The 225,409-nt window shown below is 45.8% G+C and overlaps 2 protein-coding genes across 2 annotated transcripts; both read right to left on the bottom strand.

Annotated features, from left to right (window-relative positions):
• Positions 1-4,292: 4,292 nt before the first annotated feature.
• On the bottom strand, positions 4,293-13,527 carry LYSMD4 (LysM domain containing 4). The gene is made up of 3 exons (XM_009899018.2): positions 13,490-13,527; positions 9,466-9,753; positions 4,293-4,857 (listed from the first exon to the last, which is right to left on the bottom strand). Exons 2-3 carry the CDS (start codon positions 9,736-9,738, stop codon positions 4,306-4,308), a joined length of 825 nt encoding a protein of 274 aa, XP_009897320.2. The 5' UTR covers positions 9,739-9,753; positions 13,490-13,527; the 3' UTR covers positions 4,293-4,305.
• A 20,758-nt stretch (positions 13,528-34,285) lies between these two features.
• Positions 34,286-211,870, bottom strand: ADAMTS17 (ADAM metallopeptidase with thrombospondin type 1 motif 17). The gene is made up of 24 exons (XM_054168852.1): positions 211,763-211,870; positions 210,690-211,051; positions 201,077-201,242; positions 184,880-185,052; positions 175,395-175,478; positions 174,645-174,802; positions 168,449-168,492; positions 143,160-143,265; positions 123,202-123,342; positions 121,872-122,022; positions 112,051-112,152; positions 110,300-110,445; positions 107,032-107,198; positions 105,696-105,823; positions 93,640-93,760; positions 91,055-91,129; positions 85,877-85,957; positions 80,225-80,382; positions 75,875-76,034; positions 73,666-73,801; positions 60,805-61,009; positions 55,939-56,091; positions 37,291-37,468; positions 34,286-34,613 (listed from the first exon to the last, which is right to left on the bottom strand). Exons 1-24 carry the CDS (start codon positions 211,830-211,832, stop codon positions 34,462-34,464), a joined length of 3,417 nt encoding a protein of 1,138 aa, XP_054024827.1. The 5' UTR covers positions 211,833-211,870; the 3' UTR covers positions 34,286-34,461.
• Between the last annotated feature and the right edge of the window lie 13,539 nt (positions 211,871-225,409).

Genomic DNA, 225,409 nt, shown 5'->3' with positions numbered 1-225,409 from the left:
AGTCAGCACAGGGCTGCCAAGGCCACCTCTTGTTGCCATGGTCATTTTAAAACCGTGGACCTTGCAGTTTGTTTTAGCCTTTTCCCTTTGTGGATCGCCCTTCCTTTATTGTCCTTAGTTTATCGCCTTGCAGATGCATAGAGGAAAAGGGAGACTCCATCCAATGGCAACTGTTTCCCAAGCGACTGAATCCCCTTACCACTTGAGAGAACCTTTAATGCTCTGGGAAGATTTTTGTTATGATTTATGCACATATATGAACTTTGCTGTACATCCGAGTGGGAGTTCTGCATTCACATTTACTGTCTATTTTCTTGTGTGCCTTATAAGATGGCTTTGCTGACTGTATCTCAATAGTCTTTATTTCTATGCAGGTTTTTAAACAGTGCTATTACTGTTTTCTTAAAGAAAAAAGCTACACAAGGGTTAGAGTTTGTACTGAAATCACACCAACGAATTAAAACAAACAATCGGTTCCGAGGAGCTGCTCGCGGGACTGTTCCTGTGTTGCCCCAGACCCTCCAACAGGCTCAGCAGATTCCATCCACCACCCCACCCCCCAGGTGGTCAGGGGGAGACTCTCCTGCCACCGAACAAGTGGGAATCATGATTTTTAATAACAGCTGACTGACTTTGGAACATTCTTTTTTAGGAATTGTAAAACTGTTTTATAACCATGGTGAAAGCGATGCCGTAGCACAGGTGTTTCAACAGGCAAAAAGTACTTTTTTAAATTACCCATCCTGAATGAAGTTGCAAGTGGATCCGCCCCTGGTCTGAACCCATGCAAGCCTGAATGAGCTAAGATTTGTGTCTGTTGTGACAAATCACCTCCATCTCCAAGCTCTCACGGTAGTGTTTAAAAATGCAGGTAATCAGGGATTCGTCAGAGAAACGCTTTAGCCTTTCCTTTGACTCGAGGGACACTAATCATGCATCAGAAACTTGGAATTACTGTGCGCACAAGAAATACATAGTAAATAAGGAACAAAACAACTCCTAACGATTGGGCACGGGAAGAAGTTTAAATTGGAATGTGAAAGAAAGACTTAACCAATGTAAACATTTAAATCTTAGTAGAAACTTTCTTCACTTTGCTGTGCAAGAGAACACTGCTTTGCTATATTTAAAATGGCTTTTTTAAAAGAGATTTATGTATTTGGTAAATGTTTGTAGTCAACAGTTCACAAAGAAGCTGTTCACGGTTAATGACAAGCCGTTTGGCGGCACAAGCTGGACTTTGTTGCCATCCTTGAGACGAATCTTTTAAGAAAAAAAATAAGTTAATCTCAATTTTTTTTTCCCTGAATGTGTTGTTTTTTCTTCAATATACAATAAATATTCTAGTGAACTTTTTATCAAATGGTTAAGAAAATGCTAGAGGTTGTTGTAAAATATTTGTATCCTGCATTCACTAAAGTAAAGATACTGGCTTTTACTGTGTACTCCGGCCTCTCTCGTGTTTGCAGAGCCTCGGGCCTGTGCTGCACCTTCCCCCTTCTCCAGGTATCCCAGTGGGGAGAGGCTGGGTGTGAACTGCAGCCCTGGTTCTTCCTCCCGGTACAGATTCTTTGGGAGAGGTGCGCTCGTTGCTACATCCAAATGAAGAACTGATGCTCGGAGCCTTAGTACAAAATGCTTACAGCCACTTGCAGAAAACGGGGAACTTCAGAGTGGTGTCCCAAAGGCCAAGTCCTTCTCCAGCTCCTTTTGCTGCTGTCACTCCCATTTCCTGCTGCAAGTCCTGCCAGGAGCCTGGCAGGTGCTGGTGGGAAGCTGGTGGTGGCTGTTAGGCAGTCCTATCATGTAGTACTGCCCTCTCCTCCTCCTGCTCTGCCCTGCTGGCGACAGCTGTGCATTGTGAAACCAGTGATAAGGAAAGGGTGCCGCCCCCAGTCCCTGAGATGTTTGGTAGAGAAGTGTTCTGAGGTCACACTCTTCCTAGGCCTTCCTCTACCTGCTGCTCAGCTGGATGCCACCATGGCCTGATGGTGAAATAAGAGGGTGAGGGGTGCCCCTTGTGCTGTTATTTAATTCTGCTTTATTTTAAAAATGTAATAATCCCCCTCCCCTAGAACCAAGAGATTTCCTTCACAGAAGAAAAGATGAGTGGTTTACACAAGTGGGTTCCCTCAGGCCTTCCTGAGCACTCTGGTGGTTGCAGGAAACACAGGTCCTTGGAACACTGCAGAACTCTTTGCTCCTTGCACTGTTCCTCAGGCTGCTGGGAAGCCTCAGTCCCACCTCCCCCCTCCATCATGCAGTGTCAGTCCACACCCTCCCCAGGAAACAAGTGTAACTGGTACAACATCAGCCTCTGCCACAGAGCTCATCCAGCTGCACCTTTGCTCGGGGAGCTGGGAGCAAGAGCAACCACTAAGGCTTTAAGAAAAACCACCACCCCAAACAAAAACCACCCCACCCAGCCCCAAAAAAACCCCAACCCTAGCAGAAAACCAAGCCAGCTTCTCACACCTCCCCTGCTGCGCTGCAGCTCAGCAGCAGTGTGCATTCTTGCAGAGGACGCCGTCCTTGCCACACCACAACCTGCACAGCTCAGCAGAGCAGACCCTGGGGCAGGAAAGGAGGCCGGAGAAGGGCTTTATTCACTAACCTGATGTCTGGCTGCATCTTCAGCTGCCAGTGCAGTGGCAGCAGACAAGCCAAGGGCTGGCAGCCTTCCTGAACCAGTGAGATGCTCCCAGCTGGCTGCTCCCACCATCCTGCATCACCCCATCCCCAGCCACGTGTCACATAACTGTGCTCAGCAGCCCTTAGTGTGTGATTCTGGGAGAGTGGTTCTCTCTGTCCCCACTCCCTAGCCTTGATGAAGCAAAGCTCCCCCAGGCCGCATTTCCTGTTGACCTCTAGCACCTGGTGTTTCCTGACTTGTCATGACCAGCACAGGCTGCAGGTGCACTGACATCTTGGCATACCACCAGCCTCCCAAGTGCCAGTGGTCGTTCCTATGCAATCAGAAGCAACCAGCACCAGAACAAGGGGACACAGTCTCAAGCTGTGCCAGGGGAGGTTTAGACTCGAGGTGGGAGAAAGTTCTTCACCGAGCGAGTCGTTCGTCACTGGAATGTGCTGCCCAGGGAGGTGGTGGAGTCGCCGTCCCTGGAGGTGTTCAAGGGGAGATTGGATGTGGCACTTGGTGCCATGGTCTAGTCGTGAGGTCTGTTGGGACAGGTTGGACTTGATGATCCTTGGGGTCTCTTCCAACCTTGGTTATACTGTGAGACTGATAATACCAGCAGCAGCAGAAACACCTAACAGCAACTTCACTAAGATAAGGCAGGGCTGCTTCTTTCCTGGGCCTTGCAAATTAAATGAGCTTAGCCCTTCCTGCTCTATCACATGAAGACTACACACAAGGAAAGGCCAGCCCATGGCTGAAATTGAGTGTGTGAGATGCACCACTCTGGACTATTCTTTTTAAAAAGGTAACACTGGCTAGAACACCACCCCCACTCTCCCCCTACCCCCCACCCCCTCCAACAGAGGAGCCTTTAAGAAGTGTGTACTACATACCACAAGCTAACACTACACTCACCTCCAAGACCCTGGCCACCTGCAGTGACACTGACGTCCTGGCTCTGGCTGAGCAGTGCCCTGGCACAGCAGGGACTCCGCAGTGAGCTCTGCCTGCAGAGACACTGGAGTTCAGGAGAAGTCTCTGATGGATTCCACTGAAGGAAAGAGGCCTGGGCTCACCCTTCCTGGAGTGGGCCTGAAGCACCCTAATAAATGCAGCATCAACAACTGTGCAATAGGCTGGCAAGCTGAGGTGTTGGCAGTGTCCTGGTGCCATGATACACCTAGCTTAATGCACTGGAAATCACCACTCCAGGGTCAGGTTTGCCAAAACTGCCAAGGTCTGTGAGAGGCAGAAATGACTGCTCAGCAAGAGTCCTTGCTTCTCCTCCAAGCAAAAAGGGCTTCCTTGAACTGCAAACACCCCACAACTTTCCAGTCACTCTGCACTCTTCAGCTCAGCAGCACAAGACCTGCTTCTCAGACAAGGCATTCAGAAACACCTGAAGCAGCCAAGGTGGGTAAATTGCTACAAAATACTCTTTGTCAGCTGAGTTCACTAATGTTAAGCCAGCTGCCTGATGAGCTTTGTAAGCAACAAAACATCCTCATTTTTCCATAAACATCACATCACCTCACTGGCAGGCAGGATTACAACAGCAGCTACTTAAGAAACGGTTTTGCACTGCTCTCCCCCTGAATTACTCGAGTCAGTCACAGCAAAGGGGCTCCAGGGCCCGCAGAGGAGCCCGAGTTTGGCTGCCTCTCTCAGGATTTTTTTTCTACAACTGAGCTTTGTGGTAATTTCCCTTCCACTCCATCTGCTGAAATATTTGAGGTTAGTGTTACATTGGAGGTATGGGCCACCAGGCCTTGTGTTTTAAAGTAGATGATATAAAATACTGGTAGGACAATTCCTATCAGGAGCATAATAAAAACTGCATTCCACCATTGGATTCCACAGTCTGCACCACTGCTGCTCTCCTGCTTCCCTGACTGGGGCAGCGGCCTCTCTAGTGTGTGCATGCAATACTCTCTGTTCAGCTGGCCCTCTGCCTGCACCACGTCCTGGATGCTCTCATCGATCCCCTTGAAGTAGTCGCTCAGCTGTCTGCTGTCAGCAGAGCTGCTCGCAGCATCCTCCAGCTCTGGCAAGTCCACCAGCGTCAGGCCGGTCTGGGAGGGCGCAGGCGGCAGCGGCCGTAGCTCGCTGCCCTTCTCTGTTAGCAGCCCGTGGGGCTTCACAGGGATCTTGATGGACTTCAGCGCGTACAAGTCCTGCTCCCGGATGAAGTTGTTGACACGCTTGATATCTGCAACCTAGAGAACCCAAAAAGGACACCAGTATTACCACAGGACAGCCCAGCACTACGGCAGGAAGTGCCTACAAAACCCATGTGCAAGCAGCTGTCTGAAAATGAAAAGCAAGGCCTGGCTGCGGGTGGCTCAGTGTTCTGCAGAGATGTCCCAGCTGCTCTAGGTCCTGCAGGATACAGTCCCCTCTTAAACCAGTCTACAACCTCCTCTAGCACTCTTGTACCTTTCACATGCTGTATTTTGCTTAACTGTCTTCCCCTCCTCTTGCTCTCTTTACCTTTCTCTCACTTTCTAATGCAAGTTAAAAAGCAAAGCCTTTGTAACGGATTCTCTGTACAAGTTTTCATATCCTAACGTGTGAGTGTTCAGTGTGGGCAGACCAACAGGCAGAACCCTTCAGAAGGTGACTTGAGAGCCAAGTGCTCCATCTCAGGAGTTCTCAAAGCACAGTCACAGCCTGGCAGAGAGCAGGTGAGCATCGCTCCCACGTCAGCACCAGTGTCCTTTGCTCCTTTCCCATGCACCACTCCTTTCCTGCAGGACAGCTCACTGCCACAGCTCACTGCTGGTAGCTGCTCCTGCTGAGGTGTTTACAGCAATAAACTCCCTGCAGCTGGGATTATCTTGTGGGGTTTCCACCTGTGACTGGGGCTCCCGCCCAGACTGAGTAATGCAGAAAGCAGTAAGAAAAGCAAGAAAGAACAAACATACAGCATAAAGCACAAGGACAGATGATGTCGAAGGAACGACAAAGGCAAGGCAATGTTTATTTAATCTTAAATATAGAGAAGACAGCTCAATACAGTGTCCCCTCACAAGCACCCAGCAAGTAAGTGCATGAATTTCTCAGGTGCCCTAAATCCTCTGTAAGAGAAAAGGAGCAGGACTGTCAGTGTGTGCAAGGAGATGTCCAGAGCAGACAAGGAGATGGGAAAGAGCCAAGGGTAGAAGTCACAAACCAGAGGAAACACCAAGGCCCCAATCCAAGGAGAACACAGCAGATTCACCACCTCTGCTGTATCATACAGCAGCACCAGCATGAGGACAGCACTCTCAAAGTGTGATTTGTGCCTTTAGACAGTAGTGAGTTACTGTGTGACTGCAACTGCTGCACCCTTGCAAGCTTCAGGCCACCACTGAAACTGAAGAACTAAACCCAAGAAAGCAGGTGTGTAACTATCACCAGCAGCAACAGCCCTGATAACTCAGAGCTTTAAAAGCCTTTAAAAGACAATCCACAGATACACCAGACAGGAGCTCCAACATCTCCATGGCTACAGATGTTCAGGGCCACAAACATTCAGGGCTACTTGCAGGCTGTGCTGCTGCCACCCTCCAGCAGCACAGGAAGTGCCCAGGGTACAGCAGGCAGTCCCCCCACCCTGCGAGGAGCTCAGAGGTGGAGACCATTCAGTGGGCCACAGAAGCTGTAGTGACTCTGCTCCATGGATCTACCCTCCAGCCTGTAAAGATGCTCAGGGAAGTATGCATCAAGCTCATCTGCCATGCAGTCTCTGAAAGGTGGACTGTCTGCTACACCACAGCCACAAAGAATGACTCTGCTGAAAGCAGAGCTGAGAACGCCTGAATCTCAGTCACTCCGCAGAGCCTGACGAATCTGGAAATGGGACATTTAATCCCAGATCCTAATCTGGTCTCCCTGAGGTAAAAGGGATCTGCAGTTGCTGGTTCAAGCTCCTCACAGCTTGCCTCCAGCATAAAATCAGGCCTTAAACCCCACAAAATCATTTCATTATGAAATAACAATCGTCTCATGCAAAGCCTGCTAATGGAGGTGGTGCTTCAACTTTTGGGTTTGTTCCAATGAAAGCAAATTAGAGGGACAGTAAATATCCCCTGCAGTGTCTGCAATCAAACACTGCAGTATTGTGCTAAGGCTCCAGAAACAGAAAGTGGAGCGGTGCTCACGCAGAAACAACAAACGAAGCTGATGGGAAGCATGCGAGAGCTCTGGCTGCAGCCATCCAGGCTATTTTGTGTACTCAGCTTTTTTGGCTGCAGTGAGCTCCTCTTGGCCCAGCTAAGAAAAATGCCAAAAGCAGGCCAAGACTATAAATGGTCAGTAGTAAAAATGAGAATTCTGAAGGGCTTTGCATCTCTGCCAAGTTATCTGTAGCACACACAGAGCTATCTGTTGCACTCCGCAACATACCCCTATCCCAAGCAGGCCCTGACCGTTCTGAAACCAATGATTAAGCTCTCAGTGATTTCAAGGAGAAGCTCCTCCTGGACTTTTTAAACACAGTCACATACATTTGTGGCTACGAAACTTCCTCCTGATGTCCTGGTAGCCTTTCAAGAGCTGCTTAATTGTGCAGGTAGAGCAAAATGAGAATCTAGAGAGCAGTCTGGAGAAGGACTTGGTGGTTTCAGCTGATGAAAAACTCAACATGAGCCAGCAGTGTGCATTTGCAGCCCAGAAGGCAACCGTGTGCTGGGCTGCATCAAAAGTGTGACCAGCAGGATGAGGGAGGCAATTCTGCCCCTCTGCTCTGCTCTCCTGAGACCCCACCTGCAGCACTGCATCCACAAGGACACTGAACTGTTGGAGTGGGTCCAGAGAAGGCCACGATGACAATCAGAGGGCTGGAGCACCTCCCCTACGGGCACTGGCTGAGAGAGTTGGGGCTGTTCAGCCTGGAGAAGAGAGGGCTCTGGTGACACCTCACAGTGGTCTTCCAGTACCTGAAGGGGGCAGGGCCTACAGGAAAGCTGGAGAGGGACTTTTTACAAGAGCTTGTAGAGATAAGGGGTGGGAATATGGGGCAATGGCTTTAAGATGGAAGACGGGAGATTTAGACTGGATATTAGGAAGAAATTCTTTACAGTGCAGGTGTTGAACCACTGAACAGGTTGCCCAAGGAAGCCAAGGATGCCCCTTCCCTGGAGGGTTTCAAGACCAGGTTGGAGGAGAGCTTGAGCCACCTGGGATAGTGGAAAGTGTCTCTGACCATGGCAGAAGGGTTGGAACTGGATTATCCTTAAGTTCCCTTCCCACCCAAACCATTCTGTGATTCTGTGAGAACTTACCAGGGCTGCTCTGTAAGCAGACAAATACACAAATCTCCAGTAGTAATTCCTGTACCTCTTCACTTGATCTGGGACAAGTCATGTGTCCTTTCCAGAAGGAAGGGAGGCAGTCAGACAGTGGGGTTTTTTTTTTCCCTCCTGTGGGAGGAGGACCCTGACTATCTGGTCCCTCCCTGCCATCCTGCTTTCCCAACCAGACAAGCCCTTCAGCAGGGCAGGCAGAGCAGGTTCATCTGTGCCCAATGAGGTTAAAGGGCTCTGACAACAAAGCAGCAGAGAAGGCAGATGAACAGTCATGGTGGGGACAGGCCTGAGTTCCCCTGAGGTACAGTACAGGGGGCACAGCATGATTTTTCTTATGCCATAAACCAAGAGCTGTTCAGAATCTTCCTCCTTCATTGAACTCCTGCAGTTCTGTGTAAGTGGCAGTAATGACACAAATGCTGCTGCTTAGAGATGAGTTGCAGCTCTGAGTTCTCAGGCTCCACTGGCATCAATCAAGGCCTATTCAAGTCCTACCGGAGTGGCTTCTTCACAGGCATCAGGCTCGTCAGCAGAACCTAGCAGGGTTTTGGTTTTGTTTTGTTTTCGTTTCTAAGGGAATGGGAGGGGAGGAATTGTCGCAATTCCTCTAAGCCCTCTTGCTTCAGCTGCACCACACAGCTGTTGTGCTGTTAGGCAAGACAGGCTGCAATCATACTGCAGCAGCTGAGCCAGGACCATGTCATTATCCCATCCAGGGCACTGTCCAATTGTTTGCATCATGGAACTTTTAAATCATAATCTAGCTTGAAGATAAAGGAGGCTCTAAAAATACAGCTTGAACTGCTCAACAATGGGCTACTTCTAATGTTCAGATCAGGTAATTAAACTTCTCAACAGCTCTGCTATAAAGCTCTGCTCTGGAACAAAGAAAATGTACATTGTAGAATGTTGCAACTGCAGAGACAGTTCAGGGTGCACAGGCAGTGCCTGCAGATGGCTGAGCCGCACAAAGCAGTACAGCAGCAAACACCCACAGCCCACATGCACAGTCAGCACCTGGACTCTGTGACCTGCACGTGGGCATCTCCTTCTCCAAGACCACCCCTATTAGATTTAGACCTTCCTTGCAATACCTAGGCTCATACCTTTCAAAAAAGATAAATACCCCCCCAAAGCAAGACCCTACTGCAGTTGCACTTCGTTGTACTGCTGAGTTTGCTCCTTGTGAGCAGAGCTCCAGCCCTCCTTTCTCTATTCACCTTCCTGCTGTTTGTCCTCACTTAAACAACCAAGTACAAATCACGACTGCTACACTGCACTTAGTCACATAAATTGTCCAGGGAAGCAGGCGACGCAGGGCATGAGGTTGACAGTATCTTCCTAGGCTGTCTGCTGACTGAAGAGCTCTCTTTTTGTTTTGGCTTCTTTGCACCTCCCCGGCTCAGTTTTACCCACTGACCATTCACGAAACACCCAGGTGTCAAAACTATCAGAGAACAGCACACTTTCCAGGAAGAGCTACAGGCAAAATACCTCTGAAGAAACTAAACCCAGACAAACAGAGACAGCTCTTACTTGACAACCATACTGCAGGGCTAGCTTGTTGAGATTATCGTCCTCCGTAAGCTCTCGTTCCAGCAGCACCACATCCGCGGCTCTGTCCCGCGCCGTGCTGCATCGCTGCTGCTCCCTGCCCCTCGGCCGAAGCTCCGTCACATTGAGTTCCTCCTCTGAGGACCCCTCCGAATCAGAGAGGCCCCTGGGGAACACATACACCTGCCCGCCCGGGTATGCGTGGACGGTGACAGGAGCCTGGAAGGATCTTGTCCGGCTCTCATTCAGCCTCATCTTTTATACCAGCACCTGGAACCAAAAACCAGACATTCTGAGTTTCCTGAACACCAGGGTTTCTTTTTTACCATGGTAAGATTTGGGAGAAGGGACAAAAAGCACAGGAGGTGCACAACTGCAGGAACACACAAAGCTTTCCTTCTACCCAGGCCTTCTCGGGGCAAATCCCAAAGGTGTGTAACAGCAATGGCAGACTCATCAGAAAGGTCATGTGCACACATGTCACCAAGGGACAGGTTATTTTCCAAAGCATTTTCTTGTCTACCTGTGCACAACCCTACATAACACTACTTTGCTATGTATTTTAAATACTGCTTCTAGAAGTTCATTTTTAAAAGCATCAGACCAAGTGTTTTTAATTATGGCAATAAAATCCACGGAGCCACACCAGATCTCCTATCAATACAACAATAAAAACCAACCAAAGTAATCCTTCGCATTTCCAGATGTCCTTACATTCTCTACACTTGAGGAAGCAACCTTCTGACTTCATGGAAGTGCATTTTTTGGTTTTGTTTGTTTGCTTCTCCAATAAAGACAGCTCAAGCTATGCTTAACTTCACCCTGACTGACAAGGTTAATTTTGTTGTATAAAGACAAGCACCTGCCCGAGCACTTTGTTTCAATCATTGCTAGGCCCTACAGCAGCAACTTACCAGGAAGCTAACTTTTTTCCCTTCAACCCTTAACTCCATGAACACCTTGCGGTCAGGGTCAGGTATAGGTAAGAAAACAACACATTCTCATGGAACTCCATTGACCTTAATCATCTCAATCTACTCATAAGGGATTCTTATGTGAAACCACTACCACTTCATGCTGTTTCATTAGTATTGTGCACGGCACCCATAGGCTGCAGGCATTACAGCTCCCTGGGCTCTCCTGTGGGATACCTCTGCTTTTTGATAAGCAGTAAGCCGAGGCTGCTCTCCCGACACACATCACTTCTGGTTTCTCCTCAGGGAAGGCCGTAACGCTTCCCCAGCGCGGCTCGGGCCGCCCCAACCCTCGCACCTTTGGGTCGGACAGGCAGGGTGCCGGCCTGGCTCTTGCCCCGCACCAACACACGTGGTGAACCGGTGCCGACAAACGCAGGGAGGCCGGAGCCCGCCTCCCCATCACCCCTTTCCTGTCTCGGTGGGGTACAGCGACACCCCCTCACCCCGGGATCGGCGCTCAGCTCTCGGTACCGCCCCACCCGGAGCCTCCCGCGGCCTCCGAAGGGTCGGCGTGTCCTCGCCCCAGCCCCGCTGCGAGGGTGTCACGCCGGTCTCTTCAGGGGGACTCCGGATCCCCTCAGCGCCTCAGGGCCTCCTGATCTCCTCAGGTGGGCCCCGATCCTCTCGGCACCTCAGAGGGTGCCAGACTCCCATAACATCTGAGGGCCCCCCCGCCCTGATCCCCGCAGGGCCCCGTTCCTCTCAGCACCGGAGGGCCCAAGGCCACCGGGCCCTGCCCCTCTCCCCTCAGCCCTCGCGCCCCGAGGGGCGGCCGGGCCCGGTCCCCCGTGACGAGCCCGAGCCCCCCGCACTGACCCGCCGCTCGCCAGCCATCGGCCACGCGCACCAACCCAGCCGGGACTCTCGCTCAGCTCCCCTCCCATTGGCTAGCAGCGCCGGAAGGCGGGACTCTCCGCGCCGTCTGGCCAATGGGCAGAGGAGCGACTGCGGCCGAGTCCGGGGATGCGTCGGCAGGGGCGGGGCTCGCTTAAAGGGCCTGCGCCTCGCGGCGTGGCGTGGCGCGGGCCGCACCCGAGCCGGCGTAGCGCCGGGTGAGGCTCTAGGGAGCATGTCTACGGCCTACGTGTGGTGTCGCTGTGATCATATACATTGTACTGACGATACGTACACGTGTAGTAAACTCAGTACATTGTAAGTACGTTGATCACACACAGCCCTATATCCCACTGCAGCAAACACGGCCTGATTCTGAGAAGGCCAAGGCATTGCTGGCAGGGTGGAGCGCTCAGTCTGGGCTTTGAGCTGTCCTGCTTTGCTCGGTGAGGCTGGTGAGGGCCTGTGGACGCTGTTTCCATGCCCATACCAATGCGTGGCACACAGCCTGCCAGCCACCTGGGCTCACACACCAAGGTATCACCACCGGTGTTTGGGATTTCCAAGTAAACTGGCCTTTTATCTCTTGTTTTGTGTCACTGCCTGCTCCCAGTGCTGAGTCCTCTTCCAGCCTCCCACTGAACTCACTGCTCGCAGCTGCAGCAAAGCTGGTGTGGGCAGAGCAGCTGGTGGAGCTGCCAACCTGTATGCTGCACTGGTATGTTTTCCTTGGCCTACCCTGACTTGTGGCTCACGTTTGAAAAACAAGCTCAGGATGAGTCTTTAACTAAGGGGCCACATGCAAAGCTTTTCTTGGGGGGGTTGGAAAGGAGAAGCGTTTCCTTGCAGCTGGTTGCAGGAATTACCCAGGCAGCACTCACCCAAGGGCTCACGTGAGGGTCTCTTTCAAGGGATAGGCTTGGGGCTTTGCTCAGAGGTGTGAAGGGCTACTCATTTTTGCTCAGAAGGAGACAGACAAACCTACTTTTAAATTTAACTAAAGCTGAGTGTAGTTGCTGGCTATCCCTTTGCCCTGTCTCATGCAATCCAGATGCCAGAGGCAGGGAAAGAAAGAGGGGAGAGTATTTCTTCTCCCTCTCTTGCTACCACTGGCAAGATGCAACACCAGTTGACAACTGTCACACATTAGAGAGGAAGGAAGGCTCCTTGAGCATCAATGTTATTTTTTCCCCAGCTTCCTCACAGCCCTTGCTTTGCCACACAACTTTACTGGACTGAGTGATTTTTGCAGGGCTGGAAGGTGGGTGGCAGACTGGTGAGGCAGGACTGCGGTTAAGCCCAGCTCCGCTGAGCAGTGAACCAGGACCCCACTTCTGAGCAGTTATGAGGATTTCCTTCCCTCCATCCCTGAGCCAGCTTGTCTGAAGAGCAGATGCTTTTGGGACTCAGCCAGCTAACGTACTCTGGGACCCAACAAACAATGGCTATAGTGCGCTGGAAAGGGCTCAACAATATGCACACCTAGGGCCAAAATGCACACCTCTAATACACTTACCATCTCCCTGTGACTACTGAGGTTCAAAAGCTATGAGTAATAATCCTGCTTCAGCAAACAAATACAGGTTACTCAGGGTAACCTGCTAAAACCTGGAAAGTACAACTGCTAAGGTGATCTGGACCCATGAGGGAAGCCACCAGACTTTGCTGACAGAAGTAAGCCTGGGCTGGCTGACCTCTCCTAAGATGTCATTCATTGCTTATTATTTGTTTTTAATTTTAAGAAGAATAGGAAGGATTATTAATTTATCTCATGGAAAGACACCAGGAAATGTAGATGGGAAAATGCTTCATTGTCCTGCTGAAAGATCCTTACAGACTCCTTATGAAAAGGTGGTTGTCTCCCAACTTTTGGGATGAAACAGCTGCTAAGAAAAGCAAGCAAAAAGCTTTTAACAGACTCGGAGCCACTCCCCTTCTCGGATTTGTCTGCACAAATCACACACATCACTGGCACCAAGTGACTGCCAATAACTCAAGCTCATTTGTGCCTTTGTACAGGGTGAGCTGGAGATTGTTTTGCAGTCCCACCCTGGGAAAATTGTGTGCAGTGTACAGACTGCCGTGCAGAAGCGTGTTCTATAACACAACGTAATGGGTAATCTTGTCACTGAGATTTAGGGAGCTCTGTACAGACAAACCTGCAGGATCCTCTGCTGTCTCTGACACATACTGACCTCTTTTCTGTCTGTCCAGAAAGTCTGCCAGCAGTCCTAAGGGAGAGAGAATGAAAGCCTTAGAACAAAACCTGCCAATTTAGAGCCTTTCAGACCTTCATTATCAAGTGGAAAGCTCAGGAGAGAGATGCATTTCAGTTCTTTTTTTTGCCTTCATAGGCACTTACACTGCCAATTTGCTTCCTGCCTTTGATGGGAAATTAAGAGAGCTCAGGATTTTTTTCAGTCTATGGAAGAATTTGCAGGGACCAATGCTGCACTAGTTCATGGGAATATCAGGTAGTGATAGGATTAGGGGGAATGGAATGAAGCTGGAGGTGGGGAGATTCAGGCTGGACATGAAGAGGAAGTTCTTCACCATGAGAGTGGTGAAGCCCTGGAATGGGTTGTCCAGGGAGGTGGTTGGGGCCCTGTCCCTGGAGGTGTTTAAGGCCAGGCTGGATGAGGCTCTGGCCAGGCTGAGCTAGTGTGGGGTGTCCCTGCCCATGGCAGGGGGGTTGGAACTAGATGATCCTTGTGGTCCCTTCCAGCCCTGACTGATACTATGATAAGTCCAAGCAGACTACATCCACAGCCTGCCCCACACCGACCAGGCAGTCACTTGAGCATAGAAGGAGATCAGGTTGGTCAGGCAGGACCTGCCCTTCTTAAACCCGTGCTGGCTGGGCCTGAGCCCTTGGCCATCCTCTAAGTGCTGTGTGACTGCACTCAGGATGACTGTTCCATAATCTTTCCTGGCGCTGAGGTCAGGCTGACAGGTCTGGAATTCCCTGGCTCATCCAACCGCCCCTGCTTGTGGATGGGCACCACGTTGGCAGCTTCCAGTCTTCTGGGACCTCTCCAGTGAGCCAGGACTGGTGGCAAATGATCGAGAGCGGCTTGGCAGCTCATCTGCCAGCTCTCTCAGCACCCTGGGATGGATCCTGTCTGGTCCCATGGACTTGTGGGCACTAGCTCAGCTCTGCACCTCAGAGCAGCCTATCCTTCCTGGCCCTCCAATTTCGACCGTGTTTTGTATAAGCCAGGTTTGCTCAACCCAAAGACAGCCACGGTGGCATGCAGCAGATACGTCATTTCAGACCTGGTCACCAAGTGAACTGAGGGATTTGTCTTTTCAGCAGCTTTGTCACTGCAAATGTTCTTGCTTCCCAGTGGTCTGGCTATGCTGAAGTTCCATTAATGCAATGTGTGGTCAGCACAAGAATATTGTAATTCTTAACAAGGACTGTCTGTCTGTTCTGTGGGAGTGCTGATGTTGGCTCTGGGCCAATTGCCTGAGTGATGTCATCACTGCAAATAATTGGAATATTTTTGTTGTTAGCAGATAGACTGTGAAAGCTACAAAGCCCTAAACAAGTGAAGTCTGTCTGAGAGCTGAATGGCTCAGTCATTATACACATTCAACCCACTAAGGGTCATACGTCCCCTGAAGTTCAGGAAGAAATCCTCCTACTCCTGACTTCTGTCAGTGCAGAGTGCTACAGAACAGAGACAGTCTGACCATTTTCACTTTATCCAAAGCAGCAGTGTGTCTGTGATGCTGGGCACCAGCCAGCATTACCAGGGATGCAAGCTCCTTCCCAGGGAATGTCAGAGCTAGTCAGAACTTTAACGGTTGGGACTTTCCAAAGACAGCATAATCTAGAGTTGAGATCTCCTCCTGTGTCCCTGCAATTCCTGCATGCTCTTGCTCAGATCCAGAACTGCTGTTCTCTTCATCACTCTGGGTTTGTTACTCTTTTTTCAGGCTCTCTTCAGGACTGTTAGGCACATCTTCCTTGTATCTTTCTCTGCTTCTCTTTAAGCAGTCCTCTAAACTTTGTAATCAAATCAAATTATTTGGATTTCAGATCACTCAGTGACAGTCCACCCCTGGGAAACTAAGAAGTGATGTGCAAGTGGCAGAAAGCAGCTCCAGTCTCCTGCCCTGGTATTCAATTAACTCACCTGGTCAGAGATGGGCTGTTGACACATCCACGAACACACTGCTCATTGCTGCTGACTGATGCTCAGGCTACAGCTGCTCATCTGATGGTTCCCCACTGTCCAAACCTAGCAGGAGCAAAAATTGCAAGTCACATCACCAGGGCCATCATCTATTGTGACCTGAGCCTGGGATTAGTGGAAGCAAGACAGTGTGAAACCATTCCCTTGTTTCCTTCACCATGTGGGCTATTAACAACAAAAGTGTAGACTGTACAGTCAGTAAAGGAGGGAGGAGGGCACCGTCAAAGCAGTGAACTCCTGTCCTGACATTGTGCACAGCACAAGGTAAAGAAATACTTCTTGAGCATCTGCTTCCTAGTGTCAATTAATTTTTCCTATTTAGATTAGCATAAGCAGGGGAAGGCTCCTGTCCAGCACCCTGAGGCCACAGGAATCTGCTGACAGCTCTGATGTTGCTGAATTATAAAAACCAAACAAACAGGATCAGTATTCCTTTCTGTTTGTACCTTCTGGGTTCCTAGTGGGAGGCTGGGAAGGCAGCTGTAGCAAACCACATCCATGTTCAGGACATGGCATTGCAGAAATTATGATGCTTCTGTTGCAGATGGTTTATAAATGCTGGGCTTTGCTTTGGTTTCAGACTAAAGTAGTGTAACTGGTTTCAGTGGAGTTATCCCTGTGTTAAGGCAGAAGCATGAGCCAAGGACAACAAAATAATACTCTCCCTGATGTCTGGAGTGACTAAGCTTATGTGGGCACTGTATGTACATTTGATTGAATTATACATGCAGCAGTAAGTTTAAGGGAGCTGATACAGTAGGCACACAAAACAGGGGAGAAAACCTCAGACAAAGTAATTATAGGTATATACTTAATAAGTTAATTGAGCTATGGAGGTTACTCTGAGTGCATGTTTGGTGGCATCAAATTACACCTTGCCTCTTTTAATGGGTTCTCCTGTTGGTAGCTCAGCAGGTTCCAAACATAGCCTTGGGAAATGCTGCACAGGAGCACAACTCATGTTCTGGACTGCCCTGGAAGGGTCTTGGGCTGAAACTCAACACTCTGAAGAACAAGCTGACGGTTTAGGTGGTCTGATCTGGAAAGAAGCACAAAGCCTATGTCTGTGCCGCTGTGTGGGAGCAGTCCTGAGCCCTGGCTGACAGCCAGATTCACACCACATCTGCAGAGGTATTCTTGGCACAGGGGTAGCCCAGTTTGGACACCCTTATTCAAGGTTATCCCCAGCAGCAATGTGACACCAGCCCAGCAGCCCGCACCTAGCCCATCCCTCCAAATGGCCACAGCATGTGGTAGACACTGTGGCCTGTGGTCCTCCCCAGGCAGTACCCTGATATTGCTGGCAATAAGAAGAGGCATTTGTCACTCCTCTGAGTAAGGAAGTGAGCTGCTGGGTCTCATGTACCTCTGACTTTTTCCAGGGCAGAAGCACAGCTCTTGCTGTCACCCTCACAGCTGTGGGTCTTTTCCCCATTTGTAGCACAGCAGGTGTTATAATAAAGACCCAGCTTCATCATTCATCACCAGCTCAGATATCAGATTGCTCCCACCTACAGGAACTACATTTGCAGATCTCTCACGTCTGCTCTGACACTTAGGAATGAGACTTTTATCTGGAGAACCAGAACACAGATCTGAACAGCACTGCCGGCTCCTGGAGGAGGTAGTGTGGCTCTGCTTGGAGACCTAGCTCTGTGCTTGCCTTCTATCACGCAGCACCATTTGGCAGGGGCTGCCTGGTTTGTGTGATAGCAGACACTGCATTACTTCAGAAAAGCAGAGACTTACTCTCTCTATAAAACCAAATGACTAATTAAAAGCGGTTTTAATTTTGCAGTTCCTGTTTTCTTGGGCTTGTGCCAGGTTCTGGACACACCCTGTCCTTCTGGAGGAATTTGGATCAAGAAAGGACTGTAAGGTTTGTTCCCTTTCCTTTCGTTTACTCTTCAACTCTCTCCCTCCCCTTCTCTCTTCCTGCAACTGGTAAATGGTGAAGAACAGGAATGTTCCTGGGAAGAAACCCAGGCAGCATCACATTCAGAACAAGTCAAAGATTTCTTGCATAGCTGAAGCATGTGTTTGCAATCCCCAACTGCCGGAGCAGGCCAGCCCTGCCAGAGCATGTTGTTCCCATGTTCCCAGAGAGCTCTAGGCAGTGTCCAGGGCACTCTGTGGACAACGTTTAGCTGAGGCATTGCTCCTGGGCCCATCTGTTAATGGCACCAGGGCCAAAAAGGCTCTGAGTGAAAGGATGGCAAACAGCCAACCCTGCCTTTCTAAGAAGTTTTGTTAGTGATGCTCAGAATCATCTGCATGACCTCCCTGAGCCACAAAGTGGCTCTGTTTGGGCCAGTGAGAGTTTGGCTGCTGCTACCAAGCTATCACTTCAGGCAGCTTTGGGGGCTGATGCTCTCCAGAATAATTAGCGTGTGCAGCCTCAACAGAGTACTCCTCAACAGAGGACAAACCCATGAGGTCCCTAATGGATGTCCAAAAGGTAAACTACAACCATTGGAAAGCAGCAGATAGCCTGTAACTGCAGCCTGTTCTCCCTTCTGCTTGAGAGAGGCCACTGATCCAGAGGGAATGTAGCTCTTCCAAGAGGTGCCATTTAGTGGTTCAGAACTGGAACCTGAGAAGGCCAAGAAGTATGGAAATGGGAGGCTATGACACCAGTGGAAAAAACACAGCTTCAGTATATTTGTGAGGAAGCTTTTGTCCTTGGCACCACACGGCGCACAGTCTATTACAGGAGCACAGAGTGTGTCCCTGCTGAAGCTGGTGCTGACACTGGGGAAAGGCAGGTTGATGAAAGCATCACTTGTCTTTCCAATGACCTTATCATGTGAGCTTGGCCTGCCAAGAGCTGTCTCTCGCTCTGTGCTCCTTGTGCCCTGAGCCAACGAGCCTGAGCGCTGTGCTGCTCTCTGATATGGCTGAGCACTGCATGACAGTCCCTGAGCACTGGACACACAGTGTCCTGCAGAGCAGGACCATGACACCTCTGTGCTTTGCTTTGTGCTGTGCTGCTCCAGCTCAGCTCACTTCCAAACATGTCCAGTCTGACTTTGCAGTTTGTTGGTATATGGTGCCCTAGGGAACGCCCTGAGCTTGTGGGGGGAAGAGATGAATCAGAAGAGTCTTCCAAAGCAATACCTTTGACCTCAGCAGCTGAGAGGCTGTGTTGTGCTCTGCCTAGCTCTTCATGCTTTCCAGTAGGGTTCCCAGGTCGTTACCGGTGCGTGGCAACAATAAGAGAATAAACACACGGGGGCAGCAGCAGGCTTCGCTTTCTTGTCAGCCTGCGAGACTCTTGGTTGCAGCGTCCTTGCAAGGGTCTTGCAGAACTGAGGTACTCCAAGATTTGAGGGTCACTGTGCTGGTCACAAGTTAAAAGTGCCGCCTACAGCTGATCAAACTATGGAGAAAGCAGGTTGTAGGAGCGGGGCTTCGTGGCGTCATGCGACAGGATGTCAGCACTGAAACTTGAGCTTCTGCCATTGCATCTGGCCCTTCTCTAGCTCCTGCAGTCCCAGCCTAAGCAGTTCTGTGCTCATGTTATAAAGCACACTCAATCAGACAGTTACTGCGTTGTCTGCCGTGGCAGATAGGGTTAGAGTGAAAATTCCAGGTCCCAGTTCAGATCCCACCAGACAAGCCTTGCTGAACTAGTTGCACTATTGGCAGGTTGGAACCTAGCGTGTCCCCTTTCAGTGAGGAAGAACATAAAGGAAGATGCAGGGCTCATCTGACACCATTTATTCCCTTGGAGATTCTGAATGTTCAGGCAATGGGAAGAAGCCTTGATCTTGGTTGTGAAGGCCTTAAAAGCCAAGTTGTCAGAGAAGGAGTATTTCAGTCAGGGAAGTGGCCATAATTTACACAGCCAGGCTCTGCACTTTTCTGGCAGGGCTGCTGCCAGAACAGGGTGTCTTTTTTCCTGGTCTGGGAGAGCAGAACTTCAGGAACTGCCTCTGGACCTGATACATGCCTGATCACTCATACCAGTGCTCCCCACTGTGTGAGTAATGTGGCATCTGGGTGGTATTGGCCCAAGCTGCTGCTGGAAATGGCAAGAAATAGAGAATCCAGCAAAAGCCAGCCCAGTTACCAGAAAGGGTGAGGAATTAATTATCATAAGGGATTGAAAACATAACAGGCCTGTGCTGCATGAGTAATTAAAACAAAATAATCAGATAAATAGCCAGATAGGAAAAGCATTTTCTGTAACTACGCTGCTGCTTTAATTGGAAGGTGCTCTTAACACAACTGCCTGACCCAGGAAAGTGCAACAGCACGGCAGGGCTGCTGCAGGTCTGCAAGCAAACAGCTGAATTGCATCTTTCTGTTTCAATCTGCACATTTCTGAAGCCAAAAGAACAGCTTCAAATTCAAAACTTCTGCTGGAGCTCATGCTTCAACTGGGTTATGTGCCAGGACATGCAAAGACTTAGGGCATTATGAGACTCATGTAGATGAAAAGACAGTGAGGAGTCCTTTGAGTTGGTTAGTAATCTACCGAGCTAGAGCAGAATCTGCCTTCATGCCCTGTAAACCAACTTGTAGGGAGGAAAACTGCACAACCTGACATTCTATCACTTGTAACTGCTACAGCAAAAGCTAAGGCAGAGCATGGCCCTGATACAACTCCTCTTTCCTGCACACAGCCCGACAGAGGGGCTCCAGCCCCAGACTGGTGCTGCCCTTTCAGTAAATGGGCTGTGAAGTAGCCCCAAACCACTAACTGACTACCATGAAGGACATATGAGATGCTCTCTTGGCTGTCATTTTCTATTCACCATGATCACCAGGTACCAAACAAAGCCCAACTAGCCAAATGAGTTGAGGAAGAGCAGAACAGTACTTTGTACTACGTGGGCTGTGTCCCTGCTGGTTAATGCTGCAGCTCCTTGCACAGGCAGGCCTTAGATGGACAGGCTGAATAATTACTAGGAGTCTGTGCAATCCTCTGCTGGGACTCTTCTCAGCCAGAAGCTGCTTTACAGTATTCCTTGCCATTTCCCTAAGTAGCAAGCAGATTTTAAAAACAGGGATCTTTGGCTTCTAGGCCACTGGGAAGTCAAAAATTGGGCTCCTAGTGAGCCCAGTGCCAGGGAGGCCTCTGTTAGAAATAAACACTGAGAAATCTTCTCTAATTGGAGCCACAGAATGAGTATGCTTCTGAGGAAACCTTCGCCTTCCTTCTGGGCCATGACAAGAGGGGCCCTGGTGAGCAGTGGGGGCTTTCATCACAGTGCCAGGGACCTTCTCAGATGATAGGAGGAAAAAGAAAAAAGAGGCTCACCAGGATCTTCATAAGCATAAAACCCTGACCCATAGCCCTTGTTCTGGCATAGGGTTATGGGACAAAGTAGGAGAACACCATTTCCACTTGTTCTGAGGCTACTGCTAGGGAAGTCTCCTAAAAGTCAAGGGTGAAATGCTGAACTTTCTCCAGAAATGGTCCCAGGCAATGGGTCAAAGACAAAGCAGTTGCCAGTTGCAAGCCCAGGTCACATCTCAGGGGTGAAAGGCCCCATGCTGCAGTGATGACTATGAACACCATATTCTGCACAAAGTGAGCAGCCCTCTCTATGGAGCCAAGTTGTGTGCTGAGGGTTGTCCTACAGCCCCATCTCCAGCCCAGGCACAGTGTCCAGGCAGCCTGCAGCCCAGGATGGAGGGTTCGAGGCCAGAGCTGACCCTCTGTGGCTGTGGGAGCTCTTGCCCTTTGCAGGCCCACACACATGGTGGGCAGGCAGCTTGGGGAGCTGTGGAGGTGGGAGCCAGGCTCATGGGCCCACAGTTCAGTCTCATCATGCAGACACCAACCTTGCAGGGAACACTCCTGTAAGTTGAAGGCCTGGATGCAAGCAGGGAGTTGCACCATAGTGTCTTCTGTAAGAATTGGCTCTGAGGTTGTGGCCACTGTGAGCCCATCAGCGTGGTATCTGGGTGCATAGAAGCATGTTGGCCAGGATGCAAATCTGCCAGGACCCTGTGCTGCTTTTTGGAGCGCTAAAATCAGAGCTAGGACAAGACAAAAAAATCCAGAAGAGGCAAGAGAACTATTAGGAGAATTAAAGTGACAAATGAACAGATAAAAGGTGCAAAATGTCATCTTCATTTTGTGGTGCTCCCAGGTGGGAATTCAAGAGCAACACAATGAATGCCACAGGGAAACAGGCATCAGTGGATCAGGGACCTCCTTCTCCCTGGCCTCATTCCCTAAAATTCCAAATAAGCAAAAGATGAGGTCTTGCTAAAGGCAAAGCACTGTCCCCTCATCTCATTGTTACGTGTACTCCAGAGCTACAGTAATTTCACAGAAGGAAAAGTAGCTGGGCTGAATGTGCTAATGGAGGAAAAAACTACAGACATGTTTTTAAGAAAAAATGAGACTAAATCTCTGTCTATTCTGGTCCAGTTTATTTGATTGCCCTAGGAAACATGAGAGGTGGTGAGGATCACATTAGCAAAGAAAACAGAAGAGCAACAGGCTCATAGTTTAGAGTTCATGCAAACATTATACCAGTCACTGAACCAGAAAAAAAAGGAGTTGGCACAGAGGCAGTAACTAGTTGAGAGAGGATCTACTGCTAAGATACAGATCCTTTCTCAACTAGGGACTGCCTCAGAATGATGTGAAAGGTAGATGGGAAATAGTGCTGCAGAGCTAAGCTAAACAATCAGGAGAGAATACTCCATTGGCTGGGTTTGCCTTGCTCCCCATTCTTCCCTGTTTACTGCCAGAAGAGCGAGCACTGGGGTGCACTCCTGCACCACTCTTCTGGGTATCCCAACTTTTGGGTACCTCTGCTTCAACTTGATGGAGAAAATCACAGCAAAACTGTTCACTGTGGACCTCCACTTTAAGCATCTACATTTACAAACTTCTTGCTTGTGGGGAAAAAAATCATAACACAATGGGTTCAACTTACCAGGAGGCTGCTCTCACCATCTCCATTGTGGAGATGTCAAAAGAACAAGATTGAGTCCTAGATGGTTGGAGCATGTAAGCTATGTCTAGCCAGGAGGAGAAAGTATTGTCAAACACATGGCATCTGAAGAGGTAAGGAAAGCCATGGATGCTTCTTGATCCAGGAGATAAACCTTCATGCCTTTTTTTGCAGATGTGTTTACAAATGTTCCCAGAAAGGGGCAGCAGAGACCAAACCCACACAATTAATAGACAGCCTGATCAGGGGGAAACATAAACAGAGCAAGAATTATTTGCAGTGTTTCTTCTCCTTGGCATGCAGAAGCTCCACCATGTGTCCATTCAAATAAAACCAATGGCTGCTCTCTAGGCCAAAATGGGGCTGCTTGACATAATCCAGTAATCTCCAGGCACTCCGAGATCCTGCTCCCAGAGGGCACTAACCCTGCCCCAAAGTGGATGCTGTGTGGGCTGCAAGCGCTGGCGTGAGGGCATGTAATGCATCATGAAGCACCGTGTAAGGCACTGCTTCACATTTAAAGTCACTACAGCAGCATGGTAACCTTTGAGTTGGGCAGGGGGATTAACAGGGGCAACAATAATAATTTGGGAAAGGCTTACTCTCAGGGTCATTAGCACCTACACCATGGCTCATGACCAACACAATTTGGCTTCCACCTAACCCTGAAAGAGGAGACGAGAAAGAGTGGTGCATGTAACATCAAGATTCCCAATGGTTCACACTGGTGTGAAGTGGGATACAGGGAAGCCCATCCTTGTGTCACCTTTACAATTTCTTCAGGCTCTCTTGAACCAATCAAGAGTTAAATCTAGAGCTCATTCAAGCTGCTGTCTGAAGGAAAAGGCACTGTTACTTACCTGGAGCAAATCCGTCTCTTTTACTTGATTGAAGCCACTTATCCCATACTTGTGCCCTTGCTTTATGCCTCTCTCTTGCACTGTCCTTAATCCACAAGGGAGGGGATGATTTTCATGGTGAGGATGTCCAGGAGCTCAGGTCATGGGACAATACAACAGGCATAGAGCATGCAGTCAGGCTTTTCCTCAAAGAGCTTCTGACCTAAGAAGATGATTTGAAAACATAAGCAAGCAGGAGGCAATGTGAGGTGAGAAACCAGCTATCTGCAGCAAGGACCTGAGGCAGGAACAGGTTTATCAGCAGATCAAGAACCCTTTCTGGTCCTGCTCTCAGCATAGCCCAACACACCAGCAAATCTGGATGGAGACTAAAATCTTGGCTCCTCCTGAAGCCAGTGGCAAACATCCCACTGGCTTCAGTGGGAGCAGGACTTCATGCCAGATCTCGTGCTTCCCATTCCTTTGCTGTAGCCATGAGAGCATGCTTCCCTTCCAAGGCTGTGTCTGCAGCTAGGGCCTTCAGGAGCAGAATGGCTCTCCTTGCAACCTGAGAAGTATCAACTGGAAAAGAAAGACTTAACAGAAATGGCCATTGTCCTGAAGAACAACTTGCTTAGAGTCGTGGGGCTCTCTGGAGCATTGTTTCTTTCTCTTTGATATGTTTCCCTTAGGCCCACAGGATGCACAGCAGCTCAAGCACACAGCTCTTTACTGTGATGGAATCACTAGTGGAAGAAATGCTATGATCTGGGTTACACAACACTCATCTCTCCCAGGCTTAACATCCCTCATTCCATACCTGCTCACATAGCAGTACCTGTATATAGTGTGACTTACAGCAGCAGAAGACTAAGCTGACCCATTTCTGATTTTATCACAACAGTGCTGATGCCTGTTGAAGGAAGTAAAAGAAATGGATGCTGGGAGAACTGTGCACTGATCACCCAAGGCTCTACCTTTGCCCTGGCCCAAGCATCTCTCTGCTAAGACAAGCGTCTTAAGACCTCTGAGCTATTTGTGAGCTCTCATTTCCTGCGAATCTTTGCTTTCCTTGGTCAAAATCAAGATTTCCATTGAGGGAACCTTGGTGAGTGTTTTGTGATCAGTCAAGCAGAGCAGAGGGTGTACACAGAACCTCCCATCTTCTAGACATAGTGAAATGAGTCTCTTTGCTGCAGAAATTCAGGAGTCACCAGCGTGGTGCTGACCACCTGCGTTATTTCTTAGGTCACGCAGCACATCTACTGGACAGATTGATGTCTGCACAGCTGACTGTTTGCATATCAGTTCTGGAGGCAAAGGAAATTCTTCAAATCCCAGAGCACAAATGTGCACTGCTACAGAAAAGCAGGTGGAGATGTGCCAAGTTACAGCTCCTCAGTTGCTACCCTTGCAAAGAATGCCCTGCAAGGAAAACTGGAAGCTGTTTCAGAGAAGAGCAAAGATAACACAAGGCTACCTGGCAAAGGGCAGCATTTAGTATTAATGGCTGTCCTTCATTCGCTGCATTTCCTGCTCCTAACTTAACCCTCTAAAATCAGCAATGGCCAGAGAAGGGCTACACACCTCAGCACATCTAAAAGGTCTTTCCCTTTGCAAATATTAGGAACTGCTGAAGGATGGCTATCCCCGGAGAAGACTGTCCACAAAGCCAATGTGCAGATGCTCCTTCAGCTGCAGAGGCCAAACACTGAGATGTGGCTTCTGCCCCACTCTGCAAGAGCATCTTCCTTCTTTGTCTCTCAGCTTATCACAAGAATCCAGAAAATAAGAGGAGCTGGGCTCCCTTTGAATTCACAGCCCAGATTCAGTGTAAAAAGCCCACTTTAGGATCTTGTTCCTGGAGGTCCTCAGGGTTACATGGAGACTGCTTATGGCTCAGTTTCTGGTGTATCTAAATATCTCTGCTAAACAGCAGCACACTGGAGCTTGCTTTGAAAGTGAGCTGGACTAGCCCCATCTCCCCATCCTTCCCTGCCAACTGGTACTTGCCTGGAGGGGTCTAGGCATTGGTCAATGCAGATGAGATGCACAACGTGGCTCCTCTGAGTCCCATCTTCCTTCACTCAGAGGAATGCCACCCACATCTTCTCTGAACCTGGCAAAGTACCTGAATAACTGTGCTGACTTGCCAAGAGAGATTTAGGTTGGAAACATCTCTAGAAAGATGGCTCTCATTAAGGTCTGAGGCTTGCAGAAGAGCAGAGTGCTGGCTGGGGCACAGAGCTAGGCAGAGAAGCCTTCACCATTGCTGCCTGGTGTCCAGCCCTGGGACAGTCTTCTGTCCTGGAAGATGCACTGCTCTGCCTGTGTGACTGCTGGCAGAAACTGATGAGCAGAGCTGGTTGAAAAATCTCCATCAAAACAACATTTCTGTTTTGCCAGAAGATAGTTTAAAAATTAAGTGGAAAAAATAGAGAAAAAGGCCTGGGTTTGGCTGACATTGTTGGTCAAGAAAAAAATCCCAAACTTCAGATTTTTTAGCCAAAAATGGAAGTATCTGGGGTAAGGCAAAGGAGGATAAGGGGAGGATCCTGGCAGGTCTTAGCAATACCCTGAAAAACATCTAAGAAAGGCTTGACAAATATGAGGATGTTTTTGTCAATTCTTTCACAGAGAAAGACACTTCTGCTCTTAGAACCATTCTAAAATGGAGGCTGGACAACAAATAAGCAAATGTGCTTTGGACAGCTAATGATACTCCATAGCTCACAGCATAAGCATAGGCAGCAGTTCCTCTAGAGAAAGACCAGGAGCTGCCCCAAGGCCCTACTGCCCCAAAACTGTAATTCTGCGAAGGGACAGACACACAGAGCTGATTCTGCTGTGAGTTTGTACAGCTGATAGAAAGCCTCAATAAGCTCACAGTTGCCTTGCATACAAATAAACCAAGCCATGAAAAGGCACTGCTTGGAAAGGAAGGTGCTGTGCACACAGCTGTTGCAAAACCATCCAACCTGAAGAGTCAGCCAGCCACAGGCAATGTCAGTGATAATGAGGTCACAGAGAGAATGGCACATAAATACCTGGGAACCCACAGAAAGCTGTTTTCCATCCTGCTTACACAATAACACGTTCTTCTTTCTCCCTTTTAAAATAGTTTCTTCAGCAAAACATGGTTGGGAAAAAAAATAACAGCTGGAATCTTCCTTACCCTCCGTGAAATGGGACTGCCAGCATTTCTTGGTCTCAGTGTCACAGTCCCCTCGAGGTGCTGTTGGCCAGTGTTGTGAAAGGATGGGGAGAAAGACACCAGTGGGCAGCTCCGTGGGCCTGCTCCGTGGGCCTGAGGAGAGCAGCAGCCTGGCAGCTCAGCAGGAGCCTCCTTCCGTGACACAAACCAGGACACAAAGCTGAAGTGAGAGTGCTGAAGCCAATGCAGGGCGAGTGGTACAGAAGGTGAATCAGCTGTGTGAGAAAACCAAGAGATGACATGTTGGTCTTAGGCAGTGGGGAGCAGGGGAGGTTCAATTTGCAGTGATTTCCTAAGGAGTCAGACCATGGCTCTGGACAGGATTTGTATTTTACACAACACTCAATTTTTTTAAAGGCCTAATTCAGTCTAGATGTGGATTTCATACCTTTTCCTTAATGAGAGCAGCACCGAGGGAAGCACGCTCAGGAGTACTGACGTGTCCTGGCAGAGGCTCCAGCTGCTGCAGCTCGCCTTGCTGACAGCCTCAGCTTGACTCTCATCCCCCCACAGCCTGAGGTTACCGTCCCGGCGACTTCCACCACCAGCAGCTCTGGCTCGCAGCCGCCAAAGTGATAAAAGGCTTCTTGTGCGATCATCTCAGGAGGAAAGTCTGGTGCCAAACAAAGCTGCAGTCTGGTTGGGTCTTTTTGCCATTAGAGACAGAATCAAGGGGAAAAATACAGCGCTGGGGAAATAAAGGGAAGCTGCAAAATGTTCAAATAATGCCTGTTCCAAGAAAATGAAAAAAGCCCCAGGAATGGCTTGTCTGGCTCTGCTGGCCAGGTTGTGGTTGGACAGATCTGTGTGCAACCTAAAGCTCCTGTGAGAGGATACCCCTTTTTCACCAATTCATCAACAGCCTGAACTGTCTCGCTGCCTGTCTCCAGGATGGCTGCACAATGATGCTGGAGCATGCAATGACCTTACTGTCAGTGATCTCCCAACAGCTGATGCTTTTTGGGGCAGCAGAGCCAGCTGCACAGACTGCTGTGCTACTGGAGTTCTCCTCCTGCTGAACAAATGAGCATTTCCCTCTCTGCCAGCCCACATTTTGAGGCTGGATCTTGCAGCCAGTTTCTGTAAGGGGCATCTCTGAAGTGATGTGAATTTTACCCTTTGCAACTTCCAATAACACAGAATGTGCCTGACAATGTACAACCAGAGGGGAATATCCCTTTCTCTTCCCGGCCAGTGCAGTAACCACAGTACAGGCTCGCTCACTCAAGCCAGGAGCAGTCTATGCTCATCTCCATGCCTTTTTAGAATACTGCTGCCAATAACCCCAGGATAGCTGCTTTGGGAATCTGCCTTTTCTCAAGGACTACCTGCGGTCTCCCAGCTCTGGAGAAGGACCATTTCTTTGGGTGTGGCCTTTCCAGCATCCATATCTGGGTGTAGACTCCACTGCACAAAGACCACTGAACCATTATAAAAGATCTCAGAACCAAAACCGTCCAGAAAGCAACAATGAAGGGAGTCAGATGGCTACTACAAAGCATGATGAGGAAGAGAGTTTTCTTCAGAGGGCTGAGGGAGGAGATTAAATCCTCTTGAGCAGATGAAGGAAGGTATTTTATATAGCCTGGAAAGGTGGCAATGTTTCCCGGTGAGCATAAACGAGTTTGTGGGGGACAAAGCAGCTGCAAGCCAAGCAAGAGGGGAAAATCATAAAGGGAGGACAAGGCCATGAGGCATGTCTGTGGGAAATGGGAAGAGGAAGGACAAGGCAAGCATCTATCTTTGGAGCCACACTGAGACTGCTATAACCTCCTGAGGCCTGGGAGAGACTGGAGACATCGAGGATGCCAGGGCTTACCTCAAGACAGAGCTGTGCCAGGAGCCAGCCAAACATGCTGAGGTCCTGTGGGCTGCACCATGGTGAGCTTGCAGAGTTGCTCTCTCCTGTGGTTGAGGAGGATTGGAAGGCCTGTTACATGACCCAGACAAGTCACACTGGAGGCTCCAGCTCCACCCATGCCACAGTGGGATGAAAGGATGAAACACCCAGGCAGGGGTCTTTCAGCGCCAAACAAGACGAGCTGAGGGAAACCACAAGGTTCAAGCAAGCCCAGTGACTGGGCTCCAGCCCAGCAGCCAAGGCAGATACCTACCCCAGGCCGTGCGGACCTGGCCAGTGTCTCAGCTGCAGTAAGGCACGGGGCAGACATGGCAGCTCTGACAACAGTAAATGTGCTACAGTGCAGCCTCTGGGCATTCTTCATGGGGTCTGTCACATGAAAGGGGCATGAGCGGAGGTGAGGTGATGCAGGACACATGGAGGTCAGGTTTGGAGACTCTCCTATTACCTTCTGGGTGGTTACCACTCAGGGGAGTTGGTGGTTCCTCTCTGCTTATATATATTCTTGTTTAAACTCTCCTTTTACAGCTCTTCCCATCCAAGGTGAAGATGCTTTAGCTCTGCTCGTGCACTAATTTCATACTGCAGCAGGACAACAAGTAACTTGCCAGGAAGTAGGTTACCATGGCTTCTTCCTTTACGGCATCAGAAACATGGCTGCACAGAAAGTAACTGCAGGAATTGTTCTTCTCCGCCTGGAACTCCAGAGCACATCAGTGTTTGTGCTGACACTGTTCAAAAAAGAAGCAAACACACCTTTCCCAGTGGCCCATGTGGTGTTGAGGAAAGTGCAAAGGAATGTCTGGTTTTCACTCTGCCATCAGAGTGAGGTCTTCCAACAGCAGTACTCTGGGTGACACATGAGGCTGATGCCAGGGTAAGGTGATCTATACTAAGCCTTTTCGAGTTGGTGGAGGCAGAACTGAACTCCAAGCAGCTGGGGTGAGATTGTACTTTCTTCCTGGCACTTTTGTGCCAGAGCACCAGAGCCATCTGACCCCACCTGCCTTTAATGATCTTGGCTGAGGTGTCTCAGAAAGACAACTGAGATCGCAGGGAAGGACAATGACTTCAAATCATCTGTTTTCTTGGTCAGAAGATGGGGATTAGGAGTAACAAAACCCCAGCAAACTGCTACATGCAAAATAGCCAAACTAAGTATATAAGCCTACTGGATTTATGGAAGAGATATTGGCACATACCAGGAAACTTTCAAGCCAAATGCATGACAGCATTCCCTACACCCTCCCACCCATTGCCATATCCCAGCTTAATTTAAAGCCTTTTGGCTTCCAAAGGCTTATAGCTATGTTTTATTGTTTAAACAGGTCAACAATTGCAATCACATGTTGATTCCAGGCAACACACAAACACCATGATGTGTTAATACACAGCAACACTTGGATGAGTTTCTACAGTTCTGCTGCTTTTTACAGCCATTTCTATGTATGTGTGATGGCAGCCAGGCTGCTGTCTCCCAAAGCTACCTCTGAAACTAGGAAGCCCTACCAGTGTTGTGCCATCACCAAGAAGCCAGCATGAGATCAGTAAATGAGTTCTATTTTTATTATGAACTCCATTTCTGGGACTAATTCTAGGAGAAGGATGCTCACACCAACCACACTTTGGTTTGATTTTAAGGCTGCTTTCAAGAGGTGCTGCTTCAACTTCCAAGAAGTCTTTTTAACAAGAACTGACCTGGAATGGAATACAGATGCTGGCATCTTTTTAAGACAGGATGGGAGAAGATCCTGCAGGCACATCTGTACGCAGCTGCCTGCAAAAAACATCTTCACCATGCTGGGTGGGTGGGGGGGAGTTAAATAGTACAAAGATTGTGGCTAATGCCTACAACAATGACATCCAAAACACTTGGCACTGAAGGAATTCCATTTATTTCACACCAGGAAAGTGTGCAGCTTGGTTGTGTAGCTACCTTTCCAATGGATGGGGTAGTTTTGCTCCAATACGTTTCCACAAGCTCAACAGCCCTCATTATCAGGTTGTGGCTGCGGAGCAGCCACCAGTAAACACACAGCAAGCTGCCACTTCGTCTCAGCTCCAACACACACTGAAAGACACCTTCTCAAACGACTTGAGAAACCTTCCCCCACCCGCGTACAGACTTTAGCCTCTCTGCAGCCTGCTCAGGCAACACAGCAACACCCCAGGTGGAGCCTGCCTCGCTTTCTCCAGACAGGCATTTTCTGCTGCCGTGTCACTGACCACAGACCTTGCAAGCCATTCATCAGGTATTAACATTCCCTCTGCTTTATTTTGCAACCCAAGTGGGACAAGACCATCACTTCTTGATTTGTTAGCACACTGGGAACTCTGAGATGCCAGAACTTTACTGACAAATGACCTCTTACACCTACCACAGCTATCAAGCAGTTGGCCTAGACTTAACCAAATCCCAGTCTCGGTCCAGTATTAGACAGATGCACAATGTACTACTCACAGCTTCACTCCTTTCTCTTAATTTTCGTGCTAGCCAGTTTGGTTTGCTTTGCAGGTTTTGGGTGTTTGTTTCATGTTCACAAACCTTATTAAAGTTGTTATGGAAAAAAAATTAATTTATTATTCAACATATTCCTTTTTTTCCCAATGGAATGATTCTCTCCTCTCTTGTTTTGACTTTCATTTACAATTGTTTCCATTCCGTTTGACTGTTTTTACATTTTCTATTTATAACCAGCACCAAAAAGAACATTACCAAGGATACAGTACATATGCAAATCAGCTAATGGAAAAAATATATATACATTTCACTCTGTAATGAAAAACTTAAATGATATGAGTGCCATGGAGAATATATCCCTGTATTATAATAAAAATACCAAGCAATAATCGACTGCTAAGATTCTTTCCCAACAACAACAACAAAGATAGCACCATACATGAGATAGTGAGAATCTACACTCAGTAACACAGCTGTGCAACTAGACATGTACAGTACTTTAGTAACAGTACAGAGTATTGGTTACAATATGGAAACACCACCACTGCAATCAACAGAGCGTCGGTCTCTTACGAACAACTAAAAGAAGTATTGTCATGGATACACCGAAACAAACAGCTTGCCTTTCCCCAGTACGTAGTAACTGAGGGCAAAGCATAGCTGTCAATTCGTAATAAAGCTCCCATAAAATGATACCAAGCACAAGTGTGGGAGTGTTGAACAGGATTTCACTTTTTAGGTGTTGTTATTACTTTCCTGGCTAGTATAAACTGTGAAGGTTGTCACCATGTGAAGTAAGAGAATGGAATGAAATGGAGTTGTGTTGTGCCATCAGTCTTTAATTAACGGTGGTTTCTGATGGTTCAAATGAAAGGCTGATGTATGGTAGTGTGTGGTCTGTGACAGCAAGTGAGGTTTTTTTTCAGTGCTGAGACATTTGAAACAATTCCTTGAAAATTTATCTTTCCTTACATAGCTCCCAGAACTCAGACCCAAATGTCCTTTGAAGTCCAGGACCTAGCATACGGAGACAGGCCACAGGTCTAACTAGCCTAGTATCTGTTCTGGACAGTGGCCAGTAATGAGTTGTTAGTGAAAAATGTAGGAATTAAAATCCTTCCTCTCCTATGCACCTTTCTAGGAGCCTACCTTTTGCCTAGAGAGGGTGACAGATCAGCACCAGAAGGAAAAACAACCCTGCTGTTTAAAAGCACCTTTGATTCCATTTACATTACATGCATCTGATAGTCTTACAAGACAACAGTTAAGCCTGATGGCAAATCCAAACCAAGTGAAGCATGCATAGGGACCCACCTCAGCCAAACTGCTGTGTGGTGGCTGTGCTGGTAGGGAGGCAGGGCTGTGTGGCTGCAGGGTTATGACAGCAGGCAAGGGTAGAAACTACCACTGTGAATTACCAATACCAATCAGCTCCTCTGGGCTCTGCCTGATCACTTGAGACATCTCACTAGCAGTTCATCTACCTATTAACATGCCTAACTGAACATCACTGTGGTGTTTCCTAAACCTGTCACCCCTGCCAGCAACATTTTCCCTTGATTACTAAGTAGTTATCCAGTCTCTGTGTTTGGGATGCAGGCTGGGAAGAACAGAAGGAGGAGGTCTGATACTGACTGTAAGATGCCAAAAGAACATCCAGAATAACAAAAAACCAAGCTAGAATCATTTCCCTGACAGAGAAAATCATCTGGGGCACTGGAAAGTAGAGCTGTTTGAGACAGCACTTGAGTAAATAATTGTGCGCATAGGAGTGCATATAGGACACTCCTGGTGTGCACTCGTGCTCACTTGCACTCCTAAGCACAGAAGTGAATGTGAAGCCCACGCAGGATCTGTTGATGAACATAATCTCCCTGTGCTTGAAAAAATGAGCTTTTAATAAATGCTAATGAGTTATTCCAGTGAGGTCCTGGATATTTAAAGGACTGTAGTAAGGAAGAAAAAGTTGCTTTAAAGATATGCAAGGTACTAAGTCATTATCACTTCTTGCACTGGAAACAAGAGATGACAGCAACAAAGACAAGGTGAGGACAGGCATGAGCTGCAGTCCAGACCGGCCAGGGGCTGGGGGTAAGTAGCTGGGATTTGTTCTGCACTCATCTCCACAGAGTAACAGCAACACAAGTTCTAGAGCGAGTACAAAGCTGCAATTCATCCACAGGCTCTGTTCGTATCCTGAAGAGTGGGCTGTAACTTAACCACTGCATAACTGACATTGGACTCTGGCAAGGGAAACGATCCATGTTGGAGCAAGATATTATGGAGAGACACTGATGTGCAGGACTAACGGAGGGGACAAACTCTGCCCTGGGTACAGCTCCTGTTTCAAGCCTCACATCTCAGAGAGGAGCTTGGTTTAAAGTGCAGAGATACGGAAGGGAGTATCATATATGCAGCACTTGCAATGTGCTCTCATAGCACCAAACCTGATAGCACCACAAAAGACAGGAACTGTTAAAATTCAGTGAGCACAATCCTAGCCCTTACTGAAGGCAATGGAAGTCTTGGCCTTATGGCTTCAACAAACCTCAAGATTACACTTTGAATGTAGTCTATCCTTCACTGCTTTTGACTCAAAAGGCCACAAACCCTCTGATGTATACAAGAGCCAAGAGAGAGGAAACACTTGTTCTGCTCTCCACTTCACCTTTCACAGAAAGGCTGCTGCAAATCCTGTTTGTTACCAGCCCTATTCAATTCCATGGTCCTCTTTAAAACATTGGCAGTCTCATTATCTGACTGACTTCTGAAAACTGGAGAGAGATTAGGCCAGGCAATCCTTCAGTGAGCTCTACTGGATTAAATGATTTTTGGCTTCTCCCATCTCATGTAAATGGTTCTTGCTTAAGAATAACTGTCTACTGCTGTTCATACGCTTCCGTTTCATTAAGCTCAGAGAAAAATTAAGTTTCATAACAGAAACTACATTATTCTGCAGGAAAGGGAGAGATTGCTTTTTAAAATTAGAAAGCAGAGTAGTCCCTATTAGTTGCTCTAAAAATATGACTTGGAATGTTGGATATAATTGCACTAAGTTTCCTTTGGGAATTTCAGAGATGTCCATCCTCTGCTATCAGTTTTCACAAGCTCTTCCAGCAAATCCTCTCTTTAAATTAAGCCTTTCATTTATGTGGGTTCTTCCAAGCCCACTCCACAGTGGGATAGCTGTTGGGAACTGAAAACATCATCTCCAAAATGAAAAGATTAAAGTTATGTCTCTACCTTTGCGGAATTATTTTGCCAGAGGCCTTCCTCCATGGAGGTACCCATGACCTTACTCAATGTAATCACTTTGCAACTCTTGTCCTTTAATGGTAGCAAGCCATCCAGTGGCTGGTGATTTAATATATTAAAGTAAAAAGCATTAATGAAAAATGTAAGGATGTCAAAATATGATAACATGGTTGGCTCCTTGAGATGACTCTTTCTGGTTGTTTTGGGGATTTTCTTGTTTTGTTTTGTTTTGTTTTTTTAAGGTGGATGAGTAGATTACTTTGGTATGCAGTCTGTAGAGTTAGTTTCAAGTCTTACTAGGTATGCTTCAGAATCCACCACATTGTAGCAACTCATTAAGTTCCAGTACTCAGACCTACTAGTCCGTGATTTAGATACAAGTAGCTGTGACACTCTAAGAAGTAGCACAGGTTCATTAACTCTTCTGCTGCATCTTGTTTGCATAAAAGTCTCTGCAAGTCTGGCAGCAGCGCTGATACCACCGCATGTCTTGGCACAGATTCTTCTCCCGGATCACCCTGCAGTACACTGTCCACTGGTCGCCTGTGCACTTGTACGTGAGAGCAGCTTTGGACAAGAAAAGAGAGGAGAAACTAGCAGATTAGCCAGGAAGAGCATTGCAGGGGTGGTCAAAATCACTGCACGTGAGGCAAGCAAGGGCAAGCAAGTCTCCCTGCCAGTGCTGGAGATCAGACGATGTTCCTTCTACTGAAACACCAGCTCATGGAGTGCTCACTGCAAGGGTGCAGCTGGCCATAACTGGGAAGCACAATCCTCCACGTTGTGCCTTTTTTGTCTCAGTGACAAACAGGTCTAGATGAACAAAACATCCAAAGCATCAGCCTAGACTGAAGCACCTGAATACTGCAGAGCAGAGTGAGAAGCTGGGTGCTCCCACAGAAAGTGCTGCACTAAGGCATGCTTTCAGATGTGGCCACTATCATCTTGGTGGAATACATTTTACAGAGAAGCAAAATCAAACTCAAGTGGATGCAAAGATAAATTAATAGGAAGCAAAAATAACATCTCTTAGTGTAGTAAAACCAGCAGGAGAAGAATTAGCTATTGGGAGAGGGAATTGTGGCCTCTGAGATTGCTACAAAAATGGTCTAATTAAAGAATAGGAAAAGGTGCTGACCTAGCAGCATCTTGAGTGCCTCCTTCCTCACCCCTGCTGAATGAAAGGCTCTTGTCCTGTATTCAGCGGTGAGTCTCAGTGCCAAGCACCAGGAAATGATGGCAGCAAAACTGGTAGAAATGTTTATAGCTGAAGCTTCATTCAGTTAAACAAGAAGCAGAAGTTTTATCTGATCTGATGAAATGAAGTAGCATTGTCCCAGAAAAAGGGACATGGAGCAAATGAAAAAGACCTTATTGTGAGAAAAAAATCTGAGTGGAAGTGCCCATCCTAGACAGGGGGAGGGTAGAGCTGTTTCTGAGTCTGCCAGTAGTGCAGGGGCTTTTCGAGGGAGTTATATCTGCAGCACTTGCTGCTGTGGTTCCAAGCAGACACTGAAAGCATGATGTAGCTGAACAAATGAGACATCTTGCAGGAACATTTGAGACAGGAGAGACTTGATGTCACAGACACCGAGCCACACACAAGACTAGGCCCTCTAATATTTCAGGCGTCCAAGGCTATGATGGAAGACAGGAAGCATGTTGAGGAGGTGACATGGGTAAGATTCTTGAGGGACAGAATAAGCCCTCCCTGAATGTGTCTTCACCAAAGGACACTGGACACAGAAGTAAAATCAGGTGAGGTGAACTCCACAATTAGATACTTCTGAAAACCACTCTGGAGTGGGGACAAGGCAGCATGGAATTTGCAGACTAGTGGAATGTTTTCCTCTATAATTTTTTGGGGGAGGTTTACACTGCAGGAAACAGAAAATTTTGTTGAAAGATAATCCAATAAGAATTGTTTATAAGCAGGAAGATCAAAACACTCCATGATATATCTTTCTGCTAATACCAAATATCATTGTTTCTAGCCAGGGTGATTCCAAGCCTGATTTAAAAAGAAAGGCATCTCAAATTACTTGCAGATTACTTTCAGCAGGGCCTTGAGCCTCTTCAGTCTTCTAACCACAACAACTGCTTTGTCCTAAAATGTAAATTGGGATGGATTTCTTGTCTCATCAGTGTATCAAGGGCTTACTTCTCAAATGAAATGTTTTCCTTTCACTGTGCTCTTAGTACTAAAGTATCTAGAAGTGCTCTCACACATCCTTAAAGAAATGAGGTTAGAAGCTCCTCAGCATGAACAAAATGTCCCATATCCTTTCAAACATCCCTTAAACTTTCGGGAAACAAATCTCCGAAGCTTCAGCTGTTACTCCTTAGCGGAGGCTCTCTCAGCAGCTCCACCCCCTCAGGCGTGCTACAGGACAAGCTCTGCCGAGAGGGCGGGGGCTGCTCTTTCTGGTAAGCTCTTAGTTTCGCTTCATCTTACTGGTGATGATGTGTGAAATGTAAAGAAACCAGCTTGGTTCTTGGAGCTGAAGCTGAACACACAGGGCCGAAGTTTGGCAAAAAGTGGTTTTGCCTCCTTATAATCTAAAAAAATAGGCTGTGGAAAATCATGGATTCCCACAATTCTGCATTAACAGAAGCATTCTTAACCAAAGCCATTTCTCAAACAGGGTGTCAAGGTGTCTGGGGAAACAGATGGCTGATCACCACATTCTCATCTCAGCCAGGTACACAGGGCTGCAGGGAGGGTGAGGACAGAAAATCAGTGGGTTCACACAGAGGCTGGATGGGCAAATTAGTTCATTCAACCAGACTCCTGTGGCAGCAAATGAAAAGGAAAAGCAGCAGAGACGCTCTACTTGTCAAGGCCACGTACTGTTCTTAGGGCATGGATGAATAAATCATCCTACTTTACACTCACTGCAGCAAAAGCAAGTTTGTGACAGGAAAAGATGTACCTGTCTGCTCCCTCACCTCTGCGATCAGTCTGTCAGTCACACACCACGTGTGTACTCCAGTTGGTCTCTCAGGTCTATCCACTGCTGAGCACTCCAGCTTAGACAGACTCTGAGGCAGGAACTGATGGATAAGAGAGGACCTGTCCACACTAGACCTTTAGTCTAGAGTCTGACTAGGGGGCCCTGTCCTGATTTCTGGCTCTGGGCAATCCTCCGAAGACCTACTTTTTATCATACTGGGACCCAGCAGGACCTGGGGGTTTATCTGGTCCTTTGCAGGTGACATCTTCCCCCCAAAGCCCCTCACTCACCAAGTCTGGGCGAGGTAATTGTATTGACATTTATCTTCTCATTGCAGACCTCTTGGTGGCACTGCCTGTAGGCCGCTGGCTTGGACAGGACAGGACACTCGCTGCCATGGCGCCCAGTAACTTTGTGCATGCACTGGACCACACGGGACTGGAGGCCTTTCCCACAGGTTGAGGAGCACTGGAAAAGAGAAGGCATTGAGATGTGGTCCAAGCAGAGCAGCTTCCAAACCACATACACACCTACACCAGAGAAATCACTGCCAGAGCTGAAGTGTGCAGCAGACTGGCAGCTCCTTGTCATGCTGAGGACTCCAAAACAGGGTCATCAGTTCAGCCAGGAACCCTTCACACAGCTGTTGTGTTTGTCTGTGACAATTCTGTGGCTTCAGGGAGTGCTGTGATATCCTGGCACAGGGAAGGGAACCATCCTTCTGTCTGGACTTAGTCCATCTACGCTGATGGTCCCTGTGGATGCCCACGAGGTTGAAGCAGGAAGGGATGCAGTTCCCTCCACCAGGCACAAATAAACAACGCTAGAAAAAGTCTACTGTTTAATTATTTAATTTATCCCAGGTGCTGCGTGAGCCTACCAGGGGCTCTGCTTGACCTCCTCTTCACCAACAGGGAAAGGGCTGGTGGGGATGTGGTGGTTGGAGGGTGTTCAGGGGCCAGCGACCACGAGATAATTGAATTTTCAGAGGGGCAGCAAGACGACCTCCACTCTGGACTTCCCGAGGGCAGACTTCAGGTTACTCAAGGAACTAACTCAGAAGGTTCCTTGGGAAACAGCCCTTAGAAACAAAGGGGTCCAGGAGAGCTGGACCTGCTTCAAGGAAGAACTCTTGAAGGTGCAGGAACAGGCTGTGCCAATGTGCCATGAGCCGCCGGGGCAGACGGCCAGCCTGGATGGGCAATGAACTTCTAAAAGAACTAAGGGAAAAAAAGAGGGTGTATCATCTCTGGAAGAAAGGGGAGGCAACCCACGGAATGTTTAAGTGCAATCACACAGCACTTACAGGATGGCCAAGGGATCAGGCCCAACCAGCATGGATTTAGGAAGGGCAGGTCCTGCCTCACCAACCTGATCTTCTATGCTCAAGTGACTGCCTGGTGGGTGTGGGGCAGGCTGTGGATGTAGTCTGCCTGGACCTCAGCAAGGCCTTTGACACCATCCCCCACAGCAAACTCTTGGCCAAGCTGTCAGCCCATGGCTTGGATGGGAGCACACTGCGATGGGTTAGGAACTGGCTGGAGGCTGAGCCCAGAGAGTGGTGGTGAATGGTGCCACAGCCAGCTGGCAGCCAGGCACCAGTGGTGTGCCCCAGGGAGCAGTGCTGGGCCCCATGCTCTTTAACATCTTTATTGATGATCTGGACGAGGGCATCGAGTCCATCATCAGTAAATTTGCTGATGACACCAAGCTGGGGGCAGGAGTTGATCTGCTGGAGGGTAGAGAGGCTCTGCAGAGGGACCTGGACAGGCTGGGCAGATGGGCAGAGGCCAAGGGCAGGAGATTTAACACATCCAAGTGCCAGGTTCTGCACATTGGCCACAACAACCCCATGCAGAGCTACAGGCTGGGGTCAGAGTGGCTGGAGAGCAGCCAGGCAGAGAGGGACCTGGGGGTGCTGGTTGATGGTGGGCTGAACATGAGCCTGCAGTGTGCCCAGGCGGCCAGGAGAGCCAGTGGCATCCTGGCCTGCATCAGGAACAGTGTGGCCAGCAGGAGCAGGGAGGTCATTCTGCCCCTGTACACTGCACTGGTTAGGCCACACCTTGAGTCCTGTGTCCAGTTCTGGGCCCCTCAGTTTAGGAAGGAGGTTGACTTGCTGGAACGAGTCCAGAGAAGGGCAACAAAGCTGGGGAGGGGTCTGGAGCACAGCCCTGTGAGGAGAGGCTGAGGGAGCTGGGGTTGCTTAGCCTGGACAAGAGGAGGCTCAGGGGAGACCTTATTGCTCTCTACAACTACCTGAAGGGAGGTTGTGGACAGGGGGAGGTTGGTCTCTTCTCCCAGGCAACCAGCACTAGAACAAGAGGACACAGTCTCAAGCTGTACCAGAGGCTGGAGGTTAGGAAGAAATTCTACACAGAGAGAGAGATTGGCCATTGGAATGGGCTGCCCGAGGAGGTGGTGGAGTCACCATCACTGGAGGTGTTTGGAAGGAGACTTGATGGGGTGCTTGGTGCCATGGTTTAGTTGGTGAGATGGTGTTGGGTGATAGGTTGGACACAATGATCTTGAAGGTCTCTTCCAACCTGGTCTGGTCTATTCTATTCTATTCTACTCTATTGTAAGAAGCTTCCACCTCTCTCTCCACAAGGGATCCAGTGGTACTGGTTTTCTTGGTTTAAAAGCTGTTTCCAAGACTTGGATGGTCTAGCAAGGCCATCCACAGGTAAGATGACCATTGTCAGGCACTGATATAAGATAAAACCAGGATTGCAGTAGAGGCATGCCCAGCCCTCCATAAAAGCTCTGTTCCAGTACACGAGAGGGCACATCAGGTGTTCCAGTATTTACTCTCATCCATCCCTGCTAACTGTCTGGAACTTCTCAGTCCTCCTGGAAGCAACTGCAAATTGTACTCCGTAAGTTTTGGCTTCTATTAGCCAGAAGGCCCAGGCTGTTTATGTGCTCTCTTTGTTGTCACACAGCTGGGAGTCCCTACATCTCCCTCCCTCTTCCTCTGTCCCAGTCACTGGTGATTTACAATGTCCTACTTGCACACTGCTCAACTTTAATAAAGCAAACACAGTCAGCACGTGGGTCACAGTCAGCTGGTGGGTGCACCAGCTGGAGTTAATAAAAGAACCTTGTATTTAAAATAAAGAAACAATGGGTTGCAGGACTTTGGGAAGATCCCTGCTTCTGCTAAAGCCACACACAAGCAAATGATGGGGGAGAGAAGGAGGTGAGGGAGAACTCAGGAGATAAAATGAGGAGGATGTCAAAAGATGAGATTTTCTGTCCTCTGCTGTTTCTGAACAAAACCAGGCCAGTGGAGCTCTCTCCCTGAAAAACAGTATCACCTCTAAGTGATAATTCTTACAAACACTGAAGAGGACCCAAAGAGAAGCACCCCTGAGGTCAGACTGAAGTCCAAACCTGAAGGATGTGTGTGCATTGTGGACGCTTGTAAGACTGTGACCCAAGGACTAAGGAACACATGGATGCATGTAGTGTCCATTTCTCCCATCCACGGGGGAGAGCACAGCAAAGCTCTGGTAATTTTGTTTTGGAAGTATCACAAGAAACTCCTGCTGCTTCTCAAAGACCACCTGACACAGAAGTATAGATTTCTTCTGGAGGGACCACAGGGATCTTTTCACTCCTCTGTGGATAACTGAAAAGTCTGAGAAAAAAATGGCCTCAGATGAACATCAGCCTATAAAACAGAGCTGATGGAATCCTGCTTCAGACAACCCAGTGCAGAAATACATTGACACACCCTGAATGATTTCTTTCTGGGTAGAAGGAGCTGTAAGATCAGTGAAGCATGGTGTCAGAAATAACAGACACTTGATTTGATTTTCTTCTTCGGCAACTCACATTAATGACAAGTTTCCTGTATGTGGTGCACCCACTGAATTTGTATGTATTCCCCCCACACTGGGAACTATCTCTGGCTCAGATCCCTTCTGGACTCTGCCATTAAGCCATGCTGGTGTGCAGCACACCTCTGTGTTTCCAGCTATGCAGCCCCACCAGACCTGATTGCTGTATTCTGAAGGTAGCAGTTGGGCTATATTAAAATTTTACATGTATTTTGGAACTTCTTTTACAAAAATAAATAGTTGGACTTTTGCCTTTGCATCCTCCTTATTTCAATTTCAGTTCAACACACTGGTTTATGACAGATATTTTGCATTTAGATTTTCAGCTGGTGAATTTACATCAAGATTTGGTCAGTGTCTGTTAATACCTCAGTGATGGGTATGGTATTTGGGACTATGCTGAATGAATGTCCTACAATGCATGCCCTCATACCTTGAGCTTCTGCAGTGAGACCTAGGCATCCATCGGTCTTGGGTGTCCCTCTGCTCTACCTCAGCACTATGTGTGCTCCATGACTTCCACCAGTAGACCAGTCAAGCATGGCAAATTACATTTGGATTTAAAGTTAACAATTTTTACCCTGAGAAGTGCAACTCCTAGGCTCTTCCACTTCACTAGTCATCTGCAACCTCTAATCCTCAGGATTTCAAGGGCACTTTTAGTCTCCAGAGTGCTTTGTTCATCTTAATCCTCACAAAACTCTTTGCAAGAGGAGTGAGTTGTGCATCCATTTTGCAAACAGAATAGCTGTTACCATGCTGGCATCAAACAACCTGTCCAAGCCATGGCATTCCGTCACATGACTCTGAGACAGTGAGCCTGAAGCCTCTGCCTCTGGCTGAGGCACCCCCTGTGCTTGCAAATGCTCTTTCACAGAGTGGGGGGAAAACAGAGAAAGAAGATTCTCAGAAGGCGAAAATGGTTTTCAGATACCAGCATAAAAACTCTCACCTGCCTTTGTCTGTGTTCCTGTCTCTGCATTTGTTAACCAGCAAGGAGGGCAAGTAATGAAACTTTTTCCACAGACACTGCCAACTCCAATCCTTAGACAAATAACAGCAGAGTTTTTGCCCAAAGCAGTTTTATTCCTTCTCCTGGGAGACAGGGATCATCACCTATGCTATGCAATTAGTTTCTCACAGCCAGCAAGACAGATTTTAACATCTTTCTTGAACTCTTTAGGGCTTGGCAGCTAAAGGAAGGTTGGACATCTGGCTTATTTTAAGATGAAATTTTCAACTCTGTACTTGGATAGTGTCTTTCCTAGGAATTTCAATAGGAAATAAGAATAGATACAAAATACATACAGAGGGGGAATTGTTACTCACAGTGCACTATGTAAAAAGGACATAATTAGAAGAGGTATAAAAATCAAACTCCAGCTGAACAGCAAATTCCCATAAATACTTTTGCCCATACTCTGGACAGCTAAATGCATTGCTGCAGTCTCTCTGTTCTCAAATATTTATGGAGCAAGTAAGCATATCTGCAGAACAGTTCTGAGTGCTTGATTCACTCTCTGTCCTCTGGAACAGGACCCTCAGCTTTGCAAACAGCTGCCAGAGTATCACTTGTGACCGGGTGACCTGGGCTGCAGGGCAAAGGGACGGTTACAGCCCAGCACCTGACCCAATTTCTATAGAGCTATCACAGTTGCACTGTGCAGAAAGATCACAGGATGTCAGGGGCTGGAAGGGACCTTGAGAGATCATCTAGCCCAACCCCTCTACCAAAGCAGGATCACCTATACCAGGTCACACAGGAATGATGGAAGTGCTGCACACTGCTGATTGTATATAAAATGGTGTTGATGGACCATTTTTTTGGTGGATCTCTCCCTGCCCCCTGAGCTGTTACATAAGTCCTGAGAGAAAACCCACAAGCAAGTTGCCCACTCTGGGAAGCTGGGGACCTGGACAAGTGGTTAATAGAGATGCTGGTGTCAAAAAAAGAAATGTTCTTTTCCTGCACCATCAGAAAAACCACAAATTGTCAAGGCAGCAGCTGCCTTCATCAGCTTAAAGGAGATTTACTCACAGAAAAACTCCAACCTTAAGACCAAGCTATGATTTTTCAACTGGAAAGCTATTTCCACCTTAGGATACTGATATGAAAGCTTGAAATCTACCAAAGGTGCTGACAGATGCCTAATTGCTTTGAAAGCAAATGCCTCAGGAGAATATTAGGTATTAAAATAGAAAGAATTTACATTAAGTGCTGAGATATGTCAGGGGCTTCATCAGCTCCTGATCTACAAAAGATAGCCAGGGAAAGAGAGAAGGATAAGACTGAATGAAGCCAGGACAGGGCTACTGTCAGGCAGCTGCAGAGACCAGCCCAAAGAATCTCTGTGTTGAGGCATAATGAGGAGAGAAAAAGGCACAGATTTACCATGACAGAGGACAGGCTGGGCTCTGTTCAGGACTAAGCACTGCTTTGGCCTCGTTGAGGGCTGCTGGCTAGGTAGGAATGCATTCAGACCACGTGTTACCTCTTCTAACCCCAAAGAAATAGTCTGTTTTGCAAGAGCCTTGCTTTTTCCAGCACAAGGTCATAGCATCCCTGCAGCCAGTCCTGAGTGTACTCCCATATTTAGAAGGCTGATCTGTTGGAGGAGGTACAGTTCAAGATGACTGTCATAACTAAGCTGAAGGCAAGATGGTTTTTGCTTTATTCATCAGTCTGCAGTCATCTGATGTTTAAAGATACTGGTTTGCCCCCAGTTTGCTGCAAGTTGCTGAAGCCAAGGATAACACTATGGCTAAAGCTCCAATATTCAGAGGTGGAGTCACGCTTTACTGACTTCAGAGTTCAAGTATTTCGAGGCGTTGGGATAGGGTAGAGTGGTTTTCCCCCCCAGGGGTCTTATTTCTTGCCTCTATGAAAGTCAGAAAGAAAGCAAGACCAGTTCCTATTAATAACATTCTAACACAGCATCTGAGATGAATGACAAATGTCCTGTAATTGCTCTTAATAGTATACATGTGTGTGCTCTGAAAGGCAGTGCTCCACACACCTTCACATCAGACTTTTTATGAGGGTCACTCATTTCAACTCCAGAGTTTCAGCTGAAAAGCAGCATGCAATGTGCTTTCATAAACACCAGGTCAACTTTCACCATGGCATCATGTTAAAGACAGACATTTCTGGCTTTTCACTGATAAGATCTAATTAGCCCAAAGCAAACTGTAAGCTGTTTTTCAATCTCCCTTGTTCTTTTCTTCTTTTTTTTCCTTTCTCCTTCCCCCCCCTCCCCCCCTTCTCTTTTCTTCTTCTTTTTGAACCCTAGATCTGTAAAGAGAACGTATCTGGTCTTGCTTACAACAATCTTTCATTTGGAACCTTTTGTGAAGTGACTGATTTGTTTAATTTAGCCAAGAAAAATGCATACCCTTCTGACTCAGTATGGGAAAAACCAATAAATTACATCAGAAAGTGCTGATGGCTGATGTGACAGTATCTGAGAAGGAAAAGAGAGAAGCAAGCTCTGCAAACTGCCTACAGCTGTGCTTTCCAACCGCATGACCCTGAGGAACAAGATCTGACCAGTATATCCAGCATGTCTCACTGCATCATTAAGCTTGACTCTGCTATTCTGAAAAGTTCCATTGTTTAGAGAGAGTTCAGAGATCAAGAGCTGAGTGCATGAATATTCTGGGGAGTGACAGTGCCCCTAAGTACTTGTGCAGCCCAGGTAGATGCTAATGAGGGAATTTAATTTAATTCATCGTACCAATCAGGCAGAGTTTACCTCCCACAAGCTTTCAAACTGGATTTGCAGACCAGAATGAAGGCAGATACAGAGAAACGATACACTATTGCCTCTAGGGTAGCTATTCTAGCATGCCTCCTACAGTGCTTGTGCATTGCTGTGATATGTGGCAGGTACAAACTGGAAATGCCACAGAGCTTATTCCACCGGAAAAACCTCAAAGAAATGATGCTGAAGATCACCTTCTGTAACAGGCATAATCAAGCTCATTTAAAGTAAACCAGAAAGTAATGGATAGTAATGAACAACTATGTAACCATGGGATCACCTAGCTCAACCAGGGCTGGCTGCTTGAGAATCTGCCCTGCTTCTTCAGGAAGTTACCCTGCTTCTACAGCAGTGTGCTGCTTGTGCTGAGCAGTGGTTCCGTGGGCTACATGAGTTCAAGTCCCACACTGACTCCTGCTGCAGATTTTACCCTGAAAAAGTATCTTGGGAACTGAAGCTCCACTGAACACGTATTTTAGTTATTATCAGCTAATGATCTATGCTATCTAAATGCAATTCATTAAAACAAGTAATTAAACTAAAGACTCCACTAGGATTACTTAACTTCAGCAAGGGGCTGCTCATCTCTGTCATCTCAGTCCTGCCTGAGCGCTCTCTAGGCAGAGAGCTTCTCAGCTTTGAAATGTATGATGCTGAACCAACACTGCATTTCATCTCTGCACATTCAAACATGTGATCACCAGGAGGCTGATACTAATTGCTCTTTAAAGATGTTCTGCAAGCTCCTCACCTTAATGCCTCAATAGTCGTTATAAATCCCAAAAGGCTACCTGAAAGACTGCACAATTATAGCAGCCCCTGCTAGCAATACCTCCTGTATGCTGTAGAGTCAAGGAGAAAAAAATCCCTCCAGATGCATAGTACAGACTGGCAAATTACCTCCTGTTTGTATTTTTGAATGCCTGACCCTAGACAAAGTAACATCTCAGAGTGACTCAGGGAAACCAATGCCAACAGCTGACCAGCTTTGTCTTTCATGCTTTCTTCCTTTTCACGTTACAAAAAAGAGAAGAGAATAAAATAGACACAATGGAATTCTATTTCCAATCCACTGATCTTGGTGGGAGGCTTAAATCCTCCATCAAAAAAACCCCAACAAAAGCACCACTTATGAACTAGGCTTTTAAATAAAAAATATCAAAAGGGAAAAGTTATTCTTCTAATTAATAGGCCCATTGGAGGCTGTGTCGGGCCACGAGACAATAACACTGTGACAGAACGTGCTCCACTTCAAGCACAGCACTGATGAATGGTCCTTCTCTAGCATGTTCTCCTTTTACTAAGGAGCCACAAAACTAATTTCTGTTATGGATATTTCCAGAAAATCCAACAGAGATGAGCTGTGCAGATTGTTGTGCAAGCAAGGAGCAGCATGAGGACTTGGTTCTGTAGCTTACAGTCCCAGGGGAATGCCATGGCCAGGCAGCATGGTAGTCAGCATCTCTTCACTTTCCATGCCTAGGTCACCCAATACAGCTAGCAGTTAACACAAATCCAGTAGAGGCTCAGCCCTGGTTTAGTGCCATTATACAATATTTACACCTTTAACCATGGCTGAAGATGTTTCTCTGATGGTGAGGTCAGAACAAAAGGGGTGGGATTCATCTTACTGAATCAGCTCTGTTTATGTTCTCTTTGCAGAGACAGATCACCACTTCAAAGGCAATTGGATAAAACTACTACCTGGAGCTGCCTGTCTGACAATGACTATAACTGGAGCCAGACAACTACGTCAAACAAGGCTCCTATCTGTCAGATGGCTAGGAATCAGTGATATAAATTTAATTGAGTTATAGACCGTGACCTGTAGTTAATCTGAGCTGAACTCATAGGAACTTCCCTTTATTTCCTCAAGCACATATTTCCTGTGGAGGTTTGTCCACAACAGAGTGGTGCAAGGCAGGGGAAGGGCCCTGGGTTGGGCTTTAAGCAGCCCAAGGTGATAGACCTGTGAAATGGCAGCAGGAACATGGAGATATCTCCCCTCATGTTTTCCCATCTGAGGATTTGACTTCAGTGATCCAAGACTTTTTCCTCAGAACTCTTGTTCTGGATTCATTATGGTTTGTTTCTCTTTCACCTAAACTTGTGGAATAAAATCATAAAAGGAACAGAGACAACTCCAGCATGCCTTGCACTGACAGTGAAGGTGACAGAAAAATCAACCTTGGAGCCTTGGAGCTCTGTCATATGTAACTGCAAGCTGTGTGCCAGAGCTCTTCACTTTCTGCTAAAAGCCTTAGCTCACTGAAGTCATGGGGAGCTGGCCACTGATTCTGGTGGGTCAGTGGTTTGGCCCACAGTGTTAGAAACGACACTGGCTTCTCTGCAGCAGAAGAGAGGAGTGGCTTCTGCATTGTAAAACAAACACCAGCCTTCTCTCACACAGAGATCTGTTTTATTCCATGCATTTCCTCAATGAAGGTTAAACTAGAGGGGATGGGTTCAGCTCAGCACAACTCAAAAGGGTACCATTCTACTGCAGAAATGCAGAACAGTGGCTTCCCATCTTTGCTAAAGAGCTGCACAGATTTTTTACCAGGATACTGGCAACAACATTCTTAAACTGAGGAATGTCCCTGGCTGATATAACCAATTTTGGGCCATTTGTTCTGATCCTCTGCAGCAAGGGGTGTTTTGAGATTAGCTGTTGGCAAGAAAGGCTGTGGTTTGCACGTCACTGATCACCTGCCAGAGGAACAAGCCATGTGGAATCACAACTAGCAGTACAACTTAGAGCAGTCCTTAGGGGCACCAGTTAGGTTCAGGACACTCTGATGCTCTGACTCCTGGTCATGCCTAGGACCAGGGAAGCAGAGGGTTTGAATACTAAAGCTTGTTGGATTCTGTCACATCCAGCTCTATCACCTTACCTTCTGGAGAAGAGCAGATTTGCACCAGTGAAGCCTGTAGACAATCTTCCAGCATCAGTTTCTAGCTATGGTGCTGGGTGCACATGAGCAGCCATAAATCATGATGTTTGCCGAGCCAAAGGGAGCAGGAAAGAGTCTGTCAGCTGTGGGGTGTGACTGCAGTGACCATCCCTCCTGTGGAGTTTTCTCTCAATTCAACAATAAAAGTTTTGGGGTTTTTTTTCAAGGTAGAAGAAGATGAACTGATCTATGAACTTATCTATGACCTTTATGAAGAATTAACAAGCTGTCCATGGTTTATCATAAACAGATGGCAGGTCAAGCCACGAATTTGTAATGACTGTTAGAACAAAGGACAGTTTGCTTCTATATTTATAACAGCACTGAACATACCTCTCAAACCACAGCTGTCCTTGATTTACTCTTCTTATCATGTAATGTGAATTCATCATTAAAAATGAGGAGTACAGAGGATTTTGTTGATGTTCCCAAATATCTGGAACATGGAAAACATGCCTTCCTGGCACTGGAAGATTCCACAGTATTGTTTTGGGAAAAAAATCCACAAAACCCCAAACCCAAACCCCATGCCCAACATGTTTTTTGGTGTACTGCAAGGCTAGGAGTTTTCTCTCTTAGAGAATACTATCCACTGCAATTCTGCCAAAACAATTACTTTACAATTACAAAATCCTTGTTACCTCCCACTGTGATGAATGTCTGCTGGTCTTCAGTATGAAACACCTCAACATTTGGCACAACCCCAGTATTTTTCTAATAGGAAATTGGATTTCTTTCCCCCCGCCCCCCCCATTGTTATCATTCTCCTGGGATGAGAACCCACAGCCAGCATTTCATGGGCTGAGCAAAATACTGTAAAGAAATTGGCAACTCCTGATGTCCAGGGAGGGCAGGTGGCTCTAGGTAATTTTTCAAATGTGCTTTATCACTGCTGACACAGTTTGGCAACAAGAATATTGTTTAACATCACACATTGCCAAGCTAATGGCTTTCCAGTTTCTGGAGAGTACAATCTCTCTTGAACCCAGTGAAGGTTCTGCCAGGTGGTTATACAAGATGTAAAGTGGTAGAAAAAGATTTCTCCTCTACTTTCTATCCTAGATGACATGTCATATATTTCTGTTCTCACCCGCAAGCACAAATCTGTGATGGTTTCTACACAAGACCCATAGTCTATCAGGTCAGATTTGGATCTGCATGGCATTGGCATGAGCCTGTATTAACTTAAGTGGCTGAATTAATCTGGATTTACACTAATGTAAGAGCAGCTGATACCTGGCCCACTGTGCTGAGTGAGATCCTTGGCTTGTGGCCAAGGGAAGAATGAAAGACAGTTGCCCTGGATTTACATTGGGTTATCTGAGATTAATATAGCCCTCAGTATTTACAGAGCACCTAATGTAATGCAAAGAAAAAAGATGGCAAAGGCAATATATTACAAGGCTTCCATGTATCCTCCTTCCTCTAAAAATCTTTTCATTGGGCTATGTAACAGAACCAGTTAATGAGATAAATTGTTGCCTGAGGGAGAGAAGTTGCATGCTTAGACTTCTACCCACAAAGCCGCAAATGTGCCCTTGTAAAGCTGGTACTAAAGATGGAGCTAGTGCACCCTGCTCCCAATTCTACTTTCCTTGATATTATACCAGTGAAAAGGAGAATAGTCCAAATAAATGAAACTGGGAACCCTCAACCATTTGAGCTATTGGCTCATTGACTGTTTCAGTCACAGGACAGAAATAGTGTGTTGAAGCATCTCAAATAGTGAAACGATGAAGAAAACAGTCAAGAAAACCCCATTCAAATCTTATGGAGACTTGCTCCTGCTATACAATCTTGCCTCTTCAGCTCTACCCTAGAAGAGTCCAAAAGCCAGCTGGAGGAAAAAACTCAAGAAACACAGCCTTGGCCTGTCCATTTGCACCTGAGTGCTTTCCCAGCTACACTATTACTAGAGCAGAAAAGGAGAGCGCTGAGGACACAGGGAGAGCCTTGGGTAGATAGAAAGCAGCCCCTAGTGCTGCTCACCTTGAAGCACAACTGATCATTGTCATCACCACTCCTAGCCAGTACATCAAGCCTGAACCTCCCTGCAGCAAGCCAGCAGTGCACCCCCACATCATTCTGAACAAGTTTTCAACAGCTTGAGTCAAAGTGGACTTCAAGACAGAGTCCTGCAGCTGTGAACTGAGCTGCTCCCTTCAAGTGCAGCAAATGGTAGTCAGGTAGTGTGTCCTGCTAAGCCTCCTGGAGAGCCACATACATGAAGATACATTCTGTTCACTGCCTGCCTGCATTCTTCACAGGGGTGAAATCCTTGACATAAGGTTTGTCAGCAAAATACAATTCATCATGAAAGAATGAACTACTGTCTTGCTAAAGCATCAAGAGGCACATTCTCAGCAGCCTGGGAGCCTCAGGCAAGCACTGGGAAACTGAGCAACCCAGGTTTGTTCTTGAGGCTAGCACAGCTACAACAAAAATGTAAAAATGCTTCCAGTGCTAGAACATTCAGCAGCTCAAATTTCAAACAAGGAGGAACTATTTCAAAGTAGAATGACTGCATGAGATGTTTGTTTCTTTAGCTGAAAGCAAACTGGATGTGGAATTTCCTTTTGGAAGGAACAACTGAATGGCAGATGGCCTGGACTCCCATTTGTATACTACATCACATATGAAAAAGGGTAATGGCATGAATTGCAATTCTGAAGAACACAGGCAATAGGAAAAAATCATCTCAGGTTAACACCTTCAGTGGGTCTCTTACTGTGCAATCTGTCTGTCTACCAGGTTGCAAGGCTCTTGGGCCAGGAACAGTTTAGTGACAGAACTCATGATATGAATGCTGTGTTTGTGCTAACAAATAATCATTATATCCCTTTAAGAAAAGGAGTTTTGTAAAAGAGAAGCTGCAATAGTGCAAAGGAGTTGCAAGTTTAACAGCAGTGGTAATGGAGATTGGTTACTAGCAACAGAACAATGCTCTGTCTCTAGAATTGCCTGTTCATCACAGAACTAGCAAAGGTAACCTCAAAGACCTTTGCAATGACTTTAGAGAGCTGGTCCTGTGCAAAGTGAACTAGGATCTATCAGCTCTTGAAACATGCTGCAAACACACAGGAAACAGACAAATACCACAGCCAAGGCTGCTGGATCTGCTCAGCTAGCTCCAAATGCTTTCCACAGCTCTAAAAGGCAGTTCGGACTAACTGCAAACAAACCTGTCAGAAAAAGGAACACAGTTCCTCTGGCTCAGAGCAGGGACAGGCAGTGGCCAGCAGACAAGGTTTTGGCTGGCACATGCAGATTAAATGTCACTGCAGCCATGCCTCCAGCCCTCACCTCTTATCCACAGAAGTGGATCCAGGGTCTGAGAACATAAACACATCATTTGCCTAGCACAGATTTTGAGCTGCCCACTCTTGCACGGTCTGAGTGCAACAGAAGCTAAGATCTTATATAGGATGACTACATCCTTTGTTGTCAGATGTGACTTATTTGTATAGGGCTTGGAGCTCCTGGGGGAATTAATGTCTTCTCAAGCCCAGAGCCCATGTAGCCTGTAAATACTACTAATGATTATATAAAAATAACAGTCTGTGCCCACCATCCAAACAGCCTGTTCTATTTACAAGTTGTATCTGGACTTGACTTTTTAGATGAGGTTTGGCCTCTCCCTTACATGGGCTGCCCAGGGAGGTGGTTGGGTGTGTTTAAAGGTCGTTTGGATGTGGTGCTTGAGGACATGGTTTAGGGGTGAACCCTGTAGAGTAGGGTTCTTGGTTGGACTTGGTGATCCTGAGGGTCTTTTCCAACCTGAATGTTTTTGTGATTCTGTGACTTGCTGGTATCTTCATGACACTAAAAGCCCTGGCTGGGGGAAGAGCCACTGCCTGTGCTGTCACTCAGCTCATAAGGCCACCCCAGCCCACCTCAGTTCTGTCACTGTGGCTCTGGTGAGTGATGGACGGTCACAAACCAGTCGCTCCCTCACGTCTAACCCACCTCTGAAGCTGCCACTGCTGTCCCCAGCATGCTCACACCACAGCCTTGTTTCCCTCTCGCTCCAGACTGCTCTGGGTCCAGTTCTCTCTGCTCTGCCGCCCAGGAAGATGTGGTGATTCAGAACTGCTCAGATCTGTTCAGAACTTGAATGTTTTCTTGTAAATCTCCTACAGGACAGGTGCTCCAGCCCTCTGATCAGCTCCAGAGGAGGCCGGAACACCTTCCCTACGGGGACAGGCTGGGAGTGTTGGGGCTGTTCAGCCTGCAGAAGGCTTTGGGGAGACCTTAGAGAAGCATTTTGATATCTGAAGGGGACCTACAAGAAGGCTGGGAAGGGGCTGTTTAGAAGGGCCTGTGGGGATAGGACAAGGGGCAATGGTTTGAAGCTAGACCAAGGTAAATTTAGGTTGGATGTTAGGAAGAAATTCCTCACAATGAGGGTGGTGAAATCCTGGAAGAGGTTGCCCAGAGAGGTGATGAAAGGTCCACCCCTGGAGACATTCAAGGTCAAACGTGATGTGGCCCTGAGCAACCTGATCTAGTTGGAGATGTCCTTGCTGACCACAGACGACCCTCGAGGCTCCCTTCCCACCTGATGCATTCTGTGATTCTAAATTCACAGAAGGACGTTACCTGATTCTCAGAGCTATAGGGAAGCCTTGACAAAACCTTGCAGAACTGGAGGCCAAGTTCTTTTTTAGCTGGTGTTGGGTTTGTGCCATGATGTGCTTGAAGGATTATTGCAGAGTGATACCTGGTGACACGTAGGAGCCTGGCTCTGGTGCCAGTGCCTCTAGAACACGCCGTGTCCCTTGCTACCCTGTGTTTTTCTCCGTGGCCCAGGTCACCTGAGTGTAAACTGTACTACAGAGTGCAGCAATCGTTGTCCCAGCCACTTTAAATGTGCTCCCAGGGGTTGCCTGACTGGCACAGGACCCCACTGCTGCAGGGCAATGAGTTGTGAGTGAAGGCAACTCAAAGCTTTCACTTTCCCCTGGCCCAGAGGAAGCTCAGAATAACCAGCAAAGCCTTTTGGGGGAGGTCTAAGTAGGGTTTAGGGATTAACTGTAAAGTCTTTCGTCCTCTGAAGCATGTCCTTTAGTGCTGGCAAAGCAAGCTAATGTCCTCCACGCTTTTTGCTCTGGTTTGTCTTGCTTTGTCTTTTCTATTTGGTTCTTCACCCAACTGTTCTTGGTCCACCATAGACCAACAACAAAGTAAATCTCTTGCCTCATGCAGAGAGGACTTGGTCTAGGATTGTGTCTGGTACATCTGCTAATTGGCACAGAGCTAACTGGTACAGAGCTAACTGAGCCTTTCCTCTTCCACTTGCAGTGTCTTGCACTTCAACTTAACTCTTAAAAAGGCAGACCTTTGTGTTAGGAACTAACTTGTCCAACCCAAAAGCTTCTACTTCAGGGGAACATCATCCTGGCCTGAGATGGTGGAGTCACCATCCCTGGAGGTGTTCAAAAAAAGAATTGGATATGGCACTTGAAGCTGTGGTTTAGTTACTCATGAGGTGTTAGGTAATAGGCTGGACTTGACAATCTCTGAGATCTTTTCCAACCTGGTTGATTCTATGATTCTATGTGTAGATAGGGCACTCTGGGACATGATTTAGTGGGCATGGTAGTGTTAGGTTAATGGTTGGACTTGATGATCTCAAAGGTCATTTCCAACCTTAATGATTCTATTCTATAACTTCTACAGGTGATCTCGGTCTGGGAAATTAAGGATTGGGGGCCAAACCACCATGCTAGCTGTTTGCACATAAAGCATCCAAACCTCTCATTTTAATCTGTGATAATTCCTACTGTTAGTTAAATCTTGCAGTGCATTAATTGCAAAAGGTTGTTGCTTGTTCTGAGATCAATTTGTATTAATAGGAAAAGTTTCCATCTTAGTCAGCACAAAAATCTCTCACAGTGATTTTTACAGCACCAGGAACAAATGTTTTACAGTGGAATTTTGCCCTGGAAGTATGAAGTTTAAAGAGCTCACTGTAATCTAACTGCTGCAGTCTTTGTGTTTCTCCTTAAAGGAGGAACTGTTTTAAGCCAGACAACACCAAAAAGCTGTTGCCGAGAGCTGTAAAGGCTCTCTCCCTAAGACTAAGCATCGAAGCTTCCAGATCCTCTTGATGAGAATCCTTTGCTCAGGATTTGTGAAGAATTGAATTCCACACCAAACACTTCAGCTATCTGGAATGCTGGGACAATACAAGTTCTTCAAACAATTGTATCTACCCATACCCTTTTCTAGCAATCCAGTTGTTTACCACTCTACTCAGAGAATAAGAATTTAATGGTGTGATCTAAATGTCCAGTCGGAGTTAACCAATACATCTAGAATTCTAAATCTCATTATAAACCAAATCTAGGTCCAGGGACATCCTGCTGAACTCACATGGGGTGAAATTCTTGGGAAGCAGAGAGAAGCAGGCCACTCCTGCAGCACATAGATTTTTTGTGCCCTCCTGCACAGGATCTTCATCCTGAGTTCAGAACTGCAGCTAAGAAGTGATTTTGCACTGCTCCTGCCCTGCTCGTGTGCAGACACTACATCCACCACCAATACTATTTACTGTCACCAAAGCGTGACCACAGATTTTCTAGCGGTGAGCCAAAATCTTTATCAGATTAGAGCCATTCTTTCAATACTGAACTTCCAATCCACATGATCAGTGAATACAAAGCTAACTGCTATTCCATATTCCTCCCCATAAAGGGAATCCGGGGCAATTTGCATGCCAAAACCTTTGAAAATTCCACAAATAAATAAATAATGTTATTTCACCTGTTAACACACAGGCACTGTTTGTTTTGGCCACCTTGCAGGGACTCTGTGTGCCAGGCTATGAATAAAAGAATGTTTGATACTCTAAACCATTCTGTGACACAAGCTCCTGGCTCAGCAGAAATGCAGACCGTTTGGATGTGCCAGGCTCTTCATGCGTTTTCCAGCACCGACACCATTCAAGTAATGCATCTATGGCAGAGTACAGCTACAAAGATTTGTGATGATTAATCACATGGCAAAAAAAGACAAGAAGAAAGCAAAAAGAAGAACAGCAAGTGGAGATAAACCAGTCTGCCCATCATGGGCCTCTGCTTCACTGCAGTTTGCTTGCTGGAGTTTGCGTTTCTGGAAAGCAAAACGCAGCTCCTGTGTCCCAGTGGTTTCTGCACATGCTGTACTTTCCAGAAGGCATAGTAGGCTTTCTGTTTCAGGAGCAGCACAGCTACACAGACAAGATAAACTCAAATTGGAATATAATATTCCTGGGAAATTTTAGCTCTTTATGCAGATATGAAGTCAGTAATGTAAAGGAGGCTTTACGAACACCACTGGCAAAGGTGAGTTTCTCACACTGCCAGGCCTCTTTCCTAAGCAAGACTACCTGCTACTTGAAGATCAGAATGCAAATAGAAGGCAGACTCTGCTCTGGTTTAATCCACTGCATTCAGGAATTAATTCCACTGATGTCACAGGAGAGGCTAAGTTCAGACAGGCCTAAGTGAAGGTAAAACTCAGCCCTGAGGAAGGGACTGATGGTTTTGGCTCTGTCCTTAAATTTATGTCCTCCTTTCATTTCAGGTGGGTGGAGCAAGTCTAGGGCTGGACTACAGAATCATAGAATTGTTTTGATTGGAAAATGCCTCTAAGACCATCAAGTCCAACTGTCAACCTAAGGCCGCCACGGCCACTAAACCACGTCCCAAAGTGCCACATCCACCCATTTCTTTGAGCAGCTCCAGGGACAGTGACTCCACCAGCTCCCTGGGTAGCCTGTTCCAATGCCAGGCCACTCTTGCAGGAAAAAACTTTGTCCCAATATCCAACCTCAGCCTCTCCTAGCAGAGTTTCAGGTCATGCCCTCTCAGTCTATCACCTGAGAGTAGCTAGAAGCAGAACCCCAACTCACTACCACCTCCATTCAGGGAGTTGCTGTGTAGGTCCCAGAATAGCATGAAATTCAATTCCTGCCTCTTTGGAATACACTTCTCTCAGACTGCCTGGGTCATATCTATTAGCCTGTCTTGCAATGTTTGGGTTACAAATGGCAAAAGGGGCAAGTTGAAATCTCAGTAAAACCTCCAATCAAAACCAGTGAAACCCTTTCTTGCCAAACAGGATTGCCTAGGTTGCCCAGAAAGGTGGGAGCTGCCCCATGCCAGGAACCATTCCAGGTCAGGCTGTCTGGGGCTCTGAACAACCTGCTCTAGTTGCAGATGCCCCTGCTGACTGCAGGGGGGTTGGAATAGAGGATGCTTAAGGTCCTTTACATCCCCAAACATTTATGATACTAAATATTTCAGCTGCACATTAATGCAGACACCACACAGAAGAACAGCACTCCAAACATCTTTGCACTTAGAAAGAAAATACCATGTAGTGCTCACTGGTACCTTCGACCAATCACCAGTTTTCCACTCGTAACAGCCCGTGTGATCCTCACACTCTTCTTCATCTCTTGGCCTGGTGGCTGCATCGCACTTTCCTTGAGAGTTTGTGCACGTCACTGTTCTCTTCTGAATCCCCTTGCCACAGTCTGCTGAGCACTGCAATACAACAGGTGTTTGTTTGCTGTTACATGATGCCTAGAAATGATAACTTTTATCTTGTGACACAGCTGAAAGGAAAAGCTGCTTTTATCAACCCAGAGGAAAAGCGATAACCCACCAGATTTTCTCCCCACAACGTACAGCCCTTTCAAACATGAGATTAATCGAGAAACACGAGATCTGTTTGGGAAATAGTCACTTAGGACAAATGGCATTTCTGAAAACCAGCCTTCTTTGAAAAATATCTGTTGTGGCTTTGCTAGAGCTGATGTTACAGATGGAAAAACCCCAGTAAATCCTGTGTTTCAGAGTTCATCACTCGTACTGAGAAAGGACACACTGACTTGTGTCAGCTGCCACAGTCCCTCCATGTATCACGGGAGTAAAATGATAGTGCTAAATGCAGTTTTAAATCAGAGACCACTGTTACAAACACATTTCTACAATACAGTTTGTGCATAGCATGGGGAAGTCACAGTTCTTACACATGTTCTCATGTGAAACATGTCCATGACCTTCACTCTTAGGTTTGCCAAATGCTCATCACCGTGTTAGTTCTGAAGAATTTCGAGTGCTCCTAGAGGATTGTCCGGGAGAGGCACTACTGAGTGAGTCACAATGTTGCGATCAGCTTCCAGCCATGGCCCCAGGCTAGCCACAGACATCAGCAGAGATGAAAGACAAAACTTCTCAACAGAAACAGCATAAGCAAGGGCTGCTTGAAGTCCTCTGAGAAAGCAGCAGGCTGCTAGAGCTGCTAGAATCAGTCACTTGAGGAAGATCTGCTTCAAACATTTGGGCACTCTAACAAACATCCATGGGAGTGAGCACAAACTCTGCACAGGTGTTTTTGTGCCTGGGCACTATGAAGGTATTATATGAAGAGTAGGGCTGTCTGGTCACCCATTATTACCTCTGCCAGTGGCTGGCTGGAAATTCTTATTTACTGGAGAATTTGTCTCGATCTCACGGACTGTATTGAGATGGGAAAAGGACACCGGCACGGACTTGAAGGAGAATGTGTTTGAAATACCCAGCTTGGTAACAGAGTAACAGAGCTGCCAGCGTGTCACAGCCTCTAAGCACAGGCCACTACCACTACACAGCAGCACAGCCAGCCTCTCTGCTCTTCATTTTCATGCCACTGCAGTGGTTAAGAGTGAGAAATTTTGTTGAAGAGCCACTGGGGACAGGTGGGTGGAAAAACGATATAAGTACCAACTGAGATTAAAAACTAACCTCCTCTGTCATGTCAAGTTCTCCCCTTCAGGGGATCAGCATGCAAAAGACAGTTGATTTGACACTGAATAAATAGTGAAGATATGAGATATTCTGTGAGGTCTTTTGAACATATTCCAAGAAGCCTCTCCATCCAGGGGGTCTGTGCTGGAAACAAGCATCAGCTTGATATAAATTACATCAAATGGACAAATCTCAGCATGCCTGTCTAACCGTCTTACAAATACAAGCCCGGCAGTTCTGACCTGCTGGCCTTGTTAAGGACATGAGTGACAAGCGTTTATGAGCTGGCAAGCAAACAGACATGCCTTTAAATACTTCAGAGCACTACAAAGTGACTTCTTGAAAATCTGGGAAACCCTCCACTTCATTTACTATGTGTGGCTCATGGCGTGACCTCCTCACAGATGTAACCTCTTTGTAGCAAGCACAACGACAGAGTTCTTCTAGATACAGGGATGAGCTCTTCCGGGCTGTGCAGAATTCCAGAAACTGCTTTGCTGGACTCCTCAGAGCACAAGACTTGCCAGAGATCCCAAGATGGAGCTCCCTAAATGGCAGCTTAAAGCCATGAATTTGCTCCAAATTTGATATCATTTTCTGCGGTCCTCAGGGTGGGCTCCTCCGGGTTGCCCTCATTCATCTCATACTCCAGAGCACACTACATGAAACCTTTCAAATGGTCCAATTTACTCAGAGTGAATCAAACTGAAGTGGGAGTATTTTTCATAGTAGGGGAAATCTCTAGGTGGGTTTTACAAGCAAGTCTGGGAAAAACACCAACTGTTTGTTCTTCCCACAAGCTTTTAAGTCACTCACAGATTAATAGTGCATATACTTTCCTAGACAAAACAGCGTTTGCAAAAGGTTTCCAACAGCTCTTTGGTGGTCCCATATAAATCACCCTCTTGAAGGGTGGTGGGGGATTTTTTTCTTTTTTTTCTTTGTTTTTTTCCCTTTCTTCAAGTCTTCACTTCTCATGAGGAAGTTCTTAGCATACAGATTTTACAGAGATTCTGCAATGGAGCAGTCTACAAATTACTTTGTGCAGTCCCCAAGTGCCCAGCTGAGACCATTAGGTCTGATTTTATTAACAGGTTACTTAGTCAGATCCCAGGAGGCTTTGTAAAGGAGCAACACAACTTTGCAGTTAAGATACAGCTCCTTTATTTGAAGGAAATCTACATTACTTTTTTCTGCTCTCGTTCCCTGACAGTAGAAACATTCACCTTTCCCTGACAGTCTCTATTTTTGTCATTAAAAATGCGTTGAGCAGTACTTTGTCCAAAACAATCTCAAGCCTTTGGCAATGAAAAGGGAACTTAATTTTTTCCACAATGAAGATCACATTGGAATTTGCTTTCAAAGCACACATTTTTTGACTGGGGACCAGACATCAATGTGGTCAACTGTTTTTTGTTGTGAAAGAAAAAAGTTCAAAACATACACGAGGAAATTCGTTTCTAAAATGATACGCCTCTGTGATGTTTACTGCACAACACCAGATTAAAATATTAAGGATTAAAGTGATTACCACTAAAGAAATTCCTAGTTATGACAAGTGTTTAAACTGGCAGAGCATCAAATGTGTCCTGGAGTCAACTGTGCTAGAAATGTGCCAGAATAAGAATGAATTGTAAATCACAACAGGGCAATTACAGGCCCAACAAAAAGAAAGTAAATTTATCAAAGGAAAAGTACACCGGTTACTGAAAAAATGATCTACAAATAGGATATATTTCCAAATGAGTTACATGGCCACAAATACAGAAGATTTCCACTCTGGCCAAAGTCTTCTCTAACCTGACTTGCTTCATTTCATAAGGAGGAGAGAGAAGTATCTGCAATTGTTAACAAAAGACCCGAGGGAAAGTTCTGCATGCAAACCAGGCAGGAATTGCACCCCAGGAATAGTTTCACAGATTTACTGATTGCATTGACCCTCAAAGGTTATCTTGTCCAACCCCCTTGCAGTGAGCAGGGACACCTCTAACTATAGCAGGCTGCCCAGGGCGACATCAAGTCTGATCATGAATGTCTCTGGGCAGCCTGTTCCATTATTTCACCACTCTCATTGTAAAGATCTTCCTCCTTATGTCTAACCTACATCTGCCCTTCTCCAGTTTCAAACCACTGCCCCTCATTCCATCACCACAAGTCCTTCTGAACAGTCCTTCCTGTAGGTCCCCTTCAGATACCGAAATGTAGCTATAGAGTCTCCCTGGAGCCTTCTCTTCTCCAGGCTAACAGCCCCAGTTGTGGTCAGCTATAAGAAATAAACAAGACATCACCTGAAAGGGTTACTTCCGTAACACAAGAGATCTCTCAGACTACTTGCTGAAACTTTGGTGTGTTTCTCTACATCTCTCGCAATGAAAGAACCCAGAAAGGAAATGAATCTCATGCATTAGTGAGCAGATAGAGCATCCTTCTGAAAGGAAACACCACTCTCACTTAACAACCATCTCACTCGGCAAACAGAGATTTCCTGTTCAAAAGGTGGACAATGGAATCACATTTGTTTGTTAGGAGTTCCTCAGTGCAAGATCTCTTTGTATCCTGAGCTTCTGTGACCACTAAGCACATCTCTAACAATAACATTTTACCAAAGCTCTTCAACAGTGTTTTAAACAGGAGCTCACTGGCTCAAATTAGAGATGAACACCCAGAAAAGGTTCATCCCACAGGAATTACTGTTGCTGGACAGTCCTGCAGCACCAGAGCCTGGAATGAGCCTGGAGGAGCTGCAAGCACTGCACCGTGAGCGAGAGGATTTTCATTCAGATACAATACCAAAACGAACATGGGCATCCTAGTAGGACTGCTACTCACAAGGTACAAAGTTGCCCTGTATTAGCTGAGTCCTGGTCACAGATGGTGGGCATACTCCCAGTTCACTCAGTTGCTTAACAGAGCACAAGCTGCCTAGACCACACATCATTCCTATCTGAAATGCATTTTAATAGCTGAGAACAATTTCTGAATGCTGCAGGTATGTGGAGATGAACCTTTTACACAAAGTATAATCAGCTTTTCCAAGTTCCTGGAATTACACAGAAGGCTGCATAAGACCCAAAGATTGACCTTTCTCTGTAAAACACAAGTGCTTTGATAAATCTGGTACTTGTTTCATACCACATTTAAATGGAGCCAGGAGCCCTGGTGGGTTACTACACTTCTGGCCTGAGGTCAGTGAAATGTTTTTCCTTGCTGGTCAGAGTTTTCAGGTGGTAAGATATAGTTGCCACAGCGTGACATGTCAAACCTGCCTCAACTCATCTGGTATGGAATACAAATCTCAGCTCCAAAGTGATCATCTTGACAAATGACAGCCCTACCAGTACCTCCATACTGTGAGGCACTGAGTACACTGACCATGAGAACATGCTTGATTTTAAGCACTTAGCTGGATTAGGACCAGCGTATGGAGAGCTGTGCAGAGCCTGGCTCCTTTCTTGAACCAAGTCTCACCTTTGACCACTCTGATGCTTCCCAGATAGAAAGGCAGTCCCGTCCTTCACAGCTCTGTACTGTTGCTGGTTTGTTGCCAAGGCAGTAGAGGTCTCTTGTGTTCATGTAGGTGCCGTTTTGTAGCTGATAAACACAAGTCACCTCCCGGTGCTGGACACCTTTCTCACAAGTAGCAGAGCAAGGACTCCAATGGCCAGTCACCCACCTGTGAAGGAATTGGAGTAGGAATGGTTAAAAACTGATGGGATAAAACATTATGCTTCACTTAAACACAGTGAGAAATGGGCAGCTCTTCCTAGATTTATGGGTTCTTCAGTGGTGCTCTATTGCCATCACACTCAGATCATCTGACTGCCATGGGCCAGAGAAGGGCCACGAGGATGAGCACAGGGCTGGAGCTCCTCTCCTATGGAGATGGACCGAGAGTTGGGGCTGCTCAGTCTGGAGAAGAAAAGGCTCTGAGGAGACCTTCTTGTGACCTTCCAGTATCTGAAGGGGGCTACAAGAAAGCTGGGGAGGAACTTTTTAGGGTGTCAGGGAGTGATAGGACCAGGGGGAATGGAGCAAAACTAGAAATGGGTAGATTCAGATTGGAAGAAGTTCTCCACCATGAGGGTGGTGAGACACTGGCACAGGTTGCCCAGGGAGGTGGTGGAAGCCTCATCCCTGGAGGTTTTGAAGGCCAAGCTGGATGTGGCTCTGAGCAACCTGCTCTAGTGTGAGGAGTCCCTGCCCATGGCAGGGGGGTTGGAACTGGATGATCCTTGAGGTCCCTTCCAACGCTGACAATTTTGTGATTCTATGATGTTTAACCAGAATCTCATCTGTTCTGGTCATGGCATTAGGGCCCTCAAAAATGGAGAACAACTGGCCATGTTCAATCTTAGAAAATGGGAACTGCATTTAACTGCCAAGACTAAAGAATTATTGAAAAAAGCAACCCTTTCCCTACAGAAAGGATCCTACAATGTCATTTGAAAGCTACTGTAGCTCACAAGGATGTGCCCTAACCCAGGCTGGGTGAGGGTGGAGGTAGTTCCCTATATCCACCCTTTCTCTGAGCCTTTGGGGTTAATTTGCTTTGTAAGCACATTGCAGTTGCCATTTCCTTCCTCTTTGATCAAAGCCTGCTGGGAACAAATACATGAGGTTTTTTGTTGTTGTTTACTTTGTTATGTTTGGAGAACACCCAGCAGAACCTTGAGAGGTGTTCAGGTTCCTCCAAAGTGAGGAATGTGCTGCTTCTGTGAGTAGTGTCTGTCTGGGGGCATGCAGGGGAAACGAAGCAACCTTACTCCACTGCCTTCCAGCTCAGTGCAAGGCCAACTGAAAGGTTCCCGCTGACTCCAGCAAGTGCTGGAAGCAGTGCTGTGGTCAGAGCTGGGCTACAAGGCAGTGAATAAAATGCCTAAGAAACTGGATTAGGAGGTATGTAGGGAGGAAAAATTATTTCCCTAAAGACAAGCAGCATCTATCTTTACACTTCCTGCAAGCTGTCAGAGAGGGACATGCTCTCTGTAATTACAGCATTCCTGGATGAACTGAAAGAGTGGAACAAGCAGTGTGCAGGCACTGTGCTCCGGAAGGCTGCTGTGCCTTCTCACCAGGTAATTGCCCCTCCAGCCTGTTATTTAGGACTGTCATTTAGATTAGTATCCCTATACCATTAATCTTTCACTTGTCACCCAATCCTGGGTTGTCTATTATGACAAGTGGCTCAAACAATGAGTTCTCAAACCCAAGTCTACTCAGAAATACCATTTCATTTTGCTGAAGGCTCCCACAGTCCAAGGTAGAGCACTAGATGTGCCAACTTATTAACCACACTGCTTTTAAACTGCTGCATAACTTCTCCAAAAAGAATCAAACATTCCTAAGCAGGGAAAATCAGTTCAGCACAATTTGTGGAAACATCTTCATTTGGTGCAATTATCCTGAATGAATTTGCCAAATGCTGTGACTGGTGACCTGGTGTGACAGCACTGATGACTGTGTGAAGGCAGAAGCCAGTCGGTTTGAGCAGGATGGGATGGGGCAGGCTGGCCACCTGTCTTTGTGGAACAGGGCCCCACTCAAGTGTTTCTGTGCATTAAGGCAGTAGATACATCTGTGAATTTCTGTTGGCTGCACCAGCTGGCAAGACACCAAGTGTGTTTCTCTAGACAGTAGTTTTGGGGCATCTCTGTGGCCAAGTGCTTGGTATTTTGCTTCAGGAACGGGAAAATGCCAGCTGGGCAATTGAATACTAGGGCTGAAAGCCTGGCAAAAATAGCCTTGAAGTGCAGAAATCAGTGTTCATGAAAATTAATATCCAGGCTCTGTCAGAAAGAGATGTGGAGGGAGTTATCTATGTGGGTGAAGGAACTGCTCAACAAGGGCATGGAGGGGGAAAGGGTGAGTTTTCTTTATGAGCTGAATGTGAGTCAGAGGGTTGGGAAGGGTTTCTGTAAAGGCTCCACTGAACTAATATTCACTTCAGCACTGTGCTCTGACTGTGATCTACAGTTACTGGCAAAAGAAAAAGGGAAAGAGACTGAAAGTAGAGGAAAAAGATAAAAATACATTCTTGGCAGAGGCTGTCTGTGAGCTTGCATTTAGGATGGGCAGCACACAGTGTGCCAACTGTTTCCAAGCTGCCACAAGAAGCCAGGCTACGACTTACAGGAAGGAAAAGTCTTTTTGAAAGTTTTTGTTGCTGTTGCTCTTGTGAAGGGGAGAAATCACCTTGTTTCTACCCTGTTAGTGGTCTCTAGTTAGTGCCACTCTAGCACAGAAATGACAGAGTGCAACTGGAAAACTGGCACAGAAAAAACCAAGTCTCATCATCATCATGAGAAGAATGTTTGGACAGGGCATGAGCCAAAAGCTGAGGAATCAACACAAAGCTGTGCCCACAGTGAAAATGCAATCCCCAGCTTTTATGTCAGCGGCATCTGTATGGCCAGGTTCAGCTACTGATCCACCACATCCATCCCTGATCCAAGCCCAGTAGTTACAAGTAAGGTGGGGCTCTACTCTAAGTGATCTCTGAACTCTCACAGCTCACTCCATCCTACTTGTGACCACTGCTGCTAACACAGAATCAACACACTTAGAAATCAAAGGCAGTTTTAAAAAGTGGTGGTAAACATTTAGTTTCACATCCTAGAGACAAGTGACAGATTAAATGTTCAGATAATACTACTACTGTATTTTCAAAGGGATCAAGGGGATGCTACAACATTTCACCTTCTCAGTGAAATCTCTGCCTGGTTCAGTGGCTTGTAAACATGACCTGGCAAACAAGTCAATGTGGCTCCTATGTACTGCAGTACTGGCAGTGCCCTCATCGTCCCCCATGCTTCTCATCAAACCCCCAACACAGGCAGCTGAAAATATTATATTCGTGCTTGTAAGACACAGGATCACTGCAGCTCTATTTCAGAACACTGCTCACAACCAAAGTGGAAAGACAAGAGATTTATGGGTGAAGTGATTAAAGATGAGAATTCTTGCCAGTCTCCTATTTGGTAAAGGAATGTGCAGCAAGACATCAGCATAATGACTGTTTGCAAGGCAAATACAGGGAAGAGAAATGTGATGTACAAAGAGTATCACATTATGGTTACTTTTAAATTATACTACAGACAGATTTTCCTCTCTACACTGCCATTATACCTTTTGAACACACTTGGATAGGCTGAAGAATGAGACTTACTTTCCATTTTTAAGAAAGGTAAGCATTTTTCCTATGACAACACAAAAAATAGTACCAGTCTTCTAACTCAAAGGACCAGGCTAGCTCTGTATTAACTCAGCCAATTAACTGTTCTACACTAAGCCTTGTGTATATCATACACATTACTCAGCTTCCAGTTCTGTTTTAAGCCTGTAAAACTGATCTTAGGGATTGCTTGACACCACAGATCTTTTCAGTTTGCCTCTTCTCCTCCCAGGTTATAGCCTGTCTTCAGCTGGACCATGTGGGAGCTCTAGCTGGAACCCCTGGAGAGCCTCTCATTTTCCCAGCAAGCACTGATTTATGTGATAAACACACTCATCTTTCTCACAACCTCAGGGATGGCTTTATCCATGGTATTATTTTTTGTAATCCTACCCCTACAGAAGATTCAATGGCTAGATGATCTCTATGATCTCTGCTGGTGGTTAGAGTCAGGAAGAAGCTGATGAGCTTTTAAGAACAGATTTTTTAACCCACTCAGTGACTGTCTTTCTAGCTAAAAATGCCCAGAAGGGTGTGTTTTTCTGTAGCATCAAAAAGCTGGGATGGGTAGGGCATGCAATCTGAGAAGGCTGTTTTAAAACTTTGCCTTCTGATTCTTCCTCACCCTCTGCCCTCTCAGTATCTCTGCTAAGGAATTGGGAGTTCTTCTAATCTGCTTGGCAACACTCATCTGGCAGGCCCCTGGAGCAAACTTGAAATACCTTCTGGAGGTTCAGTTCATCATTTGATCTTTCTGTGGTCTGGATTAGTCATTAACCTTGAATTATACCTTCCACCTGCTTGCCCAAGACTCCCACATTTTCTAGGTAAAAAGGGTTGTCCGCAGCAGTATTGCAGATAAACCCAGGGGAGATGAGTGTCTGCAAATGAAGACTTGTGGCTAAGGTTTGGGATTAAATGGGTCACGGCTGAAGGATGGGATGAAGGATGAAATCAAATGACATGAGGACACTTTTTGGAGATTTGTAGTCTCTTATAAAATAAAGTCCTTGCATGTTTTAGGGTAACTATTGCAGCCCATTCAGTGTCACCTGGTTATTTCTGTCTCAAGCCCTGCACAAAGCCTGAAAGATGACTGTTCCACTAACTCAACATAAGTGCACGTGCAGTCACTACCTACAAGGATTGTGTTACTTTCCTCCCCCACCAGTGCTACAGTGAAATTAATTTCCATCCTTTCACAACCATAGCTTAGATGTGACCCAAGACACATTTGCATAACAGATCATTCTGTTTTATGAAATCGTTCATTTAGAACAGGCTCTTAACCACAACTGGTTAGGAGTTTGTACAACTCCTGAATAAAGTATCAGAGCAAATTTGCTACTAACCAAGACCAAGCTAGTCTGAAAAAGCTGTCACTGTCATCCGGAGGTTCTGTTTCTAAGGGCTTTTATTGCACTCCTTTTTGTTTAGCTTATATGAATGTTGCCCTGATGTATACCTGTACACTCTCTCTCTGGAGTTACCCTGGTTGCTTTTAGTACCAGTTTGTGATGGAAAATCACAACAAAGTCACTCAGTTTCCTGCGGCCCTTGGGTGAAGCCGTGGCCCTACTGATGTTAGACAGGACTCAGACCAACTTGCAGCGGGGCCAGGATTTCACATTGAGTAATGTTAGAAAGGGGAACTGGAAAAAGATTTCTGAGAATCGGTCATGTTGAACTGACAGTAATTTGTTCTACTTACAGCTATCACACTAAGCTCAGGCTTGAACATGTAAAAGCAAGAAAACACTGTTTCCAACTGGAGTCCTGATTTCCATGACACACACACTCTGCCACTGAACACTGCTGAAACTCTCCTCCACAGCTCTGGTATACTGGGGTCAAAACAATCAGGTGAATCTTACTTTGGGGAACAGGTTGTGCCACACCCAGTCAGTAGAAGGAATTTTTTGGGGGGAAGAAAGCACAAGGAATCTAATAGAATAATACAGCTGCTGATGTCGAAAGTAGGACTCCAAGACTAACATTCCTGTCTGATTGCCTTTATAAACAGTGCTCCGTAATTTTCCAGTACAGTAGTCACTCTGCTAACAGACTTGCCAACTCACACGGCTTGCCTTTTCTTCCCTTTAGTGATTATCATTTTGACAGCTTTACCTTTTTAAAACTTTCCTACCAATTATAAGATCAGCCACAGGACAATGCTTGAGAATTTACATGCACCTTGGGAAGTTCCTTTCCCAATGAAAGACTCTGATTGACCCTCCTCCCTTCCCCAAAGTGAGCAGATCACTCTGGTTTGGAGGACTCGGTGTGGTGTTGGGGTGAGTAGGTGTCCCTCTTGCTGGCAGCTGCCTCACTACACCAAGACACAGAATAGCAGTACTCACAGAGACATTTTGCAGTGAGTTATCCCTACATTGATCCATGGCTGGTGTATCTTTGATGGGACAACTGGTGTCTAGGTCCATTCCTTGCCTTTCAAGGAAGGCTGTGCCATTTCCTCAGCTCACACCACAAGATGCAAGAAGAGCAGCAGTGGGAGTGAATTTCACAATTCAATATTTTGCTAGATTATCCTGCTAATCCTTCTTTGTGGGTGAAGACACACTTGGCCTGAAGAGCTTCAAACCAAAGAAGCACAGTTCATTTAACATTTTAAAACAAGGCAATGCTCAGCCATAGGGTTGAGTCAAACATTACAATGGGGAACACTGTGATGTAAGCCAGCCTGAGTGTTTACACTGAAATTAAGAAACCTGCCTCATGACTCCTTGCAAAAAAGAATAGCAAAATGACTATGTTCAAGCAAGTTATCTTGAATTACCTCAGGGAAATGCAAGTAGCAGTAGCCACTAGGCCACTCTCACTCTCTTCTCTGTCTGTTTCCACCCTTCTCTTACTTCTCTTCCAGAATTACTTCACTGAGTTGAGCTGCTGGGTTTGCTTGACAATACCTTGTCTTTCAGTACCTAATTAACTACTAATTATTGCACTTGATGAACTGCCCACAACCTGGAATGCAGGGGATATAGTCTCCTTCTAGAAGATGGTGACAATCAGACGGGCCCACAAAGGGCATCAGCTATCCACGCGCAAAGGTGTCTCAGGCCTTCTGGTCTGCAGCATCTGGCTTCTCCTGCTGCCAGAGCTGCCGAGGCCCCGCTGCAGCTGCCCAGGCTTGGCAGAGCAGGTTGGTCTCCCTGAGGAGCAGCCGCCAGGGCGCAGCATCGCCCTCTCGCTCCGCGCCTGCAGCCACCTCGTCTCACACGGTGTCCAGCCTGCCCCTGGCAAAGTCATTAAGCTCAAACCGATTCTAGAGATCCCAACTCCGGTTTTGGGAAGTACTTCAAAATGAGCTCTTACGTGGTGCCTCCTTGGATCAGAGGGTGCTAACATTACTATTTATGCCAGATTTCCAGGCTAAAATGATTTGAAACTCTCCCTATGGCTGCCTTTTTTTTTTTCCTTCTGTTTTTTTCCATGTAGCCAAATCCAGAATCACAGAATCACACACACCAAAGGAGATGTTCCTTAGCACAAGGCACAGATAAGGTTTTAAACTCGTTTCAATTGAACCTCATTGATGCTAAACATTTGTACAGGGTCCAAAAGAGTCTGACTGTGTTAATGAAAGAGCATACCCATTTGGAACTACTAAATGCCTAGCTCAATCTCCCTTTGGTTAACAGACACTTCCAGTATGTCCCTCCAGTTTGTATCATTTCCATACAGCCCTGCAAGCAATTTCCTAACATTCTCAGGGAGTTTTCAATCAGAGTGCTCCCCTCAACCCTCAATTCTACTCTTTGCAAGATTCACCTCACAAATAAATGGAAAACCACTCTGCTCCCAATCTACCCTAAGGTAACCCAAATAAACATGGTGCAAACTGACCAGAATCAGGGAGACAGCCTGATTCCTGTATTGGGCTGTTAAACAGAGCACTGTCACTGGTGTACAGTGGAGTCTCACAGGAGACGTAGACTGTGAGACAGCAAAAGTCATACAGATAAGCACCATGAGTTTAAATCAGACCAGAAATCAAAGCAACAGGCACTATTGACCATCACACACTGAGGCATCATGCTTTAAGTGGTCACTAGCGTTTGGGGCAGGCTGGCAAGGTGCTGAGCAAGCTGGGGACCTGGCTGACTCCTGCAGCTGGCTTCATTTTTCCCCAGCGGGCATCACTGCGATCTTTGAGCCCTTGGAGAGCACAATGTCAGATTCCAGTCCATGGATGGAAAAGTGAAAGGGGAACATAAGAAAGAAAGAAGTGATCCACAGAACCACAGACTTGATCTCAGTGTGCCAGGTTTTAAAGCAGATTTGCAGGGAAGTAACAACCAAGCACACAGGATGCAACATAAGAATTCTCTACCCAAAACTTGCTGGCTGTATTTCTTTGATCAAAATAACTGCTTTTTCTAGACAAAGGAAATGTGGTAGATTTAATCTATTTGGTTATAAGTAAAGAACTCCCTTTGTTGCACTAGAAATGCTTATGTAAGTTGGAGAAACTGGTGATATGCTGGGAAACATGGATATCAAGGTGTAATTCACGGGATAGGTGAGAACTGGCCCTGGTTTAGTGCTGTAAAGGAGTACCAGGTATGAAAGGAATTTAGATTAGTTATCAGTGGACTTCCTGAAAGATCTATCTTGGATTTGATCTAATTTAGTATGTTCATTAATGACCTTGGCACAAAAGCAAGAACAATCAGGGGAAATGCTGACAGTACAAAATCGAGAAGCACCGTCAATGCACCAGAGGATTAGGATGTCATACAGGAAGAACTGAGTGACCTTGAGTATGGCAATAACAGAGACAGGAGGGAAATGAATAGCATACAGGGCAAGGTTGTATGCTTAGGGACTAATAACAAGCATTTCTGTGTTGAAGTAGGATTCATATGTTGAAACAAATGAGGAGGAAAACATCTAGAATGACTGTAACTCACAAATATGATGCAGCCACGAAAAGAAGAAAGCATGTCTCAGAACAGTTACCACCAAAGAAGACAGCAGAGCACAAATGCAACGGGGTAAGAGTTACACTGCACTGAGACTGGGATTCCCCATGCAAGTCTGGCAATTTATGCACTTAATTCTAAATAATACAAAGTACAGAAGGTGACCAAGGGAATGAAGAATTGATGCACAGTCTCTGATCCAGTAAGAAGTTAAAGAAAAGTAATGGTTTAGCCCAGCAAAATGACAGAAAGAGGAGAAACATTGGTTTAGATACACTGCTTTGCTGTATTATGTGGCACTTAGCCCACGGCAGGAGCTAGGGAGGGAAAACACTGCATAAGCAAAGGAACAGAGCTGATGCAAGAACAAATGGCTGAAAAATGACCATCAACAATTAAAGCTGGAAATAAAAGATCCTGACCCACATGAATAGCAAGGTCACAGGAGAGCCCTCCAGTGAGGAAAGGAGGCTGTGGAGCAAAATCAGTTTATGGGAAAGAGTCTACAACATGCTTGGTGGTAGCAGAAAACCAGCACTTGGGGTCAGGAGACACATTCAAGTGCTAAGCAGTGAAAACAAGGACTCGGCTCTCCTGTGGCTGTCTGTAGACGAAGGCAGGGATTTCTGGCTTTTATCCTGCTGTTAAGCATCTGTGTAGGAACACCACATATTCAGCAGGTCCCTGAAAGAACTCAACCTCTACTAAAATCTATTACAGCAAAGAGGAGGAAAATTAATAGCTTTTGCACACAAGCCATTACAAGTCTAGCAGTTGGGAGATTTCACGTGTGTTTGGTTCTCTTCCTGCATGGGAGGGAAGCAGTTTCGTACTCACAGACCCAACCATGCATGCTGAAGTGTGTGGCCACTGGCCGACCTGTGTTTTCAGTAATAACAGCTGATGTGATCTGTGATTTCTGAGCCTCGTGCCAACATGAGTGCTGGGCTTGCCTATATGTTTGGGTTGGTGTTCAGCGTGCTGGAAACAACCCATACACACCACATGCAAGAATCCAGATTCCATCTGGTTACAGCAGGGGTTTGTAAAAAATATCTGAAGGGCTAGGCAAAGGATTAGAATAAAGAGGTGCTAATAGGGTGCAGTTGGGACAGGAAAGGAAGCTGTAAAGAATTTAATGGAAAAAGAGGGTCAAGGAACATAATAAAATGGGAAGAAAAAGAGGCTTTTTTTTAAAAGGTGAAAGAGTAACAATAATAAAGAATGAAAGATTCTTTTATTTTTGCCAGTTTCAACAAAACCCTACAGAAAATTCTCTGCTCTGACGTTTGATTTGAAAACATGTCAGTGTATCCTAGCCTTTTTTCAGTCCTGCTTTGGTTTTTTCAGATGCTGGGTTGCAGTTGCAGATTTCTAATCTTCTCCTTGGCCTCATGAAACTACTGTCCCCACATCATCTGGCTCTCCCAGGAGGTGGCTGAAGCTCAAAGGACTATGTAATTTGCAAAGCAGTTTGGGATCGTGCTGGTAGGAAGATGCTGTTGTTACAATATCATACTTTCCCTCCCACCCCCTGCCTCCAGATCACTTTATAATGGGAGTTATTGGGTTTTATTTTTGTGGCTTATTGCTTTTTATTTTTGTTGCAATCTCAACAGCCTCCTCCTCTTCCTCTGTTTATACAACATGATGTCACACTGTCCCAAAGAGTCTGCAATCCAGAATATGGATGGAATGAGAGAGGAAGCAAAGGCACAGTGCGGGATAGTGAATGGAAGCACACCCAAAAGAGAAACAGAGTGTCCTGTGACCCAGTCCTGGGCTGGCCATAAAACTGTTTCCTAGGGAGAAATCGTCTACAAGGTGATTCTCTTAAATTTTGCATAGAAGTATAAATGTAGTTCAAAAGGCACTACGCAGAGCAGGTCTGCTACAGAAAGGAAAGCATTGTTCTTTCTTCTGACCTCAGGTAAGGGCTTAGGTCTGAGTGGAAATGGGAAAGGACCTTATTGTAACAAGATGCTACAATAATTTTACTTGAAACCCTAAAACAAATTCAGGGCTTCTAAGAAAAGCATTTCCATGGTGAAAGAGAATGGTTCTTTAAGATGTTCTTGGTCAGAGAATATGCTAAGCATGCATTTTGAATAGCTGGGTGGGCAAACACAAGTGGAAATTTAAATTCTGCAGAGGCGCAGGGAATGTGCTCCTGAAAATATTTCCAGTTAAAAGCATGTTAAGTGTGAAAGTGTAGTCTACATGAAGTGAGTAAGGGACTGTGGTCTATCAGATCATCAATAGGGATTCTGTGGTCTTTCTGGGTACCAAGCATATTTGGTGTTTGCTGTCATTGCCCTGAAACAGTGAGAGTGTCACTGTGCCGGTGCTAATTGCTCCTGGGGAGAACTGTGCTAAATTGTGGCTATGAATTGCCAGGAAGCTCCACACAGAAGAAGAGATACTTTGGAATGACATTTAAGGATTGGCCCTGAATTCTCAAAGGAACACCACCTGGATATAGGAACAGAGTCTTTCTTTCATTTGATTTAACTTAACTCGCCGTCACTGTCCAGGAGAAGTAGCAATGTCACGGTGAAAGTGTGCAACAAAGAGGAGACTTCACCAAGTGCTTGTGGCCATGGAGGTCCTACTGAGAGAGAGCACTGTGCATCTCATGGCTCTAATAGATCTGATAGCCAAGACTTCTCTTTGTTGCTCTCAGCCAGTAGAGGCAGAAGCCGACCACTTCTTCAAGAGCTAAGTTGCTTTTCCTCATCCCTACCACCTGGAACCTCTGCATATACCTGCCTGGGCTCACTCCAGTCCCCTCCCAATAGCTTCACAAAAGGTCTAGAAGAAATATTTCATGCCAGGGCAGAAACACAAGCAGATGCTGCCTGTTTCTGTTTTTCAACGAGAAGGACATGACAGAAGTCCCAGCATCACTGAATTTAGGAAAATTCCTCATGGAAATGACAGCTCCTTGAAGTGGTTGGGCTAGGCTCTCTTTACACACCTAGAAGCACATGGGTATGTTGTGGTGCCTTTCAGTACCACTGAAAGCAGCATGGCCACAATGCTGTACAGCAGCAAAAACAGGCAGTGCAGACAGAAAACAAGACCTGAAAGAGCCTGGCCTTTTTTGATGGATTACCTGACACTGGATTTCCCTGCTTCAGGGCATTTTAATCAGACTGCAGGTCTAATTAGAAGGGTGTGCTGTTTCTCATTTTCCCTGTTGTTTCTGCCAGCAGGATTAGCTTTGTGGGGACGTTTCCCTGGCTTGTCTGATTGTACCAGATGCAACAGCTAGCAGGTTGTTTTGAATGTGCTTATTTAGATACTGCTGAGCTTTATCCTAACTTGATTTTATGTTCTAACGACTATCAAAAGTGGAATGTCTACGCTACTCCACAATGCTCAGCATTACGGCAGAGCAGAGTGAATTTTTCTGTCAGCTAACAAACGGAACAAATTAATTTGCCTCCCTGTGTTTTGTCTTGTTGGCCAGAAATGTCTTTTTTAATACAATGCAGATCAATATTAATTCAGCTAAAAGTGCTTGCCAAATTAAAAAAAGAGCTTTTTATGATTTCTAGAACTTATTAGTATTGGATCTCTAATTACATCCAACTGGTGCAGAAAAGCACCCTTACAGGAGAAAGCACCTAAGATGTTTTTCATCATAGTTTCTTAACTTCATCAAGATTCAGTTATGTTTCCAAAACTATGAAGGTATTGCATGACACTGTAAAACCTCACACAAAGAAGGGATACTCCCTGCCTAGAGACTCCCAGTCCAAACTATGCTAATACAGCTCAAGCATGCAGTACAGCAGGGCACCTAGAGTAGCTGTGAGTTGTTTGAAGCATTTTTTGTAGCACTGACAATTAATCAGCCCCTACTCTGTGCTGATTCAAAAACCCAAAGGCTAGATTGGCAGTAGTTACATTCTCATTTAACTTCACACTGCAAGAGGCAGCCAAGAGGAAGAGAAAGCCGTACCCAAACAATGCATGAAGGCAGCTTGCGTGGAGTCTGGGCTTACTGGCCACAAATTAAATGGACTCTGAGCTAATGAAAATCTGACCTGCTCAACAAAAGGAAATGAATATTGCAGCTGGTTACTATGGCTAACACTGTGTCCCAATACTTTCAGACACTTCCACCGTGTCCACCAGATGGTGGCTTTGGAAATGGGTGATCAGCGAAGGAAAAGGATTATTAGGTTTTACTTTGTAACTGCTTACCGTGACTGGCAGGGGTGTGTGTTACATTTCCTGACCTGGGGCTCGGGGCGAGTCACTCGCTGGCAGTCACTGTCGTTCACCAGCGTCATGGTCTTGTTAACAATCCGAGTACAGGACACGATGGTTCTCCGCTCACCTACAAGGCAAATAAAACCCAGCTCTGGAAAAAGAAGCCACTGGCTAAGAACAAACCCAAAATTCAAAAGCTAGGAGCTCCTGCCTATCTCTGCAGGTGTAATCTCCACAAACCTGCTCTGCAAGAAATGTTATTCCCCACTTCTGTCTTATCTTTGCATTGTTCTGGGTTGTGGTGGGGTTTATTTTTTGGTTGGTTGGGGGTTGGTTGGTTGGTTGGTTTGTTTGTTTGTGTTTTTTTGTTCAGAAAAGCTACAAATCTTTGCCTAGTAATTGTGAAACTGGTTGCTTCCCAGGAACAACATGGTGAACTTTCTCTTTTTAGTGTTTAATACCAATACAACCTTGAAAACAATTTGGTTTCATTTCTGGTTCCTCTCCACAACTTGCTGTGCCCTGTAACAGCAGGACACATGTGCCAGCTCTGTAAGCTGAAACCACACAACCATCCATCCCTTGGTGATTGATAATGACAGGACAGCTGCCTCTTGCTGCTTTCCTAGGTGATCCTGCTCTGTCAGGGAGGGTGGACTAGGTGATCTCCCAAGATCCTTTCCAACCCCTATCATTCTGTGATTCTATGATTCAGGAAGAGTCAGGTCGAAAAGGAATGACCAGGGTTCAAGAGTGATAAATTGGGCTTGTTGGTGTTTCAACAAGAGTGAAATTCAGCCACCAAAACAATGTATTTCTCATCTTCTGCTCCTTCAGATATACTATTTTAACATCCTGCCAGTTACACCCCTCTCAGGAGGAGTCAGGATTTCTCACATAAACTGTCTGTGCATCAGGAGATGCAGCAGTGTGGCCCTCAGGGTTCAGCCTTCCACTGTGTGACATCAGGAAAGCTGTGGCACAGGGCGCTGACAGTGATGTGACAAGGAGAATGCCATCCCTGCACCACTGACTTTGCCTTAGGGCTAATTACTGTGGTTTCTGAGATCCTCTTCTTCATCCTGAGTCTGCACCAAATTGAGTTTATTTATGATCTGCAGCAGGTAATGAAAAGATAATTCAAATTCTGTTAATAAAAAAGCATGTGAGAGTCAGAAGGACCTCCCCAGCTTGGGTAAGTAGGAAAAACGTGAGATCAATTGCCATCCAAGCTCCTACCGGCAGGAGTTATGTTGCCAGGTACTGATTTGATTTGAACCTGTGGCAGGCTTGCAACACAAATGAAGAGAGCCACAAACAAATTTCCTACTCATTCATGTGAGCATTTAATGGCTCTGAGAAATTATTGTTTTGATACATGAATAAAAGTTAAGTGTCCACTTTAAAGTGAGTTCTGCTTACAGAAATATTTTTTCCAGGATTTCAGTAAACAGAGGGCCTGCGAATGGGAAGATGAGCACTCTCTCCTGCTATATAATGTGATAAATAACTGGGTCTGCTGGTGAAGAAAGACTGGCCAGAATGCATGGAAATGATCCATTTTCTTCAGGGAAAAAATCTACTTCCAGCACTGAAAATTCAATGGACAGTGGCTGACAAACCAGTCTCTGGTTTCACAGGCATCAATTCCCTGCAGGGTTTCAGCAAATCTGTCTCAGCACATCCCAGAGACCATCTGCAAAGTGTGATTTGCACTGTGCTTATGTACTCCCAGAAAGTACACCCCACATGAAAGGGCTTCTGATGCAATCTCCAGCAGTTGTCACAGCAGCACTGCCCCTGTTTCATCCCTGGGGAAGGAAGTGTCTCAGTGAACATGCCTGAACACCTGTGAGAACTCTGCTCCAAGAATGCGATGGAAGCTTGAGATACGGAGACGCGTGCAGCGCCCTGAGCCATCCGTGAAGCGCGGCTCCAGGTGCAGTCCCTGCCCACCTTAACGAGCCAACAAAGCAGCACCCTGGTCAAACTGCTGGGTGAAAATTAACTGTGGGGCTGTGGGTGATAGTTGGGAGAGCTGGTGAGATTGACCTCTCCTTTGAGTTCACAATGACAATATCCATTCCCATGGCCAGTTTCTTTCATGCTTTGGCAACACTGTCTTCGGCAGGTACCTCTCTGACAGCTGATGTCTGCAGACACTGCACAGCAAGTCCCCCAAGCTTCCAAAGAGCCTTACCTCCTCCACACTGCACACTGCACCCTTCCCATCCGCTGTGTGTCCAGATGTACAAGGAATCCTGTTGCTTTTCTGGCTCGCTTCTGTTTTCAGCTGTGTAGTTTACAGGAATGGTGTATTCATAATGAATTCCATAATTCTGGTCATGGAATAGCAGCACCTGGTTCAGCAGGAAAAGAAAAGCTGTTACACCACACTGTGTACTGGGAAAGCCAGCAGACTGCAGAGGCAGTAACGCTGGAGATGCTCTCAGGCCAATACCTCTAAAATACAAGTACCTTATGAAAGGCAAAGAAATCTTTAACTAGGAACCTGAAACTGCAGTGGTGTGGGTGAAACAGGGCACCTGCTGGAGCAGCAACTGCTTATGATTTGTGAATATCTGTAACAGCCATGGAAATGTCTAAACCTGGAATTCGGTGCATAACTTTGTTTAAGCCACAAATGTGATCAGCAGGCCACTGGCTATCTAGAGAAAAATGGTAAGAGAACAGGAAGCATTACACCAGCAGTTTTCACACAACTATTTCAGAATTGTATTAATTAGTGTGCTTTTATATTCTAGAAGCCTTTCTAGATAACAGAGGAGATAAAGTGGGGGTCACTTAATTAGTAAGTACCTGGAGTCTGAAAGCACTCATCATACCTGTCCTATCCTATTTCCCTCATGAGGAGAGTGAGGCTTATGGCTGGGGACCTTTGTAGAGAATGAGGCAGTTCTGGGTTCACACTGCACTGTTTGTGGATCACGGTCCCGGGCAGCCTGCTATCCTACTTGAGCACGGGTTTGGATGAGACAACCTCCAGAGTCCTTCTCAAATTCAACCACTAGGATTCTGTGAGCTGCAGCATTTACTGCTGTGTTTGAGTTGGGCTGCAGCAGTCCACTGGTTGAAGACAGAAAGGTTTGTTAACACATCTGAAGGATCAAGGTGATCCTTCTCAATGCAAAAGCAGCCAATAGAAAAACCACCCCCCCCAACCAAAAATGGCTCATGCATCCTGGGAGATGTGTCACTCAAAGTGAGAATTACTATTCCTGCCTAGAAGTTGTAGGAGAAGGATTTTATTGTCTCAGAAACCTGAGGATGGCAAAGAGCCATATCATACAGCTGCTGGCAACATAAATACTTTCATACCCTGCAGATTGCTAGATGAAGGTGAAACCTGCTTCCAAGAGCAGGCTGATTGTTTCCCACAGAGCCACATATGATATCTCTAGTGTTACTACTCCTAAATTCCCTGACTGTCAACAAACACAGAGGAACAGAGAAAACTGGTTATTTTTGCACCACAGGCAGATGAGAGTTTTAGTCCTTTCTTGATTTACATGTTTGGCTTCATCTGTCTCTCACTTTCACTGGTGTGTGTCAGAAGTGATTAGAAGACACCCAAATGACTGTGAGGTCCATGGAATCTGAGTTACCACAGCATTAACAAATGCCATATTCAGTGCTACTGAAATACTGATGGTGTGGCTTTAGCCTTATACCTCTTATCCCATAATCTCAGCACCATTAGAGGTGTGGATTCTGCTGGCTCTTGCCACCAGCTGAAACAGGAGCAGCACCTTATCAGCTAGGATATTTTAAGCAGGGCTATTGTAATGAAGCAACCCACAGTGCAACTCAGGAAAAAAAAAGAGGCAAATTTGTAAATGGTATTTTCTTTCCATCACCATTGTCTCCCACTTAGATTTGTAGAAATCACTCCTACTTCACCAACAGTCTCACCCCCCAACTATATGTGCTGAAAGAGGGGGTCCAACTTGCAGCCACCGCCAGACTGGAGGTCTGTGGGACTGCACAGATTTAGCACACAGGAGTTGGTCTGCACAGTGCATAACTCTGGGCAGAAAAATGTCTTCCAGAAGATGGGGAGAACAAAGGTATATTTTTGCTTCAGCTACAGAGGGAGCCTTACCATGAGAAGTGAATACCAAGGTTGGGGCCAGTCAGCCATCATTAGTTTCAAAGATGAATGAGTTTTCTTTAAACACAATTGGAAATACCAGGCAGGCAGAGGCAGAGAGCTGAAGTCTTGCTCTGGCTTTCTTTAAGGGCATGAGATAGGAACAGCTTGTTCTACAGAACTGATCAATCAGTCTTGCCTAAAGCATCTTTATGCTTTGGGAGTGTTTGGTTGTCCTCTGTTGCCAAGAGGAGGTCTAGCACAGGCCTAGTTACACAAACACGAATATCTCCAAGAAATATACTCACAGCAATGCACTTGGAGAAATGCCTCAAGTATTAAAACCTAGCTCCCAAAAAGAAATCCTTATTATCTCAATATGGGTGCAAGACTAGTGAGTCTAAAGGCCCATATGAAACCAATTTCATGCAATTTTGTAGCCATGTATAATTGGGGGTGGTGGTGTATGTGTGTATAATTGGTTTCAAATGCAGGTCACAATGGACTGACTGAAGCTTCTGGCTCTTTGTCAGTCCAGTGTATTCCACCACTGTTTGAACACCAGTTTTCTATTTAGAGGTAACTGGTAACTATCCTGCCTTTCTTGTGTTGAAAGAATGAAACCCACTACCCTGTATCAAGGAAAAGATTAATAATCTGATTTGGAGAAAAGACTTCACATGTGCTTTGTTTACAACTGGCAGTGATTTTAAACCATGTTTTTTTAATGCTCTGGTAACTCTTACTTTTCTCCTGTTTTATAATTTTTAGGGGTGAGGGTGAAGAAGGAAAATGTCCTCTGCTCATATCTGCTGAAAATGCTAGACTATACCTAAAAATGGAGAACCTCATAATCACTGGGTTCCTATGTTAGTTACTCTTTAACGAGTATTTCTTTGAAAACAAAGCTCTACTGATGCTGAAGGTCACAGAATGCTGCCACCAGATTTTACTGCACTACACCTCAAGCAAGACAGACCCTGGAAGGTTCCAAGAGCTGGCAAAGGAAGCCTGTGCAGCATCTTCACAAATGGTACCTGTGAACTCCTTTTCTTACACGAGTTTATGAAGACCAGTACAAGATACTTTGTCAGAATCCTGGTTTCAGGACGGAAGACTTGTGTTAAGGCTGAAGTCAAGCAGAAACTGATGTTTCTGGTGATGAAGGCTCCTGTATATACCTGCTGTGCGTGGGCAGCCACTGAATTACATGGCTGAGCCAAGAAAGTGCTGCTGTGCCCAAACCAGCACCAATGACTACTTCAGTAGTAACCTCCAGCTTTATGCTGCTTTGTATGTGAAGCTGGTACACTCACTAATCTGTCTGAGAAAGCAAAGGCAAAAATCTCATGTTCCTAGGCAGTGTATTTCACTCAGAGAAAGCACTGACAAAGTAGAGTATTATTATGTGTGTGTGTGTGTGGAAAGTGAAAGCAACCTTTGAGCTTTTTCAAACTGTTGCACAATGAATGTCAACAAGACAAAAAAACTCCGAAGGAGGAAAGGGAGAAACTCCTGATTTTTAGCAGTGCTCATAGATAGCCTTCAGTGAACAAACATGGCAAAAAGTCACAAGAAGTGGCATACAGAAACATGTCATGGGGAAAAAAGTTCTAGGAACTAATGCATACATTAAAATGCTCCATGTTTCTATGCAAACCTTGCTCTACAAACTGTAAAGCTCTCTGAAGACTTTCCACTAATGACACGGATGTGAGACAGACATTAGTACAGCTATTTCACAGAGAGAAAAGTTAAGATTACTACCAAAATTAAAAGGACTTTCCCATGATCTACCCCCTCACCCACTAGTGACAAGACCGGGACTACAGTCCTGTTCCTCTCGCCCAGGTGGACTGCCCAGCCATGCTCTCACACAGCAGCCACAGGACAGTTTAGGAACACTTTCAAGAACACCTTTAAATACACAAAACCGAAAAGGCAACATAAACAAGGAACATTTCTGTGTGTAACTAAGTCACTATGGAGGATCAAATTCATGTGTATCATCCACTCATGCCAAATCTGCACCTCTTCTGTTAGAGGAACTGTATTTAAGTACAGAATACCTTTGGCATAAGCTGAGAAGGCACTTCAGCAAACATCCTTTCATGTGTGTGAGCGGGTAAGTCCAGGGGAAAAAGGTGGTCCCTGGAAATATACATCCTCTAGAATGGACCTGTCACATTGTCTGGGACACACTACGGGAGTATCCTGACCAGACATCAGCTTGCTGGGACACTGCATGCTCCCCCAAAGCAGAGTAGGGAGATGAGTTTCTCCAGCCCTTGCTGCAAATGAATGCAAAGGGAGGCACCACAGCATAGCTTTAAAAAACTCTGGTGAGGAAGCAAACAATCAAACTGTAACTTTCAGCTAGGATATAAAACCTTTCATGTTGCATCACTTAAGAAACACAAACAAAGGATATAAAGTTACCATCAAGTGCAGTGGTATTTTAGTTGGTCCTTTGGCAGAGATTTTCTCCCACAGACCCCTTCGCACGTACCGGACAGTAGTGCCTGCGATCTGAAACTCACCGGGAAGCTCAATTTTCCAGTTGCTGTTAATGGATCTCTTACTGGAATCTTTTAAAGCTGGAACGAATCAAACACCAAGGAATAAAATTTAAGTGAATTTGTAATTACAGTATAGACTGTTGAACTTCTGGCTCAGCCCACCTGAAGCAGAAGATGCAGTAGCCTCGGAGTTCAAAAGAGAACAGAAGAACCCTTTTGGGTGACTCGCCACATTTCTGACATGGGCATATTCTGTACTTCAGCTGATAAAGGCATTGCTAGTTCCATTCACATTGCTCTTAAGTGTCAACAATGTCACACAAACTGGTCTTGCTAAGGTTTTGCTACTTAAAATTACTGTGTGCTGCTTTCCAAGTAAGCGACAGGAGTTCTGGGCCATTGTGTCTAGACCATGCTTCTGCCAGGAAAGGTTGGGCCAGATGATCCCTGAGGTCCCTTCCAGCCTGGTGCTCTGTGATTCTCTGTGACATTCCCCAGTTTCAAAACATTGAGGCATTCTCTGTGCTATTTCACTACCAGAAAATTGAAAAGGAAGAAAGAAAGACTGTGCAAAAGGAAAAGAAAGGAAGGAGAGAAAACTACCCACTGCCCTTGAAAAAGTACTACTAATTTAGGACTGGATGGTGGAACTCTTCCACAGTTGGACCTATTTCAGGACCATGTTCAACCCCCCTGCCCCCAGCCCTGATAACCTGTTGTTGAATTCAGTAACATATACAGCTCTAGTTTTGCAAACAAAAGCTTGCACAACTGAAATGTTTCCCTTTGATTTTCAGCAAAGAGAGAGGAGATAACCTGATCTAACTCCAGCACAGGCATCACAGTGAAATTCCATCATCGTTTCACAGTGGGAACCTATTGTTAGACTATTTCATGTACACTGTACAGACGTGTCTGCAGGCACCTGGGAACCTCTGTGCTGTTAAAATGGTCCCTTGCATATCTCGTGGCCCAGGTCAATGTGAATTCTTCAAAACTCCTGGCATGGATCAGGATCCAGGACTATCCAGGGCTCCTCCTCCTCAATAAGCAGTATGCAGGCAGCCACCCTTCTCTGGGGGCTGAGAGCCCATACACAAGGTGCTCCATGACTGCCAGCTTCCCTGCCCAGGAATGCCCAGGGCACATTTAATTTATCAACTGAGTATCATTTGTAGACTCTAATCTCTGGGGAAGTCCAGAGCAGGTGGAGGTTGCAATGACCTCTGCATCAGTTTGTGCCTTTCTAAGGATATGCATCTTGGGGAGTTGCTGGAGAAAGGTGGAACATCTTTCTGTCCTGCTGCACACAACCTTCCTGACAGCCCTCAAGCTCCAAGGTCAGGGTAAAGGGAAACTGCAGGTACGGCTTCCCTGGGAGGAGAGGGATGTGTGTGAGGGAATGCTTGTTCTGGGGAAAGTTCTCTTTGGCACATAGACCAGGGGTATGACGGTGTCCTGCACACTACAGCAACACAACTCTTGTCTGCAGCTTACTTCTCTTCTCACTTTGCTCCTTCTGCAAACTTCAGGCAAAGTTATGAAGCAGGATTACTTTCCTCTGCCAAAGCCTAGTGGCTTCTAGGCAGATCAAAGCAGCCATCATGCTGTGGATGAGATAGTTTTATCTCCATGCAGTATGGCTGACTAGCAAAGATATCAGAGCACATGCTCAAACAGTGTGCAAGAGCTTGAATGACTAAAACCACACTTCGGTTCCAGCTCATCATCAAAGGAAGAGAGCTTGCTCATTAAAACCAAAATGTTTGATCTTTGTGGACTTCATTCCTGGGAAAGGTTTGATTGTGGTTGCTGCAGGCACTGCTCCCTTAGTGATTGAAGAGACAGAGAGTTTGCCAACAGCCACATTCTCAAAGGTGCTCCTTGAGGATTGCAGGAATTGCACTAGAGACTCAACAGTGCGTTTTGGCCTAAGCAGTTTTGCCACTTTGTCTTCGCTGCATGCAAATGCCTCACCAGAAAGGATCAATGCTGCAGCCATAAAACCTCCATGTCTCCTAGACAGAGAGTACTGCTCTTTATCTAGTGGCTTGTCAGACAATTATTGCAGGCCTGCCTCTGCCTAGCCCCAGAGAGGACAGACTAAATTCAGTGGGGTGAACAGCACCTGCTGCTATTATCAAATGCTGAGCTTTTCATTCAAGCACTGTGGAATCATTTTGCAGGACAGCAAGTATTCTTACTGCATTTTAGAGAACAAGCAAAGCATGCAACAAAGAGCATGTGCCTAACCTCATAGAGAGCTCAGTGGCAGGAGCTGAGGAGTACAGGATATGTACAGCCTTCTCTGACAAAACTTGCCTGTGGTGGGAAAGCCCAAACAGGAAAGCAGTTGTGAGCCCAAGCAGCCCTCACTGATTTATGCTAGCACCCACAGAATTCCACTTTGAACAACTGACTGAAGCTCTCCTGGGACCCTCTGCCTCAAACAGGGTCGTGAGGTACAGCTCTTTATCTTCTCCCCACTGTAAGTCCATTTAGAAAGGAGCAAGAATCCACTGGTACATCCCAAAGCTTTTTCTGGCTCAAAGCTGTACTGTGGAAGAGGAAAAGAAAAAGCAACTACCTGTAACTTCTTTTTCTCTTGTTGGCTGGAAGACAGGAACTGACCAATCTAATTCTAAACCTGGCATCTTGGCAGATCTTTATTTCCACCTTGGGTCCCTCCAGCTTGCTTCCAGCCTGTGGACACAAACTGCTGAGGCATTTCCTGCTCAAGGTGGTTTTCAAGCATTGCAGCCAGCTAAGGAAGCCAGCGTGGGCTGCCTGTAGGTGGAGGGAAATTCTTCAGGCACAGCTCCCAGCACATGTAATAATGATTCCAAATTATGCTGGGCTCATTTCCAAAGTGCTGTACCCGGTTCTGAGTGGAAATACAACCTGATTGGACTCAGTTTTGTCAGGGTGACAGAAATAGAAAAGCTTTCTATATTCAGACCTGGACTTACAAGGCATTATGAAGCCTATCAGTCATTGGATTTTGTTTTCTTGGTCATCTTTTTTGTCCTATTGGAATATTCCAGCTGCTATTGTTCAATGTAGATTAGCAAGACATTGGGTATCTTTTCTTTGTGTCAAGTGTTCCTTGAAAGAGAAAACCCTGAAAAGCTTAGAGAGATTCTCCTGGCTTGGGCCCATGAAGCAAACAGCTAAAAGCACTCAGAAGCTTTAACACAGATGGATTTTTATCTGTCTTTATATGATGCACACAGGGCTAAGTCCAGCTTTCAAATACACACAGATCTAATCTTCACCACCCAATGGGGCAATACCTGCTCTAGTCAAGGTTACATGGGCACGATGAAGGGCAGTCGCTAGCTCCACATAAGTCTCTCAGTGCTGCAGCTATCTGCCAAAGCCCAAGCCCCAGACAAGCACGCCGTGCAAATCCCACCAAGACAAACAAAAAGGCTGGCTTCCAGAAGGCAGAGTATTTGCAAAACCCAAGGAACACTGGCTCCCATTGTTCCACCAGTGCTTTGCTATGTCAAACATCTTACATGTAGGCGTAACTCTCTCCCAGCAAGCTGGCTGCAGCATAGTGGCAATGCTAGCAGTAGTGATACGTGCTTCCTAGCGAGAAGTGGCACAGATGCCAATGCTTTAGACCTAAGGGCAGCCTTCTTTTTCCCCTGAATCTGCAATGGGAAACAACTTTGGTACCATCTCTAGACAGAAAGCCAACATCACTAGACCTGAAATCCTGACACACTCACTCTGCAAATGTTTTCGGTGGCATTCTATATCCCAGAGCTGGATATTAGTGTTTCCTTTTGGCTGTGGAGATGGAGGATTATAAGCAAAAGCCATGCAAATCAGAAACCAGGGGTCCTAGTCTGAGCTTGGCTATGACTTGCTGCACAGCTGTTGAGCAAGTTGCAACACCTCAGTCCTCCTGCCTGCAAATCAGAGAGCAACAAGCTTCCTAATCCTCTCAGAGTTCCAGCCTTAGGCTTGATGTATCTCTGGGACTAATTCCATCTTTCAGAATGCTTTTTTGTCCTAAAACCTTGCAGTGTCTCTGCTCTAAGAAGCTCCCTTTGAGAGAATCAGAGCATGTACAGGTGAAAACAGTGCTTAATACTTCTCAAGCTAGGGGACAGCTGGAACATGCATCTCTCCCAACCACTGCAAAAGTGTCAGCACGTGGAAGGGCTGAAACACTGGTAGAGAAAGACTAAAGTCATGTGTCAATCAGCTCAGCAACAGCAAGAGCAGCTTAGGTTTGACAATGCAGGAATCTATACGCTGGCAAAGCTCACTGAAGGCCTTCCTTCAGAAAGTTTGGGGTTTTCTTTTATCCTTTTGTTCTCCCATACAGCATAAAGAAATTGAGAGAGAAGGAAGACAGGCTGCTGAGAGGGGTTGTGGAGTCTCCCTCTCTGGAGATATTCAAGACCCGCCTGGATGAGTTCCTGTGTGACCTGGTGATCCTGTTTTGGCAGGGGGGTTGGACTAGATGATCTCTCGAGGTCCCTTCCAGCCCCTTAACATTCTGTGATTCTGTGGAAGAATTCTCTCATTCTCAAGGGTGCAAAGGATTTTCAATGTGCTGGGTGGTGTTTTTGGCCTTAGACAATTGTCCTTCATTCCCTGCTCTGCTACAGGCTTCCTGGGTGAATTCAGGGCAACAGTGCATTAGCATTTCTGTGACCTCTTCTCCCAAAACATTGATGAAAGTCATTGCATAGTAATGACACAAAAAGAAACACCCCTAACACTGGAGACAAGAGGCAGAGAACACGCTGAGAGATGTGCATCATAGCTGACTGGCTGCATTTTACAAACGAGCTCACAGACTCTGCTCTCAACAATTAGTAATTGGACCTTAAATGTTGTCAGACTACCCTACAACAACCTCACATACAAATCTAATCCATCACCCATGTTTGAAACTGACTCCCAACAGCAAAAAGAGAAGAAGCCTGCTGCCCTCAAAAGGAAGGCAGAAGTAGAAATAAGAAGAGGGTTAAAATTGTTTGACCTGAAAAAATTGAGGCAAGTGGATGAGAGGCTGCAGCTAGTCTATCTCTGCAAACAGGATCAGGACTCGGGTACAGCATTAAGTGAAAACTTGCTGGTGCAGGAAATTGCAGAGACAACCTCATGGTCAGATTACTGAGGGATACCAGCTTCGGTGTCTGGCCTCTACTTCAGCCTGAGCTGGGCGCCCTCCTAATCCATATCTCTGTCATTCCCTTCTCTAAATGCACTGTTCTGTTTTCCACTGCCTCCCAAAGTGGTGTGTGCTCCTGGCAGCTACGTTCAGCCCAGTGCCAAGTTCTGCTCAGGAACTCCTCTGTTTATACAAAAGTATTCTGTGGTCCTTTCAGGTTGCACAAGGGCCTGTAAGTGCTACATACTATCACATCGAGCAAACGTCATGAAACCAAGCCAGGAAAGCAGAGAGAGACTGCAACAGGAATGAAATCAACAGCCGCTTCCTGGCAACAACAAATGGATCATCTTACAGGTCACTTAGAGAAGGTCATTCTAACAGAAAGCAGAGCTGAGCTTTGAATCAAAACATCTTCCTCTTTTGTCTTTTTACCCAGAAAACTGTGAGCAGGTTTATCCTCAACCACTCTGATCCGCCGGGCACCTGCAGGGATCACAGCTGCTTCGATGTAACCTATGGCAACAAAAGAGCAGATGGATGAGAGCATGTCACAACCAGCCAGAGGCATCAATCATTCAGTATCTCACCATGAAAAGCACCAACTCCTGCCCAGGCTGGGGACTGGGTGGGAAACACTTCAAATGGGAGCCCTGCGTTGGCTGCCAAGTAGCACTGCTGTGACATGTGTGACTGTGACTCCCATTCCAGCCCGAGAAGAGGGAGAGAAACACACAGGTACTGCTTAACTGGGACTCGGGGCTTGTGCCTGGGCTTAGTTAGATTTGCTCCCTTCCCATCAGTCTGGTTCTCCTGCACTACTAGCAGGGATGCACTAGGACTGTTCCTGAGCTGATCCAAAGTCACTGTCAGGAGCAACGCTGCACATCAGAGAACAGACATCTGGGATTTGAAATGAAGTTTCCAATGGACGCTCCTGCATCCCCGTCCGAGAGAAGCCCTGCTCTAGGCTGTGGTTGGTATCACAAAGGATTCACTTCCACAAACCAGCAGGAACTAGTGGGACAATTTTTTGGTTGGTTGTTTGGGGGGGGGAGGATTGTTTACATTTACACTGCAGCTTTATACAGACTTTATAGAGGGTATAATGGTCAATGATTTCTCAAGGACTGACGGCACTGCCCAAGACTCTCTGAGCATCTGATGTGGTTGGGAAGTTTGTGCAGCACCTCATCATATCTTTACAGAATTCTCTTGGGTTTTGTCTTTCTGAAACTCTCTTTGCCTTTTCATGCTTCCTTCACCAACCAGCAATATGACACAACCATACCACTTTTGAGTAACAGACTGACACTAAGAATAATCAGGAGCTACAAGGAAATGTAGCCTATATTCCCCCCCACCCCAAAGTTATGGACGTGTCCATGGGGTGGCAAATGGGGCCATTTAAACTAGAAAGCTGAAGAACATCAGGGCCCAGTTCAAAAGTCTGGGAGCCAGGCAGAGTTTTTGCACTGGCTTCACTGGACTCTGAATCAGGACCCTGTAAATGGCACTAATCTCATCACTACCATGACTTGATTCCTTCTAATTGGCCACCCAGTTCACTTTGCAGTGCTTAAGTTGACACCTCTTTTGGGTTATTGCTCTCTTGATTCTTTTGGATGTTAAGTAGCTTACCCTGAATATTCAGAGGCCAGTGCAGCTTAATGGCCATGTTTCTGCTGTGCTGTATGGGGTCCTCAAAGGGGATGCTGACAGCCTTGTGCATCTCAGGACTTAGGGATTCCCTCACCACTATGACATGGAGTGACACAGACATGGATTTTTGGTCCCAGACTGTAGATTCATTTCTACCTGTCTGAACCAGCAGTGCCCAGCTCCTTTGCTGTGCTAGAAATAAGGCTTGAGCCCTTGGGTTTCATCAGGTGCATTGGGTAGACAGCTGATTTGGGTCAGACACAGTCCCTTTTTCTCTGATCATTGTACCTGAATTACATTTTTCATTTAACCCTTCTCAGCTCAGCTCTTTTTGCACTTACTCCTCGTTCCTTACTTCTCCCTTACTCAGGATATCTCAGAAACAGTCCATCAGGCCTTGCAGGAAAACCAGAAAGAGGGACAGGGAAGCTGCAGACCATGTCCACAGAAGCCAGAGCTATTATGGAGTGGGTTTCACTGGGAAAAATTCACTCCCAAGGTCATTTTTTTTAGGGCAATACTGAAATCTGTTACAAAGTCAAAGCAAACAGATGTTACATTTTACTCTAGATGTTGTCAGGAGTTGGTTTTTCATCAGCTGAGATACCAAATTAAAGTCAAACCACAGCCTTTCAGAAGTCACACATCCTCACTGCACCCCATGCATCTGCATATAAACCCAACTTACAGTAGCCACCAGGCAGGAGCACACAGCAAAGGTGTGGTTAATGACATCCATCATGGGAAACAGGCCCTATGACACACCTGAACACCCCTGTTAGGAAGCCAGTTTGGAACATGCCCAAGTAATTCAGGTAATTTAATGTACCTGCTGGGGGACTCTTTACTTATTTATGTACTCATTAAATCACATGCCAGACACAAGTGGCCAGAGCTAAATCATGCCAAGGCTGGGGTTCAGAGTTCCACTGAGATTAGTGGAAAGTCAGCCACCAACTTCAGTGAATTCTGAATCCATCCTCTGACCTAGCAGCAGCCAGGAGTGTGCCACACTGCCCGAGAGGTGAGCGAGCTGTGGAGCTGTGCTGGTGGTTCAGCTAGTGCCATAAATACACTCTCATTTCATCACTGTGCCAGGAGAGAAACACCACGTGGGAAAGTTGATTTGTATCTTACAATAGTAAATAGTGGAGTGTAAGCTATTAATAGCATATTAGCTCTGGAGACTGTTTAGTTTGGTCTTACACCAGATTTTTCTCCTCATGTAATTTCTAATCCTGACTGATGGCTTTAGGGGCTTGCTTTCACAGCTCCCGAATAAGGAGAGACGTACTCCGAGATCACGCGGCACAAACCCGACTGCTGACCTTTACTCTTCTGTTAGTGAGCTGTGAAACACCTTGCAGCTGTATGGGCCTGACCTGTGCTTTCAGAGATGAAGCAGAATTCTTGGACATGTCCTACTGAGAGCATCTTGACACTCATTCCTTACTTCCAGCACTACTGTGTGAGTTAGTGGTCAAATCCTACTGCAAACATAGTAGATGACATCTGTGCAGATCTGCCACGGGTATAAACCCAGATCACCACCAGCACTCCAGTTTGGCCATTAGAGCTAATGTGAGGCTTCTGGTCACAGAATATTCCTGATCTTTGAGATAAGTGCACCAGAAAACATCTCCATTGTTTTCTAGGCACATTTTATTAAACAAACTGTAACTGCAGATTATCAAGTGTCAGCTAGTAAGAAAAAGTCTCTGAGCTGGCCCTATGTCAAGGGCTCTCAAAGATGTTAGGTCTTAGGATAATTGTCTGCAACACAGGGGTTTTCAAGGCTGGACTTAAAGTTCTGCTATAAATGAGGAACTGGCTAAAGACTGATGAGATTTGGCACCCATCAGGCAGTGTTTCTAGTAATTTCACCCATAAATCAGCCTGTTAAGATGAAGCTTTGAAAGTACAACAGGAGAACTTCATTATTTGATAATTTATAGTGCTGTGTGCAGTATACTCCACCTTGGGAACAGTTACTTTGGCACACACCAATCTTTCTGGATAATCTGCATTACATCAGTGCCTCAGGAATGTAAGACTGTGATTGAAGCAAATCCTAGATACAAATTACATGGTGTAACTCCTATTAGAAGAGTCACCAGAACAAAGAGGTGGCTTTGTCATCAAGGAGATTAATATATGAACAGTGGCTACTGTGTCTTCATTTAAATGCAAGAGAGATTTGCAAGAGGAAAGCAGCTCACACAGGAAAATCCATTGTTAACCATTGTTATTATTCCCAGAAAGGACAGAAAGTTTAGTGAGGACTTCAGAACGTCACTGATCTACTGTAAAATTGTTCTCCTGGTTCACATTGCAGTGAAAGATGGACTATGAGGTAAAGGAAATATCTATCCCATGGCTGAAAGTTCTGATCTCTGGGCACTCTACCTTCATGTCTTACCCCTGCACACACATGAAAATAATGTGTGAGAAAGTCAAAAGTGACATCATCAAACTTTCAAAAAGTGCTTTGAACAAAGATCTCATTGTAGAAGCCAAAGAAATCAGACTGCCCTGCCTGCTTGCTGGTCATGGCCAGCACAACTTCTGTAGTATTTTAGGGGAAAGAACCAGCCAGACATCTCCATTTCCGTGACTCTTTCCACCATGCATCTTCTGTTGAGTGCTAGTCATTGCAGCAGAGTGGAAATGTGTTCATTTTCTGAATAGCTGTGCTGATTCTCACTTGCTATTAGGTTGAGTGAAATTTCTCCAGCAGCACCTGTGCTCTTCCAGCCATGGGATAGCTCATTTGGATGAAAATCATTTCACCAGAGAGCCATGGATAGATTTCAAAGCTATGAAGTTGTTTGCTATGAATTCTAACCTGCATGTTCTGCTTTAGCCCTTTTAAGACATCCCAGAATTAGCCCTAGTGCTCTATCTTCTCATCATTTAGATGTACATCCTATTGACAAAACATTAGTTTCTTGTGTTGGCTAAAGATGCTCCTAGCCAGCACTATGAGACCACTGTTCAAATATCCCTTCTTTCTTTTAAATGTGTGCTGGGCAAGCAGCATACACAATAAACATTCTTTTCACCACCCTAGTTTTCATTTCCCAAAACAATATTTACAAAGCTAACCTTACTGTGTTCTGCTTTTTACAAAATTCCAAATACCTGTGGTCCACCTTTGGGATCACAAGCAAAAGGCAGCAATGAAAATCTTGGTGTGGCTGAGAAAAATCGAGAGGCGGATGCAGGTCACGTTCACAGTGCAGGTCTCTGAGCATGACAGGCACAGCCTTGGCATGTGGACACAAGTCAGTGATACATCAGCTAGCCAGCAGATACGAGACAAGGAGATTTTTATGTCCATGTCCCCTGCATGGTGGCAGGGAGACAGGGATGGACTTCAGAACAAGTCTGTGTTGGTCTCTGAAAAATGATTTTGTAGAAAGAGGTACAAGGCATGCTGCCAGTCAAAAGCAAACCTCAGTCTAAACAGTGCATTCAGCTGGCCTACTGAAGACAGCCAGCTGCACACAAGTGTGTGCGACATTTGGCATCACAAATAAAGGCTTTTGACCTCCTCCCTGAAAGAGAAATGGAATCCATTTCAGCTGGATCACAGGTGGCAAGATCTGAACTGCCAGACCTCCAATGAGGAGTGTTCCACCACCATGCCCCATCAGAGTTGCAGAACCTCATCTGTGACATTAAGGCTGGGAAAAAATGGAAACAGGCACAATTCTTTTTACTTGAGTAATGAAAATTTGGCTTTCTTTCATGTAGATAGGTTTTCTACAAGGCAAAGATCTGTACTTGATACCTGTGACAACACAAGCTAAAAAGTAAAAGCACTTGAAGTTTATCCATGGCTTTTGATACCAATCTCCCCATCTAATCCAACCAAGAGAAGATAAAGAACCATCACCAAAGGACGTCAGTAACACCCACTAACACTGCAAACAACATTCAGTATCTTACACGAGAAACACTTGGGAACAGCCTTTGCCTTTGCCATCACACATGTGGAAACCTTCTTACAATGACTATTGGTTACTGAGAAACAGAAAGGAGTTGGCATGGATTTAGTTCAGTCAATAGGGCTTGACAACACAATTTGCAACCACAGGACATGTAGGGACCACTCCTGCAGCCAGCAGAGTCCCATGCAGAGCAGCTGAGGATCTGGCCCGAAAGTTGCAGCTGCAATTCCCCCAACAGATATCACTCCGAAACAATCAATGTTTTGATGTTTGAAGTCTGTTCTCTTCTGAAATAATAAAGCAGCAGATTTGACTCAGTGTCTTAGCCTGAACTGGGATTGCAGCAAGTTTGTGGGGATTTGCCACTGATCTGTGTGATCCTTTCCACATCCAAACTGTAAATCTGGTACTGTAGTCACAGTGTAGTCTCCTTTGCACCAACTTTTGTCAGTGTTTTGTACATATTTGCTCACAGGTTAATTTAAAGAAAAAAAGGTCATTTTTTTTTTTCTTGATCATGTTCACTTGTGGTTTCTCAGATCCAAACCTGGGGCTTTGCCTAATGCCTGAGATTCAGGAAGTCTCCCTGAAGGCCTGACCCTGCAAACAGCAATGTATCGATAGAAATTGACAGGAGTAACTCACAGTGCAAAAAATGTTTGAAGAATTAGGGCTGGAAATAAAAAGTGAAACCAAGAAACCTAATTTCCCTAATTCTTTGGGAAATAAATCCCAAAGCAGGTAAATATGACTAGTGAACAATTAAAAGAGTGTAAATATTCTTTCCATTTCAGTAGGCTAGAATGCCCATTATAAGAGGGTCATTCCAAAAAAAGATAAAGCAGATAAAGATTTTCAGCCTATAAGAAGATGGTTTGGCATATTGTGGATGTCTCCTTTAAAAACTCTTCCCACATAAAATCTAATTCCCTTTAAAATTAAGAACCCAAAACATCTACTAAATGTTCATGAGATTATAATTGTAAAAAAATTATCCCAGGGATTATCTGAGAGGGGCAAATGTGGAGGCATTGCATTGAGAAAGCAACGTTTTGCCAGGTTTGTGTTTCTGAGATCATCAGCAAATGAGGATCAATGAATGCTTGAACACAGACCATCATTCAGTCAGCCAGCTCCTCTTATTAAGGTACAGGGTGCTGGGGGTGAAAGCTTCCTGTAGTGTCCTGGCAGCCAGACAACCAGTTCAGGCTGGAACTGTTCAATTCCTACAGCCCTGTAAAGTTACCACCCTCAAGCAGTCTGTCTAGCTGGAAAGGGGTGCAGCCTCCTGGCAGTGATCCAGAACGCCCTTATTTATCTGCACAAGATGCGCTGTGGTCTCACTGGAAATGATAAAAGATGGTTACTCCTCAGGAACAATTAAGAAGTTCATGAACAGCTATAAAATCCCCTACAGAAACGGAACGTGCTTTTTTTCCAGGGGGAATGAAGAGTCTTTTCCCATCACTTGCATCAAATGCAAATGACAGAAGCAGATGGAAAATACCTGTGACAAAAGAGTCAAAGGTAATAACGCAGGAAATACTCAACAGGTTGGCCCAGCAATGCGACAGCACAAATGTACTCCAGAAAGATGTGGGGCAGGTGGAAAATCCTACAGATCACAGCTGGCTCCAAAGGAGAGGAGAAGAGTGTAGAGGAAGAGGTCAATGAACAAAGTCAGAACCTCAGACTTCAGTGCTGAGACCTCGATTAAAGGAAGCGGCTAAGCACTAGTGCTGCTTTAGGTACAGCGAATGGCAGTGTGTGTGCAAAGGGAATTGCTGTGTGCTTTGCTGAACGCAGTCCTGGAGCAGCACCTGTTGAACTTAATTCTCCATACAAAAATGGCAGTTCACTGAAGGTAAACTATTTTTTGCAGGGCAGTTCCTTCCTCTTGAAGCAACTTGCAAATCCTCAATCTGGCTTTCCCTTTCCCTGCCAGACTAGGATGTATTTAGAGGTTTCTCAGAAGTTCAACACAAACTCCGGAACAAAGACTAATTTGGACACCAAGCTGTATGTGCATTCGTGTTTAACAAGAGAGAGGAGATCTTGACTCTGACTGGATACTGCATCCATACTGGATACCATTGCTGGCAGGGAATCAGTAAGAACATTCAGAAGGGAGTTCTCTTTCATTTAGCTGAGATACCCTGATGATAACATGAATCATCTGCAACATGCATGGTTCTGAGCTCTCAAAGAGCTCAAAGGTGGTGCTGAAGTCAGCCTTCCCTCCAAGCGGAAAAGCTACTGTGATTTTATCTCTTATTTAAAACCACCAGCACCAGTAGCATTCAAAATGAGAAACACAACTTCATTCTGAATGTCAGACAGAGGCAATGGCTGGTATCTGGGCTACTGAGTAAGCAGCAGGTAGGATATCACATTTGAATTGATTTTTTTTTTGGGGGTGTTTATTTGTTTGTTGTTTGGTTTTGTTTGCTTTTTTGTTGTTGTTTTTGTTTACTAGAGTAATTCAAACTATTCAAGAAGAAGAGCTACTACTACGACTCTAACTCTCCTCAAGCAGTTAAGAGAACCTCTGCTCCACTAAAACAGTTGCTGAGGGTTACTCACCCATCCCTTTGGTGTGGTTGAAGTCGCCTTTCACCACTTTACAGGTTTTGCCATCACCACTGCAGATTCCACAGCGATCCTCTTTGGCAGCTGAGCCAATGATTCCATCGCAGCCAATTTTCTAATGACAACAACCAAAGGTCCCCATTATTCTGTTTGCAAGGTTAAAGTATCTCTAAACATTGAGATCAGAACTGAGACATCTGACTAAAAACCTGAATGGGCAGAGAACACTGTGAATTAGGAGAGTACTCATCTGGAATCATATTGAGTCAGTTATTCAGCAACCCCCTTCTCTAGCATTAAAAGCATGAATTTTGATTCAGAAGATTCAACTGAAGAGAGTCTCACAAACACCAGCTATGCCATATATCATCATAGATTTCATACTAACTTCCTTCAAACACGACAGATTAAAACAGCATTTCGTGTTTGTATAGCAATTTCCATCTGAGGAGCTCAAATACATCCCAGAGGAACATACTACTACTGTGAGAGTTTAGAGATGAGAAAAATGTGGTTTCCTGAAATGAAAATTAAGCCAAGTAACCAAGACCCTGGTCACAGCCCTTCACCACACACAAATTCAGAGCGCTGTTACAAATTCCAGTGTGCTGCTCAGTGAATGAGCTCTGCTGTGCATTGGGATCTGAAGGAGTGCAACACTCAGTTCTGATCACACTTTTGCAATGCCTGAAAAAAGACTTCAGTAATCACAGAGCTCAGGATACCTGCAATGCAAAAGTAATGTAATGGAAGCAGGTTCCTGTTCACATCTGGCCAATCCATACCATAAGACTGCTCACACAATTATGAATTTCTCCACAGGCTTGCACTCTGTCCAACTGACATCCAATTGAAAAAAACCCCCAAACCAAACCAACCTACAACCAAACCAACATTTTCACCTAAAACTCCATTTTAAATGGCAGGTTTTAAATTTTCTATACCTATCTGAACTTTTTTCCAATAAACCCCTGCAGCTTTGCTTCCCCAGACTGGCATTCCTAGACTAGTCACAGTGCTCTCCCTGCAGCTACAGAGACTGCCACGGTAATCTTCCTTACTGCCAAACCATGTACAGGCTACGATGGTCAACACTGCGCCTCTGTAGGTCTTGATGCTGGTAAATATTTACGGCCATTACTCTCAGGATGTTGTTTTCTGTCCACCTAAGACCCTCAAAAGAATCAGGAATTTGATCTTAAAACACAAATTTCTACTAAAATAAGAGTTAACATTATTGATGTTATTAGCAGGGATTCTGCTATTAAAAATAAGTTAAAGATTTATTCTCAGAAGATAAACGATTTCTTGGCAAATGAGTTAGCAGGGCTGTCACTAATAATACAGACTTGAATAAGGCTGTTGGGTCTCTCCCTTCCTTGTCTTCTTATAATAACGCCAGGGGAAAGTTGGAGACATATCTTAGGGAACAATCAAAAGAGCAAACATTTTGAAAAATGGGGTAAGCAGGGAAATATTGAGAGAACTTGGGCTGTTTATCTGAGACTGCCTGCGTGTAAGCAATGCAACTTGGACCTGCTCAAACGTCTCCCTTCTTTTCAGAAGACACTGGCCACTGCCTGAGTCCAGATGTATTACATTGATCAAAGACTGCCAGGGCTCAGACGTGTTCTGCTGCAGCGCTTGTCTGGGTAAATCGTTAGAGAATTAGAGACAGACACATGCTGAGAAAGGATGATCATCCTACACATGTCAGGGGGGGAAATGCTGCTCATTAAGTACAACAGCATGTGAGCTGGTGGACAAGAAGGACAGGACAAAACCTGTATACTTGGGAGTTAAAGAAAGCTAGGAAGAAGACCACGGAGTTTCTGGCAGTTGCAGTTCTCAAGTCTAAACTTCACACCCATGTCCAACAAATAATTTAGGGATACTGAATGTGATTCTACCCCCAAAACAGAAGGATGTCCCAGCAGCTCTCCTTCCAGGAAAATAAATATGATTTATAAATGGGGCTGCTGAAAGGCAGCTGGAAATATATGCCTGCCTGCCACCCTGCTGAGATCCTGGAAAGGCTGCATTTAATTTAAGACTGCAGTGCTATCTTTTATTGTACTGCATTGTTATTAGCACAATGTGAGCACACAAATGAATAAAGGGAATGTAATGAGTGTTGAACCACACTTATTCCCAGGGCTACATGAGGAGTCTGTAGGACTATAATGGAGCAGACAAAGAATGGGGAGCTAGCAATAATGTGCTTTGCATTTACACTGGAGCTTCCCAGATCATGCGCACCGGTGCAAGCCAGCAAAGCCTCTGAAAGAGTAAGTCCTCCCTCTTCTGACACTGGGGTACAAGACATGTCATTTCCAGGCACATTTACTAGGTCACTGACACACTTGGACTTGAAGACTCTCTCTGAGAGAATGGAAAGAACACCCACTGAATCCAGAATATACCTCCTAAAACCTTTTGTTGATTTTCACCTTTCATCTTCACCATAACTCCCTGTGAGTGAGAGAAATGTGAACGGTCCTTGCAGCTTTCCCTTCAATGGCATCATCCCTCCCATCCACAGGGCAGACTTTGCCTTCAATCCAGAGCTTGAGAATTAAAGCCCTCAGCAGATTTGGGCCAGGCTTCTTACAAAATGAAATCTTTAGGAGAATAAAGTAGCTTTCATCCTTCAATTCAAGAAAAAAGGAAAAAAAAGTGTCTTCTTGCTACTTTATGGGGGAAAAATACCTTGGAGGCACTTTGTTCTTCTCTGCATGAACATTAGAGGCCTATTTCCCCTCCTCAAGCCTTCCAACTGTTTCCAAAGCAGAAGTGTATTTAACAACAGTACATAATAAACCAGCTTTGGTTAAGATTTGACAATGGATTCCACAAGCTGCAAAGTTGCTCACACCCTCTGAAAACTCCCCATGTTGAAAGTACTGACACTCTTAAAACAAGTGCAAAGTGGAGGAGAGAGGGCTGGAAGAGTGAGAAAGCAAAACACAACGAGCATCAGAACAAGAGTAAATGTCCTCAGGCTTAGATGGGACCTTAGGAACAATTTCTGGGGTTGTCAAGCCCTGGGACAGGCTGCCCAGGGCAGCGGTGGTGTCCCCATCCCTGGAGGGATGTAAAAGCCCATTGAGGCACATGCCACAGCATGGCAGTGCTGGGTTAGTGGTCGGACTTGATGATATTCAAGGGTTTTTTCCAACCAAAACCATTCTATGATTCTTGGGAGGAAGGTATTTGTCAGGAGTCATTGGACTGTTAATTGAGAGACATGTCCAACTTTCTCCAAGGCGAGAAAGCCCCTGAGATTCCAGCACTGGGGGCTGGAGGCCTATGCCTGGGCCCCATCAGACCAGGGGGAAGATCCGTTGGGTCTGTACATCATCAATTTCTCACTGACATTACACTGTAGTCTGCATGCATTATACTGACAAGTGTTAAAACAGATAGACCTGTCCTCAACCTGCAGAAAGCTTTTCAAGAAGTCAGGGCTTGGTTAACTGTCTGCAAAGGGACAATCCCAAGATTAGCTGCTCAGAAGTCAAGTTTTTGTAGCGCAAGCCCAATCCCTTAAATCCCAAGCAGTTCCAGGGAGTTATCTGATCTTTACCATCTCAATCTGTGCTGCTTCCTCCTCAGCCCAGCATACCCACCAAAGGGAGGGGATTTTACTTTTTTCATTAAGAAGCAGGGAGGGGAAGCTTTACATTCTGAAGTCAGACCCTGTAAATAACATCCTGTGTAGTTTCTGACCCAAGAGTCACCCTGCAGGTCAGCAAGCTGAGACCATGCACCAGTTGATCCAGCAATAGCAGGATACTTTCAGTTCCATCAGTACTGAACGGACTGGTGAGAAGGGAAGCAGTTTTGTATTCTTACCAAGATGGTCCATTAAGGAGTGAGCAGGGCACTTGCAGCTCTCTGGGTTCAGAAGGAAGAATAGAAAGTAAAAAGCCAGTCTGGTGTAACCACCATCTGTGTAGTAATCTGTGGGAGCACTTCCCACTGTCAGCCCTGGTTTTGTTCTCTTGGAGCTTCTCTGTACCATCCAACATGGCCTTGGACAGTGATGTCCATAACTTAGGTGAAGGGGCCAATGTTGACATCACCCAGGAGTTCCACCTCCTGCCTGTAGTAGCTGTTGAAAGCCTGAAGTACTGCTATTAACAGCATCAGCTGGGACAGAGGAAGATTTTAACCTAAACCATGTTAAAACATGGGAGCTCTGGCAAGAAACTTAAAAATAGTCTTCAGGGCTTCAAGTTCTCAGCATGGGCAATCACAGCTACAGCCACAGGCTCCTGAATGACCTTCAACCCAAGCAGACTCCTACCCTGACACCGTGCTTTGGAACTACCCGTTGACCTTTCAATTGATGGATACCTGCACATTGGCTGAGCCAAGCACCTACAATTCATTCTCTCCAAGCTGGTGTCTCAGCTTAGCCTTCCTTCTCTCCCTCCCCCTTCTTCTCATTTTGATAATTAAACATCTGAAAATACTGCTTGTTGGGTGGTATTTCCAGCTTCAGTCATTGCTGGCTCCAGCATAGGAAACTTCTCTTCTTTTGAATACACATCATTTGGATTCTTCTGTGTGAACTATTTTCTGTATTGCTTGGCTATTTTTTAATGATATTTTTATTTGTACTTGCAATGGCTGTGCAAGAGCTCAATTGATGCAGGCTGTGTGAGTATGTTTTGCTACATAAACACAATTATTTTTGTTATATACACCCACTCTGTGCAAGAAATGACACTGTAGGCTCACAAAACTGTAATGCTTCCCATATGCTGTACTAACTAGCTGTCTCAATGGATCAAATATAAATATTGATGCAAGATGTGCCATTTTACAAATTAATCATGCACAGAGCATGCTGCTTATGACAGATTCGTCTACACTGCCAATTTTTTGTCCATAATATCCAGGGTCCATCGATACCTCCAGGGACAGACCACGTGAAACAAGAATGTACATATGTGAGTAACTGCCATTCAGATCCGAGGGGTGAGAGAATCCTTCTTTCTTTGTTTTCAACACGACTGCCTTCGTGCAGGATTATGGGTGTCTGTCAGGATTTGTACAGGAGGGTGAGCCTAGCTACCTAACAGAATAGAGTAGGATAGAATAGAATTAACCAGGTTGGAAAAGACCTTTGAGATCATCAAGTCCAACCTATCACCCAACACCATCTGATCAACTAAACCATCACTAACCAAGCAGTTCATCTGTAAGTTTCCTCTATTCCTGTTCCACAAAAATTGTGTGTGATGGATTCAAGTCCATGGAGAAGTTAGGTCATCAAACATCCTCCTGTCATAGAATACATAGAATAAACCAGGTTGGAAGAGACCTTCAAGAACACCGCGTCCAACCCATCAACCAATCCAACACCACCCAAACAACTAACCCACGGCACCAAGCACCCCATCAAGTCTTCTCCTGAAAACCTCCAGTGATGGCGACTCCACCACCTCCCCAGGCAGCCCATTCCAATGGGCAATCACTCTTGCTGTACAGAACTTCTTCCTAACATCCAGCCTGAACCTCCCCTGGCGCAGCCTGAGACTGTGTCCTCTTGTCCTGGTACTGGCTGACTGGGAGAAGAGACTAACATCTGTCTGTCTACAACCTCCCTTCAGGTAGTTGTAGAGAGCAATAAGGTCACCCCTGAGGCTCCTCTTCTCCAGACTAAGCAACCCCAGCTCCCTCAGCCTCTCCTCGTAGGGCTTATGTTCCAAACCCCTCACCAACTTTGTTGCCCTTCTCTGGACTCGTTCCAGCAAGTCAACCTCCTTCCTAAACTGAGGGGCCCAGAACTGGACACAGTACTCCAGGTGTGGCCTAACCAGTTCAGTGTACAGGGGCAGAATGACCTCCCTGCTCCTGCTGGCCACACTGTTCCTGATGCAGGCCAGGATGCCATTGGCCCTCCTGGCTGCCTGGGCACACTGCAGGCTCATGTTCAGTCTACTGTCAACCAGCACCCCCAGGTCCCTCTCTGCCTGGCTGCTCTCAGCCACTCTGACCCCAGCCTGTAGCTCTGCATGGGGTTGTTGTGTTGTGACCAATGTGCAGAACCTGGCACTTGGATGTGTTCAATCTCCTGCCCTTGGACTCTGCCCATCTGCCCAGCCTGTCCAGGTCCCTCTGCAGAGCCTCTCTACCCTCCAGCAGATCAACTCCTGCCCCCAGCTTGGTGTCGTCAGCAAATTTACTGATGATGGACTCGATGCCCTCGTCCAGATCATCAATAAAGATGTTAAAGAGCATGGGGCCCAGCACTGATCCCTGGGGCACACCACTGGTGCCTGGCTGCCAGCTGGATGTGGCACCATTCACCACCACTCTCTGGGCTCAGCCTCCAGCCAGTTCCTAACCCATCACAGTGTGCTCCCATCCAAGCCATGGGCTGACAGCTTGGCCAGGAGTTTGCTGTGGGGAACGGTGTCAAAGGACTTGCTGAGGTCCAGGTAGGTCCCAAGCCTTCATATTTTATCTGAATGAGAGCAGCTCTGCTGGAACAGGAGATACACTCTGCCTATTTTACTTTGCATTATCTTATCTGTGTTGGACACGATTGCACCTACCCACTGACTTTGCGTTTAGATCCCTTAGCAGTCCATGGGGATGCTAGATACAATTATTTCTGATGACCACTTTTTCACATATAGAGGTTGAAATTCACGTGTCAACCCCCAACCCCGTGTTCTGGCAGCAGAGCAGGCTATGTGAGTGAGCATGCAAATAATACCACGCCCTTTCCCATCCCAGGAACTCCTTTGCTTCTCTTCTTTGGTTGCTTTCTGTAGCTACCCCTTTCTGATCCTTCCAAACCAGCTTCACCTGAACTGTCACCTCTGACCCAATTCCACTCTGCCTCTACCTTGGTTTGTGCAGATGCCAGCAGGCTGTAGTCACCAGAGGATTTTATATCAAGTGCCTGTTGTTTAAAAGAGACATTTATCATGTCAGTTCTGGGTCTGAAAATAATGCACATTTAGCAGTATATGATCTGTCTGTAGCCTCCCTTTTGGCCAGTTCTTGGTTTCTGGAGCCATAAATGAAATCTAAAACTCCGAAGTAGGTATCACAATGAATTGTCTATTGTATGCTCCCTACAGGTTAACACAGAGGAGGGGGAAAAAACATGGTATGGTTTTTTTTTCACATCCCACTGTTAAGTATACCAAAAAAGCAGTAAGGTATCAACAAAGTCTTGGGTTTTGTCGCCATCACTAACTCACCAAAAGCCTTGAGACTCTTTTTAGCCTCAGATTACATTGCCACAGGCCCAGAAACTGAAAAAAAAAAAGGCAACTATACAACAGGTTTCTGTAGTTCAAACAATCCTTCTGGATTTTGTGAACATACACTAAATAATTTATCAATGTACAGTGCTACGCCAAGTTGTACAGAGATAAGCTACCCAGTCTGGAACATCCTGTACCACAGTTTGTACAGCAGGCATATGAACAATACATGGAAAATCCTCAAGTGAGGAGGCAAAGCCAGAAATGCATCAGTCACATGCAGAAAGTGGGTATTGAGTACATAGAAAACGGTTTGCCAGCAACAGGTCCAGCAGATAACTACAGTTCCTGGTCTGCCACCTGCAGCCTTCTCCTGGCACTCTGCCTATCCAACTGGCAAAAACTGGTTTTGAAGCTGTGTCCATTTTTGAGTTTGGGCTCCCCTTTTCATACTGCAACAACTGCTTTGGGAAGACGCTGCTTTTGTTGTGCCAGGGCAGCCCAACGTGTGGCTTGTCATCGCTGACTCTGCTGTGGGCTCAACAGCAAGTGAAAAGTGACATGTCAGAACGTTCATGAGAAAACTCTGGGTAGAGCCAAAACATCTTCACCTCTAAAACTGTCAAATCACAACAAAGACTACTCTTCATCTCTAGCCCAGTTCCTCTGTACAGGAGGTCTCTCTTTTCAAAGAGACCTTAGATTACATCCTGCAGTACAATCTGTAGTCCCCATTGGAAAGGTCTCATGCTATTACGAGTCTCAGACTAACCCTCCTTTGCAAAAAGGCAGCACAAGGGCATGTGCATCCTAACAGTCAGCTGAGCAGCTTGTCTTCTCCCCACACCACTGCTGTGTGACATCTGGCAGGTTTTTATCTCTACTTCTGACAGTAGTTTTTTATTAACACCAGCAGCACAGGGTGAAGAACTGTAAGAGGATAGAAAGTGCACAGCTTCCATGAAGGTTGACTCATGAAACATGCAGAAGAGTCTTGAAGGAGAACAAACCCCCCAGGGAGCCCTCTCTCTTAAAGCTGCTTCTCACTTGAAGAGAAATAGGAGAAGATCAAAGTAATCAGAGCTGCAGCTGTGCTGTCCTCCCTACCCCATCTTCACTATGCCTGCAAGGCCATGTGACAGAAGCTAAACTGTGGAAGCAGGGGAGAGAAGACGCAAAATGTATAGGAGCACTCACTCACTCTCCTCTTCCTCAGATGTATCAGACTGCTCTTGTTTTCCAACCTGCTACAGATTTTCTGTCTCAGAAAAATCTCAGGAGAAAATAAATTCTCCTTGCTAGAAGAGTAGGAGCAGCCTATATGCACACTGAACAAGACACCTAGTTTGCTCAGAAGATGGTAAGGATAAGTCCATTTGTAGTTATTCTACAGTGTCTCTTCCAAAAGGCATAATTTTATAACACTCCAATTTTTGAGACCAGCTCCTGAAGATCTTACAGAGCTTTTTGTTTTGTCCTTATTCTGGCAACCTTCTGTCACTATCGAGAATGAAATGTTTAGCTTCAGAAACAACTCTAATAAACAAGAACAGGACAAAACTGAATGAAGACTTTATGATCTGTCTCAAAGACAAGAAGCCAGGTTACAAAACCTCCAGGTGACTTAGGAACTTCTGTTCTAAATTGAGGGCTGATTGGTGCTTCTATGGATGACCAAAGTACTAACCAAGTTTACTGCCTCTGGCTGCCTCCAGGTGCAAGTGATAAATACATGTTTGCTGGTGCTTATGATGATTTTGTTTCAGTAACAGTGATACCGACACCAGAAGGCTTCATTCACATTGTTTAGATCACGGCTCAGCTCATGGCTTTGAAACGGTACTGTAGTAAGTTACTAACTGAGGAAAACTCTTAGTGCCCAAATGCAGTTATGGTACTCTGAGGCTTCAGAAAGTCTGTTCCTTGCTTGCCTTCTCAACCCCGCCCCCCCTTCAAGAACAGGGTTGTTTTTCTTTTCCATTCATTCATCATGCAATAATGATGCATGAATTTCATTTAGGAGCATCTCCTGCTGAAGTGAAAAGAGCTATTACATTTCCTGGAGGAGATGTTCAGAGGCAATGGTTACTACCAATCTGTCTGTTACACTGACAATGTGTCATTCTTGCCTTTGAGAGCCCGTAACCAGAAGGATTACACACGAAAATAAATAACAGTAATACCACCCTCTGATTTCAGCACTTATTCTCTTCTCCAGGGCCCCCTGCAATGCTTGTTGCCAGGCTTTGTCTACACTGGATAAAGAAATAAGGAGAAGAGTAATTAAATAAATATGCTGATTAAATTGGCTTAATAGACAGCTAGTTAGACAAGTATCTGTGGCAAATGGGGTACACAGTCACATATGGCAATTCTCAGCACTAAATTATATAAGGCAGAAGAGTATTAGAAATGAGTTCCCAGGCTTTCAAATCTGCTCGGCTTGAATTGATCATTTCGCATTTTCTCTCAGCCAGATGCAATGGACTGAATGTTCTGCAGCTGTCATCACCTCTCTGCACTGTTAAAGGCAGTTGCCCCTGACTTAGAGTGCAATTTGCTTTTCATGATGTACCTCCTAAGCTCTGTGCTCATAAAGGCTTTCCTTTGGAGGGGAGCTGGCTACTGCTCCTCTCTGGAAGAAGAAAACATACACTGCCATAATGTCTGATTTAGCATTTGTGGCTGATCTGAATGTTTGGAGCAGTGAAGCCAGCCAGGCCACTGTAATGGTCAATGGCACACAGCTGGAGGTGCACAGCTGGCCTTACTACACAAGGTTATTAATGGGTTTTTGATTTTTTTCAGATACAGATGAAAACAGGAAAAATTAAGTAACGTGGGATGCGCCATGGACCTGGCTCCATGCAAAGCACTATAGAGAATCCAACTCATGCTGGCTCCCCAGCAGCTTGCTGTTCAGAGTCTTCATCTGAATAAATTAGGAGGATTGAATTAAAAATGCCTCTTCAGCAGCATTTGGCAGGAAACAGTGGGAAGTGTCTCCTGCAGCAGTGCAAAATTCAATCCAGACAAAGATTTTTCACTTATCTCATCACACTGCTATTAGTAAAGCTGCATTATGCTCCCAAAGCCTCTTATACCCAGGTGAATATCGTGTTCATCTATCTCCCCTGCCTGGAAGGCTCAAAGCAATAAACATTGGTAGCTCTTAATCACAGCTCACAGAAGGCAACAATGATGCCTAGGAGCAGCTTGTGCCCCCATGGCAGACCAGCATATTTCCAGTGAAGTTAATGGAAGTAAAGGGTGATACTAAGAAGCTGTTCTGGTGGATACAACAGGCTAGCTAATAATGAAGAGAGCAACTCTTAGTACAGGACACAGATCTAGGGGAGGAAGAACTGCCAGGAAGAATCCATCACTGGCAAGGTTGCAGGAGCCAACTCAACTGTTTTTCACATCACTAATAGTGTGTGCAGCAATCTTTCAACACCCGCTGCAAGATTAGGAGGGAGAAAAGCAACTAAGTGCCTTGTCATAATGTCTGTGACAAGTGACTTGAATCCAACTGCAACACACTGCTAGGAGCACCCATTCCAAAGGACTTCCTGTAATTTATGTTCTTTAAATAAACCTTTTCTTCTCTCTCATCACTTGTCCAAACCTTAAGTCTCCAGTTATCATAGGTCTACACAACTCCACTGAATTTTCAAGGAATCTGAAACACCAGCTATAAGCATTCAATGTGCTATGCTATGAACTGTCTCACTGTGCAGCAAACCACACAGGATCTCCCACACCTAGTTTTGGCTGCCTATGTAATTTGGCTAGAGAGACATAATCAGCACTGCAATGGTTATAGGCTGTCACACCTTCACTCCAGGTAAAGGGAACCAAGTCCAAAGACTCCTGACCACACTCCACCTCCATTCTTAACTTGTCTGACCAGGGACAGAAGGAAACAAACATGACCAGGGGATGGCCACTCCACCCAGAGACAACTTGGGGGACACAGTTTGTCCCACAGTGGTATGGCAGAAGGAAGCCTACACTGCATTCTCTGTGGCTGGCTCTTTATGTGACCCAAACAAGTCAATGTAGATGGGGCAATAGCAAACTGGCTTGGGCTGTGTTCTGGGCTGCAGATCTGCTCCTTTAAACCTATATTCTCTATTGTGTGGAGGTTTGAAGCCTAGTTTGTGGGAGGAAGGGCACTTTCTTCTTACTGCCTGGAAAATAGGCCTTTCAAAGAGTTTTGATGGGCTCCTACAGTAGCTCACCTTGGCATTATATAGTAATACAGTCAGCAAAAATCACACAAGGGAAGCCACTGGCTCATGCAACTGCAGGAGTCAAGGAGCAGCCGGCATTGAAAAGCTTCCTCAACATTTCTAGGCAGTAACCAGGCAGACCTGAAGAACATCACGATGCTGGCACTGTAACACTTGTGCCAGGGTAGGAATAATTTGTAATCCAGTTTGCAGCATCAGTGCTTTTCCAGTGATTCCTCTAATAGCAAAAATGGGGCAGTTAAGCAAGCCAGATTCCCCTCCCATCTGCTCCTCTCACAGAAGTCCCTTCCCACCCAAGCCACTTCATGACTACACACAGCAAATGTGATCACTGAACATTCCCAGCTGTTCAGGGATAATCTCATACCTTGGGCATTTATTAGAATTTGCAGACCATGAGACAGGGCTGTGGAGCACTTGCAATGGGTCTTTTGAAATAGGGTTGCCCCCTCACCTCAGGGACAGCCTTCCAGCCACCTACAGGGATGCTCATTCTAAGACACACAGAGCTGCCCCAGACTACACATAACACTAGAAGTAAAACAAGACAAAGTTACTCCACCTGGCACTTGCCATGTACACAGAGGTCAGTTTCGTAAGGCCCACATGGAGTACCATCGAGGACCCTGTCTGTCACCAGCACAGGGGAATCCTTCCCCAGTGGAGAGCAGAAGAGTTCACATGGCTTATCTGGAAAAGGAAACATGAAAGCAACTGCTTTTAGGAACAGAACAGCCAGAATAGAATATCTGCTGCTAGACTATCTAGAGAAAAACTCCCAAACTGACTTGAAATATAGGAGAACAGGAAGGCTGTGTTTTTCCTCCATGTTAATGGCAATCATTAGATTATATATTTAGACCTCACTTTGGAAAAGCTACTATTGCATTTAGCTGGAAAAGGAGTTAAGCAGAGAAGCTTTTTCAAAGATTTGTATTATTATCTGTCAGCATACAGCAGATGTCAGGGTTTGCTGACTGCATTTGCCATATGTTTAAATTACAGATATTTAGGCAATGTAATGTTTGTCCTTTGGAGCTGACTCTGCTCCTCACGGACTTCATCCAAGGAAGAACTTGCAGACATTCAAATGGAAACATGTTTCATACTACAGAGTCAAGTACTTCCCTCCATCAGACACCAGAGAGAGGGTTTGCCAATGCATTAAGCTAAGTGGCACAGGCCTTTTCTAGGTTTTCAATGGAACCAAAACTCTGCATGTTTGAACTGGCTTCAGACTGAATCTGTTAGTGCTAGCACAGGAAAGGGCTTATCCAATGTCTGGACTTCTGATACGAGTTCCATCTCCACCCTCCTCTGATCAAGCATGTCTTTAGGATGACCAAATGAAACTAGCCTTGTCTGTTTTTCACCAGAGTGCAGCAAAATATATTTGCTCCTGCAGAAATGACATCATTATGATCCTGTCCCATGTCCCCCCAACAGTAGATGAACATCAAGACCCAGCAAAGGAAGCATTAAAGACATGTAAGTAGGATAGGCAATCACAGTGAAATGACCAGAATTGACACACTTCAAAAATATCCCAGGGAATCCTTTTTTTCCTTCTTTTTTTCAGTTCCAAGTTAGTTTGCCCCTTCTCCCACTTAAACTGCCATTCCCAAACACCTGTCTGCTCAGACCGGGAATCAAGTCAAGGCACCTCTTCCCCAGCATTACAAAACACTGACTAAAGAACAGACAGCTCTGTACATTCTGTTAAGAGGGCCGAAAGAACAGCAGGGCAGCAAGGAGAACAACTCATTGTAATGAGTCTTTCAGCTGTAGCTAAAGGGAACATACTTCTCACCAACAAATGAGGGCTTTGCAGATGAAATCAACATGGGCTGAGAAGTTAAGGAACAGCAAGGCACTACAGAGGGAGATGAAAAACTTACCATCAACCATGACGGCTGTCAGGAGGCTTTTCTTCTTGTTGGTATATCTGTCATGGGCCTGACACTGTTGGTCCCTGAAGCTTGGCACACCTTTAGGGCAGGGTAAGTTCTCACACACAGTGTGCTCCACACTGGCTCCCCGGCAGTTCTTCCCACCTGGCCCCGGGCTGCCACAGGAAAGACAAACCAGGGTCAGCAGGAACAGCACGGCTTTGCCTCATTGTCCCTGTCCAAGGCAGCTCTTGAAATAGCAGGAATGATCCCTCCTCTCAGATGTTCCATGCTGGAGGGCAAATCCTGCTCTTAGTGGTTCTGACAGAAAATTATTCAAGCTCCATTCTGGATCTGTAACTGGCTTATCACAACAGATGCTGTAGAGTATTTCAGAAGCACGTTCTTTTGTAGTATCTCATACACAGATCAATGAATCAGAGCTACCTACACATTGCACACCTCAGGTAAGAGGTAATCCAAAATGCTGTTCACCTCTGGGCACTCAGGACCTTTCTTAGGAGAAGCTATGGAGTGTTTGCATTCTCTATCACAAGTACAGGGACCAGAAACAAATCTGTGCAGCAGTTAACTTCATCCACATAACCCACACCATTTTACAAGTTGTTTTTTAAACACAGAGGAAAGGCCACTAACCCAACATCAGGATTAAGCACCTGCAAAATCTATTTCCAATAAACAGTGTAATTCAAGCCCACCCCGATACATGCCTGAAACAGTGACTGTGTGAGATCCCCTGGTAGAGAATCCCCTCACTAATGGAACTGAAGAAATCAAAGCCCATCATCTATACTACCATGACCTTTTTACATGACAAGAGGGAATTGGAGAAGTGGTTGAGATCACATTTGGGTGTTCTGTTTAACCTTCTCTTTAGGCTTTCTCTTCGATCCCACTGTACAACAGTCCAAAGTCCAGACAAGAACACAAGGCAGCACAACTCAGAAGTCTACACATGCAAACAGGCTCATGACACGCTGCCTTACAACCATTTGGAGGCAATTCATGCAAATGCTCAGCGAAATTACAGAGAACAGTGAAGCAACACTGATAGTCTCACACGTTCAAAAGTCAGCTGGCAGGAGTAAAGATTCCAGAAAAAAAACAATAAATAAAAATCCCAAGACCAAATATATATAAAATAAAAGATAAATCCCTTAGTCAATATTTTTGGACAGTGAATAAACCAGCTGCAGAAGTGGCCTCATGCCAGGAACTTGAAGCAACAGAAGATCACGTGTGTATCCCCAGCCAAGAATGTATATGAGCAAGAGAACTTTAAAATCAGTGTGCAACCCTGGAGGGAGCACTTCCTGTAATTCAAGGAACGATGATGAATGGATTTAGGTTTGGTCAGCAGAGAGACTTTTTGTAGCTGACAGTAAAGAAATCTGCTCAGTTTCTGGTTCAGGAAAATCACAGAATCAATAAGGTTGGAAAAGACCTCAAAGATCATCAAGTCCAACCTATCACCCAACACCTCATGACTAACTAAACCATGGCTTCAAGTGCCACGTCCAATCCCCTCTTGAACACCTCCAGGGATGGGGACTCCACCACCTCCCTGGGCAGCACATCCCAATGGCCAATTACTCTGTCTGTGAAGAACTTCCTCCTCCCCTCCAGCCTAAACTTCCCCTGGTGCAGCTTGAGACTGTGTCCTCTTGTTCTGGTGCTGGTTGCCTGGGAGAAGAGACCAACCCCCACCTGGCTACAGCCTCCCTTCAGATAGTTGTAGAGAGCAATAAGGATGTGCAGTACCTGGCACTTGGATGTGTTCAGTCTCATCCTGTTGGCCTCTGTCGGTCGAGGTCCCTCTGCAGAGCCCTTCTGCCCTCTAACTGATAAACTGCTCCCAACTTGGTGTCATCTGCAAATTTGCTGATGACTGACTCGATCCCCTCATCCAGATCATCAATGAAGATGTTAAAGAGGATGGGGCCCAGCACTGATCCCTGGGGGACACCACTGGTGCCTGGGCTGCCAGCTGGATGTGGCACCATTCACCACCACTCTCTGGGCTCGGCCCTCCAGCCAGTTCCTAACCCAGCTCAGAGTGCTGCTGTCCAAGCCAGGGGCTGACAGCTTGGCCAGGAGTTTGCTGTGAGGGATGGTGTCAAAGGCCTTGCTGAAGTCCAGGCAGACTACATCCATTTCAGCCTACAGCCTGCCCCACATCCACCAGGCAGTCACCTGGGCATAAAAGGAGATCAGGTTGGTGAACAGGATCTGCCCTTCCTAAATCCATTACAGACATGCTATTTAAGGCAAGGAATAAACAAACAAAAATATCCCTTTGGCATGAATACAGCTCAGCAGCATCCAGTGTGTGCCCATCCATCATCTAGGCAGGCACTTTGAAGCCGTATGTTGCCAGAATTTCAGCCCCCATTTAAAAAGAAGTTTCCTGTGGTGAAAACCTTAAACTATGAATCAAGGTACACATGGAAGGCTGCTCTAAAGATCAGGAGCACCCTCACTCTACTCAGAAGTTATGATGCACACAAAGAGGGGTGGTTAGTTAAACAGCCACTACTGTAGCTTGTTCAGGCTTCCCAAAAGGAAGACAACTTCCAGATGTGCCCCAACTGACCTGGGGGATGAAGGATGGCACATGGGATGTAACAACACATTTCTCCCTGAATCCAAGCCCAAACAGAGAGCATAGACTCCCTTGCAGTCACTGTGCAGGAGCTAAACAGCACCCACTGCACTCAATGGGCAGCAAAACTTCTCTTCATATGCAGCAAGTCTTGCTGTACAGAATATCTCAAGGTGCTTTACCAACACAGCTATATGACCCTAAGAGCACTGTCAGCCACTCTTTTGTCTCCCAAGCCCAGAGCCAGCACTCACTGAAAAACTCATCTCTAAAGGTATATTGCTTTGGTTTGACCTGTAGACACAGATCAACCCCTCCTCATTCACTGCAGTGCTGAAGAGGAAACACAGCATCACTTTTCCTGCCAAACTGCATGTTTTAAATTCAATTGTATCTGTATTTGAATGATTGCAATGAACCACTTGCACTGGTAACCCTTTGAGCCACTTCCAATGGTAATCCTTCAAGCCACTTCCACAGAACCTAATTCACTCTGGCTCACACCAGTATTTTGACCTGGTCCTTGCTGCTCATGAACAAGAAATCTCTCATGTCCTCAGCATGGCTCTACTGCCCATTTCTTCTCTGTACTCCTGCAGCAAGGATTTCTAAGCGCTCCATGCAAAGGGAAACCAGCACAACGTGAGGACTTACGGGGGATTGTCGCATTTCCGCTGCCTGAACCGCACTCCCGTGCCGCACGTCCGGCTGCACATGCCCCATGGACTCCACATGCTCCAGTCTCCATCCACATGCTCGGGGATGGGAGTTTTACTGACACACTCCCCGGCTCGGCACCACTGAAATGCAGTTGTGTGTTAGCGTGGCTTGAAAGAAACCCTGATCTTGCAAACATTCCTACCCAGGCAGACTGAAAAGGATGTCTGAGAGATTACAACAAGCCCATGATCAAGTTTCTACTTATTTAAGGCTTTGTTGAGATGGAGGGAGAAGGAGAAAGGGAGGAGGTGAAACACAGAAATTATAGTGTCACCTTCAACAAATCCCCAAAGGGAGTTCTGTCAGTGAAAGCAATAAGCACAGAGTGGAGCCCCTTGCTTTATAAAGCCGGTAATTACCTCCATTCAAAGACTTAAAGCCACACTCTTCACAGAAGCAGAGTCCAAGAAATTATACCCGAAAGCAAAGTCTCCATCAATGGTATTCCCAGCATATATAAAATAATTGAGGTATTTTGGACCTGGCTTAGCTGAAGCCCCAACCAACCTTTGATTCTAAGAGGTTGTGCTGGCTCCTGACCAAGCAGCAAACTTGGCCTGTTCTGCTCTGTCCGGGACAGGATACAGAGAGCGCTGCTGAGCAGGCTTATGAAAGAATCACCAGGACTCCTGCAGTTCAACAAACATCTATCCAAAAATCTTGTGCCTCAGTTTCTCTGCCATGCTTTCCAGGACCCAGGAAAAAAATTCTTAATTTTACCCTTTCTTGCCTCCCAACAAACCAAAAGTATCAGAATCCCAAACCAGTAAGTGGGGAGCTGGCAGTTACCAAACCAGTCAAGCTCCTTTTGTAGCCTAACAAGTTATCAAGCTACACTAGGAGAATCAAACACATTTATTTATGACTCACTCACTATAGAAGTCAATCTCAGAGGTTAAACACCTTCACTTAAGCCAACTTCTGATAGCACAGCAGGTGAGCTGGGCAGCAGGTAAGCCTCAGTAACTCGCACCCTCCTGACACTAAAGCCAGTTACCGGAATGGTGATTTTTTTGCTGGAGGAAGAACCGCCGACCTGGGACTTTATTTTGTGTTTCTTGCAACAATTTTCTACATCTACCTGGATTCTGGGAAGTCCATATATCATATATGCCTTAGTCACATGAGTAGATACAGCAAATTGTACTTCAAAAGTAACTGAACACCACTGAGCTCAACACATTCTGAGCTACTTTTTGAAGCAATCAAGTTTTTCGGTAGCCTTTTTCTTTCTCCATCTTTCTCCACCACTCCAGTGTCTCCCTAAAAGCTCCCCATACTTTTTACCTCAAATACAGCCAAGGACACTACTATCTTTGCTTACACTGACAAAGCACCTCACTCACAAAACCCCAGCAGCAGCAATGAACACAAGTGACATGAGTGAGCTACTGCCCAGCATGACTTGCAGGGCACTCACCCTGTGCATTTAGCAGAGGGAGGCACAGGGCTTTTCTTCACTGTAGGCCTAGACCTCAAGGACTTGACTACTGAGGTCTCCAAAGGCTACTGAAATACACTTAACACAGAAAGACCTAACCCAACCCAGCTGTTAGTTGAGCAGCTTCTCTGTCAGAAACGGCACAAAAGAAAGGTTTATGCTAAATCTTGAACATCTGAGAAGCAAGTATTCCACTGACCATGCTGGAAAAAACAAAGTGATTGCTACCAAGCATTTTGATTACCTTGTCTGCACCACATTCAGTGCCGTCCAGAGGAGGGTCCAACTTTGTCTTGCAGGATGTATCTCCTTCCACCAGGCACCAGAGCCCAGCACACATCAAATGCTGTAATCATAAAGCAATGAGGTGCAGGTATTAGTTTTGGAGATGTCAGCTATCATCATGGGATACACTTCAAAGCTCAGACAGTTTTTCTCAAGTGAATCCAGAGATATATAGATGGATTGGGAACAATTACTTTTCAAGGACAGACTGGCATTAAGTGATGGGGCAGGAAACATAAAAGAGACTGATGCATGCCATTGTCAGGAACAAAACCCACCTGAAACAAGAAATGCATGATTTACACAGACTTCTTTTCAAAGAATAAATCTGGTCCATTAAAACATAATCCTCTCTGGGAGGCCAAGAAGGGTGCTCTGGAACCATGCCACACGCTTAGATGTCCAAGCTGCTTAATTACTTGTGTTTATTAAAATGATACTCAAGTAATACAGTCAACACTGCTAGACCTGGTGGTAGCCATAACTAGCCAGTGATGCCCCCTGGTAGCTATAACCCCCCCCCCAGGGATTCCACCTTAAGGTGAAATGAGAAAGAGGAAAGGATTACATAGCATGCCATGTGGCAGAGGAGGAGCTTGGTGACAGGCAAAGTTAGTAAAGGTGGTGAGAAGTAGCGGCTACTGGTGAACTGGTGTGCTAGAGAAGGTGAAAAGTGAGATGTGAAGCCAAGAGGAGCAGGAGGTACAGCACATCTCACTGCCAGACTTGAAACACCTCCTGGGTGTCATTACTCAACATGGCTGCTGTGCCCAGCCAGTGTGTGTTGCAGGGATTTTGCTGCTGACCACCCTTGCATGATCTGTCAGATCAGTATGTTTTCAGAAAGAGAGAAAAAGAACCAGGAAAAGAGTTTTTTACATCATTAACATTTTCCACAGCATCCACCATGCTTTGCATTCCATGAAAGTGGATCATTTCAATACAGTGCTACAGATCTGAGTAATAAAAAAAAAGAAGAAAAAAAGGAAAAAAAAAAAGAGTTACATTTCTTTCCACTATTGTTCACATTTCAGTGTAATGGTAAAAAGATGAGAAGCCTGAGCATAGTGCCAGCTGGTCTTGTCAAGATTTATTGCACCTCATTAAATAGTTGAGTCAACACGCTCCAGCCTTTTGGTTCTTTCACAATGTAATGTAAGAGACTGTGGCTGCATGTGTGCTGTGTGTACAGGCATGTTGGGATGTCTCTATAAAACAGATCTGGATGGCAGAGGGTTCAGACGAGATAAATCCCAGTACCAAGAGTGATGATGTAGAACATACTGAAACAGAGGAGTTATCACAGCAGTATCTGCAGCCTGTTTTATTTCCACATTTCTTTCTGGAAAGAGGATTTTGCACTATTTAAACCAAAAGAACATCACAACAAGTAGAAGCAGACGGCACAATTCAGCAACATCTGTAGCAACCACAACACAGAAAGTCATCATCAAACAAGCAAATAGCAGCAAATACACCAGGGATGCCTAAACCAATGCATTTTCAAGACATTGCCTCCAAACTAACAAAGCATATGGGCAAATACCAGGCTTTACGAATTTTGACTAAATGACTGTGACTAATTAGTGGTTTACCCACAGCTCTGAAAGTATTTAAGCACCAATTAGCCATAAGGACATCACAATCTGTTTTACAGATAGGTACACTGGGGCAGAAGAGTGGTCAAACCAAAGGTTTCAGAACTTACTAAGACATCAATCCATCCACACCACAGCCCTCAGATTCTCAAAAACCTGCATTCCCTGGAGAAGACTAAAATCAAAAAGTACATCAATTAACTGTCCAAAGTGTTAAAGAAAGGATCTAGGCCCTATGCCATATAAACTGAGAAAGCTTTTCCCCAATATGCCAGAATTACAGCTCTGAGAGGATGCTTGTTTTCCTAGTTGTAAACCCACAATATCCTTGCATCTGGTTTAGCTCACTGGGATCTAGAGGTGATGGGTTATTCTCTACATGAAGTCTACACACATGAGTGATTAAAAAGGATTCAAAACCAATTAGTGTGTGTTATAAGTATGGAAAGCAGCACAGGAGGTTTTAGCCACAGTGGCAGGACATGCTACACGCAGCTGCAGGACACAATTAAATGCACCCATGAACATAACAGACTTGCTAAACTCCAATGGTTTCTTTGCCATTACAGGTAATTGTATTGGTGAATACAAAGGTTCCTGTTAAGCCAAGATCCAGAGTTAATTGTCAGCCTGGACTGTCTTTTTTCCCCTTGACTCCTTTCAAACCTTGGTTGGGGAATACCAATACCTAAAATGAAGGCAAGTTTCAAAGATGAAGGGTGCAGATAGCAACTCTTTCCTCATCCCTTCTCTTCCATATAGCTACAAAGCTTCGGAACAGAACATGCCGAGAAGGCCTCCAGCCTGATCTCTGGAATGACCCAGACACAAAATTTGCCCTATGGTTCCAGAAGGAAAGCCTCGGCTTCTGCTTTCTGTCAGAAAGACAACCTGGCTGGAGATGTAGTGGAATTCACAACATCCCCAAATAAATTGCTCTAGACACTAGATGAGCATAAATATCTGTGCATTGTGCAAGGCCAGTATTTGTTAAGCTTTCAGGTTCGAGTTCCTGGATCAGAACCTTGTGTAAACAGGAGTTAAATTCTTCTCTTTGATGAGGAGGAAATGGAGGGGGATGGGGGGTGTGAATCAGAAATTCATGGAAATGAAGCAGGGTTTTGTACACTTTTGGGTTTCAATCAGAATTCCTTCATAGCCCACAAGAACATGGAAGGTGATAAGGCCAGACAACGTGCCCAGGTATGAGCCATGACATGGGGGAAGCAATGGGCAGAGACAACCTCAAATGGGCAGGCCTGTAGCAGCAGAACTACAGAACTGAGCCCAGTGGGTGCAAACATTCCCATTCCTCTCTGTATCTCTGTGTGTATCTGTGTATGTCTGTGCATATATCATGTATACACACACATATATTTAGAGGGAGACAAAGGAAGGGGGGAAAAAAAAAATCTCTCTTAGCAATACTACAGTTTCTGAAATTTCCCATCTTTGAGGTACAGAAAAGAAAGGATTTTTATAGCACCCCTGCATTTGATTCTGAATACTAAATGTGAAGCATACTTCAGGAAACAGTTACAGAAAAATCTGGTAACTTTGCTGGAGCTCTGTGTTCTGGTGCCATACCACTACAAAGCTCAAACACTCCTTAGTGCACTGCCCTGTATTTAAGACAGCACTCAGATACCCCAGCAAAGATTAATCTATCAGCTCTGGTATTGGGTGTTCCCAAGATATTTTATCATGTTAATAGCTCATTTCAAAAGAGATCACATACCCTCACCAGCTGCAATAGAAACCCAAACAAAAAATCCCCATTAAACAGTCCTAAGGCTAACCAGTCTCAGGGACTGACGTTTTAATAGTTAAACAGCTAGCTCTGGGGGGAAATACCAAAGTGAGAAACGGCAGGACTTGAAAGGAAGTTGCTTGTGTATGAGTGGCAGTTCAGAGCTTGCACTGATACAGAAGCAGCCATCAAAAGCACCATATTACTGCTGATTGTAAATTCAGCAATGAGATCTTTGACAGCAAGTCTCAGCCTGCAAAGCTTTCCCTACAGCACTCAAAAATGCCAGTTAGGATTTTCCTATGATAGACATTTTTCACTGGAAAAATATTGATTTGTTGAAACTGTCTGTGGGGAAAGGTCATCTTTGGATCAGCTCCCAGTTTGAAATATTTCCAAGAGCAAAATAAAATTAAAAGAAGTGAGATGGCTGTTGAAAAGGAATATTTCAATAAAAAATGCTATTTCCATGTTGTTTTTTAAAATTGAAATGCTTGTTCAACAGAACCCTTAGGGAACTTCTACAGACAGAAAATAAAACTTAAAAAGTCAAAATAAGCACAGATTTGTTTTAAAGGTGAAAATTTTAAACTCTCAAAGCCTCCTGGAAAACAGGAAAACTTGTCTGCCCAGCTGTCAGAAGCCAGCCCTGAGAGAGATCGCAGCCCAGAAGCTCCCAGGCTAGATTTCTGCTCAACAGGTGAACAATGCTTCTGATTACAGGTATTAGAATGGCATCTATTTGAGTAAAGGGCCCTTACTGTGCCACGTGTTTTCTCTTTCTCAAAGAACCTGCAGTCCAAACAGAGTCCTGGGATCTTGGAGATAAAGGGAGCTTTATCCCTCTGTTATGAGTGGGAAGATGAAGAACAGAAAAAGATGAGATGTCTTGCTGAGAGTCTGCTGGGAGACAAGCAAAGCCGCTGCTCAGAGCTGTGCAGCCCCCTGCTCACTGTCACAGACATGGGCTCACCCTGCCTGCTCTGGCTGAACTTCAGGGTAAAAGCAGAAACAACTCCTGGGATACGCCCAGGAACATGTCTGGCTGCGGGCCTGCCCACCTTTCACAGCTTTCATACTCTTTCACGGTGTTTACCTTACATGTAACTCCATCCCACACGTGTGCCAGCTCAGACTGTGACCACTCACGTGCGACTCTAAGGAAATCATCTATTTTAGGTTCTTTAACTCAGTGCTGCAGCTGGAAATGAGGAGAAGCCAGAATTAATTCAGCCAGCTCTTTGCCCACAGGCAGTAAGTCTAGAGCCTGCTAGTTTCTAGCTATTGCATCACCACTGTTACTAAAAGCAGCATGATTCTGCCCAGTGACCTCATATGGTCTCAGCAAGAAAAAGGGCTCACAATACCTCCATATCTCAAATCCTCAGATAATTACCTACAAGGGGGAGCTTCCAAACCTCCTAAGCATAAGAAGGAGAAACCCAGGAATAAAAGCACTCTTTTTACCAAGGAACAACTCTACAGAAGCTTGTTTACTCCCTACACATTCACTCCCTCACCCGGGAATTAATTCGCTCCTGCTGCCTGTTCCCCAATGGAAAGTTTTCAGCACCTTCCATGAGAAAACAACCACACAGGCTGAACCATGCAGCTGAAGAAATCATGGAGGTGTCTTTACATGGTGAAAGCTGGAAGATGTAGCGGTATGTGGCACAGGGCACTGGAACAGGGTCACTCCTTTAAATCAAACACTAGAAATGCTGTACTTCAACTTACTACCAATGTCTACCACAGTGGTATCCATAGCTAATCAGCTACATCACAACCACAACAGCTATCTGAAGATTGTATTGTCCATGCCGCGCTGCTCTGAGATTTATACCAGATGTACCCTGCCAAGAAAAGACTCGCGAGTTCACAGCATCATCCTGTAATCTTGCTCAGGGGAAGATACCTGCACTCGACAAGAGCTTCAGTTTTATAACCAACCTGATCACTTCCATCTAATATTGTGTTCACAATTTGGAGCCTAAGATTCTCTTGAAGTGTTTTGCAGACAGGAAGTTCCCAGAGGGCCAACAGGGGAGGTCTGAATGCCCATCAGGTTTGCTAGAGACTGTTTTCAGGCTGATACTCAATTGTATTTTGGCTAATTTTGTTAAGCTCAAACTTCAGCTGTAGATGCCACATCACAAAGCTACACTAATTCTTTCTCCCTCCCCCTGTGTCTCAATAAGAAATGTAGGATTGCCAGGCTTGAGTGCTTGATTCTTAATAGGCACTCTGTATTATTTTTAAGAGTTTATGATTTTTATATTCTGAAATTTCCACATTGTATTTTCATAATTTTATTTTTATTCCACTCTCCTTTTATTTTGCTTTCAACCACTGCACCAGAATGTGTTTTGACCTTCTTCCAAACTGAAACACGTACAAAAATTTCTGTAGCATTCCAATAACTGTAAACTGGGCTGCGCTGCCCAGGCAGGAACTCTGCTGCTCTCTCCTTCTTTCTCCCTCTTAAACAAAAAGTATTTCCACTGAAAGCACAGAAATCAAAGTCTTTTTGCAAGACACAGAAGCAGTGAAATAAGACACCTCAGTTTCACATGAAACAGGCAACACAAAAATACTCTAAATTTCAACAACCTACGTTAGGAAAACTATAAAACACAGTATGGCAATTAAGTAAATTGTTACCTTAACTTCTGAAAATGAAAATCTCCTCATTTCATTTCACAATTGGCAAACTTCTGGCCTGCGAGCCTCAGGAAAACCAAACCCATCCTCTTATTATTTTCTTATTCTTCTTTCTTATTACTACTATTATTATTTTATTTACAGAGAAGGTAAGGTGTGTAATGGAAAATTATGTAGACAAAGTTCTTGTTGTATAAAAAATGACAATGCAAGCTATTATTTTCAGGATAAATCAGCTCCAAATCTAATTGCCATGTTCTTGCAAATATCCTGTACACTACTAAAAAACAGGGCTTCCTGTCATCATCTGGATCTTGCAAATGACCCTGCAAAGGAAAAACAGAGGCCCTTTGATTCTCATGCATGGGGTCCAAGAGTCCATTCTGCCAGTCTCTGACGAGATCAAGATCACAGCGAGGCCCACAATTGCTAAATTATATTCACCATCATATAATCAAATATGAAAACCGAAGGGTTATGTAAAATCCACTTGATTATTACAATTGTTATTCTTCCTTTACATGGGTTTTTGATTCCTCTCCTTTTACATTTGAGCACAGAAATCTAATCAGCCTCCTTTTTCTGGACAATCAACTTTGCCCTCTTGTTCTGTGCTGCTGCTCTACAGCTTGCAGGTCCTGGGAGATAACTGTATTTGTTAAAAAGCAATTTGAACTTAAGAAAAACCAGTCACCTGCATGTATCTCAAACAAATATCCCTATGAGCAGAGCACACCAAACTGGACTTGCACTCCCTCAAGGGACTGGCAGGTAACCTTGCCATTTATTATTCACAAGGTATAAAAGTGATGCTTTTCAAATAAACAGGAATCAATTGTTGCCTGCCTCAGAAGCATCCAGCCCAAAAGCCCGATTCCATAGCTTCTTAAACAGCTGCCATGTACTATTAAATCTTACTTAGCATTGATGTTACAGAACCAGATCCTAAATTGTGCATTTTGGAGGCCATGGATTATAACAATAAGCTGTGATTCAGCTGAGTATCATACACTCATGCTGTTAATTGGTTCTTTTATTCAAATTTTACTATATCAAAATGTAGGCGCAGCCTCCGAGCAAACGAAAAAGGAACGTCAAGAGGTACAGTCTGTGTGAACCTGAGCCTGCCTCATGTGCTTTCAGTCTTGTTCTGCAAATTTGGAGCAGAAGAGCTGGTTTGGCAAACTCAAAATTCTGAGAGCTGCTACTCTGTGCTAAGGTATTTGAGATATCATTAAAAACAAACGTGGAAGAAGACTTTCAGAGATGAGATCTGAAATACCCAGATAAGGCTGAATCCTCACAGCTTAACTATCTGGTTGGCCCAGCGTCCAAGGTCAGACCAGACACTGCCACTGGCACTGTGAAGGCAAAGGAGATCACATTTCTTTAAAAGTTTGGGCTTTGATGCCTTTAAGGGAAGGAGCAAACTGCACCAAGTTTCTGCAGTGTCTCAAAAATGTCAACATTTTGGATTTATCTAATCTCTGAAATCTGCTCCACCACCAGGCTGTGTGGCATCTGTGAACACAGCTCTGCTAGTCGGCCTGACAGAATTCTGCAGCTGGTTTCGTCTGACGGAACGTTAAGTGCAGCCTTTATTACATAAGAAAGCAGAGAGTAGAGACATGCAATCATGAAAAGATTGAGCAGGCTCATTTCCTGAAGTTTATTTCCCTTTGGTAACAAATATTTACCGTCAAATGTTTATTACTTTTACATTTGGATTTTTCTAATACTTTATTGAATTAAAAATACCACATTACCATTGGCTAGAAGAAGAGACAGCTGCATTTGCCAATAATTTCTACAGCTAATGCCAATGACCAGTGCCAATTTTTTCTTTTTTTTGGTTCATATTTTCGTAGACAGCTCTGAGCCTTACGAAACAAGCATTCTGCAGATGAGGCATGAGAAACACAAAGGTGAAAGGAATGCAGACTTTGAAGGTTTGAAACTTAAAGCTGATCACTTCCTCTAAAGAATTTCCTTTCGCTGCCTTCAAAAGCCAACTCAGAGCAGCATAACAGGATGTAAATATTTACTCACATTAATGATGTGTGACATAATTGATCCAAAGCTTCGCGGTGCGAATGCTGTTAACCTATCTGTCACAGAAAAAGACTTCCAAATAAGCAATTGCAAATTGGTTTTAATCTGCTAAGTGCTACAGGGCTTTTCATGAGAAAGTACTGAAATCCTCACAAAATATGGTTTTCTCTGGGAGATACTGAAGAAGTGATGGAGGAAGAGAACACAGTTTTCCATGTTCTGAAGATGTCAAGTAATAAGACTGGTGAAAAACCCTGGGAGACACAAACACCTGCTGTCTGAGAAGAACGGTGCCTGTTGGCTTGTTATGCTGGCAAGCAGCTTGTCCCTGAAGCAATTCCAAACTGGACATGCAATTTGTGCATGAGAGCTGCTGACCACCTACCAGTAGGCTGACATTCTCATTAGGCACTGGGCTATCCAGAAACAGAATGCTTTTTATTGCAACAAGGGAAATAGCAGACAACTATTCCAACAGCAGTTGAGCTGGGCGACACCTACGCAAATGGAAGAACTTGAATCACCCTGGGTAGATCTGGGGGTTTCTTCACAAGTCTATATTCTAATACTTTGCTTCCAGTACAGTAGTCCTGGTGGTCTGCATTTTCTTGATGGAACTGGAAAATACAACCTACCCAGATTCTTTTCTTGTTGTTTCATTTCAGCTAGTTTCCAAATCCAAAACAAATAAAACAGCAAATGGGAAACTAGGAGCATGTTCCCAGGACTCAACCATGTTCCACAGTTTCAGTAATTTGGCACTTGGAAACCTCAGTTAACATTGATTGCTATTTCTTTGCTAACAGCGATTTAAGATCCCAAGATTGTTCAGAATGGGAAAAATACAAATGGCTAGTTAATGACAGCGAGAAACCTGGCTGCTTCCTGCCTCTCTGTATTGACCAAAATGCTGCCAGCTGGTGCCGGTGACCAGGCACAACGCCTCATGACTTTCTTCTAGATATTTCCGAGGCCACATTGGCATTAAGCATTTCTCCAATCCCTACCTAAAGTGGGATATGAACAAGCTGTGGTCAGAAGGAATACCCAGTTATGTGCAAGACATTAGGAAAGCCTCATCTCAAACATAACCTACTTCTAGAGACACCAGCAATCAGTTGTTTCCATTTTGCCAACCAACCATGCGATATAAGCCACTCTGCACCCAAACCCTAAATCATGCTGCTTAGAAAACATACACGTGCCTGCACAAATCTCTAAAAGGCCTCATCCAACAAGCAGTCATCAATATTTCCTTGCCACAGAGTTAGAGTCAGCTCCTAAGAGCATTGTGGCAGTCTGCAGGTGAGGCCTACTGAAAGATTCAGGCAGTTACCTAAGCTGACTGTGAAAGCAGGCAGGCAAGCGCTCTCATGAGAACTGACTTTCACCTCAGCTGAACTTCCAGCAAAACAATCTCTACTGAGTACTTCAGCAAAACAGTGTCAAAAGGCAACTATTCCTAAATAAAGACCAAGTACAAACAAGAGTTTTTCTGGGTCTGCTCTAGGAGATTAGTAAGAGCAGTGTGGGAAAAGAGGAGGGCTATGTAAGTTTGTGCTGTTGACATGCAGGTCAGTGGGAGTTCGATGACTGATTTTCTATCAGCAGCACTGCGTATGCTGAAAACCCCATGTGGTAGTTCTGAGGAAAGTACAGACTCATTTTCTTCCCCAATGCTTGACACCTTTGCATCAACTTCCCACCATGAGCTCTTACCTCCATATTCTTACAGAAGGTAGCATTGGTCCCAAACAGTATCTGGCACTGCTCATCAGCACTGTAGTGCATTCCAGGCAGCTTGTGAGGGAGCCGCACCGCATATTGGCTTCGAGGGTCTGTTACCAGCAAACAGGTGCTGACCTTGGACCTGTGGAGTATAAGAGTTAAATATGCCTGTAAGGAAAAACACCTTTGAACTGGAGTGTTAGCTCACTGCTGCAAAGAAGCTATTGTCCCCTCTTTAACAGGGAATCATGACCACAGGTGAAACTGATTTTTCTGAACACTGAAAACCATGGATAGAAAAATCTTTAAGAACTCATCCCTGGCTCCAGGGCTCAAGGCAGAATCAACTATTCACATCAGCCTGGGTGAAACATTTGTCTAAGGTATTCCTAAAAATGGAAACTCTCTTCTGCCCTCAGGCTATCTAGTCAAAAGCTTTAAGAACCTCACAACAACAACTAGAAAGTCTTCTAACATGTCTCACCTGAATTGCCCTACTTGAATTTCAACCCCTTGACTTCTTTTCTTATCCATCACAGACATCATGGAAAGATTTTTCCTTTCGCCTCCATGGCAATCTTGTACAAATTTGAACATGGCTTTGACATGTCCTCTCTATCAGAGACCACAATGAGTTCAGATCAACTTCTTCCCTTTAATGTAACAGCAGATACCCCATTTTCTTTCATTACTTTCCTTTTTCTTCCACCTCTGATCCCCAGAGTAGAGCATTTTGCATTCTGAATCCATTTCTAGCAACACAAGCACTGGCCACTGTGCCAGACACTGCCAGAGAGTTGCACTGTAGGATTGAGATCATAATTACAGAGTTCAGGCAACTCCAGTGCTCCATAGTGCATGAGAGCAGCAGGAGAGAAATCCCTCCTGAACTGCTGAATATGAGGAACTGAAATATGGATACAGTGGGAAAGAAGTTTATAGTGAACTGTTTAAGACCAACACTCACTGAGGAGTGAAAAAACGCATCAGAATCAGCTCCAGGCAAAGTAGTTTCCACAAAATAAAGGCACAGCACAAAGCTGGCAGCAGCCTTTAGTGAAGGTTTTTTTCAGGTCACCTACACATAGATTTCTGTCACATGAAGGGCTTTTTTTGTAAAGGGGAGAAGCTATCAGTACACTGATGACTGCCCATAATTCCTCTGCCTTCCAAGGGGCTACTGTAATGGAGGCAGATTCAAACTTGCACACCTTAGTGACATGCACACACACTTTTAAGAAGAAAATGTAGGTGTTCACATTCAAATAACACATTGGGTTCTTGCCTGACAGGAGTTTTTGATAATCAGCACAATCCTTACTTTAGGAAGTTTTCGAGGTCATCACGGCTGCATGAAGACCAGGAAAGGTCACTTGGGTTCCTGCCCTTCACCCATTCTCCAGACATAATATGAGACCTCCCTGCACAGGGCTGATGATCGTCATCATGGCTCATTCCCATGCTGTGTGATTAAAACAAAACAAGACAAAAAAAACCTTATCAAGTTATGATGCAGGTTTCTCATTAGACTTAGTAAAGACCCTTTTAGCAATTAACACATCACAGAATCACAGAACTATTTCAGTTGAACAAGACCTGTAAGATCAAGACCAACCATCAATCTAAGACCACCATGGCCATTAAACCATGTCCCAAAGTGCCACGTCCACATGTTTCTTGAACACCTCCAGGGATGGTGATTCCACCACCTCCCTGGCCAATGTATTCCAATGCCTGACGAAGCCAAAACCAGGCTGCACACATAACACAGAACCATTCACCTGCTGCTCTGAGCACCCGTTTTGTGACTAAACTATAGGTTCCCTTAATTTATTAATTGCCTTAATTTCACTAAGGTTTTAGTATTTGTATGTCTGAAGCTTTTAAAAGTACTTCTTGTGGACTTGCTTACTAGGAGATGTAACTACTTGAGGGTCCATGGGATGTGAACCTGCAGTAGTCCTGACTGGTGGTCCTACACTCAGTCCATTGTATCATGCTGCCTGGTAGCAAAAGTGAGTTAAAGTTTTTCCATCCTACTTTAAAATGATCATGAAAATTTTCCTTTTAAAACCCCATACAGAACAGTAACATTTTGAAATGTTAAGAGTGTGCCTTTGATTACAACATGAACTGGAAAATGGCCTTCAGCAAAAGGTGCCTTGTATGGCCAGTGTCGCTTTCTAGAAAAACACAGCAATTTGGGGCTGAAAACACGGAGTAGTACTCACTAGGTGTCCAGCTGGTCACACTGAGCAAGCCAGGAGCAGTCCCTTTGAGTATGGTGTTGGACTCTTTAATCCATGCTATTTCTCCACAAATCAGAGGTTCCTGTTTGCTTTCTGACTGTGCTCCTGACTTTGCTTCTCTCCAGTTTTGGGATTCAACAGTTCAAAGCCTGAGCACAAGATACTCTTCTAGTTGCAATGAACCAAACCCAGCTTCATCAGTTTGATAATTATGGCTTAGATTAAACCACCATCTATGCTATTTTTAGCTTAAAATGAAGATTATATGGTGGAGTCTATTATTTTAGGTTCATCTCCAGGGACATTATTATTTCTAGCAAACCTACATTTAACATCATTTTTACACTCAGAAGGTCACAGTTATTCTTGTTTTTAGACCTCTGTGGGCTTTGAGCACAGCAGAAACATTCACATCAGGCACATGTTGTTTGATGCACGCAGGAATAATTTAACAGTCTATTAGTAACGGTGACTTCAAAACAGTAAAGAGTGAAATTCCTGCTCTGCTGAAGTGAATGGGAGTTTTGCCACTGACTTCAATGGAGCCTGGATTTCACTCCAAATATTTTACCCACGCTGTTCTTACACACAGAGAAATCTCTTCACATGCTAGGAAGAAAGTTCCAGCAGTACTCCTCCAATACAAATAAGCCCATCTACGGAGCATAGTCCTAAAATTCAGGAAAGGAAGAGTTTTAATTACCATGAAGCAAAGCATGTAAGCTTGCTGCAAATCTTCCAGAGGAAAGTCTGCCCCAGAATGCCAGTTTAGCCAGCTTGTGGGCATGCAGCAGTCGTGTCAGCTTTTCTGATGGAAGCGAGGCAGGGTTCCCAGGCTTCTCTCGGCTTGCCTGCCTTGTGACTGTCACAGTGCTGACACTCAAAGTTGGGTGCTTTAGTTTTCTACTCCGTCAGGGCTTCTGCAGGACAGGATTTGGCAGCCCTCCCATTTTGGCAGCTTCCTGAACAGCCTCCTGGTCAGCACCTCAGCTGCTCCACTTAAAAAGGATGAAAACAAACCATCTTCCTGACTTCCCAAGTGTTTTAAGCTCCCTGATTTTATATCTTTCACTGAAGACCAGTGTTTCGTCTAGCGCTGTTAATTAAGACATGCCTTAGCTTTCTGATTAGCTTCATTTATCCTTTGTTAGATTTGTTGAAAGTGGGAATTTTTTGTTGGCAAACAAGAGTAATAGTAATTAGGGCATTCCTCTCCTCAACTTTATTTTGAACCTGACCTCACAAATGCTGAGGCTAACATTCATTACTCAGCTTTGATTTCGCACGGTGTTTGAGGCAGATAGAATGTGTTTTCTATAAATACTAAGTCAGAACTTGCATCTCAGTTATTTACAGCCTGCTTCTGAAATTCATTCAGTTCTTACATGTATGGAAATCAACACTTTTCTGAATCACTCACTCCTGATTTCTTGACAGAAATGCTCTAAAAAGCCATAATAAAGGGATCGAGCCTGAGCTATTGGTATAAAGCAAAAGGGCTCTGCTAAGTCAAAAGAACCACGCCAGTTTATACTAGCTTGGGATCTGGCCTCAAGGTACACAAGCAACCTCCACTGGCCTCTCCGAGATGAGTTTCTGGTAGAATGAAACCAGCAACATCTTTGGAGCCTGTTTTAATTGGTAGTGCAGAACTTCCCCAGCATCTACTTTGCCTTACAATGACTGACTTGAGGAAAGGACTTAAATGACCTGCAGGACCAAGGCATAGCCTAGCATGCTAACATTCTTTTCTGGAGTTCAAGGGTCTCCAGCTCTATCAAAGGGATCAGTTTTTCCTAAACACGTAGTAAATGCAGTGCCATGCTGATTCTTTTCACATGAATGGTCCTCCTCCTTTTAACTGAAATAATTCGAACAGAGCATTATGTGTTTGTATTAGACAGCAGAGCACGCACCGATTCAGTACTTTGCATTTCTTTTGTGATCGTCTAATTGAACCTGCTATTCAGTTCACACGGAATTAGCAGCAGATAATCACTCTCCTTGGGAAGGAGTTCTATTCTTACATGAAAGATCTTGAAAAAAAGAGCTGATAAGGATGGCTCTTAGATTAGATGCAGGACTGTCAAAACGTTGCTATATTGCCCTGCAAACCCACTGCCCTCTGTGCTCTCCGAGTCATAGCTGTCCATTTTATCAGGAGTAACAAACGCATGCTGCATGCTACCCTTCACACCACAAAGCCAGCAGAGCCATTAAAGAGGAACAGGACTCAGTCTCCCTTTGTGCTGTCACTGCCACAGTCACCAGCTTCATTCTAAGCACAGGGTGAATTTCAGCCCTTGGTTCACTACTTTCTCCTCCCAAAGACAACGAGATTCCACAAAGGCAAGCAAGAACAGCTTAAACGGTCAGCTCTTTCATTTATTCAGAGTAAGCACAATGGGATTCTAGTTTCACACTCCAGCTTCTTTTCTACTATAAATAATGCATTAGTTATCAAAGACACTGAGGCATCACCAAAGGCGTCCTGCAGCATATTTGTTGTTGCTCACCGTATGTGAGTCCAGAAACAAGCTGAGTGACCAGTTTGAGTTCTGACCGTGAACACAATCACAGCGTGGCGAATTGTATCAGGGGTCGCAGGGAGGCAGCAACCACGGACCTCTTTGATGCTGCTTTTTGTAGAATGAGACTTTGAATTAGCACTGCTATGAATAAAAACTAGCTTGTAGTCTCTCAAGGGCCTGGCCCCTCTGGAGTCTGTGCTCCCTGCCACGACACTCTTCTCTATCAGAGGCTATGCAGCAATTGGAACTGGGTTAGGATGCCAGAATTACAGCCTGGGCCTGAGCCGGCCAATTTCTTGTGTAAGATTCTTAGCTACATGCAATTAACAGCCATTTGTTTTCCCACAGCAATGCCAGATAAATGCACTTGCTTTGTTTGTCATTAGCAGAGCTTCTCCTCTAGACAGTTAATGTAACTAAACAGCTCTGTTTATGCTCGGTGTGTTTTCCAGCGTTTCCTGTTATTCTTTCAAAGCCTGAGCCAAAGCTCACCAAAGCCTGTGGAAAGACTTCTCCTGCCTTCAATGCACTATGGATTGTACCTCCAAGTTCTTAAGGTCATGTATACAACTCTCCATCAGAACCACCATGAGTCTCAATAGGTTTCCTATTAAAAGCCCCAAATCCAAGTTAAGGATAACACCAAGGGCTGGGGTAAACTGGTTTAGAAGATGCAACTTTGTGGCTGGTAACAGGGCACTTGAGAGCTCCCCTGGAGTACTATGATATACTCCTCTGGTGTGGAGGCATAGTGAAGCGGGGTAAATCAGCAAGTCTGATAGAAAGTATCATCTACAGTAAAAGAAGAGCTTTTCTTCAGAAAGAGGCAGAAAGAGGGTAGCAAGTGAAAGAAAGTATGAAATGGGGGAAGCCTGAAAAAAACACACCCAGAAATAGAAATCCTATAAGCTTCCACAGAGCCTGTGTTTCAAATCATCACTTTATCTGGCTGCTAATAAGAGCTTCTCCATAGCTGCCCTGTAAAAGCTAACCTGTTCTGTGCACCTGCAAACAACACAGGGTGATCCAAATGCTGGATCGCCTTAGAAATGAGTGACACTCAGGACTACCAAGGCTACCCCAGGTGACCTGGCTGCCACCCCAGCTGCTTGTTGAACTGCCTGACACACAATGGGCACTAACCTCAAAGCCACCATTTCTCCAAAGGACAGCAAGGCTGCCCAGCTGCCAGTCAGGAAATGAGGACAGGGGGCTCTCTCACTTCTGCAGACAGAAACACAAGGGAGAATCCTTCTCTCCCTGAGAAACCAACTCTCAAAAGGCTGCAACTGTGCAAAGTTGTCAGCAAGACAGTAGAAAGGAAGAGCTTCATGGGGCCACCTGCCCTGCAAGCCAACTTGGACTCAACAAACAGAGCAAAAGGCCTGCTCCAGCAATGTCCCAAAGACAGAGTGGGACAGGAGAAGGCAGTAATACTTCTTGCTGCGAGTTCAGTGGGGCCACTAAGGTTTATACGTTCTTGACTGATCTTTGTTTGCTGGAAAGCATGTTTTCTCTGCCTGTGTTTGTAAGAGAGGCCTTCTTGGCCTGTAGATGTTCTGTAAGAGGCTCTGTTTCTGCAAGGCAACAGTGAATTGCTAAGACCTGTATGCAGCACCAGGAGCTGCACATCACAGCAGGGTAGGTCCCTGCTGACCTCCTCAAAAGCATATGAGAGAAATAATTTTTTGTGACCCAGTTTGCCATGACTCACTCAGACATAATCTAGCATTAACTGCAGAGCCAGTTTAAGCACAAGATTTCTTTCTAAACCCCACTGGAGAAATATAATGCTAAGGGAGGGCAGACTGGACAACATCCTTGTATAGTGTGAGAGGCAAGGGAGAAGGGGAGCTGTAACGTATCTGTTCTGGCATTTTAGAGTGGGCAGGAAGACAGTGTCCCATGGAAAGCCTGGTATAGGCACAAATGTCACCCACTTATCCAGATGAAGGACAAAACTGAAGGACAAGATTCTTCTCCTTTTCCACTTCCTATTGGGCTTTCATGAATGGCTGAGAAGGGAGTCCTATCTCTGTAGTCCATCCAATCTCAACCACAAAGGAAGATCCTGGTGTGGAAGGAGGTTATGCAGCTGACAGCCAAGAAATCAAACATGGCCATTAAAGTCAAATGAATACAGGTCATTATGCAGAGAACATACATCAACAGACCTCAGCAGCTACTGACTTGGGCTGGATTTGGACCAGCAACCTAGAAGAGGGAGACAGTATATCACATAATCAAGCCTGTGAGCCATCTAGTCCCAAATCAAGTTCAATGTAAGGAATGTTTATTAATGTTTGAAACTGAAGCTGCATCACTGGAAAGATGCCTACTTCTGAACTGGTTCAACATGTTCAATGTTTTAATATAAAATGCTGCTATCTTGCAAGTTATGAGGTTTCCAACCAGTTGAGAATAAAGGCATAACTGAGGCAGAAGTAAATGGGGCTGCTCATGAGAGCCGGAATTATAATGGAAACTGTAGTGCAAAAGGAGGACAGGAAGTTTAAGAGTGTGACTTAGGAAGGTGATGCAAAGCAAGCAAAGGGAGGCAGAGACAGCCAGAAAGGTCAGAAAGGAGTCTGAGTGAGACTTGGATGGAGGGCAAGCTAACAAATGCTGGGGAAATTCTAAAGGGAGCTGAGCTGGGGAGGAGGCAATGAAACAGCTTGTGTAACCTTCTTACAAAAACAACAGCCACGAAGCCTGTTGGCTTAATGGGAAACAGGCTTCTTCACCTTGTGATTTTCAAACATGTGAACAGTCACTTAAATGCAATGTGGCTCTTTCAGAAGCTGTCAGGAGCTGTGATGAGGAGAGGGAGATGACTACTGAAAGCATCTGAGGTAATCCAAGATTGTTGTTGTGTGTATAAGGCCACCTAGAACGGGGTGCTCAGGATGGGTGCTGAGCCATTGAGGTTTTTTTACGAGAAGAGACAACATTTAAAGGGAGCCATGACTACTGGACTCTTGTTTTCATAACCAAGTTTATGTCACTCTCCACTAATGAAGTAACCAGATATTTTATATGGTTATCTGCTCATCAAACAGCCAGGAAGTCAACAACAGCGAGTGAGAACACGTGAACGCCTATGGTGAATAACTGTGGAAAGCTGTGGTTTATTCAGCTGCACGACAGATCCAGCCCTTTATGATATGGTTTTCATTTAAAAAGAATTAGTTCTTCTTGCCATGGAATCCTGGAAAGCAGCACTATGAGCTTGTGCCACAAGGGACAGATAGCACATGAGAGCTGGACATGGCAGAGAACAGGCAGCGTGGCCTTTTACTCGCTCAAATACTCCATCCAAAACCTTGCTGCCTTGTGGCCCTACATCCCTGTAGCAGAGCGGCCAAAACCCCTCCAACAGTGACTTTTCTTTTATATGGTTTGACTGAAGCTAGACCAAGGCCATGAAGAGCAGGGTGAAGTACCCTGTAATCTCCCCAGCAATACTATTACACACTCTCACTGTTGACAGCTTCTTCCAGTGGACATTTGCTCAATCACTTCTCTCAGAGGAGCCCTTGTCCCTGTCTAGCTGACTCACAGCAGGGAAGGCACTACCCGATGTATTTCAAGATGTTTGGTAAGATGAAGGAATCCAGCTGCAATGCAGCTGAAGATTTACTGTTCCAGTGGTCAACCTCTAAAGCATCTAACTTGTAGGATGTGGTCCCAGCAGAGCAACCTTTTCCCAAAAAGGCTTCACAGTGTTTCTGGTAAGAATCAGCAGGTTCTGAGGCTGCAGGGGGTACCTTGTGGCAGAAAAAGGAGTGCTCCACCAAACACTAGTCATAGAAGAAGCTGAGGTCGATCAATATATCTCAGGAATGTACCCCTCTTCCTTCTGATCTTGATGCTCACTCCTTTCCAAGTCCCATGCAGCATCTCATACAAATCTTTAAACATGAGAGCTGACAACTGCAAGACACTCAAGCAGCGTGCACTCAGTTGGAACTGTGATTACACCATGGTGTAAACCACTCAGCACCAACTCCTGCCTGTTTTGAATCCCATCTCTCTGAAAGAAGACTTCTAAAGGTGCAAAGGTACAACTCTGAGTTATCATAGGTGAGTGTGAAATGGCTGAAACAGCCCACTCCCCACTACTGTATCAGGGATCAAAAGTGGCCACAGTAGTCCAGCCTGATCCTGCTGATGCAGCAGGGACTTACCTGAGCCTATGAAGACAATGGAGATGTGGAAAAGACTCATGCATTGAATCCAGTCACACAATCACTGCCCAATATTACATGGGAATGGCTGCCCAAGGCTAGAAATGCTCTTTCTTTGCTCTCACCTGCCCCCAACAGGATCAGGAGAATCATTCCATGATTCTATGATCAGGAGCTCAGCCACACTTACTCTTGTAGCAACAATTTTACTATCTTGGTCTTGATCTGAGTGCAAAATGGCCTCCATTCCAGCCTTTCTCTTTTGGGCCATGTGGGACTTAACATCACACAGCATACAGATCCCTGGCCCGTTCTCATCCCTAGAGCACTACCCCATCCCTACAGCAGTGATCCAACCAGATGCTCATCACTTAACCCGTTTTGCATGCTTTGATATTTGCCAACAGCATGCAGAGGCAACAGGATTCTTACACAACCACGTCAGAAAGAGAGAAGGATTGTTCTAAGAGTCCAATCCCTGTTGAAGCTGTGAACACAGATATAACAAAAAAGACACTGTAAAAATGAGTCAGTGACTTTTCACTGAGAATCCCTTCCCTCAAGATGTCAATGAAGAGAGACTGGCTACTTGTCATGATCACAGCTGAGCTGTTACCCTAAAGCAAGAATACAGTATGTGAGGGCCAAAGGAAAACATTCCCATGAAATGCATGCATTAAGTTGTTTCCTTGTCTCCAAAAGATTTGATCTGCTTTTTGGACATTAACAAATGCTCCCTCTCTCTCTCACTTGCTCAGGCTGGTTTCAGAAAACAGAGAAGCAGCACAGTGACTATGAATGAAAGAGTGGTGGGATGAGAAAGACTGCTCATTTCTGTCTCTCTTCTGGTGAGCAGAGGCTGCTGTGCTCCATCTGTAACTCCTTGTATGCAGAAAGCACCCTGGTGCATCGCAGCAGTAATGTGCTGAAGGGTAACAAGCTGTTTGCTTTCAGCACTGCCTGAAGTGGGTGAGAATGAGACCTCAGAAAATGTGACATGCATTTCCTCAGAGGATGAAAAGGGAATATAAATTGTAGGGTGGAAGAAAGACAAAACCCTGGGATAGCTGGGTGGGATTTCCCACTCACCAGGGAAGAGAGACAAAAGCTCAGTAAGAAGGGCAGATGGGTCTGTCACTAAGTGTTAGCAACCCAAGGGGAAGCTCTTGCATGCCATCACTAGGGTCCACTTTCCCCAAACTCCTGTGAAACCAGTGAAAACCTCCAGTCAACTCCATTAATGAATGAAGAGACACAACATGAGACACCCTGAAAAGAAATACAAAGAGAAAGGAGAGATGGTGAAGCATATTTGCAAGATACGTGCAACACAAGTAACCAGAAACATCCCACACTCTACCCCATCAGGAAGCCACCAACTGCTGAGCACTGGGGAAAGTGGGACAGCCTGTAGGGAGTGTTCGCCAGGAGTCAGGAACGCTAGCTCCCTTCCCTACACTGGGAGATGAATTCTCCATTCCTGGAGGTGGGAAAGAGGAGATGGCCAAGGTGTGAAGTAACTGGAATATACATAATTTTACCAGTACCAAGTCTTCTGAAGTTCCCAGACAAGCCAGTGGATGCATGATTTATGGTGCCCAGTCCTTTTGATGGAAAGCAGCATTTCCTTTTATTTTTCTTTCTTGGACTACACTGCCAACCACTGTGGGCTTGCAAATTCAGTGCAAGAAGACACTTGCACTGACCCTCTTACAGTGATGCACCGAAAGAGAGGTGACCGCAGTGGACAGTCACGAACCTGTGAGCTCTCTTTTGCTTTCAAGGAGGAGAATAAAAGATGTGCCCAGGAAATGCAGGATCCAGCTCTACTAGCTGAAGTTATAATGCAGCAAAGAGTCAGTCTGCAGTGGCTCTGCTGAAGACATTTGCTCTAAGGACATGGCATTTTCAGTGCTATCTTTGTCACAGCCACCTCCATCGCTCAGGAGCGTTCCTCATCCTTACGGAAACTTTGTTTCCGGTATTGATCCTCCAAAATAGCAGCTCCCTAAACTCTTGGGATTTTTCATAATGGTGCAGCTGGGAAAATAATTCATAATCCCAGAACCATCTGGCTTGGCTGTTCATAAATTGTTTTAAAAGCTCAGCATGCTATCTCACTTAGTCTCACTCATTTGATCGGCATGGAGAGACTTGATATCAAACAGGAACGCTGCAAATTATGGCTTGGTATCAAAGCAATTGGGAAATGATATGTTCAGACCAATGCTGAAGTGGAATTCTCTGGGTAGTCGGCATGCCTGGATGCCTACAAGCCTCAGAGCTTTCATACTGCCTTAAGAATGCCACATGAAGCACGTAAAAAGCGATTTCAAGAGAGACATTCCTGCTTTGAGTAACTTTGGCTGGAACATGTTAATGTGAAGACAACTGACAGAGAAGCACAAAAAGTCTGTTATCTTCACGAGAAGGCCCCTCATTAGAGGAGCTTTAGCTGGCATGGGGCGCAGCAGGCACGTCCTTTAACTGAGGACAGTTTTCAGGAGACCATGGAGGAGTTTTTCTGATGTAATCCTGTCTGTTGCACAGAGAGGTGCTGCCTGCAGTGACACACTGGGCAGACCTGGTAAGGTCACTTCAAGAAACACGGTAGGAATTTCAGGAGGAGCTGCAGGAAGGATTGGAGCACTGCAGGTAAGGATTGGAGCACTGCAGGTAAGGATTGGAGCACTGCAGGTAGAAAAAGAAAATGAGAATACCTTTTCTAAACATTTTTTGGTTGAACAGACAGAAGCCTCAGGATCTTATCTGAATTCGTATTGAAACAGCATCAGTCACAGAGTGAAATAATGGAGAAACAGACAAAACAAATCAGCAATGGAGAGAATGAGACTTATAATGAGTAGCTGGGAGTTGATGCTTGAGCACTGAAGCAGAAAAGCAGAGGATAAAGTCATTACTATAATGCTCCTGTAGGAAAACCCAGCTTGCCACAGTACTTTAAAACTGCTGCACCCAGGCGGTCTGCATCTTAATCAAAACCTGACCACTGGTGACCATGGTAGCTCATGATGGATACTGGGGAAGAGTTCTGCCAGTTTGGGCTAAATCTATCCCATGTTACATAGCAAGCAGCTTTACTTGAGATAAAGGAGGCACCAGACAGGAAAGAATTTATCCATTCAAAGGTGTTAGCAGTTGTGTTTTCAAGAGGAAGAAAGGAAGCTGTGCTTTTCCTTTGAAGGAAAGATACTTTTCCTGAGTAAAAAGACTTCCTAAACTAAGCAGAAAACTGTTTCTAGGAGAATTTCTTTATCCTGTCTAGTTTTAATGCATATGTATAAACCAAGTATTTCAAATGCTTCATTAGAAATCTGCCATTTCATCAGCTTTCGGCTCTGGGCCGATGCCGACAAACGGCAGGGTGGTAGGAAGGGAGTCCAGCTGGCAACAGGTGGCAGAGACAGGCAGGCTTTGGACCATCACTGTCAGGTGAGGGGCAACTACCAGAGCATGGACATCAGACATTTCTGCAAGCTCAAACTGTCCCATATGTTGATAAGACCTGGCATTTAAAATGAATGTCTCAGTGGGCTCTGGAGCAGAGAAAGAAAGTATCGTATAAAACATTCCTTCTTAAGGCTCAAAACCATAGCTAATTAGAGCCCAGGAAGAAGGAAACTTTTCAAGCAATTGAGAACAAACCATTATGATCAGACTCCTTTTGTTTTGATTTGTTTTACCTAAACAAGAACAAAAGCAGAAAACTACAGATTATTATTCTTCCCTTGTTTGGAAACTGGAGTTCAAGTACAGACAGAGATGACAAAATTCCCTGCTGGGTTGGATCCAGGAATGAAGAGGCCCAGCATTGATGTGGGGAGGATTTTGCAAATGGAAAGGGATCAGTGAGAACAAAGAAGGCCTGTTTATTTAGATTCTCTTTTTGTGAATTTTATTCCCCAACCCAACTGTTGGCCAACAGGCAGCCAACCTTGCCCCACTACAGCACAGCCTTCCACTGACATAATGGCAAAGGGAATCACAGTTTGAGAGCAAACATTTCCCCTGGCACTGCTGCTGCTGAGTTACCAGCGAAGGCTTTTCCAAGTGACAGTCTGGGATTTATCACCTTCCCCAGCTCTACGATCATTTTCACCTGGAACCTGTTGAACTCAGCAGGCCAGCAGACAGCATGGGTTACAGGCTATTGGAACCCAACTGCTAGTGAAAAGGTAAATATTTCAGCTAGATTGCTGCCCCTGTATAAAAACAAATGCTTACTTGGTAAATGGCACTTGCAAACCTAATATTTCCTGTGTTGGTGTGTAGAGGTTGCACAACAGGGACTTGTACTGTCCCTATGTTCTGGGTCACTGGGTGCACCAGGCTGCTGCCAGTAAAGCCAATGAAGTATGAAACCAGAACCCATGTAGCAGGAAGCATAGGTACGATCTGCCAAATCGTTACAGCCCAGCTATTTAACACGGCCTTGGCTTACTCAGCAGAATAAGCCTTCAGAAAGGCAGGCATAGCTGGCAAAGCCACAAAGCTATTGATTAAATGAAGACTGTGTTGTCTGGGAGTTCCTAAATGGCTGCCATTTGCCTCTTTGGTGCAGTTTTATTACGTTCAGTAAAGCTGTACAAGATGCTCAAAACCAAAGGAATTGGAGGGATTGCAAGAGAATGTTGCTTCACTAGGGATTACACAGAGATCCTTCACAAAGCATAGAGTAAAACCATAGAAACTCTTGCCCAGAAGCACACTAACGCTTGTCACAAGAGTCCAGAAAGGAGTGGGAGGTAGACATTCCCACGCCCAGTTCCACTGTGGTTACATTCCAGTACTGTAAATAAACCACCAAACGTGGAAGATACAAGGATGAGAAAAGATATGCACAACAGAGGGAAGGTACCCCCCAGCATGATAAGATTAGCAGATTTAGCAGCCACACCTTGCAGTTTTTACAAAAAAATGAAAAGATCCCAACCCACACCAGGCCTATTATCCAGAGTCTGGCACATGATACTACTCAAACCTCTCAATTTCTCCTTCTTCATCTTCTTTTCCTGTATGTGCTTTTCCGTATGTGATTTCTTTTCGCTGGGATATCCTACTATCACTGCTAAATCAGCTGGCCCAGACAAGGTCAACACAACAGGGATATTCTACTTCTGAGATTCAGATGAACGTGCTCAGGTATCATGTCCTGTATTAGTTTGGGCAAACACCTTCTGTTTAGTGGTGCTCCATCACTAAATCTTCCTCAGGTCAAGCAATCCATGTTGCAGAAATCCCCACCAATTTTTTCATTTAAGTATGTTTAGATCTCTGCTTCACAGTCTCACAGTATAACTAAGGTTGGAAGAGACCCCAAGGATCATCAAGTCCAACCTGTCTCGACAGACCTCACGACTAGACCACGGCACCAAGTGCCACGTCCAATCTCCCCTTGAACACCTCCAGGGACGGCGACTCCACCACCTCCCTGGGCAGCACTTTCCAGTGACGAACGACTCGCTCAGTGAAGAACTTTTTCCTCACCTCGAGTCTAAACCTCCCCTGGTGCAGCTTGAGACTGTGTCCCCTTCCTTTTGACTGCCTCAGGGCACTGTTTTCAGAAGGCTATTATCAAGATGCTGAGATCAAACTGGTTTGGTACGTCACAAGTTTGGGGCTTTTAAATCTAAACCAGAGCCCTCAGTATGCTACCAGAAGTGGAAGAAGCAATTTCTGGAATTTTAGGCTATACCTAGCTCTCTCTCAAACCCAAAATATATTAGTGCATCATTGCTTTGAGTAGCTCATACTGATTCTGAGGTAGCAACATACACGATGAAATCGGCCTTGCTCCGTTATGTCCTTTCGGAGCTATACAGAGAAGGGCAACTTAACTGTGAAAATGTGCTTGCAATTATCTGTGGAGGAAGAACGAAACCTGGGAGGAGGGGAAAAAGGAAAGGGAGCCTGGGAACAGAAAGAGACATTCCACAACAGATTTACAACACAAATGGCAGAAAATAAAATTAGCAGCTCCAGGGTGGGTACAGACTGTTGCCAGCATTTTTGGCCAGCCTCGGGGTATGTCTACACGGCAGTCAGGCACTCCCAGTAATCCTGAGACTGCAATATGCTGGAACAGCATCATACTCGTGTGAGATCTAAAATGGAGAGTGCTGGCACTAGTAGAATGGAGCTGGGGCACTAGTAGAATGGAGCTGTCTGAATCAAAATATCCCAGCTGCCAGGGAGGTCCTAGTGCAGCAGCACAGTTTACTAGTACCTGAGCTTGCTAGAGTAAAGCTTGCATGGGATTGTCACTGGGTCCAGTACTTGGAATCCAACCTACCTTGATTTTCAACCCCTACAATGCAGACATGAGAGTTCCAGCACATTGTCTTTTACAGCATGATCAAAACAGCCACACAAGGTTTTACAGAGGCAAAGAGGGAACTGTGTCAGCTCTCCACCACGTGGCAGAATCTACATCCCAACTGCCAGCAATGCCAGTGGAGAGGTCTGTCCGGCCACAAGACAGATCATGTCAGCCACAGGCTGCATACCTGAGCCATCATATAAATGGATACTACCCTAGAGGCTAACAAGATGGGCACCTCTTTTTAACTCTCTCTGGTAAAACATTCATGCACACAAGTGAGTAAGTTGCCTGTGGGCATGTGTTAAGCTCAAGCCTTTAACTACATGCTGAAATACTACTCTGTGCATACAAGTTTGCCTTCATTTGCAGGACACAGAGACTAGAGTTAAAATTGAAGTTGTTCAGATAACCCTGAAACGGAGACTTCAGTGCTTCTACACGTTTGATTCTGCAACTTGGCAGTGCTGATTTTAATGCCTTCTGGGAGATAAGAAGTGATCTGGGGACAGATTGCTTCCTGGGAATTAAATGATGTATTTTTGCAATAGGAATGAAGAAAAACATTCCACAGAAACTCAGGTCAGGCACAACCTGCCTGATAAATGTGGGACTAAGTCATGCTTCTGCTACACTCAAAAAGCAGTTTTGAAGGTCTGCCTCCTTTTCTGTGACTGACCTCACTGTCAGCACCGTAACACTCAAGGATCCTACTGGTAGCTTTGCTTATACTTCTGAAACCCGACTCTTTACAAATGTTATGAGGAAAACCTTGCATTTGCCATCATTACAGTGCAGATAGTCAAAAGAGCAACACAGAGCAGGAAAAGAGCTCAGATGCAAGGATTTTTTTGTTGTTGTTGAAGATAGGGTTAACCTTCAAAGTCAGCGAAGATAGAAACTACACTCAACTGCCTACATGAGTAGAGCCCTGCATTCAAGGCTAGACTAGGGTCAGCTGCTCTAAAAACACAGAGAGGGTTGGGGCTTTGTTTTCAAAACACCTTCTCAGCTCCCACATCCTCCACCAAAACGTTATAATCCCAAGACAAAAGACAGAATTCGTATCAAAGGTGCCTCCATTTTTATATTGTTTCCAGAACCACTCCCTTTGCACTACGACCGTGGTCTGACTGGCTGGCTCTGCTGCTGCCAGCACTGTGCTGACTGGAATCACAGACCAGACCACTTAAGAAAAACAAAACAGTTTTCTATCAGCACATACAAGCCCTGTAGCACTACCTGGCTGCTCAGATCTATGTCCCACTTATGGTGGTGGTCCTCAGCTTCCACATGAAACACTTCATTTAAAAAACGCATTACGACCAAGTCTCCATGGATTGTCAGGTGAGGGGGAAGGGGGCTGTTCATTTCCTGTTTGGTTCTTAGGAATTAAGCTTCTGTGCCTGCATCACACTGACCTGGCTTTGCCAGACTAAGTTGTCATGGAGCGTTATTCTGTACCTTTTTGATCTGCTCAAGACACGTTCCCCTTCAGCCCACAATATTTTCACATTCTGCCTAACAACCATTTGCATGCTAGAATCTTTCTTCTGAGTGCTCATCAGAGAAGTAAATTCCTTCACAAATCTGTTAGCATACATATCAGGCCACTAAGGGAACATCCAGAGTGTGCTTTTCCCTTACCTGCAACACCACTATTGGTTCAGACACTCCACAAAGACTATACTTAATTATGCAGCAAATAATTATGCAGCCTAAAGTAATTTTAACCAAGCCATGTATATCAGTATTAACATCCAAGGCAAATAATACCTGCTAATTCTAAACTCTTCTCTTGTCTGATTCCAAATCCAGAGCTGCTTGGTTTATGCACTGTAAGCTTTTTACCTTTGGACTTGTTTTCGCCCTCATCTGTTTCAGCTTCCAGTTTGAGGCCATACATTTTCAGGCTGTTGGCAACAGACTGCATCTCACTTATTGTGAGCTGATTTTGATTCACTTTCTTAAGGCCATCTGACACGGCATGGCTTCCAGCCATACCACCTCCAGCTATTCTCTCACCAGCTAGGCAGTGCCAGGTTCTGCTAGCTCATGAATGGGAATCTTCCCTCCTCACCCAAGCCTGCCCCCATCCCACAAGAGGAAAGCTGAGGCTGTTGAAAGAAATAGGAATGGCAACAAAGCTGGCATTGTTGTCCTGAAAAACCACTGGCTACAGCCCACCCACTTCATGGAGGGCATAACGGATACAAGGATGAATCCCAGCTTTTGTTTCAAATGCTCCTTTGCTGCCTTCTCTGGAGAAGGAGTTGAAAACGGGAACAATGTCACTGCTGTAGGCAAGAAGAGAATTGGGGATGGGGAAGTGGCACTAGTTTGTAAAAAGTCACAGTTGTTCAGGGTGGTCTTTGGGGGATAAATCTCAGACCAACTTCATACTGGTGCAGAGCTTGGAGGAGGGTAGCACCATTCAGGATCCCGTTGCCAACAGTAGGGCATTTTCCAGCTATTACTTGTGGAGTTGCCCTGCTAGACTGAGAAAAGATGAGAGTAAGAAAATGTTCAGCATAGATTTTAGGAACCACTCTGATCTCTGTGTCTTCCCTTTTCTGTGGGTCAGAACACAGTACTCCACTCAACTATCCTGGGATAAAATACAACTAACTGTGGTTACATTAAAGTGTAGTATTTTAAAAGCCATACCCTACTAACCAAGCTGAATGAAAGCAAGAGGCTTGCTGAGGGTCCTGTTTTGCCTGCTAATGAGTTGATTATTTGTAGCCATAGTACATATTCAGTGGTCTCTATCCTGCCTGCTTCCTTTTTGTAACAACAAAATTCTTCTCTTGGGCTCTTTGCAGGAAAAATGGTATCTAAATACAATGCGATCATGAACCTAAAATTATCACTCCAGATGTGAAGGTACAAATACAACAGATGAAAGTTCATCACCTTGTCATCAAGCAACAACAACTCTGTAGGTTAAACCTAAAGATGAACTTTTACAGGATCTATAAGCATCACCCTAATGGACCTATTAATGATGTCCCCATGTTTCCACAGGGCAGCTGTCTGTAATAGTGGTTTTTTGCAGTGAGTCCAAATGACATTAGTGGCAGATCAGGAACCTGACACATCAATTAGTAATCCATTCACTTTTTCCAAAGTCTACATCAGCAACTGTCTATGAATGCCAAACTGGGCTTGTGATCTCCACAGATGTTTGCTGCTCTTAGGGCAAGAAGTAGTAAATCTCAGCTTTCCTACACCCATGAGGAGATCAGCCTTCAACAAAGCTCACAGCTATGGCTCTCCATAATTTATATTTTTGCCAACATGGATTATGTTTGACTGGATTTCTTTTTTTGTTAAGAAACTTGCACCTAGTTTTTCATGGGTTTATTTTTTTTCCAACCTGAAACTCATGACAGCTTCTTTATCTTCATCTCTGCAATAGGTTTCCTTACACTTCACTTACAACCCAGAAGTTTGTCGGTAGAGGCCGCAAACAACCCTTGTGTTTGCACAAGACACGCCGAAACAGGACTGCTCAGAGCATCCTCTTGCAGTTCAAAACCAGAAGAGTAAGGAGAGACCTAACACCCAGTAAGGTAATCAAAAAGACTCCCACTGACATCAAGGGCAGACTGTGAAATAAGCAATTAGGCCACTGGTGGATGACCTTACAGAGGAATGATTTTGATGCTCAGGTTGGGCAGCGAGACAGAGATGGCATTTCTTCCCTTCTGTTTTCATTTGGCACACTGGGGGTTCAGAATGCGACACTTATGGCTAGGCTTAAGCAAGGAAAGAGGGGACAGAAGGGCTGAAGGACTTACTCCAGTATGTGAGAGAGAAATGCAACTCATTGTCTAACAGGCCCCCCAAACATCCTCAAACCAGGATTCTCTGGCAACAGAATCCTGCCAGCAGCTTCTCTAACCGAACCCAACTGGCTGCTTCAGTTGAAGCCTTCTTGGCTCACGCGCCTCCTGAAAGCCACATTCCCTAGACACCTTAGGTCCCTGGCTTTTACAGACCCTCCACATTCCTACAGCACTCAAGTTCTCTCCCCAGACTCCCTTGCCTGAGCCTGTTCTAGTCTCCTGAGTCAAGTGTCTCAAGAGACAAGTTTGTGAGAAAATGCAGTCTCTTCTGTCATTTCTTCATCTTCACCTGTAAATGCTCCATCTCTCCCCACAATGGATCTATGAGTCACTTGAGGCAGGAGATTCTCTGCACAGCAACACACTCATTGTCCAAATCCTCCAAGATACTGAACCCAAGCCACCCTCTGTCAGCTTCTTTAGACATCTCATACCCACCTCCCAAAAGAGTTCTCCAAGATGGAGGCAAAGAAAACAAGCCAACAGAGAGAGGACATGATGATTTTACCACCAAAACTACACTTGAAAAAGCAAATGGAGTTTGCAGCTCTCTGCACAGATGGAGAGTTGTATCCCAAAGCATTACATCCTCTCTTTACACTGTGGACTTTTTGTAAGGCATTATTAGAAGGAAGTTTGACAGCTCTACTGAGAAACTTGGCAAACACCAGGGCAGGCCAGTCCTACTCTTTTACACAGCTGGATTTTCTACAGCTCAAGTATTTTTCCCTCTTGCTCTTGGCCCATCCAAAGATGAGTGCTGAATTTCCCTTAGCATTACCCACAGGTTAATTTGTTATTAAGTTTAGGCTCAGTTTAACATCTTGGCATGTAATTTAAATAAAACAAAACCAAATGTCCTTCATTTCTGCTGAAACCACCCTTGGTTTGGCTCAGCTTCTTTGGTGTCACTGGAGGGTGAACAGGAGATTCATTTTCATCTTCTAATTTTTGGTAGTAACCTAAATATCCTCCATGCAACTTTGAAATGTGTTGCCATAAAATAATTATTTGTTATGGAATGAGATTGGCCAGAATTTGAACACCACACATGGGCTCTGACTGAGCTGTCAAATATTTGTTGCTGTAGGAAAGGAAGACAGAGCAGACACATGAATTAAGCACATCTTCTTACTAAAGGAGCAGTGGTGGGATTTCCCACCTGCCATTCAGAGAGGCTGAAGGAAGGAGTACTTGAAAGTCCCATAGGTACAGCCCTTGCCCCTTGTTCCTTGTCTAATTCTGTAACTTACACAGTCTAACGTGACACAGGGCAACCAGAGTGACATCAATGAAAAGGGACAAATGCCTGCAAGTATTATGAGTAAGCTCATGCTACACTTAGACTGGAAAGCTGGGAGCGTGGATGCTGACCTTTGGGTTAGCTCACTACCTGCACTAAGACCATGCAGCTGACTGACTCAGCTGAGTCAGTATTGTTTTCTTCTGTCCCTGGGGTATTTCCAGGTAGTTTTAAAAAGTTTTCAGTCACCTGCAGAATGTACCTGGGAAGCTCATTCTGCAAATTTCTCACTAGGAATTATCATGTTCTTTGCTATTGTTTTTTCCATGCAGCATTCAGTGTGACTTCGTTAGCTGTGATAGAGCAATTTGTTTCTGTTGATCAAATAATGCTGCTTAAGGGCACTTCCAAAATACTGATGTTTACAATTTCAGCCACAGTAGATTACTTCACATGCAGAGATGAGACTATTACCAAGGTATTTAACTTAAAATCATTGCCATAGACAGATGAACTTCAGAGGCTATTTAGCAAGTTCAAAGATTTTGAAGTTGATGCCTTTTTTGTGGGCTTATTCTACAGTGCAAACAAAAGCAGAATTTGTCCCTAACTACCGTCAATCATTGAAGAGAGAGAGGCCTCTTTGTTCTACTCAGAATCAAAACATAAAGTGGAAAATAAGGGAAGATCAAATAGAAAGATTTATGTGAGCTGAAATGAATATTTACATAAGCCTCCTAGAAATAAGTCATTTATCCATCTTCTAGATTTATGACATCGTAACAAACATGCCTCACTAGCTATTTCACATGTATGGCTTTTGATGAAAGTGTGTTACAGTGGCATGAGTAAAGAAAAGGAGAAGGACAAGTTCTTACTTGTGCCCAAGTTCATGTGCAATTGTGAATGCCAGATTGAGACCGTTGTCCTCAGCAAGAACACACTTTCTCTTGGCACTGCAGACACCTCCCAGGTAAGCAATTCCTGCAACAAACAGAGAGAATGGTCCCATCAGGATCAGTGAAACAGCTCATTCACTCCAAATGCACAGCAGTAACTCAACAAAAATGATCAAAAACGCACCTAGTACAGAAAATATGAGAGCCGTTTGCACACAGAATCAGCTGAGCATTTTGTCTATTGGCCTAGTGAAGAACCAGTCTAGGAAGTTGTCGGACAGGAAACAAGTTAAACACACTAAACTTCACTGCCATCATTGGAAAATGTATTTCACTCTCTCAAAAATGTTTTTTCCTGATTCCAGAATTCATCTCAGTTTGTCTGTTAATGCCCTCTACTACAGTGTCAGAAGGTGTAATGAAGCAGCCTTAATAAGCAGTTAAACGGAGTTCAGATTTTCAGAATACAGTTGGGGAGAAGAAATAAAACAGTGCTGCCCAGGGAGGTGCTGGAGCAACCAGCCCCAGAGGGGTTCAAGAGGGGACTGGACGTGGCACTTGGTGCCATGGTTTAGTCATGAGGTCTGTGGTGACAGGTTGGACTTGATGATCTTTGAGGTCTCTTCCAACCTTGGTGATTCTGTGAATACAATCAGAGACTCACTAAAAAGATCTTTCGTTTGCCTTTGCTTTCATACTTTGAGAAAACCAAGCTGTCAGCCCATGGCTTGGATGGGAGCACACTGCGATGGGTGAGGAACTGGCTGGAGGCTGAGCCCAGAGAGTGGTGGTGAATGGTGCCACATCCAGCTGGCAGCCAGGCACCAGTGGTGTGCCCCAGGGATCAGTGCTGGGCCCCATGCTCTTTAACATCTTTATTGATGATCTGGACGAGGGCATTGAGTCCATCATCAGTAAATTTGCTGACGACACCAAGCTGGGGGCAGGAGTTGATCTGCTGGAGGGTAGAGAGGCTCTGCAGAGGGACCTCGACAGGCTGGGCAGATGGGCAGAGTCCAAGGGCAGGAGATTGAACACATCCAAGTGCCAGGTTCTGCACATTGGCCACAACAACCCCATGCAGAGCTACAGGCTGGGGTCAGAGTGGCTGAGAGCAGTCAGGTGGAAAGGGACCTGGGGGTGCTGGTCAATGGTAGGCTGAACATGAGCCTGCAGTGTGCCCAGGCAGCCCGGAGGGCCAATGGCATCCTGGCCTGCATCAGGAACAGTGTGGCCAGCACGAGCAGGGAGGTCATTCTGCCCCTGTACACTGAACTGGTTAGGCCACACCTTGAGTCCTGTGTCCAGTTCTGGGCCCCTCAGTTTAGGAAGGAGGTTGACTTGCTGAAGCGTGTCCAGAGAAGGGCAACAAAGTTGGTGAGGGGCTTGGAGCACAAGCCCTATGAGGAGAGGCTGAGGGAGCTGGGGTTGCTTAGTCTGGAGAGGAGGAGACTCGGGGGTGACCTTATTGCTCTCTACAACTACCTGAAGGGAGGTTGTAGTGAGGCGGAGGTTGGTCTCTTCTCCCAGGCAACCAGTACCAGAACAAGAGGGCACAGTCTCAAGCTGCGTCAGGGGAGGTTTAGGCTGGAGGTTAGGAGGAAGTTTTACACAGAGAGACTGACTGCCCACTGGAATGGGCTGCCTGAGGAGGTGGTGGGGTTGCCGTCGCTGGGGGTGTTCAGGGCAAGGCTGGACAGGATGCTTGGTTCCATGGTTTAGCTGATTGGGTAGTGTTGGATGATAGGTTGGACACAATGATCTCGAAGGTCTCTTCCAACCTGGTCTGGTCTATTCTATTCTAAAACAGGAGTGGCAGAGTAGAAAAGCTGGCAAACTCCTGATGCTGAGTCACAATGCCAGCGGCGGTGGCAGAAGTCTTCTCTGACTCAGCGGAATTTAGGATTTGATCCTGTGGACAGCTGTACTGCACTCCCTAGGCCTGTTTGTGTGGGCATCACACATGGCTGAAGTCTGGAATTCCTGGAAATGTTGTGATGGCATCACAGGCACCACACAGGCCAATTTGCTGATGAGATTTTGTTTCATCTGCTGCCTAGAAACCACAGGTAAACCATAGGAAGTCATGCACAAAGAGGATGTCTCTATTTATCCAAGTCCTCCACTGCTAAATGGGCACCTCTCAAGAGCCACACAAACTGTTAAGAGTGTGCAAGTAAAACAAGATTTCCAGATAGCACACTGCATCCTAAGTGCCGAGTTCTTCCCTCCATGTCACACATCCTGCAGCCAGGCTGGAAGAACAGCAAGTGTAAAAACCTTCCACAAATACAATATCAAAGAAAAGTCAAGCAGGAGCATCAGCAATAGAGAGAAAGGAAAGCCAATTACTATTTTTACTATTACCAAGTGTGAGGGTTTTTTCCTTTCTCTCATGAGAGATTGCATAATTATGTTCCATAACTTCTGTGCTTGGGTCTGGACACACAAAGCTATCTGCGCTTCCACAGCAAACTTCAGGACACAGGCAACTGTGTAAACTCAGATTTATCCAGAAAGTTGTCATACATAAACAGCTTGCAGCTGTTGGCCTTTCTGCCAGCTAATGAGCCCTCTGCTAGCAATATCTGTAAGAGGAACGGTTACATTTATCCTACCAGCTCAACTAGGCATTAGGATATTACATGCTTGCCACAGTGATAGCCAAAGCTGGAAGTTCTGATGTGTGGGTTCACACTTCATCCTATTTGAAACATCCAGGGCTTGCTCCTGACAGCTGTGGAATATTCACTCAGCAAGTGGTTTGTGCAGGTACTCCAGCTTTCAACTCTCTAATGTCTTGTTTTCATTGCACTCCTAATACTTTAATCTCCTTTTTTTGCCAGCCACCTCTGCACACAGAACTTTAACTTGATTAAAATTTGGCCAGCTTTCCTCTTCTCAGTGTGTTTGCTGTTGGGAAGGGAGCCAAACTTGAAGTCCTGAAGTCTGCTTGGCAAGAGGCTTTCCAGGGAAGGGAGCCAAACTTGAAGTCCTGAAGTCTGCTTGGCACAGAGGGAGACTCACTGCGTATCCGCATGCACAAGGCAAACCTCCCATTCGCCACCATTGCTAGCTTTGTGTTGGAGCTGATGTTTTTCTCCTCCTCCCACTATTTCCAATTTGTGCAGCTCACACGTTGCCATCAGTTACACTCCTGTTGCCTCTCTTGCCATCCTACATTAGTAAAACCAGGAAACCCTAGAAGTGATTCATGCTCTGCCTTTCTGTTCAATGTCAATGATATATTTGACAGAGATGCCCTGCCTGTATTTACACATCAAGTCAGTCACCAAGGGAATCTTTCAGTACTTATGACACTTAAAAATGAAAAATACTTTTCCTTCCTACAAAGCCTACATATGAAAGGTTCCAAAATGTAAAAAGCATTAAAGTACCACCCAGTAAACTGCTTCCAAGACAGGTAATAACACAATCCCTGTCCTACAGCTGAATAAACAGAGGGCCCAAGAAGTCAGCAGCATCCAGGCGAAAAAGAACAGTATCCTTCAAAGGACCCTTTCTGGCATGTACAACACAGGCAGGCTCAGGTCCTGTCCCACTGAGCCTCCAGTTCCACACTTGGTGTACTGGGATCACCCAAAAGAAGCTACCAGGGTGAGCTGCTCCTGCATTGCACGAGAATGCACTAATTCAGAGGCAGATGCACAGTGTTAGTGGCACAGATTAGTTTTGCTTAAAGCTGGCTAGTCATCTAGATGCCAGCTTCTGTTAATCTTGCAGTAACAGCATGCTTTTCATTAGAGCTTAATAGTCACGGATGGAAACTGTTTTCCTGAGCAGTAATTTTCATTGTCACTCTCATTAATGAGATCCACACTGGAAACAATAGTCTCATTATGAATCACTAGTACAGGAATCACAGTATGACCATCCAATGGACGAGAGAAGCTACAGTCAGGCACGAAAACAAGTTTAACAGTCATGCCAAGAGCTGTACTCAGTGCAAGGCACAATATTTTGAACTCAGGTATTTATGTAGCAAGAGCTTCCAATGCCATGGATCATCCAATGGAATGGGCTCCCAGCCACTGCAAGTCAGTCACAACCTATTTCAAACAGACCTTTAGCCTGAAAGGGCATGTGAGATATAAAATACGCCAAATCTCTATGTGCCTGAGAAGGAATCTACACTGAAAATAGGGACACCATTTTCTCTCTGTTCTTACTCAAAGGACAGGCTCATGAAGGGCCTATGACCTATGAGGAGCGCCTGAAGGAGCTGGGGTTGTTCAGTCTGGAGAAGAGGAGGCTGAGAAGAGACCTCATCACTCTCTACAACTAGCAGAATGGAGGCTAGAGTGAGGAGGGAGTCACCCTCTTCTCCTTGATGACAAGCAACAAAACTAGAGGAAATGGTTGCAAGTTGCATCAGGGGAGGTTTAGGCTGGTTATTAGGAAATATTTCTTTACTGAAAGGGCTCTCAAACATTGGACTGGTCTGCCCAGGGCAGTAGTGGAGTTCCCATCCCTGGGAGCGTTCAGGCAGTGTGTGGAGCTGGTGCTTAAGGGCATGGTTTAGTGTCAACCCTTCAGTGCTGGGTTGGACTGGATGATGAGACTTGTTGCAAATGTGCCCGTCATCAGTGAATCCTCTTCTTTACTTTGCATAATCTACCTTAGCCTGCATTTCAACATGACCTCTCTACGACTCTGTTGCTTGCCTCCAAACCAGCACGACCTGCAGAGATGGAGCTTGCCTTCCCATAACTTAGTGTACTTTGTGGCAGAACACCTTCCCTACACGACTGAACATTGTCCTGTAGTGCCCAATAAAAACTCTCCTTCCTTGTAACTGTGAAAACACTGTCACTTCCAGCACACACAACTGCTGCCAGGATCCCAAAAGTCCTGAAAGAAAAATAAATATCTGAAACCCATAGCATGGTTACTTCAGGATCTCTTGATTTTCAATACATGCACCATGAAAGACCAACAAAATCTCTCTTCTCTGATGTTCACAACACGACCTGAGATGTTTCTGGAGCTGATAATGTGGTAATCCTCAGAACACAAGGTCCTAATAGCACCAATGAATGAAACACACTATGCTGCCCCCATTTGCAAACAGATGAGCTGACATCTAGCTGCTGTTTGTCCACGCAAGCTGCCCCACTCTGTATCTTTCTGAGAGAAAGGACTCTCTGAAGCTAGACCTCTTCATGTATGGAAACCTGCGAGGAAGGCAGGAGTCTGCAAATCATTAGAGCTTAAAGGAGTGCTTTTGTGATCTGCTTTTCCCCTTGTGTTTAATTATCCCACAGGACAGCAATTAATGGAGCATGTGGAACCCCTTCCCCAGCGTGGCCAACTCTCAAATTTAGCTTTCAATCTTTCTCTGGGGCTTTTACATTTCTTGGGAAACCTCTTGTGATTTTCTAAGTTGAATGAATTGTTTATCTGCTCCTTTACTAACCTGCCCACACACAGACGTTCTGCTGATGTCAGGAGCCTTGTTCTAATGCTTCTTGCATTGGATTTACACTGTGCCAATTCACTGATCCAAGCAGAGCCTCTCCCAGTGTACAAGAGGCTGTCCAGACAGTTGAAATGCCCTAGTGACCAAAATCTCTCATGACTTTAGGGATAACGGTCCTCACCCAAGCTCTACAGATACCAAATACACAGAGATGAAGCAAGCTGACACATTCTAACACCTCTTTGGCCTAGAAGTGGCTTTGACCAAGGCCTACAAAATCATGCCAGCCAGCCAGGCTGCATTATGCCAGCAAAGAGCAGGCAACCTTTGGAAACCCTCAGAGGCCATGGGCATCCAATGCTATTCAGAGGAATTTGTGATCCCAAGCATAACTATTCACCACACATCCCACACCTGAGGAGAGGTGTGGCATCCACAGAAATTCAAGGAAAGCTGGAAACAAGTAGACTGGTTAGCCTCACAGTACAGATATCCATCAGGGGTGACAGGAATATCACTGATCTTGCCTTGGAGCAAGGGAATGCATCAAAAGACCACCTGAAGTTCTTTCTAGCCCTAATTTTCTCAGCTTTTATGATAAATTACTGGGATCTAAGACCTCGTCAAGAAGGAGATAAAAAGAAAATACCCTGTTCATTCGACATCTGCTCTTTGTTCAGCGTGACATCCTCTATGCTGTTAACATGGCTCCTCCCTTTCAGCAAACCACTGCTGCCCTAGATGACAGCACATTAATAAATCCTCTCCATCTATCTGACACGAGGAGTGGCTTAATTAACTGGAGCAGAGGAAGCAGGGTATCGTCTGCATGTTTACTCTACTTTGATATGCTAACAGCCACATTCCAGAGAGCTTCTCCCGCACACTCCCCGTAGACAGAAGCCTGGGCTGCTGCTGAATGTTGATCTCAAACAGGCAAAAACACAGTTCCTTTCTGCATTCCTGTTTCTCTAGATAAATATGAAGTTTGGGGTATTTAGTCCAAATCAAACCACCATTCCTGAATGTAGATTCCCAAACCCTGTTGACAGACATCATTACACAGTGCTGAAACTTTCCATGCTGGTGCACACACATGGAAATAGACAGGCTTACTGACTCAAAGGGAGATCTATTACAACAGCTGTACTCCTGTTCAGAAGAAAGGGCCTGAAAGGAAGCCTCCTGAACCTGAGACTCCAGCTGGGGAGAGACTGATAGACTGGATGATTCAACACAGTGCTGCAAAATATATGGAAGCTTGGCAAAATTTACATCTAGTGAACAAGGGAGAAGGACAGATAGGAAGAGATTACTGAATGAGAAGAGATGAGAACAGCAGTGTAGCAAATGGAGATAATATGGGTTTTCCAGAAGTCTCCAGAAAACATGACTTTGATCTCATAAGCAGCAGGGAGTCACTTCTGGGGGAGGCAGGGGTCAAGGAGGGCAGGAGATAAGATCAGAGGAGAAGAGGAGCTCTCTGAAAACTTCTGTGTACTTACTGATGGAGAAAACTGCATCTATAGCCCTGAGTCATATGTCTCTGTCATCAGAGACTGATTTGAGTAAAGGCAGGAGCTAGAATGCAACAAGGCCTGATGAGGACAGGGGAGTATTTAGGGAGGGAGACTGTGCCTTAGTATGGGCAAAAAGAATGGCACTTGGCATAGGGTAAGGACAGCTGTTAGAACTGGTAGAGAAACAAGCAGTGGAAATCAGTGGCATACAAGCTACTGAAAAGGAGACAGGAAGAAGGGACAAAGCTGTTCAAGGGTATCTTACACCAGAAAGGAATGAGATCCAGCAGAAGTCAGGAGAGATCTTATGCTTTTGAAAGACTACAGGAACATGTGATTGCAAACTCAAAGAAAACGTCAACAACCAACAGCTGTGAAACCAAACTGTCAATCAGGATTTGGATTCTGGCCCTTGAAAGTCACCTCTGCCAGGGGCTCAAAGGCTTTTGGATTTGAATACCTCCTTTAAGTGGATTTAGACTGCAAAGATGAACCTGCTGGTTGTTTCTACAAACTGTTGAAGAATTGAGAAGGATCTTTCCTTCCCACATGCATACAAATACTGGCATGATGGCAAAAGGCAGCCTACCAAGATAATGAGAAAACTAAGGAACAGATTCAGGATTTGTGCAGCTGTGTGAACTGTCCTTCACTCCAATGGCTGAAGCAGACAGACACAAGATAAAAATTAATCAACACCCCTCACCTGCTGGATGGCTTGACAAGAGAGCTCCACATGTTCCTTCTCTGAACAGCCTTCATAAATCTCCCCCTTCACTGTCTCAGACATTATCAAAACCAAAAATTATTTCAGCATGTCAGTATTTTCATTTTGACCTGTCCTAATCGATGGAATAGTCTTGAGCTCAAGAATTGCTTCATTGTCTCCTCAGAGGCATCTTTTGTGAAATAACTAGCTCCCTACAAGAAAAACCAAGCACCACACAAGACCAACAACTCTGCCCTCAGAAAGGAAAGTGCTTGAGGGATACTATGCCCCATGCTCATCATTGTGTCACATGCCTGTCAGTCCTGAGAACTGGATAGGTTCCCATTTAAGGTTATAATCTTGCAGGAAATGGAAAAAGAATTCTGGCACTGTCTGCAATAGCTGCAGCTTTGCAAACTGTGCAGGGTTCCAAAACCAGCTTTGAGGCTATTTTCATTTTGCAATTAAAAATGAGCCCTGTGACTTCCAATTTTGAATTTGTCAGTCTGTCCTTGCAACTCATCTGAACCATCTGCTTCAACAGAGGGCCTGAGATCATAAAGAATCAAGAAGAATGAAGAAAAAGGTCAAATCAAACCTTTCAATGAGAGTGCTAAACAAAGAAGAACATGGAATTCAGCAGCCGGGATCCTGGAGCCCTCCAATTCCTCAGTATCTGCCTTCCAGAATGAAGAGACAAGGGCAGACTTGGCAATAAATCAGAAAAAATATTTGGAGTCTCTGCAGCAAACAGCATCTGCTTTAAGAGCTAGCAGTCAGCGTCCAACACTCGCTTCCAGTTTTTCTTTCTGGTCACTGTTAACAATAAGAAACTCATGAAGCTCTTCAAATAATTACAAGATTCTTTTACCAGTTTCAAGAGCTTCACTGAGCCATGGGCATCTCAGCCTGTCCTGATGTTGGCTGGGGCTGGGTTCATAAGCAGGGATCAGTCCTGCAATCCTTAAACAACTTTCAGCAGCGGATCAGAACAATGTGTCAGCGTCTGGGGAGTTTCAGCAGTCTGCTCGACAGGAGGGTTTGGGAGGTGGCTGAACACCTGTCCTGCTGACGAATGGCATTCTTCCACGGCTCTCAATTAAATTCTTTCCATGCTCTTTAAGAATGACTAAGCAAATGTTACTCTCAAAAGGTGAGTGGATCTGAAAGATGTTAGTATTTAGACTTTTAGGCGCTGTATGCGTGTCAAGTTGTTCTCTTGGCAAAATCAGAACAGCTCAGGCGACTCGCAGAGCAGGCCAGCAGAATGGGATGATTCACAGTCATCAAACTTTGAACAGATGCTTTTCCAAATTGCTTCTGTGGTACTTCTCAAGTACAGCTCCTGCATGCCGAGGGCTGTCTAAGCTCCTGGCTTCACTTTGTCAAGCTGCCAGCCAGCACACACTGATAAACTTATTTAGCAGTGCTTATTCAGCCCTTCTACATTAATTCTTTGCTGAGTGCTGATTTATCCTCCCAGCTTGCCTTGAGAGAACTGACAAACCTGGAGTTTGTGCCTGATAAGGTTGGTAGGGTTGAGCCAGAACTTGGGCTGAAAAGCTTTTATCGCACAAAAGAATGAAGCTGGTCCCTAATACCTCAGCACTAGCTACTACCTCTGCTGCCAGGAGCAGGGAGTGAAAATGATCCTTCCACGTCAGCAGGCAGGAAGAGGAGACCAAAGCAGTGCCACGGCTCTGCTGCTCTCCTCAGACAGTACCACCATGCATTCGCTCTGGCAGAGCATGATCGTATGGAGAAAGGGGAGATGACAATAAAAAAGCAACCCTAAACTTACTGCAAAATTAATGGCTTGATTTCCTGCACATTCACACTTCCACTTGGGGGCTCTGGTGTAAATGGAAGTTAAACAGTTTTTCCTTCAGTGGCAGCACCAAAGGGAGAGGGTCTTCTCCTCTACTTCCTAATTTTCTGAAAACTTCAAAAGGCCTGATATTTCTGAGAGCTATATCCTCAAATTTGACTAAAATTGGCCAAAAACCCCAAAACCAACCCCCCCCCCCCCAAACCCCTAAAAGATTAAAAAGCTATTAGTGAAATATTGTAATTAGGGTAGAGAGATATAAATATTGTCACTGGAGATGTCCTGAATCTACCTTCTTTAGTACTTCTTTCTCTAAATTACTCAAAATACAACATCCATTTTAAAGTAACATGAGCTAGAGAGAAACTTTCACTAAGAAAAGTCCAACATGAGCTTTTCTCACACTTAATAAAAAAAAATCTCTCATGTTCAAACTCGAGCTCCTGTGAAAGAACACACAGAATTGGATGAATACCGCTGAGCTCCCTGCAATGACTGACAGCAGCCAGGAGAGTCACCGGTGCCTCCCAGACACAAGTCAAGGCACAGCCCCAGTCCTGGGGCCTTTTAGTCTGCATTCAGAAATGACAGCACGTGAGGCTCACCGGAGAGCTGCACCTGGAGGCAGTGTGGAAGAAGCGCACCGTCAGTGTCCTGCAGAAGCCAGTGGTACATTTTCATGCCCGTGTATTCACATGATTGCTGCAGGTCTTTGTGCTCAAGCATCAGGAGCAACAAAGGGAGAACTGCCACTTCTAGGCTGGCGTGCTTCGGGGAAACATAACAGCCCCCTGGGAAATGCAGAAGCTCCTATATACTTGCACACTGTCTGGGGGGCATTTCTAGTTCTGAATCAAATCTGTGTGCCCCTCATTGAAAACTCTGTGCTAAGCCTGCCCCATGGTTGTTGGGGTTCTCAGCTGTCAAGTCCCACCCAGTAAGTGGCTGGTGGAGAGAATTTACAGAGGTAACAGCTGTACTTCCCAGTTACACAGGATATTTTTGCTCAAGACTGCTTCATTGCTCAGTGGCAGCAGCCTCCTGTCAGCTGCCATGTCATGAGATGCGTTTCCCAACAGAGCCACCTGATTAATGACAGCATAAACAGCTTCATGGCATTCACAGAAACCAGGCTGAATATGTATTGCATCCAACCTAATTGCACTAGTTAGTATAATCACCACGGGCTTGATCAAGTCCAATCAATATTATTACCACTGGTTTTGGAGAGGGTGCATTAAGCAATTTTGTGGATGGTTTTATTTAGTTCCCACCCCCAGAAGGGTGGTCTTTGTCTTTCTTAGTTCTTAAGGTAACACAGCAAGAGACACTTGTGTACAGTCATCAAAGGGATTAGAGGGAGTACCTGTACTTTCCCAGAACTGATCAGGAGTCAAGACTTAGGTGAGAGAGGTGTAGTCAAGAATTTCATCCATTCATGGACCCAGACAAGACCAAGGTGGAGACAGTACTTTCTCTTTGACCAACAGACACAGCTAGAGAAGCATGCAAACTAGGGTACAGAAGACAGGAAATACAAGTCTACTGGTTTCTTAGACATACAATATAAAATCTAAATAGAATCTAACTTTAGCCTTTAACCTTTCTCTAATTTCAAGGACAACAAAGTCTGATTAGACTGACGGACTCGATTCAGAGCAGCAGCTTTTACTTTCCAATAAATAAAAACACCCACACAGTTTCCCAACTTACTGGCCAGTTTTCTTATAACTAGCTGCAGTGTTTACTCTGTTTGTCTACTACAGCACAAATACTGCTGTACATGCTAGAGCCTGATGGATGATACTATTCAAACCAACCAGTAGCTCCTCAGCATAACATGAACGTGTACCCAGCAGTCTAATTATGGTCAGGCAGAGCCTTAATGTAAACAGTTCAGGCAAAACGGCTACACAAAAATGCATGACACAACCACACAAAACCAACAAACATCTTCAACCTGCTGACTGCTCATGACCACTAACCAAAGTAGAAACACAAGGCTAATTCCCAGCTAAGAAAAGCCTTGTCAAGATAATTTAGAGAAATTCCTTGCAGAGTATAGGGGTCTGAACTTGAAATTTAAAAGGGCATACAGCAGAAACTCCATATCCAAATAAAATTCAAGCTGTGCCAGGGGAGGTTTAGACTCGAGGTGAGGAAAAAGTTCTTCACCGAGCGAGTCGTTCGTCATTGGAATGTGCTGCCCAGGGAGGTGGTGGAGTCGCCGTCCCTGGAGGTGTTCAAGGGGAGATTGGACGTGGCACTTGGTGCCATGGTCTAGTTGTGAGGTCTGTTGGGACAGGTTGGACTTGATGATCCTTGGGGTCTCTTCCAACCTTGGTTATATATGTTAGGAAAAAGTTCTATACAGAGTGATTGCCCATTGGAATGGGCTGCCTGGGGAGGTGGTGGAGTCGCCATCACTGGAGGTTTTCAGGAGAAGACTTGATGGGGTGCTTGGTGCCGTGGGTTAGTTGTTTGGGTGGTGTTGGATTGGTTGATGGGTTGGACGCGATGATCTTGAAGGTCTCTTCCAACCTGGTTTATTCTATGTAATATACTGGTTATACTGTGAAATTCCAGGGTTCAAAGGACAGCATACATGTAATATGTACACACAGACCTCAGTGAGAATCAGGCTAAAATGTCACCATCTCCTGCACTCACCTTCCTATCCAAATTGGCAAGAACGTGATAAGAAAGTCCCAGTGTTTTCTCCAGAGAAGATCTGGTCAAAGTCGAGACAGCAAAATTCAACGTACCTTGCCATGCATTTGGAGACAGCAATTTCCTTCCAGATGGGCATTACCAAAAGATGGCTTTGTTCACATCAACAGATATAGACATGCAAATATGGACGACACCAAGCTGGGGGCAGGAGTTGATCTGCTGGAGGGTAGAGAGGCTCTGCAGAGGGACCTCGACAGGCTGGGCAGATGGGCAGAGTCCAAGGGCAGGAGATTGAACACATCCAAGTGCCGGGTTCTGCACATTGGCCACAGCAACCCCAGGCAGAGCTACAGGCTGGGGTCAGAGTGGCTGAGAGCAGCCAGGTGGAAAGGGACCTGGGGGTGCTGGTCAATGGTAGGCTGAACATGAGCCTGCAGTGTGGCCAAGAGGACCAATGGCATCCTGGCCTGCATCAGGAACAGTGGGGCCAGCAGGAGCAGGGAGGTCATTCTGCCCCTGTACTCTGCACTGGTTAGGCCGCACCTCGAGTCCTGTGTCCAGTTCTGGACCCCTCAGTTTAGGAAGGAGGTTGACTTGCTGAAGCAAGTCCAGAGAAGGGCAACAAAGTTGGTGAGGGGTTTGGAACACAGCCCTGTGAGGAGAGGCTGAGGGAGCTGGGGTTGCTTAGCCTGGAGAAGAGGAGACTCAGGGGTGACCTTATTGCTCTCTACAACTACCTGAAGGGAGGTTGTAGACAGACAGAGGTTGGTCTCTTCTCCCAGGCAACCAGCACCAGAACAAGAGGACACAGTCTCAAGCTGTGCCAGGGTAGGTTTAGGCTGGAGGTTAGGAAGAAGTTCTACACAGAGAGAGTGATTGCCCATTGGAATGGGCTGCCTGAGGAGGTGGTGGAGTCACCATCACTGGAGGTGTTCAGGAGGAGACTTGACAGGGTGCTTGGTGCCATGGTTTAGTTGATTAGGTGGTGTTGAATGATAGGTTGGACACAATGATCTTGAAAGTCTCTTCCAACCTGGTCTATTCTATTCTATTCATGCACAGATACATCACATATTTTTTCATCCATCTAACCAGGAAGGAAAAATAAACAAAGAAAGAGTCTGTATTCCACCTAATTATTTCTCATGTTCCATGACCACAAATGTCAGACACTTCTGCAATGAAGCTCCATCACAAGCTTTTAGGAAAAGCAAGGAATGTAAAGCCCATTGCATCAGCCCCTTTTCCTTCTCTGTTCTGGCAGGAAGAGTCTTCAAGAATTCCTACAAGTCACTGAGCCATGATCGTGCTTCCTTTCCTAGAAGCCATGCTGGCTCTCTTATCTGTGAGGCCTGTTTACTCACCTCTACCCATTTAAACTTTCCCAAGAAATGAGACTCTGGATCCTCTGGACATGAAACAAAGAAATGTGAATTTGCTGACTGAGCAGGACAATCCTTAGCTAAGCTTTATCACATGCCAGAGGTTCTAAGGTGAGGCCAAAAGATGACCAGAATTATCCCAAAGACATCAATTCTAAGCAAATTATGAGGTTAGCACCTTTTTGAAAAAGAATCAGCTGGGAGTGCTGATGGGATGACTGCCTGCTCTCTGCTTCACCCTTCTCTAGTCTGCTGTGAGGGAGTAGCTAGGGCAAGTGCTGTTCCAAAGGGGAAAGGGAGCTGAAGTCAAATGTGGTAAGGCAGGGAGGGGCAGGGGTCTCACTGACACAGGATGTTGGATTTTTCTTCAAGTGGCATGAGTTTTCAGGTGTAGAGTATTCACATAAATTTGCATTTAAAGTATAAATTCACTTCCACTACATGCAACAAAGCATTTATACCACTTCTAACAGCCTAGTTGAGACCTTCAAGTAGGTGAAATTCACTCACTCGTAATGTTTACAACTCCAGCACAAAACAGTCACAGTCAATCAGCTTGGAATCAGGAAACTATTAAATACAATTGTAACACATAGAGATTGCTGCATTGCAACCACTACTCAAGTGTGGGACAGGACCTCTAAAAATAAGATTGTATTTTGAGATGCTCAAATACAGCTATGAGCACAGACCATGTAGCATAGATGTGTGACCACAGATCATCATGCCCATGAACTTTGCTGAACGTGAATACAGCACAAATCTAACACTGAAGTGCAAAATACTGACCCTGTCCACAAAGTGAAGGTGCTTCTCTCTAACACATGGTGGCAAACCACAGCCTGTGAATTCTTGGGTCAGCTCAAAATTTCATCACCTCTCCCACAGCAGCTGCCATTAACATTCACAGCCATGAAGTCAACTTGTATTGGATCGTAGTTGGAACACATTTCCTACTTCATTTGCAGCATGCTGACAAACATACATAAGACTTTCAGAGGTGCAAAGTCTTGCTACATGCCCAAATTCTTATTTGTGTTATGTGTAGCCCAATCACAACTGAAAGACTTGAAGCTTGCACTGAGCAGTGAGAGAAACAAAAACCAACATTCCAGAGACTTAAACTAACTTTCAAGCTATTGAGTGCATTTGGCGTAGCAAAATCCTTCCAGGACCAGACACTCTGCAAAACAGGCTAGGTATTATACTGGGTCATGTTACCAGATGGCTAACCCAACTTGAAAGAAACACAAAACAAAACAAATGAAAATCAGTGCAAGTCAAGCTTCCTTCTTCAGGGTGAGGGGGGAAGGAGTTTTATGCACAATTCCCAGTGCTGTCTCCTTGGTTATCACTGGCAAAATCTCATCTCTATGTTATTTAAAACTTGCTCTCAAAATTGCATTTAGTTTTGGCAGCTGCTAGACAGAAGAAATTTAAAAGTACAGTAGGCAACTGTCCTTCATTTCCTTCCCTTACTCTTACATATCCTGTGTGCAACTGGAATGCTTCTATTTGATTATCCAGTGGAGCAAATGCTACAATGAATGCAATCATGCCTTATTAGCCTACATGTCTGTAGCCTATTGCACAGCTATGTACAGATGTTTTTACACAGCTTGGTTTTTTAGCTATAGGGTCTACAAAACAATAGAAACTATCTGAAATGTTTTCAAGCCAGCAAAGGATAAAGGCACTGTAAAGCAGTCAACTGGATAAAAGCCATCTATGTCTGACAGGAGGAGAGGAGAAACCTCAGAGGCTTCTCCATTGTAAATGCATCAGCTTTCTTAATATATGGCTGCAGTCTGCAGCAAACTGACTAGGCTGGAACGTGTAAATGGAGGTAAAAATAAAGGCCCAAGCAGTGGAAAGAAGAAACACAAACCTCTGGCCTGTTGAGGGGTTAAATCATTATTTTACTGACCTGAAGAACTGGCTGCTGCCCAAAGAAGCTGAGCTTCCCCTGGGAAGGCCCAAGAAGAGGTAGCATTGCCTCCAGCTGAGTGAGGGGTCTGGACTGAGACTCCAGAGCTGTCACTTAGCCCCCAGCCAGCTCTGTCCTTTGGCATGTCCCTTCCCATCTTTAGGCTTCATTTCCTTGCTCAGTACAATAGCAATAACAGCTCTGATCTCTTCAGTAAAGAGCTTTGAATTTTACTGAAAGCCCTGTTTACAAATTAATTTCCTTCTCCTCTCAAGTAATTCTGTTTTGCAAGTTAAATAAATTGCAACCCCCCCCCAATGTACTGTTTAATGGCACAGGTCTATCAGGGAGGCACTGTGAATTACTGGGTAAGGCACTGAATTGAAAGTCAGGGTGTGCCAAATCTGTTCCCTGCTCATGGATAAGAAACAATTAGCAACTGCTTTTATGACTCCCATGTTCTCCCAGTCCACCTGGTCTGAAGCATGATGCTTTCTGCTGCAGAGACTCTTGGGTTGGCATTTTCAGCTCAGACAACGATAGCAAGGAATGGGTTATTTATGGTGTAGTGAGAATGGGTTTGACACTGACGTACAAACATCATTTCTCTTTCCACAGCTTTATACTAGAAAAGGAAGATGCAGGATGAGCTACAGAAGCACAGGGAAGATTTGATTTTTTTATGTTCATTCTTGTGAGAATCCCCCAGAAAAACAAATCCTCAGCAAGGAGCTGGGGCATGAAGCTGGTGAAGCAGCAGAGAAAGCATGTAAAATCTGCACTCTGCAAGTCTCCCCTACATGGATGAGGTGAGAGACAACAGCAGAAATACTATAAATCCCAAAAGACAGAAATAGTCTGTCCCCAAACCTAGTATAATGAGATTGTTCTGCTCATGTCTGCCTCAAAGGCTTTTCAGCTACACACACACACAGTAGCAAAGAGCAGTTCCAGAGCTTTTCTTGACAGTTGTTTGGCAGCATGTGTTCAGCTGGACATCAATTAAGCTTCTGATTCAGCAGAAGAAACGATCTAAGAGGTTCCTGGAGTGTATGGAAGATAACTTCCTGACACAGACGGTACATGAGCCTACCAGGGGAGGTGGCTCCCTAGACCTGCAGTTTACAAACAGGGAGGGACTGGTGGGTGATGTGGTGGTCAGAAGTCACCCTGGGCCTGGCGATCATGAATTTATAGAATTCTCAACTCTTGGTGAAGTAAGGAGGGGGTCAGTAAAACCACTGCTGTGGAGTTCCAGAGGGCAGACTTCAGACTGTTCATGACACTGGTTAGGAGTGTCCCTTGAGGGCAAAAGGGTCCAGGAATGCTGGACACTTCAAGAAGGACGTCTCAGATGTGCAAGGGCAAGCTGTCCCTATGAAACAAACTGCTGGGGAAGACAACTGGCTGGGCTAAACAGGGAGCTCTTGCAGGGGCTCAGGAAAAAAAAAAGAAAAAGGAAGAGTTTGGAAAGAGGGGCAAGCAACTCAAGACAATATAGGGATCCAGGTAGGTCATGCAGAGAAAGCATCAGAAAGGAAAAAAAGCTCAGCTAGAACTCAACCTGGCCGCTGCCCTGAGGGACAGCAAAAAAGATTTTTACAAATACATTAACAACAAAAAGAAAGGCAAGGAAAATGTCCACCCTTTATTTGATGCAGGGGAAAACATTGCTGTCACAGAATATATCTGGTTGGAAGAGACCTCAAAGACAATCCAGTCCAACCCTTGACCTAGCACTGAAGGGTCAACACTCAACTATGTCCCCAAGCACTAGCTCCACACACCGCATTGGAACAGGCGGCCCAGGGAGGTGGTGGAGTTGCCATCCCTGGATGGGTTAAAGAAGAGTGTAAATGTGGTGCCTCAGGATATAGTTTAGTGGTCATGGTAGTTGGGTTATGGTTGGACTTTATCTGAAAGGTCTTTTCCAACCTTGTATTTCTGGTTAGTTTTTACTGTGTGCTAGCCTGGAAGCTTAATGAATTGCTCCTGAGGAACACTAGCATACTAATTCATTGGCAACTGAGAGTTCAAAGAATTAAAACAAATTCTTCCCCCCACAGTGATTCAAAACCTCAGGCACAAGAAGAGGGTGAGGGGTAAAAAGATGTCGAAGGGAACATCTTCTGTGGGTATCTGCCCTTTAAGTTAGGAGACTGAAATTCCCAGGTGCTTGTGTACATGCCTATATAATTTCACAGACAAATGACCCTGGAGTGGAATGCAGGACATGTTTGCACCTGTACCACACTGCACAATGACTTAACACATAAAGTGAGTTATGACATGGAGTATCAGAATAAATATCAACAAAGTCATGGCAAATACTTTCCCTCATGCCATACACCTTTTAATAAAGGCAACAGAAAGGAGTTTAGTTGCACACCAATTTGACATTAGGCAAAGATTTGGTTTGGACTCCTAGATACCTGATAGGTACCTAGATACCTGTAGCTACTGAGTTTTGTGAAGATGCCTTTCATTCAAAGAGCAATCAACACCTACCCTGTACAACGATGAGATATGACTGCCTGAAGGGTATTTACTCAGACAGATGTTGCCTGGTCAACAGCAGCATTTTAGCTTTTTAGACAGGTCTCTTGTCTTTGTCAAAACACATTGCCATGAAACATTAATAAAACTATAACAGAATATTTTCAAGATAAGCTTACACAACCTGCACCAACCTTGGGGCAAGTCACAATAAAGACGACAAAAACTCTGGCATAAAGCCTGAGCAGGTTTGGGTGAGCAACAAGAAAAGCAAGATGTGAAGACACACTGACAACCAAAAGCAGGGCGGTAAGCTGGTGAGAAGATTTTGGCCGTGCTGTATTGACAAAGACTATGTGTGGATTTTGGCAAGCCAGCCCAAATAATTAAGAGCATTAATTACCAATAGCAGTTTGCTGGTGCAGGAAATGAAAGGCCAGGTACAGAGCAGGAAGTGTGTTATTCCTCCCTGCTGACAGTGTTTAGTTCCAAATTACCAACAAGAAGATAGCTTCAAACACACACCACCACTGTGAGGCCTGATGTTTTATCTTGTGGGATGGGTGCTTACTGGGAAGGCAGAGAGACAGATAAAGATCTGGAAAACAGAAGTGCTTGAAACACGTTTGGGGGCTACGAGAAGAGAATGATGTATGGAGGAGAGCTAATAAGGAAATGCTGGAGGTTTATGAAGAACAAAGTGCAGTAAACATAGGGAAATTCCATGACCTCAGTGGGCAAGCCATGTGGTTAGCGTGATGGAAGACAGACCATTCAAGGCTCTCTGGGGAGAGCAGCCCATGTCCAGGCCCAGGCAAACAAAGAAAAGATGACCAAAATGTAGCAAGAGCTTCTAAGAGATCTGAACTACCAGGAAAGAGACCCTTGGCAAAAAGGCATGGAAAGCAGGTTAATCATGGGAGGAAACAAGGGTCTGTGACACTTGAGAATTAGGGACTGGAAACAAATGACAATGTACAGGACAATGACAATGTACAGGAATGACAAATGTACAGGCAATCTGTCACTAACCCTACCGCCACTAAATGCTTCCATTTAATTATGCAAGTTAATTCTTGCCCCAAAGGCATGAAACAACAGAGAGGGGACAAACTAAAATTTGAGATAACTAGAAATCGAGTCAATAGCACTCATGGATAGCATTTTAAGAACAGAACAGACTGATCAAATGCTATAAAGAGAACTGAACTAAGGACAGCCTCTATCATTCAGCTCCTGCATCTCTCCCAGAAAGACAGTCATTTCTCAGCTAAGGACACCAACAATCCAACAGTATATGGAATGAAGAAAGACAAACCTCAACAAGACCACTGAGCCACAGAACAAACCCAAGGCAAATGATAATCAAATTCTCTACTTTCCATTAAAAATAAAAGCAGAGAAAAAGTGATATCAATGCTTGACTCAATCAACTCATTGTACACATATTAAGTTTTCATGTAATTCAATGCAGAAGTTAATTACATCAACTATAACTACGCAGTCTGTTAAAACTGGCATGCCCAGCTTGTTTATTTTTTACTGACTGGATGGAGAGAATAGATTGTGCATACATGTTTCTTTGGATTTTGTTTTACTTGTCCTTCCCAAAGCAGACTGGTCAGCTTCACTGTGGTTTCTACTGGGTTTTGTTTTCTGGCTCTCACAAGCTACTGCTTCTTTGCAAGATTTTTAAATATGTCAGCGATTGTGAGTGCTCAAATAGACAGTTTAACAGACATCTCAGCTGGCTTTCAAAAAAGGACCCACAGGACCATCCTCAGGATATCAGGCCTTCCAAAGGTGTCTCAGGTACCCTAAACCAACTCATCCATTTAGAAAAAGAGCTCGGTCATCTTCTTGATGGAGTTCCCAAAGGAGGGTTGGGTATCTCAGACAACATACGACAACAGGACCAGGGCCCTGACCCCTCTGAAATCAACAACAAAATCCTCACAGGGAGTCCAGCGTCAGCAGGATTCCCCTCCAGTCTCCAGCTCTGATCTTGCAAACAGCTGAACACAGATGAAGCCTGGCTGAAGCTGTGTGTCTGACACAAGAAAGAAGGAAAAGTGCACACAAAACCCCGAAGTCAGGAAGAGCGAGGGTTACAGCAGCAGCACTTCCTGATCACTGGAGGGGCTGTGCTCCCCACAGTGCTTCTAAGAAAACGTGTGCATTACGCTCACTTGGCACGCAAGTTTTCAGTGGGAAATTGGAAGAAGAGAGATTGCTAGCTGGTGAAAAGAAATTGGAAGGCTGTTGTGGGTAGGGTGGGGCCTGAGAGATGGTAGTGATGAATATGCCCAATAGCACACTTCTGCACTGTCTGGGTTGTGCAGCCAAGCATTTATTACCTAGCAACCAAAAGGCAAGGGAAAAAGTCTTCCACTGCACTTACCATGGCTCCCTTTGGCTTCATAAAGCCAGCAGCCCGATTCTCCATTGCCTCACACAGCTTTAAGTGACACAAAATCTGCAGTGCTGCGAGGGCCCTCTCTTTCACAAACACTAAACCAGCCTGACAGTGTTTCTTTAAGGAACATTTTAACCTACAGTATGTTCATTTTAATACATTAAAGTCTGTTTGACTTTGGTCTGAAGGACAGTCCCAGCAAGGCTTTTCCTAAAGCCAAGCACTGCTTCTCTAATGAATTGTTTTAAGCAGCAGGTATTTCTATTTACTCTGGCATCAAATAAAAACCCGCCCTGGAATATACAGAAACATTCAACGCGAACCGCTATGGAAAATGTTTTTAATGTGAGAATTCCTTTTCTTTTCCACTCACAGCAAACCAGCTAGCCTTTTCCCTTTCCTTGGGGACTGATCTTCTGTTGTGACACTGTCAGGGGACTGGAATCAGTACTATACAGGGAGGAAGATTTTAATGAACAGTACACAGTACATGCAGGACCAACCAAAACTGCTACTTGCTGTGGACAGTAGACCACCATACCATGCAAGCAAATGGCCATGGAAAAGGTAAAAATGTACAGCCCTCTACTCATGTGTTCTACCTGGAATAGAAAAAGGATGAAAATTACTTGGAGACTGCACAACCTGGACATATTTTGAAACACTTTACAATGATAAATTTGTAAGAAGAAAGCAAGGGAGACAGCAAGATACGAACAGAACAGCATGGCAGAGAAATACCATCTGTGCAGTCACCCAGCAGTGTAGTGGCACAACCCAAACCTTAATTCCCCAGTTTACATACTGCTGTTTGGAAGACTCAAGAAAAAGAACACAAATTATGGAAGCATTTCTAACCTTCAAGACCTTCAGAAAGTTATCTTTGAGCCCTTTAATTAACGCCAGCTAGGAGATGGGAATGTTTTTCACAAAACATTGATTCCCTTGTGGAAACAGCCTGGAAAACTGTTTCTCAACCACCTCTGCTCTGATGCTTGGCTTTCTCCGGGCAGCTATTCCTTCAGTGAAACCTGCCCATCTGCAGCACACACGCTATACTCTGCTTTCTTTTCCCCGACATCAAGCCACAGAAAAGCACATGTGACTGCAGCAGAGGTAAAGACTTTTTTAACCAGGGCAATTTAAGGATATTTAAGACACATTCTCATTTTCCATTTCCCAATTCCACACTGCCTCCACTTTTATTATTAGCTGAATACAGGGAAGCTTCAGCTTGGATCTGGGGTAACATGTACACTGAGGAATCAAGGCCAAACTTTGCCTTGAAATATGCAGTATCATTCCTAACTAACCATAAAGCTGCTTATTTGGCACCAGCAGTGGAAATATTGAAGGAAAGGGGCATTCTCAATCTGCTTATGTCACAGAAAGGTTGGATTCTGACAACGTGCAAGGCTCCAAGCTGCAGCCTGATATTAATAGCTAGACATTAAACTCTCAATTTGGCTGGCTTAGAGGCAGCTCAATTGGAACAAAGATTTTTCTGCAGGAAACAGCAGATCTGGTCAGAGTCACATCGCAAGAGATGGGTCTGAAACAGCAGCAGCCTGCAAATATTTTGCTTGGTGTGTGACCAGGCTATGTGGCACAAAGGGAACCTGCCCCACTCCAATCACAGAGCAAACCGGAGGTCCTGCAACTGAGCTATTGAAACACAAGTGTTGCAAATGTATTGGATATCATTTTCCTTCTGTCCATCTCCTTTCAAATTGACTCATTCTTAGGGCTAACTTATGCACCCAGCTGGGGCAACAAGCAGCAACAAAGCATTTCTTAAACAAAAGTGTTTCTGTTTCTTGATGCAGCCAGTGGGTACCACCCCACAAAGACATCCCCACATATTTTCACCATTTTTGAGCTTGTTTCAGCCATTATGTAACCTTCCACATTACCTTGGCAGCTGGGCCAAGAAAATCTGAATGAAGTCCCCAGAGCGAGTGGTTTCAGCGAGGGGCCCCTGCCAGAATACAAATACAAACCTCCTGCTGCTATTTTCTCTCGGTGTCTGCATGGCAGGCAAAGATTCCAGACATGTTTTTCAATATGGATCTTTTTGAGCACAAATGAACACCTCTTCTAAGCCATTTAAACTTCATAATCCCACTTCCGAACAACGGCTGGGCCTCAATACTTCCACCAGAGAAAGATCTGCTTCTGTATTTCTCACAAAGTAAAGAAAAGCACTGTCACTAAAAAACCTGTTACCTACTGCTCTCTGCATCATCTTATTTCAGTAGACACAAGCTAATAGATTCTTTACAGTCTCTCAAACGTGACTAAGCAAGATCAGTACTGCATCATATACCCAAGGACATCACACTGCTTTATATGGAGAACTGTGGCAGTGCTATAGCCTCAGCATAACTGTCAAGACAAATATATGCCCCCTCTAGACTAGTTTCTTGCTTTTGCAGACAGCCTTAATGATTTGGAGGGGACTATCTGGGGGCTGGAGTGAGGAACAGGAATCTGCTAACAATAATTCTTCATAAGCCAGTATGCATCAGTCTACTTTGCTGCACCTACCTCAAGCCCAAGTAAATGTCATGCTACTTTGCTATCTATATAACTCATGTATATAGAGAGGGCACAGAATGGTGGCCATTACAAACCTATCTCTCTACAATTGACAACTATTCTCCCCTATTTTAAGGAGAACATAGTTAAAATATAGTACTGTCAACACTAACCATTTTCCCGAACTAGCTGCATGCCACAGAATTGCATTCCTTATTCTCCCTCTGCTATGACACATACGCAAACAAGACAAGGCTGAATTCTATTCTGGTCTAACATCTGTAACATGAATGGATATGGGCTAAGTTTCATCAGTAAAGAACAAATCACATACCACCAATACACACCAATTTCATACTGCACCACTGCATTCCTTATTAACAACATGAAGACCTGAGGAACTGGGTATCTTCTTCAGGTTCTCCCTCCAGTCACTACATATAAGAACTGTTTCTCAAGGCAGACATGGATGAGATAGCAGAGCATGGGGCTTCATTCAGGTTGCAGCCCTAGCAGAATAGCTCCTCATTTTATGGTTTTCAAGAAATCCATGATGCTGCTAGTTTAGACAACACAAAGGTAAGGGCCTACCTTGCAGATGGTTGAAACGGCTGCAGTAACTCACCAACTTAGGTACAGGCAATAATGCTTGGAGTCGTCAAAATACTTATTTCAACAGTGTTTAAGAAATGATGGTATCATATAATGGAGGATTTCACCTTTACTCAGGGACAAGGCATATTGCCTTAGGGTTGAGACAACAGAAATAGCAGGGCAAAGAAAATGCCTAAGTGAAGATGTCAGTACTTTACTGCCACATAATGAAACTCTCAGGGGAGAAGGAAAGAAAAGTAGGATTGAAGAGACCAAAGAGACCAGACTGGCTTTGTCCCAGGAACATTCACCTTCTAAATATCTTGGAAAAGCTATCCTGGAAAGAGTAACAAATGAGTTTAATCTTTATTGCTCTGATGCAGCCACAGCCTGCAGCAAGTCCTAGCCCAAGAAAGTGCTTGGGTAGTGTAAGAACAGAAAAGAAGTCATAATAATATTTCCTTAGTCATGCTGTCTATGGTAACATAATTCCCTGGATGGTGATCCTCAACAATGCTGACTTTAAAAATGGAAAGAGCCCTGACCTTAGTCAACATATGTATTCCATCAGCTTTTCTTTTATTTCTGCCCCTTGCCTCCCTCCCCAGTCGTCTTTGTCTCTTAGCACAGCCATCTCCAGATGCAGGTAGATAGCATAAGAGCCTTCCTCAGTGGAAGTGTGCTTTCTACTGGACAGAGAATAAGTACAATTTGAGGGATTCCAACTGGAAAAAAAACACACTTGGATGTAGGGACCAGTCCTTGTTCATGTTTGAAAAGAAAATGTATGTCTTTTCAGTTGTTTCATTCTTTCACCTGATCGGTCTCCACAACACAGAAGGGGAAGGATTTGCACTCTGAGATCAGACTTCTGTATGCAGCCTTAGAACTCCTGCTGAAGGCGCTTTCCTCCATGCTTTCCATCACCCGCTACTGCCAGCATAGCAACCCTTCATCTGTGTCTCTTTGAACACTGGAGTGTAAGATCAGCTGAAAATCAGGATCAATTCCAAGCTTACATAGAATGCAGGATAAGGAACCACTTGACTTTGAAGCAAGTCTAAAAAAAAGTCATGCAGTCATCACAGAGAGGATGTTGAGCTACACCTCCAGACACTGCTGCTACTGTGGTGATTAAAAAAACTCAACAAACAAGAAAAGATAGTGTAGGATACTGATACCTAAGTTAAAAATCAATAAATAAACCATGTATTTAATGTGTAGGATGTAAGGACCCTGTGTACCTAGGGTTTAGGTAAGATTAAAGTCAATTTGGAAGTAGGAGGCAGAAAACATTTAACTTGGCTTTCCTACAATGAGATATTCTTCTCTGGTGTCTGGGTGCCAGTTTGATCTGGGAGCACTACACAGGTACTTACAATTGGAAATATGTCCATCAGTTAGAAATTTCTTGGTTTAGGTGAGAGTGAACTGAAAGGAGCATTACACAGACATACCAAAAGAGAGTCCATTTATCTCCAGTTATCTAATTCTACATCCATTCCAAAGAAGTAGGAATATTTAAGATAACTTCTGAACTCAGACCTCCAGTGCTTAGAAGGGGTTAATGTTTAATGGCTTATTTATACTTCATACTCTGATCAACTAGTCCATATTTGCATCACAGAGGTGCACAGAATAGCAAAAGCAACATTAGAGCAAACCAAAGAATGAAAGATTGCCAGACAGCTCCTCTTAGCACAGAGGAGGCTATCAAAATACCCTTCTCTACTTCTTTGACTTACCCACGGTATCACAAGGCTCGTCTTTGTGTACGCAGAAATCTGTCCTAGAAAGAAAAACAGAAGAGAAGTGAAATGTATCCTGTGCCTCCAGACTTCAGGCCAGGAAAAGGCAGTGATGCATGACTAGTGTCATGGGTGGTGAGGTTTGGGAGTTTTGTAACTGCTATGCAGTCTCCACAGTGACAACACTGATAGCAGCATTGATTGCTACTGTAAGATCACCAACAATTACAGGAATCAGCTGCATACACTACAGTCCAGTTTGACAGACTTGAGATTTAGCTTGTAAAGCATTGCCTCGCTCCATGACGTCAGACTTCTTCAGCAACTGGATCAACTGAACCTCTGAGTTTCACAAGAGAACTGTAACAAGGAGCAGCCACCTTGTGATGCCTCAAAAGTGGGAGGAGGAGGTATGTGGGGACATTGCCAGGAGACACAGAACTGGTCACATGTACCCAGAAACTCTCAGTTCTTCAGGTTTTTTTTTCCTTCCACTACAATAAAGAAGGAGAAGAAAGAAGGGGGACTAAAGAGAGAGACAGATGTTGACAAGGAAGATTTTCAGGATGGCTTCAGCTAAACATTACAGTCAGTTTTGCCACTTCATGATTTGAATCCAACACAGCGAGATTCAGGAGACCTCATTCGGTCTCTTACTTCCCCACACATCATCCAGTCTCCCAAGATCTCCTCAAGGCAGGAAAAGATACTACATATGCTACTGGCACCAACAAATCAACCAGGGATTCAGAGAGCTGTATTAAACAGAAATGGAATAAAAAGCCTTGAAGCTCCCCAGCTAAGCAATGACACATCATGTGAGAAGATTTTGTAAGTGAGATTCCTCAGGAAAGAAAAACAAGTGTGGGAGGAAAAGGATTGCGTAACTAAATTCACGGTTTGAATATATTTCAGTAAGTGCTTAGACCTAAACTTTTGGGAGCTATCTTCCCCAGACCAACTTTGCAGTGCAATCCACTCGGAAGAGGGACTGGAAAAAAGCATCACATGTGCTAAAACATTTCAGAAGCTCCTTAACCAAAGGGAAGATGAGGAATCATAATCTTGATCATTATGGCTTTCCTCACCTTGAGAGGAGGCCAGAGAGAACTGTATTAGTACATTTGGACTGGGTCATTTGAAATGCCTCAGTGCCCAGTGGGAGTTTCAGTTTAAGAGTTTGATTAGGGGAAGATTAAAAATACTTAGAGAAAGACAAATACTTAGAAACAGATAATACTTAGAGAAAGATAAAAAGGAAAAAAATATTAAAAATACTTTATTCTTGAAGAAAAATATGAAGCCAGTGTTTACAGGAAAAGGAATTGAAGGTCTGGGTCTGTGGCTGATGAACCCAAACCCTCCATGCCAAGCTCCTTTGAAAGTCACAAATCAAGTTGTCAAGGGCTTGGAAGGAGAGAAACAACAGCTATCACCAGCTCTTGTTAAGCACTCATTGAAAACTAACCACACTTCACTGAGGAAAAAAACCATAAGAACCATCACAGTGTTGAAAAAAAAACACCAGACAGGAACAAAACAAAATCGGAAGCTACAACCACACACTGGCCCAGCCTTCATTTTTCACTGCAGCCTTGCTGTGTCTCGACACCTTGGCATTCCAGCCTTTCCAAAGAAGACTAATGACAGTCTCCTGACAGAGCTGGCACAAGCACGTCTGCTTGAGTTCCCAGAGCCAGCCTGACAGAGGTTTATTTAAGGACTTATTATGTTATATAAACTGGTAAATCAAACAGATGCTTCTCTTGTGACAGCAGATAGCTGAACTATTAGCACATGGCAGGAGGCCACTGCTAGAAAAGCATCTCTCTTCAGGGGCTGACCAGCACTGTAAATAAAGCATAGGAATTCTGCTCCTTGGATCTACACTGAAAGCTGTCTGGTACTTTCAGGCAGCTCCCTGCGAAACTACCACCATGCCATAAAATGAGGGGTCTCAGAAATGCTCCAGCACAACTTACAGACTCTCCTACAGAGTCAGAACAATCCTGGTCTGTAAAGAAAGCTGTGATGCTGTCTGGTCAGGGAAGGGCTTGAAACAGCAAGAAGAATGAAGCATAGCTGCTCAGTTCACTGTGTGTGGACCTGTAAGCATGAAACCTCCTCAGCTCTTCCTTTAAAACTGTCATGAACACAAGTCTAAGAGACACCATCCCTGTATTCAAAGATCTTGTATCAAAATGCTAGGCTTTAAATCATCTGGACCTATTGGAAACCTTTCACCCCAAAACTCTGTGGCCAAACAGAAAACACATCCAAAGTTTTAGACACAAAGGAGCTTGATGGATCTGTCTTCTTCAGAAGGCAAGCAGCCACCTCAACACAAAACCTATTTACTGAAACTCCTGCAGTCCATTCCTGGCAGTCAGGCTGAAAAGGCACAAAGCTGTGGATCACTCACACCAGTCAGGGGAGATGGCTCCGTCATGGCACTGAAACTGATCTGCTTTTAAGGCTTCAACCAGACGTCTGTCTCTGGTGCATTTTTGAGTTTGATTGCATCTATATTTTTGAAGTGAGAGCTTCACATGAATGATATGCCAAGGATATTAAAAAAAATGTATTTTAAAACTCACTGCATGTGCAGAGGTCTCTCATAACAGAGACATGGTTTTGTTAGCAGAATCTTTTACAGAGCTATGTTGGGATAAAACTCTTATTCCAGAATCTGCAGTTCAAATCCAAGACCTGACCTTATGACATGAAGTCTTGGATAATATACTGAAATCACAGGCTGCAGCTGCGAAGCAATTTTACTCTTCACTTTCAGCCACTGAACACGTGTTCTCACCTTCTAAGGACTTGCGACATTCTCAGTCATTAGCACCTGGGGCACTGTGCAGTCTCTCCTTAAGGAGACTTAAGCAAGTCCTCTAAAAAATGACAAGAAGTCAGTTGTTTTGTTCGATACAAGCAAGCAGAAAAGCAGAGCTCAGAACCCCTCCTACAGTCACTCTTCCATCTGGCTCACATGAACTGGAAAAAAATACCTAACGGTGCTAAGCTGAATTCTGCAGTGCAAGTCCTTCCTGTAAGAAATGGGGACAGGAGCTGAACTGTGCAACATGAATAAGGAGGATTTTGTTTAGCAGCTACTTCCCAGCATCCTTCAAATGACATCTTTTGACCAGTTTAACCCTGTAGGGTCATAAAGCTAAAGGACAGAGGAAACTGGTAGAGTCAAAAAACTGCCAAAGAAAACTTTCCACATCCATAGATACATTTAGTAGCTCTCTGTACCCAGTCTCCTCAGTGCATACTGAATCCCTTCATTTGCCCATTTAACGGGAAGGCAAAGGTCCAGACCTTTGGAGGAACATGGAAGGGAAGAGCAGGCTGCAAATGGAATAACTACACCAGGGTGTCAACCTCCCCCCAAGTCTTTGCTTAATGACAACTCTGAATTTTGTTCCTGTCAGTTTTGTGTAATTCTTTGCTTTGCTATCTCATCACCTAGAGTCTAAGAAGTAACCCATAGATCTACAGTCAAATGATGGGGAGGACATCACCATGTCTGAAGGTTTCCTAGCAAATGCAATGGCAGAATATCAAGACTAGCTTCTAAGATCATTAAGATACAGACTCTGCAGACAAAGGTTATTCTGGTCAGCTGCCCAGTAAGACACAAAGTACATCATCCAGCGATGGCAGAGATCTGAGTTTGTGCAAGATCAAAAGCAGAATCTGAACGAGGAAAGTCTGATGGCTACAGTGACCACAACACTGTACTCAGACCTTCAGAGCTGTTATTATTCCTACTGTCTCACATATTTACTGAGCTGGACAATGGTACATCCTATTTCACAGACATAGTTGCTTCGTACCTGGGACAATCCGCTGGATATTATTAAAATCCCACAGGAGGGATATTTGCCACCTAGATGATCTACTTCTGCAGACAAATGGTTATATGCAGAACATCAGTTAGGGCTGAAGTTTCAAAAGGCAAGCAAGCACTGGTGTTTAAAGTGAACACAGTCAGACTGAAACTGGAGGGATTTCTTCAGAGGCTGACCCCAAAGAATCTGTTTGTAGTCCTAAGGCAGCTGCAGCTGCTGAAAATTCAGCTTCTGCTTTTTCTGGCACAATTGCTTGTGCTGGACATGCTGTTGTTCCCGTATCCTCTACCACTGGTCCATCTGTACAGTCTGGGGAGGGTCCAGGGACACACACACATATTTCCAAAGCCAAAAGCAGAAAAACCTCATTTCCCTGAAGCAGGAACTGGGCTGCTGGGCCAGAAGTCTTCCAAGCATTGCAGCATCCTCTATGCGGCAGAAGCAGGATGGGTTAAGGATGACAAGATGCAGCAAGAAGGACGGAAAGACTACAGGTACAGACAGAGGCCCTACCAGCCAGGAAAAACACTGCTCTTGTGCACAGCAAAGTGCTCCCTGGTCTGAGCTTTCTCACAGAATCTGAAACTAGTTTCTGACACAACCAAGCCTGTACTTCTTTAGCCATTCTGACTGCAAACCCCTGCAAATCTACTATACAATTCCTCCTACAAATTCTTTCTACAATCCTTCCTCAGACACCTCAGTCCAACTCAATTAGCCTGATATTATGCATTCAATTTCATAAGCTGCAGAGACTGCATAGATGAAATCCTCTGCTCTTTCCCTCCACCCCATGCTTATAGCACATCAGAAAAGATTCTCTCTGCCTCACTTGTCATGCAGGACAACTGGATGCCCAGATGAGTTTAACAAAAATGCTAGTTATTTATTTAGGCCCAGATCCAATGGAACACATGCTTAACTATAACCAGGATGTGCAGCCCATTGACTTCAAAGGAACTATTCACCCTGTCTAAAATGTTAAGTATCTGCTGAAGTGCTTGGTTGGACTACAGTGAATACAGAGGAGAGAGGAGGATTTGGGGAACTGCACACATGTCTGCAAAGGTGCATTCTTCGGAACTTTGCTGGCCCCATGCCCTGCTCACCAGCTCTTTTACTGAACACTCATCAAAATCCCATAGATAGTTTACAATGTGGCTATGAACACAACAGATCAGAATGGCAGGTTTGGCAAAAAACATGTATTTGTACTTACACTGTTGGCAGAGACAGAAGGATGAAAGAGGCGAGTAATACTGAACTGCAGTACAGACATTTCCTGTCTCAGACTGGGGAAGAGGGGATAGGAGGTAGTGTTGTGGTGTTTTTCTAGCACAGTGCACCCATCTCACACTACACTTTTGTACTCACTTCAATCATTCAGAGATCACTTCTGTAACAATGCATTCCGCATTTACACCTTAAAGTATGTAATCAACTTAAAAGACCATGGATTTGCTATTCAAAATTTCTGGTAACCGTGAGCAAGGTGGGACTTGCACTGTTCTGTGAGGTTGAGCTCAGGTAGTAAAGTTAGGAGGAAAACACTACAGGTTCATAGGGACAACACTCCTTCTGCTTACTTCTTCTGGGCCATACATTGACGTGTTTGATACATCAACAGGTACAGGGCTATGGGTTGAAAGGAATTTTGCTCAAGTATTCATACACAGATTATTTCACACCTGAAATTCAGCACTTTACAAAAGCAAAAGCAGTTGAAGATTCACTCTGTTATGATAAAGGGGGAATGTTAAAGTGGTTATTTCCTAGGGCAAAGAGAGGGAGAGAATTTAGTTTATGGTATTCATCTCTCATTTTCTTTAGGTGATAAATCCATCATCAGCTCCCTACTACTGACACACTGTCTGCTCCTCTCAGACTGTTTAGTTGATTCAAACCTAATTACACACAGAACACTTGTCCTCAGCTGTGTTCTCAGTTCCACAGCTACTTTCTCTAGGAAGAGAGGCTTATTCTCCAAAACCTCACCTGATTTTTTCATTGATCCCAGCTGCTGTGAGAAAAAAAATTAGTACTGGTGCCCCAGCCAGGTCTTCCCTGTGTCTTGACTATGACTATGTGACCATGGCTTGACTATGGCTATAGTGACCATGACTATGACTGCTCTGGTTCAAGAGGAGAGATGCTCTTGCATGACCTTGTTAAAACATACACAGAAACATGACAAACCACTTTCACCTGAGGCTTCTGCAAATTGTATCATCAACAGAATCATTTCTTATATTTCTGCTAGACCAGATAATCCCATTGCTGACTATGGGCCATTATTGGGGGGAATAAACCAAACAGATCAGACCATACTATACCTGGTTACAAAAACAGCAGCATCCACAGGAGGGGTGTCATCCCTTGCACCAGGAACCTGGTTGTTACCAAGGTATTTTGCCCCACCATACTCTTCATTTTGCCATTGACAAAAGCTCTCCAGAGACCTCTCTCCATGATGCCCAATAGACAACTTTGCCTTTTGGGTAAAAAAGAAGAAGAAAGAAAGATATAAAAGATGAAGTATCAGTCCTAGTCTTTACACAAAGCATCAGACTTCTGATGAAACATCACAGGCTTAAAGATACAGATGTGAAAGACTGAAAGCATGCAGCCAGCTTCCTCTGAACAACTGGAGCAGGGACCTCAGAGTTCACACTGCCTTCTGTCATTTGATCTACAGAACAAACTTCATCAGCTGGCAGCAGTCGTAAGCTCCTAGCACAGCACACCCCCACTACATTCAGCCTGCAGGTTATATATTTGACACCAGAGCCATAACATTTTTCATATTTGTAACAGTTAACTCCTGAGACTGCTTCACAACTATAAACAGGCAAAGATTTACTGGGAAGGGTAAATAAAAGGCCTGCAGCTCCTTTCACTCCCACAGCCCTGACACGTCCCACCTCTAACACTGGCTGAAGTGTGGCAGCACTGATTACAATTTGTGATGATGTGGCCAAACGTGCCCCACTTTCCCCTCCCACCCCAGGAGCAGGATCCTGTGCTGCCTGTGTGAGTACCACAGCACGATTACAGCAGCAGGGTAAAAATGGGTTAGAACTCACAGGACGGCTGCGGAGCAGGACTAGTTTGGTCACTCGAATGTTGACTTTAATTCCAAGACTTTGATGTTGAAACATGTTGTACACCTGTCAAAATGCAGAGAAACATCCACAGTCAGTAACACCAAGACCTAGTAACGGCTGAAGGAACTGTGACTCAAGTTAAGACATTTGTCCTTCCAAAAACTGCCCCAGAAGAAAACCTAAATGGGTTGTGCTACTACACTCAAATTAAAGAGGTTTAAAGAGCTACTGTGTTACCACTCTAATAGCTACTACTGAAGTGTAGCTAAAACACCTGCAAAACCAGAGCAGGTTTGTTTGTATCTTACCACACTGGGCTTCAGCACCTGACCAACCTGTCCCAGACTAATCCGAGCACAATTTGCCGTTCAGGGACAAACACCCCCTCCCCCCAAACCTGTGAAAGCAAAGCAAACAAAAAAGTACACAAGCTAGTTGCAGGAAGAAAGGTATTTTTAACTGGAATAAGCATGAGAAACAACAAACAGAAGGAGAGAACCATTATGAAGCAACTCTAAACGTAAGCCAAAGTCTCAGGAACACGGACAGACGTTATGAAGCACCCAGCTAATATGGATCTTCAGCATTTAAACATCAGAGATATCTGAATGCAAGATGAAATGATGGTGTGTTTCAGATTTCAGGAAATAGAATGGAAAAGCAATTTCCCTCTGTTATTTTCATATCTTATATAATAGAATAGTAATAAGGCAGCACATAATGACACAAGCCTCAGGAAACACAAAAATAGCACCGGAAACTACCTTACTACTTTCTCCAGATTTTGCATTCCAGCTCAGATACTTCACCTCTTTTTTATAGGTTAAAACAGAAGATCTTAATTGATGCCAGAATTTTATTTCACCTGTATCTCTGTGTACAAGTGCTCCAGTTAGGCTATATCAGAAAAGGTGTGGGAGGAGATTATTTTTAAAGGGTGTAAAATACTACATGATATCCTTTGAATGACTATTGTATCCCCTACTCAGTCAAAAGTAAAATCAAAACTGCTGAAGAGAGACTCTTGACTAACAGGAGGCAGGGTTTGGCCCCAGGTAAGCTCTATTCCTTACAGCTCATTTGGCTAGAAGTATCACACAGGCTCAGCTAACTTCCCACAACAAACCCAAGACATGAACACATTTTGGATGTTACATTTTCAGTGCTTGTTTTTTTTCCTATTTGTGCAAATGCTCAGGAATGTGCTCAGTGTAAGGGTGTTCTTTAGCTCCTCAGCGTTTGGGCTTGGCTTTAAGCACACACGTAAATGTTTCCTACAAATTAGACACAAATTGTAAGGCAGACACCACTCTGTTTGACCCACTGACCTCTGCCATGAGCACAATAAGCCGTTTATCTTCTCTGAGGCTGGTATACAAAGGCATGCAAGTGCTGGTACTATTTGCTTAGCTCTAGGGGATGTTAGCAGAGTTGCTGAAGCTCCTCACAACAGACTCGAGGAGATGAACTTGACACTTGCAGAGAAGGGCTCTGACAGTTGACCTCTGTGTAAATGAAGACCTGGACATTCAGCTGGGAGGGTCAATGGGGGCATCATGCTGATCAAGTCAATCTCTCATGTAGCACTACAGAGGCTAACAGGCATTTGCCTGTGATGGGTGCCTTTGACCTGCCTAACTCACTGCTAGCTCTGATCATCCATCCCATGAGGTTTCTACTCATAAAAGGAGAGTACAGAAAATGGGTCCTTATCATTACAGCACCTAAAGGAGGCCTACAAGAAAGCTGGGGAGGGACTGTTTACAGGGGCAAGTAACAATAGGATAAGGGGCAATGGTTTTAAAGTAGAGCAGGGTAGATTTGAATTGGACATTAGGAAGTTCTTTGCTATGAGGGTGGTGAGACACTGGAACGGATTGCCCAGGGAGGTGGAGGAGGCCCCGTCCCTAGAGACATTTAAAGTCAGGCTTAGTAGAGCTCTGAGCAACCTGATCTAGTTGTGGATGTCCCTACTTAATGCGGGGGGGTGGGGGTGGTGCTAGATGATCTTTAATGTCCCTTTTAACTCAAACCTGCCACCAGGCCAGCAGAAGAGGCTTTACTTTGCTTGTTTATTCAAGCTTTGTTTGCTTATTTTCTTAAATGGAGCCCAAAGAAGCCCCAGGTTGACACAGTTTGTGTTGCCTAGTAGGAACAGTAACCTTTCCCTGCTAAGTAACCCTGACTGGCACAAGCAGCTGTTCTGCACAACTAAAACATTCAAACACAACCACCTAGAGAGGAGAGGGATGGATATTCAGTTGCCAGAGGAACAGGAACAAGGTTTTGTTTCGTACAGCTGTGCAGAGTTTCACAGGATTTCAAGTACGCAAGCTCAGCTGAAGAAGACATTGGTATTGTGATTTAAGATAGTGTCCTGTAGTTCTGGACCATCATAATATTGTATGGAGGATTTCCAACCTTTTTTCAGGAACCAACCTGAAGAGTGGAGACATCTCCAGCTTCATCTGCCTTCACTGACTCTTCTATTTCTTTGTCTATTAGCAAAAAGCCCCTTGTAAAGTTTTATACAGAAAGGTCTGGGAAACATGCACAACTCATCCACAAACAAATCTGTCTTTCAAAGTGAGCTAAGATCTGCAAGCACATTATCAAAAAACCAGACCTCAATGCTTGTCTGCAATTTGGTCTGCACAAGCCAACATCACCACCCAAACAGCTCTTAATCATTAACTGAATGGGTGCAGGATGTACACTATGCTGAGAGGACATTCTCAGTTAAAACAGAATGCAAGACAGTTCTGCACAAGTGACTTCCCTTCGTGTTTAGCCCAGACATAGGGCTGTGAAATGGAGACATGGAGTTTAAAAGTGAGGCAACCAGCCACACGGCACTTGACCTTCTCTAACCAGGCGCCTGCCAGAACCCTCCCAGCTGCTCTCCCACAACCCCTCCTCAACAGGGAAGAGAGAGAAAATAAGAAACCAAAGCTCACAAGCAGAGATAAAGAGGGGGAGATCACTTGTGACTTACTGTCACAGGCAAAACACACGACTTGGGGAAAATTTATTGCCAACTAAAATAGTTTGTATAGAGAAAACCAAGAATGCCTTAGAACAATGCTTTGCCCTCACCTCCTCTCACCACTTTTTCCAGGCTCAGCTTCACTCCTCCATTCCTGACACCTCTGCCGTGCCCCTCCTGGCCCCCAGCTCTGCCGGGGACGTGAAATGGCAGCGAGCAGTCCCTAGCAGCTCCTCCTTTCTCCTCACACTGCTCACCATGGGCCACAGCTCCCGCCAGGAGACCCTGCTCCAGCGCAGGCTGATGCCCACAGGCGCCCTCGGGGAACAGGCGCCTGCCTCACCGCGGTCCTTCCCCGCCCGCAGGAGGAGCTCTGCCGCAGCCGCCGCAGCACCGGCTGCTCACGCGGGATTCGCCTCACACCTTCCCGCCCTCTCTTCGCGAGGCGGCTCGCGCGGGCGCCAGCAGCTGTCCGGAGGGCTCCGCTGTGCCCCCTGGGGAGGCCCCTGCGGAGCCGGCTGGCACCGGCTGCGCCCGGCGCGTGCCGCCCCCCCCCGGCGCCGCCGCCCCCGCGTCCTGCCCGCGGAAACGGAGGCGCAAATGGTCTCAAATCACAGGCGTGAAGGCTAGGGGCACCCCCCGGAGAAGACTACCGGACCTCAAGTATCTCGATGAAGAAAGGCGAGGCTGAGTTCAGCGCAGCCTATCCACAGCACACAGCCGGCCTTAGACCAGGCCGTGCCCGAGGAAAGCCTTATCACAAATCCCAGTGTCGTCTGTCCTGCTGGGAACTGGATTCCACCACAGCAGCAAACACCTTCTGATCAATGCTTATTAATATCTAAAGGGCCAGTGTCAAGAGGCTGAGGCCAGGCTCTTTTCAGTGGTGCCCAGCAACAGGATAAGAGGCAATGGGCACAAACTGGAACCAAGGAGCTTCCATCTGAACAAGAGGAGACGCGTCTTTCCTGTGAGGGTGCCAGAGCCCTGGCCAGGGTGCCCAGAGAGACTGTGAAATCTTCTCTGGCGAGATTTCAAACCCACCTGGACATCGCAAACCTGGGCAAGCTGCCATGGGTAACCCTGCTTTAGCCAGGGGTTGGACTGGATGGTCTCTAGAGGGTCCTTCCAACATCCATTATTCTGGGATTCTTCTCACCTAGCCTACAAGGAAACCACCACCCACAGACTTGGCATGCCAAAGCTGTTTGGACACCACATCTGACTGCCTGTCATCAGCACGTGAGCCAAACGAGGTGGCTGGGATAATTGGTACCAGGGGAGGAGGAATGGGATTTCTCAGCACAGATGTTCTCAAGAATTCCTGCTGCATGGACAGCATGCATTTATAGAGAGACTAACTCACAGACACCTCCCTTCCCACTTGCAATGCTGTGGGCCACCCTTCCTCAACCCTGCAACTGAATCACATCCTTGAGGCTTCTGTGACCACTTCCAAATGGGGAAAAGTAAAAATATTAGGGGTATTTTAGGACTTTTTGATAAAATGAGACAGCTGGGAACACAAGCATTGGCCGCATGAAACCCACTAACACTGCTGTGGAACAAAAGGTTTAGGACATCACTACAGCATCACAAAGCAGCTTGGCTGGAAGAGCAATGGAGGTCATTAGACTAAAGGGAAGGCATGTGAAAAGTTGTCAGTGTGGCTGAAGTCTGATCATGATTACTGATTGCCAGTTGCAAGTGAACTTCTCCACTGTATTGTCTTCTATTATGTGAGAAGTCACCAAAAGCAGAAAGGGTGAGTTTTGGGAACAGAAAGAGGAACGACATACATAACAGACAGAAATGTAAGGGGGAGTGCAGAAGAAGCAGAAAAAGAATAAAGCCCATCCCTCCCCTGCACCTGCATTTTCCTGACAGAGCTTGACTGCACAAAATGACATAGGAAAAAAAACAACCCACAGAAAAGTTTGAAGCCTGAACCATCCCTCTCTGTTTCAACTCCTCCTGCCTTTCTTTCTCCTTATAGCTTTGACATGGAAGAGACAGAATAAACACAACTTTGGCATGAGCTGTCCAGGCCTGCCCCAGCACGCATAAAGCACAGCCTACACATAAGGAACTGGACTAAGAGAGGAGCTAAAGCACATCAGTTTAATTCTTTTTAATTCTCAAGAGCTTCCTATGCAGGTGGATAGCAGGAGGGAGACGTGTGTGTTTCAGATGTTTTAGAATTCAGAACAGCAGCCTTGAGGGTAAATTGGCTTTTTCCTTTTTAATTCTCTAAGCACTGCACTCAAGAAAGAGCCTCCTCATTGCCTTGGCTGCGGGATGACATTTGGACAGCAGAAGCTGTAGTCAAGTTACTGAGGTTGTCTTTCACTTGTTTTGAAAAGTGCTATAGGGTTTCTAACACCCACCTAAAGCCAAGCTTTCAAATTACCCCATTAAACATTATGAAAAAGAACATATTCATGGCTCTTTATAGGATACAGTTGACATAACTCTTTCTCTTGGGGCTACTGGACTGAAAAGAGAAGTCTGTAGACAGGGATTAAATACTTATATTCCTTTCTCTTACTCGGTCCCCATCATGAAAATTCCAGATCAAGGTAAGGGAGCTGATTATCAGCTGATTATCAGATTATCAGCTCTGTAGCCTCCATATGCCAGCTCCCAAGAGCACAAAAATATAAACCCATCAATGCATTCATGACAGAAATTATTTTATCTGCTTCTTTAACACAGAAAAAAAACCTCCTAAGGCTTCAGAGAGTAAACCACCATTATTCCTGAACAACAACATGAACATTTTCCCTCTTAATGACATCTCACAGATCACAAACTTCAAGTTATTGCTTGCTGCTGCAATGAGCTTCCACACTAATGGCATGGCTCAGCAACAGCTGCAGCAGCACTAACACATACTACCTGCTGTATTCTCTCAAAAAAGGCAAGCTCAAAACCAAGCCACAGTTGTAATTTATTTTGAACCCCCCAAAAATGCACTTGGGGGAGGAAAAAAAATCCCCAAGCCAACTCTTTTTTTTTTTTTTTTTTCCCAGGCCTTTAAACCCACAGAAAGCAGCTTTTAAATTATTACACTGCAGTCTTGGAAATTCAGAGATGCCTGAATTTGCCCAGAGGGTCAGTCCCAGTGGGACTTGGGTTGCAAAGGAAGCTCTGCACAGTTGCAAGGAGCCACCATTCGCAGCATGCTGTTCAGGTACTATTGGGAACCAGCCACTCCGTGTCATTAACAACACTGTGGCCATGGACAGACCTTTCCAAAGGGCCTCAATACCTCATTTATCATACACTTCAGAATCATTTGAATAGAGATTTCTCCAGGAAGCTGAAAGAATAAGTCATGAAGACCGGCCACTGTAGAGGCTGGTGCAGAATCTCTCCTCTCTTCAGGGGGATGGTCAGAACTACAGAATATTACTGAAAACACAACATTTGCTACATGAAGTTCTACCTGGTATTTCTGGGCTGCAAAAGGGGTTTGCTCTGTTTCTTAGCTGTTATTCTAGAGGAGGGTGGTGGGGTTTTTTCCCCTAAGATTCTCATTTACCAAGGGAGCAATAAACCAGTGTTTTGTAACGCTCCCTCTTTTTTCCGCCTCAGAAATCCTTGTAACGTAAATATATATGAAATACTTTAAGGCAGATCACTTTATTTAAAATGTCTATAAATATAAAATGCATTAATAAGGCCTCTTAATGCTTGTCTTGTGGTTTGACAGTAAACGTAATGGCTTACAGAGAGAAGTTAAGTTAATATACCCCTGACCAGTAATGTTCTGTTTGCTCAAATGCAAGCATCCAAGCCAAAATTAACATTCTGGTTTCTTTTAGAGGCAGCCCGCCATCCTGCAGCGTAGCTGAATAAGCACTGCCTAATATCATGGGGCAGATCCTGTCCGCGAGCTAACCATTGCTGAAGGCTGACAGAAGTTGTGTGGAGGCTGGCAGGAAGCACAGATCCTAAGCAGCCAGAAGGCCGTCGTTTGCGTGGTTACTTAGAGCACAACTGGTCCTGCACCACAGAAGGATGTAGCAGATGTTGCCCTAAGGACTTAGGGCTCTGCTATTCCTCATACCACAGTTTTACAGATGAGAAACTACCACGCAAAGATTCACCATGGCTGGCTCAGGCACTGCCAAAGAGCATGGCTGAGTGAGGAGTTCCACTAGGGCCTATCCAAACCACAGGACTGTCCTAGCTCTTCCTGAAAAAGATTTTCTCTATTACTTTTCAGCCTCTCATGCTGGGATGAAGATCAGCGTTCATTTTGGTAAAGGCAATATTAAAGTTCCATTTGATTTCCTTGGATTTCACCTTGGTTTACAGCCTCAGAATAAAGGATTTGTGCAATAATGCCATCTATGTGTTTGTCTGTTATTATTCCTCAGTATTTTCTGATCTTGCCCACCACTCACAGCCAGTTTCCTCAGGGAGGCAGAGGCTTGTAAGATAGGTTCCTGCAAGTATGGGAATGTAGGTGGCCAGGAAAAGACTCCATCAGTACTCCTCTGAAGGCTGAAGAACTGAGATCATTCAAATCCTATCAGACATCAGAAAAACCACAGGGGTGAGCCCACAGGAGCACTGACTTAACCGTGGGAATAATTTCAGCTGGACTTTGAACCTTAGGAGATGTCAGATAAATATGCTCCTCAGCCAAGAGTCCTCTTCCTTGTGCACTCTAGTGTCTAATAAAGGGGTGAGCTCACACTGCAGCATCAGAACCCAGCTTAAAAGTCCATCAGCCAAATCCACTGGAAATTAAGCTTTAAGTATTTGTTCAGTAAATGGCCACTATCCATGGCCACCTTTTGTTTAGGCCTTGTCTTAACCCTAACAATCTTCCCAGGCTGATAAAGCTACACAACATAGAAATGCACTAAGACTACACTGAAATAACTGACCTTCTGGGATGGTGATCCTCAAGACAGATGATTAGACACGTTTTAGAAACTCTCACAGCAATAATGCTGAGAACTGTGGGACACAATGGCAGAGGACCCTTGGGCTGCCACTGCAAACCACAAGTATTGACCACCCTTCTTGAGGTCCCAAGCATCTGACATAAGGGAGAGACTCAGCCTTGACACATTCATTACATCTAAGTGCACATTTCTGTTAGCTCAAAAAGCGACTTGTGAAGCAGATTTGTCCAAAGTTGCCTACTCACTGCAAAACTGGTGTATGAATTTAAAGTTGGAGGACTGTGGCTTTGAGAAGACTACAGCTCTTGTGACCCCAGCAAGCACCCTTAAACACAAGTAGACCCTGAAGTGACGGTGACATGAATGGATTTGTTGGAAGAGAGTCCCTATAAACCAATCGAATAAATGTAGCCTATTAAGAGACTACTATCACAGCATGCTAGAAGGCAGAATAAAAGGTAGAGGAAGGGACACAAAAGCAGCTTGTTAATGGTACAGACTAGTTAACAAACTCCCTGCTTAACAAGCAAAGCATTTCTCCACAGGAGAGCTCCCTCACACCAGTGCTTGAGGAAGGATACAAGACCTTTTGGAAAGCGGCTGTCCCACAGACGGATTTTGCATCGAGCGTCCATCACTCAGCTCTCCACTGGGAGGCATGACCAGTCACTTACTGCTAAGAACTGTCAGGGTTTTTTTCCAAGCCAATTTACTGCCCATGGACAACAACAGAGCAGCAGTCAGGAGAATGAGCTTGTTCCTGGATGTTACAATAACGTTAGCAGAGGAATACAAGCTTCCTCTAAGACTTCCTTGTGCAAATGCCTCTAGAAGGACCCCTGCGGTCTCTGAGCAGGGTTTTCAGTGTCTACATCCAGTTTAGCCATTATCTCTTTATTGGCACTGCCAACAAGTGAGTGAGTGAGCATGCACTGTGAGAGGCTTTGTGTTCCCTTATCAGCTGAGATGGAAGGCTTAACTGCTAGGACAGCTAGCAAATGAACACCCACACTTCAGAGGCGCTTGCCATTTCAAAAGGCTCTCCTCACTCCTGGCAGATTCCCTGTGGAATTTCTAGAATGCTTCTAAAGCCCAGCTCCATCAACTACTCAGAGGTATGATCGGTGCCACTTCACATAGCACAAGAAGCCCTGGGATAAAGGGAAGAGGATCAGCTGGCACTGTGGGGGTAGGTTGCCATGTTTTCTACAGAAGGGAGGCGGCCCTTTCCATTCCATAAAAACCAGGAATTAAAAGTGTTCCTAACTGACTTCAACTCAGGTTTTCTGCTGGAAATCAGTATGATTTGCTGTCTTCCATAACACTCTGTCTGTTATGACAACAACCCACAGAGCAAGGTCTCACAGCATAGCTGTGACATGCAAATATTTAGGAGCCCAAAAACCATTGTATCAGAAAAGGCAATCTATGCACTTTGGGATACCCTCTTCCAGGGCAAGCCATAGCAGTACAAGATACATGGTAGAAAAGATCACTCCTGAACAATTATGGAACATTTCTTAACTGCTTCTTTTGAGAATAAAGAATCTACTTACCATATTCATAACTGTGAGGATGAATCTTTGGGCAGCCTCTGCACCATGGTATTGGACCATATCAGCATCTGCCACCACCAGAGTTTCCACTGTGTACTCATTGGTAAGTCGAATGGCATTTCTTCTCTCCCTCCAGTCACTGGTTGATTTAATTTTCTTGTGTCTCTTCTTTTCTAAAAATCAAGATACCTATGAAGGCTGGCAGATCATAATAAAACATTTGCACTCTTCTCAAGAAACATTCCTGTGCACAGTCAGCTCGCAGCAACCTTTAATTAAAGTGTTCTTTGCTGATTAAAAGAAGCAACCAAGAGGTTCCGTTGCAAGTACATCTGGACCTCTGTGTGCAGATTCACAGAATCAGAGAATTGTTTTGGTTGGACAAGACCTTTAAGATCATCAAGTCCAACTGTTCTCTAATTCTACCAAGTCTGGTAGACATATCTCTACATCTTTTAAACACCTCTAGGGATGGAGATTCAACCACCTCCCTGGGGAGCCTATTCCAGTGTTTGAGAACTCTTTCAGTGAAGAAGTTTCTTCTAATACCCAACATAAACCTCCCCTGGTGCAACTGCAGACCCTTTCCTGTCATCCCACTACCTGTTACTAGGGAGAGGAGACCACCACCCACCTCGATACCACCTCCTTCCAGAGAGTTGTAGAGAGCAATGTGTATGAGACCCCAATATCACATGGAAATAGCAAAGAAGATGGGAAAAGAGAAGAAATCCAGAAAAGCAACAACTCCAGAATTGGAAATCTTGCTTGTGAAAGGACCAACATTCCACTGTAAAGGAACAAGTGCTAATTAAGAGAAAATATGTTGAAGAAAGCTTTAAGATAGGAGACTGTACTTTGGGATGCAATGTACACTCTGGACTGTGCCAGTTCTCCTCAGCCAGGGAAGTTGTAAGCCATTCCTGGAGTCAGTATTTCCATCACTTGCATTACTTGCTACCAGAATCACTTGAGCGATGTAATGGAACACAGGATAGAGTCTCAAAACGTTTAAATTTAGTCAGATTGTTTTGGAACATGCATTGTTGGCCAATTGTGGAAGTCTCTGGATGAAACCCAGAAGTGCAGAAGGTCAGGCTAGATAAGACCTTCTCAAGCTTTCTTTGCTCATTTATTGCTATTGGCATGAGCACCAGAAGCTGCAGTGAAGGGCCACCTACGTGCAGAGCTCACACACCCCTTTACTGCAGTCTGTGAGCCAAAAGCAGGGGACTCCCTGGGCCAGCTGTTCTTTGGTGAGCTTCAGTCACAAGAACCCATGAAAAGGACCCATGCTAAGAACTAGAAAGTGAAGCAGTGGTCAGATCCCATTAGCACAAAAACTACAGCAGAAGTTAAACTTCCTTTCTTCCACACCAAGGGATTAATGTATTGTTGTCTTCTGAACTGGAAGGTGAAATGTGTTTCACAGCTCGCAGGCAGATGTGCAAAGCAGTCCAGGCATGAACAAAGGAGAAATGAAGTTCAGATCTGAAACTGAATCCACTCACTTTATTGCAGTCACAAAAAAGTATTCGTGTTTCCAGTTGTAAAATGAAAGAAAAGCAAATGAAGTCATTAAACCAAATTTATTTTGCAATGAGAAACAAACTGCCAAAATTCACTGAAATTACATCTGCTTCCTGCTCAGCCTGCAATATACTATGGATAAGATACTGACATTGATATTAATGCTGGTTTCTTCCAGTGAAAAGCATAGCAGAACACACAACAGGCCCTGGAAAAGCACAAGCATAAACACAACATGGGATACACCACAATGGCCAGTCAGACAGATACCTCTTATGTCACACTACATGTGCTGCTCATCTCCCAGAGCAGAGCACCACTTTGATTTTCTGTAGATTTAACCTGAGACCTTCTCCTAGCAAAGCACTGTTCAGCAGATCCAAGTTAGAGTTCTCTCCTTTTTCCTACAGTCTGTTTACCAGCTTGCTTACACAATTCAGCTTGACTTTCCCTTCTTTCCCAGGCTGGTAAATCTACTAGCATCTAGCTTACCACTTTTCCCTGAGACTGACCCTCTGGTGCTCAGGGTAATAAACTCCATCAGCTGTAAGCCCCTCAAAGCCACCTGAAATGGACTCCCTGCCTCCTGCTCATTCATACTGTCATGTCAGTATGCACATGTCCATCCCATCTCCCTGTTCTGAGTTGTCTAGCAGTCAGCCAGGATAGCTCTGTACAAGCTTTTCTGCCCAAGGCATCAACTGTCAACACTTGGTACATACTTTAAACCAAGAAAACAACCATGAAATTTGATTTGAATCTTTTTTAAGAGTGTGGAAATATCCCCCTGGGTCTGAAGAGGCAGACAGGAGCCCACCAACAACTGAAAAATGAAAACTCAGGGTGCTCATAAATAATGGAAGCTACATGCCAGCAGCAAAGATGGAAATAAACAAGTTTTGAGGCTTGTTGTTACATGGACTGCAGGACAGCTACAGAAAAGTCAGCAGTTATGGCAAAGCTGCTGCAGAGCAGGGGATCTCCACATTTTGAAGCACTTTAGCCAGGCCATAAAATGAAATGGAGTCACTACACCAAAAAAGAAGGAAAGAGGAATGAACCTTCAATTTGCCAACTATGAAAAGGAGGTGACTTCACCACATTTCTGTGACAAAGCTCCCGTGTTCATTTGCTTGTTCATTCAATTCATTCATCCCATCCATTGCATAGCCACACACCTTTAGCTGCAGTACCTCTAAGGTTATTGTTTGAATACCAGGGAAGAAAGCAGAAAAAAAGGGAAGAAAAGGTAAATTACCGCACTAAGAACCTTTTGGATCTCGCTGCTAATGATCAGAACCTTCCTGGGAGTAACAGCACTTCCTCAAATTCTTAATTTGGTAATTCCTTAATGAATCAAAAACATTCAGATGGTGTAAATCTCCTAACTACAGAGAAGCTGCTCTTACAGGGGGCCTAGCATCAAATGAGTTGTGTAAAAAGGCTTAAGTGAAAGAAAATAAATTCATGTTTTCACTTCAACAATCTCCTTTTGGGTGGGAAAGGAGCCATTTGTGTCAGGGAAGGAGCCCACTATGCTAGACTGTAGCTTGCCCTCCCGGGAGAAGAGGTCATCCGCCACGGGATTGCCCGGCATGGTCAGAGGCAGATGAAGGAATTGCTGAGGCCATGCCAGTTCCACTCGGCACCTCTTTGCAGAAGGCAGCTGTACAGAACTCTGGAAGGTGTGATTTCTGGAGAGCAGCAGCATAAAGGGACTCCTGGCAAATTGCTGGCTAGTCTTGGTTCACACAGTCTCCTCTGGCCCCCATTCCTCCATGAGTTTTACTTGAAGCTATGGATTGGCTGCTTTCCACTGGGTGGTAGGGATTAGAGGTTCTGTGTGGAAAACTACCACCCCACAGTCCTGCCTAGAAACACAGCCAAAGTGACCTAACTTGGAGAATCTGTGCTCTTACTCTCATCCTCTCCCTCACATTGTCCAAGTGTAAGCTTACCAACCACTTAAAACATATAATGGACTCAAGGGAGCCTACAAAGAGCCCAGGTGGTCACTGATGAAACACTGCAGAAGAGGTGAGGCAAAGGAACAAAAACTATTTGAACAGAGGAGTGAGTGTGGGTCCCTTTTTCTCTCCCTTTTAAAGTTTGTCGCTCCTCTCTAGTGTAACTTCTTGATCCTTCCTGTCTTTTTTGTCCTTGCAGAGGGATACAGAATAAACCAGACTGGAAAAGACCTTTGAGATCATCAAGTCCAACCTGTCACCCAACACCATCTAATCAGCTAAACCATGGCACCAAGTGCCTCATCCAGCCTCTTTTTAAACACTTCGAGGCAGTCTCCGCTTGCACCTTCCTGCCTAGCACACAGAAGGAATTTTCCAGCATAATCATGGAGCAAACACAACTGTCAGTTGCATGGATGAACCATCACAAATGGAACGTAAGAAATACACATCCCATATCTCAGACATTTGACGAAGAGGAGAAAAAGATCCATAACCAATAGTAAAAATCCTCACTAAATTCAGCTGCAGCTCATACTTGAGGTATCTATCTCTAGAGCCTCAATTCAGAAAAAGCCAGCACAGAGAAGTCCCACTCCTGCCCCTCAGGATTTATGGAACATGGGCAGATAATCCCTCCACGAGTACACGAACCCCCAAACTAAAATAAACATCCGCCATCAAAACAAGGATTAAATGCTGGGTAGATTCTTTGCTTGAAGGAACTGATGTCACAAATTTTGTGGTGCAGATGTTAAGTGTTAGTGTGAAGGCATAAGAGGCCATAAAACATGGGCAGGGGCCTGTCAGAAGAGTTTACATTGCAGGGAGCATACATAACCAAACTGCACACTATATTAGGAGTCAGGTGTTCCCTGCCTGAGAGGTCAGAGGATCTCATGTGAAATACGAGCTGAAACAGTCAATGGCCAACGCAGCACGTACACGCGGTGGGTCACTAGGCACGGGGAACATTACTCTGCCAGTCACTTTGACAATGTATTACACAGAGTATCTGGGCAAAAATTCCACAAAATTCACAACTGCTAGGGGGGAAAAGGGCAATACACTCCCAGATCCCAAGTATGAAGTGGAAGTAACGTTGTCCAAGCTCATTAGCTAGCCTTTATTTACAGGGTCTTACCTTTCCTTAGATAGTCACCTGCAAGAGAACATTCTGCAGTCCAGCAGTCTTCAAAATCTTCCTCAGAACAGCAAAACCCCAGTCTCTACTGTCACCAGAAGCACAGCAGAGCCTCAGTAGAAAGCTCCTTATGTTCACTGCTTTTTATGGCAACTCAGCAGAGTATAATTCCAAAGCAACCGCCCAAAATGACCTTTTGTCATTACACACCAAAGCCCTGTCTAGCACTTGTCTGGGGGTTGGCACATTCTTGCTGTAACTGCAGAGTCTCTTCCTCCTGCTCCTCCTACCTACCTTTCAAAAGTATTTCCCAGACTCATCTATAAAGCAGCCTCTTCTCCTACAGCTTTCCACTTTTCTCTCCTTCCAGTTGTCTCTCTCTCCTAGTCTCTCCCTTTGTAAATTTAGCTACCTCATGCTAGCCATATCTATGCCTCTTGAGCATTGCTGTTTAACCTCAATCCTGCAATCAAGAAGGCAAGGTCTAAGGTGGAGCCCAGGAAGGAATTAAAACAGAAAGTGGAAGGCAGCAGCATTTGCATGTCAAGACCAGAGCAAAAGCTTCCTTCTTAGTTTGAAGCAAGATGAAGGGTGGTGGGTTGAAACACAGAGAAGAGTGTCTATGATTTAAAAACACATCATGAGAAATATGCTCCAGTTCAATCAATCTACTCCTCATGTTTGGATCTGACAGCAGAGCTGCTTCCCAACCATGTACAGAACAGCTTCTACAAAAGACAGACTGCACAGCAGCACCGTGGTGGTTGCCCACAAGGTGTATGTCAGCAACCTTGTGCGCTCAGCCTGGGGATCCAGCTGCTCACTGTTAGAAGCAAGACAAATTCGAACAGCCTTAAACATCTGAAACTTCCAGGGTGACAAAATATTTGCTGCAGAATGCAGCCCACTAAAGATGTGCTAACATAGCCTGAGCTCAAAGAGCAACCACACATCATGGGACTGCTCAGAGCTGGGAGGTCGCCACAGGCAAGTGAAAAGGGCCAGCTCAAAGTTCAGGGTCACGGCCAGAAACTTTCCTTCACTGCCTCCTCTGGGCTTTACTTCCAAAGCTCTGTGTATTGGTTGCCTTGCAGCTGCAGCTCTCATCCATGCAACAACACAGAAATTATTTTCAAAACTCTGACCTCCTGAAGGAAGAACAAAACCCAAAAAGAAACTACAGTTAGCTCCAGGATCCCACCTCCACACAGATGCTTCCTTGACACCTTTACTGTGCCATCCACCTCGGAGCAGACACAAGTGAGATCGAAGAAGGAAACTAAGAACAGACACTATTGGAGCCACTGCCACAGCCAGCACTCCCCAGTCTGTTTCCAGCTATGAGAGCATGAAGCACCCCTCACCTCAGTCAGGACACAGCACAAAATTGTCCCTGTGCACTGATCTTTTATACCTCCACTGGAAGCCTGTGATTGCACACGAACCACAGCGAGCTGATGCCAGCGGAGAGTCTGAAACCCATGGATTAGCAGTGGTTGCTCATTCAAATCACAGGTGATCACAGACTGAGAGCTGGCCTCTCATTTTTAATGCCTAATCATAGTATAGTATCAGTCAGGGCTGGAAGGGACCACAAGGATCATCTAGTTCCAACCCCCCTGCCATGGGCAGGGACACCCCACACTAGATCAGCCTGGCCAGAGCCTCATCCAGCCTGGGCTTAAACACCTCCAGGGACAGAGCCCCAACCACCTCCCTGGACAACTCATTCCAGGGCTTCACCACTCTCATGGGGAAGAACTTCTTCCTCACGTCCAGTCTGAATCTCCCCACCTCCAGCTTCATTCCATTCCCCCTAGTCCTATCACTACCTGAGATTCTGAGCAGTCCCTCCCCAGCCTTCTTGTAGCCCCCTTCAGATACTGGAGACCACAATTAGGTCACCTCGGAGCCTTCTCTTCTCCAGACTGAACAGCCCTAACTCCCTCAGTCTGTCCTCATAGCAGAGCAGCTCCAGCCCTCTGCTCATCCTCGTGGCCCTTCTCTGGACACCTTCCAGCACCTCCATGTCCCTCTTGTAATAGGGGCTCCAGAACTGGATGCAGTTCTCCAGGTGGGGTCTCAGCAGAGCTGAGTAGAGGGGGAGAATCACAGAATGGTTATGCACCTCCAATTGCTTTCTGACTACAACAGCAGACAAATCATGAACCAGCTGGTAGTAAAAGTCATTGCACAACAGAATGATCCACAGCTCCCTAAACTGCCTCCCAAAAATAGTTTAGTTTTGGGGTTTTTTTTAGTGGTTGGGTTTTTCAGGGTTTTCTTTGGTTTGGTTTGAGGGCTTTGTTTCTTTGGGGTTTTTTTGGGGTAGGGTTTTTTGTTTGGTTTGGTTGAGTGGCTTGCTTTCTTGTTTGGGTTTGTTGGTTGGTTGTTTTGGGGGGGTTGTTGTTTGTTTATTATTTTTACACAGCCACTTTCATACCAAATCACAAGGTCATGACTATTGGTCTGGCACAGCAGCAAACAAGAATTTGAGACAGAAGTCATGAACTCCGTGCTGCATCTCAAAACTCTATGGCAAGTACTGTCATCCAAGTTTGTCTGTGGCTTGGACACATCAGTTAAAACATTATTTTTTTGCATAACATAGTCATCAATGTAGTGTGCACCAGGATTTTGCACAAAGACCCCAACTTGTTTGGGGCCATGGGAGAAGATCCTGTTACACCAACACAATTGGGTCCAAGCGATAAGGAGTGATGGACATAAGACTCTGAACTCAGACTCCTTAGTTCAGATCACTTATACTTAGCAGATCTGTGTGCAATCACAAAGCACAGTCCTAATCCACTTCAGAGTTTTCAGAACTGCCAAATGCTTGGCTGCAGCTACTCTGTGAAAAATGGCATCATTGGCCTCCAGGTTTAGTTTATCTTTCAGAGTCTTTAGCAAACATGCTTAGTTTGCAAAGGTTTGACAACTGCCAGTTTTACCAACCCATCCTGGGCTTCAGCAGCCAAACTCCAATTGCTTCACCAAACCAGAGGCTTCTCACCTACAGTCTGACCTCACCATGTCACCCATGCCCTGAGAGGTGGCAAGGACCTCCTTTGAAAGCAGGGCAATTTACTTCTGGTGACTTGCAAGGGTCAGCAAAAAAATTAAAATATGGGTTCCTCTCCCATAATGGTGCTGGCTCAGCAGGTCCAAGTGGATTAAAAAGTGGTGTATCAGTTATTTTTTTATCCCTCCTGTATACAAATATGTCAAGAGCTGCCCAGAAAGAAAACATCAGTTTATAGAGCAACTTTCAGGTCCAAAGGCTCTTGGTGCCACTGTCAGTTCAGAGTTAGTAGCCCCAATTTGAAATACAGAATCTGAGAGTCAGAAGATAAAGTCTAAGTGACCTCTAATTTTCTGTGCCTTCAGTCCTGGGTTCACCAACTGGGACATCTAAGATCTATCCCTCATAGTTACAAACTGCTCCAGTGGACGCTTAGAGCTTTTAAGCAGAAGCAAAACCCACCCCAAAGCGTTCACATCATGGCCTCACAAACATGCAGGTGCCCAACACTTGGTAGCTTTTATATCAAAGATGCCAAGAGACCTGCTGCTGCTCAAAAGTCGAACAACAGTAGAAGCTGACGCCAACAGAGTCCCAATTCCCAACTCTTGGCTCTGTGAGCTATGATTTACGACAGTAGGGGCAAAGTCCAAGCCAGCTAAAAGAGCAGTGATGTACCTTACCCTCCTTGGAGCTACTTGTCTGCCTTTCTAGCCAGGAGGGCTGCTGGAATACCTACGAATATCCTGAGACAAGGACAGTACACCACACAGGCTGGCTCATTACCACCTACCAGTTTAGATTTCATCAAGGTCCAGTGGAAACTAGCACCATGACTTATTAGGAACCAAGGGAAGAAGCTCCACTGCATAGAGCACCATGGCGGTTAAGGAAGAAGAAACTGGAGTCCCTCCTGCTCCCCGTTACCCATGCTGCCCTCATGCTGAGGGCTTCATCCAGAACAGACTGGCAATCAAACTTTGCTTGCCACATATGATGGAAAAGGACACTTTTAAGTGGTGGACTGCTCCAAAAGGCTGCTGTTTATCAGCCATAAGGAAACAATCACACAGGGAAACTCCAGACTCCCTGTTTGGAAGACTAGGGACTGGGAGAAACCGAGGGATTTATCCACACAAGTGAGATACACTCCCATGGGTGAAGTGCTGAATTTCTGACATGGGGAATACTTCTGTGCTTGCAAAGACTTCTTCACATTACCTCTTCTGCAGAGCCCACTGCTGGAATCCTTGTTTTAATTCTTCAACAGCTGCTTCCTAATATGGACTAATGCAGGTTGCATTACATCTGTCTATTTTTAGGGCACATGGTTTGTTTGCCATAACAGCTGCTATTTCAGGCCAAATCAAACCTGCAGAGCGAAACTCAGCTAAGGGACAATGATGAAGGATGAGGAAATGCAACGTAGCAGTAACATGTGGTGAGGATTTATACCTGTTGGGGGACAGCGTTCGCTGCATTTGGTACCTGCGTACTAGCACTTAAATCATTACCAGCTTTGACCAATTGTTAAAACAGGTTGAGAAGCAACTAGAGAGAAGCAGCACATTGTTATTTTGTGAATTAAAATGCTGACCTTCCTGGTTTTTCTCTATATACTTCATATCAGCATGAAATGAAAACCAGTTCATTTAAACTGACAAAAGGATTTAAAGCAAACCCACACTTAAGAGTAATTTACAAGGTCTATATCATAAACATGAAGCAGCAGCCTTCCCTCCAAAGACAAGCTGCTCTCTCTCATGCTCCTGGACTGTATTTCATATCAAAACTCTCCCATGTAAGGAGACTTTAATACATCACTGGAGACCTTTGGAAAAGTTATAGCAGAACTCACTCTTCCCAAAGAAAGAGAATGTTTTATGACATGGTTAGAGGAGATCCCTATGCTTTCATAGCACGGTTTGGTTCTGTCTTTAATACTGATATCTTCTCTCACCAAAAAAAAAATGAAGTACTTTCTCCTCCATAGACTTTGATGGCACAGGAAACTTGTAAAAATATGTGACCAGCTCTCAGCAAATGAATTAAACTACTCTTGTTCCATTTATTGCAGCTGAGTGTGGTGGATATTGTGGTGTGCAAAGAGCTTCATCAGATACATCACAAGGTTACAGAGACAGTGCAATGAAAGAAGCCCTATGTCAGGTGTTTTCTATCCCCATGCTTAGCTAAAGGGGGTTAATAAAGGAGACAGCACAGCTCCCCCTTAGTGCCCACTTGTCTGCCATGAGCTCCTCCTGTGGGGTCAGGGACTGGTGGAAATCACAGAAACTTCCAAATCACAGATTAGCCCTGCAGGGACCTTGTCCCCACAAACAGATTTGAGAAGTCTACTCATGGAGGTCTAAAGCAAACCTGAGGGCACTGCAAAACTTATGTATGGTGCATTAAAAGAGATCTCTCCCCACTTGGCTCATCTGTAAAGAAATTCTTACCTTCACCTATAAAACCTCCAAGCAAAACTCCCTATGACTCCATCCTCTCTCGAGAAGGACCACTGGTCTAGGAACTTTGACAAGAAAGTTGTCAGACTTGTTCATTAGGATCAGGACTGTGTGTGCTAGCAGATCTGTGAGATAGCTGCACCCCAGATGCAGCCTAGTGTCTAAAGATGGGACCTGAAGTGTTTCACATCACTGGTGTGAAGCTATTTCCCATGCTCCTCATGACACTATGCTTCAGAGCAAATGAAACCCAACCTTTCCTTCCTTCCCCCTCCCAGCATATGCACCTGGAAACCTTTTAATAGGTTTTCTGTTTGCCTCACAGGGGCTCATGTTCATGCCTGAGCAGAAATGCGCATTGTGACTCGAACTCTCTCTCTCTGCTGGATGACAGGTGATAAAAATAATACTACACACATATCATATGACTAACAACAGCACCTGGCCCATGGTGATGGGATCTGTCCTTTGCTGCTGGAGCACTTCAGAATTTAAACAAAGGAATTAAAGCATCAGCCCTGAATCCACAGACCTGGGACTTCTTTTAACCCATTAGTAGGCACTTTCAGATTCAAATCTCAAAGATTCAGTCATGCAAGATGCAAAGTACTTTCCCATTCCTGACTACTGCCAGATTAATCCTCTTATGTAGATTATTGCAGGGGAAATTTAGCTCCCACAAAGTTCTCCTGCAGCTCTAAGAATAATTTTAAGTGCTGTAGGACACGTTACGCCACTTAGACTGAAGGAGTTGGTTTAGAGATTTTAACAACCACTTACAAACCAGAATGCCAGCATTACTTAGCCCCAAGGAACTGTTCAGCTCAGTTTTCCTCCCTCATAGCTGGGGTCGGCAGAGAAAGGACCACACTTGTGGGTGGAACACAAGAGGAGAGCTGTGTCCTCTCAGTCGTGTCAACACGTGGCACTTCACGATTAGGTTCATTTAGGTTTCTTAAAATGCTTTCCTACAAATACTCAGACAAGTCATTACACATCACCATGCCCTTTTTAACCACCATTTCAGTTCATCTATCACAGCACTGCTGCTGCCTGTAGAAATTGGCCACTGAGCAGTTCAGCCCTGTTTCAATTCTTAGGATACCATCAATGACTACCATTAAAAATTCAGCATCTGATGCTTTGTGTTTTATTTGAATCCCAAACAGCCCCAGATCATGCCAGGTACTGCTGAATTACAAAATGTTGAGAGGAAAGTCTCTTCAGAGGGGATTCTTCTCTGCTCATAAAACACAAGAACAGCAAAGGACTGGGAAAAGCCCCAGCATGGCAGCTCTGGGCTCCAAAAATACTCGTTCTCTTTTGTGTTTACACAGATTTGCATTTTTCTGACTATACTGTTCTACAAGATGTGCATCTAAAACATTTAGCATGCAAGTATTTCCCATCTATTTACAACCTCCATCCTCTCCTGCCAAGCTGTAGCCTGTATGAGCCAAATTACAAGCTAGTACAAATCTGATCACAGTCCATCACTCTGCCAGTGTTGGTGAGTGCCATAGTAAAGAGACCTTTTCCCAGGAGGAACTCTGCAAGCATGCCCCTGGATCATCATTTCCACACAATTTCATTAGGAATGGACCTTTTGTGTGGCAGAGAGGATTATTTTTTTTTGTTTCTAAGCTCCTTGTGCACAAAAGTTAATCCATCCCAGACAGGAGTCAATTAGGTCGTTAACGTGCTAAGCCTATTAACAGCCATGACTTACATTTCTTCCCCACAATAATGGAAAACATTCAGGAGTCTGCCTTTAAGTGGCAAAGCCCATGAGCAATTTCCTTCTTTTATGAGAGGGCTACTTGAAGTGGTGTCTGTTGGCAGGAGCAAGCAGCACTCCCTGCTGCGCAGCAGCTGGGTGCCCTGCTCCCTTTTGAGCACAGCCAGCCTGCAGTCATCTGAAACAATCAGCACCCAAAGGATACAGATTCTGCTCCCAGCTGCTTTGCTGTGTGATCCCTTGGCAAGGCAGGGAATCTCAAAATCCTAGACTTTCTACACCTGCCTACTGGGTAAGCAATTACAACTGTCCTGGTCTCATGCAAGAGTCAGAGAAGACCATGCTCTCCCCAGATCCAGTCCTAGCTTTTCCTCTGAACTAGCATCAGGAATGAAAAGATGCAGTCACAGAACAAGACCTACAGTCTTAAATGAAGTCTTCATCAGACTGTCAACCTCCCTCTTGCCTTGGAACCCAGATACACACTCAGCCCACGTGGCCTGGCCACCACCTTTGCATGAGATGAGCCAGAGTGTGCAGGGGTCTGCAGGGGTACTCTCAGCCCAGCAAATATGAAGAACTTCAGTGACTTTGTTTGCAGTAGGGAATTCCTCAGACTGGCTGTGGATTAGGAACTTAACAGATATGCAATTAATCTTATTGACACACAGTGTTAAGTGCAATCACATCATGTCAGATCATGGGTCCCCCTAGCACATGCTAGGAGGTCCCCCCAAGCTCAAGACCTGATTGTCAGTCACACCTGGGCCAACCTGAGGAGGATAAAGTGTACAGGAGAATCATAGCAACCGTGGGGTCTCTTCACACTCCCTTTTGGACAAAGCACAGAAGAGCAGCATGTAGTGGGTGCCCAGATGCCTTCAGGATGCAGTGGGTGCTACTGGAAACACGTTTTTTCAGTGCCCACTTTTAGTGTTTTACAGTTCTTGAACCTTGGTACTCACTCATCTCTTTCTATTTATGATCCCATCTAATCACCCAGTGTCACCCCCATTTCATTTCCTTTAGTCCCTCTTTTCAGAGAGGAAGTTTTTGTTCTGCACCCTGACCTTAGACCAAGCATCAAAAGGCTGAGGCAGATTTCCTGGACTGATGTGGGTTCAATTCAGCCTTCAAGTAATAGCTGTCTTCTTTCACAGGGTGAGAAGTTTGTAATGCATTTTCTATGAACACAGTGCTGCAGCACCTACACTACTCGACTAGGAAACCAGAGCAGTGATGAATTCTGATGTTTCCTCTGAAAGAGACATAAGGGATCTGTAACTCTAACCAGAGCCAAGATTTCATATTCAGAGAATCAAAAAAAAAAGAAAAAAGATTGTCTTAGTCTGAACCCACAAGAATGCTAAACCCACTGAACTACTAAGAGCTCAACACTAGAGAAGTGTCCTGGCTACAGGATTTACCAACAAGCAGGGCCAGCTGGGAGGCAACCTTATGAGAAAACACAGGGCATATCTGCTGGTACACAGGCTTGTTACATACGAAAAACAAGAGACAGAGACAAGCTTGAAGTCCATGGCTACCTACTGCAGTCAATTCCTTCAGACCTCTGCTTCAACAGCTGGTCCCAGTAAGGAAGTCTTGTGTGCCTCCCACTACTGCCACGTCCCTTTATGTCAAACAACAGCACTTGTTCCTGTCTAGTCAACTATTAGCATTTTTAGTTAGTGTTACTCTTGTACCCTTTGAACCTGCTAGTCCTGCTTTCCATTCTGTCCCTTTGGTAACCCAGCAGAAGAGCACAGACACCTTGACCTGCCTCCATGCAGTATGCAGTCCGTCCAGTAGCAGACAGAAGGCAGAACAGTGGTGGGGTCTTGGGGCAGGAGAAGAATAAAAAGAATAGAATACAGAGACACACTGAAACCTAAAGAAGAGAGATTGCAGAGAGTTCAACAGCAATACCCTCCCAGACAGATTTCCAGAAAGAATAAAATTCAATTGCTCTGCAGAAGCCAAAACTAGGCCAGTTTAAACTAGCTGATAATCTGTTTGGCTTCAACAGTGGGAGATCACAGGATGTGATCAGTGAACAGTCAGCCACTTTCTCTTGAAAAATTATAGGAAATAAAATATCAACAGCTGGTGTATTATTAACACCGAACAAAAAACCCCTCCACCTAAATGAGCAGGGTGCAATACAGCTGCAAAAATAGACTAAAGCTACTGACCTTCTGTGGTGCCTTGATCAGAGGAAGGTGAAAGACAGGAGCAAAATAATGGCAGGAGATCATCACTACAGAACTGGGTCTCCTTACCATCAGTCTCCTGCTCCAATAGGGACTCCAGGGTTAAAATCAGATCCAGGACCATTGATTGCTTTGTTGGGGTTTGCTTTTTATTTTGGAAAATGACTTTCACCCTGGGTGACAGCTGAAGAGTGACCATTGGGAACACACAACTGGCACCTCATGCACCCTCGGAGACCCAGGACCCCAACACTGGTGACATGTGTGAGTGTGAGACTGGAAGCTGAACCCAGAGCCTCAGAGAATGTCTACTATTAACTGCCAGACACAATTAGCATCTAAAGCACTGCTGTTTCTCAAGAAGCTGCATCACCTCCCAACCCTTGTCCTACTACAGAGACACCGCTGAAACAATACACCTCACACTGCTACACTATTTAAGCAAAGGACTAGAAATTGCTTCAGAGGTTGTTGTATGGTCCAGAATATCTTCATACACACAAGGCACACCTGCATTTCAGCTGCTACTCTATCCACAGCCAGTGTAGCAGTGTGGCAGAAAAAGACTGCTCAAGCACTCCACCACCTAATTCTCACAGGTCCCTGCTGTCACACCGGTAGCTCTTTCAATATCCAGCGCAGAGTTAGCTTAGGGAGAGCTGTGCGAGCTGCTATCACATTTTGGACTCCCAGACCTCAAGCCTGTGTTCACAGACATCCAAGGAAAGCCAGATGTCTTAACACTGACTGGAGCACTGCCTGATGAGGAAAGGATGAGAGCCCTGTGGCTTTTTAGTCTGGAGAGGAGATGCCTGAGAGGGGATTTAATAGATGTCTATCAATATCTGAGGGCTGGGGGTCAGGAAGGAAGGGACAGGGACAGCTTCTGCTCACTTGTGCTCTTTGATAGTACAAGGAACAATGGATGGAAACTACAGCACAGGAGGTTCCACCTCAACATGAGGAAGAACTTCTTCACTGTAAGAGTCACAGAGCCCTGGAGCAGGCTGTCCAGAGAGTTTGTGGAGTCTTCTTCTCTGGAGCCTTTCCAGCCCTGTCTGGATGTGTTCCTGTGAGACCTGTGCTGGATTCTATGGTCCTGCTCTGGCAGGGGCTTGGACTTGAACTCCAGAGGTGCCTTCCACCCCCTAACATCCTGTGAGCCTGTGAACAGTTTATTTGCAGTCTCTACAAACTCATTCCCTCCAACTCAAGGCAAGAGGGGAAAAAAAAAAAGAAGTGTATCTCACCAAACCTTAAAGCAAACAACTTAGAAGTTTTCACTCAAAGAAACAAAAAGCCACATAGCATGACAGCTACAGCTTCAGTTTGAGGAGTCAAATACCAACGAGAAAAGGCAAACCCAAGTTCCTACTGAAAAAGGTTACCTTGGTGAACTAACGACAGTTTCAAATGCACATGAACAGATACAAAAGCAGTTTAAAAGCAGGAAGCCTGCCCAGTAGACCTGAGATACTCTGTTATGGCTTGTGTGCTCTGCTGGACAGGAGTAAAAGTGATGACATGGGAGAAGCTGAAAAGAAAAGTAGATTGTTTTAGAAGTGAAATGGTGCATCTCTTCCCCTTTCCAGGTAACTTCTCATCCTGTTCTGAGCTGGATCCCTGCAGCTGGATTCCACAGATAATACTTGTGATTAAATGATATGAAAGTGTCTGAAGTGACACTTTCCAAACTTTGAGATGCAAGGCCTTCTATCCACGTCTTCCTAGCATGTATCTAGTGGCAAGCTGAGCTGGAGGAGCACCCCTCACCACTGACTTCAGTACTAAAATTTGGGCATTTGATAAAATCACTGTGAACACCTTCTTGAGAGCGATCACATTGCAGGGTTAAAGGAGAAGTGTACTGTGACCCATCAGAAAGCTTTTCTTCTCACAAACTGAATGCCACAGCCTACATCCCAACAGTATTTGTATTTGTGCTGCGACTCTCCTGCCCGCAGCAGCAGCAGGCCTCAGTAACACACGCTGGTGTTCGCTAGCTCCAGCTGCCTGAGCGCTTGACTTACAAAACACAGACCCATGGGCAGAAGAGCAGTTAACACACAAGTGCATACACATGCCTGTTCTCTGGAGCCACTGGAAGCTCACCTGCCACAACCTTGCAGCGCTCATCAGGAAGGTGTGAGGTCACGGGCTGGCTCGATGCAGCGGCTCGCCTGCGCCGGATGAAGTGTTCTGTCCCGCTGAAGGAGGTCTCTGATGCGTTCACTGGCTGGATGAGCATGTGCTCGGATCCCACTTGGATATAGCCAACCTGCCCACAAAACAGAACAAAACCCCATCAGCATGGGATCCCAACCTTGTCTATCAACCCAGTCTGAACCTAGACCATTTCGCTGCAGTCGGTTACCCATGGGGAAAGGACAAGTGCTTGGGATCATGCTCTCTGCAAAATGCAGACCGAAGGACTTCTGCTTCACAGATTTGCTCTTCAGACCACTGAGAATCTTTTAGAAACCTTGTGCACTGCACATGTACAAAGGAAACGTGGGGGGAGGGTCCTGTCAACACCTCTCTGCTCCCTTCCTCTTCTCCCTACAGCTAGAGCACACTCTGGCTGGAGGCATAAAGACATATGAGATGCTCAGCTTACATGAGGACAAATAAATCCCATTACCAGAAATCCTTTCATAATCACCTTTCAGTTGCCAGCTAGAATTACTTTGCTATTAAATGGCATTTACTGTCTCAGCAGAGCCAAGGGGTGAGACTGCCTGCAAACAGGAGACCACAACTCCTGCAGTATGTACAGCAGTCTTGCAGACAGCACCAAGTGATGCTGTAAATGACCTGCAGGGCCACACACATCTTTCTGTGTGGGTACTAAATGCCTCCTCTTGACTACAATAGGAGCCACACTGTAAGCACTGCTCTCCCCATAGGCCATAGGTGGGGTTTCAGAGGTCAAGCCACGAACAGGCTGTTGTACCTTCCTATTTACATGATCTAAAAGTAACACAAGGCAAGACTCTAACAATGGAGCAGACTCCACAGGCTACAGGATGGAGCACTAAACCTCTGCCTTTCTTGTACCAAGTCCAGACCTTGCACCACGGCTGGCAAGAACACCTTTGGAAGGCAACTTCTGCCCCAAGAGAGCCCTCCTCTGCTTACAACCCAGAGCCTTCAAGGGGTTTTTTATGCCTCTTCCACTTCTTTTCTGGAATGAAGAGAGTGAAAGCCAAGATAGCACCTTAAAACTTAACAAACCCTCCAGGTTTATTAATCAACACAGAAGTTCTAACACATTGGAGAAAGTGAATGTGTACAAGGGTTTCTTACTTTGAGTTGTACTAATCCTATGATCATTTGTACTGCAATTAAAAGTCTCAGAGTATGGCTCCTTGCCATATACAGCCCTGAAAGCCCTCCTCAGGTTTGATCCAGCTTTTTCTGCTAACAACAGAAGGCCTCATCTGGCCTGCCTGGAGGCATCTGATTGTTTATGGCACACTTAGAAGATAAAGGATCTTACCAGGGGGTCCTGCTAGGTTGCAAGCCTGTAACACCCATCCTATACAGAAAAAGAGAGTCTGGACCTTTTTTTTGCACCCCCCACCCTGTGTTCTGTGCCAGCCAGGCACCCATCCAAATAAATGCTCTGCACGTACATGCAAATGCTGTCTGCTCAACAGCTGACTGTACTAACATGATTTACAATACACATTACACACATGCTGTATGTTGTACATTTCCACACCTCCCTGCCAAATCCACTCCTCACGTACACCCAGGAAATCCCTTTGGCCTCGCACTTCCACCAAGAGGAATTTCTGCTAGCAGGAAGGAGAGCTCTCCTCTTTTGACAGCCATGCTAACTGACCAACAGTCAGAGGAATCTGGGGTCTCTCAGACAGGATCACTGAGCTTGGAAGAGCACTTGTGAAAAACCTGAAATAACAAAAATATTTGCCACGGCTGCAAAGCACAGCAGGAACAACTCCAGACCAGAGACATCCCCTTTGGGGTCTTTCAAAAGAGACTTTGTCCTTGGGGGCAAGGTCACTGATTAACTACAAAATGCCTTGACACCTCCCAGAAGGGCTCCTCTTCACCAAGAAAAGCAGACATTATTTCCTGGCCCTACAGAGTGCATGCCAGTTTATGGGGCCCACTCTGCCCTGGTGTTGCCTAAAGGGCTTCCTCATTTAAGTTACAAGCTGGGCATTGTCACGGTTGTTTCAGAGACAATAAAAGCTCTGGTGAGCTCTAGTGACTTACTCCTCCAGCCTCCTTTACCATGTTCTCCAATATTTCCCCTCCCTGTTCCAGTCTTCCAGCTGGGAGGTAGCCCCAGCCCCCTTTTTTAATATGGGTTTTAATTATTTAGAAGGGTTGTAAATCTGGTGCCATGGTACTAAAAGCCACACCAGAGCTCCTGAAAGACTGCCAACCATTTCTCTTGGTGCCAAAAATATGTAAGAAGTCAGTTTCATCACCACCCGACATTATCCCAACTTTCTGGCACCAAGTGTGAAAGTAATTTAAACCACTGGAAAGGACTTATGTTTCACATTTGCTTTGGAACTGTGAAACCTATGGAGGGAGAGAGCCATGCATCCTCACCCTGGAATAGGTTAAGAAGCAATCTCAAGTTTAATCTGACAAGCCATCTACAGTTTCAAGCAGGAAGGATTTGCAGGATAGGGCCTGTAAAGTATTCCTATAGGGAGCTGAAATTATCCCCAAACTTGCCAGCTGGGTTCTAGAGAGTCCTCAAATCTGTTGGCCCAGATGAAATCTTTTGGAGGTGGTAACTTGAATACTTTGGTCCTTGTTTTGCTTTTTCTGTAAGAAATGCATTCCCCAAGTTGCCTCCCTCAAATCCTCCAACTACCAGATCCTGCACTCTGCTAATCTCTGCAGGGGATCTCAGACACCAGCACTAGACAAACACCCTGCACTTCTCTCCAGTCTGTGAAGTTCAGGGACTGCAGAAAGATGGATTTTGAAGATAAAGAAGTAAAACAGAAGACCACATAACTGTCAGAGCTGTTTTCCCCACATCTCTGGAAATCATTCCAATTAAATAAAACGTTTTGGAGCTGCCAGTTCACATTTGCCTGGGGAGATCCATATCAAAAGCTGGGATACTCCTTCTCATCCTTCTTTCCCCGTGCCAGACCCCAGCATTGCTTTGTGTCTGGGAGAGCTGCTGCTGCCCAGCCCCACCATCCCAAAGCACCCGAGATACAGGAGTCATCAGGAGCCCCAAAATTCAGGTGTGTAAAAATGCAGCATTATCTGCATTATAAATCTAACCTGGACTTTACAGTTAGCCTGACAGGACCATAGAGCTGACAGGATGGTACAGCTCAGCCAGCAGGAAAGGCTGGAATGATTTCAGCCTCAAAAAGCAGGCGACCAGATTGACAAGCTGATTAAAATAAACGCTCATCCACACTTCCCACTACAGCCCCACTCACCACTGGGCTTAGCAGTGGCTATGGCTTTCCCAGTGGGGATATTTCATAGCCTTGATTTGGAAGTCAGCTCAACATTGCTCACCAGCAGAGAGGGCCCTGTTCTGCAGACCACCGAACTGTTCTCACATGCTCTTTACCCAGAGTTTTATACATCCACTGGTCACCTGAGCAATCTGCTCTTTCTCTAATCTACTCTTCTGCTACCAGCACTTCACTCTTCTACCCATTTTGCTTGCCACTGGAGCTGTTCTCAGGCTAAATGAGAGCAGGGAAAGGGGGAAGGTCCTCACACTGTCCCACTGCAGTAACAACAGGACTGCTAGTATTGGCACTGCAGCAGCATTTGTGACCACATCATCCTGCTTCACTGCCTTCACTCTTCTGTCTCTGTCCCCTGGTAGTGCTGGTGGAGCTACAGCAGCTCGAGGGCTAACTCAGGACTGGAATTCAGATCATCAATGTTCTCTGCACATGGTTCTGGACCTTCCCACACGTTAATTCTCTCCAACTGTTACACTGTTTTTCCAGCCCTTGTTATTTTCACAACATCTTTGAAGGAGATCTGTGAAATGCTGACTCTTTAACATATTTTTCTTTTGGTCCTAAGTGTTCATTAGTTACATACACATGGACAGGCTGAAAAGAGAATAGTTTTAAACATCTGACAAATTCCATCCCCTTCTCAATTTCTCAACTGTTACATTGTAAATCTTAGTTTAACCATTTCCTCAAAGTTAAAAGGAAGTTGCTATTTAAAGTGAAGAACAAAAGCCAACAGTTTTATAAGCGTCATGTGGATTTTAGCCTTGTCCCTATTAGCTGTGCTCCAGCTTTAAGTTAGTTATTATTTACAAGTGCAATTCAAGCAATTTTAAAACAAGCCTTTTAAATTAGGCCTTGCTCCAGTGTCATGTCAATGAGGCACCTCAGGGCTCTGAGCAGCCTGACCTAGTTGAAGATGACCCTGCTCATTGCAGAGTGGTTGGGCTATACAACCTTTAAAGGTCCCTTCCAACCCAAACCGTTCTATGATTTCAGGATCATACTCAGTTTTGAGAGCAGATCACACCCAGGAACACCTGACTGCACCTCTGCTCCAGCCTGCCCCAGCCTAAACAAGCAAACCACAATGTGCTCTCCTTTCATCCACTGTGGAAAGGGAAAGAAAATCCCAGCACACAGAAACCCAGCGTGGTAGTTTTAAGTGGTTTAACTTTTCAGCTCCTGGACCTGCTATGGATGAATGCCAGACAGCTCCTCTCCCAGACAAGAGAATTCAGCGGAGCTGAAGGTTTCCTCAGGGGAAACCTCACTCTATAATCCCAGCATGCCTGCACTGCCCTGCTTCCCATAGCAACAGAGGCTCCTGCAGTCACCTGAAGGGCAGCACTGCCCTGTTACACACAGAAAACAGTCACTACCACTGGGCAGGGACTGAGCTCACCCAGCTGCAGACATCTGCTCTAAACCAGGCATCATCTCTCTCCACAGTCACTGAAGAAAGGCAAACACCTCCAAAGTGACAATTCACAATTTAAAGTACCTGCGAAACAGGACAAGCAGGGTGCCCATCTTTCTCTCCTGCTCTCCACTTGATCACCAGAGTCAAGCTTAAAACCAAAAGATTGTGGCCTCTTCTGTATTCCTCTCTTTCCCAGGTAGATTTACCTCTAGGAGTTGAGTTACTGCTCCTTCCCTGGTGGCTGCATTCCAGCCTACTTAGTTTTTTGGCCTGACTGACCTGCCACTGGATCTCAAAACACACTGAGACATCCAGTCACTGAGTGGTCACCTACAGCCACCTGGAAATCAGTGGGACTTCAGAGATGCTAGAAGAAGCTGCACATCCAAGCGGTGTGCTTGTCTACATCCACACCCTCACAAAGTCTGTGAATAAACAGGACCAAGTGAAGGGGACATACCAGAACGAAGAGTCACCATTCAGAAATACTTCAACAAGCTGGAAGATTCATCCACCAGGAGCTGACTGAGGCTTAGCAAAGATAAATGTACAATAAACTTGGGTGAGAAGAAGTCATCTTCTTCTCTGTGTACGAGACTACATTGCAAAATGGTTAAGGTTTCCTAACTTCCAGTATGCATTTCTTAAGGTGAAGCTTCAATCACTCTGTTTCCATCCCACAAAGAGAAAATCACTCTTCTCCATCTCCTTGTGATGTGCATCATCCACTCCCACCCATCTGGTATGCACAAGGAAGTCTCACTGAATTCCAAGGAGACAGAAATGAGGTGTGAAAGCCCAAACAGAAGAGCGCCACAACCTCTTACCTCAGCTGAGAGGGACGACCCACTCTAACTAGACAGGATAAAGAGCAATCCTGACCCTAAAATCAGACTCCTGGTTTAAAAATGGCAGAGAAGTTACCTAGAGTGGAACCTCTGCCTCTAAATGCACCCCAGCAATCCTCAGCTTTCAAATACAGCTCCTGAACACACAAGAGCTTTCATGTTCATTTAGAAGTCAAAACCTGATGCTCATTTCAGCAGGAATTCAGACCCTCAAAACACTGTAACTGTTTCCAAAACTAGCTACAGGAAGTATGGAGAACCCATACCAGTTGTAAGTTACTGCAGTTGCAGTCCAACAGACTGCAGGGCAGCAGGTGAAAGTGACCCTGGCACCAAAACAAACCAAATCCAACCAACCAAAAAACAGTTTAAAAGAAATTAAAAATATCAGTGCATCAAACAAAGTCCTTGGGACTCTCTCATACTGCAGATATGTATATCCCAGGCAGCTCATTCTGCAGCACACAACCAGGGAAGAAGTCTTCCCAAGGGGCACAGGACCCTGCCTCTCTCTCTTATCTTGGGTCTGTAAGGCTGATAAACTATGGTAGGACACAGGCAAAGCATTGCTGCAACCACAGCACAAACATGTGGCGCTGAAAGGACATCCTCTGCTATGCTCTCCAGGCTTTGATTGAAAAAGCTCTGCAGAAGGTAACACTGCTCTGCCAAACTTTGCTAGAGAGGGCGAGAGCAACAGCCAACATCTGTGAGCTTGCACCTGAAAGCAATAGATGAGCAGTTCTGAGAAGTGTCAAGCAAACTGGCATTTCCTGGCTGGAACCAGACCTAACGTACGTTATCTAGGAACTGACCTCGGAAGCAGAGATCTCAGTCAGCTACTCAGTTCAAGGTAACACACACTGTGGCCTCACAAAATGGAACTTCCCTCAGAAAAGAGGCAAGTTCCTGTACTGCTTACTGTCTTCTGGTGCTGGTCAGAGCTGCAGAGCTCTGCTCCTGCCTGTGTCTCCTCAGCAGCAGGAAAGGACAGCTCAGTCCTGCAGTGTGGGCAAAATCCAAATGCTTACACATCTGCATTCCCTGGACAGGAAAAAGCCCTGCCAAGTGGAAGGCAGCAGTGCCTTTCAGGAACACAGTTCCTCACTATGCTGCAGTTGCCAGGTTCTAAGAGCAACAGGAGTCGCTCACACACAGTACTTTCACCTGCGCAGATGAGCCCTTACGTACATCAATCCTAAACGTGCCATGGCTAGCAGTGTGGCCACCCTTCTCATCACAACTGCAAGCTGTAGCAGGAAACTACAACAGCCCACAGCAGCAGCATCTGTCACTAGAGTTTAAAAAACAGAAGACAATCTTCAGATGCCACACTGGGAATCTGATATCGTTACCGGGAAGCACTGGCTCCATCTGCTTGTAGCTCAGTTTTCACATTGCTGCGTTGGGGATTTAGTTTTCATTAGAACTCCACTTGCCCTGATCATTTTATATGACTCCTGGTGTGATTTATGGCATAGCTGAAGAGTACAATTACAACAAAGCCCGAGCCAGCTGGAGATGAGGATACAATATTATTACCTACTCTTCGCAGTTTTGCGGCAGGAGATGTCCTGCTCATGCGGTTCGAGCCCAGCAAGCACTCCCACACCAGTTTTCAGGAAACCTCCCCCTGCAGCAGCTAGCACTGCTCAGGAGACAAATGCCAGGATAAACAGGCAGCAAGGTTTCCCCTGCCAAGGCCTTTCTTCTAGCCTGCAGCTCTTGTCCACTTGTGAAGCTGTGGTGCTGACCAAGGCAAGTCCTTACTCTTGCTGCTGCAAACAAGGCTTAAGGGAGCAATGTAAAAATTCAAAACCCTCTGTAGTGAGTCTTGGTATTGTAAGCTGCCAGGCTGGAAGGCAAAAAATTTGGGCTCTAGAGTCACCATATCTCAGTTCTACTCATGGCAGATTCAAGACTTACTAGATAATTGGAAGCAAACCCTTAATTCCTCTGATCTTATGGCTTACCACATCTGACCACTAAATGGCTTGGCTTTCACTGAGGCATGCTGATTTAGCATGGTCACTGCAAAAGGCTCTGCAAACACTGAAAACAGACTAAAATCTGCTATGTTTCATGCTTAAGAACAGACTTAAGAAGCCAAAAGATCCATTTAGTTAGAATAAGGTGATGTGACTCTACCTGGTGGTATAGATCAATTTAAAGAAAGCATTTCAAAGGTTAATGCTCTGAACATTTTGAACCATGTTCAAAAGTTAAATTTAATCTTAAGTTTAGGTTCCCCCTAAAGACACCATAGTGTTTTGTTTGTGTTCTGGAGTATTCAGTTCATGATAAATCTTGACTCACTCAGGTATCATGTGCCTGCTTCTCACCCTTTCCTAGCGGTGATCTAAATGAAGAGTCAATGAATGGATTCCTCGAGAAATGAATCCCAGCATACAGAACCACAGCTCTCTCAGTACCTCTGCCCACACTGCTCCCAGAACCAGATCCACAGGCAAAGGCAAGCACAACTTCACCAACACTGCCACTTTGGGCTTTGGTCCCCAAGAGCAGCTTTGTCATCGATCACTTTTTGACCCCAAGTTCATCCAAGTCATGTCAATTTCGTGGTTGCTTAGAATTCCACCAGATCCTGCAGCATCATGGCTTGTGTTTGCAGAGTAATGGACAAACACCAACCAGGCTTCTTTCTTCTCCAGCTTTTCTGCTGGGCACATCGCCTCTCCTCCATCCTCTGATCAAGGGGAGTTAATACTGTGCTACAGCAACATTCCTCTTTTTAAAGAGGTTCCTTTGCTGCCTGTTGGTGCTTTTCAACTCTGCTGGAGCAGGTAGCTTTGGAAGCCCAGCATTCCGTGAACAGGATTACCAAAACGTGCCTGGTGACAGAAGGGTAGAGCTGCTGGGGACATAAAGCTTGAACTAGAGATATCAGTTTTAAACTTTGAGGAAGCCTCGGCGGCATACGGCTCAACGCGCAGTGCCACTCGGAACACTCAGCATCTCCGAGACCCTTCTTGGTCGGTTGATTGGGCTTTTTAAACCTGAGGCACAGCGCCCTCACACGGCCCAACGATGAAGACCCAAGCGCGGAGCACACCAAGTGCTTCTTACTGCAAAGCTGAAGACTAAATCTCCACCACTGTGCATAGAAGTTAAACACACATCCCAGGATCATAGGCTGGGAGTCTACTTGACTCCCTGAAGACTTTCTGAAGTTACTTTCAAGTTACCAACAATAATCACGAACTGACCATTGTCTTAAATATCTGAGTTTTCACCACCCAGAAACAGAAAGGATGTCCCACACAAGATCACCCCTTTTATCAGGATGCCCTCTGGAACCACCTGAAAATGCTACAACTCAAGGCAGAGAAATCCTGACTGGTGAGGGGGGAAAAGCATCCGCAAGTGGGATGGCTCCTCCGACCATGCTAAGGTACAAGGTGTCCTACACTACAGCCCCCATGAAACATTCTCACACCCCAAAACCAGCTGCACAAGGCCAGAGAAAAGGGCTTGGCTGAAGAGCTGAGGAGCCTGCTGTTCCAAGAGGAGGCACCTGGGCAGGCAGGTGACTCAATTCCCACCCACTGGGCCCCAGCATTCAGACAGATGGCTGGAGTAGAGTGACAAGATTGGCTTCCATCAGCCAGGATGCTCCTCTAAAGCATCTGCAGGGCCTGCTGCCCACTCCTGAGGCCTCTCAGACATGGCTGAAACTGGGGCAGCTCCCAGAACAGACAGAAAACCCCTCCTGGGACATGGGAGACTGGCCCGAAGGGGCGAGGAGAAAGGCAGGAGAGGGGGGCTGGAGGTGCACAGCGCTGAGGTCAGGTGAGAGCCCGGCCCATGTGCCCCCTCCCACCTCGACGGGGCTGGGAACAGGGCGGGGGGAGGGTAGCCCCCGGGAATGGGGCTGGCGGGAGCTGGGGAGGATCTCGCTGCAGCCCCGGGAGGACGGTCGGGGAGGCGGGGCGCGGCGGCAGTACCAGCCCGGCGCAGGTGCTGAGGGAGGCGAAGGAGTCGCTGTGGTTCAGCACGTGTCCCGTGTAGAAGCAGAGCCGCTCCTCCGGGGGTCGCTGGGGGCTGGGCGCCCACCGCGCCTCCCCGCTCCGCTGCTCCACCACGAAGCCCTGGGCGAGGAAGCGCAGGTCGCGGCGGAGGTGCAAGTAGAGCTCGGCACCGGCGGCAGGCAGGCGGAGCAGCAGGGCCTCCGCCGCCGCTCGCTGCCGCGGCAGCGCCCGCCGGCGCCGGGGGCCGCCGCGATCCCCTCGCACGGCGGCCGGCAGCAGGTGGATCTTCTCCAGCGCCACTCGCTCCGGGATCACCACTTCCAGCTCCGCTCCGCCAGCTGCAGGCGAGAAAGAGAGAGGCTCAGGCACTCGCACTCCCATCGGCTGGTCCCGCGGCCCGACGGGGCGGCCGGGGGCTTAGTGCCTCGCCGGCCCTGCCACCACCACCCCCTTCCCCGCCGGGACGCCCCGTCCTGCCGGGGCGAGGACAGCCCCGCGCTCAGGTTTCAGCACTGAATATTGTGAACAGGCTGCAGAGACAATGGAGACAGCGGAGGAAAGGGATTTATTTCTCTCTGCCTGTATATATACACGCGTACACTGGAGTAAAAAATGTGCAGGGAAGTGAGGAATAAAGCAAATGCTAAAGCTACTTGTATCATTAAAAAAATATATATAGCTCAGACACAAGCATCGCATTTCACCAACCCCAATAAAAATTTGCAGGGAGAAGGGGAAAAGCAGAGCAAGCCGAAGCCGCAGCCAAGGACAGTCAGCAGCTTTCCACATGAAACGTTACAGCAGCAGCAGCAGCGAGAGGACAGGAAAAGAAAATACAAAAGCCTGGAGCTATTCATCCTGCAGACTGGGACCGCGGCCACGCAGGGGATCCGGTGCGTGCTCTGCGCCTGCACCCTGCCGCCCGGGGCCGGCGCCCACCGCCCGCCCCGCCGGACCCGCGCCGCGAGGGCTGGCCACGGCCAGGGGCTGTCAGCTCCGCCAAGAAAAAGGGGATGCCAGCACTAGCAGCCAGGGGAGGGAAGCGCTACCTGTGCCGGCGTCCAGTCCCCACAGCAGCAGGCAGGGAAACACAAGAGAGAGGAGGCAGCCGTCAAACATTTTATGGCAGCGGCGGGACGGAGCGCGGAACGGAGACGGCGGCGGCGAGAACCCGACCGGACTGAGCCCTCCCCGCCCTCGGAGAATCTACTCTGCGCCGCCGGCTGCCCCGGCGTGGTGGGCGCCGCGCCACGCCCCTCCCCGCGGTCCCGATCGCTCATTGGCGCGGGTATCCGCCCGGCCCCGCCCCGCCCGGCCCCATTGGCTGCGAGCTGAAAGCGCTGGGCGGGGAGAGGAGGGGTGCACGTGGGTGGGGGGCGGCCGGCAGGGGGCGCCCTCTCTTGCCCCCGAGCGCGGCCAGGCCCCGCCTGAGTCGAGGGGGAATGGGGAACATGGGCAGGGACAGGGACAGGGAGAGTGGGAGATTACCTGGCGAGCTCCAAACAGGGCAGGTGTGGTTCCTGTTCCTGGGCAGGACTGAGCCCTGCACCAGCACAGGTGAGAAGCTGACCCTCTGGAAAGCAGCTCTGTAGAGAAGGACCTGGAATGCTCATGGACATCAAATTCTCCATGAGTCAGCAATATGCCTTCATGGCCAAAGAAGGCCAATGGTCTCCTGGGGTGCATGAAGAAGAGTATGGCCAGCAGGTCAAAGAAGGTTCTCCTACCCTTCTACTCTGCCCTGGTGAGGAAACATCTGGATTATTGTGGCCAGTTCTGGGCCCCTCAGGTCAAGAAGGACCTCGAGGAACTGCTTGAAAGAGTCCAGCGCAGAGCCACAAAGATGATGGAGTGGAAGATCTCCCTTATGAGGAACGGCTGAGGGAGCTGGGGCTCTTTATTCTGGAGCAGTGGAGCCTGAGGAGTGACCCCATTAATGTTTATCAATATGTGAAGGGCAAGTAGCAGGGGGATGGAGCCAGGCCAGGGACAAGGAGCAATGGGTGGAAGTTGGAGCAGAGGAGCTTCCACATGAACAGAAGGAAAATCATTTTCACTATGAGGGTGACAGAGCCCTGGAATAGGCTGCCCAGAGAGGTTTGGAGTCTCCTTCTCTGAAGACATTCAAAACCTGCCTAGATGCATTCCTGTGTGACCTTCTCTAGGTGATCATGTTCTGGCAGGGGCTTGGACTAGATGATCCCCAGAGGTGCCCTTCCACCTCCTGCCAGTCTGTGATTCTGTGATTTTTGCAGCCAGATTTGCAGCAGATTTGATGCCCATTGAGCCACTGGAAATACCAAAACAAGAAGCATGGAAAGGCTGACAACAAGCAACTGACTGGTGGTTTCCTCCCTTGTGTTTCCTGCATATCCTTTTCTTCGTTACTGAAAGAACTTAAGACACTGCTACAGAACCTCATGCAAAAAATTCACCCATTCCTTCATTCCCTGAACCCTTTTCCACTGACACCTGAAATACTGATCCTAGGACACAGAAGATCAGGGGGAAAATGAGACTGACAGTATATGAGCATGCAAAGATTTTTGACCATCCTCTTCAATACTCCTGGAAGTACTCACGGCACGGATGAAAACAAGAAACAGGTGCATAAAGCTCAGGAGATACTGGGTTTTACAGTGGGAGACAAGGGGACACTGATTTAGAGCAGGAGAGGATCTTCAAGCTAATTAAGAAGGCTGTTTGGGAGAGGGAGAAGAGGAGGAAGCCACCTGCTACCTCCCTTCCTCTTGCCTCTCTGTGAGCTAAGGACACTTTGCACTCTCAGCCAGGTGCAACCAGTTCCCGTTTTCACTGAGATCCTGCAGCCAGAAGTGCTCCTTTCTATCTGGTGGCTGGGCTATATATTGTATGTCCTCAGCCACCCAGGGGTTAGGAGAAGTCAGCTTGGACCACAGACTGTTGAAAGTAGTCAGGTGATTTCCAAGAGCAGAAAGATTTCCACTGCATTCGGTGGGCTTTGGATCAGATCCTGTGCTCCTGGCATGGCTGAGTTGTGGAAAGCAGTCAAGACCAAACATGTTAGCAGCTTTAAACTGCTGTGGCCCAGCAGAGCAGTGTCTTAGAGTTTAAACTTCTGCAAAAATCTGCAACTTCGTTACTGAAATTGTAGAAGAATTCAAAGGAAGACTCATAAAAGAGTGTGAATGGCTCTGGCAGATCTCCCTGCAGCACTTACACCAGAATTGTCCAGAGTCCTGCTGACAGTGGTAACAGCTCTGAGTTGCAAGAAAGTGGAACTGGATTTGTATGATCATCCCTGTGAGGGTAGAAGGCAGGGGCAGTGCAAAGGAAAGGGCTGCATGAACCTAAGAGAAGGACTGGTCAGAGAAATGGGCAGACTGACACTGTTTTCTCTCTGTCAAGCACTGGACAGGCAACAAGAGCCACGTTTGCTTTGAGATCTACTCCTGTGACAAGTGGAGAGGCTGTCTAAGAGCCAGAATCTTAGAGCTTCCTCCAGCCCTTCCTGGACATTGAGGGGCACCCTGTGGCACACAGCAGTATGAAGGATCTTAGAAAGACCTACGCTGTGCACCATAAGGTACAACTGCATGTAGATATCCTAGCTCCTGCTGTGGTCTCAGGGAAGCTCCTTATCTCTCCAGCGTGGTGGCACTTGGTGTTAAGAGCAAACTGCAGCAAGAGCAAAACGAAGGACCTGCAACCAGCTCCCAGCAGATAAAATCCGGGTAAAGCCAGGGCCCATGGCTCAAACTCACCTTCTTAACATGAGTTCAGGTGAGGTTTAACAGCTCTGTGTTTTTTAACTGCCTCCTTTAAGGCTCACTCTGCTCTCTAACAAGTTACCAAAGCCAAAGGGCTGGCCCAGAACTCATTCAAGTGAGACACACTCTCAGGTCAGGATTGCGGTGCTGTGTGTCAGTAATGCAGTGTAACTCTGTTGAAACAAAGCCTCAGAGCCTGAATTTCTCTCCTGACCCACTGTGAACTGACAGTCTCAGAGCCTCCCTCTGAGGCCAAGGCCCCGGCTGGCACAGCAGCTCTGGCCACCAGCTCCGCCACAGCTCTTCCACACATGGCAATCCTCCACCCCTGAGAACCAAGAGGCAATTTGATTTGTGAGCTGCCAAAGCTGGCCTGAGCCCCAAGCAGTCATGTTCAAACCCAGACCACCAGCTGTCTTCATTTGCTAAAGGACTGAAGCCACTGCCTCTTCTCTTCCCTCAGAAGGGTTTGACGAGGGGGCTTGGATTAACTTTTTAGTGGATCCTTTCTCCCACCTTCCAAAGTCCTCTGCCAAAAAAATAGTAGCAATACAGAGAAAGAATAAATGTGATGGTGTGGGGGAAGAGGGCAGTAATTAAGAGAAGGCTCCAACCTACTGCACGGAAGGGCTCGCTCAGCAGCCAGGCTGATTGACACAGACTTCATCAGGGTAGGGCTGGGCCCTGCTGGGCATTGCAGAGTTGCTGTGTCTGGGCAGGGGCCCAGGAGGCCACAGCACCCCGAAACAGGGGCAACAGCACAGGCTGGCCGCAGTGCTGGCAAGGGTGGAAGCCAGGCGCAAGGGGGCAAGCGCCCACACAACGAAAAAGGAAAGTGTCCTAGGTGCAGCGGTGTCACTGAATCCAAAGCCCAAAGCTCTAGACAGACACAGACTTTCTTGATTAATTTAACACCTTGGGCTTTTCAGCAATGCCTTGGGGATGTCACTGACAAGGGTAACGTGTGTGGCAGGAGTGAGCAGTTGTGGTTTCACGTTTCTCCCCTGTCCCCAGCCCGTGGCAGGCAGTGTTTCTCCTCCTCTCACCACCACAGAGAGAGGCTTTGGCCCTGCAGTTCCTAGGAAGCAAGTCCTCTCCTGCTCTGAAATGCATGTATTTGGGTTTCTTTCTCAATTTTAAATGCAGGTCGAGGCAGCCAGGCTTCATGGCCATTACTGCTCAGTTAATAGCCCTTTGGAGACTGCAGACATGTGTTATATACATCTTCCCCAGCAGTCATTTGGCTCACCGCCTGGAAAATGCCAGCATGTGAAGGGTTAACTTGGCCATTACTCAGCCTTGTCCCTTCTCTCCAGCCACTCTTCTCCAAACCCTTCCTGTCCTGGCCCCAGGTGGGCAATCCCAACCTCACAGGTGATGCTCTCTCCTGCTCAGGACACTCTGATACCATCCCTGCCCACCTGGCAGCTCCTCTCCTGGGGGGGTTCTTCAGGCAGTGGGGATTTCCTAATGCAGCAGTGGCCAGGCTGGGTGGGCACAGACCTCTCATGCAAATGCCCCCTGAAAAGAAGCCAGAAACAGTTTTATGACAAGTAGGGACCAAGAAAAGCTCCTTTGTAATTTAAAACCATCACCCAAGTAAACACAAGCAGTCCTACAGGTACCAGCAGCAGGTTTCCTACAGATCAGTTTTTCACAGTGAGCCAGAGGCTCAATTAAAACTTCTTCCCAGGATAGAGCACTTTTAAAGCTGTGCTTCTTCATATTGAACTTGCTTCTTTTGTTAAACACGATGATCTTCAAGGTTTTTACTAACCAAAATGATTCAATATGGAGTCTCCAGTGTCCAGTACTGTTGAGGCAGTCCTCAGCAGAGGCACATAGGAGATTTTTCCTTCCAGCAATCTCTCGAGACCATGAGAAAAGAACTCCCTCTGGGACATCTCTGTCAAGTCTGGCTGAATATGGACAATCTGTTTCTGAGCTCCTGGGGATAAGAGCAGAAAGGAAAACAGCTGTGATGCTGGAGGTGTCCAAGAGCAGAGCTGAGCCACTGGCACCTGTGTCCTCAAGGGAGCATGCAGCCTGTTTCAGTTAAGGTAAATCCACGGCAGGAGACCTGTCCCTTTCTTTCTGCTAGCAGGGAGCTGTATTCACAGGCTGACAAAGGTTCCCTTTCATCAGAGGGAGTTTGCTTTGGTTGAGGTGTGTGTCTAATGAACAGCGAGCACATTGCTGAGACTTTCCCTGGAGATCTTCCTTTCAAACCCTTCCCTCTTCTGCCTGTCTCCAGGGGCCTCAGAGCTTCACTCAGCTGCAGTGAGGAAAACCATCCAATTTCCACAGGATGCAGAGAAGAAAGAAGGAAAATATTCCATTGGGACAAGGGCTGAAGAATGGACTCCTGAAATCCCAGGTTGCTTCACACCTTGTCCCATGAGAGTGGAGATCTGGCTGCATCCCTGCACTGGTGCCTTTACTGCCTGCACAAAACCTCCCAGGGTGTCTTGCTGCCTCAGTGTAGATGTTTGGAGGGGTCAGGGTGCAGCGCTGCCAGGAGGAAGCATTGCACAGGTGGCACTGTGGGTGAGAAGAGCCAGGGCAGAACATGCTCCCAATGGAGCAACACAGCTGCGGGTGCTGGGCGAATCTGCTGCTTCCAGCACAGGCAGCACTTGGTGCAGAGACACGGGGAAGGTTAAGAGTACCACCACCTACACCCAGGCTGTGCTGGGTTTCCTGCACACAGACCAGGCTAGCCCAGGGTCTCTTTGGTATCTGAGAGCTGCACACAGATAGCCATCACCCAGGCAATAACAGTCAGCCACACGTCACTCCCCAGGCATGCAGGAACGGATGGACAAAGGAAAGAGCTGGCGTTGTTGGGACTGACCCTAAAGCTCAGCCAGGCTCTTTATGAAGTCCAGCCTTGCCACCTCTGATGATGTTATCAGGAACCTGGGAATAGCTGGCACTTTTGTTTGTGGTGGTTTATGCTTTGTTTGGGGTTTTCCTCTCCAGGCCATGACACCTGCAATCATGAGGCTGATTTCTCATTTTACTCCATGTTTAACTCCATAATAGGCTGAGAAATGTGAGCTGTGAGAAGCCCAAAGGCTTATTGCCCAGGAACAAATGAAGAAGTTCCCAACCTCAGGAGCACTTACAAGAATCCTTCCTCAGAAGATGATGCTGTTGGTTTCTTTTTTTATTGTGGAGGCAGAGGTTCTGAATGCTTGGAGCTGACAACAGCAAAGCCCTTCATGCAGGCATCACGTCCTCCATTCCATGCACTGCCTTTCAGCTGGTCATAGCCTACATCTGCTCCCCTTCTCCTCTTAGACATCTCTCTTTGTATCCAACACTTGCCTTAGACAAGGATCACCCCCCACAACCATTTTGTATAAGGCACATCCTACTCTGTATGTTGCTTGCAGCAGGACACAAGAAGTCAGAGGAGGAGATTTGTAAGCCAGGAAGATGGTAGATGGCTGGGAAGGGAGTTGAAGGTGATGCCAAGGGGATGCTGTCTGCATGGGTGCCTGCAGGGACCTGGACACCTACAGGGGCCTGGACATGGTGGCCCACTGCAACTGCACAGACCTGAAGTGGCTTCCTTCCATCATGAAAGTACTAATAAGGGAAAGTGCTGACTTAAAACACTCTTAATAATGTTTTCCTATTTCTTTAACACCTCTCCCTTGAGCTCCCTCTCCTCCCTTCACAGCGTCTTGGCCAATTACACTTGCAAAACAAACAGAAAACTCAATATCCCCACGCGCAGGAATTGCTGGGGGTCAGGGGCCCTCGGCAAGCTCTGTGTTGGGGGCTCTGAGGTGGGCCACAGCACAGGAGCCTGCTCTCCTCCAGCCAGCAAGGCCCTGGCCCATCCCTGGAAAGGGGGACCCACACCCAGGCACTGCAGGGCTGGGCTTCCCCTCCTTGCAGCCCACCAGAGCTGCAGGACCACAAGATGGGGAATGCATCATGGCAGGAAGAGCTGTCCTCCAAGCAAAAGCACCACTGGATGGTGGCACAAAGCTGATGAAGGACTGTGTCCCCAGCCTGGTCTTTTGTGGAGGGGAAGCAGCTCCAAGCCCATGTGCTCAGATAATTGTTGCTCTGGACATTCGTCTAACCCTTCTTCTGTCTCATATTTAAGCTGTCCTCAAAGCTTTGCCAAATCACGTGAGCTTTTACACAAATCCATCAATCAAAACCCTCACCTCTTATCCACAAGCAATGATAGGACCAACAGAACAACAGCATTCAGAATTACCAATCTTTTACTCAAGTTTGTGCCTGTTTTCCTGGTTGCTCCCAGTCTGGATGCAGAGCTGTGTTGTAACACCACTGTCAGAAGCAGTGCAGAGTTCACAGCCCCAGGCCTCTGACTGCCTGGAGCTTTTAATAATTAACAACACAGTTTTGCTCACCTTCTACCCACACTTGGCTGCTCTGTAGTTCCCCCTCTCTGGACCACTCAGTCTTTGCACTCCATCCCCATCACACACAACTAAGTCAGCAAATTCTCCAGCACTGTCCCAGGAGGACAAACACCCCCAGCAGGGAGGGACCTGTGGGCATTCAGCCTCCGGCACATAGAACCATAGAATGGCTTGGGTTGGAAAGGGCATTTAGTGGTCATCTAGTCTAACCCCTCTGGAGTGAACAGGGCCATCTTCAGCTACATCGTGTTACTCAGAGCCTGTGCTGTCCCACAGGCTTTAAGCAAGAGCTCAACAGCCTGGAGATGCAAACTGGGATGTTCAGTCAAATGATGTTGCCTATCTGTTAGTTGTCTAGCCTAGGGGTCACCTGGAGCACCTGTATGGGGAAAGACTCCACATTTTGGGCTCTTGAGCTGGCCTGGGGCAGCAAAAGCATTTTTGTTCTCTAAGGGACAAAGGAGCAGAGCAGGCAGGATGCACTGTGACCATTACCTAGCCACATCTGTAATGCTTTGATGGCGCTTGTGCAAGTCACGCTCTTCTAAGCCACAGCAAGGGCTGCCTCTGCCTCCACAGCCAGCAAGGAAACCTGACCGCCCACGTCAGCAAAGGCTGCTTGGAGTCACTAGGTAGGAACTGGACAGATGGAGGGCCAGAGCAAGGTCCAGAGGGAGCAACCCTTCTGGAGTCTGAAACACATCCTGCTCTTTAATCAACAACAGCCACCTATACCTCATCCAGGTCCATTTGGGGCCAATATTGTCATTATTTGCAAGGCTGTACAATGAACCAAGAAGAGAATCGGGATCCTCCTCTGATGCCTGATCCTCTCTCCCAACAGAGCTGGCAATTGACTTTGGCTTGGCTGCAAGTATTTGTTCATAAAAGCAAAATATCAGCGTCACTCTAGGACTCTCCCAACTGTGGTTTCAGGTTTTCTGGGCTGGACACCCACAAGGAATGAGAGATGTGTTTCAATTAACCTGCTGGAGTCCCACCAGCACTGGCTGTGAGTTTAGAGGGAGCAAACTGTGCCGACAGCTGGGTACCAGCCTGTGGCAAACCCCAGCACAGAGAGTGCCAAACAGGCCACCTCCAAGCTCCAATATCTGCTGAGACAGTCAAGTCAAACCCAGCTCCCTCCTGGCTCTGAAAGAGAAACCTAGAGAAGAGCTGAGGTCAGATGGGAGCCATGGGGCTGCTAGCCACAGTCTACAGCTTCTGAGCACCTCCTGTTCCTCTGTGGCTAGGCACAGAAAGAGATCAAGGAAACACTTCCCCCCCACCTCTAGCCAAGCAAATCAGCTCCCAGCTCTCTGCACAGTCATAGCTGGGTGCAACCTGCCCATCAGTATTGTGCTAAGTGGGATTAAAGAAGCTCGTTCAGGCCAATGGATCCCTGTTTCCTGCTGGAGGGGAGTGTGGGAGGGCACAGGCTGTTTGCTTGGCTCAGAGGACCATTTCAGCCAAGGTTTAGCACATCTATGGAGCCCCTGGGGTTCTTGCCATTCCCAGATCCTGGGGTTGCTCTGGCCATAAGGCTCAGCCCCTGTTGGATTTAAGGGGTTTGAGATGCAACTCTTCCTCAGTCTTTTATCTCTTTTCTGAGTTTTGGAGGTGATATCCTATTGCCCCTCCCTCTCATGCTTGGGGTGCAGAATGTCTCCCAAGGTGGAGTGGCAGAGTGACTTTCATTATTTTGAGATTTATCAGCCTTATTTCATTACAAAAGTTAAAGATATAGATGAGAAAGGGCTTTCACTTACTGTCAGAGAATCACAGAGCACCAGGTTGGAAGGGACCTCAGGGATCAAGTGGTCTGGTCTTTCTTGGCAGAAGCACAGTCTAGACACAATGGCCCAGCACTCTGTCCAGCTGAATCTTAAAGGCATCCAGTGCTGGGGAATCCACCACTACCTTGGGGAGATTGTTCTCAGGGCTGATTGTTCTCATTGCAGGAGCAGCTGCATCCGCTGTGGCTCGACGTTTAAATGGACAATGCACAAATGTGAAGGTAGAGTAGAATAGAATAGAATAGAATAGAATAGAATAGAATAGACCAGGTTGGAAAAGACCTTCAAGATCATCAAGTCCAACCCATTACCCAACACTATATAATCAACTAAACCATGGCACCAAGCACCCCATCCGGTCACCAGTAGAGCAGAGCCAGGGTTCACATTCTTCCTTCCCCTGCCCTTACCCCAGACATACCAATACAGCTCTGTAAGCAAGGGAGTCAGTGGGGGAGAGCTGCATCCCTGAGGAAAGGGTCACCAGCGACATTGGGGAGATGCCAGCCCTCGGGACATCACTCACTGGGCCTCTGGGTTGGTCCCTACCTAGCATCGGTCTCGGCAAAGTTCGAAGCGTTTTTTTTCACCAGCCACTGGTTTCACAGTTCCGACCAAGCGGAAAGGCCCGGCTGCAGGGAGCACTCTCGCACCGCAGTCCGCAGGCCAGTCTCTGCTTGAAAGGGCAAAGGGACGGCGAGGCCGGGAGGGCGAGGAGCGGTGTCCTGCGACTGCCACCTCGTGGACGCCTGCGGCAATCGCCCATCTTCTCACCCTGCCTGCGGCACCTATGGGGCTTTGGGCTGCTCTGGGCTTTCTGAAGGGACCTGCCCGCGGGGAGGGCCTGAAACAGTCACTTTCCTACAGGAGACATTTCCGCTGTGCCTTGCCTTGCAGACCGACAGCAGAATTTGCCACACCTTTCACACTAGCAGACCACAGGGCAGAGGAGCATCCATACCCTCGGCAGGCAGGAAAACCCTCCCTGGTGTGCAAAACAGAGAGCCTTAGAAGCCTCTCTCCATTCTCGAGGTCGTGTCAGGGCAGGAATTTGTCTTCCTCTCACTGAGAGTGTGGCAATTCCATGGCCCTGACAAGGATGCTCAGCTGTGGGCTGAGCTGGATTCTGGGCCCCCACATCCATCAAGACGTGGGGCTAAGCTCAGCACCTGTGGCTAAGCTCTGATGTTTGCCACAGAGAAGCACCTACATGTGAAAAACAGGAAGCCCTTGTCCAAAAGAGCTGGAGCAGTCCTATTTGCAATCCACAGCACAGAGATGGGGGGGTGCCAGTTTACAATTCCCCTTCTGTCAGCCATGTGTGTCAGGGCACGGAAGTGGGAAAGCATCCCAGCTCCTCTCTTGCTTGGATGCAGGAGGGGAAATTGCAGCACAAAGGTGATTGTGGGGGAAATTTCCATGTTCAGTAAATGCTGTGTGTACCCAGCAGTGTGGTACAGGTTACAGGATAGGCCTCACTTCAGGCAAAAGGGGCTACAGGCACAGTGCCCTGTTCTCTGCTTAAGTGCCATCCTTACAGGATCTAAAGGATATGAAGGGGAAAAAAGAATCTCCAAACATACAGGCACTATTTGACCTCGCTGCCCCTTGCATCAGGGAAATGTCTGAAACATTTTTTGGATGCTGAATAATTCCTCCTTTAAAATAGCAAAGGAACTAGCTAGGATTTGCAAAGCCTGATAAGATTTAGCATGGTCTGATAAGATTTAGCTCCTGCTTCCCACAGATTCTTCTCCTGAAATATTACAACTTCTCCTGCATTGTGTGCAGCCCATGGATGTGAGAAACATACCCAGACATGCTAGCACGAGAAAGGCCTTTTAGCAGCTTGCTTCTGCCCTTTGCTGTAGAAAACACACACAGACATCTAGAAGCTCCTCAGTTAGCCAGGAAAAGCACAAACCCAGTACTGAGATTCAAGAGGGAGATGAGCTTGTCCAGCAACTGGAGGTGAACCATAGCTGGCCTCCACCTGTGGCTACCCAGGACCAACCCCGGACGAGTCCCTCCCTGTCCCCTCACTCACATACTGGGAACTTCCTACAGGAGCGTGTCCCAGATCTTGCTGCCTTTGCTCCTGCCTTGGGAACTCACTGGCCGGGTTCAATCTGAAACCACTGGTGCCTGGGGAAAAGGAGCTATCCTGGCTATGGAGCTCATCTCAGAGTCCAGGCAGAGCTGACTCCTGCTGCTTGGAAAGGGCTGATCCCCAGGATTACTGAACTACTGTCTCTTTCCTCCTCCTTCTCTTGGGGCCTTTTTTCCTTCCTAGTCTTGTTACTGCCTTGCCTTGAGATTCTTGGTGATGTCAGTCCTGTGTTCCAACTGTCACTGTGTTGTCCCAGCCATTGTGGTCCCCCTCTCTCCTCTGGCCCAGCCACCCTCTCACATCCACAGAGGTGGGTGTGATAAACACAGCTTCTCATTCGCCGTTTCCTGGTGCATGTGGCCATGGACCACAGGCTTCAGCATCAGCAGCTGGGTCTTTGTTGACAGTCTGAGCAGCACAGGGCAGGAGGCAGACTACTTGCTGAAAGTGAAGTTCCTGGCTCCAAAGGCACATCCCTGCTCTCCCAGGAATGTCTTTCAAGAGAGACAGGCTCAGTTTGGGCAGAGAGAAAGGCAGAGAAGTGTTCAGGTGTGTTTTCTGCAGACAAATTTCGTTTTCTGTGCAGAATTTTGCTCTGGCTATAGGAGAAGGAAACCTTGGAGCTGTGTCCTGCTCTTAATGGCTGGAAAATGCAGTATCCTGCTGCCCTTATTTCATCTGGTTGCTTGAGGTCAGGATCCAGTTCTTATTTGCATCATGGAAAAGCTCCTGTGAGTTTCAGTGGGAATTTAATCATCTATTTCACTGCTCAGCTCTAACTTTTCTTGGGCCAGCTTCTTTTGTGGTAGGAAAAATAAGGACTTTTCACCACCTGAAACAACTCTCTGGGAGCTGTTTCTTCCTACCCCAGCTCAAGGCAGAGCAGTATTCTAGGGATACAAGGACATGCTTGCACTTCAAAGTTGCTGTGGAGAGGGTTTATACTTGTTATTCCACTTAATGTTTCTGACTTTGAAATGATTATGGGGTCTCCTCTGAATGCTTTATGGGGTAACAAAACTCCAGAAGATCAGGGCTCTTTCCAGCTGAATAAATAGAAGATATTTTCATTAATCTTCAGACTATTGGAACATCAACAACATTATCCTACATGGGTTGTTATGCCTTCGTATTTGCAGATTCATGTGGGAAGCTCAGACCTATGCTTTCAGCCTTGTCTGCTATTAAGATAGGAACTTAAGTAATCCCACAGATGGTACTTCAGTTAAATAAACTCTTGGAGCCCTACTGGAAGTTCTCTGTAGTCAGCTAGGGTGAAGATTACACTGCTTTGATCACCTCCCTTCCCTTGATTGGGAATCCCCTTCTTTGACAAGGGATTAATGTCAGGGCTCTACCTCCCCTCTGCTGCTTAAGATCTTACCACACGTGGATGACAGGACAGAAAGTGAAGCTTTGTTCCTGCCCCCCAACAGGAGTCCCAGTTTTTTGCCCAGTGATTTCCCCTCTCCTTTCCTATGTCCCAGTTATTTGTGGAATTCCCACAGCCACGTGTGATACAGCAAATAACTCACACTTCAGCAGTGCCTCCTTTCAGGTACAGGCAAAGACTGCTTCTACAGGTTGGAGCAGGGCCGGGTCATGGAGAAATCTCTGCAGATGAGGTTAGGCAGCAATGCAGGTGTCCAACAGCCTGAGTTGCAGGATGGCAAACACAAGCTGGGAAAGGAGGCTGAACAGAGGGGTGCTGAAGCACTGGCACAGGTTGCCCAGGGAGGTTGTAGACTCTCCTTCTCCGGAGAGATTCAAAAGGCACATGGATGCGATCCTGGGTGACCCTGCTGTAGCAGGGTGGTTGGGGCTAGATGATCTCCAGAGGTCTCTTCCAACCCTCACCATGCTAGGATCTTCTAATACAAATTAAAATAAATGAATCTAAGGTTGAACTAAGTTCCCCACTGAAGGTATGCCCAGAGCAAGAACATACAGAGTCACAGCTGTTGATCCTCCCTCAAAATGTGTTTCAGAGCACAAACTTACATCTGCCTCACACCAGAGTGGGAGAAGGATTATCCTGGGCTGCTGGTTTCTTATGTACGTCTGAAACTTTAGAGGCTGACTACTCTCAGAAGCAAATGACTACTCTGACCTTGTTTGGCAATCTCTAAGTGCCAAGAGGCATCAAGCAAAACATATAGACAGAGGGAGAGAAAATGCTCCCCACTAAAGACCTGGAGAAATCGACCTTCAAACGAGTCTCTCACACCTGTAAGAAAAATCTGTGTGATGGGTTTGTCCAAGCCCTCTCCTGACTCCTGACTTTTCTTCTCCTTACCCATGAAGCTCTGCTCAGGAAAGGTCAGCTCTATAATGCTGGTCACTCATGGTGCCACCTCACTGTCTGAAGTTACTCTCCATCCTGAAGCATGGGCATCAGGTAGATTTCCTAAGTTTTGTAAACAGAAATCACATTCTGTGTGGGCATGCAGGTATCCTGTGTGGCCTTCAGCAAGTCAGGACCACATCTTGGATGGCCTCAAACAAACCTCTGGCTCCATATGGCACAGGCAGAGCAGGAGGGAGTCCATCAAGCTGGCTGGGAAATGGGAACAGGCCTTTTCAGTGGCTTTGACCATGAACAATGAAATCAGCTCTGAGGCTCATTTTTGGC

Source organism: Dryobates pubescens, chromosome 17 (genome assembly GCF_014839835.1).
Source record: "Dryobates pubescens isolate bDryPub1 chromosome 17, bDryPub1.pri, whole genome shotgun sequence".
Classification (NCBI taxonomy): domain Eukaryota; kingdom Metazoa; phylum Chordata; class Aves; order Piciformes; family Picidae; genus Dryobates; species Dryobates pubescens.
The sequence above is the reverse complement of the archived record's forward strand: the minus strand, read 5'-3'. Positions and strand labels throughout refer to the sequence as shown.

What these genes read in the sequence shown, in the direction of transcription:
- LYSMD4 (XM_009899018.2), bottom strand. Translation starts at nt 9,738, where the DNA reads ATGAGGCTGAATGAGAGCCGGACAAGATCCTTCCAGGCTCCTGTCACC. An exon ending in CCCTGCAGTATGGTTGTCAA is followed by an intron (nt 4,858 to 9,465) that starts GTAAGAGCTGTC and finishes TGGGTTCTCTAG; the next exon opens with GTTGCAGATATCAAGCGTGT.
- ADAMTS17 (XM_054168852.1), bottom strand. Translation starts at nt 211,832, where the DNA reads ATGTTTGACGGCTGCCTCCTCTCTCTTGTGTTTCCCTGCCTGCTGCTG. An exon ending in GTGTACATGGCAAGTGCCAG is followed by an intron (nt 93,761 to 105,695) that starts GTGGAGTAACTT and finishes TGTTGTCATTAG; the next exon opens with AAAATTGGCTGCGATGGAAT. An exon ending in AAGCATCAGAGTGGTCAAAG is followed by an intron (nt 56,092 to 60,804) that starts GTGAGACTTGGT and finishes GTTGTATTGCAG; the next exon opens with TGCTCAGCAGACTGTGGCAA.